The sequence below is a fragment of the Aquarana catesbeiana genome, linkage group LG11 (assembly GCF_042186555.1).
Source record: "Aquarana catesbeiana isolate 2022-GZ linkage group LG11, ASM4218655v1, whole genome shotgun sequence".
NCBI classification, from domain to species: Eukaryota; Metazoa; Chordata; class Amphibia; order Anura; family Ranidae; genus Aquarana; species Aquarana catesbeiana.
Window position 1 is genome coordinate 88760666 of NC_133334.1, and position 268607 is coordinate 89029272.

General features: G+C 44.8%; 2 protein-coding genes across 6 annotated transcripts; both read left to right on the forward strand.

Annotated features, from left to right (window-relative positions):
- The first annotated feature begins 50218 nt into the window (after positions 1-50218).
- Positions 50219-211834, forward strand: ANO9 (anoctamin 9). Of its 2 annotated transcripts, XM_073604711.1 has the most exons (25): positions 50219-50657; positions 81514-81567; positions 119078-119191; positions 127589-127725; positions 128182-128240; positions 134422-134480; positions 134582-134667; positions 137594-137728; positions 140427-140523; positions 149029-149089; positions 168377-168459; positions 168753-168857; positions 168963-169127; positions 170320-170356; positions 173091-173202; positions 179288-179345; positions 179421-179518; positions 183760-183914; positions 184001-184153; positions 185767-185911; positions 188574-188681; positions 189067-189163; positions 203090-203202; positions 211332-211409; positions 211562-211834. In XM_073604711.1, exons 1-25 carry the CDS (start codon positions 50652-50654, stop codon positions 211587-211589), a joined length of 2343 nt encoding a protein of 780 aa, XP_073460812.1. In that variant the 5' UTR covers positions 50219-50651; the 3' UTR covers positions 211590-211834. The 2 variants fall into 2 exon arrangements, with proteins under 2 accessions (XP_073460812.1, XP_073460814.1); XM_073604713.1 differs by lacking the exon at positions 211332-211409 and having other exon boundaries at positions 50220-50657.
- Positions 211835-221971: 10137 nt separating this feature from the next.
- Positions 221972-242701, forward strand: TSSC4 (tumor suppressing subtransferable candidate 4). Of its 4 annotated transcripts, none has more exons than XM_073604715.1 (3): positions 221972-222129; positions 236332-236420; positions 241595-242701. In XM_073604715.1, the coding sequence occupies exon 3, from the start codon at positions 241670-241672 to the stop codon at positions 242567-242569; it is 900 nt and encodes a 299-aa protein (XP_073460816.1). In that variant the 5' UTR covers positions 221972-222129; positions 236332-236420; positions 241595-241669; the 3' UTR covers positions 242570-242701. The 4 variants fall into 4 exon arrangements, with proteins under 4 accessions (XP_073460816.1, XP_073460815.1, XP_073460818.1 ...); XM_073604714.1 differs by having other exon boundaries at positions 236332-236404; XM_073604717.1 differs by having other exon boundaries at positions 221992-222144.
- Positions 242702-268607: the final 25906 nt, after the last annotated feature.

A 268607-nucleotide genomic window follows, 5' to 3' on the forward strand; every position in this document is an offset into this window, starting at 1 on the left:
AAACTGATAATTGGCATGTGCGCATGTTTTCACCCCCCTTTGTTATGAAGCCCGTAAAAAGCTCTGGTGCAACCAATTACCTTCAGAAGTCACATAATTAGTGAAATGATGTCCACCTGTGTGCAATCTAAGTGTCACATGATCTGTCATTACATATATACACCTTTTTGAAAGGCCCCAGAGGCTGCAACACCTAAGCAAGAGGTGCCACTAATCAAACAGTGCTATGAAGACCAAGGAACTCTCCAAACAAGTAAGGGACAATGTTGTTGAGAATTACAAGTCAGGGTTAGGTTATAAAAAAAATACCCAAATATTTGATGATCCCTAGGAGCACCATCAAATCTATCATAACCAAATGGAAAGAACATGGCACAACAGCAAACCTGCCAAGAGACAGCCGCACACCAAAACTCACGGACTGGGCAAGGAGGGCATTAATCAGAGAGGAGCACAGAGACCTAAGGTAACCCTGGAGGAGCTGCAGAGTTCCACAGCAGAGACTGGAGTATCTGTACATAGGATGACAATAAGCTGTACGCTCCATAGAGTTGGGCTTTATGGCAGAGTGGCCAGAAGAAAGCCATTACTTTCAGCAAAAACAAAATGGCACGTTTTGAGTTTGTGAAAAGGCATGTGGGAGACTCCCAAAATGTATGGAGGAAGGTGCTCTGGTCTGATGAGAAAACTGAACTTTGTGGCCTCAAAGAAAACGCTATGTCTGGCGCAAACACATCACATCACCCAAAGAACACTATCCCCACAGTGACACATGGTGGTGGCAGCATCATGCTGTGTGGATGTTTTTCAGCAGTCAGGACTGGAAAACTGGTCAGAGTTGAGGGAAAGATGGATGGTGCTAAATACAGGAATATTCTTGAGCAAAACCTGTACCACTCTGTGTGTGATTTGAGGCTATGATGGAGGTTCACCTTCCAGCAGGACAATGACCCCAAACACACTGCTAAAGCAACACTTGAGTGGTTTTAAGGGGAAACATGTAAATGTGTTGGAATGGTCTAGTCAAAGCCTAGACCTCAGTCCAATAGAAAATCTGTGGTCAGACTTAAAGATTGCTGTTCACAAGAGCAACCATCTAACTTAAAGGAGCTGGAGCAGTTTTGCTAGGAGGAATGGGCAAAAATCCCAGCGGTAAGATGTGGCAAGCTCATAGAGACTTATCCAAAGCGACTTGGAGCTGTGATAGGTGCAAAAGGTGGCTCTACAAAGTATTGACTTTAGGGGGGTGAATAGTTATGCACATCCTATTTGTTGTTTGCTTCACAATAAAAAAAAAAACATCTTCAAAGTTGTGGGAATGTTCTGTAGATTAAATGATGCAAATCCTCAAACAATCCATGTTAGTTCCAGGTTGTGAGGCAACAAAACATGAAAAATGCCAAGGGGGGTGAATACTTTTGCAAGGCATTGTACTTCCTGGAATCCACCCTCCCTTAGCTCAGGCATGCAAACAGGAGAGGGTGTGCTTAGCTGAGAAAGCCTTCCTCCCCTACTGAAGACTCCTGGGATATACAACACCATCTGCCTAGGTATGGAAACCAGAAAGTAACTTTAGAAATGTAAAAAAAAAAAAAAAGTTTAAAACACGCAAATATGATATACTTTCCTATCCATGAATTAAAGTGTTACTAAACCCAGGACCCTGCATTCACTATATCTGGTCTCCCACAGTACACAGAACATAGAAATGTAATTATTTTAGTAAATATAAACTGCCATATACCTTTTTTCATCAGCAGTATATAGCAGTCTTGTGACTTCTTTGAGTGTCTGGTTAAATAATGTAGGAGGAGTTTTCATTTTCCCACGATTGTCCTATGAAAATGTAGGACCCCTAACCCTCTGTCTGGACAGTGCTGATTGGCCCTGTGCTAATCACATGCACTCTCCCAAGAAAAAAAAACTCTAGCAATCCACACCAAACTGAGCATGTGTAGCCTGTCCCCTGGCTCTGTAAATATCAGGAGATACATTGGAGTCAGTGGAAGGAGAAGAGGATCAGAGAAGACAGGATTGAATAGCCTTTTTACACAATGCAGAGGATTAACCCCTTAGGTTCCACAGTAAGTATAACAAGCATGCTTTACTGCACATACAGACTGATTTTACTGTTGTGGGTTAAGTAACACTTTAATGCTAGCAGCATGAGGAATAGAAAGAGTCAAATGTTGATTGAGAGAGTGAAGTTCCGCTTTAAGGCACATCATTTATGAGAGAAATACAAAGACGGCCATTGCTGATCTGCTTCTGAAAATGCTTGCAATTGATGCTGAGACTTTAACTTCTCTGACTTAAAGTGTTACTAAACCCAGGACCCTGCATTCACTATATCTGGTCTCCCACAGTACACAGAACATGGAAATGCAATTATTTTAGTAAATATAAATGGCTAAATACCTTTTGTCATCAGCTGTATATAGCAGTCTTGTGACTTCTATCAGTGTTTGGTTAAAGCTTGTAGAAGTTTTCGTTCTCCTCTGACTGTCCTATGAGGCTGCAGAACCCCTGACCCTCTGTCTGAACAGTGCTGATTGGCCCTGTGCTGATCACATGCACCCTCCCAAGAAAAAAAAAACTCTCCTGTAATACACACCAAACTGAGCATGTGCAGAGTAAACCCCAAAGGCTCTGTCTTATCATTAGATGGATTGGGGACTGTGGAAGAAGGGGAAGATCAGAGAAGACAGGAACAAACAGCCTTTTTACACAATACAGGGGAATTAACCCCATAGGTTCCACAGTGAGTATAACAAGCATGCTTTACTGCATGCATATACAGATGATTTTACTGATATGGGGTTTAGTAACACTTTAACCACTTGTCTACTGGGCACTTAAACCCCCCTCCTGTCCAGACCAATTTTCAGCTTTTAGCACTGTCGCACTTTGAATGACAATTGTGCAGTCATACAACACTGTACTCAAATGACATTTTTATAATTTTTTTCCCACAAATAGAGCTTTCTTTTGGTGGTATCACCTCTGTGGTATTTAGTTTTTATTAAAAAAATTGAAAAAGACCACATTTTTTTTTTTAATTTTATATTTTTTTTATATTTTGTTATAAAATTTTGCAAACAGGTAATTTTTCTCCTTCATTGATGTACACTGATGAGGTGGCACTGATGGGCACCGATAGGTGGCAGTGATGGGCACTGATGGGTGGCAGTGATGGGCACTGATCGGTTACACTGATGGCAGCACTGCTAGGTGGCACTGATTGGCACCACTGGTGGACATTGATAGCTGGCACTTGTGGGCATTGATAGGTGGCACTTGTGGGCATTGATAGGTGGCACTTTTGGGCATTGATAGGTGGCACTGCTGGCACTGGCAGGTGGCAATTGCAGGTGGCACTTGCAGGCACAGATGAGGCATATGTGCCTCCTTCCTCTTTGGACCGATGTCCCTTTAACATAAGCCGGTGATCGGCTTTTTTTTCCTCCTCACACTGTCAGCGTGAGGAGAAAAAAAAAACGATTACTGAGCTTTTGTTTACATCATGTGATCAGCTGTCATTGGCTGACAGCTGATCACATGGTAAGAGGCCGGGATCGGCCCCTTACTCGGATCTGTGATCATCCGAGTCTCCGTGACTCGGTGATCACAGCGCACGCACGGCGGCGCCCTGCAGGGTGCGCGCGGTGCGCGTGCACAGGGGAGGACGTCCCATGACAGCCTCCCGGAAATTGAGGTCCGCGCTGTGGCCGTCATTTGGCTATGGCCCGGACCTCAAGTGGTTAAAGGGTAACTCCACTTTCGATACTATAGTGTATACAATTGCTACACAATTCATATTGTAATTGAATGTTATTAAAAATTACCTTTCCTTTTCAATCTGCAGCTCTGTGATTTTCTGAAAATTCAATCCAATATGGCTACCCAGGGGGGTTCTGGATGTAGTCAATGTACAGAATTTGTGATTGGCTCACTGATTTTCCCAGAAGTCTGCACTAGGATACAAGTCATATTTTAGGAATCTCAAGCAACAAAGATTTCATTTTTGGCGAGATACTCCAATAGGGTTAATCACTTTTTTTTTTAATTGGAAAAAAACAACTTTATTGAGATGTAAACATGGTAAACATAGGTACAATCAACACAAATTTTTATAATCTTTTACATAGCATATAATTAACAAAGTGTCTGTACCATATCAGTTTCATTGTTTTTATTTGCACACATTGGTGTGGGTCAATTAGGTACATGTCTCGCCATCCTCCAGCCATCTATCCTATACTCTAGAGTATTTTTGCGTACATCCTCTATGGGTATAGATCATTTTTCTATATGGAAGGGTATCGTTAATTTCCTTTTTCCAACTCTGGTGTGTAAGGGGGGTAAGCGCCTGCATCCATGTCTTGGCTATCACTTTTCGTGCCATGAATAAGGTTTCATACATGAATATGGCTTGGTATTTGTCAACTTCAACGTCGGGCAATAAGCCCGGCAGACATAGCTTTGGGTCCAGGACCACTGGGGAGCCCATGTTGTCATGGAGGAAGCAAACTATCTGTACCCAGTAGGTTTGTATGTTAGGGCAGTCCCATATGAAATGATAAAATGAGCCAGGGACCAGTGTACACAAGGGGCATAGTGGACTTCATAGTGGTTTGAAACTTAGCTAGTTTCAGCGGTGTTAAGTATGCACGGTGTACAATATATAGTTGTGTCAATCTATCTGAAAATTTAGGGGATGCGGTCTTGACCCCCTCCAGTATTTCTACCCAGTCAGAGTCATCAAAGGGTCTCACATCGGTTTCCCATGCAATTTTAGCTGTCCGAATAACTGCGTTTGCCCTTTGGAGTTTAAGCATTTAGTAGATGTTAGATATAAGTTTGGACGGGTCTGCTCCCAAAATAATATTTAGGACAGAGGGGGTGTCTAGTGTGATTGCACGATTCGTAAACTGTGTCCGCACTGCGTGCCTAAGTTGTGGTTATCTAAACAGTAAGTGGTTCTGAATTCCCCTTTAACCACTTAAGCCCCGGACCATTTGGCTGGTCAAAGACCAGAGCGCTTTTTGCGATTTGGCACTGCGTCGATTTAACTGACAATTGCTCGGCCGTGCGACGTTGTACCCAAACAAAATTGACGTCCTTTTTTCCCCACAAATAGAGCTTTCTTTTGGTGGTATTTGATCACCTCTGCGGTTTTTATCTTTTGCGCTATAAACAAAAAAAGAGCGACAATTTTGAAAAAAACGCATTATTTTTTACTTTTTGCTATAATAAATATCCCCAAAAAATATATAAAAAAAAACATTTTTTTTCCTCAGTTTAGGCCAATATGTATTCTTCTACATATTTTTAGTAAAAAAAATTGCAATAAGCGTATATTGATTGGTTTGCGCAAAAGTTATAGCGTCTACAAAATAGGGGATAGTTATGGCTTTTTATTTTTTTACTAGTAATGACGGCGATCTGCGATTTTTATCGGGCCTGTAACATTATGGTGGACACGGACAATTTTGACACATTTTTGGGACCATTGTCATTTTTACAACGATCAGTGCTATAAAATTGCATTGATTACTGTAAAAATGTCACTGGCAGGGAAGGGGTTAACCACTAGGGGGCAGTGAAGGGGTTAAGTGTATCCTAGTACGTGTTCTAACTGAGGGTGGGAGGGGACTGTACAGGGGAGATGACAGATCGTCTATTCATACTCTGTATAAACAGACTATCTGTTTGTTCTCCCCTCAGAGAACCGGAAACTGTGTTTACACACGCAGATCCCAGTTCTCGGTGTGCCCCGAGTGATCGCGGGAGCCCAGTGGTGATCTCAACCGCCGGGCACTCGCATCGGCTCCGTGGGTGAGCAGGGGGTGAGCGCGCCTCCGGCGGCAGGCACGAGCCCCCTAGTGGCCGTCTATGGTAACGACGTACCACAATGGCGATTCACGCAGCCGAGCCATATTGCCGCAGTATAACTGCGGTGGCTGGTCGGCAGGCAGATAAATGTTTGAAAGTTCTTAGGCCCGGATTCTGTCACGACTTGGGACAGGTATATTATACCATATGAAGCCCTCAGTGCCGGGTCTGGGACAGTATCTAGTTCAGGCATATGATTATTGTGCCATAGTGGGGTGTGAGAGTGGAGCTGAGTTATGTTCTGTTTTTTTAGTGCGATATCCTATACCATCTGATGATGCGAGAGCATTCCCATATTATATCTTGGGGATCTATTACTATGTGGTTCCTTTCGAAAGAATCACCTAGATAGGGGTAAATAGTGGGCGGCCCGATTTATCACGTACCAGCGATCTAAAGCGCTGCGTCTCTATTGTGTTAAAATAATATATGTGTGAGAGCTGTAAAGGCTAAATAGTAGTCTTGTATGTCTGGGAGGGCACATCCTCCCTCCGATGTGAGTTTTTTTAGTACATGCCAGGCTAATTTATGTCTACTGTGTCCCCAGACAAAGGAGTTTAAATTGCTTCCACCTGTTTAAAGGTTTTTAGGGGAATGTAAAGAGGGGCATGCCAAACCATGTACAACATTTTAGGTAGGAGGATCATTTTTATTAAATTTAGTCTTCCCATCACTCCCAGGGGTAGTCTAGACCAGGTTTGAGTTTTTGAGGACTGTGAATAAGGGGGATGTAATAAGGTTCCTCATAACTATCACCCCCAAGTATTTAATCGCAGACACTCTAGTCAAGGGATGAATGGGGGGGGGGGGGATAGATCTAGGCAAAGAATTTGGGACTTATCCCAATTGATACATAATCCTGAATATCCACCCATCTTTTCAATTATAGCCACTCAAGGGAGATTTGGTCTGATAGCCAGCTGTTCACGAATATCCGCGCCTTGGGTGTTTGGTATAGGAGCTGCCCCCATTTAAAAAAGTTTGGTCCAAACCCATAACAGCGTAGGCATTCCCATAGGTACAGCCACTCAACAGAATCGAAGGCCTTGGCTGTATCCAGGGCAGGGTTAATCACTTCTAAGGGGATGCAGACCCTCTCACTTTCCTCATTAGAACACTGCAGGTGCATCAGCTGAATAATAATGAAAAAGTCACTTTTATTCAGGTTCACTGTGCAAATTGACATAATCAAACATCTACTTCTTCAGAGCAGAAAGAGGTAGGAATCTGCAACAATTTTTTATAAAATCCATGGAATGTACGTAGATCACCCAGAGGTGATTATTTTTTTCTCAACAAAGGTGAGTTACTCTTTAAAGTGTATATGTTCAGTGTCACTAAACCAGACACATTAAAGCTGGTCTTCAGTCTTAAACAGTTGTACATACTGAAATAGCTTACTCTGATTTCACTGTATACTGTGAGCTTCTCATAGTATACATTGAAAGCTGCAGCAAACCAAATAGAGCCCACCTTTATTCCTGATTGGATGATGCCCAGCATCTGCTAGCTCTTTCCTCCCCAGCCTGACTATCCCTTGTCCATAGTGCTTTAGTAGTGGTCACTTGCACCTGGAAATGGCAGGTTCAGGGTCAGAGGGGGAGCCAATCGTGGACGTGATGTCTGCCAGGACCTGCTGATCGTTCCCCAGAGAGGCAGAACTGTGATCTTCCTATGTAAACAAGGCAGATCACCGTTCTGACAGGGGAGAACACAGTGATCTTGTGTTCCTGCTAAGCAGGAACACGGATCTCTGTGTTCACCCAGTCAGTCCATCCCCCACACAGTTAGAAAGCACCCCCTAGGGACACACTGAACCCTTTGATCGCCCCTGGTGTTAACTCCTTCCCTGCCAGTGTCATTAGTACAATAACAGTGCATATTTTTAGCACTGATCACTCTAATAATGTCACAGGTTCCCAAAAAAGTATCAGTTAGGTGTCCAATTTGTCCACTGCAATGTCGCAGCCCCGCTAAAAATCGCTGATTGCCACCATTACTAGTAAAAAAAAATAAAAAATGCAATATAAATATCCCATAGTTTGTAGACGCTATAACTTTTGCACAAACCAATCAATATACGCTTATTGGGATTTTTTTTACCAAAAATATGTAGCAGAATACATATTGGCCTAAATTGATGAAGAAATTAGATTTTATTACATTTTTATTGGATATGTTTTATAGCAGAAAGTAAAAAATATTGTTTTTTTTTTTTTTCAAAATTGTCTTTTTAGCTTATAGCACAAAAAATAAAAACCACAGAGGTGATCAAATACCACCAAAAGAAAGATCTATTTGTGGGAAAAATTTTATTTGGGTACAGCGTTGTACAATTCTCAGTTAAAGTAACGCAGTGCAGTATCGTAAAAAATGGCCTGGTCATGAAGGGGGTAAAACCTTCCGGGGCTGAAGTGGTTAAATAAAAAAGAGTCACTTTTCTGGTTATGCGGAAATCTTTTTGTAAACTCTTGTGAATTGCTAGGCTGTCAGAAGACGGGCTAAGCCATGACCTGGGGAGTGCTGGAGACTTGAGGCGCAGACCACCCTGGAGCAGTGTTGGTTTCAGATCTTGTTACATGAGACCAAATGGTCCCTGTTAGAGGCTTCTAGGTTAATATTTTATACATTTTAATAACATTGAGAAACACTGATGTGGAGGAATGAGGTCTTAAGAAGTGGACCTGATTAATTTGCCTGACCTTAACGTGTAAAGCCTCATACACACGATCAGATTTTCGGATGACCGCTCTTCCGTTTTTTTGTTGCATTCTAGTCTCATGTGGAAAGTGAAGAGGTTACTCACAATACGGAAATTCTCATACGAAGGAATACAACTTCAGAAGTGACGTCATGTGTTGAATAGATTTGTATGTATTCTTTCTGAGCATGCGTAGTCTTGCTCTTACGATTTTTTTCAGATGAAAACCGTACTGATTAAACGAATATCGGAGTTCACGTACAACAAAAAATATATTGTTTGCACATCCAGCTTTTGTCGGACAAAAAATCGGAATCGGCTGTCGAAAGCACCATACTAACGTTCCGAAAATCGGCAGATCGTTCGTCGGACAAAATTTTACTTCCGATTTTTGTATCGTGTGTACAGGCCTATACTAAATCCACAGCAGTAAACTCAGTCTGTAAATGCAGTGAAGAATGCTTGTTATACTCCCTGTGGAACCTTAGGGAGTAATCCTCCGCATTGTGTAAAAAGGCTGTTTGATCCTTCCCTTCTTTTACTGTCCCCAATCCATCTGCTGATAGCAAAGAGCCTTATGGGGCTCTCTGCACATGCTCAGTTTGGTGTGTATTGCTAGACAGTTTTTGTTTTGGGGGGGGGGGGTGCATGTGATCAGCACAGGGCCAATCAGCACTGTCTAGACAGAGGGTCAGGGGTCATGCAGCCTCATAGGACAGTCAGAGGAGAATGAAAACTCCTACAAGCTTTAGCCAGTGCTCAACCAGACACTGATAGTATTTAGCAGTTTACATTTACTAAAATAATTGCATTTCTGTGTACTGTGAGAGACCAGATATAGTGAATGCAGGGTCCTGGGTTTAGTAACACTTTAAGCCAGGGGTCTCAAACTGGCGGCCCTCCAGCTGTTGCAAAACTAAAAGTACCATGAGGCATTGCAAGGTTGACAGCTATAAGCATGACTCCCACAGGTTGAGGCATGATGGGACTTGTAGTTTCGCAAAAGCTGGAGGGCCGCCAGATTGAGACCCCTGCTTTAAACAGAGTAGGCAATTGTTGCCTGTGCCAAAAGTAGGACCCAGAAGCTGCTGAAAGTTCCCTGCTCAAATACCCATAGTCTGAAGATGACAGCAGTCATTAAAGCTGGCCCTATACCGTATGGATCAGAATTCAGCCAGTTCAGCAGGGACCATCCAAATTTCAATCCATCTATGATCATTCCCACTCGAAAGAATTTGATCTTACGATCGACTTCTGTCGAACAGGAATGTTAGAAAACGATTGTCAATAAGTGACTGTAGTCATTGATCAGTTACATAGTTATATAGTTAATTTGGTTAAAAAAAAAAGACACAAGTCCATCTAGAGTCCAAATAGACTCTAATCTCACAAGTCCAAATAGAAAACTTCCATATTCAGTATCCAATACCCACAGTTGATCCAGAGAAAGACAAAAAAAACAATAAAGCATGATCCAATTTGCTCCAGCAGGGGAAAAAAATCCTTCCTGATCCCCAGAGAGGCAATCGGATCTTCCCTGGATCAATTTTACCTATAAATATTAGTATCCAGATATATTATGTGCATTAAGGAAAGAATCCAGGCCTTCCTAAAACAATCTATTGAGCTGGACAGAACCAGCTCTTGAGGGAGTCTATTCCACATTTTCACAGCTCTTACTGTGAATAAGCCTTTCCGTATGTGAAGGTTAAATCTCCTGATGAAAACCACTCGTTTGTATGCTGTTCCGACGGATCAAAAACGACACATGCTCTGAAGCAAGTACGAGACGGAAGCTATTGGCTATTTCACCTTCCTTTTTCTAGTCCCGTCGTACGTGTTGTACATCACCGCGTTCTGGACGGTCGGACTTTGGTGTGACCGTGTGTAAGCAAGACCGCTTGAGCGGAATTCCGTCTGATTTCCGTCGGAGAAACCTTCGGAGTTTATTCCGACCACAAAACCGGTTGTGTGTACAGGGCTTTAGACTCTGACCTTAACAAGCAAATATAATGGGAGATTAGAGTTCATATGTGACATACAGTATCTCACAAAAGTGAGTACACCTCTCACATTTTTGTAAATATTTTATTCTATCTTTTCATGTGACAACACTGAAGAAAAGACACTTTGCTACAATGTAAAGTAGTGAGTGTACAGCTTGTATAACAGTGTAAATTTGCTGTCCCCTCAAAATAAATCAACACACAGCCATTAACGTCTAAACCGCTGGCAACAAAAGTGAGTACACCCCTAAGTGAAAATGTCCAAATTGGGCCCAAAGTGTCAATATTTTGTGTGGCCACGATTATTTTCCAGCACTGCCTTAACCCTCTTGGGCATGGAGTTCACCAGAGCTTCACAGGTTGCCACTGGAGTCCTCTTCCACTCCTCCATGACGACATCACAGAGCTGGTGGATGTTAGAGACCTTGCGCTCCTCCACCTTCCATTTGAGGATACCCCACAGATGCTCAATAGGGTTTAGGTCTGGAGACATGCTTGGCCAGTCAATGACCTTTACCCTCAGCTTCTTTAGCAAGACAGTGGTTGTCTTGGAGGTGTGTTTGGGGTTGTTATCATGTTGGAATACTGCCCTACGGCCCAGACTCCGAAGGGAGGGGATCATGCTCTGCTTCAGTATGTCACAGTACATGTTGGCATTCATGGTTCCCTCAATGAACTGTAGCTTCCCAGTGCCAGCAGCACTCATGCAGCCCCAGACCATGACACTCCCACCACCATGCCTGACTGTAGGCAAGACACACTTGGCTTTGTACTCCTTACCTGGTTGCCGACACACACGCTTGACACCATCTGAACCAAATAAGTTTATCTTGGTCTCATCAGACCACAGAACATGGTTCCAGTAATCTATGTCCTTAGTCTGCTTGTCTTCAACAAACTGTTTGTGGGCTTTCTTGTGCATCAACTTTGGAAGAGGTTTCCTTCTGGGACTACAGCCATGCAGACCAATTTGATGCAATGTGCGGTATATGGTCTGAGTACTGTCAGGCTGTCCCCCCACCCCTTCAACCTCTGCAGCAATGCTGGCAGCACTCATACGTCTATATCCCAAAGACAACCTCTGGATATGATGCTGACCATGTGCACTCAACTTCTTTGGTCGACCATGGCGAGGCCTGTTCTGAGTGGAACCTGTCCTGTTAAACCGCTGTATGGTCTTGGCCACCGTGCTGCAGCTCTGTTTCAGGGTCTTGGCAATCTTCTTATAGCCTAGGCCATCTTTATGTAGAGCAACAATTCTTTTTTTCAGATCCTCAGAGAGTTCTTTGCCATGAGGTGCCATGTTGAACTTCCAGTGACCAGTATGAGAGAGTGAGAGCGATAACACCAAATTTAACACACCTTCTCCCCATTTACACCTGAAACCTTGTAACACTAACGAGTCACATGACACCAGGGAGGGAAAATGGCTAATTGAGCCCAATTTGGACATTTTCACCTAGGGGAGTACTCACATTTGTTGCCAGTGGTTTAGAAATTAATGTTTGTGTTGAGTTATTTTGAGGGGACAGCAAATTTACACTGTTATACAAGCTGTACACTCACTACTTTACATTGTAGCAAAGTGTAATGTCTTCAGTGTTGTCACAGGAAAAGATAAAATAAAATATTTACAAAAATGTAAGGGGTGTACTCACTTTTGTGAGATACTGTACCTGTTCCAAGTTAGTGCCTCACTAGAAGGAGGTTTAGAAAGATCCCCCTGGAGCCTACACCTTTAGGCTCCATTCATGCTTTTTTTGCAGAAACGCAGGACATTATGATCCACAATGGCTCAAAAGGGATATGGTCCAGAAATATTTAGACAAAATAAAGGTGGATAAAGCACCTGGACCAGATGGCATCGACCCACAGATCCTATTGAGCTCTGTAATTTCAAGGCCATTGTTTTACATTTTTAGGGACTCATTAATAACTGGAGTGGTACCACTGGATTGGCACAGGGCCAATGCGGTGCCTATATTTAAAAACGAATCAAAGTCTTTACCAAGTAACTAAAGACCTGACGTTTAACTTCTATAGTTGGGAAGATACTGGAGAGTTTAATAAAAGACCACATAGACGAGTTCTTACTGGAAAAATATTTTAAGCAACAAACAGCATGGAATCATGAAAGACAGAAGTTGTCAAACAAATCTGATTTCTTTTTATGAAGAGGTAAGTAAAACCTTGGACAGAGGGGTGGCTGTGGACGTGGTATACCTGGACTTTGCAAAAGCGTTTGACACAGTTCCTCACACATGGCTCATGTATAAGGTAAAGTCTACAGGCTTGGAAATATCAGTTTGTAAATGGATAGAAAATTGGCTAAAAGACAGAATTCAGAGAATAGTGGTTAATGATTCTTACTCTGAATGGTCTAAGGTTATCAGTGGTGTACCCCAAAGTTCAGTGCTGGGACCCTTACTTTTTAATACCTTTATAAATGATATAGGGTCTGAGATTAAAAGTAATATTTCAGTGTTTGTAGATGACACCAAGCTATGAAGTGCAATAACTTACAAGATGTCTCCAACTTACAAGCCGACCTTAATGCTCTGTCTAATTGGGTGACTATGTGGCAGATGAGGTTTAATGTTGATAAATGTAAAGTTATGCACTTGGAGGCTAAGAATATGCATGCACCATACATACTAGGGGGGAGTACAATTGGGGGAATCCGTAGTGGAGAATGATCTGGGGGTTTTGGTAGATCATAAGCTCAATAATAAAATGCAATGCCAAGCTGCGGTTTCCAAAGCAAGCAAAGTCCTTTCTTGTATTAAGAGAAGTATGGACTCCAGAGAGAGAGATATCATTTTGCCCCTGTACAAATGATTAGTAAAACCTCATCTGGAATATGCAGTTCAGTTTTGGGCACCAGTTCTCAAAAAGGATATCGGGGAACTGGAGAAAGTGCAGAGAAGGGCAACCAAACTGATAAGAGGCATGGAGGAGCTCAGCTATGAGGAAAGATTGGAGGAACTGAATCTATTCTTTGTTGAGAAGAGGAGATTGAGGGGCAATATGATCACCATGTAGAAATACATAAGGGGTCCATATAGTGAACTTGGTGTTGAGTTATTCAATTTAGGATCATCACAGAGTACAAGAGGGCACTCTATACGTCTAGAGGAAAAAAGATTTCTTCTCCAAATACGGAAAGGTTTCTTCACAGTAATGCCCCGTACACACGGTCGGACTTTGTTTGGACATTCCGACAACAAAATCCTAGGATTTTTTCCGACGGATGTTGGCTCAAACTTGTCTTGCATACACACGGTCACACAAAGTTGTTGGAAAATCCGATCGTTCTGAACGCGGTGATGTAAAACACGTATGTCGGGACTATAAACGGGGCAGTGGCCAATAGCTTTCATCTCTTTATTTATTCTGAGCATGCGTGGCACTTTGTCCATCGGATTTGTGTTCACACGATCGGAATTTCCGACAACGGATTTTGTTGTCGGAAAATTTTATCTCCTGCTCTCCAACTTTGTGTGCCAGAAAATCCGATGGAAAATGTCCGATGGAGCCCACACACGGTCGGAATTTCCGACAACACGCTCCGATCGGACATTTTCCATCAGAAAATCCGACCGTGTGTACGGGGCATAAGAGCTGTAAAAATGGAATAGACTCCCTGAAGAGCTGTTTCTGGCAAGCTCGGTAGATTGCTTTAAAAATGGCCTGGATTCTTTCTTATATATACATAATATAACCGGGTACTAACATTTATAGGTAAAGTTGATCCAGGGAACATCTGATTGTCTCTCTGGGATCAGGAAGGAATTTTTTTCCCCTGCTGTAGCAAATTGGATCATGCTTTGCTGGGGTTTTTTGCCTTCCTCTGGATCAGCTGTGGGTATAGGATTGTGTATATGGTACTGTATTTTATTTTTTATTTCTTTTTGTTGAACTAGATGGATTTGTGTCTTTTTTCAACCTGACTAACTATGTAACTATTCTTTTTAACATGGGTTCCTATGGAACACGTTCACATCAATGCATTTTTATGCGAGAATTCCTCTTTACCACTTAAGCCCCAGACCATTTTGCTGGCCAAACACCAGAGCACTTTTTTCGATTCGGCACTGCGTCGCTTTAACTGACAATTGCACGGTCATGCGACATGGCTCCCAAACAAAATTGACGTCTTTTTTTTCCCACAAATAGAGCTTTCTTTTAGTGATATTTGATCACCTCTGCAGTTTTTATTTTTTGCGCTATAAACAAAAAAATAGCGACAATTTTGAAAAAAACAAAATTTTTTTTGCTTTTTGCTATAATAAATGTCCCCCAAAAATATATAAAAAGAACATTTTTTTTCCCTCAGTTTAGGCCGATAAGTATTCTTCTACATATTTTTGGTAAAAAAAATCGCAATAAGCGTTTATGGATTGGTTTGCGCAAAAGTTATAGCGTCTACAAAATAGGGGATAGTTTTATGGCACTTTATTAATATTTTTTTTTACTAGTAATGGCAGCGATTTTTATCGCCACTGTGACATTATGGCGGACACATAGGACAATTTTGGCGCGATTTTGGGACCATTCACATTTATACAGCGATCAGTGCGATTCAAATTGCATTGATTACTGTGTAAATGTGACTGGCAGTGAAGGGGTTAACACTAGGTGGCGCTGTAGGGGTTAAGTGTGTCCTAGGGAGGTGTTCTAACTGTGGGGGGGATGGGCTAGCTGTGACACATCACTGATCACCGCTTCCGATCACAGGGAGCAGAGATCAGTGACAGTGTCACTAGGCAGAACGGGGAGATGCTTGTTTACATCAGCATCTCCCCGTTCTTCCTCTCCGTGAGAGGATCGCGGGTATCCCCGCGGACATCGAGTCCGCGGGACCCGCAACCATCGAGTCCGCGGGACCCGCGACCCGACTCACGGAGCTCCCGGGCGGCACGCACACAATGGCACGGCGGCAAATTCAAAGGGACGTACAGGTACGCCCATTTGCCCAGACATGTCATTCTGCCGACGTACATCGGCGTGTGCCGGTCGGGAACCGGTTAAATGCAAAACAGTGCTTCATTTGCTTTTTTTGGTTCAATAGACTTCAATGGAAAAGCATGTAGTGCGTTTTCTCTGTGTTTTTGCTATGATTTGCGTTTTTAAATCTGCCCAACAACAAATTTGCCTAAAAACCGCAACAAAATCGTGGTAAAAAATATGCTCAAAAGCAACATGCATAGGTGAGAATGGAGCCTTGTGTGCACGATTTTGCTGGAATTTGTCGTGCAGCAAAATCGCGCCGCAGTTGGGGTGCCATTAAGGTGCAATGACATCCCAAACACGTTTTGCCGTGATTTAGAATCGCAGGCAGAATCACGACAGATCCCTCTGCAATTCCAAATGCCTAGGTATGAATGGAGTCTTAGGCCTCATGCACACAGGTGTTTGCTTTGCTCCTCTGAACGCCAGAACTCCTGGAAGGAGAAAAGCTGCTAAAGAAAACACGCTTAAAGCTGCGTATTGCACACGCTTTTAGGGACATCAAGTGTTTGAGCGTTGAGGGATTCCACTGGCAATAAAATGTTTTCTGGTCATTGGTATGCATTAACGCTCAAGCTCTAGACGCGTCTAGCATTAGGTGCGTTTAGGTGCAGTCAGCGTTTTGTTTTTTTGATCTTCAGCTCCTCTCCTGAACACACATGTGATTTTTTTTTTCTGCCTGTAGCCACTCCTCTTCTTATACATCTAAATGCACATGTGTGCATGATATCATAGAGGTGGTTTTACAGGCTGACAAAATAAAAAAAAAAAGACACCAAACACTCTGTAAAATAGGCACTTTTAAGCCCTGTTGTTCATGAAATCTAAAAAACAAATTGGCAATGGTGGCTCCCATCTATTCTTTTATCAGGTGGCTATACAGAGCTCAAACCTTGTTTTCTAATCTTGACCAGCAGGTGTCAGTGTCCACCACCAATCAACAGATCCAACAATAAGTAGTTCTTATCACAGCTTGTATGTCTCCTCCTGCTGTTCTATCATGGAATGAATAGATTGGTGAAACAGCTAAAGACTCATTTATTTAGCGTCCATTGATATTTGTTGTCAGCCTTAAAGTGTCACTTTTTAGGGCCGGTTCACACCATGCCCGCACATAAAAGGCACAGGAACGTTCTTTGCGTTCCTGTGCGATTCACATTACATACAAAACGCACTCTATTTGCGATCTGCAGTGGGTGTCAACACAAAGTTAACAATACACCAAACACAAAACGCTTTTGTACCATGCAATCCAGTTGCAATGCGTTTTAAAAAGTAGTACATGCAAAATTTTATCCAATTCCAAATGAATTGACTTAAATCACACGGCATGTAAATCGCACAGGAAGGCGCTGTGCCTTCCTGTGCAGGCATGGTATAAACCAGCCTCGAGTCCTGGTTCACACTTATGCGGTGCGGGAAACGCACTGTGTTCTGCGATCTGCTGTGGGAGTCAACAGAAAGTTAACAACACCCCAAAAGCAGGTCACAAACACAGTGTTTATTCACACTGGAACTAGATCACATAAGAATTAAAAGAAAAAAAAAAAGCTGCCTGCACCTGTTGATGCGGATGCTGTGCAATTTGAGCTCAATGGGCTCAAATTGCACAGAATTGCATGTGAATGTGATGTGGTGCGATTCACATGCGGTTCACAGTGTGAACCTAGGCTAAAGGAAAATTGTTATTTTTTTTAGTTTTGGATAGAGTGGAGAGGGATTAGAACTCTTGTCAGGTTTTATTGCTGTCTGTGCCCCCCGTTAGGGAGATTCAACCTCTCTATTTGTCCTGTTTGCCATTATCAGTGAAAAATGAAACAAAGAAAATTCAAAATTTTGGGTAGACATCGGAACAGGAATAGAGGGGAAATCTTCCAATGGGGACATTGGTTCTAGTGACCCTGGTGACACCCTGGGATTTGTTCACTTTGGAGGGATTTTCTCTCACTTCCTGTTTTGCCTACGGGACAGGAAGTGAAGGAAAATCTCTGCAATGGGACACAAATGAAAAAAGTAAAACTGACAGGGGATTATAACATTCCCCTACTCTATCCAAAATGAAATTTAGTGACACTTTTAATGGTTTCAGGGGAGGGAATCCTTCGACAAGCAGATGTGCACAGTAACATCAGCAAGGAGCGGAGAAAATAATCTGAGAAACCTATAGTAATTACACTGTGTACCTTTGATAATGCTCATTGTCTGCTGCTGTGGGAATGGACAATGCTTTGGGTGAATGGACGTCTACACATCTCTGTACACCAAGCATGCAGTTGTACTGATCTTCCGACAATGCCTGTACCATTCAAGTGTGGAGATCATGCCACAGAGTCATTTAAACAAGAACAGAGGATAGTCTCATCTCCGAGTAAAGTAACTGCTGTCACCTTTCTTCCTCCCACTGACCAGCAGGGTACAGGGGCAATACAACGTTCACCATACAGTATAAGGAAGCACTTTATCAATGGCCACCAATGTTGGTGGATTTGTGTACACTGACCATTCCAAGGCGGCACTTCACTAACCAACAATGAAAGGGGGCACGTCTCCTTTGACCACCAGTGTAAGAAGACACTTCTCCACTGATGACCAATCAGTTTTGGGTCACTGCTTTCTGTATACCATACTGTAGGTTATGTACTCCTTTCCAATGCACTGTTCTGTATAATAAATACTCCAATTCATTGCACTCTATGCACTGTGTCTGTGGGGTACATTGCATACTCCTGATAACTATTCTCTGCTATACGCTATGTAGCCCTAATTTCTGTTTGCTAATTAGTAATACCTAATACACCCACATAAAGCTACTGTGTGAAACACAATAAGTGCTTCAGTAATTTGTTCTTGCGGTATACAGCGCTTCTTTGCATACTACATATAGTAAAGTGACGTGCCCAAATCATTATTTTTCGTCATACATTACATAACTCAAAACAGTGCAACAAAATACATAAGGTGTAAATGATGACATCATAAAAAGGTCACGCCTCCTGAAGAAGTCATCATGACGAAACGTACGCAGGGCGGAGCTACAGGAATTTAGGTCATTCCACCAACTACACCCTGAAGTGGTGAGATACACCCAAACTAACCAGGATAACAGGCCACGCTGCCTCTAGTGATGGTGGAGTCGGGCTGGAACACTATATAATGATTTAACCCAGGTGCATGGCGGAATGCACTTTTAAATGTAAGTGCATATACTGTTGGTATGTTATGGTGCACTTTTAATCTAAAATAAAAGGTTTTATACTATATGGAGCTCTTTTCTCTTCTGGCCTTTTTTATGGTGGTCTTGGTGAATCTGTTGAGGAGAAATTAGTACAGTTCCTGGATGCTTGGCTCCCTGAAGGGATAAAGCGTATATTGACCCACTCAGCTTCGGGCGGGGGGGGGGGGGGGGGGGGTGGATCTCTGATGAGTTTTCCTGAGTGATGGCGGAGGAACGTTGGTGGAATGATGCACTGAAGGAAAATAGTGGATTGTAATGCACTTTATTTCCATGAAGCATTATTAATCAACACTTTAAAGGACGTTAAGAGAAGCACTTTAGTGGATGCAATTTATGTTGCATGTTGAGTTATGTGATGCATGACAAAATATCATAATTTGGGAACTGCTATTTACTATATGTGGTATGCAAAAGAGCACTGTGTACTGTGAGAACAAATAACTCTTCTTGCAGTGTTGTATATTCATACAACTTGGAATTGTTTTAGGAAATCAGAATTTCATTCTATTCGTTGAAAGGGCACACTTTTTCTATAGGCTGAAATAAACAATAAACCCAACGGGGAGAGTGGGAACCTTTCCTAATGGTACAGCAGGAATGCAGACCTAGAGAATATCTGCACTATATTGTCAAAAGTATTGGGATGCCTGCCTTTACACACACACACATGAACTTTAATAGCATCCCAGTCTTAGTCCGTAGGGTTCAATATTGAGTTGGCCCACCCTTTGCAACTATAACAGCTTCAACTCTTCTGGGAAGGCCATCCACAAGGTTTAGGAATGTGTCTATGGGAATGTTTCACCATTCTTCCAGAAGCGCATTTGTGAGGTCAGGCACTGATGTGGACGAGAAGGCCTGGCTGGCGGTCTACGCTCTAATTCATCCCAAAGGTGTTCTTTCGGGTTGAGGTCAGGACTCTGCGCAGGCCAGTCAAGTTCCTCCACCCCAAACTCACTCATCCATGTCATTATGGACTTGTCATGTTGGAACAGGAAGGGGCCATCCCCAAACTGTTCCCACAAAGTTGGGAGCATGAAATTGTCCAAAATGTCTTAGTATACTGACGCCTTAAGATTTCCCTTCACTGGAACTAAGGGGCCAAGACCAACCCCTGAAAAACAACCCCACACCATACTCCCCCCTCCACAAAATCAATCCAATAGAACACCTTTGGAATGAATTAGAGCGGAGACTGCGAGCCAGGCCTTCTCGTCCAACATCAGTGCCTGACCTCACAAATGCGCTTCTGGAAGAATGGACAAACATTCCCATAGACACACTCCTAAAACTTGTGGACAGGGTGACTGGGATGCCATTAAAGTTCATGTGTGTCTAAAGGCAGGCGTCCCAATACTTTTGACAATATAGTGCATATCCATGGAGTATATCTAATGTTAAAATTTGATTCCGGTCAGCTGTTTATATGTATCCCCTATCCAATACAAAAATATATATATATCTCATTGGTAGAATCACAGAGATATGTATAAAAGTAATTGTGACATAGTTTACTTCTGCATTTTCTGAAGTCTGAATTATCATTCTGAGATGGACTGATTCTGTAACAATGTATCTTGCATCTGTTTGACAGCTGAAGAACGATCTCTTGTTTTGCTTTATATTGACCTTTTAGGCAACCCTGAACAGGAGGAGTTTTACCTAAACATGAAAGAGTAATGTAGTTCGGAAGTAAGTACAATGCAAAGCAGTTTGCAAGGGTCAGGTGCAGGGGCGTTGCTAGGGGGTGGCTATTGGGGCTATAGCCCCAAATCTGGGGCCCATAGCCCCGAGTCTCTTGCCGCAGGGTGCCTGCCTAACCAGCGGGTTGCAGCTGCTTCGGCAGGCGGGCTGGCTGCATGAGAGAGGCGGAGGAGAGGAAAGAAGCAAGCTCTTCACAGCCAGGCCTTCACTTTGGGAGCGAGGTGTGGCGAGCAGCAGAGAGATGACATAATCTCTCACTGTCCGCCACAAATCGGCGCTCTTCCGCCCTCACAGCACGGTCATCGTGGAGCTCCACTTTGCAGCCAGGCCCCCTTGCTTCAATGTCGGAGGTGCGACAGGGAGCAGCGAGATGACATCATCTCTCACTGCCCACCCTGCTCTCCTGCTCTCACTAAATGGACCAGTGCTGTCAGCCTGCCACCAATGCAGCGTCAATGCACATTTGGTGGCACTGGCTGGCATGGCAAGTGACAATCCACATCAGTTGGCAAGTGACAACCCACATCTGGTGGCCGGTGACGTGGCAAGTGACAATCTGCAAATGGTGGCAGGAGACGTGGCAAGTGACAATCCACATCTGCTGCCAGGTGAAAGTGACAAGTGACAATTCACCTCTGGTGGCAGGCGACATGACAAGTGACAATCCACATCTAGTGGCAGGTGACGGTGGCAAGTAACACGCTGCATCTGGTGGCAGGAGATGTGGCAAGTGACACGCCCAGGGCTCCCACTAATTCTGCAGTTTAGTGAGTTGAACCACTTCATTATATATTAGAATGTAACAATAGAAATAATGCACTTCAATCACCCTGACACCATATCAACCATTATGCCATGATGATTGATGCGCCAACACCAGCCATCGCCCGTGAAAAATTGCTTACCACTGGTCCCCCCGCGGGCATGCAAAAAGGTTGGTGACCGCTGCTATGGGCTCTAGCCCCAGATCTTTTGCAGACCTAGCAACTCCCCTGGTCAGGTGTAAGTAACAGAGAGGTCAGTAGTATGTAGATCAGGGGTCAGGAGTAGGGATGAGCTTCGAGTTTGAGTCGAACTCATGTTCGACTCGAACATCGGCTGGTGGCCAGTTCGCCGAACAGCGAACAATTTGGGGTGTTCGCGGCAAATTCAAAAGCCGCAAAACACCCTTTAAAAGTCTATGGGAGAAATAAAAAGTGCTAATTTTAAAGGCTTATATGCATGGTATTGTCATAAAAAGTGTTTGGGGACCTGGGTCCTGCCCCAGGGGACATGGATCAATGCAAAAAAAAGTTTTAAAAACGGCCGTTTTTTCAGGAGCAGTGATTTTAATAATGCTTAAAGTGAAACAATAAAAGTGTAATATTCCTTTAAATTTCGTACCTGGGGGTGTCTATAGTATGCCTGTAAAGGGGCACATGTTTCCCGTGTTTAGAACAGTCTGACAGCAAAATGGCATTTCAAAGGAAAAAAAGTCTTTTAAAACTACTCGCGGCTATTAATGAATTGCCGGTCCGACAATAAACATAAAAGTTCACTGATAAAAATGGCATGGGAATTCCCCACAGGGGAACCCCGAACCAAAATTAAAAAAAAAAATGAGGTGAGGGTCCCCTTAAATGCCCTTCAGGCCTGGTATGAATATTAAGGGGAACCCCGGCCAATTTATTTTTTTTTAAATAGCATGGGGTCCCCCTTAAAATCTATACCAGACCCTTCAGGTCTGGTATGGATTTTAAGGGGAACCCCGCACCAAAATTAAAAAAAAAATGACGTTGGGTCCCCCCAAAAATCCATACCAGATCCTTATCTGAGCACGCAACCTGGCAGGCCGCAGGAAAAGAGGGGGGACGAGAGAGCACCCCCCCTCCTGAACCGTACCAGGCCACATGCCCTCAACATTGGGAGGGTGCTTTGGGGTAGCCCCCCAAAACACCTTGTCCCCATGTTGATGGGGACAAGGGCCTCATCCCCACAACCCTTGCCCGGTGGTTGTGGGGGTCTGCGGGCGGGGGGCTTATCGGAATCTGGAAGCCCCCTTTAACAAGGTGACCCCAACATCCCGGCCCTCCCCCCTGTGTGAAATGGTAAGGGGGTACAAAAGTACCCCTACCATTTCCCAAAAACCTGTCAAAAATGTTAAAAATGACAAGAGACAATTTTTGACAATACCTTTATTTAAATGCTTCTTCTTTCTTCTATCTTCTATCTTCCTTCGGTTTCTTCCTCCATCTTCTTCTTCTAGTTCTTCAGGTTCTTCTGGTTCTTCTGGTTCTTCCTCCGTTGTTCTCGTCCGGCATCTTCCTCCGCGGTGTCTTCTTCCCTTCTTCTCCTCAGGCCGCTCCGCATCCATGATGGCATGGAGGGAGGCTCCCGCTGTGTGAACACCGGAGGAAGAACCAGAAGAACCAGAAGAACCAGAAGAAGAAGATGGAGGAAGAAGCCGAAGGAGGATAGAAGATAGAAGATAGAAGAAAGAAGATAGAAGAAAGAAGAAGCAATTAAATAGAGGAATTGTCAAAAACTGTCTCATCATTTTTAACATTTTTGACAGTTTTTTGTGAAATGGTAGGGGTACTTTTGTACCCCTTTACCATTTCACACAGAGGGGGAGGGCCGGAATCTGGGGGTCCCCTTATTAAAGGGGGCTTCCAGATTCCGATAAACCCCCCGCCTGCAGACCACAACAACCACCGGCAAGGGTTGTGGGGATGAGGCCCTTGTCCCCATCAACATGGGGACAAGGTGTTTTGGGGGGCTACCCCAAAGCACCCTCCCAATGTTGAGGGCATGTGGCCTGGTACGGTTCAGGAGGGGGCGGCGCTCTCTCGTCCCCCCCTCTTTTCCTGCGGCCTGCCAGGTTGCGTGCTCGGATAAGGGTCTGGTATGGATTTTGGGGGGGACCCCACGCCATTTTTTTTTTTTTTTGGCGCGGGGTTCCCCTTAAAATCCATACCAGACCTGGAGGGTCTGGCATAGATTTTGAGGGGGACCCCACGCCTTTTTTTTTTTTTTGGCCGGGGTTCCCCTTAATATCCATACCAGACCTGAAGGGCCTGGTATGGAATTTAGGAGGACCCCCCACGTCATTTTTTTTTTAAATTTTGGTTCGGGGTTCCCCTGTGGGGAATTCCCATGCCGTTTTTATCAATGAAATTTTATGTGTATTATCGGTCCGGCAATTCATTAATAGCGGCGTGTAGTTTTAAATGACTTTTTTCCTTTGAAATGTCATTTTGCTGTCAGACTGTTCTAAACATGGGAAACATGCGCCCCTTTACAGGCATACTATAGACATCTAAAACTAATATATAATTGCGCTACTACAAAAATAATAAAATAATAAAATTGTAGCTGCCAGTGCTGGTGGTAAACCGTGCAGTGAAAAGATATAAATTATTAACAAATGCAGCGCTAAATAAAATAAAATAAATGACAGGATGGTAGACTGACACCCTGTATACAAATATTGTGTAAGGTGGTTGCTAAAGGTAATGTTTATAAACCAAAATAAACATAGTAAACGGACAGTCCCAAACGACTGACAAAAATGTCCATAGTGATATAAAAATTCATCAACATATGCAGTGCAGTTAAAGGACCATCGTCCAAAACATGTCGGGTCGCTGAAGCTTTTTATATCTTGCCACCATGCGATTTTATAGCTGTTTTGTGATCACTTTTTACTCATTTAATTCAGTGCTTGTCAAGAATTTTCTGGCACTTTTACAATAAAATAACTCTTTATATATCGGATTCATGCCCTATGTGGAGATTTTTTTTTTCTTTCCTTATGAACTGAACTTCCATGGGGTGGAAGTCGTTTTCCCCAGCAGTCTGCTTCCTTTGAAGGTCATCCATCCATTTGCTGTGGATCTGAACATCATCTTACATCCACGGTTATCCTAGATGGAACCTACCACCAGTGCCTTCCAGCAAAGCACCCCTGGGATTGATTGATCCGTAAAGCTCGTATGACAGTCCACCGTACGGTGATTGTGTCCATCTCCTCCGGTAAGAGTATCCACTTCTGCCACTCATATATTGATTCTGAATGCATGAAGATCTTTTACTGATTTGGAAGCATCATCCACACTCGTCTTTTTTCTTTTTTCACTCAAAGAACACTGCACTGCATATGTTGATGAATTTTTATATCACTATGGACATTTTTGTCAGTCGTTTGGGACTGTCCGTTTACTATGTTTATTTTGGTTTATAAACATTACCTTTAGTAACCACCATACACAATATTTGTATACAGGGTGTGAGTTTACCATCCTGTCATTTATTTTATTTAGCGCTGCATTTGTTAATAATTTATACTATAGACACCCCCCAGGTACGAAATTTAAAGGAATATTACACTTTTATTGTTTCACTTTAAACATTATTAAAATCACTGCTCCTGAAAAAAAGGTCATTTTTAAAACTTTTTTTTGCATTGATCCATGTCCCCTGGGGCAGGACCCGGGTCCCCAAACACTTTTTATGACAATAACTTGAATACAAGCCTTTAAAATGAGCACTTTTGATTATTCATGTTCGTGTCCCATAGACTTTACTGGTGTTCGCGTGTTCGAACAAATTTTTTGCCTGTTCGCAAGTTCTGGTGCGAACCGAACAGGGGGGTGTTCGGCTCATCCCTAGTCTGGAGTAACTCGGGGTAAGTAGTATTTAATGCAGAATGCAGGGGCCAGGAGTAAGTAACACATACCACTATCCTCTGATCTTAGTGTTACTTACTCCTGACCAGTAGTGTATATAGGTTTTGTGCTGCCCTAGGCCTGACTAAACTCGTGCACCCCCTAATTTAAATATGACCCACCCCTTCCCATCAAGGCCACACCCCTTGCTGTTTAAGACCCGCCCTGAAATTTTTGAGTGGGGACACTAGTTCTGAGGGCGAGGGGGGGAGCAATAGATTTCCTTAATTTGCATAGATTTCTTCTCATTTCCTGTCTGGCTATGGGGCAGGAATTGAAGGGAAATCTCTGCAATGGGACAGGGATGGTAAAAAATAAACTGACAGGGGTTATAACCCTCCCTTACTCTATCCAAAATGAAAAAAAAAGTGTTGCCTATAGTTCTACTTTAAGCACAAATTTCTGATAATTTTATGGAGAGGACTAAGAAGATATAACCATGCCAATGGTGCAGCAGGAAACATATAGCACAGTGAGGAAGGTTTGTGGTCCAGGATGAGAAGACAGTCAAAATTAGAAACGGCGCCGGCGCCCCCCCCCCCCCCCCCCCACACACACACACACAGAATGGCAGCCGCCTGCATACCGGAAGCAGTGCGGCCGCTTTTTGGGGACCAATTTACCTCTCAGTCCAGTCCACCCCATAAGACTGGCACTACACTTATGTCCTGTACACATGATAGGATTTTCCGACAACAAAATCCATGTTTTTTTTCTGACGGATGTTAGCTCAAACTTGTCTTGCATACACACGGTCACACATATCTTGTCGGAAAATCCGAACGTCAAGAACGCGGTGACATACAACACATACGACGAGCCGAGAAAAATGAAGTTCAATAGCCAGTGTGGCTCTTCTGCTTGATTCCGAGCATGCGTGGAATTTTGTGCGTCGGAATTGTGTACACACAATCAGAATTTCCCGGATTTTGTTGTCGGAAGATTTGAGATCCAGATCACAAATTTTGTTTGTCAAAAATTCAGACGGAAAATGTTCGATGGAGCCTACACACGGTCGGAATTTCCGACAACAAGCTCCCATCGAACATTTGTTGTTGGAAAATCCTATCGTGTGTACAGGGCATAACAGTGTAGCGCAAGCTGGCGGGGACCCTTTCCGTGCTGCCCCCCTGCAAAGTGCTGCCCTAGGCCTGGGCCTTTTCGGCCTAGGGCAGGATACAGCGTTGCTCCTGACCCCTGCACTCTGCATTAAATACTACTGACCTCTGAGTTACTACTGACCCCTGCACTCTGTGACCTTTGCTACTGCTGACTTCTGCATTAATTACACCTGACCACTGCACGGTGTGTTACATACTACTATCCTCTGAACCTAATAACACACAGTGCAGTGGTCAGGTGCACTTAATGCAGAAGTCAGCAGTAGCAAAGGTCACAGAGTGCAGGGGTCAGTAGTAACTCAGAGGTCAGTAGTATGTAATTCGGAGTGCAGGGGTCAGAAGTAATACTAAGTGCTGGGGTCAGGAGTAATGCAGAAGTCAGGGATAAATCAGAGCTAAGTAGTATGTAATACAGATTTCAAAGGTCAGGAGTAAATAACTCAAAGGTCAGTATGTAAAGCAGAGTGCAGGGGCTGAAGTAACACAAAGGTAAGGGGTACATAATTCAGAGGTAACACATAAGTAACTCAGAATGCAAAAGTCTGTTACAACTAACACAGTAGTAGCAGAGGTCACAGAGTGCAGGAGTCAGCAGTAATTCAGTAGTATCTAATCCAGAATCCAGAGGTCAGGAGTAAGTAACACAGAGTGCTGGGGTCACTGGGGTCAAGAGTAATGGAGAGGTCAGGACTTATTAACTGAAAGGTCTGTAACACAAAGTGCAGGAGTAAAGAGTAAGTAACGTAGAGTCCTGAGCAGTTGCGGGCCGTCCATAGGGGGCGCATGGGTGCCGAACCCCCCCCCATCCTGTATTTAAGAAAAAAAATTTTAAAAAGGCCCTTTAAGAAAAAAAAAATTGAAAAAACTATCCTTTAACTAAGTGCACGGACGCTGGGCACAGTGCACTATGAGTAGCGCCACGTCAATGCAGTCACGAGATTGCAGATGTGGCGCTTCATTTGCAGGATTTTAACCTGCTTTGCGGCGCAATCCAAAACGCCGATCAGCTTCCAGCCGTAGTAATTACTACGGGCGAGAGCTGTGTTATTCAAAGCTTTGTGATAGGGGTTAATTCCGGATTCTCTGTTTCAGGGAACCCGGAAGTGACGTCAGCAGCGCCGTGCTTTGCATTGCCCAAGCGGAGCTGTAAGGTAAGTAAGGAAAAGTTAGACTAACTCAGGCTCAGCACATGGTTTACATTTTGTAGAACTTTTGCATTGTGCAGACAGTTACCATACCAAATATCTCTCAATGCAAGAGTTCTCTGATCACTGATATAAGCCCACATAGCCAGCCCTGTGCAATACTCTGCAGAGTTCTCTGATCACTGATATCAGCCCACATAGCCAGCCCTGTGCAATAACTGATATCAGCCCACATAGCCAGCCCTGTGCAATACTCTGCGGAGTTCTCTGATCACTGATATCAGCCCACATAGCCAGCCCTGTGCAATACTCTGCAGAGTTCAATGGTCAGGGATACCAGCCTCTTAAGAAAGCTCTGTGCAATACTCTGCAGAGTTCACTAAGCAATGATGCCTGCCTCCTACATAAAGTTATCTGTGTAATACTATGCAGAGTTCCTTGATACCAGCCCCCTCATCCCCCAATAAGTCCTGTGCAATACTCTGTAGGTTCTGCAATCAGTGGTACCAACCCCCGAAACCCAGTCCTGTAATACTCTCTAGAGTTCTCTGATCACTATGCAATAGTCTGTAGGATTCTCTAATCCATTTGTATTACTCTGCACTGCCTGGTATATGATGTGCAGAGCGAGGTGTATAATGTACAGCCTGGTATATGATGTACAGAGCCCTGTGTATAATGTAGAGCCTGGTATATGATGTACAGAGCCCTGTGTATAATGTAGAGCCTGGTATATGATGTACAGAGCCCTGTGTATAATGTAGAGCCTGGTATATGATGTACAGAGCCCTGTGTATAATGTAGAGCCTGGTATATGATGTACAGAGCCCTTCCAGTTGAAACATCTACCCCTAACCTTAAATTCGCCTATAACACAAATTGTCCCCCCTTCTGTAAAATACACTCATATGACACATCAGAGCAGAGGAGGCATCTTGTACTCCCCTTGGCTCTATAATTCCTGTTGCTATTTTGATCTAAGGGGCAGGATAAGGAGAGATCTACATGGCAGGCTTGTGATCTACCTGTCGCCAACCCTTACTTTGAAAATCCTGCCTAACAGTAAATACTTATCCAGTCAGTTTTCAATAAAACAAAGACACCAGTTATGGATGAAAGCTGTGTGGTTTGGAAAGGTTTTATTGTCTTGTATCAATGAGTGTATTGTCCACATTACTATATCACAGTCTCCTGTTTGCCTTCTCAGCAAAATATTCACATGCACATGAACTTTAATGGCATCCCAGTCTTAGTCCATTGGGTTCAATATTGAGTTGGCCCACCCTTTGCAGCTATAACAGCTTCAACTCTTCTGGGAAGGCTGTCTACAAGGTTTAGGAGTGTGTCTATGGGAATGTTTAACCATTCTTCCAGAAGCACATTTGTGAGGTCAGGCACTGATGTTGGAGAGAAGACCTAGCTCGCAGTCTCTGCAATAATTCATCCCATAGGTGTTCTATCGGGTTGAGGTCAGGACCCTGTGCCGGCCAGTCGAGTTCCTCCACCCCAAACTTGCTCATCCATGTTTTTATGGACCTTGCTTTGTGCACTGGTCCAAATCATTTGGTGGAGGGAGGATTATGGAGTGGGGTTGTTTTTTAGAGGTTGGCCTTGGCCTCTTAGTTCCAGTGAAGGGAACTCTTAAGGTGTCAGCATACCAAGACATTTTTGACAATTTCATGCTCCCGACTTTGTGGGAACAGTTTGGGGATGGCCCCTTCCTGTTCCAACATGACTGTGTACCATTGCACAAAGCAAGGTCCATAAAGACATGGATGAGCAAGTTTGGGGTGGAGGAACTTCACTGACCTAACCTCAACCTGATGGAACATCTTTGGGATGAATTAGAGCAGGGAATGGGAGCCAGGCCTTCTTGTCCACATCAGCGCCTGACCTCACAAATGCGCTTCTGGAAGAATGGTTTAACATTCCCATAGACACACTCCTAAACCTTGTGGAAAGCCTTCCCAGAAGAGTTGAGGCTGTTATAGCTGCAAAGGGTGGGCCAACTCAATTTTGAACCCTACACACTAAGACTGGGATGCCATTAAAGTTCATGTGCGTGTAAAGGCAGACGTCCCAATACTTTTGGTAATATAGTGTATGTGGCCCCAAGGTGTGGCCTCAAGGTGTGGCCGTCTGGATCTGATTTCTCTACCTATGTGAAACTCAACACTGCTGGATGGATGACTGCAAATATATTGAGCACAAATATGCGTGGCGTATTTATCCTTCTCATTACAGTCTCTGCAGATAGTATGCTTAAAATAGAAACATACGTAATAGCCTACAGTAAAGGATAGGTGTACTTCTAATAAAGGCAGCAGGGCAGGTATACCTGAATGGTGTAAAGCACATTATTCAAAGTGAAGCTGTCCCTGTTCAAAGAATATGATCAGTTAGTAGTTCACGATACAGTCTGACCGCTCAAACTTTGTACATTCAACTTTAGATTTGCCAAAACTTTGTAATATGAGGACCTACCCAACCTATCCAATCAATTTGTATACAATTAGTCAGGTTCTTGCACTACATAGTTGTTGGTAGATCTAAAGCCAGCCATGCACTAGTAGAATTTAGCATGAACATTTGTATGAAAATTCTAGGGAGAAAATTCTTGGAACACTTTTGTCCTCATTGAGTCAAATAATTTGGTTTAAAATTGGTTAAAATTTTGATCTCTTATTTGAATGTAATCCCAGATGTTTAAACAGGTTTTATTACAATATATATGATTTTTTTGTACGAAAACCACATTTACAGTTATGCCGCGTACACACGAGCGGACATTACGGCGGACTTTGCCCGGCGGACTGGATTTCGTCGGACAATTCGATGTGTGTGGGCTCCAGCGGACTTTGTTTTCTCAAAAGTTGGACGGACTTAGATTTGAAACTTGTTTAAAATTTATCCGTTGAAATCGAGTCCGGTCGAAAAGTCCGCTGTCTGTATGCTAGTTCGACGGACAAAAAGCCATGCTAGGGCAGCTATTGGCTACTGGCTATGAACTTCCTTGTTTTAGTCCGGTCGTACGTCATCACATACGAATTCGACGGACTTTGGTGGATTGTGTGTAGGCAAGTCCGTTCATTCAGAAAGTCCGTCGGAAAGTACATTGAAAAGTCCGCCGGGCAAAGTCCGCCGTAATGTCCGCTCGTGTGTACGCGGCATTAGAATTTTGTTTATTTGGAAGAAATGTTCCATCCTGCTCCTTTGAATTTCTTCATCACTACAGTCAAAAACGAAATGTCAGTTTGATACCACTAACCGTTAGAAAATCATTATGAAAACTAAAATTTGTCTGTGAAGATCTACTAGTGTATGGCCAATTTAAAGGAGGTTGTATAGTCAGATTGAAACATGTGTGGTGAGTTTAAGAGGGCAATGTATGGTAGAATAACTGTACAATTTGCTTTAGATCAATCAAAATGATGTATTAGACACCCTACCCAAAGGATCTTTTCCATTTGTATGTAGGAAGGCAGGCTCTCATTCTGCATAGTTGTAGGTAGATCTAAAGGAGATGCCAAGGTGTGTGGCCAGTTTACAATAAGGGATAAGCTCAGGCATGTTGAGAATAGGTACAAATCTACCTGAGCTATCCCGCAAGGAAACTGTCAAAGCTGATAGCCAATCATAGGTGGCTGAGGCACTCCACGACCTGCAGCCACGTATATACAAAGGGTGTGTATACATGAGGCTGCAGGGTGAGGAATGGATATACAATTACAACCTACTTTACTAGGTACACCTTGCTATTACAGGGGGTCCCCGGGTTACAAACAAGTTAGGGACTGTAGGTTTGTTCTCAAGTTGAATCTGTTTGTAAGTTAGAACAGGTAAATTTTTTAATTGTAGCTCCAGCCAAAAAAAACTATTTTTAAGCTTTTTGGATAGCTTAGGGAGGGGTTAACACCCCTGTAACATTTGTTTTGCTGTGTGTGCCCCTGTTCAGAAGATTTCACCTCACTTTCTGTCCCAATGACAATTGGATTTTGAAAATTTTGGGTTGTTGTGGAAACAAGCCTTGGTGATAAAGCATCAGTGGAGGTACCTTTTCCCCATAATAGCTCTTACAGGAGTGAATTTCCCTTCCTAGGGGTAGATTTCCTCTCACTTCCTGTTGTCTCCCTCCGTTTGTAAGTTGGAGTCATTTGTAAGTCGGATGTTTGTAACTAGGGGACCACCTGTACCAGGTTGGACCCCCTTTTGCCTTCAGAACTGCCTTAATTATTCGTGGAATAGATTCAACAGGGCGTTGGAATCATTCCTCAGAGATTTTCGTCCATATTGACACGTTAGTGTAGCGCCACCCCCAAAGGAGTCGCTTCAGTATGTTTGGTTCTGTACTTTGCCTTTCAACCCCAAGAACAGTCCCAGCCCCTCTGGCACACCTAGTAAAGAGTGTTAATGCAAGCATGGTTGTAAATAGGCACAAACTGTGGTAAACCAGAAAGTAGATTTACTGAAGACTCTTTACCATACAGTAATGGTGTAACCCAGTAGTCAAAAATAGCAAAACTCTTATTTATAACAGTATAGCACAAAGCTGTGTGCGAATTTCAAATAGCACAATCAAAACAAGTTAAATGGCTCTAATGCATCCTATGCGCTCAGCCATGAAGGGAAACAGGACTGGCTTGTTGAGGGTCAATCTATTTCCCTAAAATCCTGAAATCACAGACCCAGGCGGTAAACACGTGATGCAACAGGCAATAATATCAATTATCAACTTTAGGATTAACGCTAGCATTCCTTAGAGAGTATAACTATGACCACCAAATCACTGCTAAATGAAGAAGAAACAGGAAAGACCTCACAATGGAAATGTCAGGTATCTTCAGCTGGCTCTGCGTTGGTGCACTTGGTGTCCTGTTTGGCAGGATGAGAAAAGTGTATTTGAAGGTATCCTGGCAGACAAAAGTGATGTATAGTATTGCTGGCAGTATCCTGGCAAGCAAGATGGATACTATGACTGCTCAGCAGGGTGTAAGTGTTTCTACAGGTGTAGGCACAGATAAGGCTAGGGTTGCCACCTGTACGGTTTTCTCCCAGACAGTCCGATTTTTGAAAGATGTGCTCGGGTTTACTTCTGCCCCAGATCCGGGCACATCATTCACACGGACTGCACCGAGAGTGACATGTCTCTCCTCTCCCTGACAGCAGCTTGGTTCAGCAGAGCAGAGTGTCAGTGTATCAAAGCTTCTCCCCTCCTCCTCCTTCTTCTCCTTTCTGTACACACAGGAGGAGGAGGGGCACGCTGATATCAGGTCTATAGAAAGTTTTTATTATGCTCTGTAGATGGAGGAGGGAAGGGGAGAAATCGGCTGGAAAGGAGGACAAGGTAGAATATGTGGAGTGATCGAGGGGTTAGGAGGATATGTGCTGGAGGGGCTTTGGCAGGGGGAAGACATGCTAGAAGTGTGGATTGGCAACCTTTCCTTGCACTAGCTCCCTTCCTTCCCAAAGGACCCCTCCAGCACATATCCTACCCCTACCCCTTCCCCTTGCACTGGCCCTCTTCTCTCACAAAGGGCCCCCCCCAGCACATATCTGACCCCCCAAGCGCCCCCAGCACATATGAGCACAGGCTGCATATGATGGGCACAGAGGCTGCATAGGATGGGCATAGAGGCTGTATGGCACAGAGGCTGTATGACGGGCACAGAGGCTGCATATGATGGGCATAGGCTGCATATGATGGGCACAGAGGCTGCATTTTATGGGCACAGAGGCTGCATTTTATGGGCACAGTGGCTGCATTTGATGGGGCACAGTGGCTGAATTTTATGGGCACAGTGGCTGCATTTGATGGGCACTATGGCTGCATTTGATGGGGCACAGTGGCTGCATTTTATGGGGCACAGTGAGGCTGCAATTGATGTTTTTTTTCAGAATTTTTCAGTTTGTTTGCGCCCCCCCAAAAAATTTTGAGCACCAGCCGCCATTGCTCCCCAGCACATATCTAACTCTCCCCACCCCCCTGCTAGCACTATCCCTCTCCCCAGGACATATCTGACCTCTGCATTCCGTGCAGAACACTCACAATTCAGCCACGCGTAATGTTTGCTGCGGCAAGCTATGCGCCACATTGCTACTCTCTTTCAGGCCACCAAAAGTATCCCAGGTTTTTTAAAATCTTATAGCGTATACCCACCCCCCAAAAAAATGCCACCGCTAAAGTGTTTGGGTTTGGCTTGAAGAAAAGGTGGCATGCAGAGTCTTTAAGATAGGCAAGTGCCTGCTCACCAATCCTGCGACCAAGGCCCAAGGGGAGATGTCCTGGCAGACAGGTTCTTCAGGTGGCCTAACCGAAACGCCTCACGTCTTCAGGAACACTTGGGGATGCACCCGGGGTCCTCTCTCTGGCGCGATGTCCATCACTGACCTTGGAGCTGTGGCAGGAACAGTCACACCAACTCAGGATGGTGGCAGCTCTTCCCCTGCTTTGTGCGGTCCCCTGCTCCCAGGCAGCCTCTTGCAGGAGCAGGATGGTGTCTCAGTCCTCCTCTTGCCAGAGAGCATGCTGGGGTGTGTAGTCTTGCCCCCATATAGTTGCAATGAGGCAGTCTGTGTTAGGGACTACATGTCCCAAGATGCTTTGCAGCTCCTCACTCCTCATTGATTCCCTCCCTCTGCCAATGAGGAAGCAGAGCGGGTAGCTGTGTCCTTACAAGCGCTGCTCGGCACACTGTGGTGTGGAGGAGAGGGGGCGATTCCTCCGCAGCCGCTGACAGGCTCACTCTCACTATAAGTGAGCCTGCCTGTGTAAATCTCAGCTCTGGCCGGTGGGAGGTGTGGGGCTGCAGGTAGCAGAGCGGCACCCGCTACAATAGCATCGCGCAGTTGCTGCAGATTTGCACACCGGGTGGCATTTTTGGAGTGTGTTCACATACCACAGGCTTTTAAGAAAAAAAAAGTTGCTGCAGATTTGTCGGCTGCACATCCATGATGCGAATCTCCCGTTCTTCCACATCCCAAAGGTGCTCTATTGGATTGAGATCTGGTGACTGCGGAGGCCATTGGAGTACAGTGACTTCATCGTCATGTTCAAGAAACCATGTGAGCTTTGTGACATGGTGCACTATCCTGCTGGGAGTAGCCATCAGAAGATGGGTACACTGTAGTCATAAAGGGATGGACATGGTCAGCAACAATACTCAGGTAGGCCGTAGTGTTTAAACAAAGTGTGCCAAGGAAATATCGTCCCCAGCCTGGACCATGATGATACAAGACAGGATGGATCCATGCTTTCATGTCGTTTACGCCAAATTCCGACCCTACCATCTGAATATCTCAGCTAAAATTGAGACTCATCAGACCAGGCAATATTTTTCCTTTTAATCTTTTATTGTCCAATTATGGTGAGCCTGTGCGAATTGTAGCCTCAGTTTCCTGTTTTTGGGTAACAGGATTGGCACCCGGTTGTGCATTCAGGGATGGTATTCTGCATACCTTGGTTGTAACGAGAGGTTGGCAACAACCATGCCAATCTGGCACCAACAACCCATGCTACGTTCAAAGTCACTTAAATCCCCTTTCTTCCCAATTCTGATGCTCGGTTTGAACTTCAGAAAGTCTTCTTCACCATGTCTATATGCCTAAGGCCTCATTCACATGAGGCAGATCCGCTCAGCGGAGTCCGCCATGCTCAGCAAGCAATCTCTCCGTTGATCTCCGCTGAGCCGACGGATGACAAGTCTGTCTCTGCTCACTGAGTGGGAAGGGGACTGTCAGAGCACCGCTGATTCCTATGGAGAGATCGGGCGAAAACGGACAGCATGTTCATTTTCATCAGATCTCAGCCGGTCCGAACGTATCGCCATACGTCTGAGTTTAGCGGATTGGGTGACAGACGGGTGTCAGCAGACAAATCTCCGCTGACATCCGTCTCCCCATAGGAGTCAATGGATGGCCCGCTCGGAACTGCCTGAAAAACTGACAGGTGGATCCGAGTGGGCTTATCGTGTGAAAGGGGCCTTAATGCATTGAGTTGCTGCCATGTAATTGGCTGACTAACAATTTGTGTTACCAAACAATTGAACAGGTGTACCTAATAAAGTGGCCAGTGAGTGTTTTATATATATATATATATATATATATATATATATATATATATATATATATATTAGGGCTGTTACTGATTAAAATTTTCGTGTTCAATTAATCTTTTTTTTTTTTTTTTTTAATCGATTAATCGACTAATTTCGATTAATTATAATGCACATACAGATCCAACTACTTTTAGTCGGACATAACGGGGCATGGCTAGGATGCCACACGTCAATCAAAAGCAAGCGCCGCCATCATGGCAACAGCAGAAGCCGAACCACACGGCAAAAATATCACAGCTTATCAGCCTCTAAGGACAACAATATTAAAAAACGGAGGTTATCAAATTTACCTACACTTAGCTCACTGAATGATCCCAGTTAACCACATCCATATTTACCATCACTGTCCAGGCTGTCCGGTGACGTCACGGACATTGACGTCACCGGACTCCTCCCCCTTCCCTTTGTTAGCAGACGGAGGCACTTGGGGGAGGGGGAAGGAGTCCGGTGACATCGCTGTCCGTGACGTCACCGGATCTCCGACGGAACTGCCTGAAGACCCAGAAGCCGGCGGAGAGGTGAGTACCAATCAAAAGAATTTTGATCTATCAAAAAAATTAACGATTAATCGAGGATTTAATCTTTAATTCCCCTAGCCCTAATATATATATATATATATATATATATATATATATATACACGCGGGCAGGACCCTCTGCTTCCTCCTGTATTGAATTGTATTGTGACTGTACTGTCTACCCTAACGTTGTAAAGCTTTGCGCAAAATGTTGGCGCTATATCAATCCTGTATAATAATAATATATAGAATATCCACCTTATAAACCTATAAAAACCCACCTAACAACCCCATCAAATCATTCCCCGCATCTATTACCTTTTGTACCACCACCCTCTCCCTTTAGAATGTAAGCTCTACGAGCAGGGCCCTCCTGTCCCTTCTGTATTGTACTGTAATTGTGCTGTCGCCCCTCTACATTGTAAAGCACTGCGTAAACTGTTGGCGCTATATAAATCGTGTATAATAATAATAATAAGGTCCCTTTCAAACTGCTCGGTTGCAAAATCGTAATGCGTTTCCCCTGGGTTTCTGGTGCATTTTTGGCCCGCTTGCACCTGTAAAAACATGTGACTAAAAAACGCAAATCACGAGTGCGTTTTTACTGCAATTTCTATTCGTTTCAATGGGAAGCGGTGTTTTTGGGGCAGTTTTCAAAACTGCACCAAAGATGCAGCATGCAGGACTTTTCAAAACGCACTGCACCCACAGCGCAAAAAGGTGTGAAACATCCCATAGGATTTAAAGGGATTAAACGAACAACATTTTTCCTGCATTTTTCTTGCAGGAAATGTATGCAGGAAAAATGTATCAGTGTGAAAGGGCCCTTAGCCCTCGTTCGCATTGACTGACTGGCTTTGAAATTGCGCGACTTCATCTGAAATCATACAATTTCAAAGCTGCATGTCAGTGCGACTTTGAAGACATCTGTGCGGCTTCATGCAATACAATGCGACTTGTCATGCGATTTGACCTGTCAAATCACATGACAAGTCGCTCCAGCATTGAACGGGGGCTTCCTGCTACATAGTACCTAGTGTCTATAGTGTCTATAGATGGCATTGGGTAGAGCCCACCTATTTCTGCAGGGATGGCTGGGGCATGGACTGCCACACACTGTGTATGATGGGATCCTCAAACTATGGCCCTCCAGCTGTTGCGGAACTATACATCTCATGAGGCATTGTAAAACTCTGACATTCACAGACATGACTAGGCATGATGGGCATTGTAGTTATTGAACAACTGGAGGGCCATAGTTTGAAGACCCTTGGGCCTTCACACCATATACTATAAGAGCCCTTGCACACTGGGGCGGTTTGCAGGCGCTATTGCGCTAATAATAGCGCCTGCAAACCGCCCCGAAAGTGCCGCTACTTTCATTCCAGTGTGAAAGCCCCGAGGGCTTGCACACTGGAGCGATGCGCTGGCAGGACGGTAAAAAAAGTCCTGCCAGCAGCATCTTCAGAGCGGTGAAGGAGCGGTGTGTGTACCGCTCCCTTACCGCTCCTGCCCATTGAAATCAATGGGACGGCGCGGCTATACCGCTGGCAAATCGCCTCTGCAGAGGCGCTTTGCGGTGGTATTTAACCCTTTCTCGGCCGCTAGCGGGGGGTAAAACCGCCCCGCTAGCGGCCGCATACCGACGGTAAAACGCCGCTAATAATAGCGGCGTTTTACCGCCGACGCCGCCCCCCGCCCCAGTGTGCAAGGGCTCTAAAGAAGGTTATATACTTTAGAGAGCAGATTTAAGTGCAAACATCTGACATCTAATTTTTTTTTTCAATGTAATAATAACTACTGAAAAAGCAACTGAAGCTCTTGAAAGGCTCCCCAGTCTCTTCGCTCTATTCATCATAAGAAGGATGAGTAAATGTGTGTGTTGTGGGTTATGTGGCTTTGTTGAGGAACACATTCCTTTTTTCCCACTGTAAAGTATAATGATGTACAGCCACTTGAGAATCCACATCTGGCCACACCCGATCCGTCAGCAGTGGGCTTTCTTTGATTTCCTATGAGAGACAGAAGAAAAATGTACTAGGAAGCAAAAACATGAGCAAGACCGCTAAAGAGGCGCTAAAAATGATTTAAAAGAATGGTGCTCAAAGCGTGTCATATATTTTGCTAAAGTGTATCTAAGCCCAAGAGCAAAATGTTAATATATTTCAGCTTACTGATCCTTAGATGTGGTGGCTGCTTTAGCTTTCTTTTTTTCCACCTGGTGATCTCACCAGTAACACACTTCCCCGTCCTATAGTGACAACGCTTCCTCAGCACACTGAATCTATAGAGGAGCAGTGTTGTCACACAAGAACACAACTACAGAACTCCTCCCCTCTCATCTTCTTCATAACATAGGGGGTGGAGTTGTTTTGTTGACTGCAAAGATAGCTGAAAACAATGTATTATAAGAAAAATAACGAATGCTATGGTTTACATATACAGTACTTTAACCACCTCAATACAGGGCACTTTCACCCTCTTCCTGCCCAGGCCATTTTTCAGCTTTCAGTGCTGTCGCACTTTGAATGACAATTGCGCGGTCATACAAAACTGTACCCATATGAATTTTTAATCATTTTCTTCACACAAATAGAGCTTTCTTTTGGTGGTATTTAATCACTGCTGGGTTTTTAGTTAAAAAAAAAAAAAAAAAAAAGAAAGCAGACCGAAAATTGTGAAAAAATTTTTTTTTTCTTTAGATTCTGTCAGTAAATTTTGAATTAAGTAAATAAGTAATTTTTCTCCTTCACTGATGTGCACTGAGGTGGCACTGATGAGGTGGCACTTGTGGGTACTGATAAGCGGCACTTATGGGCACTGATTAGGTGGCACTATAATGCTGCACTGATGGGCACTGATAGGTGGCACTGATGACCACTGATAGGTGCTACTAAGAGGTGGCACTGGTGGGCACTGATAGGTGACACGGATACAGCACTGATGGGCACTACTGATGGGAATTGATGGGCAGCACTGATGAGCAGGCACTGATGGGCAGTACAAAAAGATGGCCCAAATTTCTCATTATTGTCTCTGAAAGTTGCCCATTTCCATCAGTCCTCTATCAATCTTACCATTCACAAACCAGTTCATTGCCATTATATCTTCACCAGGAACACTGGGATCACTTCCTGTAGCATTAACAGCAACAACAAATCCAAACCCATGCAATAACCAACTATAAGGTACAGGATCTTTACATTAGGGTTGCAAATTTTACATGGCTGACCCACCTCTTAGCAGGTGCTTGTGAGGTATCATTGAATGTATTTCTACTGTTGTGTTAATTGCACTGTGCACCTATGTAGTTAGTTCAGGCTGCCTAGGATGGGAAGGGGTTTACTGTGCCTAGACTTTTCCCGGACTTTGAGTCCTGCCCCCTGCTGTAAGCCACATAAATACAGGGGAGGGCTCAGAGCACTCTCTCTCTTCCACATGGTATTTACAGAGGAAGAACTGCTGCAACATGAAGTCCCGCTGGAGCATGTGGCTCCCTTCTGGGGTTCACCCTGGACTAGGAAACAACTATCACTGGACTCTTGCTGAATGGACTTTGCCTCTCTGGAAGGTATGAGTCTGGGGCAGCTTGCATTAGTTAGCGCTGGACTCTGTTTAATGCACAGTGTGCTATTGAACTGTGTTTGCGATCGTCAGTAAAGCTGTTAAGTGTTTCATGCCTGGTCTTACGTTATTCAAGGGGGGGCATGGTGATACATAGCATATCAGAAGAACAGGGCCTGTAAAGCACACATGCAGTATGAAGTAAGGACACTTAAAGAGGTTAACTCGGCAGGAGAGTTGGAGTGGAGTGGAGGGCCACGGGTAACCGAGAACTTGTGGGAGAGTATAGCAGCCGGTCATGAAGCGTGGTACATGGCGAAGGTGAAAGGTCCTCCAGTAGCGAGGGGGTTGAAGATCTGGCTCCCTTCATAGTTAGTTAGTTCCCCCAAAGAACCCGTGGTACAGAGACCTCATTTACCTAGCAGTATGGTATGGGAGAGAGAAGCTAGTGCTCAGCAGGACCCAATTCTGTCAACGGGATTGAGGTGGCAGAGATACGCTGGACTGGTGGAGAGGGCATGGGCTCAGCAGTGTCCCTCCTAAATGCAACATACACTACGAAGGTGTGTAGTAACATGGGACAACTTGTTTCACAGAGGAACTCTGCACAGTTAAGTATGGCACATAGTATGCAGCTCCTCTCTAAGCCAGGTTACCGCCCTAATGTCTGGTCCCGCGCATTGATGAGCGCGTACACGAGAAAGGTACTCCCACATGCAGGGTGAGTAGGCCCTGCCCACACACCACACTCTGCTTAAAATAAATGTAAAGTGTTTAAAATCCAGAACAGACATTTAAAATATTGCAGCTTACCAGTCCTTAGATTTGGTGGCTGCATCTGTTTTCTTTTTTCCGGCTATGAAAATGTTCAGCAAATATAGAAATGGCCTATCCGTCTTGCCAAAATGCAGTGTGCTTGTCACTAAATGTGAGCTAAAAAAACATGCAAAACAAACATAATTTTCTAGTGTAGGAAAAGGCACAGAGTGGCCAGTGGTAGTTCTCTGGCTGGTCACTAGATGTCCTCTATCGGTGGAGTGTTGCTATGACTTTAGGGGTCACTGGGGTAAGTGGCAGCCCTGTCCTGGTTGAGTTGCACCATGGCAATTAGGTGATACATAGATAGCTTGGGGAAGCTATTAAGTTGGTAGCCCATACTGGAAGAAGTAGTCACCTGTATTCTCTGGGTTGGACCATTAAGGTTAAGGATTTAGTTGCATGGCTGTGACCATGGTGCTTCCCCCTTGATAGGAAGCTGGGGGGGTGCAAGCAAACTTTGCACTTTCTCCCTTTTTGGGGATGCTGGACTCTGGGACACTTCATGTACCATAGGTATGGGCCCATCCTCTCTACACTCTCTGAACTCTGCTAGGGACTGTTAGTGACCTGGAAGCTTTGTACCATCGCCCCTCATGGGAGACTGATCTTTATTATATATTATTAATGCCTTGAAAAGATACTTTCTGGTGTGGACTGCTTCTGTCTTCAGGAAATGGCCCTTTGCACTAGGGTCACAGTGGGGTTCATTATTGATTAATCCTTTGACAGGTGTAAGAGTGTCCTGGGGGGTGCAGGTTATGCCAGGCTGGGTTGCCCAAGTGTTCTCAACATGACCAATGTAGGGATGTTGAGGGATCCATGCTGGAAGCACTCAGCCAGAACAAAGAAATCTATCTTGGCCTGGGCAGAAATGGGTTAAAATCATGCTCTCTCCCTACAAAACGCTATTAATCCCATCAATCCACCATGGAATAAAAAAGAACAAAAGTAGACAAGTCTGTGCAACAACCATGGCATCTCCATTGATACAGTGGAGAAATGAGTGTAGCCATGAAAAGGACGAATCACCTGGTAAAAAAAAAGGGAAAGAAGCCTGAAAAAAATAAAAACAAATGCAGATAACACATCCAAGGACTGGTATTTTGGGTTTACATATGCTTGAAGGGTTTTGTGTGGGTTGGTTTTCTTTTTCAGGATCCACAGTTGGGTTTATTTGTTATTGATTATCCGTTTGTCTTAGTTTTCTCATGTATGATAAATAAGGTGAATGTACTGGTGATAGCAGGCTTATATCAGATTCAGATTATTTATTAACGTGTTTTATTGCTGGAAAAGGCCACAAAACAAATAAACCTGCTGTTTGGTAGGAAAATAAATATGAGCTGTAAAACAATTTCAGGCCATTTGATTATTATTTACAGAACAGGGAGGAAAACTTGTAAAAAAAAAAAATTAAAATGTATTAAATACATACATGTACATTGCTGAAAAAGTTAAATGTATTAGGCCCCATGCACTTAGATGCACTCAGATGCACTCTAATGTAAAAATATGGTGACTTCCCCTGCCCGAGGAGCCTCAGATGCTGCTTACCACCACCTATACAAGTGAGTGGATGTACACAGCTGAACTTGTATAAATGCTGATTGTGACGAACGCGGGTGTCAGATCCCTGCCCTCCTCTCTAACTTGTGACGAAGGTCCAGCCAACCTCACACCACGCTGTCACTTATACCACTCTCAGCTGCGCCTGGCACAAAGATTTCCCAGCTTGAGGGACCACAATCTAGGTTCCAGCAGCCTGAGAGTGATTGTCACTGGGCTAATTAAGAAATTAACCCTTTAACTGTCACCACTGACCTTTGATTAGGAAGGGTCAGAACTTCCATCAATTTATCAATATCATATGATTTTAGAATAAGCGTCTGTAACACACACTGTCACCACAGACAGGTCTGCTCAGAGGCCTTACTCTTAAACAGTAGCGCTCTTCAAGAGGCAGGTTCATTTATAGCTTACATTAGGAGCTTTAGAGACAAGGTTAACACTTTTCAAAATAATGCCGCGTACACACGGTCGGACTTTTCGTCTACAAAAGTCCGACAGCCTGTCCGACAGACTTCCGGCGGACTTTCGGCGGACTTGCAGCAGACTTTCTAACGAACGGACTTGCCTACACACGACCACACAATAGTCCGACGGATTCGTACGTGATGACGTACACCGGACTAAAATAAGGAAGTTCATAGCCAGTAGCCAATAGCTGCCCTAGCATGGGTTTTTGTCCGTCGGACTAGCACACAGACGAGCGGATTTCGGGGTCCGTCGTAGTTACGACGTAAAGATTTGAAGCATGTTTCAAATCTAAAGTCCGTCGGATTTGAGGCTGAAAAAGTCTGCTGAAAGTCCGGAGAAGCCCACACACGATCGGATTACCAGCCAGCTTTAGTCCGTCGGCGTCCGTTGGACTTTTGTAGACGAAAAGTCCGACCGTGTGTACGCGGCATAAGGGTTTAATAATGAAAAGGTCAAAATTGGTGCAAATAAAACATTTACAGAAAAATATGTTTCAAAGAGATAAAAAGACAATATACAGCCACAAAGAAATAAGGTAGAATTGAGGAGGAAGAATAGTTACAATTAATGCCCGAGGGTTGATCAGAGTTTGATCGATGAGCTGGGTAATCGGTTCTCAAACTTGGCAGATGTTCCTTCTTGGATGGTAAAAGGAGAACGGACCACTGTATTGGCATCTCCTCTTTTCTGTCAGATCAAAGGGGCTGTTGACAGCTACCAGTGACCAATCGTCTGGTCATCTTGTTTAGGGGTTGGTTGCTGGGAGGTCTCTACATTCATGACCATGTCCCAGGTACAATTTGTGATACATATTCATATCTCTGCATCTCTACTGTTTACAGACTGCTAATATCCAGATTATTGTCCAGCGTGACATTTGCTTCAAAACAAATATAAACATGGCAGGTTTCCAATGTCTAGTTTACCTAGGAGAAATGAGGGGTACCAGTGGTTTCCCATATGATCTGAAATAGGGGTGTCTGGACTTGAAACATTACAAATTATCTGAGGAAACTAAATATCTCCATATTATGGCTGTGCTATTAATAATTTGGAAGTTATGAAACATGCTGAAGTTTCTGAACTATACTAAACTGTTTTGGTATCTGTTGGTTCTCTGAATTGATCCCACTGATTCGGCATTATGGTGAGTTGAATGAAGGCACCTGATGCAAGGACGAACTCTGCTGGTGGCACCTGATGCAAGGATGGACTCTGCTGGTGGCACCTGATGCAAGCACGGACTCTGCTGGTGGCACCTGATGCAAGGATGGACTCTGCTGGTGGCACCTGATGCAAGCACGGACTCTGCTGGGGGCACCTGATGCAAGCACGGACTCTGCTGGGGGCACCTGATGCAAGGAAGGACTCTGCTAGGGGCACCTGATGCAAGGAAGGCGACGTGGCTAGTGACACGCTCAGGGATCCCACTGATTCGGCATTATGGTGAGTTGAATGATTTCATTTTATATTACAATGTAATAATAGAAATAATGCACTTCAGTCATCCTGACACCATAACAATCATGGTGCCGGAATGATTGAAGCGCTAACACGAGGTGTTTGGAGTATCTTTATCTGCTGATTGTTAAACTTTCTAGAATACACGTATTTCTATTGTTGTGTAGGATTTGGGGCTGCTGTCCCTTCATTCCTCTCTCCCCCTTTCCCTCTCCATCCACATTCATCTCAGACTCTAACCATACCCCCTTTGAGCCACGCCCACTTTTCCACGTAAGCCACGCCCATTTTTCGCCACGGCACGCTTCGCGCGGCAGTTTTATTTTTTCCTATAACACGCCTACAAACGCATGCCCCGCCCCCTAATTATTTTACAGCTCCGCCTACAGCCAAAAAAGTGTACCACAAATTTTTTTTTGCAATGTTGGCAACTATGCAGTTTTACGATAGGCCTGGACATCCTGCCAGGCCCACATTAGTTGTTTTCACAGGCCTAAGCCTGGTTCTCTATGTTGAGATAACTCTTTTGAAGTGTTCTGAGTTAAGCCTATGAATTCCTGGAAATAAGGAGGGAGGTTTCAGATTTCTACTGCAAAGTGTAACTATTAGCCAAGACTGTCATAGCTGCCTTAAGGTTCCCAAACAACATAGCTGCTAGCTACAGATTTTTGTGTGTCCGGTACGTGATATCATTACACTGATGGCCTCTGCGTTGCGTTTACCCATGCAGGTGCATGCAGTGTATTTCCCTGTTCGCTCCACTTTCATGGGAAAGCACCAGGGTTTTTACACTAAAGGACTTTATAGTCTCTAGACATCCATGTGCATGAGGCCTTAGGCTTTTTTTCAGACAGGCGGCAGTGCTTGCAGCCCTCTGAATAGTAAGCCACAGTGAATCGCTTTTCAGAGGATGGTATAGTAGCAGCTGTCAGGCATTCAGGAGGCATTGCTGCCACCTCCTGAGATGGTTTTATTGTTTTTATTTTTTACTTTTTATTTATTTGCTGGGCTTCCATTTTGCATTGCGGGAACACACCTCAACTTCAAGCCAAGCGTCTGGTTTGCGGTTGCAGTGCAGCCCTATTGATCTCAATGGGTGAGTTTAACAGCAGAAATAATAGGACCCCTACCATCTAATATGATACACACTGGGCTGCATTTAGGCCTCTTGCACACCGGGGAGATAAACTTTTTTTGTAGCTGAGTGGCGTATTTTTTTACAGCTCTGATTACAGGTGTATTGTTGTCAATGAGTTAATGCACACAGCTGCGTAAAGACCTGTAATGCAGCAATGCGTTCAGAACTGAAAAAAAAAGGTTATGTTTGAGTGTAGTAATTCACACATATACACATTAGACCATGCTGCTCTACACACCTACATAATGATACTGGTTTGTCCAATCTCTGCCTTAGGCTGGGTTCACACTGGTACGACACGACAGTCATACAACTGTGGATCCGACTTCATGTCCGACATTCATCTGACTTCAATGAACGGGATCCGACTTTGATCCTGACAATACTAGGCGCTTTGTATCTGGTATGAATCTTTAGGGCAAACTCCATGCCACAATTTAAAAAAAAAAAAAAAAAAAAAAAAAAAATGGCATAGGGTTCCCCCTCCAAGACTAAACCAGATCCTTCGGTCTGATATGGATTTTAAGGGGAACCCCCATGCCGAAATCCACACCGGACCCTTATCCGAGCACACAGCCTGGCAGGTCAGGAAAGGGGGTGGGGACAAGTGAGCGCCCCCCTCCTGGACCATACCAGGCCACATGACCTTAACATGAGGGGGTGGGTGCTTTGGGGCAGGGGGGCCCTGCGCCCCCCCACCCCAAAGCACCTTGTCCCCATGTTTATGGGGACAAGGGCCTCTTCCCGACAATCCTGGCCGGTAGTTGTCGGGGTCTATGGGTGGGGGGCTTATCGGAATCTGGAAGCCCCCTTTAACAATTCACATAGGGTGGGAGGCCGGGATCTAGGGGGCGCCTTGTTAAAGGGGGCTTCCAGCTTCTGATAATCACCCAGCCCGCAGACCCCGACAACCACCAGCCAGGGTTGTCAGGAAGAGGCCCTTGTCCCCATCATCATGTTGAGGGCATGTAGCCTGGTATGGTACAGGAGGGGAGGGCTCGTCCCCTCCCTTTCCTTTCCTGACCTGCTGGGCTGCATGCTTGGATAAGGGTCTATTATGGATTTTGGGGGGGACCCCACCCCATTTTTTGAAAAATGGGGGGGTCCCCTCCGAATCCACTGACAGCTGATGACTCATCGGTCGTTAAGGATGCTGCGGCCAGCTTCCCGGCCTCCTCCTTAGCAACCAGCTATATAAAGTGTTTTAAACAGAAAAAAAATGCAAAATGCAAAACACATAAAAAATAACTACACAAATACAACACTTGCGTTTCTGGTGCGATTCCATTGAAGTCTATTCCATGCAGAAAAAATTCCCAGACCCTTTCCAAAAACACACTGGCATCAAAACGCATGGATGTGAACGTGTACCATAGGAAACTATGTTAAATGGACTGAAAAACACACTAAAAATGCATAGGTGTGAACCTAGGGTTAAGCTAGAGACTCACAATACAATCTGATTGTACAATCTCTAGATTTAAGATGGTCATACACTAAGGAAATACTGCTTCATGGGTGGCCCTGTGAAAACTTTAGGCAGGATTCGATTTAATTGAAGGAACCAGGGAGAAAATTGTCAAATTGTCAATTCAATCAAATGCAGCTGTTATTTTGGGATTCTGACAGCCACCGCCATCAGAATACAATAGCTGCAGTGGGAGAATCTAAAGCTGGCAATCAATGTAAGGGCTCATTCATATGTGCGTCAGCCCTTGCCACCCTTCTGAAAAGCGATCTGCAGTGGATTGGTTTTCAGAGGGTATTTGATGTCACCTCTTCACTACCCGATTTACCCTGTAAAAACTAAGACATGTAGTTGCAGTGTGGTTGTTGTGCAGCCCCATAAACTTGCATTGGTTGCATATGGCTACTGTAACACCTGCCAAATGAAATATCATGTTTCATTTTTGAAAGAAAAGCCAGGTAGCAAGAGCGCAGGAATTAGTAAACTGATAACATGTTTATTGAAAAAACATTGCATCACTTATGTAGAGAAAGACTGTGTCAGGCTCCCGGTGCACAGATCCAGATGTAATATCATGACCAGAAGGAATTCCAAGGATCGGTAAGCCGCAAAGTGCTGAACCCGCCATAGAAGGATGACAGCCGGCGTGTCCATAGCCGTACTCAATGCACTCCACATGGACTGGACACTGCACAGCATTCAGAGGTGAATCAGCAACAACATGTTTCAGGGGCATTGCCCTCTTTGTCAAGCCTGCCCGAAGATGAGAAAGAGCTGAATTTTAAGCCCAGCTCTGGATGGAAAGAGCTTTGCAGTCTGCTAGTACATCTAACACTCCCCCCAGACTGACAATGCTGCTGTCCAAAAGGTGTCTCTGTTGTTCCTTCATACAGAGTGGTCTAATACAGGAGGTGTGTTACTGGCCAAATCACCAGGTGAAAACAGAGAGGGAAAAAAGTCTAAAAAAAAGACAACTAATGCAGCCACCACATCTAATGATTGGTAAGCTGCAGTACAATACATTTTTCGTTTGGAGTTTAATACGACTTTAAGGCTACATTCACACAGCTGCACTGTGGTGCTGCTCACGGTTCTAAACGCTGCCTGCACACTCTCCCTAGGTTCACATCTTTTCTGGCGCATTTTTAAATCCGTGGTTTTTATGCGTTTTTGCATGCAATTTTTATGCGTTTTGCATTTTTTTCTCTTTAACAAACTGTGAATAGCCGGCCGCTGTGTCCTTAACAAGAAAGAGTCATCAGCTGTCTGCAGGCTTCCCCGCTGATAGCTGAATATAAAAAAAAAAAAAGAATTGCCGGCAATAAAGAAATCGGGTCTAGTATTGATTTTGAGGGGAACCCCACTTCAAAATTTTTCTAAAAATTGGTGTGGGGTCCCCCCCTAAAATCCATACCAGACCCTTAAAAATGAGTAATGACACAACATGAGTTTTTGACAAGTTCTTTATTAAAAAAAAAAAGAGTCATGACCTCAAAACGATAGAACACCTTTGGGATAAATTAGAGCGGAGACAGCGGGCTAGGCCTTCTCGTCCACATCAGTGCCTGACCTCACAAATGCGCTTCTGGAAGAATGGTCAAACATTCCCATAGACACACTCCTAAACCTTGTGGACAGCGTTCCCAGAAGAGTTGAAGCTGTACGTGTAAAGTCAGGCGCCCCAATACTTTTGGTAATGTAGTGTATAAGGTTTGTTATGGAGAAAAAAAAAATGCATGTAAAAATGCATCAAAAATGCAACACTTGTATTTTTGGTGCGGGTCCAATGGTGGCTGTTGGGTTTTTGTTTGGGGGGGCAACAAACAACCGAGCCCCCCCCCCGTGGCAACTCCGCCACTGTCTGCTGGTCAGTCCACCGGCACTTACCCCATCTAGACGTCCAAGGAGCGGTGGGGATCGGGAATCTGAGGTGCAGCGGTGGGGATCAGGCATCCAAGGAGCAGCGGCGGGGACTGGGCATTCATGCATGGGTTCTTCTCCTCCTTGCTTCAGCCTCCCCTCCTCCTAGGCATTCAATAGGAGCGCCTGTCCTTTCAGCCAATCGGATGACGCATATCAGACCCGATTGGCCGGGAGGAGGATCAGTGTTGCAACAGCAAATATTCATTTGCTGTTGTAACACACCTGGGTGGGATCGGAGCGCACTCTCTGTGGCCCAATCCCACTCTATTTTGTAGCCTATTAGAGCCTCTGGCTCTAATCATGTGCTTCAAAAAAAAAAAAAAACCTGGCTGCTCTAATTCATGTGACCGGTGACCTGAAAGGGACCAGACGCATGAATAGGGGGCGGCCGCGTCGGCAATAGATAGATTCATGCTAAGCATGCATCTATCCATTGCATATAGGGGGGGGGCCAGGAGAGAGGGGGCGGAGCCCCTTAAGGATGGGCTGCCACTGTGCGGGTCCTAGGGTTGCCACCTCATCCCTTTAAACCTGATCACATAATAATTACACAGGTTCTGTGACTGATTAGGTGGTAATTAAACTTGGTGCCTTATCTGCAATTAATTAGCCTCAGAACTTGTAATTCAAAGGTGTTCAGGTTTAAAGGGATGAGGTGGCAACTCTAGCAGGTCCATTGACGTCTATTACATGCAAAATGCAATCTGCTGCGGGAAAAAAGTCCCTGACCCTTCCCAAAATCACACAAGCTGAAAAACGCAGAGATGTGAGCGTGTTCCATAGGAAACCATGTTAAATGGACTGTAGTGTGTTTTTGCAAACTGCAAAATGCACTAAAAAAACTCATAGATGTAACCCTAGAGTCTATGTGCAACCAGCAGCTGTCAGCGGCGGGTGTCAGATTTGTATTCAATCAAATCAATGGCGAGCACCGCCGCTGTTCACATGTAAGCGCTCATCTGTGCAGTTACATGAGAACAGAGCTGACTCTGGATAAAGACTGCGAGCATCCAGGGTCAGCGTTCCTGTGGGGGTTCTGGCCACACACAAGCTGGACGGACACAGCTAATCGGCCAGGTTGCATGTGGCCATAGCACATGGTGTTGCTGCATTCAGAGGGGGCATTTAGCTGCCTCTAAATGCAGAAAACTATCTGCACCATTGTAAGGCATGGTTTATACCTCAGTGCATTTTCAGTTTTGCAGAAACACACTACAGTCCATTTAATATGGTTTCCTATGGGTCATGTTCACATCTAAGCATTTTATGGAAAGGGCCAGGGACTTTTTTTCTGTTTTTCTTTACATAGACTTCAATGGATCAAAAAACGTGTATTGAAAAACACAAAATGCACCTGGATTATGCAAACTGCAGCCTGCATAGGTGTGAACCAGGCCTTATGTAAAGAGTTTAAATTGCAAAGGGATAGAGATCTAGGAAATGCACATCTTTCACATAATTGATCAGGTTGTCTCGATGAAAATTGTCCTTTAACAACATTTGAAAAAAGCGCTGTGAAACTTCTGGCTGATACCTGATTCAGGTGGTCTGTAAAAACAAGCCCAGTCATTGCAGTGAGCAGATTGTTGTAACCTGAAAGGCGGGGAATAGACCTGATTGTAGTGCTGGGAGTGGCCCTCCTAAGCCTTTTACCTGTAGATCAACTGCAGACACCTCTGCCTTCTCCACCTTCAGCCCCAGGCAGTCAGGGAGGAGTGACAGCAATCACGGAAGTCCCAACATACCTGGAACTCTACAGAATGGGAACTGCAACTTCGCAAGATTAGAAAATCTAAAAACATTGGAAAAGGAAAGTGTCAGGTCATTAGACAGGTGATATCTGTGTGTGGGCAGGACCCTGCACACCTGTGCACAGGTACACACAGGGATGGTCCAGGGCACCGCAGGCATTCCCTAGGGGCAGAATAGGGCAGCTAGGAATGTAACCGTTCATGTCCCATGGAGATCACAAAGATTTCACAGATATGAAAGAGCAGCTAAACTATTATTAGTGAAGGTGCAAGACTTTTACCGATACTTCTCTGGAAAAGGGACTTTTCAGGACACCTGAGGACCGTGACAGCAAGATGCAGGTAAGAGCTGATACATACATGCATGTCTTTTCTGTTATCAAAGTAGGGCTTGATAAATGTTGTAAAGTGCTGCGTAAACTGTCGGCGCTATATAAATCCTGTATAATAATAATAAATAAAAGTGCCTATTGTAATTGTATGGACTGTCTAATAACTGGACCAAGTGGACAGTAATTATTCCCCCCCACCCCCCCATCGTAATACAATATCTAAACATTCGCCGCGAAACTGACTTCCCCTCCCCCATGAAGAATAAGTGACTTTAGCGTTTCTTTAGGACCCGTTTACATTGTTGTGACTTAACACACACATTCTGATACGCTAAATTTAAAGTGACATGGTTCCTCATGATAAAAATAGTTTTCTGTTTCTATCTTGGCTCTGCAGTGCATTTAAAAAAAAATATGATGTCTGTTTTGTTTTTCTGCATTTTAGTGCATTAGGAGACCCATAGAAGTGAATGGCAGGGCTTTAAAATGTGTACAGTATAGAACGTGTTAGGATGCATAGGCAACTGTTATTAATGAGCCTTGATTAAGGCCTGGTTCAAACTGATGCAATTTTAAATACACTGAATCGCATGACAATAGAAGTAATCTTGCTTCCTATGGTGCCTGTTCACCATCATCAATGCAGCCCAACTGCGATACGACTTTGGGAAGGGTCCTGTGCTACTTTGGTGCAATGCAGTGAGTGTGGGGTTTTTTTTTTTTTTTTTTTTTTTTTTTGTTTTCTTTGTTTTTTTTTTTTTTTTTTTTTTTTTTTGTCCATAGATTTCCAATGAAATACATCTATATGTTTTCTTTTATACATTTTTGCTTGCAATGTGTGCTGGTTGTTAGGAGATGGAACCAGCGACTCTTCCCCGCTGTCAGCAGCAACATGAGTCATCGGTTATTACCGGGTGGCGGGACGGCTCGAACAGGTACCACAACGTACCTGCATGTCTCCTCTTCCTTCCAGGCTCGTGCCCCTTTCCGCCAGCGCTGCTATGACCACAAGACCTAGTCAACACATCCCAGCCAAGTTCTGTTCATGTTGACTGTCAACACAGGGCTCTGTACAGAGGGAACAATCTCTCTCTGTTTCTTACCCCTGCAAAGTGTCTACAATAACGATTTTACGGACTTGGGAGCTAAATTGAGGAAAAGGACCTCCAAGGTAGTATTCTCAGGAATACTACCGGTACTTCGAGCCACACCAGAAAGGCCAAGGGAGATAAGGGAAGTCAACAAGTGGCTGAAGAGCTGGTGTAGTAAGGAGGGGTTTGGGTTCCTGAAAAACTGGGCCGACTTCTCAGTCGATCACCAGTACTATAGAAGGGACGGACTGCACCTAAATGAGGAGAGTGCAGATTAGCTGGGAGTAAAGATGGCCAAGAAGTTAGAGGGGTTTTTAAAATAGGCGACGGTGAGAGGGCCCAGAGGTAGAGATAGTCAGCACGGAACATATTCCAGGGGGGTAGTATTGGGGGCATTAGTGGTAGGTTGACTAAAGCACATAAATCCAAGGTAAGTATAGTAACAAGTTCTAGTTGCAATCTCGGAACACCCAATAAGAGGATAGTATGCGACCGGTCTAAACTACGTAGCATGTTCACCAATGTCAGGAGCCTGGCAGACAAGATGGGTGAACTAGAGATAGTGTTGTACAAGGAGGGTTTTGATTTTGTGGGAATTTCAGAGACCTGGTTCAACAGCTCTCATGATTGGCTGGCAACCATTCAAGGGTATACCCTTTATCGCAGAGATAGAGAGGGTAAAAAAGGGGGAGGGGTATGCCTATATATCAAGAAAAATGTACAAGTGAATGTGAGAGATGACATCACTAAGGGCGCTAGGGAGGAGGTGGAATCCTTATGGGTAGAGCTCCAAAGGGGTGAAGCTAAGGGGAAAATATTACTGGGAGTATGCTATAGGCCCCCTAACCTGAGGTAGGAGGGGGAGATGGATCTCCTATCACAAGTTGGATTAGCAGCAAGGATGGGAAGTGTTATCATAATGGGGGATTTTAATTATCCAGACATAGACTGGCTCGCCAGTTCCTAAATGTCTTGCAGGACAATTTCATGGTTCGGATGGTAGACGCACCAACTAGAAATAAAGCGTTACTGGATCTACTGATTATCAACAATACAGACCTGATCACAGATGTGGAAATACAGGGCAATTTAGGAAACAGCGATCACAGGTCAATTGGCTTCAGTATAAATCACACAAATAGGAAACATAAGGGGAATACAAAGACACTGAATTTCAAAAGAGCCAACTTCCCTAAACTACGAACCTTGTTAGAAAGCATGAATTGGGATAAAAGCTTAGGAACAAAGAACACGGGGGAGAGATGGGTTTGCTTTAAGAGCATATTAAATAAGGGCATTAGCCAATGTATCCCATTGGGTAATAAATTTAAAAGAGCGAACAAAAGTCCTGGATGGCTTAACTCCAATGTAAAAATGCATATAAAAGCAAAGGAGAAGGCCTTCAAAAAATATAAGGTTGAGGGATCATCATCAGCATTCAGACTTTATAAAGAATGTAACAAGAAATGTAAGGGTGGCTAAGATAGAACAGGAAAGTCACATAGCGGAGGAGAGAAAAATTCTTTATGTAAACAGTAAAAAAAGGGAGGACAGACTATATTGGCCCCATAAAGAATGAGGAAGGACATCTGGTTACAAATGATGGGGAGGTGGCGAAGGTATTGAATTTATTCTTATCCTCAGTCTTCACGAGGGAATCGGGGGGGGCTTCAGTAACCAAAACTGCAGTGTTTATCCTTATGACACATCACATGAAGCACCTCCATGGTTAACAGAGGACAGAATTAAAATTAGACTTGAGAAACTTAACATTAAGAAATCACCGGGACCAGATGGCTTGCATCCGAGGGTACTTGGGGAACTCAGTCAAGTAATTGCCAGACCATTGTTCCTAATTTTTGCTGACAGTCTACTGACTGGAAAGGTACCAGGTGATTGGAGAAAAGCCAATGTAGCACCAATATTTAAAAAGGGCCCAAAATACATCCCTGGGAATTACAGACCAGTTAGCCTAACATCAATAGTATGCAAGCTCTTGGAGGGGATGATGAACGAGAACGGTATCATTAGCAGTAATCAGCATGGATTCATGAAGAATCGTTCTTGCCAAACCAATCTATTAACCTTCTATGAGGAGGTAAGCTGCTATCTAGATAAAGGAAGGCCCGGAGACATGGTGTATCTGGATTTTGTAAAAGTATTTGACACAGTTCCCCATAAACGTTTACTGTACAAAATAAGGTCCATTGGCATGGACCATAGGGTGAGTACATGGATTGAAAACTGGCTACAAGGGCCAGTTCAGAGGGTTGTGATAAATGGGCAGTACTTTGAATGGTCATAGGTGGGTAGTGGAGTCCCCCAGAGTTCTGTGCTGGGACCAATCCTATTTATTTTGTTCATAAAGGACCTGGAGTATGGGGTTAATAGTTCAATCTCTGTATTTGAGGACGATACTAAGCTAAGCAGGGGAATAACTTCTCTGCAGGATGTGGAAACCTTGCAAAAAGATCTGAACAAATGAATGGGGTGGGCAACTACATGGCAAATGAGGTTTAATATAGAAAAATTTAAATGCATTTGGGTGGCAAAAATATGAATGCAACCTATACTCTGGGGGAAAGGACCTGGGGGTCCTAGTAGATGATAGCAGCAGCTTGGCATTGCATGCCATTGCTGAGCCTAACAAAGCAAACAGAATATTGGCATGCATTAAAGAGGGGACCAACTCCAGAGATAAAATGTTAATTTTCCCGCTCTACAAGACTCTGGTTCGGATGCACCTGGAGTATGCTGTCCAGTTCTGGGCACCAGTCCTCAGGAAGGATGTACTGGAAATGGAGCGAGTACAAAAAAGGGAAACTAAGCTAATAAAGGGTCTGGAGGACATTAGTTATGAGGAAAGGTTGCGAGCACTGAACTTATTCTCTCTGGAGAAGAGAAGCTTGAGAGGGGATATGATTTCAATTTATAAATACCATACTGGTGACCCCACAATATGGATAAAACTTTTTTGCGGAAGGGAGTTAAACAAAACACGTGGCCACTCCATTAAAATTAGAAGAAAAGAGGTTTAACCTTAAAGCGGGGGTCCACCTATCGTTTTTTTTTTTTTTTTTTGGAGTTCATTCACAAACTTTTCTTCTCATGATTATCTACTCACATGTTCTGTGTAATAAGTCCGCCTGTGTCCGATTTCGTTGTAAAGAATAACTTATAAAATTCACTGAAGGCGGTTTCCATCTTCATTGTGGGCATTTGAAGCCCACAAGCATGTATTTCCTGGATGCGGTGAATGCTGTGCTCCCAGCATTCACCGAGATGTTGTGATGACGCTGTTGCACAATGCATGCTGGGAAGCCTGAGACTAGCTCCCAGGGGACTGTGCGGAGTCTGGGAGAGGCTAGAAACACGCCTACTCCCATGGGAGGAAAACCAGGAAGTGCTAAGAAGATTAGAAAAATAAAAGGTAATTACGGCGATTTAAATTTTTTCACACAGCATGTCAGCATCTAGGCAAGGAAGAGAATGCATAAAGATAATGTTCAAAATTTGGGTGGAACCCCGCTTTAAACTACACAGAGGGTGTTTTTTTGTTTTTTTTTAATACTAGAATGGAAGATTTCACAACTTTTTGGAGATCCCAATGGGAAATCTCTACAATAAGGACACAGAAAGCAAAATAATTATTTTTTATTGGAGCGAGGAAAGCTCTACCCTCACATGATGGGGCAGGGGCACGTACAACAAAATTACTGACAGATTCTAACCCATCTCCATCCTAAACTTTAACCTTTTGGCTGGAGTAATACCTTTTTAGGGTCTCATCCGCATGGGCATGTTCAGGGCCGATCCTAGGGTCACAGACGCCTGGGTGCAGAAATATTTCTGGCGCCCCCACGTGGGTGTGGTCATCTTACCAACTCCTCCCCTTTACAAATGTTTCTATGGCAATGACTCAAACACAGAGATGCTCCCCTAAGAAGTCTTCATTACCCTGGGATCCTCCCATGATCTCTTAACAATAAAGCAAATACAGGAAGAGCGTACACTAATGAGACCTGGAGGGGAGTCTCTCTGATGCACACAGAGAGGGCTTCTGTTAGAGAGTCTGTTAGAAAAAGCCCCCAGACATAGTACAGGAGATGGTCAGAGACTGCAGACATAGTACAGGAGATGTTCAGAGACTGCAGACATAGTACAGGAGATGGTCAGAGACTGCAGTTCTTATGAACGTTAGTAGATAATGACCGATCGGCCCTCTCACCTGACCCAGCGATACAGCAACGGTTCCTCTGATCAGGAGTCAGCTCACTCTGAATTGCCCGTGGCGACTTCATTGGGTAGAGCCCAGATCTATATTCTGGCAATGACTCCATTCCTTTCTCTGCCAGGCATGGCACCAGGCTGTGTGGCTTTCCCTCTGGTGGCGCAGGGCAGCGGGGTTCTCTCTGGTGGTGTTCTCTCAGCACTGCCCTCTCCCTCTGGAGTCCTGGGTGTATTTCCCTGAAAGCTTTCCCAGGCTCCTGTCTCTCTCTCTCTCCCATTCAGCTGAGCATGCTGTGTGGGCTGCAGTTTCCATGTTACAGTGGGGCTGCCAGTCCTCGGGACTACATGTCCCACAATCCACTTCTTTGCTCCTTTTTTTTTCTTCCCTGGCTAATATGAAGGTGGGGGAAGAAACATAGTGCGCCGCTAACTAGTACAGACCTCCCATCAGTATAGACCCCCCTCAGGACAAACCACCCCCCTCCATTAGTACAGAACCACCCCTCCTCCATTAGTACAGACCCCCCAGAACAAGCCACCCCTCCTCTATTAGTACAGACCCCTAGGACAAACACCCCTCTATTAGTACAGACCCCCCGGACAAACCACCCCCTCTATTAGTAAAGACCCCCCGACAAACCACACCCCTCCATTAGTACAGACCCCCCCCAGGACAAACCACCCCCCTACATTAGTATAGACCCCCCAGGACAACCCCCCCTACATTATTACAGATCCCCCAGAACAAACCACCCCTCCTCCATTAGTACAACCCCCCCCCCTCTATTAGTACAGACCCCTAGGACAAACCCCCCTCCATTAGTACAGACCCCTCCGGACAAACCACCCCCCTCCATTAGTACAGACTCCTCCGGCCAAACTACCTCCCCCACATTAGTACAGACCCCCCCAGGACAATCCACCCCCCCACATTAGTACAGACCCCCCGGGACGAAACCACTCCCGTACATTAGTATAGACCCCCCAGGACGAAACCACCCCCCCACATTAGTACAGAACCCCAGAACAAACCACCTCCCCAACATTAGTATAGACCCCCCCAAGACAAACCACCCCCCCTACATTACTATAGACCCCCCAGGAGAAGCCCCTCCCCCTACATTAGTATAGACCCCCCTGGACAAACCACCCCCCCTACATTAGTATAGACCCCCCCCCCAGGAGAAACTCCTCACCCTACATTAGTATAGACCCCCCCAGGACAAACATCCCCCCCCCCCCATTACGTTAATTTAAAACACCCGGGCGGCAGCTGGAGTGGAGCATGTCAGGCTTGGGCAGCAGGCGGGATCGAGACACAGGAGGTCAAAGGAGGAGTACTGGAACACGTTGGGCTTGGGCACGGGCCGCCCCCCCCCCCCCCCCCCCAGTGACGTCACCGCGCGGCAGAGACAGCCTCTCCGATCTCATTTTGCTCTCCTCCTCTGACAGGAGGAGGGAGGAAGGAGGGGGGGCGGGCTTCGGCACTCGGCAGGTCGAGGCGGCGACCAGCAGAGAGAGCCGCCTACGAACAAGGAAGAGGAGGAGGGAGGGGAGCACTCTGGCGCTTCAGCACCCCCACCTCTGTGGCACCTGGGTGCACTGCACCCAGTGCACCCCGTCCAGGATCGTCCCTGGGCATGTTGCAGCGTATGCCAGTGTGAGGTCCGTGTTTACCCACTGACGGTGTGCACACCCACACGGCTTTTAAATTGGGAGCAGTGGCTGTGTCCGTGCAGCCCCTGCATACCAATAGACATGCATAGGACTTCCTTCAAAAGGATGCACTGAACGCTTGTGCATCCCTTGCAGGCAAAACATGGCCTTCACACGGGTGTACACTGTATTACGCCTGTGCGAACAAGCCCTAATACTTTTATCTACATAAATGTACTACCTTTTCTTGTAACCAAGCTCTCTACCAGAGCTTAGTAAATACACCTGTTTTATAACGAGTCATTACCAAAGTAACTAATACACAATAATGACTCACAGGGTCATTATTTAAGATTGATCTTTGGAAACCTGAGTCTTCCCCTGTAGTGTTGAAAAATATTTTTCTCCTTAGTCATGAGTTAGCCCAGGTTCACACTGACAGCGAAAAAGAAATTGTGCGAGTTCAGCTGAACTTGCACGATTTCATTCCCGTATGTCAGTCCCGACTTCGGGGGCGATTTCAGAGACGTGTGTGCGGGTTTTTACACAGCTGTCTATTGAAATCACACCCTGAAGTCGGCAAAAGTAGTACAGAAACTACTTTTGGGAATCGGTGCGGCGTCGCACCGATTCGGACTGTGCCGTTGCCAGCAATGGCCGCTGATTTTGCATGCAATTTGACATGCCAAGTCGCTGCAATGTGAACCAGGGCTGAAAGTTTACTGGTAATTTTTTTTTAAGGTGTGTGCAATGCAAATCATACATGCAGGCTTCATTTAAAGTGGAAAATCATACATACAGGCTTTATTTAACCACTTGCTTAATGGGCACTTATACCCCCTTCCTGCCCTGGGCAATTTTCAGCTTTCAGCGCTGTTGCACTTTCAACGACAATTGCGCCGTCATGCTACACTGTACCCATGTGACATTTTTTATCGCTTTCTTTCGGTGGTATTTAATCACTACAGGGTTTTTACTTTTTGCTAAACAAACCTTAAAGACCGAAAAATTTGAAAACAAAAAAAAAAAAACAAAAAAAAAAAAAAAGTTTTCACAGTTTGTTATAAAATTTTGCAAACAGTTAATTTTTCTCCTTCACTGATGTGCGCTGATGAGGCAGCACTGATAGGCTGGTAGGTGGCACTGATGGGCACTGCTTAGCAGTACTAATGGGCACTGGTAGGTGCCACTGGAAGGCTGTTGGTGTGTGGGGCCAATGTCCCTTTTACATGAGCCAGCAATCAGCTCATTTTTTTTCTCCTCACGCTGTCAGCATGAGGAGGGAAAAAAAAGCAGATTACCAGCTTCTGTTTACATCATGTGGTCAGCTGTCATTGCTGATGGCTGATCATGTGGTAAAGGGCTGGGATCGGCTCTTTACTCTGACGTGGGATCAGAGCGTGCCTCACCCCCCCCCCCCACACGCTGCAGGGCAGGACGTCCACGTATGCCCTCCCAGCAATTTAAGCCCTCGCTGTAGCCGTGTTTCGGCTATACCGTGGACTTCAATTGGTTAAAGTGGCTAAATCGTACATACAGGCTTTATTTAGAGTGGAAAATCGTACATACAGGCATTATTTAAAGTGGAACGGAATTCAAAAAGTGAAGATTTGCTATAGAGAAAATATAGAAATGTTAATTGTGCCTAACAGCACCCTAAAAAAAATTATCTTTTTGCCTGGCAATCCTCCTGAAAAATAGCATTGGACTTCCTGGTGTTTGACTGTGCCTATTCATGTCCATGGCTACAGCCTCATACCTGTAGTGTGAGATCTAAGGCACTGTTGCCTCTGACTGCTATTGTTAGGAGATTCAGTGTGAGATTCACTACTGTGCTGCTGACTGTTCTCCTTGCTGAAGGCCTTGATTAGGAAGCAAAACCCAGCCTCTACCAAGATGGCCACCTCCACACAGACAGTGCAGAACAAAGTCAGAAATGGGGGGGGGGGAGATAATATTTTATTGTACCACGGGTAATGCTGGTGACTAGTCCTTTGCTCTCTCCCTTTTTTTTTTTAACTTACAGACCTTAGTTGCTCTTTAATCTTAGATTGCAAATGCTAGTTTTAAGCACATCAAGGTCAGAACGTGTATTTCTATCCTGACCAGTGCTTTTTGGGGAGTGTTAGCTTTAGTGTTAAAGAATAAGTTATACCACAACTTCAAAATAGTTGTGAAATGCCCCAGGGCACTAAATGCACATAGCACTACAAAGTTGCTGCCTTCATACACAGGGAACCAAGTGCCTGTAGCACTTGGTCCCAGTCTGATCCATGCTGTGATTACTGAGCTAGCATGTGTAACACACTCCAAGCATAGGATGCTAGGCACATTCAGGGCTGGGAGAGTCAGATGACCAGCCTGAATATTTATTATGCCCTAGCCAATCCCTGGAGGGGAGTTTCCAGAGGGTGGCCTGAGGAGATAAATATTTAAGCCGTGGAGAGTGTCGTCTTTTTTTTTTGTTTTTTTTGTTTTTGTTTTTTTTTGTGGGGGAGGGCACCAAAGCCTCTGGGGCTGCTGCCCCTCTGAGGCAGCCTGTGGTCTGAGTATCTGTTATTTGGGGTCTCAGCTGTGGCTGAATTGTGGACTTCATCGTATGGGATCTGGTCTGGAGAAGGATTGTCTCTTACTGGGAAATGTCCGGTGAAAGCTGAAAATGGTGCAGCTGTCCCTGGACTTATGAGTACTGACCCTGAACAGTGATCTTGGGTGACTGTGTGTTTTAGTGGATGTAAGTGCCAGAGGTAGCTATGGACGGAGACGGCTCTCATAGGGTCTTAGAGTGCTGGCCATTTCCTTGTGTCCTCAGCAGAATCTGTAAATGGGAGCTTGAAGGAAAGTGTTCTCTTCCTGTTATGGTGCAGCTTTTGGAGTATCCCATGCATTAACCCCTCTTCTGTTTAAAGTTCTTTATGTAATATTTAAAAAGACATCCCCTAGACTGAGTTATTAAATCTAGTGTGTATGGACTGCTGCTTGTGGGGATTAGGAAGCCTGTACTAATTGGGAAGAAACCACTATCCACTAATACCCCAGGGGGTATTACCACACATGGTTAACAGCATGCTGCCACTTCCCCTCCACCACTATTTGACCATGCTGCTCAGCGGGTGACAAATTTCTAATGAGGTGAGTGAAAGCGTTTTTTCTCCGGCAGCAGGTGAGCGCTGTAGACAAGCCATGTCATTCACCACAGCAGAGGGAGGCCAGTTAGCTTAATAACACAAGCTGCCAGCTAGTATGCAGAGGAAAGGGGTAGTGGCTACGGTGTTGTCATTTACCACAGCAAGGGGAGAGGGCTTGTCTGCTTGGATTGTAACACAAACCACCAGCTAGTACACAAAGGAGTAGGGACAGTGGCTACAGTTCTATGCTGTACCTGCCCCCCATAGGAACACCCATAATTTGGACTTCAGCCTGGGGTGGAGCTGATAGCCAGCATAAATGGATCAGAACAGGATCAAGTCCTACATGCACTTAGTCCTCTGGAGGATTCCACATATATTTTGAAGTTGGGGTAATACTACTACTTTAACTAAGCCTTTAGCAGACTCTAGACAACTTTAGCACTGCTTGAAGCCTGCTGAATCTTTTCTGGTATAATCATTTGTATTCAATTTAGAGGTTTGACAATAAGGCCTCCAGTCTGCCCATGCAGGGGCTTGGGACACCACCATAAATCAGTACCACTCTTCATATAGTAGCAAGCAAAAAGAATACAATGGTCATAGTTAAATCTGAAAAGAATGAACAGCTGAAAAACAAGGATCAGGTACGATCCATATGGATAGCAATGTGAAACCTGGACAGGCAGATTCTCTAATAATGGAGCAGTATGGTATATGCACCCAAGGAATGTAGAGTAACCGACAAGTGGCTAGGGGCAGAGGAAAAAAAGTAAAATGAAACGAAAGCTACGATAAAGAGAAACTTAAAAAGAAAAAACGGGGGAAAGAGTAGTTGGAATATGGACTTGGGACAGTCAGGCGGGCCGGTCATGGGCGTCCAACACTATCCAGAGGAAGCAAGAAGAAGGGCAGATTTCCTCCAAGGCCTAGGCAATTGTTCTTTTGGCTGACAAAAATAGGTAAGTTTCCAGCTTTTGCTTGGTCTTCTTTTGTTCATCTCATAGACTGAGAGAAAATCATTTAATCCCCACTGTTGGGTATTGTATTTAAGCAGCCACGCTATTGAATAGTGACCATGGGGGTGATATACTAAGAAGAAGGCACTGCACCGGTCACCAGTTCGAACCGGCGCACGTTGAAGCCCTAATATCGATAATAAATGCAACTGTAGCTAGGGTACCTACGGTTTTCTCATTGATAATAGCGCACGCCCAATACAATTGGTTAATTTCATCTCATCGGATGTGTCTTGTTAGGCAATTAGTAGGTGTTCTCAGTTAATTAACCCTTTTGATGCTAATCTCATTCCTATCAATTCTAATATATCTTTGAAATGTGGTGTGTTTTTTTTTTTTTTTTTTTTCACCCAAATCTTTCAATACATTACAAAGAACAGAGAAGTGTTTCTAAACCCAATAAATAATTTTTTTCCTATCTTGATCTTTACAGGTGACCATTAAATGTCAAGTTGTACAGAGATTGGCCAATCAGATTGCATAGTGCATGACCATCTTAACCACTTCAGCCCCGGAAGGATTTACCCCCTTCCTGACCAGAGCACTTTTTACAATTTGGCACTGCGTCGCTTTAACTGCTAATTGCGCGGTCATGCAGTGCTGTACCCAAACGAAATTTGCGTCCTTTTCTTCCCACAAATAGAGCTTTCTTTTGATGGTATTTGATCACCTCTGCGTTTTTTATTTTTTGCGCTATAAACGGAAAAAGACCAAAAATTTTGAAAAAAAAATGATATTTTCTACTTTTTGTTATAAAAAAAATCCAATAAACTCAATTTTAGTCGTACATTTAGGCCAAAATGTATTCGGCCACATGTCTTTGGTAAAAAAAATGTCAATAAGCGTATATTTATTGGTTTGCGCAAAAGTTATAGCGTCTACAAACTAGGGTACATTTTCTGGAATTTACACAGCTTTTAGTTTATGACTGCCTATGTCATTTCTTGAGGTGCTAAAATAGCAGGGCAGTACAACCCCCCCCCCCCCCCCAAATGACCCCATTTTGGAAAGTAGACACCCCAAGGAAATTGCTGAGAGGCATGTTGAGCCCACTGAATATTAATTTTTTTTTTTGTCCCAAGTGATTGAATAATGACATAAAAAAAAAAAAATTACAAAAGGTTGTCACTAAATGATATATTGCTCACACAGGCCATGGGCATATGTGGAATTGCACCCCAAAATACATTTAGCTGCTTCTCCTGAGTATGGGGATACCACATGTGTGGGATGTAATTTCATATATTCCCATGGCATGTTTGAGCAATATATCATTTAGTGACAACTTTGTGCAAAAAAAAAAAAAAAAAAAATTTTTTCCCGCAACTTGTGTCACAATATAAAATATTCCATGGACTCGACATGCCTCTCAGCAAATAGCTTGGGGTGTTTACTTTCCAAAATGGGGTCATTTGGGGGAGTTTTGAACTGTCCTGGCATTTTATGCACAACATTTAGAAGCTTATGTCACACATTACCCACTCTTCTAACCACCGCAAGAAAATTACTTTGAACCCCCAAACATTATATATTTTTTTAAAGCAAATGCCCTACAGAATAAAATGGTGGGTGTTTCATTTTTTTTTTCACACATTATTTGCGCAACGATTTTTCAAACGCATTTTTTTGGGAAAAAACACACTTTTTTTAACTTTAATGCACTAAAACACACTATATTGCCCAAATGTTTGATGAAATAAAAAAGATGATCTTAGGCCGAGTACATGGACACCAAACATGACATGCTTTAAAATTGCAGTGGCGACAAACTAAATACATTTTTAAAACCCTTTACAGGTTACCACTTTAGATTTTAGCACAGGAGGTCTACTGCTAAAATTACTGCCCTCGATCTGACCTTCGCGGTGATACCTCACATGCATGGTGCAATTGCTGTTTACATTTGACGCCAGACCAACGCTTGCGTTCGCCTTAGCGCGAGAGCAGGGGGGGGGGCAGGGGTGATCAATGTGATAAAATGCTTTCCCAATTTCCCAATGGCGCTGTTTACATCCGGCGAAATCTAAGTCATGAAATGCTCGTAGCTTCCGGTTTCTTAGGCCATAGAGATGTTTGGAGCCGCTCTGGTCTCTGATCAGCTCTATGGTCAGCTAGCTGAATCACCGGCTGCATTCTCAGGTTCCCTGTTGAGACAGGAGAGCCAGAGAAAAACACGGAAGACGGGGGGGCATTCCCTCCCACTGCTTGTAAAAGCAGTCTAGAGGCTAATTAGCCGCTAGGATTGCTTTTACATGAAAGCCGACCGCTGGATGAAAAGAATGATACCAAAATGATACCTAAACCTGCAGGCATCATTCTGGTATAACCACTCAGTCGTGAATGGCGTACCTGAAGACAAAAAAATGGTTAACAATAAAACACAGTAAACGGTAAAGTATAAAAAATTGCATACCTGAAAAGCAAGCATGATAAAACATAATAACAATAAAACATTGCAGAATAGAATACAGTAAAAAAGAGCAGAACAATAGAGAGAGAGAGAGAACAATAAAACGACAACTATTTTTTTTTTTTTTTTTTTTTACACTTTTTTTTTGTAACTGTAACTTTTATAACTGTAACCGGTTCCAGGTTCGGGTCTCTCAAAATGCAATGGCATCTTGGGAGACCCTGTGAAAGTGCGCCTAGTCTGTGCGATGCTGTACCCTACGCTAATACTCAACTAGTGTATGGTAGCGTTCAAAACATTCACCAATGCAAAGATCAGGATTGTCAGGACAGGAGGGACAATAATAGCGGGTGTCACGCCTATATCCGCGCTTGCTACAGACACATCTTTTTTGGGGGGGGTTCGTTGGGTAGGGATATTCGGGAGGACATAAAGAAAATGCCTCTTATGCAGCCGACTGCATTTGGTTGGGGATGTGAATGGGGGAAATACGGGCGCTGCAGAAGTGGTGGGTTCCCAATTATTAGGATTGGCGAATGCAACAGGAAGGGCATTATGGGCACGACGGGCCTGTTTGTCTTCTTCTTGGTGGCAGCGGGACACTACTTGTGCTTGCCACCTCACCATCTTGAACTGCACTTATGGGACTCGCCACGTCACCAAGTGTTACTGCAGTGCTGGTTTGACTACGATCGGGGTGTACTAGGCTGCTGGTGCTTGCCAGTTCACCAAACGCTACCAAAATAACTGTTAGCGATCGCAGGGATCAGGCCTGACTCTGCGAACGCTGCAGTTATGCGTTTAGTGTTTTGTAAGTGACAGTGATCGATCGATACTGCACTTGGGTGGGCTGGGCCGGGCGGAGGGGCAAAACGCAGGTGCTAGCAGGTATCTGGGCTGATCCCGCTAACATTGCGTTTTTGGGAACCCTAAACTGCTGGGAATGCTAGTATAAATCTGATCAGATCAAATATTGATCCTTTCATATACTATACCACTAAGGGAGGTGTACGGTGCGTGCGTGGGTGTTAGCGGTACTGATGCTAACCTGACACTGCCTGGGGCTGGTGCTTGCCAGTTCACCAAAACGCTACAAAAAAAAACTGTTAGCGATCGCAGGGATCAGGCCTGACTCTGCGAACGCTGCAGTTATGCGTTTTGTAAGTGACAGTGATCGATCGATACTGCACTTGGGTGGGCTGGGCTGGGCCAGGAGGAGGGGCAAAACGCAGGTGCTAGTAGGTATCTGGGCTGATCCCGCTAACACTGCTTTTTTGGGAACCCTAAACTGCTGGGGACGCTAGTATAGATCTGATGGGATCAGATATTGATCTGTTCGGATACTCTACCACTAAGGGAGGCGTATGCTGCGTGCGTGGGTGTTAGCGGTACTGGCGCTAACCTGACACTGCCTGGGGCGACGCATATCACCGCCGGGCGATCAGGGGGCTAAACCTTTATTCGGTAATAAATGGCGGGTGCCCTGGCACTATAAAAAATTAACTAACCAGCGTCACCCGTAACAGTTATATGGTGATCACTGGTGAAAGGGTTAACTAGAGTGCAATCAAGGGGTTAAAACCTTTATTAGTTAGTATATGGGGGTCCCCGACGCTATAAAACGCTGACGGCGAACCTAAATATTTACCTCCCTAACTAGCGTCACCAGTGACACTAATACAGCGATCAGAAAAATGATCCCTTATGCCGCGTACACACGGTCGGACTTTTCGTCTACAAAAGTCCAACGGACGCCGACGGACTAAAGCTGGCTGGTAATCCGATCGTGTGTGGGCTTCTCCGGACTTTCAGCAGACTTTTTCAGCCTCAAATCCGACGGACTTTAGATTTGAAACATGCTTCAAATCTTTACGTCGTAACTACGACGGACCCCGAAATCCGCTCGTCTGTGTGCTAGTCCGACGGACAAAAACCCATGCTAGGGCAGCTATTGGCTACTGGCTATGAACTTCCTTATTTTAGTCCGGTGTACGTCATCACGTACGAATCCGTCGGACTTTTGTGTGGTCGTGTGTAGGCAAGTCCGTTCGTTAGAAAGTCTGCTGCAAGTCCGCCGAAAGTCCGCCGGAAGTCTGTCGGACAGGCTGTCGGACTTTTGTAGACGAAAAGTCCGACCGTGTGTACGCGGCATTAGTGACACTGGTGACGGGGGTGATCAAGGGGTTAAAACTTTATTAGAGGGGGTTAGGGGGGTATCCTAGACCTAAAGGGGGCTAACACTAACTGCCCTACCACACTAACTGTCACAAACTGACACCATGCAGTAATCAGAAAAAAACAAAAACTGCTTGGTGTCAGTGTGACAGGGGAGGGAGGGGTGATTGGGGGGTGATGGGGGGTTTTATGTGTGCCTGGCATGTTCTACAGTGTGTGTATTGTTGTGCACTCACATTGCAGTCTTCTCTCCTCGGCGCCGGAACAGAAAATACCGAGCCGAGGATAGATGACATCATTTCCTCTGCCTCTGTTTACTATGCAGAGGAAGAATCTGATTGGCCGGGAGCGTTCGCAAAGGGGGGGGGGGGGCACGAATGGATGGCCTCCCCCTCACCTCTCATCGCTCCCGGACAGAAGCCGACCGCCTCGGGCACCGGGGGGGGGGTAGGGGGGTGTCCGTGCCATTCTGCCGACGTACATCGGCGTGAGGCGGTTGGCAAGTGGTTAAGTGCCAAATTTGGAATGTAGATATGCCATGACCCACTTGTATTTTCCTAACGATATTTCTTGGGCCTTATACAAGGCACATGAAAAACCACTTTTTTTTTTTTTTTTTTCCCAAGACATGCTAGAGTAGACCATTATTATGCCTCCAGAATTGGGAATGTGGCATCTAACCATCTTCTCTTTGCTGGTGGACACAAGAACCTACATATATAGTGTGTGTGTGTGTGTATATATGTATGTGTGTGTGTGTGTGTGTGTGTGTGTGTGTATGTATGTATGTATATATATATATATATATATATATATATATATATATATATATATATATATATATATATATACACACACACAAATACCACCCCATGTAAAAATAAATAAAAAATTATCTCAATTTGCAAATAAGGATCATCTCTTCCTCAGAGAACAGTGGGCAGGGCATGGTGGTAGGAAAAAATTCACAGCAGGACACGCAGCTTCCTGGAGGGGTGTGATGTCATTACGTCTCTTTCTGAACCAGATATGCGCCACGGGTAAATACCTCCACGCACACAGCAGTTGCGCATCTAGCTGCAGAAACCCAATTTTTATGGAAATTAATAGTGATGCAGATTTTGAGGACTGGACTAACGAATGTTGCTAGTGAAAGGTAACTGGTGTTTTCTATTAAACAAGGTCTAAATGGGCCATTGACATGCATCACAGTTGAACTTAGGAATGTGTCTTTGCAAAGTTAAGCTAAATGAAATCCTTTCTTATTTTTGCTTGGGGTTAGAGTGCAGAGGGATTAGAAGTCTTGTCAGTTTTTGGGGATGTCTGCACCCCGATAGGGTGCAGACTTCTTCCAAATTTTGCCAGTTTCGCCTTCAAATTTATTCACTTCCTGTCACATAGCCAAACAGGAAGTGAAGGTAAAACCCTACCAATGTCTTTCTTTGGGGACACACAGGTCAATCTAAATAGTTTCCCCATTAGGTAAATTGCACTCTAGCGTTTTGCTCTGTACACCCCAAATTATTAGGGGTCTTGGACTTTGGGGTTTATTTACTAAAGGCAAATCCACTTTTCACTACAAGTGCACTTGGAAGTGCAGTTGCTGGAGATCCGAGGGGGACATGCAAGGAGAATAAAAAAACAGCATCTTTGCTTCTACATGATTGGATGATAAAATAATCAGTGCTTCCCCCCAGATTTACAGCGGGTACACTTGTATTGCAGAGTGGATTTGCCTTTAATAAACCCCCAAATGCCTAATAATTTGGGGTGTACACAAAGTGCTAGAGTGCAATTTGCGTAATGGGAACGCTAGTTAGATTGACCTGTGTGTCTCCAAGGAAAGACCTTGGTAGAGTTTTACCCTCACTTCCTGTCTGTCTATATAACAGGAAGTTAAGCCGATTTTCAGAAAAAGGACACACAGCCCAAGCTAAAAAAGACAAGCAGGGGTTCTAACACTCGGTTTCCCTCAAATGCCCACAATTAGAATAGGATTGTCTTGAGCTGGATTTTTCAGTCAATGGCTTGGTATTTTGGACAGCTATTTTAGCGAAGATAAATTCCCAAAACATGTCCTGCGGGGGGTACTGAGGCTGAGAACCACTGCTCTAAAATGGAAAATTGAATACATTTTCCTTTCCTGGTGCCTATCCATGGTAGCATACGCACAATCCATGCATATGCTACCATGAAAGCACCAGGAAAGTAGCTTTGAGACAAATCACACTTTTTTTTTTGCCATGCCAATCAGCCTAGTTAAGCTGCAGTTGGGAAATCTGGGGGGTGAGAGAGTGTAAAATTCATTACTTGGATTGAGCATGCATCTGCAAAACAAATTAACAAAATGCATAAAAATTTGCTACAAACTGTATTGGTCAACAAAACTTAAAGGACTTAAAGAGCAAGGAAAGCAAAAAACACATGTATGTTAATTTGAGACACTAACAGAATATGGTTTTGAGGTCTGACCATTTTTCAGAGGAAATTACCAGGAGTTAAAAGGACTGCACCCACAAACGGACAGTCTATTAGAGCCCTTTCACACTGGGGCGGTTTGCAGACGCTATTGCGCTAATAATGGCGCCTGCAAACTGACCCAAAAGTGCCGCTGCTTTGTCTCCAGTGTGAAAGCCACGAGGCCTTTCACACTGGATCGGTATGCTAGCAGGACGGGAAAAAAAAGTCCTGCTAGCAGCATCTTCGGAGCGGTGAAGGAGCGGAGTGTATACCACTCCTTCACCGCTCCTGCCCATCGAAAACAATGGGACAGCGCGGCTGTACCGCCGGCAAAGCGTCTCTGCAGAGGCGCTTTGCGGTGGTTTTTAACCCTTTCTCGGCTGCTAGCAGGGGGTAAAACCGAATACTGACGGTAAAGCGCCGCTTACAATATCGGCGCTTTACCGCCGACGCCGCCCGCGCTCCAATGTGAAAGGGCCCTTAAGGATTTAACATTTTTACATTATTACATTTATTATTCACAACATCTTGAGGAAGATTTTGCAAAATAATGCAGCACAGACAATTAAATCAAAGTGAAACTAACAACCTACAAACACAGATTGACAACATCAAAAAAAATAAACAAAAGTAAAAAATACTTGCTCTAAAACACATCTGTTTTGCAAAGACATAACAAATAAAATACAAAGAGAAAATACATGTGTTACAAACTCTATAAGGACACCCAAATGTACTCTACAGACACACCTCTTTTCAGGGCAAGGTAGAGAATGCTATCTGCAAGCTTTATATAACATAGGTTTGTGTGCTAATGAGGCTATTGAAAACACATGCACAGTCCATGAAACACACAAAATGCAAGTTCATCCAATGTAGAGACAGAACTTCAAAGTGGGTACACCTGTTAAGGATGTCAAATTACTAACCCAAAAAAACACACTCTCTGAGCATACCCAGAAAAATCCAAGCGCTATTCACACACAAAAAAAAAAAAATCCCTGAGCATGACCAGAACATTCCAAATGCAGCTAGCACAAAATAAGCCACCCCCTGTTCAAAATTAAGCACATCATCCATCCAGCATCCTACAAAATTACAGATGGGACAAACACCCCCGGTCCAGGGGGGCAAACAAACATGGGCAAAAGTTGTACAACAAATACCATTGCAGTCTATGGGAAATGACTTGTTAATTTTGCTAGTCCCCACTTGGCTGGCTTATATTCTAGTTATTGGCCTTAAAATAGGTATGGGGGCCCAGGTCCCACCCTGAGGAACATATATCAATGTCACCAATTTGGACAACCCCAAAAACGAAACAAGGAGAAGTGCCTTTTAAAAATGCAAAATTGCTTAAAAGCTAGTAACTTGGGGGGCTTACTCTGTCTGTAAAGTGGTGTATCCAAAATGCTGCTTCAAACTTACAAATCTACTTTGCAGCTGCAAGATTTTAACCCAAAACAAAAAATAGCCCCCCCCAAAACATGGCCATTTGGGTCTGTTAAGGCTTAAAATGAGAACCCCCACCTGAAAAATACCACCTCAAACTAAAAAAATATTGTGCGCCACCCACACACTAACATACCACTAGCCAAACACACAGTAAACCAGCCCATGAAAGGGGGTGGATGCTTGGGGGCAGGAGGGGCTCGGGCACCCCAAAAGTCAACCACCTTGTTCCCATATTCAGGGGGACAAGGGCACCTTCCACACAACCCTAGGTTGGGGTTGTGGGGGGCTGCAGACAGGGGGGTTTTACGGAATGTGGAAAGCCCCTTTAAACTAGTGGGCACAAGGTGCTTTGTGGTTGGTATTGGGCTGAGCCCAACATGCCCCAAAGGCAGCCAGCTATGTTGAGTGCATGCTTGTATGGTTCAGGAGGGGGTTAGGCGATCACTCTTCTCGCCTCTTTCCTAGCTGGCCCTGTTGTATGCTCTGAAAAAATGATGTGGTTTGGATTGGTGAAGGCAGCTCACAGCCTTTTGAGAATGGAGTGGAGTGTGGAGTTCCCCTTTTTAAAAGCAAAAGCTAGCCCAAGGAAATTGTATGCATTAGAGGGGGAAGGTTAAATGCCCTTTTAGGAGGAGCTAGAGGAACGAGAGTCTTTTTACATAATTTTAACAAAGTGCATGTCACATGTTGGCAACGTAACATGCTAACATGACCTGTGTGCAAATCTCCTTAAAAAAATACATAATGGTGAACCAGCATAAAAAAAAAAAATAATTGTCAAGTTTAGAGGTGCGTCCATTCAACCCGTGCAAATGCATATACGTTGCTTAACATTTACTAAGCTTTTGGCTGCGCAGTGAACAAACGCATGTGAACGAGCGCAAAAGCCGCTTGCGCATGCACACTGCTTACATTGATCTCACGCAGTTCTAAACGTACTTGCAGGCACAGCAGGCTTTCTCTGAAAAAGTTACTTTCTCTTTCTATTTTAGGCATATTTGTTACTTGGGTAGTTGTTACCAAAATTCCTCACATCACCCCATAATCTTGACACCTCCATCTTCTGTCAATATTGATTTGGAGATGCCGTGCGCCATGTCCATAGTGGCGCACAGATTGCATTCTCCCATGTAGGGGATTCGCGCTCTTACCGGAGCACCATTTCATAAATATGGAAATGTGCATTGCGCCTCTACTGATGGTGGCTTTCGTAAATCACCCTCCATCTCTGATAGGATCTGATAGTGACGGTTTGGCTGATATGATTTTATCACACTCAGTTGACTTTTATTAAACAGGTTGGTTGCAGGACCCTTAATACTTCAGAAATCACGTTAAATTTGAGCTGCCTATCGACAGCCTAAAATGTTCATAGCTTTCATGTTCATAGCTTTCTGAAATGACCAGAAATTGGCACACCTTTCACCAGAAAGTATGCAAAAGACACACCCCTGCCACACTCCCAGGTATGCTGATGCATTAAGAATTCATGCACAAAAATTTAAAAAAATTACATTATTATTTTTGTGTAACTCAGTTACTGTAAAAATTGTATATGTATGCATTTTTGGAAATCTTTTGCCAGGGGCATAACTACAATTCACAGGGTCATGCATCAAAATGTTGATGAGGCTTGCCAGTGACCTCCCTATATTGCACCTAACAGTGTCAATTGGGACAATAGTGTAGATTATCTTAATATTAAAATCTGCCTAAATCAAGAATAGGTAGCAGGAGAGTTGTCGGCATGATCGGCACTCTATTAGGTACCAGGGCTGTGGATGGAAGTTGGCAAAGAAGAGCAGCGGTGTGGGGAATAAACTATAAATTTGCACAGTAGCTCAACATTTTGCAGCATCAACTGATCTATTTTGGTGTATATGCTCATAGGGCTATAGTGTAAATTCTACACCCTTCCACCTACCCAGTGGTGCATTTTGGTTTTGTACTGCCCTTAGCAAGATTATAATCTGGTGCCCCCCCCCATCTAAATTTGTCCTACCCCAGCCGCAGTATACCGATCTTGTCTTGGGGTCTGATTCACAGTAAACATTTGCGGCTTCCTTATCAGACTCCGAAGCATGATTTGTCCAATTGTCATGTATAGAATTACTGCCCATGATGTGACGTTCATGGTGATACCTCACATGTGTGGGACGATTGCTGTTTGTGTGCGTGCGGGACAGACATGTGCGTTTGCACGGGGGCACTTTAAACATTTTTTTTTGTTTTTTATAATATTTATTTATTTTTTGTAATTATTTTTATTCATTTTAAGAATAGAAGAAAAATTACAATATTGTATACAAGTTATACGATAAGTAAAATTATAAAGTACAAAAGAAGTAAATTAAAGTGATTTGTAAAGGCTTGTTTTTTAAATAACAAGCATATCATACTTGCCTCCACTGTGCACTTCGTCTTCTGGGGTCCCCCGGCGGCTCCTCCACACATCAGATAACCCCCCTAGGAGAAGCGCTCTCCCGGGGGGGTTACCTTGCGGGTGCGCTCCCGAGTCCAGCATTTGTGTCCATAACTGCAGCCCGGGGGGGCCGGATGTGGCCCTTTGCTTGCTTTTATCCGGCCCTTGAGGTATTACTCCTCCCGCTGACACCAACGATGGGGGCGCTACTCCTCCCGCTGACACCAACGATGGGGGCGCTACTCCTCCCGCTGACACCAACGATGGGGGCGCTACTCCTCCCGCTGACACCAACGATGGGGGCGCTACTCCTCCCGCTGACACCAACGATGGGGGCGCTACTCCTCCCGCTGACACCAACGATGGGGGCGCTACTCCTCCCGCTGACAACTATTTTTCCCACTAATACCAAAGATGGGACATTGTTTACTCCCACTGGGCACAGTCCGGCCCCCTAAAGTTTGAAGCACAATAAACTGTCCTTTTACTTAGAAAGTTTGGAGACCCCTGTTATAGTTTATTGTCTGGAAAGTAGTGCCACTAATCGCAGTCAGGTACCAGTGCTGGTTGGAAATTTTGGCTGTGTCAGTTTTCTTCTAAATTAGAAAATGGTTTAGAGGTGACGATGGTCCTTTATTTCTAGAGTGATAATACAGTGATCAACCACCAGCAAAATGAACAGAGTGCTCCTAATAGCTCTCCGTGCTGAAGGAAGTTTTAATCTACCTAGAGTCACCTAGGGTGAAACCCTGCACCATCCCTTCATACTACGGATGCCTAAGGTGGTTGACCGATATGGAATACATTCAGGTTCCAGCAGCAGAACTTCCTGAAAACAAACACCCTTCTGAAAGTGTCCTGGGATTGCATAGCTGCTAAAGGTCCAGCAGAGGCACTCTGCAACATTGCAGATCAATTAAGGTCTAGAAGATCTTCCATCCTTGAAAGGAAAACCTATTTAAAAAAATATGCAGGTATAAGAATACATTTTTAACCCCTGACATATTGCTTTTTGTCATAACAAAAATTCTTTGCCCGGCCCTATAATTCCGCGCACACACGCATGGTACATAAACAGCGTCATACTTTTCCATTGTACTTGTCGAGACATGAATCATCACTATACAGTATTTCTTTTCTCCTGTCCTAGAAAAGGCTGCCACCACTCTAAACACTGCCTGCAGTGAAAGTTAGTTACTGTACACAGGATTGTTAGTTAATAGGCTTATAAATACCTTGATATAAATGGTTTTTTGCAGTTAATGCATGGCTCCCAACTGTCCCTGATTTCGAGGGACTGTCCCTGATTTGGAGCAATGTCCCTCTGTCCCTCATTTCTGGTCTGATCTATATAGATGTATATAAAATGCACTTTTTATCAAAAAGTGGTTTCCAGCGCTAAACCTTTCATCTGATTTTGAAATTGCTGCATTTGTAAATTCCAAAAGCTAATATAAAGGAATAGTAGTGGTAAAAAAAAGCACTTGTGAGTTTAACCAACCTTCTTTTTTTTTTTTTTTTTTTTTTTTGTACAATTCTCCTTTTAAGGGGGCGTGGCAAGGGGTGTGTCCTATGCCTGCATACTTTTGCTTTATAGGTGTCCTTCTTTCCCATCTCAAAAAGTTGGGAGGTATGTTTAAAGAACTTTTTTTAAAGTTAAGCAATTGATCGTTAAGCCCCCCCCCCCCAGGTCACACTGAATGTGACTTTGAAATGGCACTACTTCAGCGCGACTTCAAAGTCGCAAGACAGTGTGATTTCATGCACAGATGTCCAGGGCAGTCGCACATGAAATCGCCAAAAATAGTGCAGGAACCTTTTTCATATCAGTGCAAGTCAGAGTCACACCGATTTGAACGGATCCATAGGCACAAATAGGGCGTGACTTGTAATGCGATTTTGAAGCTATCAAATCGCATTACAAGTTGCACCAGTGTGAACAGGGGCTTAAAGTGGTCCTTTTGACATTACAGCTGGTCAAAAGTGAGCAGAATTTCTCTTTATTCAGTTGTACTCTCATTGCATTTAAAAGGTCGGTACTCCCAAATGTAATGTTTTTTTAGTTTTAGGTCCCTTGCACACAGAGGCATCTAGCTGCTGTGCGTCCCTCTGGGTTTTTAGTGCTCCAGGTAGTGACAGGTGCCGTGTCTAGCCCTGCTGTCTGCAGCCTGTCAAAGGCTATGGCAGGAAGCAGCTGGACAGGTCTGAAAGCTGTACTCAGAGGTACCTGTATGTAGGACCCTATTCGTTTAGGGATGGATGCCCAAAACGCAGGTCTTCTGCTTTCTGGCCGTTTCATCCCTGAATGCATAGGACCCTTAATGCCAGTACCACTCAATACAGCATTCAGCCCCATCCAGCTGCAGTCTGCCCTAGCCTATGACCGGCTACACTGCAGTGGTTCTCAACACCTGTCCTCAGGACCCACTAACAGGCCAGGTTTGCAAGATAACTGAAATACATCCCAGGTGATATAATTTGCTGCTCAGTGATTGCAGTATTCTAGTCCAGTGTTTCTCAACTCCTGTCCTCAAGGCGCCCCAACAGGTCATGTTTTCAGGATTTCCCTCAGATGAAACGGCTGTGGTAATTACCAAGGCAGTGAAACTGAATAAATCACCTGTGCAAACTAGTGGCAAGCCTGAAAACATGACCTGTTGGGGCGCCTTGAGGACTGGTGTTGAGAAACACTGTTCTAGTCTACATCTTCCCAAGGTAATGCCTAAAATCTGGCCTGTTAGTGGGTCCTGAGGACAGGATTGAGAACCACTGGGCTACAAGCAGCAGGGCTGGACGCTGTTTATATCCACACTGGGAGGGATGTAGAGAAGCTAGATGCCCCTATGTGCAAGTGGGCTAAAGTCTATGTAAAGCCAATTTTTTTTTTTATACTGTAAGGTAGTGTTAAAACCCCTCCCAGTTTTGATTGCTGTCTGTGTGTCTTCGTGGGAGATTTCCCCTCTCTCTATTTGTCCTGGTGACCATTGTCTCTAAAGTAGGAAGTGATGAGGGATCCAACATTTTAGAGATTAAGACCCCTTTCACACTGGGGCCGCGTTAGCGCTAAAGTCAGCGGGACGCTTTTAACCCCAAAGAAGGGGTTAAAAAACTCCTGTGTTGCGGCGCTCTTGAAGCAGTTTTCAGGTGCTTCGGAAGCGATGCTCACTGATTCTAATGGGCAAGGCATTTTGGAAGCGCTAAATACAGTGCTTCCAAACCACCCCAAAGAGCTGCTTGCATGACTTTTTGGAACGTCCTACAAGTGCTCCGCTCCAGTGTGAAAAGTCACACTTGAATGAACGGGAGGTGGTTTTCAGGCACATTGCAGAGGCTATTTCCAGCGCTAAATCACCTGAAAACCACCCCAGTGTGAAAGGAGTCTAAGCGAAACAGGCGGTGAGGAGAAATCTCCCAATGGGGACACCTGTTTATGTGATATTCGTCTAAGGCAGCCTTTCTCAAACAGGGTCCAGTGGAACCCTAGGGTTCCTCCAAAGATTGCTGAGGAGTCCTTGATGATTGGGAAATTTTTGCCTCTCGGATAATAAACCACTGAGAACAAGGATCTTTTTAGCTATATGTAAGAGGGGATTCGTTTTTAATGACCACAAATGTTTGCAGCATTCTTCTCCATGACTATCACTCTAACGTACAGTAAGCTGTAGATCTAGAAATTTATTGGCAGGGGTTCCCTGAGACCAGAAAGGGCTCATCTGTGTTAAAATAGACAAAGGCTGGTCTGAGGGGATTGTCCCTCTTTTGGAAAGAGTTTGTCTTCTGTTTAGCTGTGTCCTTAGAATAGGATGTGGAATCCTGACGTTGCCTTTTAAACTTTTCTTTTCCAGTGAAATGGCTTGCCTGATGGTGTGCTATATCTCTAGGGCAGGGGTCTCCCAAACATTTTAGTATGAGGGACACATTTGTAGCGTACAGACTGTATTGATCTGGCGGTTTAATCCCGGGTACTATTCCCTGATAGGCACACAGCAGCCAGGCACACAACATTTTCCATTCACTCGAGTCAGAACATGCTGTGCATGTCTTTTTCTGTGGTTTTTATTTTGGATAGAGTGAGGGTGAGCCCAGGGATACTCCAGTAATTGTGAACTTGACTGAGGAATCTAATTCTGCACTAAGACATCAGGGTGAAAGCACCCCTTTCAGGTGTAAAGCTGAACAGTAACAAACAAAATAATCCTTCAACAGGGATGAAGTCCTGCATGTGGAAAGTAGTAGCTAGTGGTCTTCCAGGAGAGACAAGGAAAGTCTTAAAATCCAAGAAGGCTAGTACTTGCTCGCTGTCTCCTGATCTCAGCCATGTGTGGGGTCAGTCAACTTCAGTACTCCAGCAACCTGTGTCCTGGATCCTTAGGAGGCTTTCTGAGAATGCTTCAGGAGGATAGAGCAGAGGTCCCCCAGCCAAACCATAGCTGGGACCCTACGAAGTGCTACAGCCCTCAGCCTGGGTCTTACTCCCCCAGGGACAAGAGGCTACTGCTCTGGACTATTTATACCTCCCTCATCCCCCTGCTGGTCACCTGCCATATTGACCAGGGATTGACTTGGTAAATATTAACATGCAGCCTGTGTTCATCATTCTCCAACCCACTATGACCCAGGGTTTCCTGGGAGACAGGGGGAAATAATTGAGTCCATACCTATAGAGCCCAGAGCAGACCTAACTAACCAAAGAGTGTTCTCCCTGGTTACAGGGAGGCCAAAAAACTAGATTTACTGGATTTAACAGAACAGTAGCTCTATTGGGTGCTACACACTGTATACATTACAAATATTTGTGGCCGGTGCTGTCCCATGTGATTACACACCCTTGATGTATGTGGCATTTAGCAGGGACATTGCTGAGCCTGTGCCTTCTCCACCAGTCCAGTGACAAAATGGGGTCTCACCGAGCACTAGCGTAGACCTCATGCATGCTCTAGCTTTAAAGTGGATGTAAACCCCATTCATGAAATTTTGATATTGGCACATATATTTGTAGTGTTTTCCTTATCTCTCTCCAAAGCCCTAAGTCCAGTGTTTTTCTGTTGCTCGGTTCTTCTGTTATCAGTATGATAACTTCTGACAAGCTCTCCGACAACCGGGTAAAACCAGCCTGAAATTTGTGTCGGGAAAGGTGCATAGCAATAGATTAGCAGACAGCTGGTCTATTCACAGCACAGCTCTGCACATTCCTTCCTTCCTCTGCCTATGTGGAGAGGGGGTATGTGCCTTTCCTCCAATCAGCTGTCAAACAGTGCCAAGAATCCACACCCAGTGGTGGAACAGGAAGAGAAAATTCAAACACGATGTGCACTTTTTAAACTGTTTAGAAAGCTGAAGACAGAAGATATACATGTAAAACTTATGTAGGGAGATTTGTTTCATTTCTGTGTATCATCTGAGGCTCTTCACTTCACTGAGTATATGGGAGGGTTTACATCCACTTTACAAAAACAAAACATGCAAGACAATGGCACAATGTGCTAGTATGCATCACCTGGTCACCGCTGAGGGAGCTGACATGTTCCCTCTGCATTTCTTCCGGGTTTGCGGGCTCTGGTGCTGTGAGTGGCTGAAGCCGCGATGACATCACTCTGGCGCATGCACGAATGAGCCCTCCGTTCCGGTAGGGAGCTCTGAAGTTCCGGCACGATACGCCGGACCTTCAGAGTGCATTCGCTGCTGATGTCGGCAGCTGCATGCAGAGTGAATATCTCCTAAACCGTGTACATTTAGGAGATATTCATTTTACCTACAGGTAAGCCTATATTAAGGCTTAAGGTAAAAATCACCAAGCGGGCAATACAACTGCTTTAATGCCTTCACTCTCCCGTGCCGTGTGGCTTGGTACATGGGGTCTCCGAGTTCGGTCCAAGCTACTTTTGGGGGAACCAACCACTAGGGAGGGACAACATAACAGCTACATTTGCCAGTGTTTCTTCAGGCGAGCGCCCCACCCCAGAGCAGACTAATAAGTCCCTATTTATATGGTATCGCCTGCAGCAGGCAAATACCTTCCTGAAAAGAGTAGGAAAACCTGACCAGCAGTGTTAACCCTCTCCTCTCAGGAACCACCAGCTCAGCAGGTCAACCTAAGGACAAAGTGCAACAATTCTACAATGTAACAATTCACTTTGACACATAAACATGGTTGACCTGATAAACCTCAGAGCATTAACACAGTAGAAGAAAACTGTTAGGCCCCTTTCACACTGGGGCGGTTTGCAGGCGTTATTGTGCTAAAAATACCGCCTGCAAACCGCCCCTAAACAGCCTCCGCTGTTTGTTCAGTGTGAAAGCCCGAGGGCTTTCACACTGAAGCGGTGCGCTGGCAGGAGAAGAAAAAAATCTCCTGCAAGCCGCATCTTTGGAGCGGTGAAGGAGCGGTGTATTCACCGCTCCTAGACCGCTCCTGCCCATTAAAATCAATGGGACAGCGCGGCTATACCGCGGTAATACCGCGGCTATAGCCGCGCTATACGAGGGGTTTTAACCCTTTTTCGGCCGCCAGCGGGGGGTTAAAACTGCACCGCTAGCGGCCGAATACCGCGGTAAAACAGCGCTAAAAATAGCACTGTTTTACCGCCGACGCCCCCTACCGGCCCAGTGTGAAAGGGGCCTTAACGCAAACCTTTTTGGAAGAACCCGCTTACAGGGTTATACATGTTCCTAGGGATATTGGTGGCAAAATGCAGCTCAATAATTCAGAATAAAAGCAACCATCCGTTCTATTCCGGTGACAAGGTTGAGGTTAACCCTTAGCTGGCAATGCACAGTTATACTTACTTTCGTTGAAACGTTTGTAGTAAAGTCATCATTGTTGCCATCATTGAGTCAATTAATTTAGTTCGTAAAGCCCTTGAAATTTCATACAGACCTGCTATTTCAATAAAATCTCAGATGTATTAAACAGGTTTCATTACAATATGTACAATTTTTTTTTTTCCTGAATGAAAACCACAATCCTGGCTAAAATTGTGGTCATTCAAGAAACTTTTAATCCTGCATCTTCAAATTTTCCCATCAATACAGTTGAAAATGTTGTCAGTTTGACTCAATTAACTATTACAAAATTGAATGTTTGTTTCAAAAATGAAAATTTTCAAATGAAATTTTACTGGTGTATGGCCAGCTTAACGTTTGAAGACTGTAGAAATTGCTCCCAGGTCTACAGGGGTATCTGGCATGGTGTGTCCTCTGACATCTGTAATCTAATTGACCTTCTTCTGCCTGAAAGAAAATCTGCAAAGATATCCAGAATGGCTAAAGCTGGCCATAGGTGGTTTGAACCATGTATGGGCAGGCTGATTGTACCTAAGTTGATGGTATACCTCTGTGGGTGGGATTCCCCAATCAACACTGATTGTGTTGATGAAGGAATTGACCTGTAGTTGCAGGAAAGAAAATCGCACCGTCTATGGCCAGCTTTATAAACTGCTCATTGTAAAGCTTGTCCACCTACGCCAACTCCGAGGGCCACTTTCACCTCTCTTCATCCATACTACTCCTTGGTAACCCTGTGCCACCAGTCGGCCAAAGGACTGGCTTCCAAATGCAGTGCTGTTAGATCGAGAATACCTGCACTTAGACATTTTAAGAGGACAAGGCAGACTTTCTCAACTAGTGTTCCTCCAGAGTTTGCCAGGGTTTCTTTGAGCTGTGGCTGATTGACGTCCCATTTGATAGTGCTTGCATAATTTTGAAGCTTATGCCAATAACACTTATGGTCTTTTTAGCTGTCTATAAGCTGGACATTATGTCCACCATGGCAAAAGGGGAATTTTTTTCCCACTGATCTCCAACAAATTGGTTTTAGAAAGGGGTCTCCAAGGTCTGAAATTTTACTTCAAGGGTTCCTCTTGGGGAAAAAAGGTAGAGAAAGGCTGGTCTAAGGTGTGGTGGTCACAGGGTCTGACTAGTACAGTACTAAAGAGCTGGTTAGAGACCCCTGGTATGGCTCAGAGTCCACTTGAAAAGAAAAAGAGAGGCTGGAGAGCTCTTATAGTGTAGTAAATTGTTATGATAGCAGTTGGGATGCCTAAAAGTAGGTATATGACTATAAAAGTAGTTCCGCAGTGGAAAGGTAAAAAATATAAAATAACTTACAACTATTAACGCTGTGGTCACCCAATAGGGTCAGAACCCACACCCTTCCGAGTGATTGGATGAAGAAAACCTTTCCCCACACAAGGTTGAGATGGTCGCTCTCTATACCAGGGGTCTCCAAACTTTCAAAGCAAAGGGCCAGTTTTCTGTCCTTCAGGTTTTATGGGGACCGGACTGTGGCCAGTGGAGTAAAAAATGCCTCAACATCAGTGCGCCATCATTAGTTTTAATGGGAAGAATAGTGCACCATTATTGACATCAATCAAATGAATGGTGCCCCTGTGATGGTGTCAATAGGGGTAATGGTGCTCCATCAGTGGGGTCAATTGCTGGAATAGTGCCCCAAGGGCCAGATATGGGCAATAAAAAGGACCACATGAAGTGAAGGTTCAACCCTAAGTCAAGAACTGCCTTAATGTTAGATTTTTCACATGATCACAGTCTTTGCCTGGTCCCGGGCATTGACGAAAGATAACCCCTTGTGCAGGGCGAAGTAGGCCTCGCTCAAAATCATCTGGTGTTTTAAGATGACGCTCCTCCCATATTTTATTTTTTTTCCTCCCATTTAGGTTTATGTGAAGATCACTTGTCAGATTGCTATGTGGTCAATGCTTGAGCTTATGTGTGGCCTCCACAATATATACTGTGTATAAATACATTGTTAGATGAATACTGATGTGCAGATGGTTAATCTATACCTCTTTTATTTTCCAGGAACCTGGAACTCCCTGGCAGGAGAACTTGCTCCTGGATCCATTAACCTATGTTGTGAGTGCATCACTGTCCTGTATTTGATAGTCCTAGGGCCACATCTTGATTTTTTAAATTTTTTTTCCATTGACATGTTGCTTCAAATAAGCCAATTGTAATGAAGACCTCCAGCTAAACTTATTACTGAGCAAAATTATAAACGCAACACTTTTGTCTTTGCCCTTATTTATCATGCGCTGAACTTAAAGATCAACAACTTTTTCTATGTACACAAAAGGACTATTGCTCTCAAATATTTTTCACAAATCTGTCTAAATCTGTTAGTGAGCACTTCTCCTTTGCCGAGATCCATCCACCTCACAGGTGTGGCATATCAAGATGCCGATTAGACAGCATGATTATTGCACAGGTGTGCCTTAGGCTGGCCACAATAAAAGGCCACTCTAAAATGTGCAGTTTTATCACACAGCACAATGCCACAGATGTAGCAAGTTTTGAGGGAGCGTGTGATTGGCATGCTGACTGCAGGAATGTCCACCAGAGCTGTTGCCCTTGAATTAAATGTTCATTTCTCTACCATAAGCTGTCTCCAAAGGCGTTTCAGAGAATTTGGCAGTACATCCCCTGGCCTCACAACCGCAGACCACATGTAACCACACCAGCCCAGGACCTCCACATCCAGCATCTTCACCTCCAAGATCATCTGAGGCCAGCCACCCGGACAGCTGCTCCAACAATCGGTTTGCATAACCAAAGAATTTCTGCACAAATTGTCAAACTGTCTCAGGGAAGCTCATCTGCATGCTCGTCATCCTCATCGGGATCTTGACCTGACTGCAGTTGGTCGTCGTATCTGATTTGAGTGGGAAAATGCTCACATTTGATGGTGTTTGGCACTTTGGAGAGGTGTTCTCCTTATGGATGATTCCCGGTTTTTACTGTACAGGGCAGATGGCAGACAGCGTGTATGGCATTGTGTGGGTGAGCAGTTTGCTGATGTCAAGGTTGTGGATCGATTGGCCCATGGTGGCGGTGGGGTTCTGGTATGGGCAGGCGTATGTTATGGACAACGAACACAGGTGCATTTTATTGATGGCATTTTGAATGCACAGAGATATCGTGACGAGATCCTAAGGCCCATTATTGTGCCATTCATCCACGACCATCACCTCATGTTGCAGCAGGATAATGCACGGCCCCATGTTGCAAGGATCTGTACACAATTCCTGGAAACTGAAAACATTCCAGTTCTTGCATGGCCAGCATACTCACCGGACATGTCACCAATTGAGCATGTTTGGGATTCTCTGGATCGGCGTATACGACAGCGTGTTCCAGTTCCTGACAATATCCAGCAACTTCGCACAGCCATTGAAGAGGAATGCACCAACATTCCACAGGCCACAATCAACAAACTGATCAACTCTATGCGAAGGAGATGTGCTGCACTGCGTGCGGAAAATGATGGTCATACCACATACTGACTGGTTTTTGGACCCCCCCCCCCGACTACAGTAAAACTGCACATTTTAGAATGGCCTTTTATTGTGGCCAGCCTAAGGCACACTTGTGCAATAATCATGCTGTCTAATCAGCATCTTGATATGCCACACCTGTGAGTACATCTTGATCTTGATATGCTACACCTTCAAGTGCAGATCATGATAAAGAGGGGCAAACACAAAAGTGTTGCGTTTTTTTTATCATTTTGCTCAGTGAATTTTACTCATAACTGCTCTCACACATGTCTTTTAGTTAACCTATCAGTTTGTCTTCTGCAGTATTTAGATGTTCATGTTATTACTTATCTTAAATTGTCCATCTCCTTTTCCTTGTGTTTCTTCTGCTTTGTTATGGGGACTGTTTGAGATCAAGCATTTGTTTTTGCAAAGTACTACTCCGTGAAGGCTACAGGCCAGTAATGTATCACTGAGAGTGATGTTTATATCTTTAGAATATCCCATGCTGCAGTCCAAAAAGGTTGCATAGATAAGATCTGAATAGTAAGTGCCCTATTACTGTCCACATTTACATAAAGTGTTGGTATGAGAATCTGAAAACTACATTTCTCTCTTTAATCTTTATCTTTATGCAGCAATTGGATACATCTTTAGATAAAATCTAAAACCCACAGAGGGAAGTGAAGTTATCAGTAGAGGGTCCTTTTATCAGGAATAAAGGATAAGAGTTCAACAAATATTTGTCTTTTTACATGCTATAGTATACACACACTACTGGCATATGCTTGTTGGAAGCCTAAAACTAATCCTGATATCTGCTTTGCATGCCAAATCTATAAACTAAGATTAGCAACTGTTTCTGTTATAATAACAAAAAAAAAAAACAAAATTAGCAACTACATGCCTTCCTTCATCTTGTGCTTGGTAATATAATAAAAAAAAGTATGTGTGTGTATATGTATGTATGTGTATATATATATATATATATATATATATATATATATATATATATATATATATATATAATATATATATATTTGTAGCGCTGGTAGATTATCTACCGCTTCTAGGTGCAGGAGCGGCCGGTGTTCTGCCTGCCGAGAAAGTTCCCCTCGGCAAGTATGGACCCCCTGTACTGCGCAGGCGCAGTGCTTGTGCAGTACGGGGCTGGGGAACTTTCAGCAAGACACAGCGACGGCGGCGCCGTTGTCTTCTGCTTCAGTGGAGAGGGGAGGGGCCGTGCAGCTAAAGAAGCCGCTTCATTGGCTGCACGGATCGAGCCCCCTTCCTCTTTCGGGACAGCCTCCAATCGGGACGAGGGTCCCAAAATCGGGACTGTTGGCAACTATGCTCCTGGCCTAGAGGTATGTGTTAGTGAGTTCTACCTCGTGGCCCTCAGGCCTGGAGGGTTGCGTTGCGGCAGCCGTGCGGGTAGACCCAGAAACCTGTCTGGGGCCTGCTATCGCTGGGATGGTCCTGTGCTGTCTGTCCTGCGGGAAGAAGCCGGACAATCGGGAAGATCCAGGGGAGGACCCATCTTGGAAGGGACCATGCAAGGCTGGTCTTAAGAAGGGCATGGTGACTCGATTGGAGGACACATCTTAAACTACTCTATTGCACAAGTACTGCCGGGTCGGCTTAAAGGTTCTGGTACTGTGTTTGCTGTTCATCAAAAACTACTATTCATTGAAAACTACTACATCCTGTGGCAGAGGATTGTACAGTTTTGTTTCACCCAAGTCTGTGGCAGAGACTTTTTGGTCGTGCTGCGTTCCGGCTGCTAGGTTAGTGAGAGAGACCTATCTGGGCGGGCAAAGATTTAATCCTGAACTGAGGATACATTCATCCCTGAGATTTCAATTCCTTAGTGCTACACAAAGAAAAGGTATCTGAACTTCCCTGCAACTCTTCTTCTACCTCTTTCCTGCTACTTCTTCCAGTTATCTCCCATTAAAGCATTGGAAAAGTACTCAAGTGACTGGTGCCTATATTGTCTGATAAGTTCAACGGAGACCCTAGACTCGGTATTGGTGAAATTACAGGTAAAAAGGTGACGGTAACAGCCCGCTAAAAATCAGCAGCTCCACCGTGAGTTAGTGCTTCATAATATATTGTGTTTTTATATACCAGAAGTATTGGGACGCCTGCCTTTACACGCACATTAACTTTAATGTCGTCTCAGTCCACAGGGTTCAATATTGAGTTGGCCCACCCTTTGCAGCTATAACAGCTTCAACTCTTCGGGGAAGGCTGTCCGCAAGGTTTAGGAGTGTGTCTATGGGAATGTTTGACCATTCTTCCAGAAGTGCATTTGTGAGGTCAGGCACTGATGTGGACAAGAAGGCCTGGCTTGCAGTCTCCACTCTAGTTCATCCCAAAGGTATCCTATCAGTTTGAGGTCAGGACTCTGTGCAGGCCAGTCAAGTTCCTCCATCCCAAACTCGCTCATCCATGTCTTTATGGACATTGCTTTATGCACTGCTCCAAATCATTTGGTGAAGGTGGGATTATGGTGTGGAGTTGTTTTTCAGGGGTTGGGCTTGGCCTCTTAGTTCCAGTGAAGCGAACTCTTAAGACGTAAACAAACCAAGACATTTTGGACAATTTAATACTCCCAACTTTGTGGGAACAGTTTGTGGATGGCCTCTTCCTGTTCCAACATGACTGCACACCAGTGCACAAAGCGAGGTCCATAAAGACATGAATGAGTGAGTTTGGGGTGGAGGAACTTGACTGGCCTGCACAGAGTCCTGACCTCAACCTGATTTAGAACACCTTTGCAATGACTTAAAGTGGAGACTGCGAGCCAGGCCTTCTCGTCCACATCAGTGCCTGACCTCACAAATGCGCTTGTGGAAGAATGGTCAATCTTGTGCCTGTAAAAGCAGGTGTCTCAATACTTTTGGTAATAGAGTGTGTGTATCATCCGGTCAGGGGGGGTAAATGGGCTTTTGTCACAGTTCAGTAAATATAAGGCTGGGTTCACACTATTGCAAATTGGATGGGGGTTTCACTGCATCCAATTCACATAGCAGGAGTTTGTGACTGGCTCTCTATGGAGTCGGGTCACACATCTCCGCAGCGGCTCCAGTGCGAATTGCACAGGAGCCCTGTGAGTCTTTTTTGGTCCATTTCAGGTCCAAATTCAGCAAAAAATTTGGGCAGAAATCGGTCCTGAAGCGGTGAATAGAGACGCACTGGACCCCTGTTGTGAGCCACTGCGTTCTCCAGTGTGAACCCAGCCTCAAGGATAAATTCACTTTTGTAAAAAAAATTAAAAAAAAAAAAAAAAAAATCATTAATGCACTTTTTTTTTTTTTTTTTTTTGTCAGGTAAAAAAATGTGCATTTATTTATATTTTAGTTATAGACTTCTCAAGGATTAGTGTGAAAAGTTGCCATCATCCCTAAAAAGTGCAAATAGGAACCTCATATGATTGGGATTTTTAGGGCAACAAAAACCGGGAATATTTAAAAAATATATGAATTTTATTTATACAAAAAATTAAAAAGTAATTATACACATAACAATATACAATTAAAGAGAATAAAGGAATGCGATACAATACAGAAGTGGCAAAAAATCATACAATCCAACGCGTTTCAAAATGATTAATTTCTTCTTCAGGGATAAGTTTTTGCCATTATCTGAAAGGCACAGATATAACATAAGTATACATACATATATATTTAGAATACAAATAGAAAATATATGCAAAAAGGCTTACAGAAATCATGATTGACCCAGCGGATTCTCAGCTAATCACTCCAAAAACTCCCATCTAGTCAGTAACGGTCTTTTAAAACTAGATTTTGCCTTTCAGATAATGGCAAAAACTTATCCCTGAAGAAGAAATTAATCATTTTGAAACGCGTTGGATTGTATGATTTTTTGCCACTTCTGTATTGTATCACATTCCTGTATTCTCTTTAATTGTATATTGTTATGTGTATAATTACTTTTTAATTTTTTGTATAAATAAAATTCATATATTTTTTAAATATTCCCGTTTTTTATTTATATTTTTGTTTGCAGGAGCCTGGAAAGCATTGCAGTAGCGATCAGTAGATCGTTGATGCCATGCAGGTCTCCTGCACACTGTCAGTGTATCAGCTTCCCCGTACCTCCAATACAGGTAAGCTGATACTCGCTGACAGGAAGACTCAGTGAACTACTACAGCGCTCCACAGTGGTTGCATACCTGTACAAAATTTTAAATAAAAAACCTGTAACGCAAAAGGCATAATGAGCTAGTATGCACCGCATACTGGCTCATTATGAAATACTTACCTTAGAACAAGGCATCGGCAGCTGATCCCCGATCACAGCTGAGGGAGCTGACATTTCTCCTCTGCGATTCTTCTGGTTCACAGCTCTGACAATGTGAGTGGCCGGAGCCGCAAAAACATCACTTCCACGCATGCGCGTGGGAATGTTCTTCCCGCCATGTTCTGGCAGCGTCTGCTGGACCTTCAGCCGGGCATTCACAGCGTATGTGCCGCTGATGTGAGCGGCTGTATGCAAAGTGAATATCTCCTAAACTGTGCAGGTTTAGGAGATATTCTTTTTACCTACAGGTAAGCCTTATGATAGGCTTACCTGTAGGTAAAACGAAAAAAAGGGTATACAACCACTTTAAGAACTACAAGCCGACAACAGCCAAGGATGTCGGGATTGTAATTCATTCAGACACACAGAGATGTGTGTCTGAATGATGCAGCTGTGTGGGCGGAACCGGCACGGCTGCGCTGTTTTTTAAACCATGGCGGATAGTATAGGCAGAAGTTTCCCCGTAGTGCTGCCACAGAGAGTGGGGACTGGGGGGGCAGCGGTTGCAGCATTGGGAACATGTTTTTTTATTTGAATCTTTTTATTTGAAGAATTTTACATTACAAAAAGATAAAAAAAAAAAAAAAGCATAAAGAGCAAGGAACATCACCACAGACGGGAATGCATTACTATCATCGTTTTCTTTTTCTTTTTTTTTCTTCTTTCTCCTTTCTTATCTTTTCCCGTACATTTCCATTAATTCAAAATATACCAGTTCAGAAAAACCCATGTGCAGTAAGCTTCAGAAATGGTTTCTTCTTCCCCCCCCCCCGTTTTACTCCCTCACCTCGCCCCCTATCCAGCCTCCCACCATTCACTCTATCATACTTCTTGGGACTAGACCCGCCCCATACCATCCTGCCCCACCCCCCCTTCTATTCTAACCTTGTCCTGGTCTAGCCATATTTTCCATATATTTTCAAATTTCTTATAGTTACCCCTCTTCTTATATATGTACTTTTCCCTACAGATCACCTCCCTTACTGCATTCTCCCATTCTGGCACCGTCGGCGCCTCCTTTCTCTGCCAGCGCTGTGCAATGAGCTTTCTTCCCTGGAACAGGCATCTAACCCTTGCTGTCTGTATGTCCTTTGATATCGCTTTATCCTCCGTCAGTCCCAATAGGCACTCTCTCGCCTCCAACCTCAGCGACGTCCCAAGCACTGCGTTTATTTTTTCCACCACTCCCTTCCAGTATCTATGCAATTTGGGACATCGCCAAAACATGTGAATCAAATCTCCGTGCCCCACTCCACATCTTTGGCACTTTGGGTCAGGTCTCTTACCCCACTCGAATAATTTCAGGGGTGTGTAGTATGCCCTATAGGATAAATAGAAGTGAGACATCACCTGTGAAGGAGAGAGAGTAACCCTGGGCCCTAGCGACAAGACATACTCCCATTGATCGTCAGACAGTGCTCCCACATCTCTCTCCCATTTAATCCTATTTTTATTTTCCACCATACCTTCCTGGGCTGATGCCTTCAGGCATCCATACATGTTAGAGATCAAACCCCTCGTAGAGTTTGCGTCAATCAGCTTTCTCAAAGAGGCCATTTCACACCATACTGGTGTTTCCTTCCCGAATTGCGCCTCCAGGGCATGCCTAATTTGCAAATATCTATAAAATGATCTATTGGAGATTGCGTATTCCTCTACCAGCTCACGAAAAGATTTTAACCTTCCAGCCCTGTACATCTGTGCCAAGTAGTGGATACCCTGACGGTCCCATTCCTCAAAACGTCCCATCTTTTTAAGCTCATTGAGGTTGTTGTTATCCCAAAGTGGGGAGAATTCTGCAAAACCAGTATATCCCAAATTTTTTTTAACTTGTACCCACACCTTAACCATCATCCGGGTGGTGGGGCATTTAGTGCAAAATGAGTCTGCCTCTAATCCCTCCGCAATTGTGTCATGAGCAGTGTCATTCAACAGAATACTACCCCCCACTCCTTCATCCCCTAGCCTATTGCTACCTCCCACCTGTTGCAATTGGGCTGCTAAAAAATAGTCTCGTGGGTCTGGTACCGCCAGGCCGCCTTTCACCTCTGGTTGCCGCAACGTCCGCAAACCGATCCTAGCTACCCCGCTTTTCCAAATAAGCTCCCTGAACACACTGTCGATTTTCTTAAACCAGTGCTTGGGAATCCAAACAGGGGAGTTCTGTAGAACATATAGAATTTGGGGTAGCCAGACCATTTTGATCAGGTTACAGCGCCCGGCAACCGAGAGGGGCAGGCGTCTCCACACTCGACACTTCTGCTTCAGCTTTTTCAACAGTGGAACGAGGTTTCCAGATATATACTGTCCTGGATCGCTAGATATATTTATCCCCAGATATTTCATTTGTCTGACTACTTTGACTTGGGACACTTGGGGAGGGAGGGGTACGCCCAGGGGGTCTATAGATAAAATCACTGATTTCTCCCAATTGACCAGTAACCCGGAGAAAACACCAAACTCCTCGATTATCCTCATAGCTGATTCCAATGATTCCTGCGTGTCTGCCAGAAACAGCAGAATATCATCGGCGTACAGGGCTACTTTGTCCACCCCTCTTTTTCTTTTAAACCCCTGTACACCCTGTGACATCCTCAGAGCAACAGCCAAGGGCTCAATTGCCAGGGCAAAAAGCAGGGGGGACAAATGGCACCCCTGTCTTGTACCCCTACTCAACTGGAACCACTCTGAACACTGTCCATTAATTTTAACCTTGGCCCTCGGATCCACGTACAATAAACTTAACCATTGGACGAACCCAGAGCCAAACTGATATTCCGCCAGCACCTTCCACAAGTAGTGCCATTCCAGAGAATCGAAGGCTTTGGCTGCATCCAATGAAAGAACCGCTCTCCTGCCACTATTTTCTATGGGTATTTGCATGTTAAGATATACTCGTCTTATGTTCGTACCTGTGGACCTGTCCGGGATAAACCCGGACTGGTCCACATGTATTAATTTGGAAATTATCTTGTTCAGCCTGGCGGCCAATACTTTCGCCAAGATCTTCACGTCCGAGCACAACAACGAGATGGGCCTATATGAAGTCATGTCTATTGGGTTCTTCCCTTCTTTCAGCAATGTTATTATTATAGCTTCCGACATAGAGGAAGGTAAGATTTTATCCTCTTTGGCTCCATTAAGTACCTCCAAGAGTAAGGGCAATAGTACCTCCCCATATTTTTTAAATGTTTCTATGGGCAGACCATCCGGGCCTGGTGACTTTTGGCCCGCCATGTCTCCCACTGCCCTTTGCAACTCCGTGAGAGTCAATGGAGCATCCAGCATTTCCCGGTCCTCCCTTGTTACTGGAGTTATTTCCAGCCCCTCAAAGAAACCCTGCATTTCCCCCTCCACATTTGTTTTAGATGAACTATATAGTTTCTCAAAGTATGACCTGAATTCACCCAGTATATCAGGGGTAGTTGTTTTTAGTACTCCTTCCCTCCCCTCAATTGCTGGTATAGCAATCGGGGGGCCATTTGCCTTGATTATCAGGGACAGAGCTTTCCCGACTCGCTCTCCTTCTCCAAAAAAGCTCCGCCTCTGAAAGGATCTAATTTTTTCCATCTTTTCCCGGAGTACCCTGCTGTACTCTTCCTGTCTCCTCACCCAACACTCATAGCCAGCTTGGGATGGTGTTGCTATGAACTGCGCCTCCGCCAGTCTCGCACTTTCTTTAGCTCCTGATTCCTCTGCTTGTGACTGTTTTCTAATGTATGCGATTTTCTGAATTAGGGCTCCCCGGAGGTAAGCCTTCAGGGAGTCCCAGACTACCCTCAATGGGGCGGATCCTAAATTAATATTAATAAACTCTGACAGGCCTTCCATCACTTTCTCCTCCTCTCCTTTAAGCTCGAACCAAAAGGGGTTAATCTTCCAGCCACCCCCACTGAATCGCTCCCCTACCTTTACAGTGGCAATAACTGGCGTGTGGTCCGAGACACCTCTTGGCTCGTAGACTATTTCCTCCACTACATTTAGTGCTTCCATATTACCCAGGACCAGGTCAATTCTGGATAAGGTGGCATGAGTCCTGGAGTGGCATGAATATTGCCTCTCTTCCGGATGCCTCCTCCTCCAGATATCCACCAGCCCTATTTCATCACAATATTGCAAGAGGGGGCTCTTGGTGACCTCACTGGTTTTGCATTTTGGTGGGAACCTGTCTAAGCTCTTATTCATCGTCATGTTAAAATCCCCCATTACTATTACCGGGGGAGTCCGCTATAAACCTGGCTAGATCTTCCAGTATTACCATACTGAACGGGGGGGGGGGATATAAATATTGGCCAGTATATATCTTTTGTTTTCAATTAAACAGGAGAGAAAAATGTACCTTCCATGTTCATCCACCTTACTCTGGCTGCAGGAGAAGGCCAGATCTGTACCTATCAAAACACTCACCCCTCTTGAGTAGGATGAGTGAGTGGAATGAACTGTATCCGAAATTGCTTATTACCTAACGTATTGATTGTTTCTTTTACCAAATGGGTCTCCTGCAGACAGAGTATTTTAATGTTACCCTTTTTGGCTATTGAAAAAATTACTTGTTTTTTAAGGCTATCCTTTATCCCCCTTACGTTCCATGAGCATATATTAACCCGTTTTTCCAAGTCCGGGGGTTTATTACGCCTACTTACAGTACTCATGAACCGTTGGGTCTGGTACCTTTGCGAAGCTTCGGTCTCCTATTAATCCAAACCACCCACCTTTTGTGAATACTTTGTGTCACCCTACCTTGTTTCAATCCCTTTGGTCTAGCCATCTGAACCAACACACATCCACCCATCTCCACACTCCCTACCATACTTCCCTGATTATGTACCTCTACCACCCACCCCACCTCCCTTCCCCCGCCTCCCTCCCCCCCCTGTGCAATAGCCCTGTGCCCAATTTTGGGCCTACCCCTCGAGCTTCTATTGTGACCTTCAAAGCCTTCTGAGGCTAAAGAGAAAAACCGTGCGCCAAACCCAGTAGGAGGGGACTTTTCCCCTACATATAAAAAAACAAAAAACAACAGAGAATTGTGCTTATTACTGTGCATATGTTTTGTGCAAATACCTCTATGATTTATATTTAATCCCCCCCCTCCCCCCCTCCCCCCACTCCATCTCCACACCACATCATAGTAATAAAGAAACAACAAAAACAAACAAAAAAAAAAAACAAAAAAAAAAAAAAATCCAGAGAAAAAGCAAAAAAACACCGAAAAGGAGTGTCCAAGCAAGCAAAAAAGTTCCAAGCTCCCTAAGTTCCTTCTCCCCGCTTAATTCTTTCTTCGTTCTTTTCTAGCCAGGTTGATACTTCATTAGGGGTGGAAAAAAACCTAACCTCCCCCAGAGCTGAGACGCGCAACCGTGCCGGGTATAGTAGCGCGTAGTTGATTCTCAATTGCTGGCGCTTGCGCTTGCATTCTCCAAATTTAGCTCTTTGCCTCTGTAACTCGGGGGAAAAGTCTAGATAAATTGAAATCCTGGCTCCATTGTGCTGAATGTTCCTTTAACTCTCTTGCCTTCTGTAAAATGGTGACCTTGTCTCGGAAACATAAAAGTTTAAGAATAAGGGGCCTGGGGTGGCCTCCTAAGGCTGGGGCCCTGGGGGCTATCCTATGTGCGCGCTCAATAGCGAAGGTGTTTGAAAATGAATCCTTGCCAAGTTTCTCCTTCAGCCAATCTTCCATAAATTGAATGGGATTATTCCCCTCGCAGCCCTCTGGGAGCCCTAGCACCCTCAGATTTTCTCTACGCAACCTGTTCTCCATATTATCCATTTTCTGTAAACAGTCCTTCAGTTGGATTTTCATGAGTGCTACTTCTTGTTTTAATGGATACACATCATCTTCCATTTGACTAAACCTCTCCTCGAGGGCTGTTGTCCGGGTGCAAACTGCACGCACTTCTCCCTTAACGGCAAGTAATTCATCTCTAATGTCCTTAAGTTGCTCAGACACATCATTAATTGATTGCTTGCAAGTATTGACAGCCAAAAAGATATCATTAAGGGACGGCTCCCCCTCTTTTGCCGATCCACCCTGGCCTCCCCCTACCGCCCCCTCCAGACCCAAAACCTGTTGCTTTCCCGGAGCCCCACCTGCTGCCGGGCCTGCTAGTGGCATAGCTGCCAAAGTCCCGTTTTTTCTTGGGTCTGGCTTCTCCTCCCGGGGTGGCCAGCTTGATGCTGACCTCCCCCTGTACTGCTGGCCTTTTTGGGGGTTTGGTTTGGGGTATGCGCAAAGCGCTCCAACTTGGCGGCCACTTGGTTCCCCTTTTCCTTGGCTCCGCGGGTTCCAGGAGCCCCTGTCCCTTCTTGAGCTAGCCCGTCCTCCATCCCTTTCTTCCTAGTCATTCCGGCAGGAATCAATCCAAAACTCTGTCCTAGGTCTGTAACAGTTCTTGTTTCCCACTATATCTGCAACAGTGGATGACCCAGTGGAGCCTATATGCTGTGATATGTTGTGGGTGAGCATACAAGGCAGCAGCCAACACACCCCTCCAGCGCCATGAACAGGATCCTCTGCTGTTCAGGTCTTCCAGGGACTCTCCAACACTGCCGCTCAATCCCGGATGACGGCGCCTCCCTCTCTCACTGTGACAGGCGCCGCTGATGCCGTTCTCGGGGGAGCTCCGTGTGAGTCGCCCTGCTCTGTAGGGCGGCGTGTAACAACCGCAACGGCTTCTCACGATGCTCCGGACGTTCCCCCTCCTCAGTGCTTCCGCTCGATCTCACCATCCGCTCGGTCTTGTCATATCAGGTGTGGGGGCAGGAGCGAGGGGAGAGAGCAAGGCACGGCCACAGCGCTCTCCCTCACCTCCGCATTGGGAACATGTTACATGTTCCACTCTAAAATCCGGTGGAACATGTAGCGTGTTCCCAAAGGTGAACTTATACTTTGGGCTGGGTTCACACTAATGCAAATTGTTTTCCTTGCACCCAATTCGCATGACAGAAGCGTGTGACCGGCTCTCAATGGAGTCGGTTCACACATCTCCGGGGCGGGCTCGGTCTGAATTGCAGAAGGGTCCTGTGCGTCTTCTGGTTCATTTCAGGTGCAAATTCAGCCACAAATACGGACCTGATTTGCACCTGAAATGGTGAACAGGGATGCACCAGACCCCCTGCTGTGAGCTGCGAATGCAGTATATGTGACCATGACCATATGACCATCCACATTAAACCCAGTCTTAATTGAACAAGGTGAAGTTAGAAGCTGATTGACTACCATGTACACTACCATGTTCACTGGCCTCACGATTCAATTCAAGTGCGATTATCCGGTCCACGATTCAATTCCATTCCATTCCGCGATGCATCATGATTACTGCGCACGGTTTTCATCCAAAAAATTCAAGTAGTCAGAAGAACTCTATTTTTTTTAAATTTGATCTGTTCTTAAAAAAAAGACAACACTCCCTGCATGTAGCAAAGTGTAAACACAGCAGAAGAGGAGCTCCAGACTGCCCCCAAATGACTACAGAAGATGGTCAGAGACTGCAGACATGATACAGGAGATGGTCAGAGACTGCAGACATGATACAGGAGATGGTCAGAGACTGCAGACATGGTACAGGAGATGGTCAGAGACTGCAGACATGGTACAGGAGATGGTCAGAGACTGCAGACATGATACAGGAGATGGTCAGAGACTGTAGACATGATACAGGAGATGGTCAGAGACTGTAGACATGATACAGGAGATGGTCAGAGACTGTAGACATGATACAGGAGAGGGTCAGAGACTGTAGACATGATACAGGAGATGGTCAGAGACTGTAGACATGATACAGGAGATGGTCAGAGACTGCGGACCTGCTGAACCTGGTAAGGCAGGTGCCAGACTGTCCTATCCAAGATGATCAATACCCCGCCGCCCTCACCACTAACCTGTTCCCATATAATACTATTACCATAGCGCTCCCCTGCCCAGTGTCACCATGGACCAATTCCATCCTTCTCGACCAGCATCCACACAGTCCTCTGCTCTTCCCCCCACCTCTACACTGAGCATGCAGATAGGGCAATAAAACAAAAAATGGTGTGCAGTGCTTTGTGGTGACAAATGCACAAAAGAGTCTTATTAAGTAGTGAATAAATATAGTCCTGAAATAAATAAATCTGTGATATGATTAAAAGAAATCGTTTGTGTATTCAAAGTAATTCCAGTGCTGAGTGTTTTCTGCTGTGTTCAAATCATTCCTGATTTCTGGTGAATGATTGAACGAGTGAACATTCGTACAATTTTCTGCTAGTGTGTGCACAATTTTTGACAGCCAACTCTAAAAGAATTTCCGAAGGGACAAACTCCAAGTGAAAGACAGCACGCGACCAGAAACGACAATAAAAAAAGCCTTTGTCGTACGAGAATTTTCGTACATTTTCTTCCTCGGTTTCCGACTTGCTGTGAAACCACAAGGAAAATCAGACAATCTTTCGTGTGTGCTCCACTTAGGAGGCAGCCTCACAAAGCAGTAAATCTCAGACAATTGAGTCTTGACTGTTGGATAACAGATGTTGTACACCCTTATCAACACCCCTCTTAACTTCTACTCCCATTCTCCCAATAAACAAGACCACACCAAAATTTGGAGTAATAAAGGCCGTAGCAGCCTACTTTATTTAACACAATATATATTTATAACTTTCTTATAAACTCTGTCATCAAAAACAATAAACAACAAACATCTGTTACTCAATGAAAAACCTTAAACTAAAGAGCGTTGGTCTGCGCTATCACTTAAACTCAGTCTGATGGTCATCACCCATGTAGCACTGCGGTACTTATTAAAATGTCTCAACTAGGCCTCAAGCCGACAAGCTGGCTCAGAGACTACCAATTCCCAGAGTGCCCCATTATCACTTCCCGGCTAACCTCCGTTAACCGGGAACCAAAAAACATCCGGATCCATAACAACGTTAGATCCCCCACTTACTTTTTCCATTTTCCTTCCCTTGCACAGACCAACGCCCGCCACTGCATCCCACGAGTAATACCTTACTCTTGGATGCCCCTCCACACCCGAATAGCTCGCTGTATGCCATCTTGTAATCCTAAAGTCCATAAATCTATCCCCACATTAAGGTGGACCCCATCAGGTTTCAAATACCTCCACGTTTCGAATTCCAATTCTAGATGTCTAATTGCTAAACAACCATTGCGTACCATAAATCTGCTCACCTCCCTATTAATCTTTTTTCTGGCCCGATTCACACCCTCCACCGACCTGGCCATTCTCCAAGATGTCCGAGCCACCATGTCCGACCATATAAAAATAGTCTTGGGGAATAATTCCATCAAGTGCCACAAGTCACATTTGATGTTGCGCGTGATGTCTACCATGGATCTTAGACCTAGGTCATTGCCGCCAACGTGTAAAACTAACACGTCAGGTGGTCCCTCCCTCAGGGCATATTTCTGCACCTCAGGAAACAATCTACCCCACAACATTCCGGGTATCCCCAACCACTTAATAGAAACCTCCCTTTTATCAAAACCTAACTGTCTGCCTTCCCAACGAGCATCCCCCCTTCTTGCCCCCCAACACACATAAGAATGGCCCATAATTCAGACCATTCCAGGCGCCGACCCTGTAATTAGAAGAAGACAAGAAAAAACTCTACTCAAACACTATCCTGAAAGAAAAGACCTTTCATGACTAAACATAAATACAGTACTACTCCCCTAAAATCCCTATAACTCTACCACCAAATGAGGCCTTACGTAAGACTGGAACCTGTTCGATTCCCACTGTCCAATTCGTTTCACCGCCTCCACATCTAGCCCATTTTTGGCTGCCTCAGTAGCCGCTCCTATTCGAAAAGAGTGGGACAAAAACTCCTTCTCCTGTAATCCCACACCTTGCAGGCATTTTCTGAAAACTGTTACGAACTGAAACCTAGATAAAAGGCTCCCGTCCAAATGCACTAAAAAGGGGCCTTGGAAATCTGGACGAACTTGCAAGAATTCCTCGACCATGCCCACCGGGCACAGGCGAGATCCCTGAACCGGGTAAACCCTCACTACCCTGCCTCTCCCTACTTGATCTGTTTTTGACCTCCTTATAACCAACGTTAAACCTTCTCGCTCCAACTTAACCTCCTGACAGCCCAATCCCCCTCGAACTGTTTTTGACGGACTAACCAGTTCGCTGATCCTGAACGCTCCAAAAAACGCCAATACAAAAGCCACCTTAAACAAGGCGACTTCATACTCTGAAGAGCATACCTCCCCCAACTTTGCTACAATACTCCCCAAAATCTCAAGTCACCGGTCTTCTGGAATCACGCCTGACTCCCAGCTTCCTATACCCCTTTAGCGCTTGACGCACCCAAAAATCTTTCGTAACATCCGGCTGACCCTGTAGCTTAAAGAGAAAAGCCAACCCCGCTAACTGCGTATTCAACCCAGCTACTGACCCATTTTCCTTGCCACGTAATATAGCAACAACAAATGCAAAGACCTCCCTGACGGCTCCTCGCTGACTCCCTGGACAAAAACCATCCACTCCCTCCATACCTTAGAGTATGCTGCCCATGTGGCCCCACTTACCGACTGCTGAATCCATCCAGCGATGGCGCCAAAGGTATCTCCCACAGCCACTCGGGACAAGGCACCCCTTGTTGCTCCGCTTCCGGCGCCAACTCTCGGAACCTGTCCCACTGGAAGCGAGAACGCATCAGCTACCACATTTTCTACCCCCGGTAAGTGAACGGCATGAATGTACACATTCAATTGCAAACATCGTAACACCAAATGCTGCAGCAACTTGATCACTGGCGGAGGTGATGCTGTAACCCTATTTATCACTTGTACCACCCCTAAATTGTCCCCGTGGAAACACACCTTCGGATCCCTGAAAGATGTGCCCCATAGTTCCACTGCCAGCAAAACCAAGTTTTTTGTGAAACCCTCATCTATCCACGACTGAGGCCAAGGACCTGCACTCCACCGGCCTTGAAAAAACGCCCCAAAACCTGTGGACCCTGCCGCATCAGTGAAGAGCTCCAGGTCAAAATTACTGACCGGTCCTGACATCCACATTGCCCTTCCATTAAAGGATTCCAAAAAGGTATGCCATACCCGTAAATCCTCCCTGTGCGATTTAACCAATCGCACGAAATGCCTTGGTGATTTTACACCACTCGTGCTAGCCGCCAGCCGGCGGCTGAACACTCTACCCATCGGAAGTATGCGGCAAGCAAAATTCAGCTTGCCTAAAACCGATTGTAACGTTCTCAGTTGCACCTTCCTCAAACCAATTAACCCTGCGATTTCTTTTTTCAAATCTTCCAATTTGTCTTCCGGCAACCTACATTCCATTGCCTCTGAATCCAGTACAATGCCTAGGAACATGATGACCGTGCAAGGTCCCTCCGTCTTTTCATCAGCCAATGGAATGCCGAATCTGTCGGCGATATGCTGCAATGAAGCCAATAACACCGCACAGATTCTAGATGAAGCCGGGCCTATGCATAAGAAATCATCCAGGTAGTGAATTATTGAATTCACTCCTGACACATCCCTCACTACCCATTCCAAGAAAGAGCTGAATTGCTCAAATATCGCACACGATATTGAGCAACCCATCGGTAGGCATTTGTCCATGTAAAACTCACCTTTCCAATGGCACCCCAGTAACCTAAAGCTTTCCGGGTGTACTGGCAGCAGCCGAAAAGCTGATTCCACATCTGCCTTGGCCATCAAAGCTCCTTTTCCGTAGCGTCGCACCCACCTCACAGCGGCATCAAATGACGTATAAGTCACCGAGCACGCCTCCTGATCAATGGCATCATTCACTGATCCCCCTTTTGGGAAGGATAAGTGGTGAATGAGCCTGAATTTGTTGTGCTCTTTCTTGGGCACAACACCTAACGGTGATACCACCAAATCTGCTAATGGTGCCGCATGGATAGGACCCCCCATTCTCCCCATTGCAACCTCCTTTGCCAGCTTCCCTGAAACCACTTCCGGATGTTGCAATGCGGACCATAAATTTTTGGGCACCTGGGTAACTACCTTCATCTCGCATGGGATCCTAAAGCCCACCGGGAAACCCTCATCCAGTAACCTCGCTGCTTGTCTGTCGGGATACTTACCGAGAAACGGCCGCATCCTTTCCACTTTCACCGGAGTCCTCCCTTTTGTTCCCAATGTCACCGGTTCTGCCTTTTCCCTGCTTAAAGCATCTAGATGCAGGATGCGTCCCCCCGCAGCCAGAGCACTCATGCTTATACTTACATGACGCACCAAACTTACAGGCTCCAGTGTTGTACTGCCAACAAACCCCCTTTTTGTTTCCAGCCGAATGTCCCAGGGCCGAAGGTCCACCGGCTCCCCCTGAAAAAACTGGCTCGGAGCCCTCGCCGTCGTCATCAAACGCATCCACAAGCTTATGTCTTTGTGGTCCCAACGCAGCTCTGGACGTATCGCTCTCCGCTGTCTGAACTGCTTGTCGTATCTCAGCCAAGCCGTTCCGCCATACACTCTATATGCCTCCCCTATCGCATCCTGATAGCAGAACAATGCCGAACAGTGCTCCGGGTGCTTCTCCCCTATTGCACTTGCCATAATTGCAAACGCCTGCAACCAGTTGGCAAATGTCCTAGGGATCAACCGATACCTCCTCTTCTCTTCGTCTTCCTTCTTGGAACTATCTGGTTTAACTCTATCCAGGTTAAAGTTCTCTAAAGGTAGTAGTGAAAATATTTCCACATACTCACCTTTCCACAACTTCTCCCGCACCTCCTGTTTCAAGTGCGCTCCCAAAGGCCCTTCGTAGCACACATACACCTCACAACGCGCTGCGTCCGCCAGCCTGGTTATATCCTGCCTCTCTGCTGTCTCCCCTAACCCCGCAGCTTTTTCCTTCCCCTGCGTAACGTCACTAACCATGGACTCCTGGGCGGGTACCGCCACCACAGCCGTTGCTGCAGGCGTCCCCGCCCCCCGCTGTATTACCGCTCGTCCTGCTGCCCCCCGCTGGCGGGACCCACGCAGCTGCCGGGCCCCCCGCAGGACGCTCCGCTGCCTCAAACCTCTGCACTAACTCCTTGATGCCTTCCAAGAAACCCAATAAACCTGAGCCCCCCACCGCCGGGACAACCCCCCCCCGCACTGGCCTCAGGCCTACTTATGTCATGTCTTACCCTGCTTCCCACTTCTAACCCCAATTGCTGGGACTTACCGGGCTGCACAGGTGTTGCCCCATCAGCCGACCTTCTGCTCTCATCCGCGTCTGTGCTCCTGGAAAGGGGGGCCGCCTCCTCTTCCCATCCGGACGTCCCATCTAGCTCTCTTGGACCCATCTCTCCTTCCTCTGCTGACGAAAGCCCGCCTGGCATGGTGACCTTGGCTGCCGCAGTCTTCTCCATCCTCTCCCGCCTCCTTGCCGCGTAACCTCCCGCCGACTTGTGGACAGCCTTGGCAGGACCGGTGTGGGATACCGCAGCGCTGTTGGCCTCCGCTCTTCCTTCTGTCCGCCCAGGTCTGCCTCTGTCCTCCCTCTGTTTGTCCCCTGCCGCGGAATTAGCCAGCCCAGGGACAATTGCCGTTTCTCTGGCCGCAATGATGTTGGAGCCCTCCGCCGTCATCCTGGGGGCGGGGCTCGCGCTCCCCGCACGTCCTCCTCTGCTAGGCCTGCCAGCCGTTCCCGCTCGTGCCCTGTGTAGTGCCGCCGGGGCCGTGGCATCTCCGCCGCTAGATCTGCCTGCCTGCCTTCCTCTTAGCCGGTGGACATCCCTGTATCTCCGCTCCGTGATTTCTCTCCTGTCTCTGTGCCGCCATTGAGCGGTCCGGGGAGAAGCACTCAGGCGGCCGGGACCTCCGCGCTCTGACGCCGCTCCTCTCTCCCATACTCGGCTGTTGTTCTGCCCTCTCCATCGCCGCCCCGATCGCTTCCTGTAACCAAGCTGTACCCCTCACCGCCGCTTCCGCACGCAGTTGGGCCATGAGATGCTCTACTTCAGCCATGCTGTACAGAACTTTCCTCCACTTTTCTGTTAACCCCTCCCCACGAGTTAACCTTTATATATAACCCCTCCCTTCCTGTCCCTCCCCCTCGGCTCCATTTTAACACTCCCTTCCCCACACTGCTACCACCGTCATGCACGCCCTACACTTAACGCATTGCATGCTGCATTTCCGGGCTTTTCTTTCTAGGATGTTTTTTGTTTCCCTCTCTGTAGGTAGAAAAACTGACAGCAAACACCCTCTCTGATCAGCTGGTTAAACAGGTTGTAAAGTCCCCAGGTTTTTCACCTTAATGCATTCTATGCATGAGTCTGGGGTCACACCATTACAAATTGGATGTTGGTTTTTTGCCGCGTTCAATTTGCTTAGCAGGAGATTGTGACCGGCTCTCTATCTGTGGAGCGGCTCTGATGCAAATTGCACAGTGCATCTGGAGCTCTGTGCGTCTTTTTTGGTCTGTTTCAGGTCTGAATTCAGCCCAATATTCAGGCTGAAATCGGACCTGAAACTTTCAATGGAGACGCACCGGACTCCTGCTGTGAGCTGTTGCGATCTCCAGTGTAAACCCAGCCTGCAGCCCCCCCCTTTCTTACCTGAGCCCGTCCGTTCCTGCGATGAGCACAAGCCCAGCGACTCCAGCCGCTGTCTCCGTCCTCATTGGATAGATTGATAGTTTTCGAACAAATCCAGTGACATGAGAGACGAGAGTGGAGTGGGGGGGGGGGGGGGGCGAGTTCTGCTGTCTGTGTTAATGGATGCAGCATCAGGACCCATGGAAAGCGGCTCTCCGTGGGGGGCACCTGATGAAGAGAAGCCTGGAGCACTGCCAGGGCACCCCAGGAATAAAGGATCGGGGCTACTCTGTGCAAAACCCTTGCACAGAGCAGGTGAGTATAACATCTTTGTTTAAAAAGAAAAAAAAAAAACCTTTACAATCGCTTTGATAAATGGACCTTAAGGGGATATACCCACCTTACAATTAACCCCCTCTTAGACCTGCCCCAGGCTGACACACACACACACGCGCATATATGTGGCAGAGAGCGCTCATCGGAGTGTTCTGGCATCCCCCCTCAGAACACAATAGGTCATCCCTGAACTAACCTTGCATGCTTAGTAAAGCCGTTCTTCTTTCTTCTTCCTTCTTTCTTCTTCCTTCTTTCTTCTTCTTTCTTCTTTCTTCTTTCTTCTTTCTTCTTCCTTTTTCTTTCTTCTTTCTTCTTCTTCTTCTTCTTTCCTCCTTCCTCCTTCCTCCTTCCTCCTTCTTTCTTCTTCCCCTTTTTTTTTTTTTTTTTTTTTTTTTATTTCAACCTGCGGGGTTGAACGAATAAAAACTAATAGTGTTTACCCGGCTTTAGTCTGGTTTTATATGTAGCACCCTGATGTTTAGGCAGGGTTGCTAAAAAAATGTATTTGCCAAGTGATAGTTGCCTTGGCCAATTGTTAGGTCAATTGATTTCGCCCTAATTCTGGAATTGCTGCACTTCTCCTTCTGTCACTAGATGGCCGGATGTCTGGTGGCATTAGATAAGACAAGGGCATTGCAAGGACAGATTAGGAATGAATGGGGTGTGTCAGCCAATGGGCAGGGATTTTCTTGGGTCCCTTGGCCTACTGGGAGAACCTATTTATTTGGGTGGAGTCAGGTGATCGGGGTTCTGTGCCACCTGGACGGCTGTCTGGGTGGACGTGTGTTGTATTGTCCCGGGTTGCTAGGCCAGAAACCTATGGCCTATCCCAGGGACATCTGGCTGCCAGAGACCACAGTGAGTGAGCTGAAGCCAGTACCAGAGCAGACTTCTCGCCAACCGGGGACGGTGAAATGGGAAAGCATTAGCAAGTGCCAAGTCAGGGACCCAGCGGGACAGCAGAGGTGACACTTGTGGAGTGCCAAGCCAGGAACCTAACATGTCAGCAGGCGTGAAGCTTGAGGAGTATCTGTGTGTGGCAAGCCAGGGACCCAGCAGTGAAGTGGGGGTGACGCTTGGGGAAGATACTGAGTGCTACAGTGAATGAGCTCTCTTTCACATAAACGATCCGTTCAGGTCCACCTGTCAGTTTTTTAGGCGGACCTGAACGGACCCTCCATAGACCTCTATGGAGCGTCGGATGTCAGCGGTGACAAGTCCGCTGACATCTGACCCGCTCCGATCCGAAAAAGGTGTAACGAAGGAAAAACCTACTTTTCCATCCGTGATCGGATCGGGTGACGACGGACTCTACGGTCCGTCATCATCCGATTCCCCCATAGGGGAGAGTGGCACTCTGACAGGTCCGTCGCAGCACAGTGTGCAGCGACGGACCTGTCATCTGCCTGCTCAGCGGAGATCCACGGAGCGATCCCCGCTGAGCAAGCGGATGTTCACGGAGCGGATCATGAGGGATCCGTCCCGTGTGAAAGGTTCCGAAGTCTAGTGAGACTAGGAGTGTGTTGAGTGAAGACCCACAGTGAGTGAGTGTGGGGTAAAGAGAAGTGTTCGTGTTGCAGTTGAATACCTTTACCATTAGTAACAGCTACAAGATTGTTGCCATAGGAGACAACGGTCCTGCCTATACAGACGTGGTGTCCGGCTGGAGGCCTTCACCTGTATTGCTGTCTACCTATAGAAGTCCCAACAGTGGTGGCTGGTGAAGTTTTAGGATGGGGGAGCGCCAGACCCTGCCCTTACTTTTTGGCCCCTCCCACTTCCCATAAGCCCCACCCCTTATAGAATCCACCCACTCCATCCCCTGTATTGCACTTGCTTCCACCCATAGTGTCAGGAGTATACCGCTCAGCATCACAGGACAGAGTATACAGCCCCAGAATCACAGGACAGAGTATACAGCTCAGCCTCACAGAGTGTATATAGCCCAGCATGACAGATACGGTATATAGATCAGCATCACAGACACTGACAGCACACTTGCAGCACCCGAAACCCCCCACCCCCCTGCGCTGGTGGCTCGCGACACACTCACATCACCCTCACTGCGGGCGGCTCACGGCACTACAACCCCCCCCCCCCAGCTGGTGGCTAGTGGGAGACTCGCAACACCCCCAATCTGGGTGGCTCGCAACACTTAGCAAAGTTTACTCCCACCGCGCAGGAGGTCCGGCACTTACAAGGTATTCTCTCCTCCTCTCCTGTGTCCCCTTCAGGCAGCTTCCTCCGCTCTGTTCCACTTCCGCCAAAGCGTTGGGCATCCAATAGGGACGCCTGGCACTTTGGCCAATTGGGAAACAGGTCTCACTGACATGCTTCCTGATTGGCGGGGAGGCACTGTGGTGTGCAAATACCCAATTGGGTGGGATTAGGGCGCACTCTTCTGCGCCCCAAGCCCACCCTATTTTGAAGCCTATTAGAGCCTCTGGCTCTAATCGGGTGCTTAAAAAAATACACCCCCTCCCGCCCCGCCATAGGAGTCCATGTGTCCGGCATCCTGAAAGGGGCCAGGCAAATGGATAGGGAGGCAGCATCGGGGATAAGGGGGGGCGGCGCCCGTGCACCCACAATGCACGGGCCACCACTGAGTCTCAGGGTCTGCAAATTAACATTGCATCTACCTAAGGATGTACTGGCCCTAATCCTCTCTCCCACAGTTCTGTGTAAGAGACAATAAATCTTTGTGTTCAAAAAGTGTCTGGTGCCCACCTGTTCATCTTGCATTATACCCACCATGCCTTGTAACCCACTCTACACTGAAGGATGTTAGCTGTCCCTAAGACCTCATGTACACTGCTATGGGTAAGTGGATGTTTAGGAGTAGTTGGGAGTTATTTTTAACTCTGTTATCTTATCAGTACATGTACAGAGGGTCATTTAGGCCGGTTCACACTGGTGCGATGCGAAAACCCTGCAAATCCACTGCGGGTTCCCGCATCGCACCAACTCGCATGGCAGTTCACACTGCCATATGCGAACTGCTGGGGAGTCAATACATTGTTAACGACACCCCCATTTCAGCTTGCATATCGCACTGCGAACTGACAGTTCGGACATGAATCGGATCGCACAGGTGTGAACAGCCATGCGATACGATTCTGGTCCGACCAAAAAAAGGGTCCTATGCGTGTTTGGACCGGATGCGGTGTGATATCAGCCATACTATCTGTATGGCTGAAATCGCATCGCACAGACATCGCATGTCATGTGAACAGCAGTGTGCTGCGAATCACATGCGATGTCTGGCATCGCACCAGTGTGAACCGGCCTTACAGTCGTTTTCTATACAGTTGAGTTTAGAGGCATTTTTCTGGAACGCAAAAAAAAAGGCATTCAGAAGCTGAGTTTACAGGCATTTCAAGCGCTAAACGTGGTAATTCGCATTTAGCCGCATTTCATTTACAGGCATTTTTCATTTTTGGCTATTTAAAAAAGAGAAATTTTTTTTTTTTTTTTTTTTTTTAAACGCTTCTAGACGCTAAGCGCGGCATGTAAACATGGCAAAACGGACATTTTTAAACGTGGGTTACTATCTGTCAAGTTAAATCATTCAGGAGAGGTTGTAAAAACGTCCTGTGTACATGAAGCCTAATGCTGGCCATACACTATACGAAAAATCGGCCGAAATTCGGTCATTTAGACTGTTTGTTTTTCGGCCAGTTAATGGGCACAAGATCGATAATCATTGGGACGTTTTTGAGCTGAAAAAACGAAGGACAAGTTTGGACATTTTCTGCTGAACGAACAATAAATGAAAAGGTTAATGTGTTTCCCGTCCGTACTGTTTGCACTAGGTATATTTAAAAAAAACAAACAAAAAATGCAGTCATTTATGTCCACTGAACGATTTATCGGTCATTACATGATGGCACCATCGTTTTCGCTCACGACCGAATGTTCGTTTTTCGAAAAATGGGTTCGGCCGATTTTTCTATGGCTGATTTTCTATTTTTTGTATGGCCAGCATAACTCTGAAGGTCACCATTGTGCTTCAAGGGCCCCAGGACTTTGCTACATGTAGGAAAGTAATTCGATTTTCACTTTCAATAAACTTTCTTATCTTTTTATATGATTGTATTTCTAACAATAAACGTTAATCCAAGCTGTACTCCTGATTCCTGACAATCTAGTAAATCTGGGAGTGCAGTACCCTTTCCTGGATTAGGCTGATAATCAAGAGGGATCCTGGCGAATTAATGGGTGATTTTAAAGCTAAGCTTCAGGTATATTAAAAAACAAAAAAAAACAAAAAAAACCTTGCTTGCAGGTATTTGTTCATTTAAAAAGACTTGGTATCCATGTAATTACAATCCTCTGTATAGCAGAGCTGAGACTGGGAAATGGAGAAACCTCACAAAAACCTAATCAGCTGTGCTGCAGTGCTCATATGCCAACGCTGAACATGTTGTTTGGAGGGATGAGCAGAGTGACAGAGATATGAGTTCATTAGCCTGCTGCTTCTTCATTCACTGTGAGGTCACAGGCTGGGGTGGGGAGGGGAACTAGCTGTATTATGTAACTGAAGTAGAAAAAAGTCAAGTCTTCATACTGGCTGTGCAAATCTCAGGAAACAAATGGCCCGGAGCAGAAGTGGAACTGGGAGGAGGGCCAGCATGACTGGGGTGGGTAGTGAGGCGGAGTGATAAATGGGGGTAGAAAGAATTAAGAGGCACTTACCTGGGATTGGTGGGCCTGAAGTTAGGGGGTGTTCCCAAGGAAGTTGTAGGGCGGTGGCAGCTGGCAGTGGTCAGTTGGAGCCCGGGGGAAGCAGAAGAAGGAAGTTTTTTGGTCCTTGCTCGGCACCTAGGAGACATTGTTAGCATAGGGGATCTCAAGTCCTTCTTGTCCCATCTACGTGAGGAGGCAGCAGCCAGAGGTACTGACTGGCTACAGGCCACAGTCTCCAGCTTGATTCAGGCCCCCAGCCAGGGATCCTCTGGCGCACCCGCAGGCCCCCCTCCTCATAGTCGCCCACGTGCTAGGAGATCCAGGCCTCCTGAGCGTTTTAGCCCGGAGGCGACGAGAAGCGTCCGTGACCGTCTTGGGAGCCCTACACAGGACCCTTTTGTGCCATCGGCCAAGCGGACACCTGCTTCGCCCAGTGTGGTGGCCGGAAGGAATCCCCAACCACGGCAGACCCGGGGTGGGGGCGATGTTGCTAGGCCTGCTCTCACCCCCCCCCCCCCCCCTCTACTTATCACGGATCCAGCGCGGCCACCTCCGCGGGCTCCCCGCCCGTTCCGAGGTTGGCTCGGCAGGGGAGAGAAGAATCGGCGGGTGCCGGCCTGATGCCTGGAGCGGCCGGGGCCTCTATTTCATGCAGACGGGGGCAGAGAGGAGCATCAGCTACGGCACATTGCCATGATGGGGGCCTTACGGAGGATCGGTCCAGGTCGGTGGCTAGGCGGGCTTCCCCAGCCCGGCCCAGAGCTCAGCATGGAGGTCGCATGGAGCGGGATGACGTCTCTGCAGGGCGCCCGACAGTTCCAGAGGATTCATCTTTTGCGGCCTACTCGTGCGGACCAAAAGGAGGCTCAGAGCTCGGAGGACAGCATGTCGGAGGGTGAGGTCATTAATCCGGAGGGTGGAGAGCTCCAGGAGGCGGTGCATGGAGCAGGACTTGCGGCTGGATGTCCCGTGGGGCAGCGACAGCCAGGTATGAACATGTCTTCTGTCCTTTCTTTGTCCTCTCCTGTCCTTAGCCTAGGGGGCTCAGTGAGTGTGGTGGGGGTGCTGGGGGGTCTGTGGTTCCGAAGATTGGCACAGATAGTTTGGGTAATGGTACAGGTTCCCCTCCCCTGGGGGTAGCAGTGGCGCAGGAAATGGGGGTGGTGCACACCTTGTTGGCTGGCTTGGGGGAGGTTTTGGCGTGCTGCGAAGCTGGTGCACGGCTGGTGGCGGACGCTTCCCCGGTGGTGGGGTGAGCTGCAGCCCGCACTTCCGCAGCTCAGGGTCCTATGTTGGCGGTGCCCGGCCAGGTCATGACAGCCGGGGATTTGGGGGCGGTGGGTCAGGGGCGAGCAATCCCATAGTTCCGCTGACGTCAGCGGCAGTGACAGCCAGCACATCTGCGGCGGTAGCAGCTACCGTTGCGGCTGGAAAAAGTATGGTAGCGGCAGACGGGGTGCGTTTGGCAGATGTCGCCAAATGCGAAGTATATGTCTGTTTTGAGGGCCCTTTGGGCGCTCATTTAAAGTCGGAGGTGAAGGAGCGCATCTGGAAGGGGGAATACGTTGAAATTTTCTCTTTGTTGCCCTTGGAGAAGTTTAACTTGGACAAAGTTAAGCCAGACGAGAGCAAGAAAGAAGAGGAAAAGCGGCGCTACCGGTTGATTCCGTGCACGTTTGTAAACTGGTTGCAGGCGTTTGCGATTTTGGCAGGCGTTATTGGGGAGAAGGCCCCGGAAAACTGCTCATCTTTTTTGCTACCTTGATTCCATCGGGGAGGAGCAACGGATGTATGGGGGCACTGCTTGGTTGCGTTATGATGAACAATTCCCTCAACGGAAGGCAGTCCGCCCTTCTTTGCGGTGGGACCATAAAGACATTAGCCTCTGGATGAAGCTGATGTCCTCTCCCAGAAGTTCGTTGCCCCCCTTTCAGGGTGGGGCCGGGGGTTCAGCCTCTGCTGGGCAACTGGCCGGAAGTCGCATGGGGTTCTGCTGGCAATTTAATGCTGGTACTTGCAAATTTGGGGCGAAATGTCGTTTCCGGCATGAGTGTTCCACCTGTGGGGGATTTCATCACCACTCTCGGTGTTTTAAACAAGGATGCAGAAAAGGGGGCGATTCTGGAAAAAGGGATGACGCCGGTGAGAGTAAGAAGGATGGCTCCCTTTCTAAGGCGTTATCCTAATCGGGAAGCGGCTGAGTTATTGGAGTTGGGTTTTACTGAGGGTTTCAAGTTACACAGTCATCTACAGGCGGTTCCGCCTATAACTGACAATTTGAGGTCGGCTAGAAAGCATCCGGAGGTCGTTACGGAAAAATTGTTCAAGGAAATTTCGTTGGGTCGCATAGCTGGCCCGTTTGAGTTGCCGCCGGTGCCTAATCTGGTTGTCTCCCCTTTGGGTGTTGTCCCCAAAAAGGAGCCAAACAAGTTTCGGCTCATTCGTCATTTGTCTCATCCGTGAGGGGGGTCTGTTAATGATTCCATTGATCCGGACCCCTGTACGGTGTCGTACACGTCATTTGATACGCCGGTGGCCTGGGTGCAGCGGTATGGTCGGGTAGCGCTGTTGGCCAAGACGGACATTGAGGCTGCTTTTCGCCTCTTGCCGGTCTATCCGGATGTCTGCCATCTGTTGGGCTGTCGGTGGCAGGGTAAGTTTTTTTTTTTTGTTGATAGCACACCCCATGGGTAAACATCTATCTCATGTTCCTTGTTTGAGCAGTGTAGTTCCTTTCTGGAATGGGTGGTGCGGGATGTTTCGGGCCTGTCATCCGTCATTCACTACCTGGATGACTTTTTGTGTATAGGGCCTGCGGAGAGTTTGGTCTGTGCCTCCCTGTTGGCTACAGTTCAACAAGTTTTCGAATCGTTTGGGGTTCCTTTGGCCGCCAACAAGACTGAAGGTCCGGAACTTCGTTTCTTGGGTATCATCATAGATACCATGGCTATAGAGTGCCGCTTACCTTTGGATATACTTGAGGATTTGAAGGAGGAGGTGGCTGGGGCCTTACAGGGCAAGAAAATTCAGCTTCGGGCCCTGCAATCTCTTTTGGGCAAGTTAAATTTTGCCTGCTGCATTATGCCTATGGGGCGCGTTTTTTGCAGGCGACTGGCAGCGGCCACGGCCGGTGTCAGGGCACCGCATCATTACATCAGGTGCAGGATCATAGGGAAGATTTGAAGGTGCGGGACTCCTTTTTAGCTTCCTATAATGGCTGATCTCTTTGGCTGGGGCGGGTGGTTTCGAATTTTGACTTTTAACTTTACACTGACGCGGCAGGTTCAGGTGGTTTTGGGGCTTTCTTTCAGGGTCGTTGGAGCGCAGGGGAGTGGCCAGCAGCATGGAGGGAGGCTGGTTTGGTATGCAATCTGGCAGCATTGGAATTGTTTCCCACCGTGCTGGCTGTTGAGCTCTGGGGGGAGGATTTCAGGAATCGCCGTATACGTTTTCACTGTGATAACCTGGGGGTGGTACAGGCCATTAATAACAACAGTGCTTCTTCCCCTCCAGTTGTGCGCTTACTGAGGCATCTGGTTCTTACTTGTTTGCATATTAATTGTTTTGTGTCTGCTGTACATGTTCCGGGGATTGATAATTCAGTGGCTAATGCGTTGTCTCATTTCCAGTGGGACAGATTCAGTCAATTGACGCTGGAAGCGGAGCTACACTGGATTCCTTGCCCCGAGAGGTTATGGAGCATCACATTGCCACTGCCCAGTTGTTGATTCGTAAGTCGGTCTCTGCGGCTACTTGGACAGCGTACAGCAAGGTTTGGCAGCAATGGGAAGACTTGTTAAGGGAAGTTGGGGAATGCTCTCACGAAGAGCGTGGAGTTAGACCCCGGCCTCGTATATGTCGCGGAAATTAGCTGGACTGGCTTTTATGTTCCAATTGGCATGGAAACGGAATGCGACCAAGGCATTTATGGTTCGGCGTGCTATGCGGGGATACCGCATTGGTTGGGCAGCTGCTGACACGAGACGCCCTGTTTCTTTCACGGTCCTGGGTGTCGTGGTAGGTCAGTTGGGTAAGGTTTCTGTGTCCGGGTATGAGAGGGTTTTGTTCCGGGCTGTTTTTGTTTTGGCCTTCTTTGGGGCTTTTTGGGTGGGCGAATTGGTTAGTCGGAACAGGAAGGGTGAAGGTGGCCTGGGAGTTCAGGATGTGTGGGTACGGGGTGATACTTTGGGTGTGTTCCTGAGGCGATCTAAGACGGATCAGTTGGGTAGGGATGCCCGGGTAGAGTTGAAGGCGGTCCCTTGCTCTCCAATATGTCCAGTTGCAGCTGTGGGGGATTTCTGTCAAATTAGGCCTCATGGTCAGGGAGTTTTCTTCAAGCATGAAGACGGGACGGCTTTGTCCAGCTTCCAATTTCAGGCTGTGTTTAAAAAAATGTTTGGTCGCAGCGGGGTTGAGGGCGGAGAATTAGTCTTCCCACTCTTTCTGCATTGGAGCAGCCAAGGAGGCGGTCCGCTGGGGATTAGATGAGAAGGCGGTGCAAAGTATTGGGCGCTGGGAGTCTGCTCGATTCCGATCGTATATCCGCCCTCATTTATTGTAAGTGGGGGGGGGGGGGGGTTTGCTTGTGGCTCCTCTCTCTCTCCTACTTCCTCAAATATTCATGTTTGTTTCTTGTAGGTCATTGATTTGGTTAAAGGGTTATGTTTCCTTTCACCCCTTTTTTTTCTTTGAGATTCAGAAGCCTGCCTGGTATGGATCCTGGGACACTCCTATGTGTATTGGGGTGCCAGGAAGGCGGATGTCCAAAAAGGGGGCAGGTTCCTGGGTTTGTCTGGGGAGGAGGGCATTGTGTGTTGGCTTGGGATTCCAGGCATGCTATGGTCCAGAGTTGTGCCTGAAATGCATAGGTACGCTCGATTGGATCGCCCCCCTGATGTGGTTCTATTACATGTGGGGGGTAATGACCTTGGTTTGCGTTGCGCATGGGAGCTGATCCTAGACATTAAGTTCGATCTGTTGCGACTACAGTCTTTTTTTTCCCAGATACCATTTTTGTCTGGTCTGATATAGTGGCTAGGACTGCTTGGCATTTGGCTCGTTCTGTCGCTGGTATTAACAGAGCAAGGGTCAAGGTTAACAAAGCGGTAGCCAAGTTTTTCTTACGCAATGGGGGTTTGGCTGTACATCATCCGGATCTGGAGGAAGAAACGTGGCGTTTTTTTTGCGTTTGGATGGGGTTCACCTAAATGCCATCGGTATCGACCTGTGGCAGCTGGGTTTGCAGGATGGCATGCAGCGGGCTTTCCGAGTCTGGAGGGCGACACGTACGTAAGGTGTCACGTTCGTGTGCTGTGGCGGGAGGTCTATGGGGTCTTTGAAGGCGGTGCTTAAAAAATAATGGAGGTTTAGGGGGGGGTTGGGACCATCTGGAGGGATGGGTGTCCCTTCCCTTAAGAACAATACTATGGTAACAAAGGTGTTTCGTTTGGTTGTATCTGGAAGGAAGTAACTGAAGTAACTGGTTGTCCCTGAGCTTGCGTAATACACGGCGTAGGACCTTTTATGGGGTGTACCGATAGAACTATTTTGGTTGAGAAATAATTTGCCCTTCAAAGACCTCTAGATCAGGCAGGTTTAAACTGATTTGTATTTGGTTTAAGGTTTATGTACAAAATGTATTATATGCATTTACGTTGTACGTTTTTTGTGTGAATTTTTGTATTCTATTTTTGTTGTAATAAAAGAGGCTGCTATGGCCATTTGACTCCAAAAAGAATGTGTCGTCTGGTCAATGGTTGGTAATAATTTAGAAGGGGTTGATAGTGGAGAAAACGGTAGCCTCAGTAAATATGCACATCCCTTAGTCATGAGTGGACAGAAATACAAATGCTTTGGCAGGTAAAAGAGCACCAGTTAGGTTGGGTATAATATCTGAAAAGTATATCTGTGATGAAAAATGTTAGTTAAACTTATTTAATATAAATAGCAGGTCCAGGTTATTGATGTCCACATCTGATTTATTACAAAGCACCTCTTCACCACTGAGACTTGCAGTGCAAGTACCATTTAGCTTCTGATTGCTGGCTTTTGGCTCGCTCCCACTCTCTGCACCTTGCTGTTGTGTAGGTTAAAAATATAGAAAATATACCACGCTGCCTCTTTAAATGTTAAACAGCAGCCAGCACAGCAAAAGAACAATTGCAAACAATATGAAAAATAGACAGGGTTTTTTTTCAGAGGGAATGCTGGGGAACGCAGTTCCGGCACCTCCACCACTGAATGTATGTAATGGCAAGGAGTGCTGGGGTGTGCTACAGTGTCTATTGATGCTGGCTGCTGGTGGATCTATTGTTGCTGGAGGGGATCTATTTCTGCAGAAGGGTTGATTGCTGCTGGGGAGTACTATTGTTGCTGGTGGGGGATCTATTGCTGGGGTGGGTCTTATGTTGCTGGGGGAACAGTTGTCGCAGGGAGGGATCTACTGTTGAGGGAGCAGTCTATCATAGCTGGCTGCTAGAGGGTCTATTGTTGCTGGCCGGTATTTTGTTGTAGCTGGTCCATTGTTGCGGGGGGGGGGGGGGGGGGGGATTTATTGTTGCTGGTGGGTCTATTGTTGTAGGCTGTGGGGGGTCTATTTTACTGCTTTTCTTGTTATCAGTAACAAATTCCATACAAATTACTTAGTACCACAAATGTTACTTGGTTCTGTATTCTCTAAAATGGGCAGTGCTGGGAGGTGGGTAGGGGGTGGAACCAAGGACTGGTGCTCAGAGGTAGGTAGGGGCAAAGACAATGGGTAACTCCCAAAAGGGGGAGTTCCTGCACCTATTCTCTGATAAAAAAAGCCCTGAAAATAGATTAAAGTGCAGTGCTAATGTATAGTATTAGAATGAGCTAAGAAAAAAAAAAAAGACAATGCTTCTAAAAAACCTTTAAAGGTACAAGGCACACAGTACATAAAACGGAGCAATAAAACAGGACTTTTTAGAGATAAGTGAACGTGATATCCACAAAAAGGAAAGTCAAACATGTGAATGAAACAGAGTCCGTAGATGAAATGGTCATGGCATCATTGTAACTTGAAAAGGCATATATCGAGAAGTTTGTAAAATCCACCACCAATTATGTGAAGGCTTAGCGGAAGGCTTGGACTCAAACAGGCATATGCCTAATGAGTCAAACGAGCTTTATGGTATAACACACCAAGAGTTAAGATATCCATGTAAACGACCTCTGGCTGGAAGTCCGATGTCCATATGGTCTTTCCAATGGCACTCCAGATTGGTTAGACAGGGAGTGAGATGAAAATATTTTCCTGTATTGTACAGTTGAGAGAGAAAAAAAATAGAGGAACACATAGTGTAATTCAATTAGGAAAAAGAGAATATTTTATTTAAGTAAAAGGAACAATCACATTTGTGAAGATAAAAAAGCACTTTTGGTAAAATTTTGACGCAATGGCATCAGCAGAGCCATCCCGATGCGTTTCGTCTGAGACATCTGGGGTGATGTCTCATTAGTTTTCATTCACATGTTTGACTTTCCTTTTTTGTGGATATCATGTTCACTTATTTGTAAAAAGTCATTAATTTGCACTATTGTTTTATGTACTGTGTTTTTTTTTTTTTTTTTTTTTTTTTTTTTTTTTTTATACGCATTGTCTTTATTTTTCTTAGTTAATTCTAATATTGTACATTAGCGCTGTTGTGTAAGTTAATCAACCAACCGTAAAGAAGGGTGGGAGGGTGTAGAGTTGGCAACCAGAAAGGCATTTGAATTCACGATTGCTATGCTTCCTATGCAGGGATCGGATGCGCAGTGGCGGCCCGGCCACAGGGGACACACGGGCGCCCCCCCCCCTATTTACACACAAAAAAAAGTCCTTTAAGTGCACTGTATTCAGGTGCCGGACACAGTGCACTACGTGAAGCGTGACGTCTATGCAATCATGGGATTGCAGACAAGATCCTTCATTTGCCTGGTTTGAACCTGCCTTGTGGCACAATGCAGTGCGCCTGAATACTTTCTCCCGTACTGTTATTATGCTTTTCTTGTTTTTGATTGGCGGTGCTTTCCCTCGGAGCATTGGCGTCACTTTCGGTTTCACTGCTCAGAGTGGACTGAGGGGTGCGATCAGCATCAGTGTGGTGAAGCCGGACCTAATACAGTTGGACTATCTAGTGTGAGTTGGAGCAGGCAAGGTTAGAGGGATACACAGCAGCTCTGTGCTCCTGTTACAATTTGAGCTACTGGATGATCAGATCGTAAATACATCTGATGGGGTGTGCACACACAGTATTTCATGTGATGGAACAGCAAGCTGGAAGTAAAAGTGAAAGTCAGAGTGAGTAAAGCTCTCTGCTCTGCTCTCTGTACTATGATTGCTCTGACTTGCTGATATCCATGGAGGAGCTGTGAGTGTTAACCATTTCTTATCTGCTGCAAGGAAATGCTACACTGCTGCTTTCCTCTATCCTTGCAATAAATCTTCTATAAAGTGAAATTCTATCCTCTGCTCAGTGCTCACTGTCTCCATGATTTACTTGCACTGGTCATAAAAAGCTGACTTGGTATATGCTTGCTGACAGAGGTGTAACTGACACCCTGACACCCATACTTCACTTGCAACTTGCTAAGAAAAAAAAATAATCAAGAGTAGTTACCACTTACCTGGCGGATGTCCTGGTCACTCCCTGGATGAGGATAGTGATGACGCCAGTTGCTGGGTGTATTATACAAAATCACATTGATGATGATCATTATTACTGTTATACAGGATTTATATAGCGCCGACAGTTTACGCAGCGCTTTACAACATTAGGGCAGACAGTACAATTACAATAAAGGGGTAATCCGAGAGCCATGATCATCGTCATCCTCATCATTCTATAATACCCCGTCATCGCTATCCTCATCGTTTGTATTATACACCCATCATCTGATGATGGGTGTATTATATGATGATGATGATGATGATGATGACTGGTGTATTATACAATGATGATGACGGGTGTATTATACAATGATGATGATAAACAGTGTATTATACAATGAGGACCTGATCTGTGAGGCTGAGCTGTATACCCTGATCTGTGAGGCTGAGCTGTATACCCTGATCTGTGAGGCTGAGCTGTATACCCTGATCTGTGAGGCTGAGCTGTATACCCTGATCTGTGAGGCTGAGCTGTGTACCCTGATCTGTGAGGCTGAGCTGTGTACCCTGATCTGTGAGGCTGAGCTGTGTACCCTGATCTGTGAGGCTGAGCTGTGTACCCTGATCTGTGATTCTGGGACTGTATACTGCCCCCCCCCCATCCTAAAAACTTCACCAGCCGCCACTGGGATGCAGGAAGCACGTATGTGGAAATACTTGCTATTCATTAAAGAATTATAGCCAAAGCTTTTCTTTTGTCCTCCCAGTTTGTTTAGCACTCTTGTGGCCCATTTTCAGCTGTCAGCAGACTTAAGTCAGCAGTCAGCTTTATAGTCGGAATCCACCCAGGTGCCTGGACTGGTAGCTGAGAGACTGAGCCAACACTCCCTCCCTTCCCCAGCCCAGCACTCCAGTAAGCACTGGAGAGGCAGAGCAGAGATGATAACTGACAGGGGACTAACAGCTCAGTTACCCACATGCTGGGGCCTACAGTGAAGGACCATGCACGTGGCTGCAGATCACATGCCCAGCTATTCCATAATTTAGACCCAGCAAGGTAACGCTGAGTCTCTGTGCTCCTCTATGCATTGCAAGCAGATCAAGTTTGGTGTAAGGGTCTGGCAAGGTTTTGTACATAGCGTCCAGAAACCATCGCAACATCCTACTTCAGTACACCTCTCAAAAGCTCTTAGCCCTAATGCAAGCTGTGGTCTGGCTCTTGAAGAGTTGCACAGCTTTTAACCACTTCAGCCCTGCAAGATTTTACCCCCCTTAATGACAAGAACACGGCGCTACGGCACTGTGTTGCTTTAACTGACAACTGTGCGGTCGCGTAACGCTGTACCCATCAAATTTTACGTCCTTTTTTCCCCACAAATAGAGCTTTCTTTAGTGGTATTTGATCACCTCTGCAGTTTTTATTTTTTGCACTATAAACAAAAAAAAAAAAACACCGACAATTTTTTAAAAGAAAGCAATATTTTTTACTTTTTTCTATAAAAAAAAATTATAATATAGATATAGATATATCTATATCGATATCGATAGAGAGATATCTCTATCTCTATCTCTATCTCTATCTCTATCTCTATCTCTATCTCTATCTCTATCTCTATCTCTATCTCTATCTCTATCTCTATCTCTATCTCTATCTCTATCTCTATCTCTATCTCTATCTCTATCTCTATCTCTATCTCTATCTCTATCTCTATCTCTATCTCTATCTCTATCTCTATCTCTATCTCTATCTCTATCTCTATTTATATATTTTTTTTATTATATTTTTTTTTTTTTTTTTTAAATCTTCCTCATATGTATTCTTGTACGTATTTTTTGTAAAAAAAAAAATCGCAATACGTGTATTTTGATTGGTTTGTGCAAAAGTTATAGCGTCTACAAAATAGGGGATAGATTTATGGCATTTTTATTATTTTTTTTTATTATTAGTATAGGTGGCAATCTGCGTGGTGTTTTTTTGTTTGTTTTTTTTTAATCGGGACTGCGACATTGAGGCGGACAGATCGGACACTTTTGACACTATTTTGGGACCACTGACATTCATACAGCGATCAGAGCTAAAAATAGCCACTGATTACTGTATAAATGTCACTGGTAGTGTGTCCTAACTGTAGGGGGATGGGCTACCACTGACATGAGAGATCACTGTTCCCGATGACAGGGAACATAAGATCACTGTCATGTTACTAGGCAGAACAGGGAAATGCCTTGCTTACATTCCTCATTCTGCCTCTCCACCCTGAGATAGTGGGCCGCTGGCGGACATCGAGTCCGCGGGACCTGCCGTCGGCACGCGCGCGCATCCCCTATCCTGCTTTTGCGGATTGGCGTACAGGTACATCAGTTTGCGCAGGAGTGCCATTTGCCTTTTGCTTTACAAGGTACAGCCTTACACTCAAATACAAGCTTCATACATTGCCCCCTCACCTCCGAAGATAGCCAGGGACCCCAAGTGGCTCAGAGAGCTGACATCTCCTCACCTCATCCACCTCCGAGCTAGATACTTGACTTTTTTGTGGCATGAAAAATGTAATATATATATATATATATATATATATATATATATATATATATACATACATACATACATACATACATACATACATACATACATAATCAGTTTGTAAATGGATAGAAAACTGGCTAAAAGACAGAATTCAGGGAGTAGTGGTTAATGATTCTTACTCTGAATGGTCTAAGGTTATCAGGGTGTACCCCAAGATTCAGTGCTGGGACCCTTACTTTTTAGTATCTTTATAAATGATATAGGGTCTGGGATCGAAAGTAACATTTCTGTCTTTGCAGATGACACCAAGCTATGCAGTGGAATAACGTCCTTACAGGATGTCTCCAATTTACAAGCCGACCTTAATGCACTGTCTAATTGGGCGACTATGTGGCAGATGAGGTTTAATGTTGAAAAATGTAAAGTTATGCACTTGGAGGCTAAGAATATGCATGCATCATACATGCTAGGGGGAGTACAATTGGGGGAATCCGTAGTGGAGAAGGATCTGGGGGTTTTGGTAGATCATAAGCTCAATAACATGCAATGCCAAGCTGTGGTTTCCAAAGCGAGCAAAGTCCTTTCTTGTATTAAGAGAGGTATGGACTCCAGAGAGAGATACCATTTTGCCCCTGTACAAATCATTAGTAAGACCTCATCTGGAATATGCAGTTCAGTTATGGGCACCAGTTCTCAAAAAGGATATCGGGGAACTGGAGAAAGTGCAGAGAAGGGCAACCAGACTGATAAGAGGCATGGAGGAGCTCAGCTATGAGGAAAGATTAGAGGAACTGAATGTATTCTCTCTTGAGAAGAGGAGAATAAGGGGGATATAATCAACATGTTCAAATATATAAGGGGTCCATATAGTGAACTTGGTGTTGAGTTATTCTCTTTACGGTCAACACAGAGGACAAGGGGGCACTCTTTACGTCTAGAGGAAAAGAGATTTCATCTATATAGAAGAATAGTGTTTTGTTTTTTTTTCTTTTTTTTTTAAATACATACTTGGATAGGCGTCTTAATAGAGGGTATATTATGTAACTATCATGAACTCTGTATGTTTGTATATCTTCCCAGGAATTGAAATGGGACTTTGTACTGGTATGCAATCAGAAGTCTTTCGATAGTGTGGAGGAGGAGAAGAGGCGGAAGTACATGTCCAAACTGGAATTGAGGCGCTTTAAGATAAAGGTTAGATTTCATTAGAGTGTAAGGAAGAGAAGCATTGTTTTTAAATGGTTGGATCGGACAAGATATATATATATATATATATATATATATATATATATATATACACAGTATCTCACAAAAGTGAGTACACCCCTTTTTTGTAAATATTTTATTATATCTTTTCATGTAACAACACTGAAGAAATAACACTTTGCTACAATGTAAAGTAGTGAGTGTACGGCTTGTATAACAGTGTAAATTTGCTGTCCCCTAAAGTAGCTCAACGCACCCTTATTAATGTCTAAACCACTGGCAACAAAAGTGAGTACACCCTTAAGTGAAAATGTCCAAATTGGGCCCAATTAGCCATTTTCCCTCCCCAGTGTCATGTGACTCGTTAGTGTTACAAGGTCTCAGGTGTGAATGGGGAGCATGAAAAATAGAATTGTTGCTCTACATAAAGATGGCCTAGGCTATAAGAAGATGGCCAGGACCCTGAAACTGAGCTACAGCCCCGGAGGATTTGGCTGTTCAATGGCCAGAGCACTTTTTACAATTTGGCCCTGCGTTGCTTTAACTGGTAATTGCGCGGTCATGCAATGTTGTACCCAAATGAAATGCATGTCCTTTTTTTTTCCCCCCCCACAAATAGAGCTTTCTTTTGATGGTATTTGATTGCCACTGCGATTTTTCTTTTTTGCAATATAAACGGAAAAAGACCTAAAATTTTGAAAAAAAAAAAAATATTGTCTACTTTTTGTTCTAAAAAATACAATAAACTCAATTTTAGTCATACATTTAGGCCAAAATGTATTCAGCCACATATCTTTGGTAAAAAAAAATGTCAATAAGCGTATATTTATTGGTTTGCACAAAAGCTCTAGCGTCTACAAACTAGGGTACATTTTCTGGAATTTACACAGCTTTTAGTTTATGACTGCCTATCATTTCTTGAGGCGCTAAAATGGCAGGGCAGTATACCCCCCCCAAATGACCCTATTTTGGAAAGTAGACACCCCAAGGAAATTGCTAAGAGGCATGTTGAGTCCATTGAATATTTTATTTTTTTGTCACAAGTGATTGAAAAATGACCAAAAAATTACACAAAGTTGTCACTAAATGATATATTGCTCACACGTGCCATGGTTATATGTAGGATTACACCCCAAAATACATTCTGCTGCTTCTCCTGAGTACAGGGATACCCCATGTATGAGACTTTTTGGGAGCCTAGCCGTGTACAGGACCCCGAAAACCAATCACCGCCTTCAGGCTTTCTAAGGGTGTAAATTTTTTATTTCACTCCTCACTGCCTATCACAGTTTCGAAGGACATAAAATGCCAAGTTGGCACAACCCCCCCCCCCCCCCAAATGACCCCATTTTGGAAAGTAGACACCCCAAGCTATTTGCTGAGAGGCATGTTGAGTATTTTGCAGATCTTGCTTTTTGTCACAAAGTTTTGAAAATTGAAAAAATAAAAAAAAAATTTTTCTTTTCTTCTTTTTCAAAAATAAATGTGAGCTGCAAAATACTCACCATGCCTCTTAGCAAATACCATGGGGTGTCTGCTTTCCAAAATGGGGTCATTTGGGGGGGGGGTGTTGTGCTGTCTGGACATTTCAGGGCCTCCGTAACTGTGATGGGTAGTGAGGAGTAAAATCACAATTTTACGCCCTTAGAAAGCCTGAAGGCGGTGATTGGTTTTTGGGGTCCCGTACGCGGCTAGGCTCCAAAAAAGACTCACACATGTGGTATCCCCGTACTCAGGAGAAGCAGCAGAATGTATTTTGGGGTGTAATTCCACATATTCCCATGGCATGTTTGAGCAATATATAATTTAGTGACAACTTTGTGCACAAAAAAAAAGTTTGTAATTTTCCTGAAACTTGTGGCAAAATATAAAATATTCCATGGTCCATGGACTCAACATGCCTATCAGCAAATAGCTTGGGGGGGGCGGGGATGAACCCTTTTTTGGGGTTTTGAACTGTCCTGGCATTTTATGCACAACATTAGAAGCTTATGTCACACATCAAATAGAAAAGTAGTTGTGCGCGGCTAATCAATAAACTAACACTAAACACTAAAGAGAAACTAACTGTGAATGTGAATGAATGCTGCTGCTGTCACTTAAGTGTTCCCACAAGAAAAAGAAGATAATAAAGTGAATGTGACAGCGCTGCATATAAGGACAAATAATAAATATAAAAATCAACATAGGAAAAATAATAATCAATGAAAAATGTCCATATATGAATACAGATGAATAGTGCTCCTAAACGAAAAACGTCCATATATGTGTGACAATTCTTCTGCTAAAAAGCAAGTAAAATGAAATACAAGAAAAAAAGCTGTTTCCACGTGCTTCCCTGCTCTACCAACAACAGTGCTCCCACCACCGCATGCAATGCTCGCTCACCTGACGGCAATACCCGTCAGGGGGTCGAACACACTTTTGCACGCAGTACAACTCTCCTAAGGGGAATGCTCCACAGTGGTCCTGGGTAGCTCCTTATGGTCCCTCTAGATCAGTGGTTCTCAACCTGGGGGTCGAATGACGATTTGCCAGGGGTCACCGAATTCTGGGCTGTTCCCAAAACCTTTGCTGCTCTCCCAGCCTTTTCGCAGCCTCCCAGTAGGGCTGTTCCTGGAGCCTGCGGCTGCCCACTCAGCCTCTTCGCAGCCGCCCATTAGTTCACGGCATGGTTGGGGGGCAGAGACTAGAGGTCAGCTGACTGGTGAGGAATGTGAAGTGGAAGGGACTGGAGGAGAGCCTGTCTCCTGATTTCGGCATAGGTGTCACTGCTATGAGACACCACAAAGTCGGAGACACAGTGAGTAACACTACCTGTGATTATAGGTGCCATTAAAAGTCCCCACTACAGTTCTCAGATCAGCAGATGACCTTGATCAAGAGCACCTAAGTTGGCTGATCAGAACATTGCCACTCATCCCAACTCCCTGCCAGCACTGCCACTCATCCCATCCCCACCAAGGAGTAAGAGCCCTTTCACACTGGGACGGGGGCGGCGTCGGTGGTAAAACGCCGCTATTATTAGCAGCGTTTTACCGTCGGTATGCGGCCACTAGCGGCCGAGAAAGGGTTAAATACCACTGCAAAGCGCCTCTGCAGAGGCGCTTTGCCGGCGGTGTAGCCGCGCCGTCCCATTGATTTCAATGGGCAGGAGCGGTATACACACCGCTCCTTCACCGCCCCGAAGATGCTGCTGGCAGGACTTTTTTTACCGTCCTGCCAGCGCATCGCTCCAGTTTGAAAGCCCTCGGGGCTTTCACACTGGAATGAAAGTAGCGGCACTTTCGGGTCGGTTTGCAGGCGCTATTATTAGCGCAATAGCGCCTGCAAACCGCCCCAGTGTGAAAGGGCTCTAAGAGAAGGAATACAAATAGAGAATACATGGAAGGGAGAGGAAAAGAGGGGGAGGAACAAAGAAAAAGGGAGAGAAATAATAAGAGAAAAAACAAAAAAAGGTGGCTAGAGAGAGGGATGGACAAAAAAAAAAACAAGAAATTAGGATAGAGAGAGATAATAGGAGCACAAAGAGAGTGGTACATCCTAAAATGTACCATAAGGGGCTTTAATACTGTACGAGTGGAAGGGACACAGGGAGTGCTAAATGTCCCTGGGATAGGGGCACAAATTACTTGTATTGCCTTGGGTACTGAAAACCCACGCTACGAAAATAATTTTACTGTTAGGGGTCCCCACAACTTGGGAAATTTTACCAAGGGGTCACGACACTAGGGAGGCTGAGAACCACTGCTCTAGATAGATAAAGCTCCACAGCAAATGGAATGACCTCCCACCACTGTGGTGGTTAAATCACCTCCTACAGTGCTGGAGTCGCTGTTGCTGTCGAGATAAATAAATCAGCGGTGCAGCTGAATGGCAAACAATGGTAACGATAAAACATTGACTCAATAAAACAACTTGATTTTTGAACGCAATCGTCTAAAAAATATATGCCGAAGCATGGGGGCAATCCGCCCCTAATGTTGGGAGCAAATCGCTCCTCCACCCCTGCCCCATGCTTCGGCATATATGCTCTTTTTTTAACTGTGGTGGTGAAATCACCTTCTACAGCGCTGGAGTTACAGCTTTATGTATCGTGGGAGCAAACGCTGTTGCTGTCAGAATAAATTTACGAAAACAAAGTAACATTACAGTACAACAGTAAGACATACCATACCTGCAAAGCAAATACAAAAAAATAATAAAAGATAAAACATTACAGTTCTAAAATACAGTAACAATAGAGAGAGAACAATAGATATAGAACAATAGAGAGCGAACATAAGAGAGAGAAGAAAAATAAAACCACCTATTTTTGTGTTTCTTTTAAATTTTTTTTTTTTGTGCACTTTTATATAAACTGTAAACGTTCCAGATTAGGGTCTCTCAAAATGTGATGGCCATCTCATCTTTCGAGACCCTGTGTAAGTGTGCCTAGGACTGTGCAATGCTGTACTCTACGCTAATACTCCACTAGTGTGTGGTAGCGTTTGAAACAGTAACCAATGCAAAGACCAGGTTGGTCAGGACAGGAGGGACAATAAAAGCGGGTGTCACGCCTATATCCGCACTTTCTACAGACACAATATCTTCTTGGGGATTTCTTTGGGTAGGGGTACCAGGGAGGACATGCGGAAAATGCCTCTCCTGCAGCCGGCTCACTGCATTTGGATTGGGAAGTTGGGCCACAGCACCGTCTGGAAACAGAAGGACTGTGATAATCTCTTCCTGGAATTTTAAGGAAGGATCCAGTTCATCCTGAAGCTTTGTATAGCACATAAGCATTCAGCAGAGCCAATTGCAATAAGTATACAGACACTTTTTTTTTTTTCATACCAGCATTTGGCCTTACGGGCAATTGGGTATGGCGCCAACAACTGGTCGTTGAGGTCCACCCCTCCCATATTAAGGTTATATTAGTGGACACAGAGGGGTTTCTCCACAACACCAGTCACCATAGGAATTTGGATCGTTTTGTCTGCGTGAAGGGAGGACAGAACGAAAACATTCAGATTATCCCTCCACTTCACAGCGAGCAAATTATTACATCTCAAGCAGGCTCTCTCCCCCAGCCTAAGACGGGAATCTACAAGCCGCCAATTCCATGATCAAACATGTGACTAAAAAGTGGCACGCTTGTGTATTGTCCACATACAAGTGGTACCCCTTTCCGAATAAGGGTGACACCAAGTCCCACACAATCTTACTAGCGCTCCCTATGTAGTCTGGGCAGTTCTCCGGCTCGAAGTAACTATCTCTTCCCTTGTAAACCATAAAACTATATGTATAGCCTGTTGCCCTGTCAGAGCTTATACATCTTGACCCCATATCTAGCACTCTTGCTAGAAAGATACTGTTTAAATGACAAGTGGCCAGAAAACGTAATCAGGGACTCAACGCAGACAACTAGATGGGGAGTAAACAAGGCTGCAAACTGCTGGTTGAAGTGGTTTATGAGGGGCCAAATTTTGTAGAGCCAATCGTATTCCGGATCACCCCGAGGATGACAGAGTTCATTGTCATTGAAATGCACGAAACGCAAGATCTGCTTGTATCGTGTCCTCGTCATGGAGGCAGAGAACACGGTATATTCACATAATAATTGTGATGGTGAATTGGGTCAGTGGACCAATATGACTGCAACTCACTTTTTTTAACTATGCCCATGAGGAGGGGTAGGTCCAGGAAGGTCTTAAATTCAGAGACCGTAATAGGTTGGAGATTAACAGCGATGAATTGACCAGCATACACATTGTTTTGGTCCACAATAGATCTATAGAGATCTTCTGTGAAAGACAGCGAATAAAAATCAAGTGACATAAAATCAACTGTTTCCACCTGAATTCCGGGATTGCCAGTGAATGGGGGAAGTACGGGTGCTGCAGAAGTGGTGGACTCCCAATTTGGATTGGCAAATGCAGCAGGAAGGGCACTATGGGCTTGACGGGCCTGTCTTTTGCCCCGTACACACGATCAGAAAATCGTACGGAAAATACCGCTTTCAAATCGATCGTACGATAATCGGATCGTTAGTACAGAGCTTTCGAGAGCCGATCAGGACAGTTCATCCGATAGTATTCTATCGGACATGCAGGAAATTTTTTTTCGTACGATGCCAGATCGTACGATTTTCATTTAATCAGTACAGCTATCGTTTCGAAAATGCAATACAGATGCATTACAACACATGACATCACTTCCGAATTTTATTTCTGTCGTGCGGGAATTTTCGTGACTTTAGTAAATTCATCAGATTCGATCTGAGATCAGCATGCAATAAAAAATGGACGATCATTCGTCCGATAATCTCATCGTGTGTATGGGGCATAAGTCTTCTTGGTGGCTGCAGGACACTAGTTGTGAAAGCCACCTCAACAGCTTGAACTGCACTTGTGGGACTCGCCATGTCACCACGTGATACTGCAGTGCTGGATGTACAACCAGGATGTACTAGGCCGCTGGTGCTTGCCAGTTCACCAGAAGGATGAGCGGCACTAGTACTGGCTCTCTGCTCCATACGAGAGCCCTGCGGTTCTTGCACCTCAACATCAGCAAAAGAACTGGGTTGGGTACACCTGACCTTGGCAGGGACCACTACTCTGTCTTTGGAGCCATCTGTCAGGGTGCCGCTGCTGTCTACGGGTTCGTATTCTGAGCCTGAACCTGACAGAATCAGGCTCAGATCTCATCTGTCATGCTCAGAAACATGTAGGACTCTTCACTAGTGTAGCTTTTTTTGTAGCTGTTAGCATTCGCAGGGATCAGGCCTGACTCTGCGAATGTTGCAGTTATGTGTGTTGTGTTTTGTAAGTGACAGTAATCGATTGATACTGCACTTGGGTGGGCTGGGTGGAGGGGCTAAACGCAGGTGCTAGCGGGTATCTGGGCTGATCCAGCTAACCCTGCGTTTTTGGCAACCCTAAACTACTGGGGACGCTAGTATAGATCTGATCAGATATTGATCCGTTCAGACACTATACTACTGAGGGAGGTGTATGGTGCGTGTGTGGGTGTTAGCGCTAGTGGCACTAATCTGATGCTGCTTGGGGTGGTGCAGACCCTAATTGATGCTAAAACCTAACTGATATCACCCTCCGGGTGATCAGGGGGTTAAACCTTTTATTCGGTAATATACGGCGGGTGCCCTGACGCTATAAAAAAAAAAAAACTGACTGATCAGGGTCACCTGTGACACTAAAACGGCGATCACTGGTGACTGGGTGATCAAGGGGTTAAAACTTTGTTAGGGGGGGAACCCTAGACCTATCTGGGGCTACTACTAAGTACCCTAACGCTGATTAGTGTCACAAATGACACCAGTACAGTGATCAAAGAAAAATATGAACACTGAGTGACACAGTGACAGGGAGTGAAGGGGTTAACTGGGGGGGGGGGGGGGTGATGGGGGGGTGAAATATGTGCTTATGTGTAATGTGTCAGTGTAGCGTTGGTGCGACTCACGTTTTGGATGTCCTCTCTCCTCTCTCTGGAAGGGAAAAGAGTTCCACGAGGGGAGATGACATCACTTACACAGGCAGGGGAGGATTTCATTCGTCAGGACCGATCAGCAGGTCCAGGCCAGAAATCGTTGGCCTGGCCTGGAGACTGATCGGTTCTGAAACTAATGGCTGTGTGTTGAGTTATTTTCAGGGGACAGCAAATTTACACTGGTATACAAGCTGTACACTCACTACTTTACATTGTAGCAAATTGTCATTTCTTCAGTGTTGTCACATGAAAAGATATAATAAAATATTTACAAAAATGTGAGGGGAGTACTCACTTTTGCAAGATACTGCTCGACACCCCCCCCCCCCGGCACCGCAAAGGGTTAAACGCTCATTTTAGTCTAGAGCTGCATGGATTAAATGTATTATTTACCCTGTCCCTCGCTCTGGTTGTGGGCCATCCCTCTGCATTATCGTGTACAGTACAAGGCTATTGGCTCTGAATTGTATGTGAGGAGGGGAGAATACAATGCTGCAATGTACAGGTAACACATCTGGAGGAACCCTACTGAATCCAGGAATAAGGAAAGTAATACTCCGTATCTCTGCGCCCGTAGACTAAACAAGCATGTTTAGGTGGGGGGGGGGCTCGCTGCAATAGTACATTTTGTCTAATTCCCAGAATTCAGCTTTAAAAGATGCTCCACCTAAGCATGCAATGTATGGTAAAAAGCATTTTAACGACATCTTATTACATCGTGCTTTGTATTTCTGGCCCATAACACTTATTAAGGACATCTGACATTTGGCAGACTTTCCTAATGTGTTTGTTCTGGGTCCTTGACTCAAAGCACTGAAGCCCGAGAGCTGGCACCTTTGTAAGTTTTCTAATGTCAGGTTTAAGTTAAGAAAAATGATAGCCGTTTTGTCTTTTCAGAAAACTAGAGATGGAAACAAGATCTTTTATGGTATCAGGGCACCTCCAGACATCTTTAGGAAATATGTCCGATTACTGAGGAACCCAGATCAAGGCACCCAGAACCTGAATACTGACCATGTCTCTGAAACCAGCAGGTAAGCAGTATGTGTTCTACTGTTACCAGTCCTTTCTTTATTTACAGATTTCACTTTATTGATGTCAAATCCTGTTAGTAGATAACTTCTGATTGACTACATTCTGTTGAGTTTTGCTCAGTTAATTGAATGAACACTTCTACTATCTGCTCAGCATATTCTGTGTTCATATATTAAAAAGTATAATAAATGCAAATTGTGGCATTGACCAGTGGCCTATGGTTACACTTTAAGTGATGGTGGGCCAAAGATTGTAATAACCATCCCTCTGGTTCATTACTTCTCCAGGCTCCTCACTAAATTTGGCCCTCATGGCCATGACAGTAGTTGGCGTCTGGATGGATAACCCCCCCCCCAAAAAAATACCTCCAGGCACCACTGTAAATTTTCTTTTAAGAGCATGTACCCAAGTAGAATGTGTTCCCACTATTTATTTCTTATTTTTTCTTTTTATAGAATTCGCATTGTATATTTTATTCTACACAAAACCAGCATTGAAACCAAAGGCCAGAGCGGTAAGGAAAACTGCACACTTTACATTTCTTCTGAGGATTTGAACTGAAACTGTACTTAGGATAAATCAATTGACTACAAAGGTAGCACTTCAGAATTGCACTGATTATACTCAAATGCAGAATGCTAATCTAGAAAGTTGACTGCTGGTGCAGCACTTGGGGCTGACACTGATCATACCCAAAAAATATTCAGTCTCCGATTTACTAATCTAGAAACTGCACTGATTATGCACTGATTGTGTAGCTGCAGGGTATGATAAATGGTCATATGCACAGTGTAAAATTTGAATTCCTTCCAAGCAGCGGAATACACAGTTAAAGCATATGTGAACCTGCAAAAGCCTTTGGAAATTTGTTCAGCCTGTATTGTGCAGCAGGCACCCCTGCCAGACAGCACAACCAGGTCCTTTATTACCTCACAGACTGTGCTGCAGCACAAAACAGCCCAGTTCAGTTCAGGACCTACCTCAGCCTATGATTGGACAATGAAGAAGCAGCCGCAAACTACTAACCTCATTTTTTTCTAATCTCCCCCAAGCATGTTATTGTGGGAATCTTAAGGCCCCTTTCACACTGGGGCGGTGGGGGCGTCGGCGGTACAACAGCGCTATTTTTAGCGCTGCTGTACCGTCGTTCTTGCAGCGGTATTCGGCCGCTAGCGGTGCGGTTTTAACCCCCGCTGGCGGCCGAAAAAGGGTTAAAATCCCTCGTACAGCACGGCTATAGCCGCGGTATTGCCGCGGTATAGCCACGCTGTCCCATTGATTTCAATGGGCAGGAGCGGTGAATACACCGCTCCTTCACCGCTCCAAAAAAGTGGTTTGCAGGACTTTTTTCACCGCCCTGCCTGCGCACCGCTTCAGTGTGAAAGCCCTCGGGCTTTCACACTGAACAAACAGCGGAGGCTGTTTAGGGGCGGTTTGCAGGCGGTATTTTTAGCGCAATAACGCCTGCAAACCGCCCCAGTGTGAAAGGGGTCTAAGAGTGACTCTTGGTGGTCTGCTCAAATTTAGCTGCTTTTAAAAAATTAGGACAGGGGACTCCAAACTATGCCAAAACTGGCCCTATACAAGATTTTATCAGGTCTGCAGCAAGCCTAGCTGTCTGGCAGTGGATGCACTAGTCTGTTCATCATAATCTAGTTTCAAACCCCCCCCCCCCCCCCCCTTTTTTGCTGTGGTTGGTTGCTTGACGTGATTGCCCAAACCCCAGGATTTACAAGAGGTTTCCCCTAGACCTGCTACAATTCCCTGCTTCTGCCATACTCCTGCTGTTTGAAAGGTAGGAGGGGACTCTGCTGAGCACACATGATTTCTTGTACAAAGGGTTTTATTGAAAATGCAGATCAACAGAATAATACTAAAACAGTGGTGGACACATCATGTATAAAAAGTTGCATAAACTTCAGGTGTCAAAAATATTAGTCCGAGACACACAGATTTGCACAAGCTCCTGAGGATTTAGGGGCGATCAGATGTGGTCAGCAAATCCTGATAATGTGATAGCACGCTAGATTTCGTTTGCATGTAAGTGATTTTGCAGAGCCATATGTAGCACATGTGTCAAGAGAAGAATGTAAAACATAGCATTTAGAAAAAAGAAATAAAGAACTAAAGCGAATACATAAAGAAAGGCAAAATATACCTGTAATCAATAAAAGAATTTTCTCATCATGTGTCCAGTCCCAACAGGACCTAGCCTGTGGGCCAAAATGACGTAGAAAAGAGAAGATAGGAAGAAGATGTGAGAAGGAGGAAGGCCAAAAGAAGAATGGGATAGTTGTGTAGGATAGAAGAAGAGGGGAAGAAACAGAAAAAAGAAAGAGGCATGAGAGGAGAGAGGAGTCCACGGGTAGGGGGAAGTGGAGGCATACTAGAGAGAGTAGTGCTGGGTCGAATCGGAAGGGGGTATGTGCCACCTAGGGTTGCCATGTCTGGAGGAATTTGCCATGTGTATCTGATAACACGGCTGTCAGATTCTCGTTAACCATGATATCATTTACGCGGTTTTTAACTGCTTCGAAACTGAGAGCTGGAGTTTTCCAAGCTTTTGCTATGGTCAATTTAGTTGCAGTAAAAATACGTGACACCAATTGGCGTTCTGGTCGTAGTAATTCTATGATTGGTTTCCCCAGAATGACCTCAAAAGGGTCCCTCTTTATGTTGGTGTTGAAGAGGTTGCGAAGGAGTGCATAGACTCTGACCCACAATCTGCATACCTTCCACCAGATGTGCGCCATTGTGCCCTCCTGGGAACACCCACGCAAACATAAGGGAGAATATGATGGAATGAAACTTGCCGATCTGGCCAGGGTGTAATACCATCTATAGAGCACTTTATAAGCATTTTCCAAGGAGAAAACGTTCTTGGAGCACTTGGACAGTGCATTAGTCATGACCTGCCAATCCTCTGGGTCCAGTCGCTTCCTCAGTTCTGCATCCCACTGGAGATGGTATGGTCTCAAGGGTGTTTTTTTGGAGCCTATTATGGCTGCATATATTAAAGAGATTGACCCCTTTCGAAAGCCTTTGTAGATCACAACCCCAATCCACGCTTTTAAAGTATAAGGGGTAGTTCGAGATTTTATAAGAAGTTGGAGAAAATGTTGGATTTGCATATAGCTGTAGTGCTCCCTAAGGGGGATATCATGAGAGGAACGTAAGGTTGCAAATGGGATAATTTTAGTGGGTGTAAACGTGTAGTGGATATCCACAAAGCCGTTCTCAGTCCACCATGTGAACTGCAACGGATTATCGCATCCCAGTGGGAATAATGGACACTGAAGAAGGTGGAGTAGGAGGAGATGGGGGGAGATCAGGCCCGCCGAGTATTTGACCGTGTCCCACAACCAAAGTGAGTGGGCCAAACATGGACTGATATTGTTTGGGCGGTGGACTTGAGGGAGCCAAGGGAGGGAGGCTAGTGGTATCGGTTGAGAATCCACCAGATCGATGGTGGCCCACAACGGCATTTGATGTTTCGCGTGGTGATGGGATAATGGGGCGATAGCCGCTGCTGTATAGTAAGAGTGTAAGTTGGGAACCGAGAGGCCACCATTGATCCTGCGGGTGTACAGAACCTGCCTTTTGATCCTGGGTCTCGCGGAGCCCCAGATAAACTGCATGATTTTGCGCTGGTGTATACGCAGAATGTTAGAAGGGACCTGGACCGGCAAGACCCGGATAAAATAAAGCAGCTTTGGGAGATGAGTCATACGGACGGTTGCTATCCTTCCGAACCAGGACAATGGGAGGGTGGACCAGGATGAAAGCATACGTAAACTATCAGAAAAAATGGGTTGATCTGCGCTACCTGGAAAACCTGATTGCGAGGCATATACAGGAAAAACCTTAGAGATGGTTTTATATTGTTACAGTTTTACACACCAATGTACCAATGTTCGCTGAGGACGTCAAGTGACGAAGTGCGCACGACAGAACCACGCACACTAAGTCACTTCCGTGCATACGAGAGGGTGGAACGCAGGTGCAGCGCACAGCTGTCGCATCCCCCATCTCGATACACGCTCTGGGTACAGTGATTTTTAATCTCTCTTTTTGTCGGGAACTGCTGTTATCCTACCCCAGTGTATAACTGGGTGGGAATACACACTTCTTTGGGACATTTTGTTTTATCATATGTTTTTTAAAAATAAAAGCTTTTTACTTTATCACACTATGGAACCCCTTTTTTATATTTTTTGATGCATGAGAGCATTGCAGCACCTCCACCAACCTGGATACATCTGAGGCATCCATCGCAAGCAACAGGGAGCAGTGAGTTCCACTTAAAGCATTACAGGCCCATTACCCCTGCAGGGGTACCAGGAGTCGGTGAGTAGGAAATCAGAAGGGAGAGCACAAAAGTCACCTGGCAACATTTTATGCACTAAAGTCACCCCTGGGAGTTCCTGACCTGACACAGTGACAAACTTATGGGACTATTGCACTCTATTGTGATTCAATTGCTGCAGCACATGCTGGGTCTAGATCTCACTATATGAACTGTAATGCACTTATATGGTTCCCACTCCAAGCTTGATGCATGCACATTTGTGGTTGATGCAAATTTATACCTATGGGATCATCATACATCATTGTGATACATTTACTGCAGCATATGTTATGTTTTAGCTGTACTGCACTACTTGAGTTGCATCCAATTGGTGGGTATAGCTTAAAGTGTATTTAACTGGCTGATTGCTTACCATTGCTATATACAGCTATTATAGTGCATATTAATATACATACAGTGGAATTTCTCCAGTAATATTGCACTAACTCAGCTATTTTACCTATATATCACTCTGTTTACATTTATACAATAGATTTTATCCCCATATGTACAACAACAAAACCTACTGTGTAGGGATTTCAGAACGCCTCCTACCCATTCCCACTAGCTACCAGCTACTGGGATATCCCCCCTTTATATACTGATTGAGGGGATATGTACATTGGTGTGTAAAACTGTAACAATATAAAACCATCTCTAAGGTTTTTCCTGTATATGCCTAGCAATCAGGTTTTCCAGGTAGCGCCAATCAACCCATTTTTTCTGATAGTTTACGTATGATTAGCAGGGTACCCCCTGTGAGTGCTCTGTGTAAGGGAGGCAGCAACCTGTTCTCTTGCCACATAGGCCTGTCCTAAAGCGCAGTTTTTCTACGTGACACTGACAGGATGAAAGCATAGCTGCCAACTTCCCAAAAAGTAAGGGAAAGTTGGCTTGATATAGGCCTGAGTATCTTGGAGTAAGCCCGATCCCGAGGTAGGGTAATGAATTTAACCATTGGAAGGAGAATGCAGATTGTAGGGCTTCCAGCTCAGAGGGTGAGAGATTGATCGACATTGCTTTGGATTTAACGGGGTTGACTGATAGGCCCAAAAATGTGATTCTAGGTATAGCAATGGTCAGCAGGATATCATCTGCAAACAGTGACAACTTGTGCAAAGTACCCGCTATTTCTACCCCCTAGATATCTGGGTGGGATCGAATAGCATAGAATAAATAGGAGGGGGGAATGTGGGCAACCTTGGCAAATTCCCCTTTTAATAGGGAAGGTAGTAGTTAGTATTAGTATTTCACTTGGCCTGGTGGGAGTCATAAATGGTTGAAACCCAGCTCATAAAGGAGGTGCCGAACCCATAATGTCTAAGCACCTGTGTCAGGTAAGGCCATGACAAGGTGTCAAAGGCTTTATTGATGTCCAGTGACAAGAACATTGTTCCTAAGGACCTACTGTGAAGGATATGTTGTAGTTGAAGGAGAGGTCTAATGGCATTGCCTGCCTACCTCCTTGGGACAAAACCCACTTGGTCCTTCTTTATCAGGAGTGGGAGAAAGGAGTTTAGGTGATTGGCCAAGATCTTCGTCAAGATTTTCATATTTATATTGATTAGGGAAATTGGCCTGAAGTTAGCCCAAGAGGAATGGTCCCTGTCTGGCTTGGGGATCATTACGATATTAGCGGTCAGCAGGTTTGGTGTGAAGGGATGACCTTCCTTAACTGAATTGTACATAGTTGTTAGGTAGGGGGCAAAGACATCTGCTAATTTCTGGTAGTATAGTGCCATGAAGCCATCTGGGCCCGGTCTTTTACCCACCTTCAACTCCTTAATGCACTGGAGGACTTCCGAGACTTGTATGTCTCGGTCCATCAGGGACGTGTGGGTTTCAGATAGAGCAGGTAAGAGCGCACATGATTTCAAGGTGGGACTTTGCTGGGCATTCCTGGATGTGAGGGGGAACTTCTTCTTTTCTTTATGAATCCTTTTTTTTACATTTTTTTTTTTTTGCCCACACATATTTGTAATATATACAATGTGATCCTCGTGCTGAAAAGTTTGAAGACCCCCAACCCTAGAAGATATCTCTCTCTTTGTCTGTCTGTCTGTCCTATTTTCTCGAGTAAATCGGTATGCTTTAATATAGCACATAGGTTTGCTTTGCTTGTCAACCACAGTTTACGGCAGTGGTGTGTGGGAACATGCAGAGGCACCTTGGCATCCCCCAAAAAGGATTATGGAAACACAAGGCTATGTTCATCAGAGTAGTCCTGTCTGCAAATTAAACCAAATATGTTATTGTCACTGGTAACCTTTCTTTGCCGTATCAAAAAGAGAATCATAATGTGATTTCCTACTTTTGACATCTAACTATGACCTGTTTCTTTTTTCAGAAACTCTAGATGACTTGATAAAGAGTGGCGTTTTTGAGACCGCTTTCCCACTTCACTCTGTGAGTGTAACATTTGTATTAGTATGATGATCACACATTCTGTAAGTTGTATGTGTGGTTGTGCATTGATTGGATCACCATTTTTATTCTTTGCTTCTTAGCTGGAGGAGGATCTCGGCAAGCAGTTGAAGCAAAAGTGGGCAAGATGGCGGGATGTCATCTATATACAGCCTGTCAAAGAGATCAGGTGATAGAGGGGTCATGTATGGATATTTTGGGTTTATGAGTTTCTTCAGCACCTTAGTAATACAGCTGTTGTCAGACTTGGTGGTAGTGGGGGGGATACACATAAAATTTAAATGACAGTGGGGTTTGTGACTGTGGCTGGCAATAAAGCTCAATGCTCACAATTTTTTATTTTTAAAAAAATACTGTTTTTGAGGTAACGTCGCTAATAAAGATGGCTAAATGGACTCAACAAGCTCAAAAGCGGTGACCTAAATTCTGATATTTATTGCAGAAAAAAAAGAATAAAACGATTCTCCAGCAGTGTTCGTATTACTGAAAAGAACTGCTGACATGATTGACTGATACTGACTTCTGCTTTACAGACTGCAGTGGAGGACTGATATTAAATTTCTTTCTATTTGCTTTTATGATTAACAAAATTAGACATATAACACGCAGGGCTCTTTTGAAACAGGTCAAAAGATCTGTAATTTGGGCTTAGTCAACCTTGCGATGCAGGCACACCTACCGGACAGTGCAGCTGGTTTAGTGACCTCTGTTTTCCTCCACTGTTAAATTGTGCAATGCAGCTGAGCCAACAAATGCTCCCAGCCTACTGCTTGAACTGGAGGAGCAGCAGGCCTCTATTTTGTTCTCACTCTTGCTATTTGCAAGTTCCCGGTATTGGGTCAACAGCACTGTGCAATGCAGGAACCTATCTTACTTGCCAAAAATGTTAAAATCTATTAATTCAATTTTTTGAACCCAGGCAAATTGTTAGGCAAGTGAGCAACCCCCTACAATTTTGTTTCCACTGCAGTCAAATCAATACAACGTGGTCAAGACTGTGATTGGATAGTGAAGGCAAAGCAACTCCCTTTTTATTGAGGTTATAACTATGCTGTTTCCTCCAATCAGCAAGCTAAATTTGTTTAATGAACAGCACAGTACAATGCTGTAAAGCCTGACTGACTTTCCCTGCCCCTTTTTCTTCCAGTCTGAATGTTGATGCACAGGGATTATAAGATGCTAGTGCAGATAGATTTAGGTGCTGCCTGCCTACATTAAAATTTAAGATGGCTACACATAATATGATTTTATTGTAGAATATCCTTTAGCTTTACCAACAGTTATATAGCATGTGAGCCTAGCTAACTGGCTATAAATGGAATTTTTTAGATTGATTAGCTTTGCCCCCTGCACTACATAGCTCCTTGTGAATTTAAACAGGTGAATACATATATTATACAATCAGATTGTAATGTGTTGTCAAATCTACAATGCTAAACATTTCCCAGCTTGAATTTTGCAATGCACATTGATAGCTGGACACTACTGTAAAAATCAACCTTCCCCAACCCTTTTACCCCAAAGAAACCCTTGAAATAATTTTCAGGTCTCAGGGAACCCCTGCTAAAACCAATTAGTTTGGGGTCAGTGTAATGCAGCTGACTCTGCCAAGTGGCCTTGACACCGAAATTTTGCAGACACCATCAAATGGAGGCTCAATCGGCCAATGCTTAAGGTGGTAGTAAACTGTTATGCCCCGTACACACGGTCGGACTTTGTTCGGACATTCCGACAACAAAATCCTATGATTTTTTTCTGATGGATGTTGGCTCAAACTTGTCTTGCATACAAACGGTCACACAAAGTTGTCGGAAAATCCGATCGTTCTGAACGCGGTGACGTAAAACACGTACGTCGGGACTATAAACGGGGCAGTGGCCAATAGCTTTCATCTCTTTATTTATTATGAGCATGCGTGGCACTTTGTCCGTCGGATTTGTGTACACACGATCGGAATTTCCGACAACGGATTTTGTTGTCGGAAAATTTTATATCCTGCTCTCAAACTTTGTGTGTCGGAAAATCCGATGGAAAATGTGTGATGGAGCCTACACACGGTCGGAATTTCCGACAACAAGGTCCTATCACACATTTTCCGTCGGAAAATCCGACCGTGTGTACAGGGCATTATACCATTTGTACCTACAGTAAGCCTATAATGAGGCTTACCTGTAGGTACTGTGAATATTCCCTAAACTTGCAGTTTAGGAGATATTTAGAGTGCATACAGCCGATGACCTCATCGGCACATGCGCTCTGAAGGTGCGGCTTACAGTGCGGGTGTTCTGCTGAAAACTTCAAGTCGCCAAAATCTCCAACCACGATGATTTGCTTGTTTTCACACAACCCTGGCAGCATATACAATACAGCACACGACGAGCTGGCTGTTTTGACAGAACACCGGGTAAGGAGGAAAAAAGTCGTCACCTTCGAGGCGGCCATCTTCTTGGTTACTATCAGGCAGACTAACAATGGGCACTTATTATATGGTATACCGTACTGTTCACGCTGCCGGTGTTCTGTTAAAACTGGCAACTTGTAGAAACCTCCAGTATTGCTGCTGGACAGTCACCAGAAGTGACGTGGTTGGAGATTTTGGCAAATTGGAGTTTTCGTCAGAACACCGGACCTTTAGAGCCCGTGCCAGAAACGGCGGCTCCCGCACGCACGTGGGAGTGACGTCATCGCGGCTCTGGCCACTCACCGCACCGGAGTCCGTGAACCCGGAAGAAACACTGGGGGAAGATGTCATCCGTTTCAGCAGTGAGGGGACACCACTGGAAGGGCTTCATTCTAAGGTATTTCATAATGTGCTAGTATGCACATTATGCCATTGTCTTACAGGTGTTGTTTTTTTTTTTTTTTTTTTTGATTATTATTCAACGGTTTACAACCGCTTTAAGGCACCTTCAATATCCTCTGGAAGGACCCCAGGGTTCCAAGAGAAGAGCTGGTATAGACCGAATAAGGCACTATGTTAAATGCATAGCTGGATTGAGGGCGTTTTTTATCTGTTTGGGTTCTATCTTCTAAACCTATTGATAGATCCATAACTTCTATGTCTCATTTGGCTATGTTTATAATTCTTCCTACAGAGAATATTTTGGAGAGAAGGTGGCCCTCTACTTTGCATGGCTTGGATGGTACACCCTCATGCTTTTTCCCGCAGCTCTTGTTGGAATAGTGGTATTTTTTTATGGATTTGTGCATTTCAGTAGCAGTCAAATCAGGTACGCACTGGTGTCATACAGCAAGGTCTGTATATTCTCTATCATACGAAACTGACTCTTTATTTTCAGTGGGTCTTTGAAGCAGAGGCTGTATTAAATGTCACTGAATAATACTTTCCCTAGTGGATGTCACTCATCTGGAATATGCAGTTCAGTTTTGGGCACCAGTCCACAAAAGATATTGGGGGAACTAGAGAAAGTGCAGAGAAGGGCAACCAAACTTATAAGAGGCATGGAGGAGCTCAGCTATGAGAAAAGATTAGCTGAACTGAATTTATTTTTTCTTGAGAAGAGGTGATAAGGGGGATATGATCACCATCTATAAATACATAGGTGGTTTATATAGTGAACTTGGTTTAGCATCATTCACTTTAAGGTCTTTACAGAGGACAAGGGGCCACTCTTTACATCTGTGGGAAAAGGGATTTAACCTCCAAATATGGAATGACTTTGTTACAGTAAGAGCTGTGAAAATGTGGAATAGACTCCCTCAAGAACTAGTTCTGGCCAGCTCAGTAGATTGTTTTTTAAAAAAGTACACATTCTCATTCTGCAAATGCTATTTGCCTGGCTGTTATGCTGATTACCTTGATTCAGCGAATTTAATGCACATTCAACCCAGCAAACATGTGTAGACAGGGCCGCCATCAGGGGGGTACAGCCGGTACACAAGTAAGGGGCCCATGCGTCCGAGGGGCCCCTGGGCCATGGGTCACAACCCGGGCCATCTTTAACAGGAGGCAGCTGCCTGCAGAGCGGACTGGCTTCCAGGATGCAGAAAAGGGTGGAGAGGTGGGCGGACCCCATGTGTGTGTGGGTTGGGGCCCACTTTCTAGCGCTGTGTGAGGTGGGGTGAGGTCAGCTGCCAGGTCGGGGGGGCCCCATAGAGGAGGACATCAGGGGGGAGGAGCCCCCTGCTCTTTTGTGCATGCAGGTTGGGGCCCGCTGTCAGTCAGACAGGCTCCGCTACGGTCAGATACCAGTGTGTGCAGGGCTGTGCGGGGTGGGTGAAGCCAGTTGGTGTCAGCGGAGGGCCCCATGGAGGAGGAGGTCAGGGTGGAGAAGCCCCTCCGCTCTTTCTTGCAGCTGCCACCAGAGATCCCGGTGGAGATAGGACACAGGCTTAGCTACCCATCCCCTCCTGGCACTGCTGGACAGGTGAGAGCTGGGAAGAATGGTGCTTCCTTAGGTGTGTGTGACACTGCCACCCCACCTGTCCTGCTGCCCCCCACCTGTGACACTCCTTCCCACCTGTCCCGCTGCCCCCGACCTGTCCCACTCCCTCCCACCTGTCCCACTGCCCCCCCCACCTGCGACGCAGCCTCCAACTTGTCCCGTTGCCCTCCACCTGTGACACTCCCTCCCACCTGTCCCGCTGCCCCCAACCTGTCCCACTCCCTCCCACCTGTCCTGCTGCCCCCTACATGTCCTGCCCCCCCGTGACACTCCCTCCTACCTGTCCCATTCCCTCCCACCTGTCCCATTCCCTCCCACCTGTCCCACTGCCCCCCACCTTTGACACTGCCTCCCATCTGTCCCGCTGCCCCCCACCTGTGACACTCTCTCCCACCTGTCCCACTGTCCCCACATGTGACACTCCCTCCCATCTGTCCAACACCCTCCCACCTGTCCCGCTGCCCCAACCTGTGACACTGCCTCCCACCTGTCCTGCTGCCCCCCACCTGTGACATGGCCTCTCACATGCCCCGCTGTCCCCCGCTGCACCCCACCTGAGACACTGCCTCTAATCTGTGATGCTGCCCCCACCCTTCCTGCTGCCCCCCTCCACCTTTCCCACTGCCCCCCACCTGTCCCGCAGCCTCCCCTTCCATGACACTTCCCCTCCTGTCCCGCTGACCTCCTCTCATGACACTTCCCCCTCACACCTGCCCCCCTGCTCCCTTCCTGTCCCACTTCCCACCTTCTGTGGTAGGAGAAGATGGGACTGGAGGGGGAGGAGGAAATGGGATGGAGGAGATGGGACTGGAGGAGGACGAAGAGGACATGGGATAGAGAACATGGGATGGAGAAGGAGGAGGACATGGGATTGCCAGTGGGCGGATTCGGTGGGAACAGCCAGTGGGAGGGCCCTGGGGAATGTTGGCAGTCAGGCCCAGGGGGGCCCAGGCCTAAAGCTGTGTACGGGGCCCCGCAATTTCTGATGGATGCCCTGTGTGTAGATAGGAGCTTCTTTCTTTTCTCCACATGTACGTCTTTGTTCCAGGTCAGTAACACAAAGTATTCAAGGCATAGAATTAAGCTAGCCATTTACTGTAGGATTTCCCTATCAAGTCCCCTACCCCCTGGTGGAATCTTTCTTTGCTGACTATTGGCACCTGCAGCTGTCAGAATGCCTAAACAATGGCTGCCAAGCTCTTAATTTTTTAGGTCGAAGGATATTGGGCAGGTGGGTGCCGACAGGGCTCCCCATTGGTTGAATTTTAGCTGGTTCGTCAGCAAACAGACAAAATTTGCTAAATGTATGGTCAGCTTTAGTGGTACAGCCAGGTGACTATCATTTATTAAGAGGCCCACACTAGCAGCCTCCATACGTTCTTAGGAAATGTTTATTCTAAGCAACTGAATGCTGCAGCTGCTTGCTGCCTACATCATCTGTTCGGTGTTAATTGTAATTTATTTGTGAACTCAGATGTATCCAAATGCTGTTCTGTTTCCCTTGAAACTGTTTTATCCTTAGCCAGGAGATCTGCAAAGCAAATACAACCTTGATGTGTCCGCTCTGTGATCAAAATTGCCCCTACTGGCCCTTGTCAGAGACCTGCACATATGCAAAGGTAAGATCCAAAGCCAGGGCAAGCATGGGATTCTTGGAGGGACTGGGAACCTTTGGTCTGGGGGACAAATAAAATTTTCATGGTAGGTACAGATCCACATCTTCCAAGATCAGCTTCTTTTGCAGCTGTTGGCATTTGGTCATATGACATCTCAGAGCCAAAAAGGAAGTTGGTGCTGGAAGACTTCCATTTTCAAGATGTTGTGATCGCAGATCTGAATGGAGCGCAGGTAGCTATATAACACTCTCCAGCAGGGCCGGGACAAGGGGTGGGCAAAAGGGGGGGGGGCACCACAAGGAGATTGGGGGGAGGGGATTTGTGTTTAGAAGGGGAATTTGGGGGGCAACAGGGGATAAGAATTATTCTAGAAGGGCAAATTTAGGGAGGTGTGCTAGGAGTGGTGATTTGGGGATTTGTGTTGGGAGGGGGGATGGAAGAAGTGGATTTGTGCTTGGAGGGGACATTTGAGGGGTAGAGGATTTGTGCTAGGAGGGGGAATTATTTTTTTTTTTTGGGTGGGTAGTGTTATTTGTGCTGGGGGCATATGGGGGGAGAGAGGAATTTGACATGTTCGCCATGGGCTCTAGATGACCTTTTCCCTGCACAGGTGTTACTAACTGCAGATTCAGCTTGGACTGATGTCTGAGTGGTGACGTATTTACACTCAGTGCCAACACCCAACATATATTTTTAGGACTGCTCCTAGCCCAGTCTTCCCCTAAAACACATTAGATCAATATCACGCTTGTTTCTTCTTCTTTTTTTTTTTTTTGTAATACTTTATTCCTTACACCTCTCTTACACAGTCTGCTCTCAGCATGAATTCTTGAAATCAGATCGATATGTTAAAGAAATCTGGAGAGTTATAATACACTGACCTTTCAAGCACACAAGCATGAACTCCAACACATTCTTTTGATTTTCTGGGGAAGAAAGTCTCATACGAAAGCAATTTAGTTTCATGTGAAAAAAATATTGACCTAAGAGGAATTTGTCTGGTATGATGTAACTAGGCTTAACATGGAAAGCACCTTTTAATCACTGCACATACCTGACACAACCAGTACATAAATTAACATTTTTCCCTGGTGGAGTTGAACATGATGATGTTTTGTCACCTCCCCTGAATTTTAGAACATCCCACACTACAGAACTGGTGGTGCTGAGAGCACTTGACCAGTGTAGATAAGATGTCCTACCCTCATATGACTGCCACCATTATCATACTCCAAAACCTGCCCCACTTATCACCTACGATTAACGAAACCACATTTGAGCTGGAGTATAACTGGCCATAGCAGCCTTTCACAAATATTCAATATATAAAACATTTTAACCATAACAAAAACCCCAAAATATCCGTTGCTCCCCCCGGTGGTATTTGACGGCACTTCCCAACATAACTCTGTTCCACTAAATACAATGTGGGCCCATACCACCGATGGGTCCCACACACTTCCATCTTGTAGGTTACTTGCCACCATCAAAGACCACCACCGGTAACAAGGGTAACTCCTTAACTTTGGGAGCCCCTCCACACTCTCAAAGCCCGCTGGATTCAATCCTACAGCCCCAGGGGCCAGAGATCAATACCCACCGCTGACAGGTGAACCCCATCCCTTCGGAGATAAAGCCCAACATCCCTCTCCAGTTCCCTATGGCGGATCACCAAACCCCCATTAGAGGCCAAGAACCGGCCCACCATTTTATTAACTTTTATGCAGGCTTTATTTACTCTGTCTACCGACCTTGCCAACCGCCAGGTCATCCTGGCTACAATGTCAGAGCAAACGACCAACATGTCAGGGAAGGTTGTCCTCATTCGGAGGAAGTCAAACTTAACGTCCTTAATAAGCTTCCGAATGGAACGACCCCCCCAGGTAATTCCCCCCGACATGGATCACCAAAATGTCCGGCGGCCTGTCCAGACGTGCAAAGTGATGCACTTCAGGCACCCCCCTACTCCACAGCATGCCCGGGTGCCCCGACCAACGGATACATGTCTCCCCTCTGGGAATCCCCAGCTGCCTGCCATTAGGCCTAACGTCTGCCCGCCTGGCCCCCCAAAACACATAGGAGTGGCCCAATATCCAGACGAGGCGCATCTGGCTTCCACCTGCAAGAAAGGAAGAAAACCACAGTATAACCATGGTACCACAACACAGAATACTCACCCAACTCGATAACCTTACTATATGACGTTACACTCTCTGGACGCTTGGCTGTGAGGCTGTTATCACACTCCTTTCAAGGGACGCCTTCCTGTGACCTCAGCACGCCGCTCTGGTTTGTACGCGCACTGGTCGGGCGGGACGGGAGTGTTGCCAAAAAATTCCCCCCATGGTGACTGCAGCCTACCAACCTGCATCCATCATTATTTAAATACTCTGGTTTATACCAGTTACAATATGTACTAAATTTCTTGCCACACCATGTCCTTCCTCCATGTTTCTTCTTGTTTTTAGAATAATAAGTTTTCCTCAAGCAAATAAGCAAACATTCTCAGCCTAGATGAACATCTCTCTCTGACTATGCCCCTGAAGAAGGATTGTACAGATATAAAGTACCCCGAAACGCGTAGGGCTTGAGAAGAGCTTTTTTCATCACATTTGTTTTGTCCTAATTGCTTATGATGGCTATTTTGTAGTTTACACTATGTTAGTCCATACATTTACTGCTTGTTTTTATCTCCATGTACCTGTGATTTTGAATAAAATTTAAACCTTTTTATATTGCTCCTTACCTTCTACACACTTTATCATTCCTTACTCTTGCAAGTGCCAGTAAAGTCCACCTAGGGGAACCCTTCTGCTTTTTGTTTACTATATGCATGCTCGGCAACAAAACACCCCCTGCCTTTTCTTCATATTTTTGTTCCCTACCTTACTCAACCACCAACTGCGGTCAGATGTAGGTCTGGAATCTCCCTGATTTCCCATCGACCGATCCGTTTTACAGCCACCTCGTCCAACCCACATCGCGTGTCTTCTGTTGCCACTCCAATGTGGAAGGAGTGTGAACCATACTGTGAGCAATCTAAACCCGCAGCTTTCAGGCATTTTTTTAAAACGGACATGAACTGGAACTTGGACAATGGAGACCTGTCCCTGTGCACTAACAAAACCCCTTCTGAAACCGGGCGAACTCCCAGAAATTCCCTCACCGCCGCCACAGGGCACACAGAGTCCGGTAGAGAATACAGTCGTACCTTTACCCCTTTGCCACCCTGGTCCATTTTGGACCGGTGTAGCAATACCTCAATGCTAACCCCTTTGCAGAACCACATCCTGAACTTGTAAACCCCCTGGAACCCTCTTGGAAGGGATGACCAGCTCACTAATCCGGAAGGCTCCAAAAAAGGCCAGCGAAAAAGCTGCTCTAAACAAGTACCCTTCATATGCTGATGTGCATACCCCGCCCAACTGAAAAAAAACAGTGACCGCAGGTTGTCAAAGGACACCGGCCTCCTGGCATCACTGCATTTGTGTGTGTACGACGGTAACCCTTCATAGCCTGTCGGACACGGAAATCCTTTGTAAAATCCACCCTGCCCTGCAATTTGAACAAAAACGCCAGCCCCGCGAGTTTGAGGCCCATGGCCAACACTGACACCCCCCTGTTCCAAATTCCTGGAAGCAAAATAAATGACAAGCAACCTTACGTCGATGTTGTCCGGATCCACTCCAGCCTGCCTAACTAACGCCCACCATTCATGCCATACCTTCTCCTAAGCCTCCCACATGGACACACTCACCGACCTTCTTATCCATCCTGCGAGGACTGCAAGGCGATAACCCACAGCCATTGGGGACACGGCACCCATTGTCGGTCCACCCCCGGAGCCAGCTCTCGGAACTTGTCCCACTGAAAGCGAGACAAAGCATCAGCCAAAGTGTTGTCCACCCCTGGGAGATGTACCGCATACAGAAAGATGTTCAACTGTAGGCAGCCGTACTACCTGCTGTGACGGCGCTGAGATACGGTTAATGACTTTAACCACTCCCAGGTTGTCACAATTTAATCTCCCCTTCAAATCCCTGAACGACTCACCCCATATCTCCATGGCCAGCACCACTGGAAACAGCTCCAGTAGCACCAGATACTTCTGCAACCCTGTCTCTAACCACGAAAGCGGCCAAGGCCCAGCGCTCCAGTGACCCTGATAGAATGCCCCGTAACCTGTTGACTCCGCTGCGTCTGTAAACAGTTCCAAATCGAAATTACTCACCGGGCCGGACATCCAAACCGATCTGCCATTGTAGTCTGTCAAGAAGGTATCCCACACCCTCAAGTCCTCCCGGTGTTCCCTAGTAATATGAATGAAATGAGTGGGGGACCGGACCCCGCAGTGGCTGCCGACAGCCGTCGGCAGAACACCCTGCCCATGGGGATAATGCGGCATGAAAAGTTCAATTTACCCAGTAAAGACTGCAGCTTCCATAGCTGAATCTTCCATAGCCCTAAAATCCCTTGAATCTCTATCTTTAGTGCTCCCAACTTCCCCTCGGTAAGTGACACTCCATTGCTTCTGAGTCAATGACTATGCCCAAGAAGCTGATAGCGGTGGTCGGGCCCTCCGTCTTGACCTCCACCAGTGGGATCCCAAATGCATCTGCCATGTGTTGCAATGTGGATAACAGCGCTGCACACACATTAGACGACTGAGGACCCACGCAGAGGAAGTCATCCAGGTAATGAATTATGGAATTCAGCCCTGAAATGCCCCTAACCACCCATTCAACAAAGGAGCCGAATGTTTCGAACAATGCACACGAAATGGAGAAACCCGTGGGCAGGCAACAATCAACGTAAAATTCCCCTTGCCAACAGCACCCCAACAGCCAAAAACTGTCCGGATGAACCGGGAGCAAGTGGAACGCAGATTTGATGTCCGCTTTTGCTATCAGTGCCCGCTTTCTACAGCGGCGAACACAGCCCACTGCAGCATCGAAGGACCGATCCCCCCTTCGGAAAAGACAGATGGTGTATTAGCCGAAACTTGGTCGGCTCTTTTTTGGGCACCACTCCCAGAGGGGAAATCACCAACTCCTCAATAGGTCGCTCTCGGAAAGGCCCGGCCATGCGGCCTAGCGCCACTTCCTTACCCAATTTTTCGCCCACCACTCCAGGATGAAGCAATGCAGAACGCAAATTCTTAGCTACCGGCGGGACAGTAGACAAGGAGCATGGGATACGAAAACCCTCCGAAAATCCCTCCCTCAACAGCCGTGGGGCCTCCCGATCTGGATACCTATTTAGAAAAGGTTGCATCTTTTGCACCCTCACTGGTGTTGTCCCTTTTGTTACCAACATCCCCGGCCCGTCCCTTACCTTTTTTGAAACCGCGTGACACGGGATGGGATCCACCGCAGCCGGAGCACTCATGTTTAAAATGGCATGATCCCCCGAATTTGCAGGTTCCCTCATTATATTGCCAGCAGACACCCCATTTTTTTGGCGGCCGGCTGTCCAGGGGATGCGGAACCACCGCCCCCCCCCCCCCCCCCCCCTGGAAAAAACTGATTCGGGGCCCTCGCCAACGATCTCGGCTTCATCCAGAGGCTAATGACCTTGTGATCCCATTGGACGGACAGACGGCCCTGCGCTGCCTGCAGCACCCTTCTGGCGGCCCTTGAACCACCCGTAGCCGCTACCCCAAACAACCCGTGCTTAGTATTGGTAATAGAGACAGAGGACTGACCGGGAGACTTACCGGGCTGACCAGGGGATGGTGTCCCCGCCGCCGTTGCACCGGAATCCACTGCTGCCTGATGCTCCTGGATCCCGTCAGCTCCCCCTCAGAACGGTCACCAGTCGGCTGCAGGGGGTCCGAGACGCTCACCCTGGGTAACGCTGGCCTCAACACTATGCTGGCTTGGCTCTGCTGGCCACGCCTCCTAGCGCTGGCTCCGCCCCCGACTTTGCCTTCTTCTTTCCTGGGGCTCTCACCTCTGATGGCGTATCCCTGCTGGTTGCGCCATGCTGCCCGCTCTGCCTGCAATGGGGAGCGCCGGTCTGTGGCCGCCGGTCGGGGCAGGTGAAAGCCCGGCAGCCGTTACTGGTCTCCTCTCTCGCTGGGACCTCCCCATGGCTGTCGCATTGGGGGAGGGGGTGTCCGCTCGATCCTGCTGTCTCCAGCGGGCAGGAGGGCGAGAGGTACATGCGCGTGCGCCGAGGCCCCACCCACCGAGCTCCACTGATGCAGAGGATTCTGCCCCGGCCCTGAACTGGCGGAAACCGGCTGTCGTTTCGCCGGTGGGCTGGACGGGTCCCGATCAGGGGGGCTCCTGCTGTGGCGCGAAGCCCTGGGGGAGAAACGCTCCAGAGGCCGTGCCCTCCTAGCGCGTGGGAGGTCCTTAACCCCACCCCCCCACCCCGCCGCCGATCCGGATGCCTGCTCCTGTAGCAGAGAGGCCAATTGGCCATGCAGCCATTTGGGCCCTTGGAGGCAGCGGCCACCCAAAGCTGGGCTAAAAACCGATCCACGTCGGCCATTGGTATGCAGGTGGCGATGCACTAAACTGCTCCTCTGAAACGATCCCCTGCAGTGTTGCACGGGTCACCCCCCTAACTCCTTAAATAAACTAAACCCCACCTATTCCTACTTCTCCAATCATTACTCCCCCCACCTCAGCACTATTTTTTTAACCCTTGCTGTTCCCTTATCACTCTCATCATGCTGGCCCTCTGCTAATTCTTTTCAATCCCCTCGCTCCAGGCCCCTCTCTATAGTAGTAATATCTGCATACTTTCGGATTGGAAGCATTACTAACAAGACATTACATATCCAGATCTGACTGATGTAAGTTATCAGTGATTGTTTCAAAAATGTAATCCAACTGTCACAAATTAGAAGGAGCAAATAATGGAAACTAAGTAAAGATGCCCATGGGCAGGGCAATTTAAAATAAAAGTCCCCTCTGGAAAGTGCAGTCCCCAATTCTAAAATATGAGCAGTCAACATGGGACATACAGATTATAGCAATGACATAATTAGGAGCAGGCATACCTTAAGTGCCGGTTCACACAGGGGCGACTTGTCAGGCGACCTAGCCGCCTGACAAGTCGCCTCCCATTGTGTACAATGGAACCGTTCTAATAGGAGCAACGCAAGTCGCTCCGACTTAGAAAAAGGTTCCTGTACTACTTTGGGGACGACTTGAGGCGACTTGCATAGACCTCTATACAGAAGTCGTTTTGCAAGTCGCCGTGGAAGTCGTGTGCAGGTCGCCTCGGTGAGGCGACCTGCAAGTCGTGCCGCCCCTGTGTGAACCGGAGCTAAAGGTGGACTATTCTCCATGTTTTATTTTATTGGGATCTGGTGCAGAAACACACGAGGGTCTTCAGTTACATTAAAGCTGTAGTTCACCTTTGACAAAAACTGCTTATGCAGGTATGGGACACCTGTAGATCTAAACAAACTGGGCATCTTTTACCAGAGTTAAATAATTCCCTTACTATAGGTGTAGGCCATTTATGTGCCTCCTGAAGCCTGACCAAAAAACTCCCAGAGATCGCATTGACATTGCTAAGAGATGCTTAGCTCATACTGTTTATCTCCTCCATCACAGGAGCGTGTTTTTAGATACTGAGATCGGAGCTACTGCATCAGGGGAGAGTGAGCGTATGGGAGGGGGTTTGCATCAGAGAAACCACACACTTCTGTGTTGGTGGAGGTTAACAGTAAGAGATGGGAGTCTCATAGCAACATCCTAGCAACAAGGCAGGATGGATGATGCGATCTCGTGGGGGGTTTTAATCGAATTTCATGAGGTAAGTAAATTCCCTAAACTATAGCAAGGGCATTATTCAACTTTGGTCAAAGCTGCACAGTTTGCTTTAACCTACAAATGCTCCTTACCATCATAAGCGGTTTTCTCGTAAAGGTGAACTATGCCTTTAAGCAAATCTTGTGTGTTGGTGTACCTCTTAAGATGGATGGGGCTGCCTTCAATTCAGTTATTTATTGCTATGAATGTCTCAAGTTGGGAGCACATGCAATTTAGCGGCAGGCATTCAGATGATTAAATTACTGTATATGTAAGAAATGTACAGTGAAACCTCGGGTTGCGAGGAAGGCGGTTTACAAGCGTTTCGCAAAAAAAGCTTTTTTAACAAAAATTCCTGACTCGCTTTGCAAGCGTTGTCTCGCAAGACGAGCAGGATTCAAGCCGCTAGGGTGTGCAGTACTGCATTTGGCCAGAGGTGCGGAGGCGCCAGTGATGCTCGGTGACACTCGGAAACCCTCGGTTCCCGAGGGTTTCCGAGTGTCTCCGGCTCCCCTGCACCTCTGGCCACATGCAGTACTGCATAAGCAAGCAGTGGCTGTGGAACAGATTATCTGAATTTCCATTATTTCCTATGGGGAAACTCGCTTTGATATACGAAGCTTTGGCTTACAAGCATTCTTCTGGAACAAATTATGCTTGTAATCCAAGGTATTACTGTATGTAGGTTTTTTTTTTTTTGTTTTTTTGTTTACTGAACGAGTTTTTCCTCCTGCAGGTGACACATTTATTTGACAATGAAGGCACAGTATTCTTTGCAATGTTTATGGCAGTCTGGGGTAAGTATAACAAATATATACGTCTCAGATTTTAAAACTTCTTGAAAGTATATCTATGCTTTAAAAAATAGAACTTTTCAAGTATTTAAACTTTTTATTTCTGGAGCACATATGCAACTAACCCTGTCTCATAGCAGGCATTATCCAGTGCTTCTGCCACATGTGTTGTGGCTTCTGTGTCTGTATTGTAGAGCCTTAATCACTTCCTCTCAGGGGAAACCATTGTCCCTGTGCCAGTAAGTGAGGAGAAATCTCTCCAGTGGTGCCACAGATGGCAGTAAAAACCTGACAGGTGATCTAATCCTTCCCCACTCTATCTAAAAATTACTTTGCTTTGTGCACTGGTCCGCACTCATGTTGGAACAGAATGGGGATAGCCCCTAACTGTTCCCATAAAGTTGGGAGCATGAAAATGTCCAAAATGTCTTGGTATGCTGACGCCTTAAGAGTTCCATTCACTGGAACTAAGGGTTCAGATCCAATCCCTGAAAAACAACCCCGCACCATAATCCTCCTCCACCAAATGATTTGGATCAGTGCACAAAGCAAGGTTCGTAAAGACATGGATGAGCGAGTTTGTGATGGAGGAACTTGATTGGCCTGCACAGAGTCTTGACCTCAACCCGACAGAACACCTTTGGGATAAATTAGAGCGGAGTCGGGCCTTCTCGTCCAACATCGGTGCCCGACCTCAAAAATGTGCTTCTGGAAGAATGGTCAAACATTCTCATAGACACACTCCTAAACCTCGTGGACAGCCTTTTCAGAAGAGTTGAAGCTGTTATAGCTGCAAAGGATCGATATTGAACCCTACGGATTAAGACAGAGATGCCATTAAAGTTCATGTGCGTGTAAAGGCAGATTTTCCAATACTGTGTGTGTGTGGATATATATGTAGCATGCTCTCAGAGGAGCTATTGGCTTTGATGGTCCCATTCCCCCAAACTGGGTGCACACACAGCCAGGCATACAGTATTTTCTTCCTCACTGGTTCCAAGAAACAGTCTAGATTGTCCTTTTTGTAATTTTTATTGAACTTGAATAGGTGAGAGGAGAACCTAGGATATCCCGAAGAGACAGACTTGACCAAGGACACCTCTCCTCCTATTCTGGCAGAGAGCTTCCACAACATTCACTAATGGCTGAGAAAGTGTCTAGGGTGTGCTTTTGAAGAACTGAGAACTGCACACACTCATTAGGGCTCAACACATTGGTCACAATGCCACAGGATCATCAGTTGCCGGCTCCTATTATCCACCAAGCATTTTTCAGTGAGGGAGACACAGATTTGGCCCAGGACAGCTGGACACTTTCCCCAACCTCCATTGGCTTCCTCCAGTGAGCTTCTCCAGACCTTAAGAAAAATCCCAGACTTTGGGAAAAGACTACAGCTGGGACCTTGATGACTTTCAAGCAGTATCCCCAGCAGACTGCCCTGATGGGCAGTGCCCTTTAGACAGGGGGCTCCTTTGGCAGGACAGGGCCCAGGATCCACAAACTCTGCTCCCGGCTTAAGCCACCTACTGGACACACCTCCCCAGGAATTGGCTGCGTCTCCATAAATACTCCGCCTACCTTTTTACTCTTCTTCCCACTGTGATTCTACAACCTAAAAAAATCAATCCCTGCTCCACTGATTAGAGGAGCTAAACTAAATTTCTTTCTCGAACACCACGGGACACAGAGCCACAGTAATTACTGATGGGTTATATAGGTATCACTAGGTGATTGGACACTGGCACACCCTATCAGGAAGTTCAACCCTCTATATAATCCCTCCCCTTGCAGGGATACCTCAGTTTTTACGCCAGTGTCTTAGGTGATGGACGTGTAAAGATGTGCTGTGCTGAGCTCCAAAGGGAATATCCTATATCCTATACTGGGGCAAGCCAGGCAGACCCGATCCATTCAAAGTGTCCTTGCTAGGCCGAATTGGATGGTACCCGGGCCTCGTGTCCGGGGAGGCACCTGGAGCCGAGCTGCTCAAAAGGAGGTGAACCAGTCTGGGCAGAGATGCATGTGCCATGCATATCGGCAGTTTTTATTCCAGGGATAGAGAACTGGCAGGTGGACTATCTAAGTCACCAGCAGTTACTCCCAGGGAAATGGTCTCTACACCCCGACGTCTTTTGGGCCATATGCCAAAGATGGGGGGTCCCAGATGTAGATCTCTTTGCATCCTGATTCAACAAAAAGATAGACAGATTTGTGGCAAGGACGAGGGATCCTCTTGCATGCGGGACGGATGCGTTGGTGATTCCGTGGCATCAGTTCTCACTGATTTACGCATTCCCTCCTATTCTGCTACTGCCACTACTACTTCGCAGGATCAGGCAGGAAAGGAAGTCGGTACTTCTGGTGGCCCCCGCTTGGCCCAGAAGGACTTGGTATGTAGAAATAGTAAGGATGACGGTGGGTTCCCCGTGGACCCTACCGGTATGCCCAGACCTGTTATCTCAAGGTCCAGTGTTCCATCCTGCCTTACAAATGCTAAATTTGACGGTTTGGCTATTGAGACCCACGTTCTGAAGAGTCGTGGGCTTTCAGGTCCTGTCATATCTACCTTGATTAATGCAAGGAAGCCAGCTTCCAGGATGATTTATCATAGAGTCTGGAAAGCTTATGTATCCTGGTGTGAATCCAGAGGTTGGCATCCCAGGAAATATGTCATAGGTAGAATTCTTGATTTTCTACAATTAGGATTAGAGATGAAGCTGGCCTTTAGTACCATCAAGGGCCAGGTCTCGGCTTTATCAGTATTATTTCAACGGCCACTTGCTTCGCATTCTTTGGTCCGAAACTTTATGCAGGGGGTGATGCGTCTTAATCCTCCGGTTAAAGCGCCCCTAAACCCCTGGGACTTGAACCTGGCTGTGTTACAGAAACAGCCTTTTGAACCAATAAGTCAGATTCCTTTGGTCTTGTTGACAAGGAAGTAAATTTTTCTGGTGGCCATCTCTTCTGCTAGAAGAGTTTCAGAATTAGCAGCCCTTTCCTGTAAGGAGCCTTATTTGATTATACACAAGGATAGAGCGGTACTGCGCCCTCATCCTAGTTTTTTACCGAAGGTGGTTTCTGATTTTCATTTAAACCAAGACATTGTTCTGCCTTCCTTTTTTCCAGATCCCTGTTCTCCGGAAGAGAGATCTCTACATTCGTTGGATGTAGTAAGAGCAGTTAAGGCCTATCTCGAGGCAACTGCTCAGATTCGCAAGATGGATGTTTTGTTTGTGCTGCCAGAGGGTCCCAATAGAGGACAGGCAGCGTCAAAAGCTACCATTTCTAAATGGATTCGACAATTGATCATTCAAGCTTACGGTTTGAAACAGAAGATTCCTCCGTTTCAGATCAAGGCACATTCCACAAGGGCTATTGGTGCTTCTTGGGCAGTGCATCACCGGGCCTCTATGGCTCAAATCTGCAAGGCCGCAACCTGGTCTTCAGTTCATACATTCACCAGATTCTATCAGGTGGATGTGAGAAGGCATGAGGATATCGCCTTTGGGCGAAGTGTGCTGCAGGCAGCTGTACAGGGTCCTCAGGTCTGATTACACCCTACTTGGTCGTGGTTCCCCCCTCCCTCAGGTAGCATTGCTCTGGGACATCCCATCAGTAATTACTGTGGCTCTGTGTCCCGTAATGTTTGAGAAAGAAAATAGGATTTTTTAAAACAGCTTACCTGTAAAATCCTTTTCTTTCGAAGGACATCACGGGACACAGAGGTCCTGCCCCTCTTCTAATATGCTATATTGCTTGGCTACAAAACTGAGGTATCCCTGCAAGAGGATGGATTATATAGGGGGTTGAACTTCCTGATAGGGTGTGCCAGTGTCCAATCACCAGTGATACCCTATATAACCCATCAGTAATTACTGTGGCTCTGTGTCCCGTGATGTCCTTCGAAAGAAAAGGATTTTACAGGTAAGCTGTTTTAAAAAATCCTATTTTACCTAACAATCTACACTAACTGGGAGGGTGTTACATATACATTGCTGTCTAAGCTACACATTGCAGAAGAAGCTATCAAGCTTTTTTTTCAATTAAACCCTTGCCCATCTGCACATTACATCTACAGTGCCTTGAAAAGTTATTCCTACCCCTTGACATTTTCCACATTTTTGTCATGTTACAATCAAAAGCGTTTTTTATTGGGGTTTTATGTGATAGACCAACACAAAGTGGCACATAATTGTGAAGTGGAAGGAAAATAAGTGGTTTCGAACATTATTTACAAATATGTGAAAAGTGTGGCGTGCATTTGTATTCAGCCCCCCCGGAGTCAGTACTTTGTAGAACCACCTTTTGCTGCAATTACAGCTGCAAATCTTTTTCAGTATGTCTCTACCAGCTTTTCTAGAGAGTGACATTTTTGCGCATTCTTCTTTGCAAAATAGCTCAAGCTCTGTCAGATTGGATGGAGAGTGTCTGTGAACAGCAATTTTCAAGTCTTGGCTAAGATTCTCAATTGGATTTAAGTCTGGACTTTGACTAGGCCATTCTAACACACATGAATATTGTAACTCTGGCTGTATGTTTGAGTCATTGTCCTGCTGGAAGGTGAACCTCCGCCCCAGTCTCAAGTCTTTTGCAGTCTCTAACAGGTTTTCTTCTAAGATTTCAAATAAATAAACAAATACAGCGCCAATCATAAATTTGAACAGCAGCCAACACTACAATGTGACCAAATTGTGCAAAATACCTAAATATAAAAAGTGTAGCGCTAATACTAAAACATCTATATGAAAAACCTACAAACGAAAAAGTAATTTCGCACCTATGTGTAAAACAACCACATCAAATCTCTCCCAGATAAGGGACTGAGAAAATAAAGAATATTGTGAAAAAATTCTTAGTGTATAGTCATGGAAAGCATTTTCTTTTGTGATGAAAAAAAACATGAACAGTTAAAGAATGTGAAAAATATAAATAGCAAACGTGATGATAGTATTGAAAAAGTTCACAATTCTGGTAAGAGGTGTAACCACAATCTTCTAATCAAATTTAAAAATAAATTTATCTAGTCCAACATATGGTGCAGGAACGGAAAAATCAGCCGCAAGAAAGCAAATTCAGTGCAATGCAGATAATGAAGTGATATCTTCTTGATAATAATCCAAATCAGAGTGAAGGATAAAATACTCTTACCGACTTCGGTGGACTCACAGGCCCTTGGCGGTGAGTCAAACGAGCTTGAACTGTCTTAAGATGGATGACAATATGAGGGTGGTCTGTATGGTGGTGAACCTCCTCCTTAGATGGGGGACCAGGAGCCTGCCCAGGTGGCTTGTACGATCACCGTCATTACCAGCATAAGTGAGCCATGTATAAATTAAAAACAAGGAGCCTCCACATGGTGTAAATCCAAAAAATTCAAATAAAAGGAAGAAGCAAGCGTTGTATGGGTGGCTGGGTACAGCAAGGAGATCAGACGCGTTTCGTCTGAAGAGACTTCGGCTGGGGTATGTGCCATCCCGCCACCACCACGCTTATATACACATACTGTAATACTAACCCATAAAACAGCTGTTACATCAATGTGCGCTCTGACTTCCTGGTTTCCTAGCGTGCGTTCCATTCATGTCTGACGTGTCATCGCACCAATAGGAACACATCAACAAGACTATTGGAGCGCAAATGCGTTCCAAAAGGATCATCGAGGCCGGAAATGCTTGAAGTAAAAATGAATACGGCGTTCAGAGTCAACAGCAAAGAAAGAATAAAATTTATTCATAAAGCCTAAATATCCAAACTAGGATATCCAATCAGGAAGTCAGTATGCATCACAGTTAGGTTACAGATATTTAAAAAGTAAAACTAAAGAAAGTATATATATTAAAAATGACCGTCTTATTTCTTATGTATGAATATTAGACAGGGGTTAATGACACCTATCTCAATTCATGTCAATAACCAATAAAACCAGAACAGAAGAGAGAAAATGTGCTGTAACGCACATATTTAAGAATTATATACCATCGACTTCAAAAATTTATTTGATAGAACGAAAAAGAAAAAATTAAAAATTGTAAAATTTAAAAATTTAAAAAATGTATTCATAAAAAACACAGAAACCAGGACCGAATAATTTTAAACGGAATAATTGATTACAGATATTATAACCTCCCCTCATATATAAACGGGAGCCATCTTAGTTATAAGAGAGGCCCAAATTAGTCCCCAAACGAGTTAGGCGTACTCATGCCACATGTATATAAAAACTTTTATGGGGATCAAGTTGTCTAAAGAAAGGAGGGGGGGAGGGGGGGATTTGAGGGAGCATCTTCTGGATCACACATTCAAGATTGATTAATGAATGAATTAATGTCCCACTCCACATTAAGTCCATGTGGCGTGAAACATCTTAGCTGGTGTATCCAAAAAGTTTCAAGTCTCGATACTCCTCTCACACTTGACTCTCCTCTCCAGTGAGAGATGAATTTATCTATTATTTGAAACTTAGTGCCAGTAAGGTCTCGGTTGTGACATAACAAGTAATGGTTGGGCACACTGTGGTTCGTACGTCCTTTTTTGATAGACTTTATATGTTCATTGACCCTTATAGCAAATGTACGAATGGTCCGCCCCAGGTACCGTTTCCCGCAGGGACAAGTAATGAGGTATACAATATACCTTGTTGAACATGTAACAAAATGTTTAACAGAGTATTCTCTCCCAGTGGTAGTTGATCCAAAGGTCTCAATCTTACGGGATTTGTGTGTGTTGTATTTACACACCCTACACCTTCGACAAGGAAAAAAGCCCTTCATACTCTGGAAAAATGAGGGGACGGAAGGGGGGTCAGTTATATTGGGCGCAATCTGTCCCCTCAGGGGCATAGCACCTCTATAAATCACCCCTGCTTGCACTGGAAGGACAGGTCCCAGCACGGTATCATTTTTTAGTACCTTCCAGTGCCTATGAATAATATCCTTAACCTGTTTGTGCAGGATTGAAAAGTTACTGAGGAAAGACCATTTATGTTTATTTTCTAAATTATGTTTAGGTTGTTCAGAAATTAGTAAATTCCTATCTACTAGGGAAACATTATGAATCACTTCATCTATCTCCAGTGTATTGTAGCCCTTATCTGTAAATCTAGACTTCAAGATATTAGCTTGATCAAAATAATCAGTAAGTTGTGAACAGTTACTTCTAATCCGCAGCAGTTGGCTACGGGGAATGGATTTCAGCCATGCTGCATGGTGGCAACTATCGATCGGAATGTATCCATTCCGATTGGTGGCCTTAAAGTCTTGGTAATGAGATGGTCATTAACAACCATGATCTCGAGGTCCAAGAAGTGAATAGTCGACCGACTGGCTTCATAGGTCAACTCTATTCCAATCCGGTTGTCATTCAAGGTGCATATAAATTCATCCAGAGATTCCATATCTCCCTTCCATAGGAGGAGGATGTCGTCGATGTACCTGGCCCACAACACCAGTTGGGGCGGGTCCAGGGCATAGACGACATCCTCCTCCCATTTGGCAATGAAAATATTGGCTAGGCTGGGGGCGAACTTAGCCCCCATCGCCACTCCTTTTTTCTGAAGATAGAAGTCTCCATCATACCAGAAGTAGTTGTGTTTAGTGGCAAAGCACAACGAATCCATGATAAACCTCTTCTGGGTTCCTGGAATTGTTCCATTTCTGGAAAGGAAAGAATTAACTGCTGCAAACCCCAAATCATGGGGTATACAATGCTTTAATGTCTGCTGTGGCAAGTATGAGATCTTTACTATATGTAACACATTCAAGTTTAGCAATGGTGTTTTTAGTGTCTCTTAAGTAAGATGGTGTAGACTTTACTAACGGTTGGAGGAAAAAATCGATGTATTTGCCGATACGAGATGTTATTGAATTGATGCCGCTGATAATTGGGCGGCCTGGAGGTTGTGTGACGTTCTTATAAACTTTTGGTAAGTAATATATTATAGGAATACGCGGAGCGACTGGAACTAAAAAGTTCTTCTCCTTTTTATCAAGAATTCCTAATTGGGAGCCAGTATCAATCAAATCAACGAGAATCTTCTTAAACTCAGATGTAGGATTTTTAGTTAATTTTAAATAAGTATCTGTATCACCGAGAATTTTAGTCATCTCCATGTGGTAATCTAGCTTGTCAAGAATGACAATCCCCCCCTCCCTTATCTGCTGGACGAATAACAAGATTTTTTCGTTCACAAAGGGATTTGAGCCCAGTTTTTAAATTGGGGTCATTGTGTATTTTTTTATTCGGTAATTTGTCTAAGTCTTTTAGGACCATATCTCGGAAGACTTTAATGGATGATGCCGTCGGGCAGGGAGGGTTAAATAGTGATGGGTTAACAAGACCTGAATGTACAGTGTGCGACGTAATTTCCATAGCCGGAGGTCTAGTAGGGTTAGACATAATATATCTCTGGATATTCAACTTTCTAATGTATTTGTGTACATCTATGAAAGTTGAAAATGTATTTAATTTTTTGGGGGGTACAAATTTTAAACCTTTATCAAGAACCGATTTCTCAGCTTTAGTTAGTTCAACTTTACTTAAATTAAAAATGCCGCTGTCTTTTATACACGTTTTCTTTTTCCTGGCGCGCCACCCCCCTCTGGAGCCGCGCCAGGATTTAGATTTCTTATATGGCTTTCCCCTTCCTTGTGAAAATCCCCCTTAGTGGAGGGTCCTGGTAAATTTTGATTATAATTAAATGGTGATCTAATATGGTATCCGTCATCCCTATCCGAGTAGGGGTATCTGGAACCGTGATCATCATTATATCTTCTTTCTCGAAGTGGTGAGAACCTATTTTGCGTGTGAAACGGAGTTCTTTGAGGATATTGATAGTCTGAGTATTGATCATAACTTATCCTCCAGGGGGATGAATCCTGTCTGTAATGATCATAGTACGGTCTCTGGTTTCTATTTCCCTTAGCCCTACCCCTATTGTTCCTGCCCCTTCCCCCATTATTGGAGGATGGATTCCTCCGATGAGGTGTGGGTGTATAGGGTCTATTGGGTGGATGGTAAACGTCCTGTGTATTAGGTTAAATCCTATTCATTGGTTGTTGTGGACCCAAGGAGGATGAGCTTGGATTTGTAACAGGTATGTGTTCCGTCTCAGGAGCTATAATTGGTGGATTTTTATGCTGCCAACTGAACACACACCCATTCTTATAGTCACAGATGTCTCTCGTGTATTTCTTTTGTTTTTTAACTCTCTGCTCTCGCTCTTCTTTCTCCAAATGGTCTTTGAGATTTGTAGAGCGCAAAATATATTCAGCTAATTTTTTATGTGGGAGGAGCTTATCCCTGATTTCCTTAATTTCTGTGTCCAAGGTTATCTTCCTTAGGCGTTTCCTTTCAATCAGGAATCCTAACAAGGAGATACCTGCCTCGTTAAAATAACGAAACCAGGATTCCAGATCAGGCTCTCCTTGTTGGGGGTGGATATTCCACCTCAAACCTCTTGGGACCAGGCGCTCTTTCGAGTACTGCTCGAGAAAAGCTATGTCCCATTCCAGGTGAAGTTCTGATACCATCAGATTTTTCAATCTCAAAAATAATCCTCCTATTTCAGAGTCGGTATCGAGGGGGAGGGGGGATTGTCATTCTTGACAAGATAGATTACCACATGGAGATGACTAAAATTCTCGGTGATACAGATACTTATTTAAAATTAACTAAAAATCCTACATCTGAGTTTAAGAAGATTCTCGTTGATTTGATTGATACTGGCTCCCAATTAGGAATTCCTGATAAAAAGGAGAAGAACTTTTTAGTTCCAGTCGCTCCGCGTATTCCTATAATATATTACTTACCGAAAGTTCATAAGAACGTCACACAACCTCCAGGCTGCCCAATTATCAGCGGCATCAATTCAATAACATCTCGTATCGGCAAATACATCGATTTTTTCCTCCAACCGTTAGTAAAGTCTACACCATCTTAAGAGACACTAAAGACACCATTGCTAAACTTGAATGTGTTACATATAGTAAAGATCTCATACTTGCCACAGCAGACGTTAAAGCATTGTATACTTGTATACCCCATGATTTGGGGTTTGCAGCAGTTAATTCTTTCCTTTCCAGAAATGGAACAATTCCAGGAACCCAGAAGAGGTTTATCATGGATTTGTTGTGCTTTGCCACCAAACACAACTACTTCTGGTATGATGGAGACTTCTATCTTCATAAAAAAGGAGTGGCGATGGGGGCTAAGTTCGCCCCCAGCCTAGCCAATATTTTCATGGCCAAATGGGAGGAGGATGTCGTCTATGCCCTGGACCCGCCACAACTGGTGTTGTGGGCCAGGTACATCGACGACATCCTCCTCCTTTGGAAGGGAGATATGGAATCTCTGGATGAATTTATATGCACCTTGAATGACAACCGGATTGGAATAGAGTTGACCTATGAAGCCAGTCGGTCAACTATTCACTTCTTGGACCTCGAGATCACGGTTGTTAATGACCATCTCATTACCAAGACTTTTTTTAAGGCCACCGATCGGAATGGATACATTCCGATCGATAGTTGCCAACATGCAACATGGCTGAAATCCATTCCCCGTAGCCAACTGCTGCGGATTAGACGTAACTGTTCACAACTTACTGATTATTTTGATCAAGCTAATATCTTGAAGTCTAGATTTACAGATAAGGGCTACAATACACTGGAGATAGATGAAGTGATTCATAATGTTTCCCTAGTAGATAGGAATTTACTAATTTCTGAACAACCTAAACATAATTTAGAAAATAAACATAAATGGTCTTTCCTCACTAACTTTTCAATCCTGCACAAATAGGTTAAGGATATTATTCATAGGCACTGGAAGGTACTAAAAAATGATACCGTGCTGGGACCTGTCCTTCCAGAGCAAGCAGGGGTGATTTATAGAGGTGCTATGCCCCTGAGGGGACAGATTGCGCCCAATATAACTGACCCCCCTTCCGTCCCCTCATTTTTCCAGAGTATGAAGGGCTTTTTTCCTTGTCGAAGGTGTAGGGTGTGTAAATACAACACACACAAATCCCGTAAGATTGAGACCTTTGGATCAACTACCACTGGGAGAGAATACTCTGTTAAACATTTTGTTACATGTTCAACAAGGTATATTGTATACCTCATTACTTGTCCCGGCGGGAAACAGTACGTGGGGCGGACCATTCATACATTTGCTATAAGGGTCAATAAACATATAAAGTCTATCAAAAAAGGACGTACGAACCACAGTGTGCCCAACCATTACTTATTATGTCACAACCGAGACCTTACTGGCACTAAGTTTCAAATAATAGATAAATTAATCTCTCACTGGAGAGGAGAGTCAAGTGTGAGAGGAGTATCGAGGCTTGAAACTTTTTGGATACACCAGCTAAGATGTTTCACACCACATGGACTTAATGTGGAGTGGGACATTAATTAATTCATTAATCAATCTTGAATGTGTGATCCAGAAGATGCTCCCTCAAATCCCCCCCCTCCCCCCCTCCTTTCTTTAGACAACTTGATCCCCATAAAAGTTTTTATATACATGTGGCATGAGTACGCCTAACTCGTTTGGGGACTAATTTGGGCCTCTCTTATAACTAAGATGGCTCCCGTTTATATATGAGGGGAGGTTATAATATCTGTAATCGATTATTCCGTTTAAAATTATTCGGTCCTGGTTTCTGTGTTTTTTATGAATTAATTTTTTAAATTTTTAAATTTTACAATTTTTAATTTTTTCTTTTTCGTTCTATCAAATAAACTTTTGAAGTCGATGGTATATAATTCTTAAATATATGCATTACAGCACATTTTCTCTCTTCTGTTCTGGTTTTATTGGTTATACTTGTTTTGTGATTTGACATGAATTGAGATAGGTGTCATTTTTAATATATATACTTTCTTTAGTTTTACTTTTTAAATATCTGTAACCTAACTGTGATGCATACTGACTTCCTGATTGGATATCCTAGTTTGGATATTTAGGCTTTACGAATACATTTTATTCTTTCTTTGCGGTTGACTCTGAGAACGCCGTATTCATTTTTATTTCAAGCATTTCCGGCCTCGATGATCCTTTTGGAACGCAGTTGCGCTCCAGTAGTCTTGTTGATGTGTTCCTATTTCCGGGTGGCGCGATGACACGTCAGACGTTAGCACGTGACGTTGGTCACGTGCACGTCAAACGCAGTGACGATCTGCATTGGGCTGGCAACTGGGGAGTGGACACTCCCACCCAGTGAGAGCGCACTCGGATAGGACACTCACACTGAGGCTTGGCTGGTAGAGGCAGACTCTAGATCCGATTGGCAGATTGTGTAAACACATGATCCTGAATGGAACGCACGCTAGGAAACCAGGAAGTCAGAGCGCACATTGATGTAACAGCTGTTTTATGGGTTAGTATTACAGTATGTGTATATAAGCGTGGTGGTGGCGGGATGGCACATACCCCAGCCGAAGTCTCTTCAGACGAAACACGTCTGATCTCCTTGCTGTACCCAGCCACCCATACAACGCTTGTTTCTTCCTTTTATTTGAATTTTTTGGATTTACACCATGTGGAGGCTCCTTGTTTTTAATTTATACATGGCTCACTTATGCTGGTAATGACGGTGATCGTACAAGCCACCTGGGCAGGGTCCTGGTCCCCCATCTAAGGAGGAGGTTCACCACCATACAGACCACCCTCATACTGTCATCCATCTTAAGACAGTTCAAGCTCGTTTGACTCACCGCCAAGGGCCTGTGAGTCCACCAAAGTCGGTAAGAGTATTTTATCCTTCACTCTGATTTGGATTATTATCAAGAAGATATCACTATATCATCTGCATTGCACTGAATTTGCTTTCTTGCGGCTTATTTTTCTGTTCCTGCACCATATGTTGGACTAGATAAATTTATTTTTAAATTTGATTAGAAGATTGTGGTTACACCTCTTACCAGAATTGTGAACTTTTTCAATACTATCATCACGTTTGCTATTTATATTTTTCACATTCTTTAACTGTTCATGTTTTTTTTTCATCACAAAAGAAAATGCATTCCATGACTATACACTAAGAATTTTTTCACAATATTCTTTATTTTCTCAATCCCTTATCTGGGACAGATTTGATGTGGTTGTTTTACTTTTTCGTTTCTTTTTCGTTTCTTCTAAGATTGCCCTTTGTTTGGCTCTATCCATCTTTCCATCAACTCTCCACACATAGTGTTTTGCTTTTAGGCTAAAAAGTAAAATTTTGGTCTCATCTGACCAGAGCACCTTCTTTCACATTTTTGCTCTGTCCCCCACAAGGCTTCTGGCAAACTAAAATTGAGACTTCTTATGACTTTCTTTCAACAATGGCTTTCTTCTTGCCACTCTTCCATAAAGGCCAGATTTGTGGAAAGCACGACTCATAGTTGTCCTATGGACAGATTCTCCCACCTGAGCTGTGGATCGCTGCAGCTCCTCCAGCGCTACCATGGGCCTCTTGGCTGCTTCTCTGATTAATGCTCTTTGCCTGGCCTGTCAGTTTTGGTGGACGGCCATGTCTTGGTAGGTTTGCAGTTGTGCCATATTCTTTCCATTTTCGGATGATGGATTGAAAAGTGCTTTGTGAGATGTTCAAAGCTTGGGATAGTTTTTTTATAACCTAACCCTGCTTTAAGCACTTTCATAACGCAGGCCATCTAATGACATCCTCGGCTTTCAGTGGTGATATCTGAATGATGCCTGCAGCTGCAGGCATCATCCAGATATTTTTTTTTCAGCCAGCGATTCCCTACACCATGAGCACAATCATAGCGGCTGTTCAACTGCTTGATCCCTCTTGGGGGCGGGGGGGGTTGTCCCCTCCCGCAGCCCTACGGTGCGTTTCCAGGCTATCGGGTCAACGGCAACCCTCAGAAGGAATCCGCCGGCGCCAGAAAGAAGCCATAGAGAAAACCAAGGGACAGATGGTCCTTGGCAATCTCTCTGATTCTCGGAGGCCCAGGCGCAATGTTAGGATGTCACGTCAGGGATGTTTACATTTCTTGTAATAGGAATAAAAGTGATCAAAACATTTTTTTTTATGGGAAATTGTAAAAAAAATAAAAAATGAGGATAAAATTAACAATATAAAAAAAAATTAAAGTGCCCCCATCGTCGCAAGCTCTCACGCAGAAGCGAACTCGTACATAGATTGCTCCCGCATATGTAAACTACGTTCAAACCACACATGTAGACATGTGTCGCGAACGTTGGAGTGAGAGCAATAATATAAAATAGCCCAAAATCTCCTCTGTAACTCTAAACATGTAACCTGTAAAAAAAAAATTTAAAGCGTCGCCTATAGAGATTTTTAAGTACCGAAGTTTGGCGCCATACGAGTGTGCGCAATTTTAACGCATTACATGTGCGGTATCGATTTACTCGGCGTAACATGTGTCACATTATGCAAAAAAATTGGGCTAACTTTACTGTTTGTATTTTTTTTTTTTTTTTTTTTTTATTCATGAAAGTGTTATTTTTTTCCAAAAAAAAAAAATTACTGCGCAAATGCCATGTGACATAAAATGTTGCAATGACCACCATTTTATTCCCAAGGGTGTCTGCTTATATATATATATATATATATATATATATATATATATATATATATATATATATATATATATATATATATATATATATATATATATATATATATATATATATATATTATTATTAACAGGATTTATATAGCGCCGACAGTTTACGCAGCGCTTTACAACATTAGGGCAAACAGTACAAGTACAATACAGTTCAACAGGAGGAATCAGAGGGCCCTGCTCGTTAGAGCTTACAATCTAGGAGGGAGGGTCAAGTTATACAAAAGGGTAATAGCTGTGGGGGGTGAGCTAATGGAGAAAATAGTGCAGTTGTTAGATGGAGGCAGGATAGGCTTCTCTGAAGAGGAACGTTTTCAGGGATCGCCTAAAAGTGGATAAATTTGGAGACAGTCTGACAGATTGGGGTAGGGAATTCTAGAGGATGGGCGAGGCTCGGGAGAAGTCCTGGAGGCGGATATGGGAGGAGGTGATGAGGGAGCTAGAGAGCAGGAGGTCTTGGGAGGAAAGGAGAGGGCGATTAGGTTGGTATTTTGAGACTAGGTTAGTGATGTAGCTGGGGGCAGAGTTGTGGATGGCTTTGTAACTTATTGTTAGTATTTTGAATTTAATTCGTTGGGCGAGTGGTAGCCAATGGAGGGATTGGCAGAGAGGGGTAGCAGACACTGAGCGGTTTGTAAGGTGGATGAGTCTGGCAGCAGCATTCATGATGGACTGAAGGGGGGATAGTCTGTTTAAAGGTAAGCCAATGAGGAGTGAGTTGCAGTAGTCAAGGCGAGAGATAACCAGGGAGTGAATCAGGAGCTTTGTGGTATCTATGGTTAGAAAGGGACGTAGTTTAGAGATGTTGCGGAGGTTGAGGCGGCAAACTTTGGAAAGTGATTGGATGTGGGGCTGAAAGGAGAGTTCAGAATCCAGGATAACACCTAGCACCCTGACATGTGGTGACGGGTGGATGGTTTTGCCATTGCTCTTGACAGAGAAGTCAGGGGAAGGGGCACGTGGGGGAGGAAATATTATAAGCTCGGTTTTGGACAAGTTGAGTTTGAGGAAGTGGTGTGACATCCATACAGATATGTCAGTTAGTAAGTTAGTGATGCGTGAGGAGATTGATGGAGTGAGTTGAGGGGTGGAGAGATAGATTTGTGTGTCGTCAGCATAGAAATGATATTGAAAGCCATGAGAGGCTATCAGCTGACCCAGGGAAGAGGTGTAGATTGAAAATAAAAGAGGTCCAAGAACAGAACCTTGGGGGACCCCGACAGAGAAGGGAAGAGGAGTAGAGGAAGTAGAATTGTAAGTGACACTGAAGGTGCGTTGGGATAGGTAGGATGAGAGCCACTGAAGAGCACAGTCATGGAGACTGAGGGAGTAAAGTTTTTTGAGGAGGAGGGGGTGGTCAACCGTGTCAAAGGCAGCTGAAAGATCCAGAAGTAGGAGTACAGAATAGTGTCCGTTGGTTTTTGCAGTTAGTAGGTCATTTGTGAGTTTTAAAAGAGCAGATTCTGTGGAGTGTTGAGGGCGAAATCCCGATTGAAGGGGATCAAGAAGTTTGTTTTTAATGAGGTGGTCACTCAGTTGGTTGTAAACCAGGCGTTCAAGGAGTTTAGAGGAAAAGGGGAGCAAGGAGATAGGGCGTAGGTTGTTAAGATTGGTAGGGTCCAAGGACGGCGCTTTGAGTATGGGGGTGACCAGTGCATGTTTTAGAGCATCGGGGAAGATGCCAGAGTTGAGGGAGAGATTGAAGATGTGGGTTAGAGAGTGTAGGATGGAGTCAGAGGGTGACCGTAGCATTTGAGAGGGAATAGGGTCCAGGGGACAGGTGGTTAAGTGGGCGATAGAAAGGAGTTTAGCAACTTCATCTGTAGTAACATATTTGAATAGGGGGAGTGTCAGTTGTACCTGTTGACATGGTGTCTCAGCTGGGGGAGATACCTGTAGAATGGAGATTTCATCACGGATTGTATCAATCTTGTTTTTGAAGTTATTAGCGATTTCCTGGGCAGAGAGTAAGTCAGTGGGTAAGTCAGTGGGTGGAGGCGGTGGAGGACAAAGTAGAGTGAGAGTAGAGTTGAAGGTAGAGAAGAGTTTACGGGGATTGGATGAGAAGGTGTTAATAAGAGTTGTAAAATAGGTTTGCTTGGCAGTGTGGAGGAAAGAATAGTATGTTTGGAGGGCAGATTTGTATTGGTTGAAGTCTTTGAGAGACTTCGTCTTGTGCCACAGACACTCAAGAGCGCGACCTACGTTTTTTGAGAATTTTAGTGTCATCTGTTTGCCAGGGTTGTAGGGGTCGAGGCCTGATTCTGCGTGTAGTGAGGGGAGCGAGCTTGTCCAGGGTGGAGGACAGAGATTTATTGTAGATGGACGTGGCTTGGTTGGGGCAGGACAGGGGAGAGATTTTGTCATAGAGGTGGTCAGTAGCAGAATAGAGGAGAGAGGAGTTGAAGTTGCGAAAGTTTCTACGGGTGATGGTTAGGCGATTGGAAGGAAAGGTGGTGGAAGACAGGGGGAGAGAGAAACTAATAAGGTGGTGATCGGAGAGAGGAAAAGGATTGTTTGAGAAGTTGCATGGAGTGCATAGGTAGGAGAATACAATGTCAAGGGTGTTGCCATCAGAGTGAGTAGAAGCCTATACCCATTGCTTCAGGTCAAATGAAGAGGTTAGACTAAGAAGTTTAGAAGTAGCAGGAGTGTTTGTATTAGCAGGGATGTTGAAATCACCGAGAAGGATTGTTGGAATATCCGAAGAGAGAAAGTAGGGTAGCCAGGCAGAAAACTCATCAAGGAAAGTTGATAATGGTCCAGGGGGCCGGTAGATCACAGCAATTCTTAGAGAAGTAGGAGAGAATAGACGTATACAGTGGGCTTCGAATGATGAGAGGGAAAAAGAGGGAGGAGGGTGAATAACCTGGAAGGTGCTCTGGGGGGATAGGAGGAATCCCACTCCACCTCCCTTGCGTTCATTAGGCCTAGGGGAGTGAGCCCAGTGAAGGCCACCCTGGTAGAAGGAAGCAGCAGAAGGGGTGTCATATTCGTGGAGCCAGGTTTCGGTGAGAGCAAGTAGATTGAAGGAATTCGTGACAAAGAGGTCATGAACAGCAGTGAGTTTGTTGCAGACAGAGCGGGCGTTCCAGAGGGCGCAGGAGAGAGGGAGGCTGGTGTTGGGAAGAAGAGGAATGGAGACTAAATTGTGTACATCGCGACTACTGCCAGAGGGTGTAGGGTGATGGTGATGGGTGTGTTGGGCACAGTTAAATAAGGGAGGCCCAGGGTTTGGGGAAATATCTCCAGCGATTAGGAGAAGCAGAAGAGTGAGGGAGGTAATATGAGAATATGATTTGTATGAGGGGACATGCTTCAGTATCCTGGGGGGTATGTTAGCAAGTGGGCTTAGAGTTAGAAAGAGGTGATGAGTGCAGTAATAGGGGGAGGGGAGAAGTGAGGGTGATATGTACAGATTGTGTGGTGGGGCAGAGGGATGTAGAAAAGAGAACTTGAGGAGAGAGGCAGCAATTGTGAAGAGGAGGAGAGGTAAAGAGTGCATGTTTCAGAGAAGGTGAGATAATATGAAAATGAGGTCACCTGAAGTTAGCTAGTTAGCTTTGTGCAAATTTCTGAAGTGCAAGAGCAGAAGTGCCACTTATTTAAAGAACCCCACTTGTTTGGAAGAACCCCCTGTATATGCAGCCCCCTGTATGTTCCCCCGTAAAGAAAGCCTTGTTATATACTGTGTTGGGTGTGGATGGAATCTGGCAATTAATCAATTAGGAGGGCATATTAGGAACACAGCAAGCAGGACATAACTTTCACACCACAATCAAACTGCAAGGGGACTAAAAGGCCAAAATTCTAAAGATAAGGGAACCCATAATTTAGGTAAGACTTAATGGCTAAATAAACATTGAAATAATGTGAGCATGGCTACAGCTGTAACAAACAGATTTACCAAAAATGTATATAAGCGGTCAGTCAATTTTCAGTTTGCAGGACATGGGAATATAAACGCAGATTACCAAAAATGTATATAAGCGGTCAGTCAATATTATTAATATTATATAATATATATAATGTTTGGGGGTTCTGAGTAATTTTCTAGTAAAAAAATTATGACTTTTACATGTAAGAGAGGGTTGCTGGACTTTGCGCGGTATGGAAGTGGTTAAACTTCTCCACCTTTATCCCTGACCTGTCTGGTGTGTTCATTGGCCTTTGTGCTGCTGTTTGTTCACTAAGGTTCTCTAACAAACCCGAGGGCTTCACAGAACTTTATACTGAGATTAAATTACACATAGGTGGACTCGATTTACTACTGTTGAGTTCTAAAGGTAATTGGTTCCACTTGATTTTAGTTAGGGGCATCAGAGTAAAGGGGGCTGAAATCAAATGTACGTCACACTTTTCACATATTTATTTGTAAAAAATGTATGAAAACCATTTTATCATTTTACTTCCACTTCACAATTATGTGCCACGTCTATCACATAAAATCCCAATAAAATACATTTGTTTTTGGTTGTAACATGAGAAAATGTGGAACATTTCAAGAGGTGTGAATACTTTTTTTTTCAAGGTACTGTAGGTATTTTTTTACTATTGTCTTGTTTCCTGTTTGGATTTGCTAAATCTTAAGGTTGTATATTTATGTACTACATTTATTGCTCAAATAAAGTACTTCAATAAATACATGTATCTGCAAAAATGACTTGCAACCTTCTAATGTCTGTTTCAGCTACTGTGTTCTTAGAACTGTGGAAGAGGCAGAGGGCAAGAGATGTCTTTTGGTGGAACCTGTACAGCTGGGACGAGGATGAGGTATACCTTTTTTGAGTACCACATGGAAAGACAATACACTTTTCTGTTTGCTATAGATACTAAGGTGTTATACTTCTGGTATCTGCGTTGTATAATGCTTGCAAGAAAATAGAGGTATCAATAAAATATAGAAGGAAAAAACAGTTTGTGTTTCATTAAGGATTATCATAACATAAACTGTAGTGCATTTCCAAAATAACTTGACCAAAGCCTTGCTGTACTTGTGTGTTCACTATGTGTGTCTTTCCATAGAGTCTAGTATATGTACAGTGATCATTGTGTATTCTTTGCAGGAGGAGCTGGCTCTGGAGCTGATTAATAATCCAGAATGTCAGATCCAAAAACACCAACATTCTTACCTGCGCTCCACTTTGGTTCTACTGGGAGTAGCTGCCATGGTACGGAATTTCAATATATTGTTCTGTATGTTTATCTCTATATATCTCATCATTTTTATTACTGCTTATCTAACCATCACTCTCTTTAACATATTTACCTGGTAGATTGCCATATTAATTGGTATAGCACAGGCCCTGGTTGTATACCGTGTGGTGGTGACTGTGACCTTTATGCGATCCTCTTGGGACTTACTTAAGGAACATGCTACCACAGCTGCAGTTATGTCTGGAGCTGTACTTCATTATCTTACCATTGTCATCATGACCAAGGTGAGTCTCCTCAGTCTTTAAATGATACAGGACACCATCGCAGTATATTATCGTATGGACATCTGTGTTGACTGTTGCTCCAGAGCTCTCAGTTTAATAAAATATCAGTTTAATAAAATATAATGCATACTAACTACTCAGTTGCCTTGATAACTGCTTGATATCTAATTTACCTTCATGCCCCTTGATTAGTGATGGGCTCTTCTAAGCCCAGCATGATCACTTCTACCAAAAGTTCTCTTGTTGGGAAAACAAGGTCGGTCCAGAAGTGCTAAATGGAAATGTAATGGGTTGATGACAAAATAAATATATGCTCCTTTGTGCTTCTTTACATTAAATATTTGGGTGGAGAATTACTCCTATAGAACATGTGTGCTTCTGAGCATATATATAATCATAATCTTTACTTGTTATATTTGCTTGCTTAATTTTCATTGTATGGTTTACATATACTTTAACAAAATAATGCCTTATCTGCCACAGTTTCAAGCAAATATTTTTTATTTTATTTGTTATTATTTCCACTTTTGTCAACCTGGTGACCCCACCAGTCTTAAAGCTGATGTCCATGTTTCATGTCACTTTAGTTTGTTTGAACCAAGCTACTGCTTCAGTGTCATTAAGCACTGTATGTTTTGTATTCCCTATTCTCTAATTTTAATTTATTTTGTTTACATTTTCATTTTATTTATTTCCATAAAAAGGCACACCAAAATTCTCAGCACTAGGCCCATGATACTCTCAATCAGGTGCTGCTTCCTAGTGTACATACATCTAGCCACTGCGGCATTGGATGTGAACCGATCGAGCGCATTTGCATGGTCACTGGAAAACATGGCAAAAAAGTGTTTAAGACACTGCTGCTTGGATAGTGCTCAGCAAACCCAACACTGAAATAATTATTTACACTGTAACAATTAAATATATATTTAACCATTAGTTGCCAGTGGTTTTTGCTGAATTGGATTACAGTGGACTATATAAATTCATAATAATGATACATTTAGAAGGCTTGACTTTAGCAAAGTGGTTAGTAATTGCTAGATTGCATTAACTCTAGTAATTCATTTGACTTGTTCCTGGAGTTACTCTTTACAAAAATGAACCGGAGAACACATTATATCAAGTCTGCGTTTGTTAAAGTTGTTACCATAGCATATTCTTTATCAGGCGTATTCATTTCTCTGTGCAGGTGAATCGTGTTGTATCTACTTATTTGTGTAATCTGGGTGAGTCACTCTTTTATATTGTAATAAGTGATGGGTGAAGAAGACATGCCTGTGCATGGCTATGTATAATATCACTGAAGAAGTGTGGCTGTGGGTGTAAGATACCTCAAGGTCAGCGTCATACTGAAAGTACAAAAGGATGCTGAGTGAAAAAGCTCACTCCTGTCATTAGACCACCTTTCGCAACTTTCTTGAAATAATGTTTGAGGACTTGGAGAACCCCTGCTAAAATTGATTATATCCACAGGTAGATTACATTAGTGTGATAAGTAAGTTAAAGAAAATTTAAGAATTAAAAAAAAAAGTATGTCATACGCAAAGTTTTAGATTCCCACTTAGAATTATATATCAACACCATGCTCTATACCCCAAAAACATTATTTAACTAATGTTTATGAAGTGAAAAAATAACAGAGAAAAACCACATAGATAATTTTTGATCAGTAGAGAAATGCTCCTTACACTGGCGGTCAGTAGAGAAACGCACCCTTGTGCTGAAGGTCAGTAGAGAGATTCCCCCTTATGCCCCATACACACGGTCGGATTTTCCGACGGAAAATGTGTGATAGGACCTTGTTGTCGGAAATTCCGACCGTGTGTAGGCTCCATCACACATTTTTCCATCAGATTTTCCAACACACAAAGTTTGAGAGCAGGCTATAAAATTTTCCAACAACAAAATCCGTTGTCGGAATTTCCGTTCGTGTGTACACAAATCCGACGCACAAAGTGCCATGCATGCTCAGAATAAATAAAGAGATGAAAGCTATTGGCTACTGCCCCGTTTATAGTCCCGACGTACGTGTTTTACGTCACTGCGTTCAGAATGATCTGATTTTCCGACAACTTTGCGTGACCGTGTGTATGCAAGACAAGTTTGAGCCAACATCCGTCGGAAAAAATCCTAGGATTTTGTTGTCGGAATGTCCGATCAATGTCCGACCATGTGTATGGGGCATTACAGTGGTTAGTATAGTGTACATGTGAGATAGTGCTATACTTTGGTAATGTTGAGTAGGTCTGTTGCATCTCAACCCGTGGAGGGCAATCAGAGTGAGTCACTTTAAGTGTGTAAAAGGTTGTGGAGATAGGTGAGGAACACCATGCATGAATAAAAAGTCTTGGAAACTATTTGGAGGACCATGATCACTTTATTAGTTTATGATATAAATCTAGACTCTTTTATGTCATACACTAATAAAGTGATAATGGTTCTCCAACCGGCTAGAGTTTCCAAGACTTTTTATTTATGCACAGTACTCCTCCCCTAACCCAACAACCCTTAGAAATGGTCAGTGTAAAAATGCTGTCTAACAATGGTGGTCAGTAGAAGAACCCCTTATATTGTTGGCCAGTAGAAGAATGCTTTTACGTTTTGTGGTAAGTGGAGAAGTGCCCCTTAAATTAGGAATCAGTGGAAAACTATCCCCTTATATTGATGGTAAGTATAGTGCCCCTTCCATTGGTGATTACTGACTTCCACCATTTGATGCCAGTGGAAAATTCTGGCCCTAATATTGGTGGTGGGTGTAACTTGGCAATCTATTTGCTGATGCTCAAGGAACCCCTAGCAACATCTAGATCAGCAATTCTTAACCTTGTTATGCTCACGGAACCCTTAAAACAATGTTCAGGTCTCGGAGAATAATATTCTGATAAATCTCATGACACATTGACGTGATCAGTCAGTTGTAGGTATGGTAATACATAAAAGTATAAACAAGTTGCATTAATAACAGTGCATTGGTGTGCAGTGGAAAAGCTAACAGTGTATCAGTGTTTAGTTTATACAGGAACAGTGCATTAGTGCTCAATGAAAACCCTAACAGCGCATTGGTGCTCAGCAGAAACTTTAACAGTGTGTCGCTGCTTAGCAGATACATTTGCCTCTGGTGCTTAGTGGAAAATGTATTTATTTGAACAGTGTTGCAAAAGCCCAGTAAAGAAGCCCTGCTTTACAGCATAGTGGTAGCTTGCATGGGGGCTACTGAAACCACTGTTAGGCAGATAAGTATCTACTGTGGTGGGGGTAGTGGAACCCTTGGAGACCTCTCATAGAACCCTGGTGAGAAACCCTGCTCTAGAAAAACCCTGGTTGAAAAAGTTGCATTAGACATTTGCCCCTGTGATCTATTGGTTACATGTTTCTTCTGAGGTCTGAAAGTGCCTATAAACCTTTCAATCTTCTGGTCTTACAGACATCAAATCACTAAATGACTTCACACATAAGTTGTGTTAAGTGGTGTTGCTAGGTAAATACACATACCTATGGGGCCATCACAGGTCCCATAGATGCAAGCACTTTCTGTGGCTCTGTTAATGTTCTTTCTTTCACAATTTTAAGTAAAATTACCATAACATTTGTATATTCCTTCCTTCCCAAGTTGCGATATGGAAACATATTGTTATATATTGCTTATGTACAGAGCAATAAAAAAAAATTGAATGTTCTGCTTTTGTGGGGCACTTCTTGTAACTGCTGTTCACATAAGGCTGTGCAGAGCTGGAAGTCAAATTGGAGGCATACTAGCATTTTATGAAGGAGTTTGGCAAGGGCAGGTCTTTTTATTTTACAAATGTTCAGAGAATGACATAAAAAAAGCAAAACTAAAGAGCAAACCCTATTGTACACTGAAACCACTAAGCAGATAAAGATTGATATACTGTAAAGGGGATAAAACAAAGGGCATTATTGGAGGAATAACACATCTGATCTAATATTCCTCTTTCTTAGAGAAACCCCGGACATTTACAGAGAGAGAAAACAGCTTCACCTCCAAAGTGTTCACATTTCAGTTTGTTACTCACTTTTCATCTCTCTTCTATGTGGCGTTCTTCTTGGGAAGGTAACAAAATTCATAAAAAAACCTTACGTTTCCTTACCATGTTATTTTCGGTTCAATAAGGAATTATTCAAAGAGTTTTGTTTTTTTTGTTTTTTGTTAATATACAGTACATGTCCAAATAAAGAGTAAATTGTATGAGCTTTAGCATTGTCGTTGTGGCTCTTCAACAGTTCTATTGGTTCACTGGTCCTGTTGCAGCCTGAAATGACTTTTTAACAACTTAAAGTGAAACTACACTATATCTGAGCACCACAAATAAAAATTGCAATTTCATTATTACTATTCAAAGAAAACTCCCTCATCCATCCATGTATCCATGCTTTATCCATGCTGAAAAACACCCCTTTGCATTTCTAGCCGTGGCCCTCTTGCATAAGGGCAAATGATTCATGTAGTATTTACTTCTGGAATCCAGGTGCCCTTAGCTCAGGCATGCAGGCAGGAGGGTGTGCTTAGCTGAGAAAACCCCTCCTCCCCTCCTGAAGACTCCTGGGAGGTATGACATCATTTACCTAGGCCTGGAAACCAGGAAGTAACTGAAGAAATGGTAAAAAAAAGGTTAAAACAAGTAAATATTATATATACAATAATTTATATATAATATTAATAATGCTAACAGCATAAAAAACATATTTGCATTATCTTGTTGTCTTAAAGCGGAGTTCCACCCAAAAGAACTTCCACTCATTTGGCACTTTTCGGGGGGAAGGTTACCGCGGGGCTCCCTTCTCCTCTCCCTGTCGCCAGGCCAATAGCAGAGAGGAGTGGGGCCTCGCGCAAGCGCAGTAGGGTTCCCGGGGTGAAGCCATGAGGCAGCAGCCAACAGCTGATGGAAACAGAGAGGCGAAGTAGTTAGGGCATATCTAAACACAAAAACAAAAATAGAATACATTGCAGATTATTATTCATTAGATCAGTGGTCATCAACCCTGTCCGCAGGGCCCACTAACAAGCCAGGTTTTATGTATTACCTTGGGGAGATGCAGACAAGAATACTGCAATCACTGAGCAGCAAATTATATCACCTGTCATGTATTTCAGTTATCTTGCAAACCTGGCCTGTTAGTGGGCCCTGACCACTAATGACCACTGCATTAGATAACGTAGTTGCACTTTTTTTTTTTTTTTTCTTCTTTTTTTTTTTTTTAATGCTAAGAAAAGCAAGTGCAGAAAATACCTGATGATTTTGCCAGAAGTGCATTGTGTTTGTAACTCCACGTGAGCTAAAAAGGAAGCACAATGAACCTTCTTATCTTTGTTTAAACTACTAGTCCCCATAAATACATCATGTAATGAAGATGAACAAAGGCTGACATGTTTCAAGTTCAGCCTGTGGCAACCTTGGCTCTATCCCTAGATACAGTAGAGAAATTAATGTAGCCACCCAGGGACAGGAAGTGTATTGTTTACAGGATCACAGGGTGAAAGTAAGAGAAAAGCCTGAAGAAAAAGGAAAATGAATGCAGACACCACATCTAGAACTGGTAAAGGAAATATACTATAGTCTTGTTTTTTGGGTTTAGACACGCTTTATTACTCCAGAGCATACTTTTTTATTGTCGAGATGAGTACATTTTTCACCAGATTCGTTTTTTTGTCGTTCACCCAAATTTTATATATATATATATATATATATATATATATATATATAATTACAAAGAAAAGAATATATTATAATTTATATATTTTTTTTTTTATGGACAGATGGGAGTTTTGTAACAAATAAAGCTCATAAATAATTGCGCGATTACAAAAAAAGGAGAAAGATAGCTGTCAGCATCAAACAGTGTGGTGCACCGTGCACAAGTGTGTAATAATAAAAAAATGCAGCGCTTAAAATAATATATGCCAGGATGGCGTGCTCACATCCTATATAAAAATAAATGGTGAATATAACAGATAATGTTTGTGAACAAAATTTGGATGGTGGAGTGTCATGCAAGCTTTAGGGATTAAACAATCCCAGGGATACTATGCTGGAAGATGCTGCTGGAAGGTTCCATCCAGGGCCACTGTGCTTGTAGACTGGTGTATGGATTCGCAGCAGGTGGAAGAATGATTCTTAAAGGAGAACGACTTCTGCTCCATAAAGGTTGAAGGACCATCGTCCGAAACATGTCGGGTTGCTGAAGCTTTCGATGTCTTGTTACCACGCGATTTTTATCTTCATCCTGTGATCACGTTTTATCCAGTGCTTGTCAAAAAGTAATTTCTGGCATTTTTTTAAAAAATAAAACCTTTTTTTATCGGATTCATGCCCTTTGTGGAGACTTTTTTTTTTTTCCTGCCATGAATTGAACCTATATGGAGCAGAAGTCGTTCTCCTTTAAGAATCATTCCTCCACCTGCTGCGAATCCATACACCATTCTACAAGCACAGTGGCCCTGGATGGAACCTTCCAGCAGCGTCTTCCAGCATAGTATCCCTGGGATTGTTTAATCCCTAAGGCCCCTTTCACACTGGGGCGGTGGGGGCGTCGGCGGTACAACAGCGCTATTTTTAGCGCTGCTGTACCGTCGTTCTTGCAGCGGTATTCGGCCGCTAGCGGTGCGGTTTTAACCCCCGCTGGCGGCCGAAAAAGGGTTAAAATCCCTCGTACAGCGCGGCTATAGCCGCGGTATTGCCGCGGTATAGCCGCGCTGTCCCATTGATTTCAATATTATACACCGAATACACCTCTCCTTCACCGCTCCAAAAAAGCGATTTGCAGGACTTTTTTCACCGTCCTGCCTGCGCACCGCTTCAGTGTGAAAGCCCTCGGGCTTTCACACTGAACAAACAGCGGAGGCTGTTTAGGGGCGGTTTGCAGGCGGTATTTTTAGCGCAATAACGCCTGCAAACCGCCCCAGTGTGAAAGGGGTCTAAAGCTCGCATGACACTCCACCGTATGGTGCCTGTGTCCACCCCCTCTGGTAAGAGTACCCACTTCTACCACTTCTATGTTGATCCGAATGCATAAGGATTCCTTCCCGAATTGCAATCACTACTCACATCTCATATTGTGTTCTTCAAGAAGAATTTATTGCACATATTAACGGAGTTTTTTGGACACTTTTTAGTTATCTGTGATTGTTTGATCATTTTTGCTTAATTTTTGTTCACGAATATTATCTGTTATATTCACCATTTATTTTTATATAGGATGTGAGCACGCCATCCTGGCATATATTATATTTAGTGCTGCATTTTTTATTATTTTACATATTGTAGATTTTAAATGTGAAGTGATGGGAAAACCTTTTGGGTTTCAGTAACGTTCATCAGTGAAACCAAATTTAAAAAACAATAGGTAGTTTTTTTGTCATGCAATTCCTCACCGTGCAAATACAATACAGTATAATGTAGAGACTATAGGTTTGCTCAGAATAGCTATGGCCACTAATGCAGTTTTTATAGCCTAAATGGGCATGGGAACCCATTAACCAACTGGTCCAACCAGAATGACCGGCATCTGCTATTAGTCCTAGGGTCATCTCCAGTGAGTTGTCATGTTCTGCTTGTTCTGCCAGTTCATCCTTGGGTATGAAGTTCTTTTCTCAAGGATGTGGGGTTTCTCATGCAAAGACCAGTTCTATTACAAAATGGTTGCTATATACAAAATATTTTTCACATTTCCCATGCAGAAGATAGAGGGACAAATCAGAAGAAATAAACACAACTACCTGTACTTATTGTGTTTATATTCTTAATTCAAACAGGTACCCTCTATTTCAAATCTGCAGATTACTTTTTTGCTGCTGTGATCTGACTTCCTGTTTATAGGGTTGCTACATTCATTCTCTGTGCTCAGCGCACAAGACTGTGACTAACATGCACTTGTTCATTATACACAAGTAGGCAGAAAAACACAGCAAGAAATCATTTCCTGAAAAATAGATTACAGGACCATTCAGTAATGGATGTATATGGATTATTTTTGAAAATGAGGATATTGTTTAGTGTCACTTTAAGCAAGTTACACAGCACTGTCATTGATATGCACATTATTACTGTGTGTCAAAGTCAACTACACCTTTAATAATCTACTCTGGATGGTGACTACTGTCTACTGCCCCTCGTAAAGCAGAAGTTAGTGCTTGCCCGAGGTCTGCCTGTTAGTGCCAGAGGTGTCTAGGGCATGTGATTGTCATCTTATCTTACGAGAGGTGAGGTGGAAGAACTTGGGCATACCTCCCAACTTTTGAACTTCAGAATGAGGGACACTTGAGGAAGAAAGTAACCTTGCGCCACGGCAAATGTGGGCGTAGTCAAACTTCTGACAATGGGAGGTGCTTAAGGGGCATCAGTAAACAAAACTCGGGCTTCCTTGTACCTATAAAATATGCTTTTATTATTCCTCAAGCAAGAGCCTCAAGGATGCATACAAACCCCAGCACATTCATTTAAAAAAAAAAAAAGGATAAAAAATGCAGTGATTTGGAGTGCATTATGTACAGGGTGCGGGGATCTGGGATGAGCTATGTACAGGGTGCGGGGATCTGGGATGAGCTATGTACAGGGTGCGGGGATCTGGGATGAGCTATGTACAGGGTGCGGGGATCTGGGATGAGCTATGTACAGGGTGCGGGGATCTGGGATGAGCTATGTACAGGGTGCGGGGATCTGGGATGAGCTATGTACAGGGTGCGGGGTTCTGGGATGAGCTATGTACAGGGTTCTGGGATGAGCTATGATGGGACGGGGGTAGTGGAGGGCAGTATGATGGGAGGGGTGGTAGTGGAGGGCAGTATGATGGGAGGGGGGCAGCCACAGTGGAGGGCAGTATGGGGGGACAGCATGACTGGAGCAGAGTGACCATGAGCGTACTCAATGCACTGCACTGCAGAGAGCATTTCTCCCACCTTTTCTAGGGCAGGAACAGCCTTCAAGCGAGACCCCAAGTCGGGAGTGGAGCTAGCGGTCCTAGGTATGGATGACTGTTTGACTCTACACTGTGGATGCAGCTAGTGCCAGGCTGGATAGGAGGACTGGCGGGGCAGCATATAGGAGAACCGATCCTTCTGCAGCCGCTGAAAGTCCTCTTCGTACCTAGGGCCGCCAGCTCCGCCTCCCGACTCTGCCCTGGCTCAAAAGTGCACTCCACTGTGAATGCTGGGTCTCTGCCTCTCTCCTCCTAGTGACGTCACTGGTTGCGAGGCGGGCCGCGGCTAGCAACCAGTTTGGGCAGTGAGCCAGGGTCCAGAGAATAAAGTAAAAGGGGTCTCCGCCAGCCAGGGGCCCACCACAGTGCGTGGCAGCAGTGATGCAAGGGCTATTTTAGGTGCATTCAATTGGCTCAGGGCCAGGAGGCAATTCCAGGATACTGTGTCTCGGAATGAAGGTGCCCGGGACAGAGCTGCCAATTGCGGGACTGTCCCGGCCATTCCGGGACTGTTGTGAGGTATGCTTGGGACTGATGGGGTCTCTGGGGACAGACTACAGAATAATAATTTTACACCATTTAAGCCTTTTCGTTTAGTGTCCATGTTTGGCAGTTTTCCTTTAAACAACTGTAAAGAGGGTTGCATGAAAGCAACTCCAGATATTAATTTTCAGGTGTAAAGCCATTCAATTTTATACACGTTTCCAGTGGTAGGATTGTTGAATAACATTGTGTAAGTTTGGACTAACCTTTACACAGTTTGCCCATTTTATCTAATGTGTATGTTGCATTTGTTATGATGTAAGGGTCAGTTGGGAGTGGGTTTTTTTTAAATTTTTTTATTTTTTTATCTTGTATTGATAATATCAGCAGCAATAGATAACTAGTCATCTGTTGCTGGAGAGGGTTACACGGTTGAACTGTATTAGTTTTGCCTGGCTTTAAAATGGTTGCCAAAACTTAAAGTAAATCCTGATAACAACAGTGATGATGTCACTGTATTTCCTCTGTAGCCACAATGCAAAAGCGCTAAGATCAAGTGGGAAACAGGGTTTTAAATCTGGCACTATGATTGCAAGGTGCTACAGAGTGTTCTTATAGAGAAGGACTGCAAGCCCAGGAGATGATCCAGGGCATGACAAAGGACTGCATCCAGGGCTGTCTTTTTATTCCTGGCCCAGAAGAGATTAGAACTAATTTCATGTTTCCTTCCTGAAAAACAGAATAAATGGCCACCCAGGAAACTATGTGCGTATTGCAGGACACTGGAGACTGGAAGAAGTAAGTGAATTGGCTCATATATAGGTTATATAGGTGGAGATATATGGATGTTCCTTGACTCTCATTTCGTTCCAGTGTCACCCGAGTGGCTGCATCACTGACCTGTTCATACAGATGTCTATCATCATGGTTCTGAAACAGACCCTTAGTAACTGTGTGGAATTTCTGTCCCCGTAAGTACAGTAGACAGTATGGTGCTCTTAATGTGTGTTCTGCATCCTTTACGCTGTCATGCCCACATACAAGGTTACACATTTATTTAATAGGTTGAATTATCATAATTGGTGACATACACTGTAGATAAAATACACTGCATTACTTGTTTTTAGGTTTCCTTTTACATTAAATCAATTACAAACAACTAGTGCACGATAGCCATCGGGTTGTGACGTGTAAACCTTCATGTTCCATTGGAGAGAAGCTAGGAATTGACCATTTTAGGGGAATTCCGTGTTAAAGGTAACCTAAATAACTCGGACACAGAAGGAAAATTTTGTTCAGACTTTACTGGTACAGAATGAGAAGATGCTCATATTAAAATGTATAATATTTTATTCCAGCTCATTTACAATCCATAATAAATCAACATGACCCTAAAATTAGTATATAAGCTACCCTGCAGTATCTGCTTATCATAACTGACAGAACAAACTGTCAGTTACCATACACAATATAGGCCTAATTTTTAACAAATATAATGAGAAATTCGCATATGGCCTTGTGATGGTGGATCCCCTTAAGTCAACTCATTTCTTAATATGAGCATACAGTATTCCCATTCTGTACCAGTAAAGTCTGATCGATCAAAATTTTTCATCTGTGTCCAAGTTATACAACTCCAGATGTGGACCTCAAATTCTGCATAAATTCCTGATATGTCTCAGCAACAGTATAAATTTAAAAAATAAAACTCTTTGATTGAAAAGCAATCCTTGAGCTCTGTCACTAGTTTGCTACAGGCAGGAGAAAGCATTTCCTCAGTCTCCTCTTCCCTGGTTATCAGATTTCAATGTTATATCTTTGTAGCAGTTCACAAGGCTTTCTAGAAAAAAAGGGTGTTTGGCAATCTCAGAAAGGAATGGAGGGGACACATTACAGTAACCTAAAAGGAGACAGGAATTAGTGTGAGTTTCTAAAAGAAAGAGCGTTAGTGCAACTAAAACCAGTGTTGTAGCAGTGTAGATGAGAGGGAATGGTGGAACTTCTCTGTTGAAAAGGATTCCCAAACCACTATGTGTTAAAGAGCAGACACTGCAGTAGATATCTCTTTTAGACAGGCTGTCTCTTTGTATCAAAACCTTGGTTGGAGGTGTTGGAAGGGAGAGGGGGAATAAGTTATTATGTGGAAATTTCAGTATGAGCTACTGCCCTCTGTAAACTTTTATAACCAGAAAGGAAAGGAGATATTGCAAACATGTATATAAAGGAGCCCAAATCAAAATATTTTGTATTTTAATGTGGCTAAAAGTAAATAATAATAATTTTCAACAATTTTGCTGCCACCGACGTATGTCATACGTCAGCAGCTGCGGGGGTATTACACACATGTACAGTATCTCACAAACGTGAGGATACCCCTCACATTTTTGTAAATATTTTGTCATATGAAAAGATAATAACACTGAAGAAATGACACTTTGATACAATGTAAAGTAGTGAGTGTACAGCTTGTATAACAGTGTAAATTTGCTGTCCCCTCAAAATAACTCAACACACAGCCATTAATGTCTAAACCGCTGGCAATAAAAGTGAGTACACCCCTAAGTGAAAATGTTTAAATTGGGCCCAAAGTGTCAATATTTTGTGTGGCCATCATTATTTTCCAGCACTGCCTTAACCCTCTTGGGCATAGAGTTCACCAGAGCTTCACAGGTTGCCACTGGAGTCCTCTTCCACTTCTCCATGATGACATCACAGAGCTGGTGGATGTTAGAGACCTTGCGCTTCTCCACATTGCGTTTGAGGATGCCCCACAGATGCTCAATAGGGTTTAGGTCTGGAGACATGCTTGGCCAGTCCATCACCTTCACCCTCAGCTTCTTTAGCAAAGTAGTGGTCGTCTTGGAGGTGTGTTTGGGGTCATTATCATGTTGGAATACTGCCCTGCGGCCCAGTCTCTGAAGGGAGGGGATCATGCTCTGCTTCAGTATGTCACAGTACATGTTGGCATTCAGGGTTCTCTCACTGAACTGTAGCTCCCCAGTGCCGGCAGCACTCATGCAGCCCCAGACCATGACACTCCCACCACCATGCTTGACTGTAGGCAAGACACACTTGTCTTTGTACTCCTTACCTGGTTGTCGCCACACACGCTTGACACCATCTGAACCAAATAAGTTTATCTTGGTCTCATCAGACCACAGGACATGGTTCTAGTAATCCATGTCCTTAGTCGGTTTGTCCTTAGCAAACTGTTTGTGGGCTTTCTTGTGCATCATCTTTAGAAGAGGCTTCCTTCTGATACGACAGCCATGCGGACCAATTTGATGCAGTTTGTGGCGTATGGTCTGAGCACTAACAGGCTGACCCCCCCACCCCTTAAACCTCTGCAGCAATGCTGGCAGTACTCATACATCTATTTCCCAAAGACAACCTCTGGATATGACGCTGAGCACGTGCACTCAACTTCATTGGTTGACCATGGCAAGGCCTGTTCTGAGTGGAACCTGTCCTGTTAAACCACTGTATGGTCTTTGCCACCATGCTGCAGCTCAGTTTCAGGGTCTCGGCAATCTTTTAGCCTAGGCCATCTTTATGTAGAGCAACAATTCTTACACCAAATAACACCAAATTTAACACATCTGCTCCCCATTCACACCTAAGACCTTGTAACACTAACGAGTCACATCACATGACACTGGGGAGGGAAAATGGCTAGTTGGTCCCAATTTGGACATTTTCACTTAGGGGTGTACTCACTTTTGTTGTCAACGGTTTAGACATTAATGGCTGTGTTTTGAGTTATTTTGAGGGGACAGCAAATTTACACTGTTATACAAGCTGTACACTCACTACTTTTACATTATAGTAAAGTATCATTTCTTCTGTGTTGTCACATGAAAATATATAATATATTTACAAAAATGTGAGGGGTGTGCTCACTTTTGTGAGATACTGAATGTGGAAATCTGATAAGCCAACTGTCAGGTGGGTGGATCATTTTCACCAAAAATGTAGACTGTGCTACACATGTTACATATCACAGCATATACGGATAAAGTATAACTAAAGGCAACACTTTCTTTTTTTAGTTTTGGATAAAATGGGAGAAAACAGAACACTTGTCAGTTTTTATTGCTGCCTGTGTGTTAAGGAGATTCACCCTCTCTTTGTCCTGTTTACCATTATCATCAAAAATGAAAGTAAAAGAAAATCGCACATTTTGGGTTGTCCCCATAAAAGTAATAGAGGGGAAATCTTCCAATGGGGACAGTAGTTCTGGTGACCTGGGGGTGCCCAAAGGATTCCCTTAACCCCCCTGGTGGTATTCCTGAGTCTGGCTCGGGGTGGATTTTCAATACCAAAAGTGGTATCCCCGAGCCAGACTCGGGATCGCGTATATACATATACATATATATATATATATATATATATATATATATATATATATATATATATATATATATATATATATATATATATATATATATATATATATATATATATAAAAATATATATGAGCTGCTACAGGCACAAAGTCTAGATCTCTGTGCCACTGGCTGTTAATGGGGAAATGGCTCTAACAGCTCAGTAAACATGTGTAATGCCATGGCTTCATCGTTCCCGGTGTCAATGGCCACTGAATGGTAATGTCCACCTAGAGTGAGCTGAGGAAAGTCCCTCGAAATGCTGCAGCTCTTCTCTCCCCTCCCTTCCGTGTCTCACTGACTTTGCTGGGGCACCCGACTGGCTAAAAGGACAGGCGATCCTATTGGATGCCTAGGAGGAGGAGGGAGGTGACACAGGGCGGAAGCTGGCGTGATGCAGAGGAGGAGGAGATGCGATAGAAGTCGTCACCCATAGGAGTGCTGCCTGCCCGCAGCCTAGATGGGGTAAATGTGGGGCTGGATGACCGACCAACACCGGGGGGGGTTGTATGCCGACCCCCCCCCCCCCCCCCCCAAAAAAAAACACCGGCCGCCCACTGTCTGATTGGCAGAAATTGTTTATTGCCTGAGTAACCCCTAGCAACCTCTGGAGGAACCCTACTGTTCCATTAGAAACTCTGATGTAAGCACTTGAAGAGCACAAACAAACTAAAGAGTTCTTTTAGATGTTCTATTAAATTACCTGACTACAATCATCTGCTGAAAGCAAATGTGCAATTAGTTGAGATGGGTTTATACACAACCTTGATCCGTGTTAAAAAAATTTAACAAATTATCTTTAATACTTTTTTTTTTTTTTAATGCAGATTCATTAGTTACAAGCTGCGTAAGATGAAGGATCGAAGAAGCAGGGTGCATAGTGAACAGGGTGCCGAGGACCGTACAATGGAATCCTGGAAAGACAATTACAGATTGGGCAAAGTTCACATCTTCAGTCTCTTTGACGAATTTCTAGAAATGGGTATGTCTCAGCCATGGCATGTAATCGATTTCTTGTGTTGCAGCTCTGCCTTCATTCTTTCACTTTTTTTTTTTTTTTTTTTTAAGTCATTCAGTATAGTTTCACAACAATCTTTGTGGCTGCATTCCCTCTTGCTCCCCTCCTTGCCTTCATCAACAATATGTTGGAGATTCGCTTAGACGCCATCAAAATGACCCGTTTACAGCGTAGACTGGTACCAAGGAAAGCAAATGATATTGGTAAGAATTTTTTTGTATTAATTGTTCATTGTTGTTTATGATTTAATGCTATGATTTGTGGCCATTCATACTTCTGTGTGTGACAAATGTTTATGTGCGTCATGGCGTGTTGCACTAAGGCAGCACAATCATTTTGAATGGGCTGTTAATGCACTTTAATAGATAAACAACTGACCTGCACTATTTTTGACAATGCAGTGCACCACAATGCACTCACAGGTGTGCATTGTGGTGTGCTATAACAGCTGCACTTCAACCTGCTATATACAGTATATGTACAACTTGGGTACAAGCAGCCTGCCTGGCTTCTCTTGCGATTTATCACTGTCTTCCCCCTATCCCCCATCGGGAGAAGACAATGGTCCAGTAGGAGGGATTCCCGCATCAACACTGTCAGTTTTGTCTGTGTTGATGGGGGAATCGAGCCAATTTCTTTCCTGCAACCCGTGGTTGCAGGAAAGAAATTTGCTCCTTGTATGATCGGCCTTACAGTACATCTAATAGACAGTAAGCTAATCAAAAGCTAGCAACTAACAGTGATCTGATTAACAGTAATCTAATCAACAGCTAGGCACCTGAACAAGCCTTGGGGAGTCAGAGTCCACCCCCCAGACAGTCTGGCACCAGTATTCAAGAAGACCCAGGGCTGTCCAAATCTCATTAAAGCGGAGTTCCGCTTAAAAAAAAAAAAAGACATCAGCTAGAAATACTGCAGCTGCTGACTTTTAATAATTAGACACTTACCTGTCCCAGGGTCCAGCGATGTGGGAGAACGAAGCCTTGCTTGTCTCCCCCCTCCTTTCTGCGGTGCCGGCATTGTCACTGTGGACGCCCGGCTGTGGCTTCACAGCCGGGAACGCACTGCGCATGTGTGAGCCACGCTGTGACTGGCCAGGCAATCATCTGGGACCTGTGACATGTCCCAGATGATTGCCTAGAGGGAGGCGGGACAGGTGAACTGACTTCTGGCTCTGCAGAGCCCCGGGAGGAAGTGGGAGCTGGAACCCTCTTTTTAGAGGGTTTTCGCTCCCCCCCCCCCCCCCCCAAGCAAATTACATGCCAAATGTGGCATGTCAGGGGGTCACGTGGAAGTTCCATTTTTGGGTGGAACTCTGCTTTGACCAGCTTTCTTTTCACATCCATCTTCTCACTGAGTTTCAAGATGGCAGAGACCTTCATGGCTTCCTTGACTGGTAAATGTGGTAATGTTATCTTAAATTATATCACAGGACCTCTTTCTGAGTGCTTGTAGCTCCCTCAAATGCCAGGGCCTATAGTCAGTAGACAAGAAGCTATTGCCCTGCAGTCCCTTCCAAAAGCCCCTGTCCTGGTTGGGTCTGTCATACCAGCCTATATCTTTGAATGGCCAGTAAAGCATTTGCGGACTCATTTGATGAATCTACAAAACTGGTAGCCATTGAGGTGGACATAGACTAACAAGCATCTCACCAAGAACAATGAGCAATTATGTCTGTCCTTCAGATAAATATCAAACCTCTAGAAAGGTTTCTTATCATGTGAAAGCACCATATGTGTGGTACTTTGCATTTTAATCCTGTATACTGTAAAATGTTTCTGGTAAATGGTCTGGTAAATATTTTTTTTTTTCTTAGGTATCTGGCTGCAGGTCCTTGAAGGAATTGGAGTTCTGGCTGTTATTACTAATGGTCTAATTATTGCCATCACCTCTGACTTCATTCCTCGGCTTGTATACAAATACAAATATGGACCCTGTGCAAACAACGACACAGAAATTGAGTAAGATGTACCATTTGAAAAAAAATGGATATAGATAAAAGGGATTGAATATAAGGTTATCTTTTGTTCTATTTGTAATACGATACAATTGTGCTCTTCAAAGAACACTGATCTGTTCACAGCGATTCGTGTTTTTAGAGAAGCTTAAAATATTTCCTTACACTTACAGCACACTCTAACCTGGCTAATTCAATAAAAAGCCAATTAATGGCTTTATAGATTTGGATTGTGGCAATAAACTAAAACACCTGTAGGAACTCCCAACTATGAGGAGAGCATGCCAAGTCTGCATAGATGGCATCCCTGGTGGGAATTCCACCCAGGACCCCACATCTACAGGTCAAGAATCAAAAATCCAACCACTTAGCTGTCATAAAGCCTTTTGGAAACTCAGTGAGTTCATCTATTTAAAATGCATTCCATATCTAAAATATTAGTGAGGATATTAGTAACATGCAATGCTGCCCCACTGGTTTTCATCATCTGGCTCATTTTCTCCAACAAATGGTTGCATACAACTGGTTTCCAAGAAAAATAGGAGACAGAGGTCAGTGATGTGCTTTGATGGCCCTTAAAGAAAAAATGACATACTGACGTTTTTAATGTTTTAGATGATACTTGTATCAGTGTAATGGTGTGGCTTTTCTGTGGACTTTTAGGCCCCTTGATTGGCAAGATACCTACTCTAGATGCAAACCCATACCAATTTCCTACTTCAAGTTAAACCTTAGACATTTTCATTTTGCTCATGCAGAGCACAGGGGAGCAAATCACATGTGAAGTTGGAGATTGACATCAACACTCCTCTTCTCTACCTCATCTGATCAGAGAAAGTCTTGTACTCATTGAGAAAAATACAAGACCTTCTATGAATGGTGGTGGTGCTGAGTGAGTGACTCCCTGTGGTTAGTTTGTAGGGGGAAGCCTCTCACACAGAATCCAGGAGATCACTGTTGTCACTCTATGTAGAGCTAACTATTACAGTAATTTACAGCATCTCCAGCACCCCTCTGGATATCAGATATGCATACTTGCATCGAGCCAAGCTGGCCCAATGTAAGTATGCAAAAGTATCATTCCTGGAGTTCAGATTTAAATGTACTATTAAAATATTTTGCTATTTGTTTGAGAAGTGCAAATAAATCCCCTTTTGATCCTGCCAGAAATCCAATACTGTTCTGTACCTGTGTATTCTGTAATGTTATCTCAAGCATTGCTATTAGCCCTCCCAGTTTAGCTTTGTGAACTATACATTGTAGAACACCGGCTCTCTATATTATGAAGAGGAGGAGATCGTCTGTAGTCCTAACGCTCTTCTTGACCTAAGGTGACAACACTGCTTCTCCATAGATACAGTACAGTGAGTGAGCACTGTCACTCCAGTACCATAATGCCCAACCCACCATCCAGGGGCCACCTGCTGCACTTTGGGAATTTGTGTGCAGTCCTCCGGGCCTCTGTAGATGATACTCAGTGTTTTGATGCTTACTTAGGCCAGGGAAATAAATATTATTTAGACAGGCTGCTATTTGGTAAATGGTTTGGTGTATTTCCTTTACACCATGCTAAGAGAAATGTTAAAACTAATTTTAAGGGGGCTGTAGGGAGCAAAGGCATTGATTTATAAAGGAGCTGTAATAACTGTCTCCTGAAGCATGTGCCCAAACTCAAACAATTAACATTTTTTGCAGTCTCTGACCATCTCTTGTAGTATGGCTGCAGTCTCTGACCATCCCTTGTAGCATGGCTGCAGTCTCTGACCATCCATTGTAGCATGGCTGCAGTCTCTGACCATCCATTGTAGCATGGCTGCAGTCTCTGACCATCCGTTGTAGCATGGCTGCAGTCTCTGACCATCCGTTGTAGCATGGCTGCAGTCTCTGACCATCCGTTGTAGCATGGCTGCAGTCTCTGACCATCCATTGTAGCATGGCTGCAGTCTCTGACCATCCATTGTAGCATGGCTGCAGTCTCTGACCATCCATTGTAGCATGGCTGCAGTCTCTGACCATCCATTGTAGCATGGCTGCAGTCTCTGACCATCCATTGTAGCATGGCTGCAGTCTGACCATCCATTGTAGCATGGCTGCAGTCTCTGACCACCCCCTGTAGCATGGCTGCAGTCTGCGACCACCCCCTGTAGCATGGCTGCAGTCTCTGACCACCCCCTGTAGCATGGCTGCAGTCTCTGACCACCCCTTGTAGCATGGCTGCAGTCTCTGACCACCCCTTGTAGCATGGCTGCAGTCTCTGACCACCCCTTGTAGCATGGCTGCAGTCTCTGACCACCCCTTGTAGCATGGCTGCAGTCTCTGACCACCCCTTGTAGCATGGCTGCAGTCTCTGACCATCCCTTGTAGCATGGCTGCAGTCAGTCAGCTTTCTGTAGCAATACATTTACTGAATATTATGGGTGTTGGTGATGCTAGGCGCTGCCCTTATAGTAGACTACCACTGCCCTAGAACAAGTGTGTTACTGGCAGGATCAACAGATAAAAGTTATAAAAACAAAAGAGAAATTATGCATGAACTACATCTAAGCTGCTTATATTACATTTGTTTGTGGGCTTGGATACACTTTATGGTACAGAGTCCTATGTATGGCCATTTCTAGATAAAGAAAAGATTAGTGTCTGACCTCTAAACTGTTTCTTTCTCTTAGTTGTCTCACAGGATACATTAATCAGAGTCTGTCGATCTTTCATACGAATGACTTTGAGAAGCTGACCCAAGTCTCATCAATGGTTTACCCAAATACCACTGTGTGCAGGTACCTATGCTAGTGAACGCATTATCCAGTGTCATTATTAAGAAAAAAAGTCACTATGGGGTTGATTTACTAAAGGCAAATAGACTGTGCACTTTGCAAAGTGCAGTTTCTCCAGAGCTTAGCAAATGAGGTAAAGCTTCACTTTGCAAATACCCAATCACATGCAAGGAAAATTAAAAAAAACAGCATTTTTGCTTGCACATGATTGGATGATGGAAGTCAGAGTTTCTGCTCTGGAGAACTGCTCTTGTCGAGTGCAGCTGCACTTTGCAAGTGCACAGTCTATTTGCCTTTAGTAAATTAACCCCTTTTATGTCAATTTGCTCTCTGCTGACTTGCATATATATATCTGCTGATACAAACTCCTGTGCTGCTCTCTGTGCAGGTACCGTGATTATCGTACAGCCGATGAAGAATACAGTTACTCTGTACAGTTCTATCATATCTTTGCTGCTAGACTTGTGTTTGTCATTGTATTTGAAGTGAGTAACTTTTAATTTTTTTAAAACTGAGTTTATTGCGGATAATCCAAGAAGTGAGTAATTTTACATGCATTATATGTGTTTTATACTGTGAAGTAAACTCATTTTTGAACCAGAAACACCAAAATGTAAGCTGACAAATACAGGCAGTCCCCGAGTTACGAACACCCGAGTTACGAACGACTCCTACTTACGAACGGCCTCAAATGCCGGCCACTTGTGCTCCACGCTGGTCCTGGATACCTCCGGATACATCCCATACTGCAGTACTGCATGGCCAGAAGAGCCCCAGATAACATAATAAGCTCCCGGAACATCCCACATCCATGCACAGGCGGACAATACACTTACGAATGCAGTGTTCCAACCGGAAGTTACACTTACACTTACAAATGCAGTGTTACGAACAAACCTACAGTCCCTATTGTGTTCGTAACTCGGGGACTTCGTGTACCAACAATGTATCAAAATTATGTTTTAAGGAATTCAATGTAAACTTTACTCAATTTTAATATTGTGTTACAAAAGCCTTTTGTATGCCCTTCTCTAATTTAGTTTTTTCTTTCTTACTGGGGCCTGACTTTTTCTGACTTTATGGCTGAGCTCAACCAACTGCCTTCCACTTGCCCAGTAGGAGTTCCATCACTGGTCACTGAAGCAGTCTCATTGGACACTGGAGTAACGATTGGTAGAGCTTAGGCAGAAAGTCAGAGGAAGAGAGGCCACGTTAAGAAGGCTTGTAGGGATGTATATGCCCCCACACACACCCTGGGAGAAAATCATAGAGTGTTATAGGCACTCTAGGCTACTTTCACACTGAGGTGCTTTACAGATGTTTTATCGCTAAAAATAGCACCTGTAAAGCGCCTCTCCTGTCACTCCAGTGTATAAGCCTGAGTGCTTTCGCACTGGAGCGGTTCGCTTACATTGCAATAAATAATGTAAAAAACATTTTATATATATATATATATATATATATATATATATATATATATTTATTTAAATTATAATATAATATGTGCAGTGTATCCGTGTGTGTGTGTGTGTGTGTGTATGTATGTATATATACCCTGTTTCCCCGAAAATAAGACCTAGCATGATTGTCGGTGATGGCTGCAATATAGGTCCTACCCCCCAAATAAGCCCTAGTTAAAGTCCTTGTAGGTCTTATTTTCAGGGCTTATTTTGGGGGAAACAGGGTAGGGCTTATATTGCAGCCATCACTGACAATCATGCTAGGTCTTATTTCAGGGAAACAGGGTATATATATATATATATATATAAGGATACACTGCACATGTATACATTCACAGAAATTGAAGCAGCACATTTGGATTGCCCCATGGAACGATGGACTGCATCAAAAATGGTATGACATGAAAAACCCAAATAATAATGATGTAATAAAACATGACTGCATCACATAATGCTCTACGCGTTTCATGGTTACGACCACTTCTTCAGAAGAAGATGCCTCAAAATGTCTGGAAAAAAAAGACATCAATACCAGTAAAAAATGTCAAGGGGAGAAAAAAGATAGGAAAGGAAAATCTAATCCTAATTGCTTACATAGGGTTGGAAAAAAAAAATACCATGCGGTACTATAGAGCAGGGGCCGCTGAAACGCTGAAATAATCTGTCCCGGGAGCTGAGGTGGTCTGATCGGCATACGAGGCGGACGCACACTAAGTGTCCCCAAAGGGTGAAGAAATCTCCATGAGTACTAAATGGTGACATATCGTCAAATGTATCTGTAAAATTAATGAGTTATAAAAACTCTCATATAGTATTTACTGATGTAGATAAGTATAGATCATTGTACCATGAAGAATATAGAACGATTACAAGAAAAGTGACAGTGTACAGTGAGAAGAAAGTGAAATGTAAAAATATGATCAGAACTCTGTGTAGGGCCAAACACAGACCTGGTGTGCAAAGTGTTGCATGAAGACCTCATGCAGATACCCAAGGGAAAAACAAACAGCCAGTGAAAAAGAGAGGTGATGAGATATGTGCAAACATAATGGGTATAAAATTATTACCTTGGGTGTGAATGTCGTGTCGTACCATTCTTAAAGTTGTCTATCATTCCATTTGAATGTGCTGCTTCAATTTCTGTGAATGTATATGTAGCGCTTACCCCTGAAGGGGCGGCTGATTTAATTTGGGTCTTTGCCGTCACCCCCTTACCTGTTTTTAAATTAGAGGGAAATGGAAGGGGAGGAAGAAAAATAGTAAGGACTACTCCAATCAAGTCCTACCTCACCATCCAAAAACTCATTGGACTATTCCGGTACCTCATACAGACATATGATTATGGGTAAAAATAAAATTTATTCAAAAAACATCAATTTTAAAAAACATCTATATGAACACAATATAGACATCACACATAACTGTTATAATACAAAAATTGCAGTGACATTTAAAAGTGCCCACAAATGTAGTTGAAGACTGTAGTTTAGAGTACTTGAAAACGTGACCTCAACAGTTTTGCAGATTGACCGCTTCTTCAGGAGGTGTCCAAGTGAGTTCTCTAAGAATCAAATAACTACAATTGCACATACAGTGAATAACAATGACTACATTGACAGTAACGTAACATTGGAGTGGTAATTGATTTCAGATACACAATTATATAAACTCACCAACCACTGCCCAAACCGGGCTTAGACGGCACTGTGAGATGCCCAAATGTGGGCGTTCCCCCGGGGGCGAGCACGGGGGTTTTTTTAGGGCAGAGTACACTGATATATAAAAAGAATGAAGAGCATATCAGATAAAGAAATAAAATATAATCAATTATGAATAAGTGTCCGGGCGAAGTAAAGAATAGAATGAAGTAACCAGGGGGAGAAGGAGAGGGAAAAGAATGAAGGAGAAGAAGGGAGGGAAAGAGGAAGGGGGGGGGGGGGAGGGGGAGGGAGGAAAAAGGGGAGGAGGGGAAGAAAAGAATAGGGGGGGGACCAGGGGGAAGGGGAAAATAAGGGGAAGGAGGGGGGGGGGGGGAGGAGGGGAGGAGGGGGAAAAAAGGGGAAGAGAGGAGGTACACAGAGGCAAGGGGGAGGAAAGAGGGGAAAAAAAAGAGGGAAAGAAGAGGGGAGAAAAAAGAAGGGGGGAGGGGGGCAGGGAGGAAGGAAAGGAAAGGTAAAAGGAAAAAAGGGGAGGAAGGGAGAAAAATAGAGGCAAGAAAGAGGTGAAAAGGGGAAGAAAAAAAGACAGAGTAGGGGGAAAAAAGAAAAAACGAAAAATGATCAGAACAACAGCTGAAAAAGGGAGGAAGGGGGGGGGTAATTGGAACGAGCAGCCCTCCACCTGTAGTGCATCTAATCAAATATTGGTGAATAATTGGAAAAAAAACACCCACCATTGCTTTGATATCAATGAGGGCTCTATAGCTGTCACCCTGGGCAGGATTTATAATACTTGGGGACTGTATAATTTGACAATTATTTCAGAATGAAGCATTGCAGCTTTTGAAAACAGAAAGCTAACAGGTAGATACTATAAATATCACTGATATTGTCACAAAGAAAAAAGGAAAGGAATGCTGTCATTCTCTTTAAAGCAAATGACATTTGTTAGCTGATAAGAAGCAGGAAGAGGAGAGAAAAACAAACGTAGCAAAGGTTCATATGTTACTTACTTATGGTCCATCCATCTATCAGTAGCCTGCCGGGTGTCTGCCGTGTATACAAGGCTGCCATGACGGCGGCCTTATATGCCCCTCAACCCGGAAGATGTGCGGCGCCAAAACGTCCGCGTCATCGTCTCCGGGTCAGGCTTTCACCTAGTGCGCAAGCACGGAAACTTTACCGCGCATGTGCCTAGCCCATTATAGGGGCGGTGGATTACACCGCTGAGGGAGGCGGAGGAAAGGAGGCCTGATCCGAGGGAGGGGCCCCTCCTCTGCCTGGAAAGCCACATGCCCGCCACTAGGGGAGAATTAACGCCTCACGCAGCGCACTGGTGGTGAGCACATTCCATTGTTAAAGTCAAAAGTACAATGTAATACCTACAGAAGATCTGTGCATTGCATCCGATCGACCAATCCGGATGCATGCATCAATGGCTTATAAAACAATCAGCTTAAACAATCTTGTAATGTTATAATAATAACACAAATTAATATGTAAAGTTACAAAAACAGAACCAGTCATTTTGTTAAAGAATTTTTTCTTGGCATTAATTAGACCGCCTATTATTCTCACATAGTAGAGATAAGGCAAGAGGGACTTCCGGTGAATGAGCAAAACAACATTTGTGGGCACTTTTAAATGTCACTGCAATTTTTGTATTATAACAGTTATGTGTGATGTCTATATTGTGTTCATATAGATGTTTTTTAAAATTGATGTTTTTTGAATAAATTTAATTTTTACCCATAATCATATGTCTGTATGAGGTACCGGAATAGTCCAATGAGTTTTTGGATGGTGAGGTAGGACTTGATTGGAGTAGTCCTTATTATTTTTCTTCCTCCCCTTCCATTTCCCTCTAATTTAAAAATGATTGAAGGATGAAGGTACCCACAAAAATTTATCAATCGTTATTTGCGTGGCAATTATTTCACCCCCTTACCTGTATTTCCACCATATACGGGACTTAGAGTCTGTATTAGGCCTTACGCCCATCAATGTATGCACCAGTCACTTAGTTCAGTTTCCAATGCTTTATTGCAAAACTTTTAAAGAAGTAGCAGTAAAGAGGTAGAAGAGGAGTTCCAGAAGGGTTCAGATACCTTATGCAGATCACTGAGGAATTTGAGATCCTGAAGACAAACGCACCTTCAGTCACCAGATCTTGCCCACCCGGATAGGCCTCTCTCACTGACCTAGCAGCCGGAATGGCGCACGGACGAAAAGTCTCTGCCACAGACTTGAGAAGAACAAAATGATTGAACAATCCTCTGCCACATGATTTAGTATTAATTGCACGATCCTCTGCCACAGGATTTAGTATTGGTTGCACGATTACACAGTACCAGAACCTTTAAGCCAACCCGGGAGTACTGTGAGGCAGGTTAGTTAAGTATAGGTGAGTCCTCCAAGTAAGTTGCCAGGCCCTCCCGAGAGACCAGCCTTCATCCTGCCTCTCCAGCAAGGGTCCTCCCCTGGATCTCCTTAGCTTGGCTTGGCTTCTTCCTAACAGGCAAGACAGCCTAAGGACCACCTCTGCGGTGGTAGGCCCCAGATGGGCTTCTGGGTCTACTTGTAGTCAAATAGCCTCGGGCCAACGTGGCCCCGAGGCAGGAGAAGAGTCACCACATACCTTAGGCCAGGAGGCAAGAGAGAAACAAAAATGGTGTTTTCACCTTAAGTACCCTCTCCCAGAAAGCACTGGGCTGTTTCCAAGAAAGAAGAGCACTGAATACACATCAGCCTGTTGCTCTTCCAACACTGGCCTGTGGTGACAACGACACCTACCGACAACAGTGTGGAACTACATGCAACACAGCCAATGCTGGCACAGAAGCTAATTTAGCCACAGATTAAATCTGAACTGTGTCCAGAACAGATAACCCCCTAAATTTACATGCAAGCGCCTGATCAACAGGAGCAGGGCGCTACATATATATGTGCAGTGTATCCATGGTGTGTGTGTGTATATATGTATATGTGTGTGTAGCGATACCCCCGAAGGAGCTGCTTTTGTTTGTTCAGTCCGTTACTCTGCCTCTCAGCCCCTGTGGCACACCTAGCAAACAGTGTACTTGCAAGCACAGTAAAACGCACACAAATGTAGTAAAGAGGAAGTTTGTTTACTGGGAGACTTTCCACAATCAAACAGTGATCTGCTAACTCAATAGTCAAGAATGGCAAACTGTGATATTTAATAGTGTTAATCAAACCCAAAAAGCAGACTTCAAAATAACAGTCAAACAACTTAAATGGATCTCGAGTGGCCTATGCACTCAGGCATAAAGGGGAACTGATCTGACTTGACAGTCAGTCTGTTTCCCTCAAATCCTGAAATTGCAGACCCAGGCAATTAAATGTGAGGATATAGGCCACAAATGCAATTTATCACTAACATTTAACATGAGAGTTCCCCTTTTAAAGGTAGTCACTGGAATCACTAAATTACTGATACTGAAGGAGTAACAGAAAGGGTCCTCACAATGGAGATATCCAGGATGTTCAGCTAGCCTGGCGTTGGAGCACTTGGTGTCCTGTTGAGCGGGATAAACAGAGGGGTACTTGAATGTATCCTGGTAGGCAAAAATTAAATGTAGGAAGCTAGCAGTATCCTGATAGGCAAAGTGGAATGTAGTGATTGTTCAGCAGGGTGCAAGTGTTCCTACAAATGTGGGCACTGGTGAGGCAATGTTGCCTGACTACTATGTCTTTAAAGATGGCCAAATGCCCGCTCACCCATCCTGCGACCAAAGGATCAAGCGACCAGTTCTCCGAAAAAAATCTGACTGACCACCTTGTAACCGGATGGACCCACACCCTCAGGAACACCTGGAGATATAGCTGGGATCACTCTCAGGCTGGATGTCCGTCGTCGTCCGACTCCTGGAACCATGGCAGGATCAACGCACCGACCTCTGGAGCTGTGGCAGGATCAACACACCGACCTCTGGAACTGTGGCTCCATTTCCTCCGTGGGTAAAAGCAGCCCCTCAGATCACGTCTGTGTCTCTCTCACTCCCTCATCGACTGACCTTTACCTCAAGACACAAAATGGAGTCTTTACTTTCCGCCAGCAAAATCTGCTGGGATTTGTATTTCTTCCTGTATACCAGTCTATGGGGCCATTTTGTGTGGGAACTGCATGTCCCAGAATTCATTGCAGCTCTCCCTGCAGTTCAGTACAGTCTCTCCCATTGGCTGTTTAACTGTGCCTTTTAATTGTTTTTCTTCTTTCAGGCCAATAGGGGCACAAGAGAGGCTGCTAAATGCACAGCTCTGTGTGTCAGCTCACATTAGATTACTCAGTCAGTGAAAACAAGAAGAAGGAGGGGGGGTCAAAAAGCCCATGCAGACATGACAGCCAGCGCTCTCACCTCTTTCAGGCTGGAAAGCCTGTGCATATGCAGCCCATCTGTGTTAATGTACGTCTTTGGCTGCAATACCTGCTACGTGTGTGTGTGTGTGTATATATACAATAAATATGTGTGTGAGATATATATATATATATATATATATATATATATATATATATATATAATGGGTTTTTTTGCATTATGTTTCGCAATGTTTACAATCTCTGACCAGAAATATGTACCGTATTTATCGGCGTATAACACGCACCCCAATTTAGGAGGGAAGTTGAAGGGAAAAAAACTTACATTTAAATGCCCATCATTGCAGCCTTCTCAGTGCAGCCTTGCCCCAGTGCAGCCATGTCAGTGCAGCCATGTCAGTGCAGCCTTCGTCAGTGCAGAATTGTCAGTGCAGCCATGTCAGTGCAGCCTTCCCCAGTGCAGCCTTGTCAGTGCAGCCTTCCCCAGTGCAGCCTTGTCAGTGCAGCCTTCCCCAGTGCAGCCTTGCCCCAGTGCAGCCTTCAAACCTCTATCCCAGCTAACCTGGGCTTCAAAATCGCAGACGGCGCCGAAATACACAGAGCCGGTCCTCTGAAGAATTGACAGCTCGGGATCGCAGGGGATCGGCGTATAACACGCACCTGCGATTTTCCCCTGATTTTCAGGGGAAAAAAGTGCGTGTTATACGCCGATAAATACGGTATTTTTTCCATTGATTGCATGCATTTTCCTCATGCAAAGTCCCAACCTCCAAGACCCATACACATTCCCTCCCTCCCCCCCAATTTGATACAGTGTGAGTTTGGGGACACGCACCTGCACAGATGTCAAATTAGGAGCACCGGCTGTGTCCGTTCTGTCGCTATGTTCCAACTGCCATGAATGCGACTGCCTACACGGGGATGCACAGGAATACCGTTCGGGCAAATACAACCCTTGCACAGGCGTATGCTTAAAGTGCTTGTAAACCCATTACAACCACTTTAACCTACAGGTAAGCCTAGATTAAGGCTTACCTGTAGGTGCAAGAAATATCTCCCAAACCTAAAAGGTTTAGGAGATATTTGCAGAAATAGCGGCACCGATGTCTACGGCGCATGCTTACTATCCAATGGTCCTGCACCACCGCCAGCAACGTCTTCTGAGAGCCAGTCTTTGGGTCTCTTCATTGGCCGGCGTGCATGCACAGGAGGCTGTCAGCCTGACACTTGGAGACCAATGTGGCACTGTGTTCCATGGAGTTACAAAACAGCAGTGATCTGGTACTATTCAAAAACTTTAATTGTAACTCAGTAATGTCAGTTAGGAAATTAAACTGTTCCATGTATACATACTAAGGTGTCCGTTATGAAGCAGTGAACAGCGGTGATCCCGAGGATCGCCAATGATCATAGTCTATAAACGGTTTATGAAACAGATAATTGGGGGAGAACGCGTTTGAACATGTTCTCCTGTCGATGATCTCTGTACACTGAGAATCCCCATTGACTGACACAGAAACGGACCGTTTATGAAGGTGCGATCTCACCGCTTCACTGGCGATCTGTGTCAGAATTCACACTTCCCGATTCACCAGCTCAGAGGTGGAGAATCGGGGAGTGAAGAGAGAATTCCAGTGGCTCTGAGGAGGAAAGAGGAAGATTATTAACTTCCTTCTACCTCGATCAAACCCCCGTAAGACAGTAACCATGTCCCCCTGTCATATTTATGTGTGTGTGTAAAAAAAAAAAAAAAAAAAAAAAAAATATATATATATATATATATATATATATATATATATATATATATATATATATATACTCTTTATTTTAGTAGCATTAACCATGCTGTCTGTCTGTGTGTGTACTGAGCAGTTTATCACTGCTTAATAAACAAACATCTGTGTTTCAGTGAATTTCTGGTACTGTAAAGTCTCACGAGATTCCAGTATCAGGGGCCGTTCTCCACGATAAGTGTGATAAGGCACTGCGTCGCTTTAACTGACAATTGCACGGTCATGCAATGCTGTACCCAAATAAAATGTACGTTTTTTTTCCACAAATAGAGCTTTCTTTTGGTGATATATTTGATCTCCTCTGCGGTTTTTATTTTTTGCGCTATAAACAAAAAAAAAAAAAAACCCTGGTTTAGTCCAATATGTATTCTACATATTATTGGTAAAAAAAATTGCAATAAGCGTATATTGATTGGTTTGCGCAAAAGTTATAGTGTTTACAAAATAGGGGATAGATTTATGCATTTTTATTATTATTTTACATTTTTTACTAGTAATGGCAATGATCAGTGATTTTTTTTTTTTTTTTTTTTTGCAGGACTTCGACATTTCGGGAGGTCAGATCAGACACTTTTGACGCTTTTTTGGGACCACTGACATTTATACAGCGATCAGTGCTAAAAAGCTAAAAATAGCCACTGATTACTGTATAAATGTCACTGGCAGCGAAGGGGTTAATACTAGGGGGCGATCAAGGGGTTAAGTGTTCCCTAGGGAGGTGTTTCTAACTGTGGGGGCAGTGTAGTGACTGAAGGAGGAGAGAGATCGCTGTTCCTGATCACTAGGAACAGCAGATCTCTCTCGCAGCCACGCGCATCGGCTCCGGCATCGCGCCGCGGGCCCTCTATTCTTTTTAAAGCGGCCGACGTACAATGACGGCGGTTTGCGCAGGGGAGCCAACCTGCCATATTACAACTGTGGCAGCTGGTCTTAAAGTGGTTAAAGTGCCTACTGCTTTAACATACAGGTTTTATGTGTTTTTGAAACGTTAATGAAGCTTGGCAAATGCCCTGAGTGTGCTGGTCCCCCAGCCCTGCTAAATTCTCTGTCACTCAGTCCTCTTTCTCTGGTCACCAATTGCCTCCCGCTATATTGCTCCCACCACATGTGACATCTACTAGTTTCTCCAAACCCCCTTGCTTTTTTGATCCTTTGACACTCAGTCCTATCTCTCCGGTCCCTGCTCAACTTGCGCTATAGCGTTCCCACGTTGTGCACCACATGTGCCGCCTGCTAGTTGGTCCGGGCCAATCCCTGCTTACCTTCCTGCTGCACACCAGATGTGTCTAAGGTTGCCATCTGTCCAGGATTTACTCTGACAGTCTGGGCTTTGAATTCTATGTCTGGGTTTCAGACCGCCTAAAACCTGGAAACTTTATGCATGTGCATGGGGTGTGCCAGATGTGCCTAATCACCCCTCTGTGTTCTGGCGGTATCCCTCCTCTCCTACCAGTGCTGCAGATACACAGGGGGGTGTACTAACAAACAAATTACTAATGGCTAAAACCAATGGTCACTATTCTGTACTCTTACTCTTGAACCACTCTGCTGCCTTTGATACAGTTGACAACCCCCTCCTCCATGATTGTAGCCTTGATTGGTTCTCATCGTACCTATCTTGCCGCACGTTTAGTGTCACTTACAACTCTACCTCTTCCTCGCCTATTCCTTTCTCCGTTGAGTCCCCCAAGGTTCTGTCCTTGGACCTCTTATTCTCAATCTACACCTCTTCCCTGGGTCAGCTGATGGCTTCTAATGGCTTCCAATACCTTTTCTATGCTGATGACAACCAAATCTATCTTTCACCCCCATCAGCTTGCACAATCAGTTTCCTCATGTAATGCTGATTTACTAACCGACATATCAATATGGATGTCACTCCCCTTCCTCAAACTCGATCTATTCAAAACTGAGCTCATAATATTTCCTCCCCCCACATACTGCACCCCTTCCCCTAACTTCTCTGTGAAGATTGATGGCACAACTATCTTTCCGTTCCTGCATGGCAGCGTGCTAGGGGTAACCCTAGACTCTGAACTCTCCTTTTTGGCCCCACATCCAATCACTGTCCAAATCATGCCTCCTCAACCTCTGCAACATCTCCAAAATACGCCCCTTTTTAACCAATAACACAGAAAGCTTCTAAATCACTCCCTGGTTATCTCTCGCCTTGACTACTGCAACTCCCTCCTCATTAGCTTAAATTTATATAGGCTATCCCTACTTCAGTCCATCATGAATGCTGCTGCCAGGCTCATCCACCTTACCAACCATGCAGTGTTTGCTACCCCTCTTTGCAAGTCTGAATGAACATGGTGAGTGATCAGTACTGATCACTCCTGTCCATTCATAACTAAAGCATAGAAAACTGTGTTTGAATGAACAGGAAGCCACTCAGCACAGAGCCCTTCCCATTTGTTCACGGCCCAGTGCAACTGAGGCTGCAGAGAAAGAGACTGGGAAATCTCTGTCCTCAGTCCCTTTCTCTGTGTCAAAAGTAAAACATCAGGGGTCTTTTTAGACCCCTGATCTATTGCCAGACCTTCCCCAACAGGGTTGCTTAAAAAAAAAAATGGTAAAAAATAATAAAAAAAAATAAAACTGACACCATCCACTGTGCTACTGACATTATCCACTGTTATACTGACATCAACCTCTGCCCTACTGACACGTCCACTGCTCTACTGGCAATGTCTATGCTTTTATACATTTAAAAAAGTGATTTTGTTTTGTATTTATTTATAATTGGCTGCACACACCTATGTTTGACACGTTATTCAGACCGAACTGTGGCTCACCAAGTACCACAATTGCCGAGTGCATAGGTGTGTGCAGGGGTACACCCTAATTACCAGGGTTGCCAACCGTCCGGAGGGCTGGCTGCAGTTACATAGTTACATAGTAAGTGAAGCTGAAAAAAGACACAAGTCCATCAAGTCCAACCTATGTGTGTGATTATATGTCAGTATTACCTTGTATATCCCTGTATGTTGTGGTCGTTCAGGTGCTTATCTAGTTATGCATCTTATAGTTTTTTGAAACTATCGATGCCCCCCGCCGAGACCACCGCCTGTGGAAGGGAATTCCACATCCTGGCCGCTCTTACAGTAAAGAACCCTCTACGTAGTTTAAGGTTAAACCTCTTTTCTTCTAATTTTAATGAGTGGCCACGTGTCTTGTTAACTCCCTTCCGCAAAAAAAGTTTTATCCCTATTGTGGGGTCACCAGTACGGTATTTGTATATTGAAATCATATCCCCTCTCAAGCGTCTTTTCTCCAGAGAAAATAAGTTCAGTGCTCGCAACCTTTCCTCATAACTAATATTCTCCAGACCCTTTATTAGCTTTCTTGCCCTTCTTTGTACTCCATTTCCAGTACATCCTTCATGAGGACTGGTGTCCAGAACTGGACAGCATACTCCAGGTGCGGCCGGACCAGAGTCTTGTAGAGCGGGAGAATTATCATTTTATCTCTGGAGTTAATCCCTTTTTTTAATGCATGCCAATATTCTGTTTGCTTTAGCAGCAGCTTAGCCTATCATCTACAGGACCCCCAGGTCCTTTTCCATCCTGGATTCCCCCAGAGGTTCTCCCCCCAGTGTATAGATTGCGTTCATATTTTTGCCACCCAAATGCATTATTTCACATTTTTCTACATTAAACCTCATTTGCCATGTAGTTGCCCACCCCATTAATTTGTTCAGATCTTCTTGCAAGGTTTTTACATCCTGCGGAGAATTTATTGCCCTGCTTAGCTTAGTATTGTCCGCAAATACAGAGATTGAACGGTTTATCCCATCCTCAAGGTCTTTTAGAACAAATTAAACAGGATTTGTCCCAGCACAAAACCCTGGGGGACCCCACTACCCACCCCTGACCATTCTGAGTACTCCCCATTTATCACCACCCTCTGAACTCACCCTTGTAGCCAGTTTTCAATCCATGTACTCACCCTATGGTCCATGCCAACGGACCAAATTTGGACAGTAAACGTTTATGGGGAACTGTGTCAAACGCTTTTGCAAAATCCAGATACACCACGTCTCCGGGCCTTCCTTTATCTAGATGGCAACTCACCTCCTCATAGAAGGTTAATAGATTGGTTTGGCAAGAACGATTCTTCATGAATCCATGCCGATTACTGCTAATGATACCGTTGTCTAAGCTGAGTGTCTGTGACACTCTCTCAAACTGCCCAGAGCCAGCACAGCACACACACAGATTGGAGAGGAGAGAGGGCTCAATCTGCTCCTCCTCCTGCTCCTACCCCTCTGTGTCTGGCCACCCACACTCCAATCCTTGGTGTGCTGTACCAGAGATGTGTAGGTGAGAAATTTGAAGCCCAGAAGCCGGAAGATACACTGTGGATGAAAAGTGCCGATTCTTGAGCCTCCATCCTCAGGTGAGTGAGCTCACCATCCACTGTCTGTGACTGAGGTCTCCCCCCTCTCTCCCTTCTACCCCCAAGAGTGTGAGTACACTAAGGTAAGGGGTGCTCTGTGGACTGTGATGTAAGGAGGGGCTTTGGGAACCCTGATTTAAGGGGAAATTGTGAGCAGAACCCTTACATCAAAATCCCCCCTGCCCCCCACCCACCCAAATTTTATTTTTTTTTTTTAATTGCTATGCGCCACTAAAGTGTTTGGCTTGAAGAAAAGGTGTCAGGCAGCCCTAATTGTGACGTCTTCAGCAGACACTCCGACTGTGTGTTCACTTGTTGTTCGCCCAGTGCATCCTAGGATATCTCATACCTCCAAAACAAAGCAAAGCTAACTAAATAAGGCGTTGCAGGTGCAGTTAGAGGGCGCTATCATAGACTTCTATTAGAGCTTTTGAAATTCGGCAAAGCACAATGAAAGGAACATGTGGTATACATTTTGAAGCACAGGAGAGCAGCACAAACTCACCTGTTTGTATAGGATTGTAAGTTCACCATTTATTTAGTGACAGGTGCTTTGGTGTTCGAAGTGCTTTAAAAACGCTGCTCTACAACAACATTTTGAAGCAAGTATAAACCAGGCCTAATATTTCAAAGTTTGGGTAACCATGGCAGTGAATGTTCTCATTGTTGCATACAGCTTGGTATGCATTTATATTTAGTATATATAAATGTAAATTTTTTTGTTATGTTCTTATGCTTTTTTTTTTCTTTTGTTTCTTAGCATGTGGCAGTATGCATAAAATTCATTGCTGCCTGGTTTGTACCCGATGTGCCTCAGGCTGTGAAGAACCGAAGTCTAGAGCAGAAACATGAGCATCTTCTGAATGAGCTTGGGTAATTATCCATCATGCATCACTATGTAGTAGCATACTTCATACACATACATAATGTAGTAGATAAACTACCCAGGGCTGCTAAGGGTGTAGCACCAGCCCTCCAGTGTGGGTCCTAGTCACCAGCCGTTCAACAGATGGTCTGGACAACTGACAAGCAGGTGGAAGTGGATTGTTGACAGGAGGGGGGTAATCGGAGAGGCGAAGTGGGAGAGCAATTCCTGAAACTGTTCCCCCATGGCTCCCCTTGCAGCATAGCGGGCTTTCCCTCACCCCCTTCACAGCTGCTGCAGTGGGAGCCACAGGGGGGATCAGATTAAGAGATTAACCCCCCCCCAATGCTCAGATAACCCCGCCCCCGTTTTTTCCATGATCCCCTTGCCCGCAGATCCCATCCCCCCTGCCCCCCCCCAAAGCATTGCCAGTTTCTCCACCTCTTCCTCCCATCGGCAGTCAGCTGCTGCAGGCACGCAGGGGGATTGGTTTCTGGATAGAGAGGACTTCTCTGAATGAACCTAGTAAGTGATTGGTATCGTTTTCATTCAGAATTGCAGCATAGTTTTATATATATATATATATATATATATATATATATATATATATATATATATATATATATATATATATATATAAATATTTTACTTTAGATCCTGAATGAACAGGAATCCTCTGTACAGAGTACCTCCTGTTTATTCAGTGCAGCTGAGGCTGCAGAGAAAGGACTGGGCATCTGTGTCCTCAGTCCCTTTCTCTGTCTCAAAAGTGAGACATTGGGGGCCCATTTATACCTCTGATATTTCACCAAAGCCCACAGGGGCTGTTGGAAAAAATGTCAAAATAATATTGTAAAAAAAGAAAAAGCAAAAAACACAAGGTCTCATTCACACAGGTACTTTGTTCATGCGGCTAGAGCCAGCTGGTTACTCTATGGGGACTCAGCGGCTGTATGAATACTGCCTCAGGTCCTACTTTCTCAGGTGTGCGGCTGCGGATGCACGCCGTCTGTGTTGGGGGGCTGCCTGCATACAGTTCCGGGTGGCACCCACACAAACTGCTGATTCACCCTTTACAGGCCACAGCATCCAGATGAATGAGCCCCAAAACCTCATTCACACACAGAGCTTTATTAACTCGGTACAGTTTTAGCTTTTAGATGCAGCAGGGAGTTTTTTAAGTGTTATGTTGTGTTTGTGTCTGCTAATAATGATTTTAGTGTATTTGAAGTAAAATTATAATTTTCATATATCCTGGGGGGAAGGGGGCCCTGTCAGGTAGGCTGTAAAGGGCCCCATGATCTCTAACAGTAGCCTTGCTTATACTAGAATGTTCTAGTACTTATGTACCCCTAGTGTTTGGGTTTAAAACAAAAAAAAAGTGCAGCTATAATAAAAACAGAAAATTCAGCACAAGGGACATGACTTCCAGTCATTAAGATGTGTTACTTGTGCTGTTGCTTCTTTTTAGGTGAAATCCTCCTCTGTCCATGCCTCCCACCACTGCTGCTGTAATCTTCTGGTGCGGCAGGGGTTAATACAACTAAGAGGCTGTCAGTCTCATCAAGAGAACCTGACCATGCCCACCCTTTCTGCCTCCAGCTTCTCCATTCATAGAAGCCATTACTACAGTGTCTAAGAATGAAAAAACGATCTATGAATAGAGGGGGTGGACCTTTCAATCATCTACCCATCCTCCATTCATAGAAGCTGTAATATGGCTTCTGTGAGTTAAGCAGCAGGGCAAAAAGGATGGGTGTAGTCTTGTTTTATGGATGAGAGCCAGCACCAGCCCCTTAGTTCTAATAACCCCTGCCACACTGAAAGATTACAGCAACAGGGGCGGACAGGGGCATGGATGGAAGAGGATTTGGCTTAAAAGAAAAGGCAGCAGCACAAGCAAAACATCCTACTGACCATACGTCATGTCCCTTGAACTGATGTTTCTGTTTTTTTTTATTTTGGCTGCACTTAGGCTTTAATTAAGAATATGATCTACAGTGGGTATAGAAAAGATTCACCCCCCTTTTAAAATAATCACATTTTGTTGCTTTGCAGCCTGAAATGAAGACAGACAACATTTTTGTTTTATCCAGATTTATTTACTTATTGCAACTAAAAAACTTCAAGTGAAAGACATAACACCAACATGTCAGAAGAAAATATAAAAAATTCAAGTTGGAAAAAGGATCACCCCCCCTCCCCCCCTCTTTAATTACTTCCATACAGGGCATTTTCACCCCCTTCCTGCCCAAGCCAATTTTCAGCTTTCAGCCCTGTCGCACTTTGAATAACAATTGCGCGGTCATACTACACTGTACCCAAATGAAATTTTTATAATTTTTTCCCCACTAATAGAGCTTTCTTTTGATGGTATTTGATCACCCCTGCATTTTTTATTTCTTGTGCTATAAACAAAACAAGAGTGACAGGTTTGAAGAAAACACAATATTTTTTACTTTTTGCTATAAGTATCCAAATTTTTTTTTTTTTTAAACAAATTTTCCTCTCAGTTTAGGCCGATACACATTCTTCTACATATTTTTGGTAAAAAATATCGCAATAAGCGTATATTTATTGGTTTGCGCAAAAGTTATAACGTCTACAAAAGGGGATAGATTTATAGCATTTTTATTATTATTATTTTTTTTACTAGTAATGGTGGCGATCTGCGATTTTTATCGTGACTGCGATATTGCGGCGGACACATCGGACAATTTTGACACATTTTTGGGACCATTCACATTTATACAGCGATCCGTGCTATAAAAATGCATTGATTACTGTATAAATGTGACTGGCAATGGAGGGGTTAACCAGGAGGGGGCACTGTAGGGGTTAATGTGTTGCTAGGGAGTGATTCTAACTGGGGGGGGGAGGGGATTCACAGGGGGAGGAGACCGATCGGTGTTCCTCTGTACAAGGAACACACCATCGGTCTCCTCCTATCTGACAGAACATGGATCTGTGTGTTTACACACACAGATCCACGGTCCTGCTCGGTTACCAGGCAATCGCGGGTGCCCGGCGGACATCGCGGCCGCCGGGCACGCGCACCGGGACCCGAGCGATGCACCGCGCGCCCCCTGGGCTGCCCGGAAGGCTGCGCCGTCATATGACGGCGGCCCAGAACAACAGCTGCACCGTCCCGCCGTCATATGACGGCGGGCGGGCAGCAAGTGGCTAAAATGACTTGTAAACTCAGTCAGGTGTAGCTAATCACCTTCTCAATGGCACACAAAGCCATTTGACATTCAACCGTGATCAGCTGTGTTCATTATTTTTTTTATTTTTTTATCTTTTTCAAATATGTTTTATTGAGGTCTTAAAGTTTTTTAGTACAGAAGTAATATAAAATGCCAATCAAAAACCATATAAGGAGTAAGATGTTTGTGAAGGTGTAAGGCATATATCATGGCCTTCACAAAGTAATGTAATAGAGCTGGATGGACAAAACAGCAGAACTTGAAAGCAGTGATAATCGTATAAATATATATAAAAGATCTCCAGGATAAAGTTGTGGACAGGCACAAGTCACAAGGAGATGGATACAAAAAACATTTCAAAGGATTTATCAATGCCTAGAAACACAGTGAAGTCTGTTATTAAGAAGTTGAAGGTATTTTGTGCAACACAGACCCTCCCTGGATCCAAAATGGATGAAAGAGCCAGGAGGAAACTGGTCAGAGAGGCTACCAAGAGGACTACAGAAACTCAGAAGCAGTTGCAGGAATTTATGACAAAGAGTGGTCATTGTGTGGATGTGACAACAATATCACAAATTCTTCACAAATGTGGCTTGTATGGCAGGGTTGCAAGAAAAACGCCACATGCTTTGCCACAACACACCATGAAAAGGCCACATGGAAAAAGATGTTATGGTCAGATGAGAAAAATTTAAATACCTTGGTCTCAACACCAAATAAGTCTGGCGGAAATCCAATCTAGTTCACCATCCAGATAACATCATTCCTACAGTAAGGCTGGGTTCACACTGATACTACATGACAGTCATAAGACTGTCATCCTACTTTGCTCTGCGACATCAGTCCTACATCAGTCCTACATCCGTCCTACATCCGTCCTACATCCATCCAACTTGAATGAACAGGATACTACTTTGATCCGACTTTGTGATAGTCTGACTTGTCCTTTAACCAATCAAAGCAAAATTCCTTTTACTGCTGCTGTAATGGTTAGGACAAGGATCCTACTTTGATCCGACTTCAGTGCTATTCAATTGGCTGAAGTAGGATCAAAGTCAGACCAAAGTAGTACAGGGAGCATTTTCAAAGTCGGACCGACTTATGTCGGACCAGTAAAGACGGCTCCCATAGGGAAACATTGATTTTCACACGTCATGCGACATGAGCTCCCAATGTTGGAGCATTTGTCGCACCAGTGTAAACCCGGCCTGAAGCATGGAGGTGGTAATATGTTATAGGGATGTTTCTCTGCAGCAGGTATTGGAACAATAGTCAGGATAGAAGGAAAAATGGATGGGGCAAAATATCATCAAATTTTTTTTAGGAAAATCTGCTGCCCTCTGCCAGAAAGTTGTCAATGGGAAGAAGTCATGCATGGCCTAGTCAGAGCCCAGACTTAAACCCCATTGAAAATCTGTGCAATGACTTGAAAACTGCAGTCAACAAATGGTCACCATCAAATTTAGCTGAACCTGAGCAGTTCTGCAAAGAAAAGTGGGCAAATATTGCAAAGTCTAGATGGATGTGCAAAGTTAGTAGAGACATATCCCAACAGACTAGAGGCTTTAATTAAAGCAAAAGGTGGTTCAACAAAAATACTAACATAAGGAGGGCGATCCTTTTTTCCAACTCTGTGATTTCTGTTTTTGATTTTTTTTTTTTTTTTATTCTGACATGTTGATGTTATATCTTTCACGTTGTTTTCACGCTGGCTAAAACAAACTATGCCTGTCTTCATTTCAGGTTGCAAAACAACAAAATGTGATTATTTTAAAGGGGGGTGATTCTTTGATTCTTTTCCTATATTGTGTGTGTGTGTATGTATGTATGTGTATGTGTGTGGCTCAAACTTGTCTTGCATACACACGGTCGCACAAAGTTGTTGGAAAATCCGATTGTTCCGAACGCGGTGACGTAAAACACGAAACGCATACATCGGGACTATAAACGGGGCAATAGCCAATAGCTTTCGTCTCTTAATTTATTCTGAGCATGCTTGGCACTTTGTCCGTTGGATTTGTCTACACACAATCGGAATTTAAAGGATCGGATTTTGTTGTCGGAAAATTTTATAGCATGCTCTCAAACTTTATGTGTCAGAAATTCCAATGGAAAAAGTCCGATGGAGCCCACACACGGTCAGAATTTCCGACAACAAGCTCCGATCGCACATATTCCGCTGGAAAGGCCGACCGTGTGTACGGGGCAATACAGTTCCACCCATGCTTACATTAGGAAAAGTTCAAATATTTTCCTTTGCCTGCGTAACTATAATGTCGCATCCATAATCCCCATGCAGATAAATAATACTGCAATCACATTCTTTACAGAACTGCATCAACTGTACTCCTGGCATGTGTAACCTATATATTCTTAATTTTTAAAACATCATTTTCCAGGTTCCTAATAAAACTTAAAATGTAGTGCTTTTTACACTACATTATTGTTCCCATTATTTCTGTTTAATTTACTATGATTCTAGTACAGCTGCATGTATATCAGCAGGTGAATATTAGCAACTTCTTGCAACATAGTATCAAGCACTGCAGGAAAGAAAAACGTATTTTGAGTAACCGAGTCATTACCATATATGTGTGTAAAAAGTTTACAGACACTAAAACCCCTTTCACACTTGGGCCGCCCGTGCGTTCGCAATAAAGCACTGCTCGTTTTAGCATCACTTTACCACTGTTTAAGCTGCGCTTGTTGGCCGCTAGCAGGACGATTTTAACCCCAAAAAAGGGGTTAAAAACTCCTGTGTTGCGGCGCTTCCAAAGCGCTTTTCAGGTGCTTTAGGAGCGCTGCCCATTCAGTGCAATGGACAGTGGCGTTTTGGCAGCACTGTATAAAGCGCTGCCAAACTGCCCCAGAGATGATGCTTGCAGGACTTTTTCTAACGTCCCGCAAGCGCACCGCCCGGGTGTGAAAGCACCCATTGCAGAGAAAGGGAGTGCTGCTTCTCCTTTCATTGTCCAGTCACAGGTTGGGGTGTGTCCAGGATGACCTGGGCTCAGAGGAAGAGGACTAAATGATGCTGTACATCTAGTAGCAGAAAAAACGTACTACAGGGGAATGTCCTATATTTAAATTAAATATTGCAGCAAAAGCTTATTTTCTTTTAATAGTCTATTTATTTTGATCTTGTTGTTTTTGCCTAGAGTTCAGCTTTAAAGTTTACATTTTTCGGTTCAGAAGTAATTGCTCTTTTATTCACCATGTCCTTTCTCAAATTGATTTCTCAGTGGATGGGGTCTACCTTTAGTATAACCTGATGCATGTTCAAAGTTGTCATTCTAAAAGCTGCAGTGTCTGTATCCCTTTAGGTGAGAATAAGCCTCAGAGATCATCTCACAAGCAAAAAAAATCTGTTTTAGGAGTTGACTGCAGTTTGCAGTCAACTCCTATATCTCAATGCAAACCCCTGAAATCATGCATGTGGTTCACCACTTAAAGCAGCCAGCTGACGTCCTCCAATAGTTTTCATTGTGCCTCAGGATCCCCAAAACTCGGGGTTCGAATTGAGATTACAGCTTTCTGGTTGTGCTCTGACCTCCATCACCCCGCCTTGCTCTCCTTCCTATTGGTTGTGAGGCAACTGATTTTCATTTAGTGCAGATTTTGCTCCTGCCCTTTTTAGGAAAGGGCAAGAGCAGTAACAGGTGGGCTACAAAAGTACCAGCCAGCCGAATGGTTGAGGGCTGCTTAGGGAGGTGAGGACTACCCCTCAGATTTTCTTTAACCTTCAACTAATCCTTAATCCTATACATTAAATTTAACCTGAGCCTACTCGTGAATCTAACCCTTAACCTAACTGTACCCCTAAGCCTCATCATTAAAGCTGAAGTTTGGTTATTTTTTATTTTTTTCCAGTTTTACTTATCTGTAATGAAGAATGCCCCAAGATGTACAGGCTGCTGGATTCTATAGAAATCTTTACTGCAGGGCTGCCTTGTCCTCTTCCTGCTGTTGAACTTGCAGCACGGTGGGTGTTATCAGCCTTGGATCTCCGGGCTCAGCTGCACTAAAAATTATTGGACAGGGACATTACCCCCTCCTGCCCTCTCCTTCCCTCAGAAAAGTTATTTCACTGATTACACTGCCTGCCTGTAACACAATCTGTGATTGGGGGAAAGAATCCTGTAACTGATCAGACTTTCCCCCATGTCAGGAAGCCTAAACCAAACGGCCACAGAAAGTGCAGTTAAAATAACACATTTAATAAAATATAGCAAATACGGTTCAGGTACGTAGTCAAAAAACAGAAGTCAGGGTTTGGATGCCAGAGCAGATAAGCAGACGAGTCGGGGGCAGGAAACCAGAAGCCAGCGTAGTCAGGAGCAAAAATCAGGAATCGGAAGGGAAGTCAGCCAGGCCAAGTCATACACAGAAGCACAGAAAGAAACACACTTAGGGATCACAGACCACACAAGGGCAAGGAAGAAATGAGCTAAGCGGCTTAAATAGCAAAAAGGGGCTGACTGTAGGCTGGACTTGAGAGGCAGGTTAATGCAGCTTTAGTGCAGTTGAGCCTGGAGATCCTAAGCTGTTAACCCCCACAGCACCAGAAGTTCAGCAGTAGGAAGAGGACAGGGTAGCCCTGCAGTGAAGATATCTACAGAATCCAGCAGCCTGCACATTGTGGAACATACAGTACCGGTAAGTAAACATGATTTTGAGCCAAACTTCAGCTTTAAAGTCACCCCAGCCCCATAAATCTAATCCTAAAGCAATTTATCTTGCCAACATTTGAGTTCACATTCAAAAAATAAATTTGGTATGACAATGCATCAAAATGAAATGAGCGCCACAAAATCAGGCTGCAAAGTCCATTGATATTACCTTCAACTCCCTGTGTAATAACTTTCCACAGTTTAGAGACGTTATTACATCCCTTTCCAGAGCCACTAACTTTCCCCTACTCCATCCCACAGAGAGATGCCAGAAGAGAATGATGAGTTACCCCATGACAGCTCCCCCTATCCTTACAGAAACCTGCTAGTGGACCTCAGGTAACTTTCCTTGCTAGAATTTCCCTGTATTACATAAACCTAATATTAAAGGAAGATTTCCAGGGTATCTCATATTCTCTCAATATTTTTAGAAACCATGACATTACTAAAAGGACACCTGAAATCTAAATGTCATTTTTTTTCCGTTTAAGCATGATAGAACGTTCAACAGAGGTGTGAGTATCGCCAAACCTTGGGCATAACAGAGGATTTCGTTGTCGATGTTATATATCAAGCCTCAGTGGTAATAGAAGATGTCATTGGACTTTCCACCAAACCTCAGGGGATAAGAAGATGTGGCATTAGTAATTCCACCAAGAAGATGTATAATTGGGAGAAGCATAGAGAGAGACTGTGAAGTATAACCAAATGTGATTTGGTAATGTGTAAATATTCTTTTATAATAAAACGGTCCTTTTTAAAAATGCTGTTTTCTGCTTTTTTTTTCTGAATTAAAAAAAAATGTCTATGCTAGTGCCCACAGCGCTAGAATATGTATAGTCTATGTAGCACAGACCATTTGGTCCCAGGTTCCATTCCCTGATAGGCACATGGCAAATACGGGCACACAGCATTTCACAGTCACTCAAGTCAAAGATTAGGCCGTGAATGTCTTTGCAGTTTCTCTAATGCTGATTTGGTCCTTCACAATGAGATCACCCTTTTTGAATGTGAAGGGTAAACTAGATTCCAAACGGAGACATCTCAACAGGAGAAAAATCCTGGATCTACTGCAGTGAGCTCTTCCAAATAGTGCAAAGGAAAATCTCTAGAATCCGCATGGCAGGCACTCGCTGTGCCCTGTATACCGTAATGCCACCTGCAGTACCAGTCAGCTTCTGTACTTGTTGCCTTTGACCTGGATCCTCAGGAGAGCTTTCTGCATGCTTTCAGGATGCTCAGGCCAGAGGTCCCCGAGCTCTAACTGGAGCACATTGTGACAGAGCTATTACAGAGAACCTGCTGCCTGTGTCTTAATAGCAGTAAAGTGAAGCAGCGCTATATGCGTACACTCATATATGCAAATATTAAGGTGCAATCTCTATATGACCAAAAAGGATGTCATAAAAACCTATAACTAAAGTGCATAAAATAAAAATGTGCATAAATTCAAAGTGCAAATGCAATATTAAATTCAATCAAAATATAAACTCAATGATTAATAATATGAAGTATAAAACAGTGATAGTTCAATCCAGTGCAAAAAAAGCTGCATAAATGTACAAAAAATAGTGCCCCATTGTTGGTGTCAGTGGTAGAAATGGTGCCCCATTGTTGATGTCGGTGGGAGGAAATGTGCCCCAATTTTGGTGTCGGTGGGAGGAAGTGTGCCCCAATTTTGGTGTCGGTGGGAGGAAGTGTGCCCCAATTTTGGTGTCGGTGGGAGGAAGTGTGCCCCAATTTTGGTGTCGGTGGGAGGAAGTGTCCCATTATTGGTGTCGGTGGGAGGAGTAGTGTGCCATTATTGGTGTGGGTGGGTGGAATAGTGCTACAGTATTGGTGTCTGTGGGAGGAATCAGGCCCCACTGTTGGGTGTCAGTGGAAGGAATGGTATCTTGTCATCATTGGTGTCAGTAGGAGGAATAGTGTCTCATATCAGTGGAAGGAATGGTGCCTCAAGGGCAGGATAAAGGCAAAAAAAGGGCTGCATCTTTCCCGTGAGCCACAGTGTGGAGACCACTGCTGTAGGAGAAAGAGAAACTCCATTATCACAAATGATGCTTAAATCAATGACCACCTTCATTTTTCCTTAGTACAGGTCACCTATAAAATTGTGAGCCTTTCTTGTGTTTATCATTCTATTTATGGCCAGCCTGACCTGATCTTGCCTGCTTTTCTGACTGTTACACAGTTATATATGAGGTGGTATCAAAAAGTTTTGAAACACACCAACAGATGGCAGCACAAGGCTGCACGCACAGTCACAGGGAGCACCGACCTTCAAAAGTCAGTGTGCCAAAAGACAGTGGGGGTTATTTACTAAAGCTAGAAAGTGCAAAATCTGGTGCAACTCTGCACAGAAACCAGCTTTCAGATTTTATTGCCAAGGCTAAATTGAACAAGCTGAAGTTAGAAGCTGAATGGCTACCACGCACAGCTGCACCAGATTCTGAGTGCACTAGGTTCAGTAAATCTACCCCATTGTCCTGTGTACATCGGGAGCTGTGCAACTAGTGAAATTCTGACCTCGTGCATTACAATATCTGCTATTTTATCATGGACAGCAATGATGACAACGGCGATGCTGCAATGAGTCGTTTGAAGTGTTTTGAGTGTCACGCTCGCTTCAAGAGCAGAAGAACATCACTGGAAGTTGATGAGAGATCAGGACGACCTTCAACAAGCTCAACTCCCAAAAATGTCAGAACGATTCGGCAACTTGTGCATGATGCTTGTCGGAGAACACTCGGGCATGCCGCTCAAAATGCCTTGAGCGACTCATTGCAGCACAGCCGTAAACTTGCCGAATCATGGCAAATGTCTCTGTGGCATCTTTGCCCAGTTTCACACAGATATTCACGTTTGTTTGTTGCTAACTTGATGTCCATTATGAAATTGCAGACGTGGTAACCCAGAATAGCACCAGTTGCACAGCTCCCAATTTACATATGATGCTGTATTTTGGCACGATGACTTATGAAGGTCGGTGTTCGCTGTGACTGTGTGCGCAGCCTTGTGCTGCCATCTGCTGGTGTGTTACAAAACCAAAACTTTTTTAAACCACCTCATATGTTATTGCACACATTTTAGGCCCCTTTCACACTTGTGCGATCTAAAATTTGTGCGACTTTGCAGCGATTTTGAGGTGACTTAAAACAATGCCTGTGTAACCTTGAGGTCTATGGACCTCAAGTGGCATCAAAGTTGGACCAAAGTAGTGCAGGGATTAATTTGAAGTCTCACAGATATGAATTGGAAATCACAGGGTATGACTTGTCATGCGACTTTGCAGTGCCAAGTCACAGTACAAGTTGCACAAGTGTGAAAGGGGCCTTAGTGCTTTGAGAGGCATTGCATTAAGACATTCAGAATGATGGGCTGTCAATGCACTGCCAACACTTTTTGAAAAAACACACGTGCTATTTTTGAGAAAATAGCGCACCACAACACACATAATATTCACACCTGTGCACTGTGGCACGTTATAGCGCAGGTGCATTTTTTCTTTTATTCTTTTCACAATGACCATTTACCTGTGTGTATTTTACTTAGACAGTACGCGTGTTAAAACGGGGCTAAGTTTTCTGTTCTTACAATGACATAAAGGCCTGAAAAAAGTGAAGGCTCTGTCACGTTACTCTTGCAATGAAACGTTCTGTTTTAGTGTTTGGGCTACAATAAGGTTTGTTCTGCAGTGAGCTGCCATTAGAGGGTGGTGTCATGTGCATTTCAGCACACTGCATTGTTTCCATTTTATTTAAACTTTAAAGTGCACAAAGTGACATTTCATTCATGTCTCTGTACAGCAGTGTAGTGTGTTGCATTGCAGTGCAGTTCCAGTATGTCTGCATTTTTCTGTACTGCACTGCAGGTCACTCCTGTGTTGTGCCTTGTTAATAAACACCAGTCATTACAAAGAGTCTCTGGCATCTGGTCAGGTCCTGCAGCTCCGGGGGGGGGGGGGTAGCTGCAGGACCTGAGAGGTCTAATCATACTGGTTGTAAACCCTTACATATACCCAGTGAAGTGACTAGTCTCGGGTGATAAACAGAGATGAAACAAACCATCCTACATAAGTTGTTCCTGTTCATCTGCAGTCTTCTCTTCTCCACTTCTCCACATCCCTTCAAAGTCCAGAATTTATAATGTCTGAGCGGTCAGAAAAAAGGGGGCGGAGAGCTGAGGTTACACTCTGCAGGGCTCAGTGAGGAGAGATCTGAGAGCTGATTGGAGGAAAGGGACACATCTCCTTCACACAGCACACAGGAAACAGAGCTGCTGATGTGTAAAAAAACAAAACAAAAAGAAAACCTATGTGGCTCAGTGTTATCAACACTGTACAAATGGAAGATAGATACAAAGTAGCATTGTCACTTTTCTATCTACTATGTTTCATTCATCTGTAGATCAAATAAGCTTCCATCTGCATATGATGTCCATTGAAGCTACCTGCTAAGTAAACAGAAAGTGTGCCTCTTTTTACCCCTATTTCTCCAATCGGTCCATTTCTATTATGAACCCCTAATATTTAAATGTTTTTGTTTGTTTTTTGTTCATTTCATTTAGTCACATTAAAAAAAAAAAAAAAAAACTTCTTTTCACTTGTTAATAACTTTGTAGTGCTTTGTACCAAAATCATAATTATTAGGGTCATTTTAAGCAGGACAAATTATAGAAAAAATATACTTTTTATGTACAGTTACTATTTATTTTTAAGCAAAAGCATTTAACTCTGTACACACTTTTAGACCTGGGGTCTACAGGGGACTTGGAGTGTGGTTCTGACCCCCTGTAAAACACACATTAAAGTGGTTGTAAACCCTTACAGACCACTTTAACCTACAGGTAAGGCTAGATTAAGGCTTACCTCTAGGCGCAAGAAATATTTCCTTAACCTACACGGTTAAGGAGCTATTTTCCTGAAAACGGGCACAGATGTCTACGGCTCCCGTGTGCATGCGCCGGAGTGGCGCCATTGCTGCTCCAGCCAGTCACAGCACCGAAGCAGCGATACCCGGAAGGAAGATGGACGCTTCGTGGAAGAGGGGACAGCAGTGACATCGCAGACTCCTGTGTCAAGTGACACATAATGGGCTACCATGCAGTGCATAGTACCCCATTATGCTTTACCTTTGCAGGGAAACAAAGAGGAAGTAATCCCATCAGGGTTTACTTCCTCTTTAAACACTGAGCAAGCCCTATCTACCTCCAAATAATTTCCAGGGAATTTTATCAGTGAGTCCTACTCAAGAGGACCATGATGTGGCACATCTGGGAGTCATCTGAGTTTAAACATAAGAACCTGTTTACACTGTAGTCAGTGGCGGCTGGTGGTAAATATTTCGGAGATGGACGGTAAGGCGGCGAACCCCCAACCCCACGGGAGACAGATGTGAAGGCGGCAATCACCCCCCCTCCGCCCCATGGGATATGGACGGACAGAAGGCCTCCTTACCGTAAGATGCAGAGGACAAGGATCCGGAGTAGGGCTGATGCTCCTCGCTCTGGGGCCATTGCTTTTCCTCCTGGCCGAACAGGAAGTGGGTACTGAGACCCAATTGGGTCTCAGGCTGGATTCACACCTATGCAGTTTTAGTGCTTTTTGCATTTTGCATATTTGCACTACAGTCCATTTAACATGGTTTCCTATGGAACACGATCTGTAGTGCAAATCTGCAAAATGCAAAAAGCACTAAAAATGCATAGGTGTGAATCCAGCCTCAGCACCCGCTTGCTGATTGACAGGGAGGAGAATCAGGAAGACAATAGCACCCTTTTTTGAAGCCAATTAGAGCCTCAGGCTCTAATTACGTGCTTCAAAGAAAAAAGAAAAAAAACAGTTGAAATCCATTAGATGGATTAGAGGGGCGATGCCCCTGCGCCATATATGGGTGGAGCGCCACTGACTGTAGTACTGTAACACACCACAACACGTGTGCACATAGGGGGTTTACTAAAACTGGAGAGTGCAAAATCTGGTGCAGTTCTGCATAGAAACCAATTAGCTTAAGCTCAGGTTCACATATATGCGATCTCAGACATCGCATGTGATCCGCACTCGCACCGCAGGTGCTGATCACATGTGATGTCTGTGCAATGCGAGTTCAGCCATACAGTTGCGAAAAACGTGCAAAATAAAACTGCAAGCAGGAATGCAAATTCCCACTACATGAATGCAGCCCAAGGCCTTGTACACTACAGCTGCTAAACTGAAATTTAGGAGCAGTTGGGTGTTTTTTCAGCAGCCCCTGAACTCTCCTCAATGTTATCTTATGTGTACATGTACACTTAGTGGTTTAGAGGCAGTTGAGGTTACAGGCATTTTTTTTGAAAGCAGAAAAATCAGGTTCGGAACTGTAGTGTACCAGCATTTTAAACGCCAAATGTTTGTAATTAGGAATGAGCTTGAGCGTGTTCGAATCGAACTTGCCAGGAAGCCGGTGTTCTGCCGAAAACTCCAACTCGCCCAAATCTCCAACCACATCACTTCCGGTGACTCTCCAGCAACACTACGGTACACGACGAGCTGCCTGTTTTGACAGAACACTGGGTAAGGAGGAAAGAAGTTGTCGCTGCCTTGGAGGCGGCCATGTTGTTGGTTAGTATTGAGTGGACTAACATTGTCCACTTATTATATGGTGTACCGTACTGTATGCGCTCGTTAGGCAACTCGTCCAAATCTCCAATTATTGGTGCTGCAGAGTCACCGGAAGTGACTGGTTGGAGATTTTGGCGAGTTGGATTTTTCGCAGAACTCCGGCACTGCACACCTCCAATCAAATAAAAAAAATTTAAAAAATCTAATTTCTTCATCAATTTAGGCCAATATGTATTCTGCTACATATTTTTGGTACGAAAAAAATCCCAATAAGCGTATATTGATTGGTTTGCGCAAAAGTTATAGCGTCTACAAACTATGGTATATATTTATTGAATGTTTATTTTTTATTTTTTTTTACTAGAAATGGCGGTGATCAGTGATTTTTAGCAGGACTGCGACATTGCAGCAGACAAATCTGACACTCAGCCTAGGTTCACACATATGCGATGTGGGAACCAGCACAATTCCAGCACCGGTTCCTGCATCACATCTCTCCTGCAGGCAGTTCACGCTGCCATCTGTGAACCGCTGCGGGTGTCATTACATTGTTATGACACCCCCAGATCGGTTCACAGATCACAGTGCGAACTGTGAATTCACACAGGAATCGGATCGCACAGGTGAGAACACCCATGTGATATGATTCTAGTGCGGGGAAAAACAAGCCCCTGCACTTTTTTCTGGGAGAATCTAATGCGAGTTTGGCCATTCAACTGTATGGCCGAAGTCACATCTCACAGACATCGTATGTGATCGGCACTGCAGGTGCGAATCACATGCGTTGGATGTGAACCTAGGCTAAGTGACACTTTTTAGAGACCAGTGACACCAATACAGTGATCAGAGCTAAAATATGCACCGTCACTGTACTAATGACACTCGCAGGGAAGGGGTTAACATCAGGGGCAATCAAAGAGTTAAATGTGCTCATAGGGCGTGCTTTCTAACTGTGTGGGGGATGCTTTGACTGGGGGAAGACAGAGATCTGTGTTCCTGCTTATTTACATAGGCAGACCACCATTCTGCTTCTCCTCCGGACCCGCTGATTGGCTCCCGCTGTCCAATCACAGCGTGAGTGGGGCGCTTTAGACCCAGTACAAAAAAATCACATACAGGTACGTGATTTCATGAAAAAGGGCCGCTCTGCCGCAGTATATCTGCGTTGGGCGGTCCATAACAGGTTAAAAAATGCTTCTAACCTCAAATGCTTATAAATGCTGCTAAACTTACATAAACTCAGTATGTAAAATCTGTAAAATGAATGTTCCAGCTGTTAGGCTGGGTTCACACTGATGAGAATTGGATGCAGGTTTCACCGCATCCAATTTGCAGGACAGGAGACTGTGACCGGCTCTCAATGGATCCGGCTCTTACATCTCTGGGACGGCCGCGGTCCGCATTATAGAAGGGTCCTGTGCGTCTTTGGCTCCGTTTCAGATCTGAATTCAGGCAAAAATTTGGACCTGATTTTCCCCTGAAATGGAGAACAGCATACCTCCCAATATTTTGAGATGGGAATGAGGGACACCTACTATCATATGTATGTAGGTATAGGACACGCCCCCTGCCACACCCCCTTAAAGGAGAATTAACCAAAGAAAAGGTTAATTAAATCCACAAGGACTTTTTTTTACCACTACTATTACTTTATATGGGCTTTTAAAATTTACAAATGCAGCCATTTAGAAATTGGAGGTTGGAAATTGGAAAGGTTTAGCGCTGGGGAACACTTTTTAAAAGATAAAAAGTGCATTTTACATACAACTATATGGATCGGATCAAAATGAGGGACAAATGAGATGGGGAAAGAGGGACAAATGAGGGACAGAGGGACATTGCTCCAAATCAGGGACAGTCCCTTGAAATCAGGGCCAGTTGGGAGCTATGGTACAGGGTCAGTTGGGAGCTATGCTACAGGGTCAGTTGGGAGCTATGGTACAGGGCCAGTTGGGAGCTATGGTACGGGGACAGTTGGGAGCTATGGTACGGGGACAGTTGGGAGTTATGATACAGGGTCAGTTGGGAGTTATGGTACAGGCACAGTTGGGAGCCATGGTACAGGGACAGTTGGGAGTTATGGTACGGGGTCAGTTGGGAGTTATGGTACGGGGACAGTTGGGAGTTATGGTACGGGGACAGTTGGGAGCCATGGTACGGGGACAGTTGGGAGTTATGGTACGGGGACAGTTGGGAGTTATGGTACAGGGACAGTTGGGAGCTATGGTACAGGGACAGTTGGGAGTTATGGTACAGGGACAGTTGGGAGTCATGGTACGGGGTCAGTTGGGATTTATGGTACGGGGTCAGTTGGGATTTATGGTACGGGGTCAGTTGGGATTTATGGTACGGGGTCAGTTGGGAATTATGGTACGGGGTCAGTTGGGAGTTATGGTACAGGGACAGTTGGGAGCTATGGTACAGGGACAGTTGGGAGTTATGGTACAGGGACAGTTGGGAGTCATGGTACGGGGTCAGTTGGGATTCATGGTACGGGGTCAGTTGGGAATTATGGTACGGGGTCAGTTGGGAGTTATGGTACGGGGACAGTTGGGAGCTATGGTACGGGGACAGTTGGGAGCTATGGTACGGGGACAGTTGGGAGCTATGGTACGGGGACAGTTGGGAGCCATGGTACGGGGACAGTTGGGAGCCATGGTACGGGGACAGTTGGGAGTTATGGTACGGGGACAGTTGGGAGTTATGGTACGGGGACAGTTGGGAGTTATGGTACGGGGACAGTTGGGAGCCATGGTACGGGGACAGTTGGGAGCCATGGTACGGGGACAGTTGGGAGCCATGGTACGGGGACAGTTGGGAGTTATGGTACGGGGACAGTTGGGAGTTATGGTACGGGGACAGTTGGGAGTTATGGTACGGGGACAGTTGGGAGCTATGGTACGGGGACAGTTGGGAGCTATGGTACGGGGACAGTTGGGAGCTATGGTACGGGGACAGTTGGGAGTTATGGTACGGGGACAGTTGGGAGTTATGGTACGGGGACAGTTGAGAGTTATGGTACGGGGACAGTTGGGAGCTATGGTACGGGACAGTTGGGAGCTATGGTACGGGGACAGTTGGGAGCCATGGTACGGGGACAGTTGGGAGTTATGGTACGGGGACAGTTGGGAGCTATGGTACGGGGACAGTTGGGAGCTATGGTACGGGGACAGTTGGGAGTTATGGTACGGGGACAGTTGAGAGTTATGGTACGGGGACAGTTGGGAGCTATGGTACGGGACAGTTGGGAGCTATGGTACGCGTCAGTTGGGAGCTATGGTACGGGGTCAGTTGGGAGCTATGGTACGGGTCAGTTGGGAGCTATGGTACGGGTCAGTTGGGAGCTATGGTACGGGTCAGTTGGGAGCTATGGTACGGGACAGTTGGGAGCTATGGTACGGGTCAGTTGGGAGCTATGGTACGGGGTCAGTTGGGAGCTATGGTACGGGGACAGTTGGGAGCCATGGTACGGGGACAGTTGGGAGCTATGGTACGGGGTCAGTTGGGAGCTATGGTACGGGGTCAGTTGGGAGCTATGGTACGGAGACAGTTGGGAGCTATGGTACGGGTCAGTTGGGAGCTATGGTACGGGTCAGTTGGGAGCTATGGTACGGGTCAGTTGGGAGCTATGGTACGGGTCAGTTGGGAGCTATGGTACGGGGTCAGTTGGGAGCTATGGTACGGGGACAGTTGAGAGTTATGGTACGGGTCAGTTGGGAGCTATGGTACGGGGTCAGTTGGGAGCTATGGTACGGGGACAGTTGGGAGCTATGGTACGGGTCAGTTGGGAGCTATGGTACGGGTCAGTTGGGAGCTATGGTACGGGTCAGTTGGGAGCTATGGTACGGGTCAGTTGGGAGCTATGGTACGGGACAGTTGGGAGCCATGGTACGGGGTCAGTTGGGAGCTATGGTACGGGGTCAGTTGGGAGCTATGGTACGGGGACAGTTGGGAGCCATGGTACGGGGACAGTTGGGAGCCATGGTACGGGGACAGTTGGGAGCCATGGTACGGGGACAGTTGGGAGTTATGATACAGGGACACCCCGGACCCCTTGCTGCGAGTCACAGCTGCAGCTCATGTGAACCCAGCCTCAGTTTCCAGCACTCAGAAAAGGTTTTGAACTGCCTTGTGTACATGAGGCCTTCCATTTCTGTGGAAGCACTGCACTGAGGTACTCCAGGCTCATTGGAATACATTGTTGTTGCACACAGGCCTATGATGTTTTGTATTGTAACAAGACAAAGCAGTGTATGGACGGCCAGCAGGTGGCGCTCCCATTGCTGGAGATGGCGGTGTGTAGAGATGAGGGCGCACTGCCTGCTGGGAGATGTAGTTTATGTGTCACAAGAAAGGAAAGCTGGGGGGGAAGGGTGACCTCTGACATCGCAGTATGGAAGCTGAGCAGAGAGAGACGATCATAGCTGAGCTGAAGGAGATCCATAGCAGTACGAGCAGCCTGTAAGTCTTCCCTGTGTAAGTGTTCCGTGTCTGTATACAGAGCGGGGAGTGGATTGTGCCGCTCAGTATATACAGATGGCGGGGAGATAGGGGGTTATGATAGCGGCCCGGATGTTGTACGGTGTGATCGCGATCACGGTGGGAGGCTGCCTGTTATTATTACATATACAAGGTGTCTCATCCGGAGATCGGTAATATAATCCACATTATTATATATAATACACATCAGTCCGCTGATTGATGAATGCTGGGATTGGATTGGCTGCGTCCTGAAAGTCAGCTGGCTTTGCTGGGCCAATGAGCTGCAGGTGGAGGATTTCCCCGCCCCCCCCCCCAGCTGTCTTACACAAAGGGGCGGAGACTCCAGTGACATCATTGCTCTGATATCTATGTTAGCTGTTTGGGCTGGGACTCCCCTGCCTGCAGCTCATTGGTCCAACAAAGACAGCTGACTTCAGACCAAACACAAGCTGATCACAGCTAAGCCCAGTGTAATATAGGACAGTGATGGTGAAACTTGGCACCCCAGATGTTTTGGAACTACATTTCCCATGATGCTCAAATACACTGCAGAGGGCATGAGCATCATGGGAAATGTTCCAAAACATCTGGGGTGCCAAGGTTCGTCATCACTGTCCTAGGACCCCATTAATGTATGGGTGAATAGGAATGGCGGGCAAAATTTCTGATCGCAGCAGAACGAGCGCTTGGGTGCCGTTCATTTTAAATGGCACCCCCAAACGTGGCGTGATTTTGCTGCGATTAGTGGGACAAATCACTCCTGTGCACAGGGACAGAATTTGGGACAGAATTTGGAGCGACAGTCATGCATAGGGCAACCCATTCAGCTTCCGCATGAGAATTGTGCTAACAAAATTATGAGTGCGAACGCAAATGTGAACAAGCGGACTTTCAACCTCCCGAGGAAGATTCCAACCAGACGTGTTCAGAGCACTGAGGGCTGTAGACCAGATTTGATGCAGGTGGGAGGACCAGGGTGGACCTATGCAGCTGTCAAGATACATTTGGATGGTGCAAGTTCCAGACGTACATAAAAACACATGACCATGTTCGGTGCCCACAGTGGTCACTGTATAGGAAATCGGCTGCAAAGCTATAAAAGATGCCAGCTATGTGTATATAGGATGAAAGTCTCACCATGGATAGACACAACGGACTTAATAAAGGGCATGCATGCGAAACACGTCGTTGCGGCAACTGTCCACGCTGGTACCCCGGGGGGTTCCACTGGTTCTTCCTGCTTCTGCCCGCTGGCAGACAGTGATGTCATCTAATCGCACCGCCACGCTCTGTCTGGCTTCCCGAGCAGTTGTACTGCCTTTCTCAGGGCTTTTGGATTGGCGCCTTTCCATTCGCCCTTATCACAGTGCTGGATAACCTTCCATCCATACCCAGGGACCCGCAGTAGTATCCTTGGCTTTTTTTTTTTTTTATCAACCTTTATTGCTTATCTTCTTCATCACATTGTGGATTTTTAATAAACTGTTGTGAGACTTTCATCCTATAGACTAGGGATTGACTGATATTGTTTTTTCGGTGCCAATACGATACCGATATTTCGGCCACCTCTCAGGCCGATATTCTGCACATTTAAAAAAAAATAATTTTTACACTTCTTTTTCTTTTCTTTTTTTTTTAATTGCTGCCACAAGGAATGTAAACATCCCTTGTGAGAGGTACTCTTTATGGAGGGATCGGGGGTCTATAAGACCCCAAACCCCTCCTCTGCACTTAAAAGTATTCAAAACGTCAAGAGTACTTTCTTTTTTTTTTAAACTGCCGCCTTTAGGAGGCCAGTAATCCAGGAAGTGATGTCATGACATCGCTTCCGGGTTACTAAATCCGAGTCCTGATCGAAGCATCGGCTTTGTTCGGGTTTTCGGCCAGCTGGTTGCTCTGGCCTCCCGGTGGGACAGGAGAGCCCGGGCGAGTGGCACAAGGTGGAGGGAGGGTTGGCCCCTCCCGCTGCTTGTTATAACAGCCGAGTGGCTGCTGAGCCGCATCGGTTGTTATTAAAAATGAAGCTAACCGTCTGCTTTAAAGAACGGTACTGGGGTGATGCCTGCAGCTGCATGCATCACCCTGGTAAAACCCCTTGAATTAATATTGTTAATATCTCTCTAGTTTGCGACCGATACCGATTTTTCGTAAAATGCTGATATCGGCCTGCAATAATCGGCCTTACCGATAAACAGTCGATCCCTTATATAGACATAGCTGCCGTTTGTTATAGCTTTGCAGCTAATTCCCTATACAGTGACCACCATGGGCACCGAGCGTGGTCATGTGTTTTTATGTATGCAGGTGAAGATTCTGCCTCTTCACCCCTTCTTCCTTTCTACTGCAGGAATAGGGCTTTTAAAAAAAAATATAAAATAAAAATATGTGGCGCTATTCCATCAATCAGTAACAGTACAAAATGTGATGAAGTAGGCAGAATATACACCACCTCATGTGGTAATATGCCAAGCAAAAGTGACTAATGGCCACGAATTGATGCCACCATACAAGAATAGATCAATAGAAGCGGATGCAATTCTGCGATAAGAAAAATAAAATAAAAAATATAATAAAAGCAATTAAATAGAAAGTGACACAGTGCTAGATGAGATAAGCAATCACCCCTCAATAGGTGAAAGAATAACTGCGGATCTGAAAAAAAGACTTCCCAAGTGAATGCTCACAACCAAAATTCATATATGAAGTGGAAGCAATTAAATGCAAAGTGACTCAGTGCTTAGTGAAATAAAACGATCACCCCTCGTTAGGTGAAACAATATATATCTGTGAATAAGGAAAAAATGCCTTCCCAAATAAATTGCTCACAACCAAAGTTCATACACATGTGATACCGGTGGCTCAAAATTAATCACTAGAAATAAATAATAATGCTAATAAAGAATGAATACTGATGATAAAAAATAAATAATAAATAAAGTCGCTTCTTCTACGTGAGCTAAAAAAATATAGGCAGTGATAAAGTGACATATAGTGCAAAATAAATTATTGAGATCAGCACCAAATATGTGCATAAATTGCAAAATAGTAAAAAATATTGACCAAATTAGATAATGAAATCATGCCATAATAATTTTTTTTAACTTCAATAATCTTTATTCAATTTTTCAAATAGTACAAAAAGAGAGAAAATAATTTTTCCTTATTTTAACAGCAATTCTTAAATACACCTTGTACATACACCGTTTGTAAATACCAAACAGGGAAAGCCAAACAATACTATTCATTTTCCCCTTCCCCACACCCTAACCCCCCCCTCTTTGTCCCCATTCCCTCCCCACCTATCTTACCCTTGTTCCTGCCACGTCAACCTAATTACTTAATATCGTACAATCATTACCTTATCTCTTCCTACAACAGTTTTACATGGGATAACCCATTTCTACTAACCAAGGCATCCAGATTTTTTTAAATTCCTTTAAATTCCCTCTCCTTGCATAAACTACCTTTTCCTTCCATATTGTTTCCGTTACTGTTTTAAACCAGTCTTCTTTGGAGGGGGGTTTCTCTGCCTGCCATCTCTGCGCTATTAATTTCTTTGCCTGGAACAGGCACCTTAACACTGCTTTATTTTTGAAGTTCCCCAGCCTCTCTCCCACACCCATAATACACAGATTAGGATGCATTTTGAGTGACAGCTTAAAGATCTTATTTATACTATCTAATATTCCCGTCCAGTAACGGTGTAGTTTCGGGCAATTCCAAATCATGTGGATCAGGTCCCCGGTGTTTTGGCACCTAGGGCAGTTAGCGTCCCCCCTCCGCCCCCATTCGAACAGTTTTTTTGGAGTGTAGTATGTTCTATGTAAGAGCATTAAGTATGACATCTTCTGGGCGGGTGAAAGTGAAACCTGGTTCCCCCCGGCTAATATCTTTTTCCATTGGTCATCCGGGATGCTTCCCAGGTCTCTTTCCCACTTACTTCTGCATTTTAGATTTTCTGAGCTCGTAATACTGTTACTGCATATATATGGGTAGAACTCAGCTATGGAACCTTTTGGTCCGTCAGAGCTGCTTATTCTTTCATATATGGGAGCCGTGCTCCACACCGGGCCTTGTTCTCCAAACTGTGCTTTTAGAGCATGTTTAATTTGTAAATAGCTATAGTATGAGTTGTTTGGTATATTAAAGTCCTCTTTTAATGTAAGAAACGTTTTTAGGGAACTACCATTATATAGTTGATCCAGGCTAACTATCCCCTTCCTTTCCCATGACTTTATTTTCCCTATTAATCTTAGCTCTTGTAAATTCTTATTATCCCAGAGCGGCACACCTTTGACCATACCTCCCATATCCCTCAGAGCCTTTATAGATCTCCAGACTTTTATCACTAATTTAACCGTAGGGGGTCTATAGAGAAAAGAGTTAGCCTCCAAGACTTCCACCAATGTCTTATGTGGCGCATCTGCAATTATCAATTCCCCACTTTTGTCCCCTTCCATGTCCGAGCCCAGATGCTGCAATTGGGCTGCTAAAAAATAACTACGCGGATGTGGTACTGCCAGGCCCCCCTCCCAAGTTGGTAGTTGTAAAGTCTGGAGGCCTATTCTAGGCTGTCTTCCTTTCCATATAAGGGATCTTAGTAGAGTATCTATTTTTTTAAACCATTTTCTTTGTATCCATATTGGTGAATTGTGCAGCAGATATAATAACTGAGGCAACCACAGCATTTTGATCAGGTTACATCTGCCAACCACTGATAAAGGGAGTTCCTTCCATATATCACTCTTGTTCTTAAATTTAGACAGTAGGGGGACTAAGTTATTGTTTATGTAATTATTTGGGTCATTTGTTATATATATGCCTAAGTATTTGGTTTTCTCTACTATTTCCACTTGAACATTTTCCAAGTCTGGGCTCCTTCTGATGGGATCTATTGGTAACAATGCTGACTTTCCCCAGTTTATGGTAAGACCCGAAATTGTTCCAAACTTCGAAAAGATGTTCATCACCTGTCTGAGCGATCTCTCTGTATCCCCCAGATAAATGAGGACATCGTCCGCATATAACGCTATCCGTTCTTCTCTGTCCCTTCTCCGGAACCCCTCCATAATCCTATCCTGCCTTACTGCAATAGCAACTGGCTCCATTGCCAGAGCAAAGATCAAGGGTGACAGGGGGCACCCCTGCCTAGAACCCCTTTCAAGTCGGAATTCATCCGAAAAAACATTATTCACCCTGATCCTTGCCCTGGGGTTGTTATAAAGGATTTTAACCCAGTTGATATAGGAAGGACCAAACCCAAACTCCTTCATTACTCGCCATATGTACCCCCATTCAAGACTATCAAACGCCTTTACCACATCTAGCATCATCACAGCCCGTGCACCTGTGTTTTCAGTTGGTATCTGCATGTTCAGAAATAGCCTTCTAATATTCCTGCTGGTTGATCTTTGGGGTATAAAACCAGTCTGGTCGGGATGGACCAGTTTATGGATTAATTTCTTTAACCTAGTAGCCAAAATCTTTGATAATATTTTCACATCAGAGCATAATAGGGAGATAGGTCTATAGGACCCAGGATCTAAAGGATCTTTCCCTTCTTTGTGCAGCACTATTATCGTGGCTTCCGTCATTGATATGGGAAGCTTCCCCTCCTTTTTTGCCCACTCAAATGTTTTAAGAAGCTCCGGAAGTAACACCGTCCCATAATTTTTATAAGTTTCAACAGGGAGTCCATCAGGACCTGGGGATTTCTGATTTTTCATTTCTGTTACGGCTAATTTAATTTCCTCCAGAGTTATTGGGGCTTCTAATATCTCACTATCTGACTCTGTAAGGGAGGGCATCTTGATATCCCCAAAGAATTTATCTGAATCCCCACGCTCCACTTCCCCCCTGGATGTGTAGAGTTCTTCATAATAATTTTTAAAGGTATCTATTATCACGTCCACCTGAGATGAAATCTCTCCATTCTTTGTCCTAATGGCGGGTATCGTGGAGCCTGAGGATCCAGATCTAACCAGATGGGCCAGCATTTTCCCAACCCTTTCCCCCTCCCCATATATTATTTGATTTTGGAATAATCTTTTATGTTCAGACTTCCTACACATTGCATCTGAGTATACTTGTTGTTTATTTTCCCAATTACTTTGTTTATCCGGGGTTGGGTCCTTCATATACTCCCTTTCTGCTGTTATTACCTCTCTCCTAGCCTTGTCCTCCCAGTCTAGTGAGGATTTTTTAATTTTAGAAACTTGTTGTATAAATAAACCCCTCAAATAGGCCTTCAGGGCATCCCACATCATCCCTCTTGTTGTAGTATCTGTATTAAACCTTATAAACTCATTTACCTTGGCTATTATCTCATTTTGATCCTCTATAATCCCAAACCACACAGGGTTCATTTTCCAAAACCTGTCAACCATCTTATTTTTAGTACTTAATGAAATTATTAGGGGCGAGTGATCTGATACACCCCTTGGTTGGTAAGTTATATTTTTGATTGTTTGAGAGCCTAGCTCATTGCCCAGTACAAGATCTATTCTTGAAAATGTAGAATAGGAGCCCGAGTAACATGAAAACTGTAATGTCCCAGGGTTCCGTATTCTCCATAGATCCAATAGCCCCGCTTCCTGAAGGAAGTGGCTCATACGGTTTCCCTGTGGTGTCTGGCCCTGGTTGCCTGGGGGGAACCTATCAATCATTTTATTTATTACCACATTAAAGTCCCCAACCACTATAATTGGTATACTGTTCTTGTCTACAATAAACTCCAATAACTCATACAGAACATCTAGTCTAAAAGGCGGAGGGATATATACATTTGCCAACACATATTCCTGATTTTCTATTGTACAGTGTAAAAAAATATACCGACCCTCCTTATCTATTATGCTCTGTCTGCAGGTAAAAGCCACTCCTCTCCCAATTAACACTGATACCCCCCTAGAATAGGAGGAGTATACAGAGTGGAATTGACACTGAAATCTCTTGTTTCTCACCTGAGATTTAGTATCTTGAGTCAGGTGTGTCTCCTGCAGACAGGCAATATCTATTCTAAAAATACCTAGCATATCAAATACAACTGCTCTTTTGATCGGGGTACCCAATCCACGAACATTCCATGATCCAATATTCAATGTCAATGCGCTTTTATATAACATCTATCGAAGGGAAACCAAAAGGTAGTAGCAATAAGCTAGATTCTAATAGAGTCATAGGGGTGTACCCGTTTATCCATAGGGGGAGAAAGAGAAAAAAAAAAAAAAAAAAAAAAAAAAAAAAAAAAAACCCTTTTTCCCCTTTTCATACTTATTGTTATACCCCTTTGTGTCAAATAGTATATCTACCCCGTGCTTACTTAAATCCCATATTTTTATATTATAAATATTCATGTTCTGTCTGTGTTTTCTTTCTTTTCCTTTTCTCAGTGCCCAGTATATTAACCGGTGTTCTAATGTACTTTTTATATTTTGTTTAACCAGTACCAAATGTGTTATCCTACTTTCCACTGTACAAAAAAGAAAAACTCTTTGTGATTCCGTGTATCATAAGATCTCCTAAATAAATTCCTTTCCCTGTGAACCCTCCCCCACCACCCTCCCTGTCCCCCCTCCACCCAAAGAAGCCCACCCTCCCTACCCTCCCTCCCCCCCCACCCCACTCCACACCATTCTAGGTTACCTCTAGAGGCTTTTTTAATAACCATCTCACACTCTTTAATCTTCCTACTCTCACCTTCCCTCCCCACCACCCCCCGCACAACCATTTCCCATCCCTTCCTTCCAAAATCTAAATCCATTTACCCTTCCATTTCTCCACCCGCCCTACCCCTAAACACCAAAATTTAAATAAATCACTATATTTATGCCCCTTACTCTATAACATCTTCAACCCACATTCCCTATAGTTTCCTTGGTAACTGATCTCTTTTATCTTCTAGCCATGCTAACGCATCCGCTGGCATATCAAAAAATTGACTACCTCCAAGTGCGTTTATCCGAAGCCTGGCAGGATAAAGGAGAGCATAAGTAATGTCAAATTTTTGGAGGCTACGTTTGACTCCCAAAAACTCGGCTCTACGTTTTTGGAGGTCCAGAGAGAAATCAGGATATATTGATATTTTAGCCCCATTATAAGAGATGCTTCCCATCTCTCTGGCCTTCCTAAGGAGTTTTACTTTATCTTTGTAGTTTAAGAGTTTCACTAACAGTGGTCTCGGGGGTCTTCCTTGAGGGGGGGGCCTAAAAGGAACCCTATGTGCTCTTTCGATTGAAAACTGTTGTGAGAATAAATCTCCTCCAAAAGTTTCAATCATCCATTTCTCTAAAAAAGCTATTGGGTCTGAACCTTCACACTTTTCGGGGAGACCCACCACCCTCACATTGTCTCTACGAAGTCTATTCTCCATCTCATCAAATTTTTCCGTAAGTTTGTCTATTTTCTCTTTCCAAGCCTTGGATTCTTGTTTCATAGGGTACAGATCATCTTCTATCAGACTTATCCTCTTCTCCGTTTCTGTTACTCTTCCTGCTGTTTCCTTTAGTTCTTGCCTTACCATGATTAACTCCCCTTTAATATCTTCCATTTGATTACTTAAGTCACCCAAAGCTTGTTTACATGCGTTAACTGCCATGAAAATATCTTTCAGGGAGGGCTCTCCTTCTAATGGGGGTGTTAGACTAATAGAGGTTTCTGCTTCCTTCCCAGTCGTGCCTACCCCTTTGCTTGAAGGGTTTTTGGTGCCCGTGGTCCCTGTGGATGAACTCAGGTGCCCCTGACTCTTTCTGTCCGTAGTTGATTTAGCTTGAGCTTGCTGCCCCCCTTTGCTTGGTGTATGATCCGCGGCATGGATCATTTTCTCTAGCTTGGCAGTTGCTGCGACAGCTGCTGCGGTTGCACCCGCCACGGTAGCCTGGGCTCCTTTTTCCTTATCTTTGGCCGACCGCAGGGATTGACCTCCCACATTTTCATGGCTAGCTTGCTCATCCCCTTTCCTTCTTGTTGACATCATGTCTATCCCACTGTGGCGCTTCTCCCACAAGGTCAGCGGAACAAATTCTCAGAAAGCAAATAAAGCAATGTTAAATGGCCTCCGAGTTTAAGCCCCCCGACCCTGCTGTTTATTAACGCTGTCACCTGTAGCAGTCAGGTAGCGGTCAGGTACAAAAATAACATAAAAGCAGCTACGTATGAAATATTTCACATTCAGTCCACTCTAGGCATCTATTCCTGCATCCAATATATATATCTGGTATTGAAAGCCTCAGTCCGGCCATTCAGATGTTATCCTGCCCGCCATACAGTTGCATACAACAATAGACAACAATGGATGTTCCAGCACACTAGAGGTTCTGTTCACCTGGGTTCATTATTGTCCTCCCTCCTATGACAAGCACCATATGCAAGGAAATAGAACACAGTACCTCGTCCCTCCAGCCTTGATAAATCACACCGTTTTCCGCTGCAGGGACCACTGTGACCACTCACTTCTACACCCGGGCGGCTCTCCCTCCTCCTTCAATTTGGAGCGGCTTGTATCATACACCCGCTGGAGTCTCCACTTCGGGCTTACGTCATCAGTGTGCTCCGTAGCTAGCTTCCATCCTCCTCTTCCCGTTATCGCGGTATTTCGTCGGCACTATGCCCGTGCCCGTCACCGGCCGCGGAGCAGGGAATCCCGGAAAGCGCCCACACATCCGCCTCCAGGCGCACCGGCCGGGGACCAGAAGGACCGAGAGGGGTAAGAGAGGGGTGAACAAGGCACTGCGACTCCCCTTACCAAAGGGATAGAGACTGGCTCGTTTATCCTCGGGGCGACGCGGTCATGAAGCGGGGAGAGCGGGGTGAACACACACGCGCTCACGCCATTCCAACTAGCACCACCATCTGCTTCCGGTTACGCCTCCATCAAAGATGCCATAATAATTAATAAATGCAGTAATAAAATAATGAAATAATCAATAATGATGGGACAGCTAATCCCACAATAGAGATGCTGTCCCAGACAGTGACAATAGTGCAATAATGTCCATACAAAAGTGCAGTAGTGATGAGTGATTTCCACAAAGAGTCTTTAGACACAGTGCAAAAAATGTGCAGTGACTGGTGATTTTTCTTCTATGCACGTTCTAGTGCATCTCCCAGGTGTTTCCCCCAGCCTCTCACCTCCAACAACGGCCCCCAATGGGCCTAGTAGAGCGGGTGGATAATTCTAGGAGAGGATGTATTTCCTGCAGCGTGTCTTTAAACATCCAGTAGGTTTGTCTCTCTGCAACTCATCCCACAGCTCTCAGCACTCTCAGCGGTCCCAGCAGTTTTTAAGAGCAAAGAAAAGATCTCATGGTGTAGTATTTAGAAGCCCATTTATTAAAAAAACATAGTAACTTACATTGAGATAAACAGCAAACAGTAACTGTGAGGGAAGCTTCCGGGTTCGGCCGTCCCCGAGAAGCGTCGGCACCTGACTCCTCCTACCCTGACGCGTTGCGTCACAACACGTGACTTTATCAAAGGGATCATCATTATTGATTATTTCATTATTCTATTACTGCATTTATTAATTATTATGGCATGATTTCATTATCTAATTTGGTCAATATTTTTTACTATTTTGCAATTTATGCACATATTTGGTGCTGATCTCAATAATTTATTTTGCACTATATGTCACTTTATCACTGCCTATATTTTTTTAGCTCACGTAGAAGAAGCGACTTTATTTATTATTTATTTTTTATCATCAGTATTCATTCTTTATTAGCATTATTATTTATTTCTAGTGATTTAATTTTGAGCCACCGGTATCACTTGTGTATGAACTTTGGTTGTGAGCAATTTATTTGGGAAGGCATTTTTTCCTTATTCACAGATATATATTGTTTCACCTAACGAGGGGTGATCGTTTTATTTCACTAAGCACTGAGTCACTTTGCATTTAATTGCTTCCACTTCATATATGAATTTTGGTTGTGAGCATTCACTTGGGAAGTCTTTTTTTCAGATCCGCAGTTATTCTTTCACCTATTGAGGGGTGATTGCTTATCTCATCTAGCACTGTGTCACTTTCTATTTAATTGCTTTTATTATATTTTTTATTTTATTTTTCTTATCGCAGAATTGCATCCGCTTCTATTGATCTATTCTTGTATGGTGGCATCAATTCGTGGCCATTAGTCACTTTTGCTTGGCATATTACCACATGAGGTGGTGTATATTCTGCCTACTTCATCACATTTTGTACTGTTACTGATTGATGGAATAGCGCCACATATTTTTATTTTATAGTTGTTTTTTGGGGAACTGAGTGAACCTATCTATGTGAGCGGCTCTCCATCGGGTATTTTACCGTCAGTTTTACTAACCCTTTACTCATATTGTGGTTTTGCGCACTGGTTCTCACATATCCTTTTAAAAAAAAATGTTTTTTTTTGAAAGTCCATCCCGCCTCCCTATGCGCCTTAGGCAAATGACGCACGCACTGCCAGCTGTGCCTCCCAGGATATGTACATCACATATCGCAGGAGGAATAACCTTTCATTGAAGAACAGAAGGAGGAGGCTGGCCTATTGGTGCATCACGGAGAGGCCCTCTCACTGATCCCAGAAGAGCTGGCGGGCCTCTCGATGACGTCAGAGAGAACATGGCGGCATGGGACGGAGCTGTGGCCAGGCATGAGATGAGCTCAGCGGGTAAACGCTGGATCCACTGGATGGGTGAGTATCTGAAATGTGCAGATACCACCATCAAGTATAACAAAAAGCAAAACTTTTTTTTTTTTTTACTCTTTCTGTGGAGTGGAGAGGGATTAGAGCACATGTCAGATGTTTATTTCTGTCTGTGTCCCCGTTAGGAAGATTCACCCTATTTGTCCTGCTTACGGTTATAATTGAAAGTGAAAAATCTCAAAAGCTAATAGAGGGGGTTGCTGTGCGGTGGTGGTGTGGGTTTTGAGGGGTTAAAAAAGGCAGTGAGGAGGTGACACACCGCCTGTCAGATGCCTCTGAACAGTGATCCACTGTGGATCACCCTTCAGAGGGCTAATACAAGTGTAAATGAGCCCCTGGTTGGACTGATGGACTCCGCGCTTGCCCATTTGTGCTTAGCCAATGAAAGGCATGAAGAGCTGTGCCGAAGTTACTGATATATTTTACTGAATGAGCACTATATGTTGTGCCAGTTATACATTGATTCGGGTACCTGGAACGTACCCTATTGCCTGGCTTTTAGCTTAGGTCTCATTATTGCTGCCCATACAAAGCAATGTCAGGCTGACAGCAGTCGCAAGTGTCCTGGTGCTGACATGTAATCGCATGTGGGGTGATTGCCTGCAGTTAGGGACAGATAATCGCCTCTAGGCAGAAGCTGTTTCCATCCAGGAGCAAATATCTGTCCCTAACCACAGGTAATTGTTCTATGCTGCCAACAGCTGTTGCTACTGTCACCTAACAAAGCAAAAGATACGTTGTATCAAGGTCCACTAAATCATAGAAAACCCAGCAACACTCCCCACATAAGGTGTTGTCACCGTAACCCTAAACGGCATACAAAAAAGGAGAGGAAGGAACTTCCAGTAAGGATCACTGGGAAATCATAGTGGTTACTAATGGTAACAAAGGGTAGTTCTGGGATGTATTTAGACAAAATATAAATTTTATTAGCAAGCTTAAAAGGAAACAATGGGGTTGATTTACTAAAGGCAAATCCACTTTGCACTACAAGTGCATTGCAAGTGCAGTCGCTGTAGATCTGAGGGGAAGATCTGAAATGAGGGGAAGCTCTGCTGATTTTATCATCCAATCATGTGCAAGCTAAAATGCTGTTTTTTATTTCCCTTGCATGTCCCCCTCGGATCTACAGCAACTGCACTTCCGGGTGCACTTGTAGTGCAAACTGGATTTGCCTTTAGTAAATAAACCCCAATGTTCTGCAATCAGCTTGGATTGCAGCTTTGCAGTATCATCTGAAATATATCAATACCTGGGAAGGTACTACATCAAAATGACAATAGACAAGGACATACATATAAAACAACAATACAAAACAGTTTAAAACAATGGACATCCAGACGCCTTTTCAAAAATGCACATACATGATGTCATGCAATTGCGTTATTGTGCCCTGGTATTGAACCAGGCTATGAGCAGACATCAGGCCTGTGCATTAACCCAGGAGTGTGGAAAACTTGGGGGTCTTGAATCAGAGTAATATACATATGAATGGAATTGCATCAATCAATGATGGTATACTATGCAAGATGTGAGAAGATGATCCATGCCATAGATGGAAAGCTGCATGGAGACTTAGCAAGTATGCGCTGGTTTGGAGAGTAGTGGAGCACACTAGATTATTAGTGGTGGTCCCAGAAACTTCCTGTGGCTATGATGGCTAGTATAGTCCCTATTTATAGTGGTTGTTCACCCACTTTCACATATTTACACTATCCGTTTTGTCTCTTTATACAGCGCCCCGCTGTCTCTTTGTTTTCTTTAAAAAAATTCCTCCTTTACCTCACGGCGGCTCCCAACGCTCATGTAACCGTCCGTGTCTCCTCTCTGCCTGTCTGACAGAAGCGGACAGGGCCGAGCTTTCCCCGCTGACGTCAGCGGGACGCGAGGAGGAGAGAGGAGACAGGCCGTTCACATGACAGCCGGGAGATATGGTAAAGGAGGAATTTTTTAATAAAACACAGAGACAGCGGGGCACTGTATTAGAAGACAAAACGGATAGTATTGGCATACATTAGTTATTCCTACAGCAGGAGGGGCATGGGGCGGCACAGTCACTAGGTGACACGCACAGAGGGGAGGAGGGAGGGGGGGGGGCAAAGAGAAGACAGACACAAGAGAGCAGGCTGTGGATGACGGAGGCACGTAAACAGACCACGGTGTCAGGGCTCAGCTGCCATGATTATCGTGGTCAGTTTACATAGGGGAGGGGAGAAACTGGCAGGATCAGCCCACAGCCCAGCGCAGGAGTGCGCCTGCATGAGGGCCCCCATAGCAAGCGGCTTGCTTTGGGGGCACATGGAGACGCGAATAATGTTGGTGGGGAACCCCAGAAAAGGAGTTTCAGGGCCACTGATGATCCAATATCATTGCTCAGAGCAGGTATGCAATTTTTATTATTTTATTAAAAATTCTAGCATTTCAATCACTTTATTAGTAACTGAGATCATATTCCATACTGGACTGTTATAACTGTGATCAATTTTTGTTGCAGGGTGAAGTCATTAAGACTGTTGGTGGAATTTACGGACCCTGAGAAAGGGGAGCTTACACAAGCACAGGACAAGGTAGAAGCACAAAAAGGTTGTCTTTGACTTTTTGTATATCACTTATGTTGGAATCTAAATTTAGTAAAATATGTAAAAAAAAAAAAACATGTTTGTTGTCATGGACCAGAACTTTGAGTAGGTGTCAAGGTTTTGTGGTTGTCAGTAACTCCATTGGTGAAATCTCCCTTCAGATTTTGTGTGCTCACTTCCTTTCACAGTGACGAGAAACTCTCCATCAGGGGTACAAGAATAAAAGACCTGACCGGTTCTAAATTGACAGGGATTTAAACCTGTCCTTACTGTAGCCAAAACAAAAAAAAAACGTTTGGCTACACATGCATGGGGTCACCTGGTCAAAGTTGTATATGGAACACCACTCAATATAAAATTTCTTAATGGGTTGTAAAATGACAACTTTTTCCAGTCCTAAGTTAAATATGATTTATTCTGTGAACATGCATATACAGTATCTCACAAAAGTGAGTAACCCCTCACATTTTTGTTCAGATTTTATTATATCTTTTCATAACATTGTAAATTTGCTGTCCCCTCAAAATAACTCAACACACAGCCATTAATGTCTAAACCGCTGGCAACAAAAGTGAAAATGTCCAAATTGAGCCCAAAGTGTCAATATTTTGTGTAGCCACCATTATTTTCCAGCACTGCCTTAACCCTCTTGGGCATGGAGTTCACCAGAGCCTCACAGGTTGCCACTGGAGTCCTCTTCCACTCCTTCATGACGACATCACAGAGCTGTTCCACCTTGCACCTTTTGTTTGAGGATGCCCCACAGATGCTCAATAGCATGCTTGGCCAGTCCATTACCTTTACCCTTAGCTTCTTTAGCAAGGCAGTGGTCATCTTTGAGGCGTGTTTTGGGTCGTTATCACATTGGAATACTGCCCTGTGGCCCATTTTCCGAAGTGAGGGGATCATGATCTGCTTCAGTATGTCACAGTACATGTTGGCATTTATGATTCCTCAATGAACTGTAGCTCCCCAGTGCTGGCAGCATTCATGCAGCCCCAGACCATGACACTCCCACCACCATGCTTGACTGTAGGCAAAACACACTTGTCTTTGTACTCCTCACCTGGTTGCCGCCACACACGCTTGACACCATCAGAACCAAATAAGCTTATATTGGTCTCATCAGACCACAGGACATTCACACAGGACAGGAGGTTCCAGCAATCCATGTCCTCAGTCTGCTTGTCTTCAGCAAACTGCAGGCTTTCTTATGCATCATCTTTAGAAGAGGCTTCCTTCTGGGATGACAGCCATGTAGACCAATTTGATGCCGTGTGCGGCGTATGGTCTGAGCACTCACAGGCTGTCCCCCCACCCCTTCAACCTCTGCAGCAATGCCGGCAGCACTCATATGTATATTTCCCAAAGACAACCTCTGGATATGACGCTGAGCATGTGCACTCAACTTCTTTGGTTGACCATGGCGAGGCCTGTTCTCAGTGGAACCTGTCCGTGCTGCAGCTCAGTTTCAGGGTCTTGGCAATCTTCTTATAGCCTAGGCCATCTTTATGTAGAGCAACAATTCTTTTTTTCAGATCCTCATTGTGTTCTTTGCCATGAGGTGCTATGTTGAACTTCCAGTGACCAGTATGAGAGAGTCAGAGCAATAAAACGAAATTTAACACACCTGCTCCCTATTCACACCCAAGACCTTGTAACACTAACGAGTCACGTGGCACCGGGGAGGGAAAATGGCTAATTGGGCCCAATTTGGACATTTTCACTTAGGGGTGTACTCCCTTTTGTTGCCAGCAGTTTAGACATGTATGGCTGTGTGTTGAGTTATTTTGAGGGGACAGCAAATTGACATTGTTATATAAACTGTACGCTCACTACTTTATATTGTAGCAAAGTATAATTTCTTCAGTGTTGTCACATAAAAAGATATATAATAAAATATTTACAAAAATGGGAGGGGTGTACTCACTTTTGTGAGATACTGTACATTCCTTCTGTGCAAATGGGAGCAAAATAGAATGTGTTAAGGCTATTTTCTCTTTTTTAGCCAGGGTGAGAATCAGGAAAATACTGAACTATGGCCATCAGATGAAGTAGATGATCATAGTAAAAAAGTATTTATTTAAAGCGGAACTAAACAGATTGATTTAACAGTTTTAATTAACAGTTAGCATTCCCAGCATGCAGGAAATGTAACTGTAACATTTTGCTTATGCTTTCAACCAAACTGTTAAACTATCACATGGCTGGAGTCATACCTGATTACATGTGTAGCACCATGGCAGTTGCAGATCAAACAGCGGCTAAGGTGGCAGCTTCATTGGCTGAAAAGGTAAGGAGGGTTTAGTTCTGCATTAATGATCATCAGCTCCATCTAGTGGCAATAAGTCATTTTTTCAAATATAACTTGGGAGACTTAGTGTCTGACCTCCGCAAAAGAGGCAGTCTAGATTTCTCCACACTCTAGCTAATTACCGGCATACCCCGCTTTAAGTACACTCACTTTACGTACACTCGCGAGTACGGACATACCCCCGAGTGTATGTAAAGTGCCTCGCAAGTACTGTACAGACATTTTGCAACTGCAATAGAAGGAGCTGAAGCTCCGAGACCTTAGCCTGCCCTGTTCCAGTGTGCCCCTGACACCCCCACTACACTCTAGAAGTGAAAAAAGGTATTGCTTCACTTTAAGTACTTTTTTTGTTTTATGTACATGCTCTGGTCCCATTGTGTACTTAAAAGTGGGGTATGGCTGTACTCTTTTTGCTGCATAACTAGCTTAAACTGGGTGTTGATACACTCCTCCAGGCTAACAGGTAAATGGTGCAGTGATACTACCTCCCAAAATTCCTTCACCGCCAAGGTATCAGTGTTCAGGCATAGGTTGCTGAAGCCTCAAAAATGCTGAATCCACAGAAAGAGCCCTTTTAATGCAAGGCTGCCCCAGGCCCAATTATTGGTGTGGAACCCAAAGCAGCTGCCCCCTGAGCCCATGCTGCTTGAAATAGTTTTCCTGGTGTAGTAGGTGCAGACGATCCAACCCCCCCCCCCCCCAACTTGCTCTCCCGGTCGGGTAATACAAGCGGCCACACTGTGACGGGAAAGGCACAGCTCCCTCTGTCAGGACCGGAACAGCTGTGACAGAGTGAGGCAGATTGGCTCTGTGTTCACCTCTCCCCCTGCCCTTCTCTGGTCAACAACAAGGAGATCAAACATACAGAGCAGTGTGTGTGTGTGTGTGTGTGTGTGTGTGTGTGTGTGTGGTTCCTTCTCCCTCATTTTCCTGTCAACGGCAGGAGGGGTAGATTAATAAATCAGCGCCAGGACCATAGCAGCTTGCAGAGGCGGACACTGAGTTGCAGTGGGCTACAAGTAATAATCCCATTTTGCCACCCGTCTGTAAATTTACAGACAGTTTGTACATTTCAGCCGATTTACAAACTGTCCTTAAATGTCCATAATGGACAGCAGCCGCCCATAAAAAATTTGGCCTTGGGCCATCTCGGCCAAGCTAGGACAGGGAGGGCAGGCCAGGCACATCAGAAAGAAGGACTGGAGGGGAAGTCAAAGGCAGGAGTGCCACCGGGACAGGGGTCACGGGAGGAGTCAGACTTGTGTGGACTGTGGAGGGGAGAATAGGATGAAACCAGATCTGACAAGCTGGAGCCCTGAAAGAACTGTCTGACTGAGCTCTGCAGGGTGCACCTGGGAGGAGGTCAGTGACAACGTCGCCAGGCCACAGTCGGGGAGGTGGGGGGGGGGGGGTACTGAAGTACGGGGAGAGAGAATACAGTAAGGTAATAACTTCTCGGCAGGATGTGGAAACCTTGCAAAAAGATCTGAAATACATTTGGGTGGCAAAAATATGAATGCAATTTATACACTGGGGGGAGAACCTCTGGGGGGGATCTAGGATGGAAAAGGACTTGGGGGTCCTAGTAGATGATAGGCTCAGCAATGGCATGCCATGCCAAGCTGCTGCTAACAAAGCAAACAGAATATTGGCATGCATTAAAAAGGAGATTAATTCCAGAGATAAAACGATAATTCTCCCGCTCTACAAGACTCTGGTCCGGCCACACCTAGAGTATGCTGTCCAGTTCTGGGCACCAGTCCTCAGGAAGGATGTACTGGATATGGAGCGAGTACAAAGAAGGGCAACCAAGCTAATAAAGGGTCTGGAGGATCTTAGTTATGAGGAAAGGTTGCGAGCACTGAACTTATTCTCTCTGGAGAAGAGACGCTTGAGATGGGATATGATTTCAGTATACAAATACCATACTGGTGACCCCACAATAGGGATAAAACTTTTTTTGCAGAAGGGAGTTTAATAAGACTCATGGCCACTCATTAAAATTAGAAGAAAAGAGGTTTAACCTTAAACTACATAGAGGGTTCTTTACTGTAAGAGCGGCAAGGATGTGGAATTCCCTTCCACAGGCGGTGGTCTCAGCGGGGAGCATCGATAGTTTCAAGAAACTATTAGATAAGCACCTGAACAACCGCAACATACAGGAATATACAATGTAATACTGACATATAATCACACACATAGGTTGAACTTGATGGACTTGTGTCATTTTTCAACCTCACCTACTGTGTAACTATGTAAGGGGGGGCACTGATATAAAGGTTCCCACTTTTATCAGTAATCCCCCTTACTGGAGTGTATTCACTTTAGGGAAGGTGGTCTGTGGTCACCTCCCTCCACCCCCATCCCACAACATCAGCATTGCCAGTGTTTCCCCTAAATCAGTGTCCTCAGAGTTCCCCTTTACCTCCAGAGTCTGCAGAATTCCCTCCTACAGTGCGAGGGGGGCTTTAATTGTCAGGACCTATTAAAGACCACCCTGAAAATGGTACATTGCAGTAAGATGACAGCTTTTATTGGATGCAACGGCGAGATACAGCCAGCAAACATCAATGCGTTTCATGAGTCTGAGTCATGAGTAGGGATGTTATGGCTGAAACGTGTTGATGATTGCTGGCTGTATCTCATCGTTGCATCTAATAAAAGCTGACATCTTACTGCTATGTACAATTGTTCCAGCTCTTTCTGTGGATTTAACACTCCTCAGGCTGCCTGTTCAAAAGGGTTACATAGGGGTCTTTGCAGAATGATTTGTCATTAACTGTACAGAGCATTTGATAGACCCTGATCCAGAACCGTTTCACTTTTTTGCTATATTAACCTGTTAACGATTTTTTTTCAACCAGGTATCTGAATCCCTATCTGTGTGGAAAACCCTGTTTTCTGCAGCTGCACAATCACCTGCTTCCAGTCCCTGAGCAATGTCTGACCCAACAGAAAAGGATGATGGCCATAAACCCTTTAGTGCATTATCCTTTGAACGTCCTCATGATCCTGGCACACTGTCACTTAGTGACTCAGACCCTGAGTTATCAGATGATGCAGAGGTGGAATCTGTGAGTGCAGAGGAAGAAGAGAATGATGAAGAAGACAATAGAAAGGAAGGTGGGCATGAATCTCCTTTGCAGCCTTTCCTCTTGAAAGGAACAGATGCAGGCTTCTCCCAGCGCAGTCATGGCATTTTTGGAGGCTTGTTAGATGTACAGAAGTTGCCACCTCTTTCCAAGCATAACACAAAAGGGAAGCAAGGGGTTAGTGCTAGTTTGATTCCTGAAATTCCAGCTTCTGATTCTAACCCATTCGAACAAAGGGAGAAAACCACCATGTCTTCAAATACTGGAAGCTCAAGCGTTACCACTAAAAAACGCTCAGCACCTGCTACGCACCTTCCTGATTATCTAGCCCACCCAGAGCGCTGGACAAAGTACAGTCTAGAGGATGTTCAAGATACCAGTGACCGCGGCAACCGAAATACGGCTACAAATTTCATGGCAGAGTTAAAACTTAAAAAAGAAGCTAAGGAGGCCTCCAAGAATACCACCAACCCACGCTCCTTCAACCAAGATTCCTCCAGTGGTGGGGAGGGAAGAATCATGTTCACAAAGCCACAGAAAAAGAGCCAGAAAGATGGTGAGAAAAGTGGGGCACAGCCAGGACAACAGCACATGGCCAAGTCATGGGGTGATGATGGCCTGGAAGATGCCGAGGGTACCGCAGAAAAGGCAACATCTGAATCTTTGGGGTTTCACGGATCTAAGAAACGGAGCCGGAAAAATATCAGACCAAAAAAACGTGAAAAAGAGGAAGAGGACTCTTCATAAGGAGTGCTGGGGGTGGGGAATGTCAAAATATAATCTAATTTGTTGTGGAGTGACCTTAAAAGCAATAATGAAACATAATATTGTTTAGAGTATTATTGTAAGTTCAGTCTATAAAAAAATATTCTGATTTGATCCGAGTTGTTTCTTTATCCTACGAATCGCAACAACGGCAGTTTACATCCATCTGAGCTGATTACTCATTTTGAAATTAATGCTGATAGGAAGTGAGAGCTGAATGATGGAGAGATGAGTTCACCGGTGTGCTACCTCTTCTTTTCACTGTCGTTTTACAAGGTGGTGGAGGGGGAGGGTGGACCTGCAATTCAAGTGTGAAAAGGCACATTAACCACTTTACCCCCCTTATGACCAGGCAAATTTTTGCGATACGACACTGCGTTACTTTAACTGACAATTGCACAATCGTGCGATGCTGTACCCAAATAAAATGTATGTCCTTTTTTCCCCACAAATAGCTTTCTTTTGGTCATATCTGATCACCTCTGCGGTTTTTAATTTTTTCTATAAACAAAAAAAAAGCCCAACAATTAAGAAAAAAAAATATATATATATTTTTTTACTTTATGTTATAATATGTATTCGATAAAAAAATTGGAAAAAAAAAAAATCACATTTCTTCTTCAATTTAGGCCAATATGTATTCTGCTACATATTTATAGTAAAAAGAAAATCCCAATAAGCGTATATTGATTGCTTTGCACAAAAGTTATGAGAGAGAGACTTATAGCAGGACTGCAATATTGCAGTGGACAGTGAAGACACTGACGCTTTTTGGGGACCAGTGACACTAATACAGTGATCAGTGCTAAAAATATACACTGTCACTGTACTAATGACACTGGCTGTGAAGGGGTTAACATCAGGGGCAATCAAAGGGTTAAATGTGTGCTTGACCAGTGCTTTACTACTGTGGGGGAGGTGCTTGTACTAGGGTAAAGCATTAATCGGTGCCTCTGCTTAGCAGAGACACAGGATCCATGCCTTCTGTACTGACATAACGGCGATCTGCCTTGTTTACATAGGCAGACCGCCATTCTGCATGTGTACCGAAGTATTGGCAGGTGCCGGCGGACATCGAGTCCACCGTATCCACCGATCAGCTCCCACTATGTCTAATCACAGCGGGAGTGTGCCGCCACCCACGTGCGCCCCAGTCCCAGAAGTGCAGGATCATGTACTAGGTGCGTGATCCTGCGCAGCAGAGCCCTCTTTCCACCTTAAATTAATAGTTTGTAAACTTTTGGAGGGGGTGATAAGGTTCCATATCCAGGAATTTGCAGATAAGAATGGCATCATTAGTAGTAACCAACATGGAGTTATGAAAGATCATTCTTGCCAGACCAACCTATTAATATTCTATGAGGACATGCACTTGGAGTTAGAAATATGAATGCAAGTTACATAGTAGGGGAAGAACCTCTGGGGGAATCAAGGATGGAAAAAGATCTGAGGGTCATGTTTGATGACAAGCTGCAGCAAGAAAGGCCAGCAGAATATTAGCATGCATTAAAAATAGTATTTACTCCAGAGATAAAACATATATATAAAACTATAATTATTGGCCACATCTTGAGTATGCCTTCGAGTTCTGGTTGCCGGTCCTCAGGAAGGACTATAACAGGGAGGATTTCAGAAAAGGGCAACAAAGCCAATAAGAGGGCTGGAGGATCTAAGTTACGAGGAACGACTACAAGTATTAAATGTATTCTACCTGGAGAAGAGACACTTAAGAGGTGATATGATGGTGATATACAAATATCTTAACTGTTTCTAGCATTGGGAGGAAACTATTCAGTCTCCGGTCACTCATGAAGACATGTGACCACTCGGTGAAGTTGGATGAGAAAAGGTTCAAACCTTAAACTGCCTAAGCCCTGGTTCACACAGGGGCGGCACGACTTGCAGGTCGCCTCACCGAGGCGACCTGCACACGACTTCCACGGCGACTTGCAAAACGACCTCTGTATAGAAGTCTATGCAAGTCGCTTCAAGTCGCCCCCAAAGTAGTACAGGAACCTTTTTCTAAGTCGGAGCGACTTGCGTCGCTCCTATTAGAACGGTTCCATAGTACAGAACGGGAGGCAACTTGTCAGTCGGCTAGGTCGCCTGACAAGTCGCCCCTGTGTGAACTGGCAGTAAGGGTTTTTTATTTTTAGAGCAGTTAAAGTGGAGTTCCACCCACTTTTACAACTCTTCAGCATCCCTCACTAAACTGCACTGTAAACAAATTGGATATTTTTTTATTTTTTTTCTCAGTACTTACTGTATATCTGCAGTATTCATTTTTCACTTCCTCCTCCCTGGCCGCGGCCCATCGCATCATTTCCTGTTTGCAAATGCCTTCTGGGAAGGGGCGGCAACTTCCTCTGACACTGCCGTTGCTATGGAAACCTGACCTGAAACCTATTACACTGCATGTGCTGCACTGAGCATGTGCGAGATCTGCAAGGATGAGATCCAGGAAGAAATACAGTCTGGCTTCAGATGCCCACACTTAAGATGGCCACGGCCTGCTGTAAGTTTAAAAAATAACAAACTACAGCTATAAACTAACAAAACAGACCGTAGTTTACAGACTAACTTTACTAGAATACATTAAGCTTGTGTATTATAGGGGTATTTTTATTTAAAGAGTATAATTTCGGCCGGAACACTACTTTAAGGATGTGGAACTCCCTTCCACAATCGGTGGTTATAGTGGGAAATGTAGCCAATTTAAAATAAATCCTTAGATGGACATCTTATTGAACACAATTTTCATGGATAAGGGGAAGGACATAATACTTAAACACACACCCACACTGGTTAAAATGGATAGTCTAATGTCTTTATTTAACCTTAACAACTATGTAAGTGAAAATGAAACTGCAGCAGAGAAAGATCTGGTAAGAAATAGAAATCTGGGAGTTAAGATTGTTCCTATATTTGCATTTCATCTGTGTATTTAGCTGCTTGCCTGGAGTTCAACTTTAAAGCCCAACTCCAACTTTTGCTCTGAGCCAAGAGTGGGTGGTGTGTCTGGACCCTATCCACTGTACGGCTCTCTGCAAGCTTATTGCAATGTATTATTTATTTATTTCAGGTACTTCTATAGTGCTGTTAATTTACACAACACTTTACATATATTATACATTCACATCAATCCCTACCCTCAAGGTGCTTACAATCTAAGGTCCGTACATTAGAGCCAATTTATACAGGATCCAATTACCTACCAGCATGTCTTTGGAGTGTGGGAGGAAACCAGAGTACCCGGAGGAAACCCGCACAGGGAGAACATGCAAACTCGGTGCAGGTAATGCTGTGGTTGGGATTCAAACCAATGACCCTAGTGCTGTATTAGACTTTAAAGTGAGTAGGTCATAAAGAGGAAATTCTTGAGTGTTGGATTTCCTTGGCCTAAGTTGTTTTCATTGGTTCTCTCTGCCAACCCCCACATCACTACACAATACAGTAAATTGCTTAAAAGCCAATTGGTTGTGACCATGTCGTCTTGGACCGTAAAGAAGATATACTGCCGTTGGCAACACATATACACTAACTCTGCCTACCCCTGTCATTTTTGAAGTTTGTGCAACTGTGCAACTAGAGATGATGAATGTAGGTATTGTGTATTGGCGTTGCACAGGACAGTATATCATTGTGGTTCATGGCCTCTGACTTTACTTATACAGGCATTTATATTGCAAGCAGTGTGCACTGTATAGAATGATGACACCCCAAGCGGACCAAGGGGGATGTTTATTACAAGGGCGTTGCAGCTGCTGCCAATGGTGTTGTATAAGGCTGGACATCATGCAGACTGAATGTGCATCAGCTCTTGTGTCAAAGACAGAAAGGTCTGCAGCAGAGAGGGAGTGGGAACATTCAAGTGGCAGGAGTTGGGCTTCAAAAAATTATTTATTTTAAAGTCCTGTCGTGTATTATTCTCCCATTAAAGTGGATGTAAACCCAAATTATTTTTTTTAACTAAGGCGCAAATTGCACCTTGTACAGTATAGGATTTCATGTCATCTGTGCCCAGTCTTGCCATGAAGAGTTAATCCAGCTCTGAGCAGTGCTCTTATCTTTTTTCAGTAAAATTAAAAAAAACAGAAAGAGAGAAATTGGAGTTTCTCCCTCTTCCTGTGAGTGACAGGTGATTTACATATCTCATGCACCAGCCTGGGAGAGACATTCTGTGTACTTCAGATCCCCTCCTCCTTTCTTTTCCAGCTCTCCCAGGATTGGCTGCTCCATACCTTAGCATGATTGGGCACCCTGAAGTCATGTGGTGACTTTTCTGGGTTTTGACTGGATGTTAGTGATCATAGCAGAGGTTCAGTGTAAGAAAAACATAGGAGATAATGCATGTTGACAAGGAGTGTAGAGGTGGGCGGGGAGTCTACTGACATCACGACTCCACCCATCGAGCTCCAGACAACAGACCCACTCACAGAATCTGCAGTTTTTCTGGTCTCATAACAGACAGAGGGGAGACATTTGACAGGTAAGCATACATGCAGGAGGCATGTATATCCTTATAGATATCCACTTTGGCAGTAGTTTAGAAAGGATGAGAGTGGGTTTACATCCACTTTAAAGCAAACCACAAAGTGTAATCTGCCAGTGAAATATTTTTTGATGCAAGAACAAATGGCCTGCTGTTTCTGCTGTAGCTAAGGGTAGATCCTTTATGAAGCAAAGGCACTGATTGGCTGTTCAGACAGAGAAATAGAAATATTTTTGTTTAACCACTAGATGGCGTTCACTACAAGACTGTCAGCCAAAATCACTGTAGTAAGAACAAGCCTCAATATCAATATAGGATAACTGAATTTTTAATTAATTTCCCCCACCATTTTTGCTCCTCCTTGAAAAAAACTTTTCAATATAAGTACTTATCTGAAGGACTGTCTTTTCCAGGTTACCATTTCTGCCACTATGCAGTACACCAAGACTTTTTCTTTGTTGATTCTTCATTAAAGTAGCATATGTTGCAAAACAGCAATCCCAAATCGTTGGTAATCAGTAATGAATAAAAGCAAAAATCTTAAAATGAAACAGAACTATTTTTAAATTTACCCCCCAAAAAATTAAATAAAATTGTTAAGTGCAAGAAGCAAATGACCAGCAACCTTACTAGACAAGTTCAGCAAGAGGTTTTATTCTTTGATTGCACTGCATGGATCCAGAAGATTGTATTTACATTAAGTATTCTGCCTGCAGGTGAACCACTCGGAAAACAATAGGCAGCCATTATTCAAATGGTGCAGAAGCCCTGGGCACTCTGGTCCCTGAACATATTCATTCAGCTCAGTATACACTTTTAGACCTGGTATTTGTACGCTGCTTGCCAGGATTCGTAACTGACTGCCAAGGGCCTGTAAACTGCAGGGAAGGCCAAAAATGCAACTGGTGCTCCAAAGAGGGGTCATTGAGCAACTGCAAAACCCCAAAGCTCCAATGAGAGAATGCGTGAAAGTTGTGTAAATTATGGGTAAACACACTGATAAATAGACACCCATTTTACATGACTGGGTTTACTGATAACATGCATTAAATGATTGAAATGCTTTAAAAGGGGCCAAAATAGTGCAGAGGTCAGGGATGATGAGCCACTGCCAGCGTGAAAAACACCCAAGCTTCCAAGAGCCTGTACTTGTATTGTACCATAGTTGCAGAGGTATCATGCTTCAGCTGTCATAGCCTCAGCAGCACAGAAAGCACAGAATTCCAACTCATGGAGGTGTCACAGATCAAACAGTTGGTAGGCATCTAGTGTTGACGACAGAGTTCATCCAGGCACACCATGACCATATATGACAGCCAAAAGTGTCCACCAACCCTCCTGGCCTAACAAAGCACATCTTGTAGAGGGTGTTAAAAGAAGAAGCACTACACTACAAGGTTTACGACTTGGGCCAGGCAAGACGTGTGTTTTTTTTTTCTGGCAGTGGGTATCCAGCAGGTTGGTTCCATTGCCACATGCAGTCTTGCCTGACCAAAGTTGGCAGGGGTCAGCCACCTCTTGGCCTGGACCTGGGAACTTCCCAAAAGCTCTGGCCTGGTGTGGTTCCTAACCCCCAGGCATACAAGCTGCAGCACAGTGTGGCAGCATTTTGCCTGGGACATTAAGCATGCTCTGGGGTGCTTGCTGATATCCTAATTAGGGATGAGCTTCGTGTTCGAGTCGAACTCATGTTCGACTCGAACATCGTCTGTTCGACCGTTTATTGAATTGCGAATGATATGGGCTGTTCGCGCCAAATTCGTGTGGCGCGTCATGGCCCGTAATTTACTGCAGCATCGCAGTGCATTGCTGGCTGATGACTGGCCAAGCATGCACTATGACCCGCATACTTGGCCAATCACAGTGCCGTCAGTAGAGAGAGCTGTAATTGGCCAAAGCCAGGGTGGCTTTGGCCAATTATGGCTCAGGGGGTTTAGAACACGCCCCACACTATATAAGGCCGCCTACACGGCGGCCCTGTGTAGTGTGTTCCAGCATGCTGAGAGATAGAGAGAGAGAGAGACAGTGTCATTTCATTTGAGTTAGATAGATTAGGCAGGACAGTCAGTCAGTTAGCTGCACTTACAGTGTATTGTGTATATATATGCATCCCAGGTGTTGTATATAAATGTATACACTGTATTCAGTTTAGCTAGATCCGTTCCTGTTATCTTCCTACTGACAGGCAGGCTTGTCTTGTTACAGTATTTACAGCTACCTGAAGAAAATTGCTGGTGTTCTTTTGATCCTATTAGTACCACAGTCAGGCAGCTAGACTATTTACAGTTAGTGTAGTGTGTCCTCCTCACAGTGTTCAGCTAAAGCTACAAGTTAGTTTAGTGTGACCTCTGCACAGTGTTTAGCTAAAGCTACAAATTAGTGTAGTGCGTCCTCCTCATAGTGTTCAGCTAAAGCTACAAGTTAGTGTAGTGCGCCCTCCTCACAGTGTTCAGCTAAAATAACAAGTTAGTGTAGTGCGACCTCTGCACAGTGTTCAGCTAATGCTACAAGTTATTTTAGTGTGACCTCTGCAGTGTTCAGCTAAAGCTACAAGTTAGTGTAGTGCTTCCTCCTCACAGTGTTCAGCTAAAACTACAAGTTAGTGTAGTGCGACCTCTGCACAGTGTTCAGCTAAAGCTACAAGTTAGTGTAGTGCATCCTCTGAACAGTGTTCAGCTAAAGCTACAAGTTAGTGTAGTGCGACCTCTGCACAGTGTTCAGCAAAAGCTACAAGTTAGCGTAGTGCGTGCTCTGAACAGTGTTCAGCTAAAGCTACAAGTTAGTGTAGTGCTTCCTCCTCACAGTGTTCAGCTAAAGCTACAGGTTAGTTTAGTGTGACCTCTGCACAGTGTTCAGCTAAAGCTACAAGTTAGTGTAGTGCGTCCTCTTAACAGTATTCATCTAAAGCTACAAGTTATTGTAGTGCATCCTCTGAACAGTGTTCATCTAAAGCTACAAGTTAGTATAGTGCGTCCTCCTCACAGTGTTCAGCTAAAGCTACAGGTTAGTTTAGTGTGACCTCTGCACAGTGTTCAGCTAAAGCTACAAGTTAGTGTAGTGCGTCCTCCTCACAGTGTTCAGCTAAAACTACAAGTTAGTGTAGTGCGTCCTCCTCACAGTGTTCAGCTAAAGCTACAAGTTAGTGTAGTGCGACCTCTGCACAGTGTTCAGCTAAAGCTACAAGTTAGTGTAGTGCGTCCTCCTCACAGTGTTCAGCTAAAACAACAAGTTAGTGTAGTGCGTCCTCTGAACAGTGTTCATCTAAAGCTACAAGTTAGTGTAGTGCGTCCTCTGAACAGTGTTCATCTAAAGCTACAAGTTAGTGTAGTGCGTCCTCTGAACAGTGTTCATCTAAAGCTACAAGTTAGTGTAGTGCGTTCTCCTCACAGTGTTCAGCTAAAGCTACAAGTTAGTGTAGTGCATCCTCCTCACAGTGTTCAGCTAAAGCTACAAGTTAGTGTAGGGCGACCTCTGCAAAGTGTTCAGTAGGGATGAGCCGAACACCCCCCCCCCGGTTCGGTTCGCACCAGAACCTGCGAACGGACCGAAAATTTGCACGAACGTTAGCACCCCAGTGACGTCTATGGGACTCGAACGTTCAAAATCAAAAGTGCTCATTTTAAAGGCTAATTTGCATGGTATTGTCTTGATACAGGGGGACATGTATCAATGCAAAAAAAACTTTTAAAAACGTCCGTTTTTTCGGGAGCAGTGATTTTAATGATGCTTAAAGTAAAAAAAAAAAAAAAAAAAAAAGTGAAATATTCTTTTAAATATCGTACCTGGGGTGTGTCTATAGTATGCCTGTAAAGTGGCGCGTGTTTCCCGTGTTTACAACAGTCCCTGCACAAAATGTCATTTTTAAAGGAAAAAATCTCATTTAAAACAGCTTGCGGGTTTAATGTAATGTCGGGTCTTGGCAATATGGATGAAAATCAGTGAGACAAACGGCATGGGTACCCCCCAGACCATTACCAGGTCCTTTGGGTCTTGTATGGATATTAAGGGGAACCCTGCACCCAAATTAAAATAAGGAAAGGTGTGGGGCCAATAGGCCCTATATACTCTGAACAGCAGTATACAGGCGGTGCAAACAAGACAGGGACTGTAGGTTTGTTGTTAAGTAGAATCTGTTTGTAATTTTTAACGGGTACATTTTTAACGTGTTTAGCTCCAGCCAAAAAATCTTTTTTAAGCTTTTTGGAAAACATAGGGAAGGGTTATCACCCCTGTGACATTTGTTTTGCTGTCTTTCCTCCTCTTCAGAAGATTTCACCTCACTTTTTGTCCCAATGACAAATGTTTTTTGAAAATTTGGGGTTTTCTGTGGAACAAGGATTGGAAAGCATCAGTGGAAAGGAGAAATGTTTTTCCCATGTTAACTCTTACAGGAGAGAATTTCCCTTCCTAGGGGTAGATTTCATCTCACTTCCTGTTGTCTCCTTCCGTTTGCAAGTAGGAGTCGTTTGTAAGTTAGATGTTTGAAAGTAGGGGCCTGCCCTATATACTCAGCAGAAATTTGGGCCTTAGGTGTTGTTGTGGCCACAACACTGTAAGCCCTCACAGGGCCCTGCTGTGAAATATTAGATCAAGAATTGTAATTACATGCCCCTGTTGAACAAGGGCAGAAAAATTGGGCCTTTGGTGGTGGTGCTGGTGCCACAACACTGTAAGTCCTCACTCGCTCTTGGTGGGTGCAGAAATGGGCCCTGCTGTGAAATATTAGATCAAGAATTGTAATTACATGCCCCTGTTGAACAGGGGCTGAAAAATTGGGCCTTAGGCACTGGTGCTGGTGCCACAACACTGCAACCTCTCACAGATACTCTAGTTGGAACGCAGAAATGAGCCCTGCTGCAAAGTATTGCATCAAAAATTGTAATTACATGCCCCTGTTAAACAGGGGCTGAAAAATTGGGCCTTAGGCACTGGTGCTGGTGCCACAACACTGCAACCCCTCACAGATACTCTAGTTGTAACGCAGAAACGAGCCCTGCTGCAAAGTATTGCATCAAAATTGTAATTACACGCCCCTGTTAAACAGGGGCTGAAAAATTGGGCCTTAGGCACTGGTGGTGGCGCCCAGAACCAAAAATGTTCTTACAAGCTATCAGCGTGATGATTGAGGAGGAAGAGGATAATTACGCAGGGATAGTCATCTGAGATTTCAAAAAAAATTATTCGGTTACATCAGCATCAGGTGCTTAGTAGCTGGTGGTGATCCAAGACTGATTCATTTTTATGAAGGTCAATCGATCGACCGAGTCGGTGGACAGACGCACCCTGTGATCGGTTACAAAGCCTCCAGCAGCACTGAATGTGCGTTCCGAAAGAACGCTGGATGCAGGACAGGCCAGTAGCTCAATTGCATACTGTGCAAGCTCTGGCCAGTGATCCATCCTCAAGACCCAGTAACCCAGAGGATTTTCGGTGGGAAACGTGTCCAAGTCAGATCTTGCCCCTAGGTATTCCTGCACCATGTAAAACAGACGCTGGCGATGGTTGCTGGAACCGATCATACCTTGGGGCTGCGGACCAAAAAAGTTGTCTGAACGCAGATGGCCACCTTCTCCACCGCTCCTTCTTTGACTGACCGAAGCATCAGCAACACGTTGTCCAGAAACAGGAGTTTGTAACCTCCCAGTCTCTGGGAACGTGTTGCACAGACCTTTCTGCAAGGCCTCCCGAAGATGTTTCATCCTCTGCTCCCTCTGCGATGGCAAGATAAGGTCCGCAACCTTACTCTTGTAACGTGGATCAAGGAGGGTTGCCAGCCAGTATTGGTCCTTCTCCTTGATACCACGAATACGAGGATCCTTACGCAGGCTTTGCAGGATCAGGGAGGCCATGCAGCGTAGGTTTGCTGAGGCATTCGGTCCGGAGTCCTCTGGGTCACTAAGGATGACATGGTCCGCAGCCACCTCCTCCCAGCCACGTACAAGTCCATGTGTTTCTTGGGACTGATCCCTTAAAGACTGCTGCTGATGCTGAGTGCCAGGCTCCACCTCCATACTTACACAATTTTCCTCCTCCTCCTCCTCCTCCTCTGTGATCAGCGGGCACGCAGGAACACTTTCTGGATAAAGGGGGCCTTGAGAGCTAAGGAAGTCCTCCTCTTCCTGCCTCTATTCTGCCTCAAGTGCCCTGTCCATTATTCCATGCAGCGTGTGCTCCAACAGGTGGACAAGGGGGACAGTGTCACTGATGCATGCACTGTCACTGCTCACCATCCTCGTGGCCTCCTCAAATGGTGACAGGACAGTGCATGCATCCCTGATCATGGCCCACTGGCGTGGGGAAAAAAAAACAAGCTCCCCTGACCCTGTCCTGGTGCCATAGTCACACAGGTACTCATTGATGGCCCTCTGCTGCGTGTGCAGCCGCTGCAGCATGGCCAACGTTGAGTTCCACCTGGTGGGCATGTCACAGATTAGGCGGTTCTTGGGCAGGTTAAACTCCTTTTGGAGGTCCGTCAGCCGAGCACTGGCATTATATGACCGGCGGAAATGCACACAGACTTTCCTGGCCTGCCTCAGGACATCCTGTAAGCCCGGGTACCTGCCCAAGAACCGCTGCACCACCAAGTTAAGGACGTGAGCCAAACAGGGCACATGGGTCATTTGTCCCTGTCGGAGGGCAGAGAGGAGGTTGGTGCCATTGTCGCAAACCACCATTCCTGCCTTAAGTTGGCGTGGTGTCAACCACCTCTGAACCTGCCCCTGCAGAGCTGACAGAACCTCTGCCCCAGTGTGGCTCCTGTCCCCCAAGCACACCAGCTCAAGCACCGCATGGCATCTTTTGGCCTGCGTACTTGCGTAGCCCCTTGAACGGCTACGGAGCACCGCTGGTTCCGAGGACAAAGCACAGGAAGAGGCCATGGAGGAAGAAGAAGAGGAGGGGGTAGAGGAGAGAGGTGTGTCACAATCATTAGCATTTTGCAGGCGTGGTGGCGGAACAACCTCCAACACTACTGCACCTTGTCCTGCATCCTTCCCAGCTGCCAGCAGAGTCACCCAATGCGCCGTGAAACTTAGGTAACGTCCCTGTCCATGCCTGCTGGACCATGAGTCAGCGGTAATATGCACCTTACCGCTGACCGCCCTGTCCAGCGAGGCATGGACATTGCCTTCCACATGCCGGTAGAGAGCCGGAATTGCCTTCCGTGAGAAAAAGTGGCGTTTGGGTACCTGCCACTGAGGAACCGCACATTCCACAAACTCACGGAAGGGGGCAGAGTCTACCAACTGAAAAGGCAGCAGTTGAAGTGCTAGCAATTTTGCCAAGTTAGCATTCAACCGCTGGGCATGTGGATAGCTGGGAGCAAACTTCTTTCGGCGGTGCAGCAGCTGGGGCAGGGAAATTTGCCTGGTACAATCTGACGTTGTTGTACCAAAAGCAGATTGCCCACAAGTACTTGGCTGTGACACACCTAATTCTACACCTTCATTCCTCTCAGTGCAGGTCTCAGAGAGGACTGAAGGTATAGTGGGGTTGGAGATCTCAGCTGATGAGGAGCAAGGAGAGGTCCTCTTTGTTCTTTGGTGTGGGTCTTTTAGATACGCTTGCCAACGAACTGCATGGCAGGTCAACATATGTCTGGTCAAGCATGTGGTACCCAAGCGGGAGATGTTTTGGTCACGCGAGATACGCTTGAGACATATGTTGCAAAAAGCAGCGGTGCGATCTGATGCTCTCGTCTCAAAAAAGGCCCACAGCAAAGAACTTTTTGAATAATGCACAGAGACTGCAGCGCCCTGCACATGTGGAGCTTTGGGGTGTGATGCAGTCAAGGTGCTGCCCTTAGGCTGGCCCCTGGAGGGCATCCTGCCTCGTTGGTGATGTGCCGCCTCCTCCTCCTCCCTCCTATCAGGCACCCACGTTGAGTCAGTGACCTCATCATCCCCTTCCTCCTCATCACTGGAGCAAAGCTGGCAGTATGCTGCAGCAGGGGGAGCATGACTGCCAGATTGCTGTCCTTCTTGGGCACCCCCTCTGTCCGTGCTCACGTTACTGCCTTCATCGAGCTCAGTATCATCATCAGAGCCTTCCAAACGCTGGGCATCCTCCTGGAGCATGTACCCAACACTGTGGTCAAACAGTTTGAGGGACTCCTCAGGAGGACATGGTGGGGCTAGGGAAGGAGTCACTGATGACATTGAGCCAAGGGAAGAGGCCGCTGCTTTGCCAGACAAAGTACCCTGGGCATGGGTGAGAGAAGATGAGGAGGATGAGGACGGCTTGGTCATCCACTCGACCAAGTCTTCCGCATGTTGCGGCTCAACACGGCCAGCTGCCGAAAAAAAGGCCAAGCGTGTCCCACGGCCACGTGCTGATGAGGATGCACCGTCTCCACGACCAGCACCAGACACAGAGCCTGCTTGCCCTCTCTTATTGGCTTGTGACTGTCTGCCTCTCCTTCTTGGCCTTCCAGACATACTAATGGCCTGTAGCTGCACTAAGCTGGGATATATATATATGTACTGATACTGCAGCTAGCAAAATCAACTGCCTGCCTGTAGTATGAGAACACCACCAACCTTCTACAGGTAGCTTTAGCTGAACACTGTGCAGAGCTCGCAAAAAACTAACTTGTAGCTTTTTTAACTGCCTGCGGTAGTGATAGGATCAGGAAAACACCACCAACCTTCTACAGGTAGCTTTAGCTGAACACTGTGCAGAGCTCGCAAAAAAATAACTTGTAGGTTTAGCTGGACACTGTGAGGAGGACGCACCACACTAACTTGTAGGTTTAGCTGAACACTGTGAGGTGGACGCACCGCACTAACTTGTAGTTTTAGCTGAACACTGTGAGGTGGACACACCACACTAACTTGTAGTTTTAGCTGAACACTGTGAGCAGGACGCACAGCACTAACTTGTAGTTTTAGCTAAACACTGTGAGCAGGACGCACAGCACTAACTTGTAGTTTTAGCTAAACACTGTGAGCAGGACGCACCGCACTATCTTGTAGGTTTAGCTGAACACTGAGGTGGACGCACCCCACTAACTTGTAGGTTTAGCTGAACATTGTGAGCAGGACGCACCCCACTAACTTGTAGTTTTAGCTGAACACTGTGAGCAGGACGCACTGCACTAACTGTAAATAGTCTAGCTGCCTGACTGTGGTACTAATAGGATCAAAAGAACACCAGCAATTTTCTTCAGGTAGCTGTAAATACTGTAACAAGACAAGCCTGCCTGTCAGTAAGAAGATAACAGGAACAGATCTAGCTAAACTGAATACAGTGTATATATATATATATATATATATGCAACACCTGGGATGCATATATATACACAATACACTGTAAGTGCAGCTAACTGACTGACTGTTCTGCCTAATCTATCTAACTCAATTCAAATGACACTGTCTGTCTCTCTCTCTCTCTATCTATGAACGCCGGAACACACACTACACAGGGCCGCCATGCAGGCGGCCTTATATAGTGTGGGGCATGTGCTAAATCCCCTGAGCCATAATTGGCCAAAGCCTCCTTGGCTTTGGCCAATTACGGCTCTCTGTTCAGACGGCGCTGTGATTGGCCAAGCATGCGGGTCATAGTGCATGCTTGGCCAATCATCAGCCAGCAATGCACTGCAATGCCGCAGTGAATTATGGGCCGTGACGCGCCACACGAATTTGGCGCGAACGGCCCATATCGTTTGCAATTCGGCAAACGGGCGAACAGACGAAGCTCATCCCTAGTGTTCAGCTAAAGCTACAAGTTAGTGTAGTGCTTCCTCGTCACAGTGTTCAGCTAAAGCTACAAGTTAGTGTAGTGCGTCCTCCTCACAGTGTTCAGCTAAAGCTGCAGGATAGTTTAGTGCGACCTCTGCACAGTGTTCAGCTAAAGCTACAAGTTAGTGTAGTGCGTGCTCTTAACAGTGTTCAGCTAAAGCTACAAGTTAGTGTAGTGCTTCCTCCTCACAGTGTTCAGCTAAAGCTACAGGTTAGTTTAGTGTGACCTCTGCACAGTGTTCAGCTAAAGCTACAAGTTAGTTAGTGTAGTGCGTCCTCCTCACAGTGTTCAGCTAAAACTACAAGTTAGTGTAGTGCGTCCTCCTCACAGTGTTCAGCTAAAGCTACAAGTTAGTGTAGTGCAGCTGGCCGTGTTGAGCCGCAACATGCGGAAGACTTGGCCGAGTGGATGACCAAGCCATCCTCATCCTTCTCATCCTCCCTCACCCATGCTCAGGGTACTTTGTCTGGCAGATCCCTCGGCTCAGTGGCATCAGTGACTCCTTCCCTAGCCCCACCATGTCCTCCTGAGGAGTCCCTCGAACTGTTTGACCACAGTGTTGGGTACATGCTCCAGGAGGATGCCCAGCGTTTAGAAGGCTCTGATGATGATACTGAGCTAGATGAAGGCAGTAACGTGAGCACGGACAGAGGGGGTGCCCAAGAAGGACAGCAATCTGGCAGTCATGCTCCCCCTGCTGCAGCATACTGCCAGGTTTGCTCCAGTGATGAGGAGAGAGGAGGAGGCACATCAACGAGGCATGATGCCCTCCAGGGGCCAGTCTAAGGGCAGCACACTGATTGCATCACACCGCAAAGCTCCGCATGTGCAGGGCGCTGCTGTCTCTGCACATTATTTCAAAAGTTCTTTGGTGTGGGCCTTTTTTGAGACGAGTGCATCAGATCGCACCGCTGCTATTTGCAACATATGTCTCAAGCGTATCTCGCGTGCCAAAACATCTCCCGCTTGGGCACCACATGCTTGACCAGACATATGTTGACCTGCCATGCAGTTCGTTGGCAGGCATATCTAAAAGACCCACTCCAAAGAACAAAGAGAACCTCTCCTTGCTCCTCATCAGCTGAGATCTCCAACCCCACTATACCTTCAGTCCTCTCTGAGACCTGCACTGAGAGGAATGAAGGTGTAGAATTAGGTGTGTCACAGCCAAGTACTTGTGGGCAATCTGCTTTCGGTACACCGCGTCAGATTGTACCAGGCTAATTTTCCTGCCCCAGCTGCTGCACTGGCGAAAGAAGTTTGCTCCCAGCCATCCACATGCCCAGCAGTTGAATGCTAGCTTGGCAAAATTGCTAGCACTTCAACTGCTACCTTTTCAGTTGGTAGACTCTGCCCTCTTCCGTGAGTTTGTGGAATGTGCGGTTCCTCAGTGGCTGGTACCCAAACGCCACTTTTTCTCATGGAAGGCGATTCCGGCTCTCTACCGGCATGTGGAAGGCAATGTCTTGGCCTCGCTGGACAGGGCGGTCAGCGGTAAGGTGCATATTACTGCTGACTTGTGGTTCAGCAGGCATGGACAGGGACGTTACCTAAGTTTCACAGCGCATTGGGTCACTCTGCTGGTAGCTGGGAAGGATGCAGGACAAGGTACAGTAGTGTTGGAGGTTGTTCCACCACCACGCCTCCAAAATGCCACTACTAATGATTGTAACACACCTCTCTCCACCCCCTCCTCTTCTTCTTCCTCCATGGCCTCTTCCTGTGCTTTGTCCTCGGAACCAGCGTTGCTCCATAGCCGTTCAAGGGGCTACGCAAGTACGCAGGCCAAAAGATGCCATGCGGTGCTTGAGCTGGTGTGCTTGGGGAACAGGAGCCACACTGTGGCAGAGGTTCTGTCAGCTCTGCAGGGGCAGGTTCAGAGGTGGTTGACGCCATGCCAACTTAAGGCAGGAATGGTGGTTTGCGACAAATGGCACCAACCTCCTCTCCGCCCTCCGACAGGGACAACTGACCCATGTGCCCTGTTTGGCTCACGTCCTTAACTTGGTGGTGCAGCGGTTCTTGGGCAGGTACCCAGGCTTACAGGATGTCCTGAGGCAGGCCAGGAAAGTCTGTGTGCATTTCCGCCGCTCATATAATGCCAGTGCTCGGCTGGCAGACCTCCAAAAAGGAAATTAACCTGCCCAAGAACCGCCTAATCTGTGACATGCCCACCAGGTGGAACTCAATGTTGGCCATGCTGCAGCGGCTGCACATGCAGCAGAGGGCCATCAATGAATACCTGTGCGACTATGGCACCAGGACAGGGTCAGGGGAGCTTGTTTTTTTTTCCCCACACCAGTGGGCCATGATCAGGGATGCATGCACTGTCCTGTCACCATTTGAGGAGGCCACGGGGATGGTGAGCAGTGACAGTGCATGCATCAGTGACACTGTCCCCCTTGTCCACCTGTTGGAGCACACGCTGCGTGGAATAATGGACAGGGCACTTGAGGCAGAACAGAGGCAGGAAGAGGAGGACTTCCTTAGCTCTCAAGGCCCCCTTTATCCAGACAGTGTTCCTGCGTGCCTGCCGATCACACAGGAAGAGGACGAGGAGGAGGATTGTGTCAGTATGGAGGTGGAGCCTGGCACTCAGCATCAGCAGCAGTCTTTAAGGGATCATTTAGAGTCCCAAGAAACCCATGGACTTGTACGTGGCTGGGAGATGTGGCTGCGGATCATGTCGTCCTTAGTGACCCAAAGGACTCCGGACTGAATGCCTCAGCAAACCTACGCTGCATGGCCTCCCTGATCCTGCAAAGCCTGCGGAAGGATCCTCGTATTCGTGGTATCAAGGAGAAGGACCAATACTGGCTGGCAACCCTCCTTGATCCTCGTTACAAGGATAAGGTTGCGGACCTTATCTTGCCGTTGCAGAGGGAGCAGAGGATGAAACATCTTCAGGAGGCCTTGCAGAAAGGTCTGTGCAACGCGTTCCCAGAGACTGGGAGGTTACAAACTCCAGTTTCTGGACAACGTGTTGCTGACGCTTCGGTCAGTCAAAGAAGGAGCGGTAGAGAAGGTGGCCGTCTGACCGATGCGTTCAGACAATTTTTTAGTCCGCAGCCCCAAGGTATGATCGGTTCCAGCAACCATCGCCAGCGTCTGTTTTACATGGTGCAGGAATACCTAGGGGCAAGATCTGGCTTGGACACCTTTTCCACCGAAAATCCTCTGGGTTACTGGGCCTTGAGGATGGATCACTGGCCAGAGCTTGCACAGTATGCAATTGAGCTACTGGCCTGTCCTGCATCCAGCGTTCTTTCTGAACGCACATTCAGTGCTGCTGGAGGTTTTGTAACCGATCACAGGGTGCGTCTGTCCACCGACATGGTCAATCGACTGACCTTCATAAAAATGAATCAGTCTTGGATCACCACCAGATACCAGGCACCTGATGCTGATGTAACCAAATAATTTTTTTCGGAAATGTCAGATCCCTTCAAAGACTGCCTATGCTGCTGCTGAGTGACTATCCTGTTATGTTGAGTAATTATCCTCTTCCTCCTCAATGATCATGCTTATAGCTTGTAAGGACGATTTTGGTTCTGGGCACCGCCACCAGTGCCTAATGCCCAATTTTTCAGCCCCTGTTTAACAGGGGCGTGTAATTACAATTTTTGATGCAATACTTTGCAGCAGGGCTTGTTCCTGCATTCCAACTAGAGTATCTGTGAGGGGTTGCAGTGTTGTGGCAACAGCACCAGTGCCTAAGGCACAATTTTTCAGCCCCTGTTTAACAGGGGCGGGTAATTACAATTTTTGATGCAATACTTTGCAGCAAGGCTCGTTCCTGCATTCCAACTAGAGTATCTGCGAAGGGTTGCAGTGTTGTGGCAACAGCACCAGTGCCTAAGGCACAATTTTTCAGCCCCTGTTTAACAGGGGCGTGTAATTACAATTTTTGATGCAATACTTTGCAGCAGGGCTCGTTCCTGCATTCCAACTAGAGTATCTGTGAGGGCTTACAGTGTTGTGCCACCAGCACCACCACCAATGGCCCAGTTTTTCTGGCCCTGTTCAACAGGGGCATGTAATTACAATTCTTGATCTAATATTTCACAGCAGGGCCCGTTTCTGCGCCCACCAAGTGTAACTGTGAGGATTTACAGTGTTGTGGCACCAGCACCACCATCACCAAAGGCCCAATTTTTCTGACCCTGTTCAACAGGGGCATGTAATTACAATTCTTGATCTAATATTTTCACAGCAACAATGGGGTTCTAACGTTTGTGCGAATTTTCAGTCCGTTCGCAGGTTCTGGTGCGAACCGAACCGGGGGGATGTTCGGCTTATCCCTAATCCTAATGAAGATGAGTATTTGGCCAATGAAAAGGGGCAAGTGACCATGCAGCCAGTGCGCAGTTAATAATATGTAGTGTCCCTGCCCAATGTTTGACCACATGTGGTGGTCACATGTACCGTGTCATTGACAGCACAGTCTAAAGAAAAATTTGGCTTTTGAGGAAAATAAGTGCACCTGGGTACTTGGGACTGTTGGGTAGCACAAACCATAAACTGGTGGAAGTGGATTTTACCAGCTGCTGTTAATGCTGGACATGGGGGTGGTTTGGAGACATTTTTTCTTTTGCTCCAGTAGCTGGAGAGTGTTTCTGCTGGAGACAGGTGTGGGTGCTGCCGAGTGCTGCTGAGAGTCTAGCCTTCATTTTACACCCCCCCTCATTCTGACTCCATGGGGGTTATTTACAAAAGGCAAATTGACTTTGCGCTACAAGTACAAACTACAAGCGCAATTGAAATTGCACTGAAAGTGCACTTGGAAGTGCAGTCGCTGTAAATCTGAGGGGCAGATCTGAAATAAGGGGAAGCTCTGCTGATTTTGTTATCCAATCATGTGCAAGCTAAAATGCTGTTTTTTATTACAGCAACTGCACTTCCAAGTGCACTTTCAGTGCAATTTGCACTTGTAGTGCAAAGTGGATTTGCCTTTAGTAAATAACCCCCAATGAGTGTACTTTGCTAGATGTGAACAAGAGAAGTCTTTTTAGCCCCTTGTTACGCTTAAGTGTCACTGGATGCAGTTAATGTGGTGGCAGGCACAATATAAAAAAATATTGTCTTTTTTCATTCATATTTCTAAAAATACCCCCCCCCCCCCCAGAAACCTACACAGATGTCCGTGTAATCGCCGCTAATATCGGGACTGACATGCGGGAGTGAAATCGTGCGAGTTTAGCTCAACTCGCATGGCTTCCTTCCCGCAGCTCAGTGTGAACCTGGGCTTACGCATACTTGGCATTGGTGGAGGAAATTTTTTTCTGCGTTATTGCATTTGATGTGATTATTTTATTTGAAACTGGTGTGCAGAGATTAGATTTATACGTGACTGTTGCTGAGTCAGAGAAATGAAATCTGTGACCAAAGCAGAGAGCTAATATTTACATATGACTTGCGTTGGGTCGAAGAGATTATACTTACCTGTGATTGGTGCTGGTGTGGAGAGATTATATATCTACATGCTTTCTGCACCGCAGTCTTCCCAATAATGTTTAAGCTAGTGCCCTGTTTTGTGATCTGTCTGCCTCTAGCACTGGTCCTGTTTAGGGATTACATATACTGAATTCCTGCCCGTTCAATGCCCAGCACTACTACAGTTTGTCCTCTGTTCTTTGATATCCACCTGTGTTGTATTTTTGGATCCTCAATTCTTGTCCTTGACTTGTCTTTCTCTGAATCCTTGTCTTAAAGCTGAAATTTATTTAGGTATGGATATTTTTGCATAGTTACATTGGACCAATGTATGTATGTCTCATACCTGGCTGATCCCTGCTAAAGATGGAAATCATTGTAGTAGGCACAGTAATTGCCGCTAGTTTCCGGGTTGCATGCCGAGTGGCTGGCTTTCTGCTTTTTTGAACACAGGAGGTCACAAGCTTGGCACGGGTGCCATTCAGAGAAGACTTTGCATTTTCTCTGTGAATGTCAAAGGCTCTCTGATTGGACAAGGTGGAGAAGCAGGGAGGTGACATCACAATCTCCACCTGCCTACGAAAGTCATTTTCAGCTTCCACAAGGATCGGCCAGGTATGGTACATGCAGAAAAAAAACACATGATACAAATGTTATAAATTGAGTTGCAGTTCAGTGAGTAAAATAAGTATTTGATTCCCAAGCAAAACATGACTTAGTACTTGTTGGAGAAACCCTTGATGGCTAGCACAGAGGTAAGACGTTTCTTGTAGTTGCTTACCAGGTTTGCACACATCTCAGGAGGGATTTTGGGCCACTCTTCTTTACAGATCTTCTCTAAATCCTTAGGGTTTCTTGGCTGTCACTTGGCAACTTGAAGTTTCAGCTCCCTCCATAAATGTTTTATAGGATTAAGGTCTGGAGACTGGCTAGGCCACTCTATGACCTTAATGTGCTTCTTTTTGAGCCACTCCTTTATTGCCTTGGTGGTATGTTTTGGTTCCTTTTCATGCTGGAAGACCCATCTTCAGTGTTCTGGCTGAGGGGAGAAGGTTCTAATCCAAGATTTTACAATACATGGTCCAATCCATTGGCCCCTCAATGCGGCAAAGTCGGCCTGTATCTTTAGCAGAGAAACAGCCCCAAAGCATAATGTTTCTTCCATGCTTGACTGTAGGGATGGTGTTCTTAGGGTCATAGGCAGCAATTTTCTTTCTCCAAACACAGCAAGTCGAGTTAATGCCAAAGAGCTCAATTTTGGTCTCATCTGACCACAGCACTTTCTCTCAATTCTTCTCTGAATCATTTAGATGTTCATAGGCAAACTTCAGACAGGCCTGTACATGTGCCTTCTTGAGGATCGGGACCTTGCTGCAGGATTTCAATCCATGGTGGCGTACTGTGTTACCAATGGTTTGTTTGGTGATTGTGGTCCAAACTACCTTGAGATCATTCACAAGCTCCTCCGGTGTAGTTCTGGGCTGATGCCTCACTTTTCTCATGGTCATCTTTACCCCATGAGGCGAAATCTTGCATGGAGCTCCAGACCGTGGGCGATTGATGGTTGTTTTGTATTTCTTCCATTGGCAAATAATCACTCCAACAGTTGTCTCCTTCTCACCAAGCTTCATGCTGATGGTCTTGTAGCCCATTTCAGCCTTGTGCAGGCCTACAATCTTGTCCCTGACGTCCTTTGACAGCTCTTTGGTCTTGCCAATTATGCTGAGGTTTGATGAATGGAAGAAAGATTCTGTGGACAGGTGTCTTTTATACACATAAGTTGTCGTTAGGGGCACATTCCTAAATTGACAGGACTAATCTGTGTACCGCATGAGCACATACTGGAGCCATAATTATTGTTGGTAGGGCATCAAATACTTATTTTCCTCACTAAACTGCAACTCAATTTATAACATTTGTATCGCATTTGTATGATAACAATTATAGACCCTTCATTTCTTTGTAAGTGGGCAAACTTACAAAATCTTCAGGGGATCAAATAATTATTTTCCCTGCTGTATGTAGAAACGGTCTTACCTAACTTTAATTCACCTGTTTTTGTCCAGCCCAGACTTTCTTTATGCTCCAGGACTAAACTAATATACCTAATATGGCTCATGGTTACCTTCTGCTTATGTCAGAGACAGTCTGTCTTTAGGGTTTGTATTGGCAACAAGAAGTCCACTCTGCATCATCCTTTACAGGCCTGATACTGTGAGGTGAGTGCATAGTAACTGAAGCCCTGCAGATTCAGGTATACAGAAATGCCAGCATGCCAACAAATGATTTGCAGATTGAAAAAGAGTTTAGTAGCAAATTATAACACAAAAATTGTCAGAGCCCATGGGACCCCTTTAATATCAAAGGGATAAACCATTATTCCCAAACCAGGACAAGCATGGATAGAGGAAAAGAAAAGAAAAGTATCTGAAAAATTCCTTGGGCAGTTGGGCATTTTTTTCTTTGATATCTTATCAGTACATGTACACAGTGTTGTTTACAGTTGTTTCAAGGCAGTTGAGTTAGGGGCTTTTTTTGGAATGCAAAAAAATGGGATCAAAAGCTGGAGTTTAGAGGCATTTCAAGCGCCAAACACTTCTAAACTTGGCTAAAGACCAAGACCCGGGGATACGCAGGTGTTTACTCAGGGAACAACTCCCCCTCCCTTTGCTTCAGGGCGGGGTAAACTGTCCAATCAGCAGGGAGAGTTGTTGGAGGAATTTGCCCCTCCCCTCTCCACCCTGCCCCCAGTCCCTTTGCCAGGAACACAAATACAAAACATCCATCCCATAATACATTTCTCCTAAGGCAGACAGACACAACAGAACAATGGGACACAGCCACACCCCAAACGATCCCAGCAAACAGTCCACAACAGCATGAGACAACATACAATATATACAATATTCCAGTGTGGCTGTACAGCGAGTCCGACTAGCACAGATCAGACTCTCGGTCACCCTGTGATTTACACATAGGAGGGGCCGGGGGAGCTGGACGCAGAGCCTCCAGAGCTCCCCAAGGCAAGCTGGGCTCTACAAGCCCCCCACCACCCAAAGTGACTCCCGTCACACATCTCCCCTTTCGGCAGGGGAATAACACAAGGAGACCCCAAACGGGTTGACTCCGAAGTTAGTCAGTAGTTCCAGTCCCCCAATGCCAGTATCCACACAGTACCCCAAATAAATTGTCCCAAACAGAGCATTACTTACCTAGCCAACCTCTGCCGCTCTCAGAGAATGTATCCACCGCTGGAGATAAGTACAAACTGGTCTTCCTCCCTTGAGTCCTTTCAGCCGCTGGAGAGAAGACAGGGTGACTGGGCTCACTCCGTCATGCTACTGGGGATCTGGGCCGACTGCCCAGCATCCCTGGAGTATACAAGTGGAGACTGAAGTCCCATCCACTTTTGGTCGGTGAAAATCCCCCAGTACTTGCAAAGCATGGCTGACATCCTCCTGTCTCAATCCCGCACCATTTTCTGGGGTTGTGTCAGTGGAGACCGAAGTCCCATCCACTTTCATAGGAACTCCATCTTCTCTTAGTTGAGGGCAGAGGCCAGCAGCACTCTGCAAACAGTCCACAACAGCATGAGACAACATACAATATATACAATATTCCAGTTTGGCTGTACAGCGAGTCTGACTAGCACAGATCAGACTGGGGTTCTCGGTCACCCTGTGCCCCAATGGACACAGGGTAAATTACACATAGGAGGGCCCAGGGGAACTGGACACGGAGCTTCCCAAGGCAAGCTGGGCTCCACAAGTCCCCCACCCAAAGTGACATCCATGTCTTTATGGACCTTGCTTTGTGCGCTGGTGTGCAGTCATGTTGGAACAGGAAGGGCCAACTCCAAACTGTCCCCACAAAGCTGGGAGGATGAAACTGTCCAAAATGTCTTGGTATGCTGACGCCTTAAGAGTTACCTTGACTGGAACTAAGGGGCCAAGCCCAACCCCTGAAAAACAATCCCACACCATAATCCCCCCTCCACCAAATGATTTGGACCATGATTGAATGATTTGGAGTACAAAGCGAGCTCCATAAAGACATGCATGAGCGAATTTGGGGTGGAGGAACGTAACTGCACAGAGGCTGACCTCGACCCGATAGAACACCTTTGGGATGAATCAGAGTGGAGACTGCGAGCCAGGCCTTCTCTTTAACATCAGTGCCTGACCTCACAAATGCACATCTGGAATAATGGTAAAACATTCCCATAGACACACTCCTAAACCTTGTGGATAGCTTTTCCAAAAGAGTTGAAGCTGTTAAAGCTGCAAAGGGTGGGCCAGCTCAATATTGAACCCTACGGACTAAGACTGGGATGCCAGTAAAGTTCCTATGCGTGTTAAGGCAGGTGTCCCAATACTTTTGGTAATATAGTGTGTGTGTGTGTATTTCCCATGAAGCTAAACTACACTGCAGAGTGCATAAGCATCATGGGAACTGTAGTTCCAAAACATCTGGGGTGCCAAGGTCCGCCAGCACTGGCCTAGGCTATAAGAAGATTACCTAGACCCTGAAACTGCAGCACGGAGCCCAAGACCATACAGCGGTTTAACAGGACAGGTTCTACTCAGAACGGGCCTCGCCATGGTCGACCAAATAAGTTGAGTGCACATGCTCAGTGTCATATCCAGAGGTTGTCTTTGGGAAATAGACATATGAGTGCTGCCAGCATTGCTGTACCCTGCTGTGGTTTGTACTTTTGTTATTTTGCACAATAAAGGCATTTTTTTTTGGCGTTTTTATTGGGGTGCGGCTGTCCAGACCTTCCCTCTTCTAATTGCTATATGCTTAGCCTGCACCTGATGCTTCCACCTTGAGGAGAGTGCCATTTCCACACATCCACCTGGAGCGGTGATCACTTCCCTGCATAAGTGCTGCTGGAACTGGGGAGCTACAGTTTATTGAGGGAACCACGAATGCCTATATATTAATAGCTTGGCAGGAATACCTGTGCTCCTAAAAGCTAGGAAATTAACTTTTCTAAAAATCTACCATTGCTCTGAGAAAGCCTACTTTGCATGGTAAGAAGGTTGGAAATTCCATCACAGGAAGAACTCTGTGGGAAAAATCCTGTCTATTCCAATCTGGTCTGGATCAGCATTTGACCCTGGCTACCATTATGGGTCAGATTTCAGCCCTAGCTATTCTTTTCGAAAGTCCACTTGCTTTTAACTCATTAATGAAAGCATTTGCAAAGGCTGTTGTGCACATTGCTTCCCCTTTGCACTCTCCAGTTATACCGTGGGATCACTTCCTGGTTCTGTTTGTCATCTAAAAGCCAGCCGTTGAACCTAGCAGAGATCCTCCCCTGTCCACCCTCACTCACAAGGTTGCCTTCCTCATTGCTAGCTCATTGAGGCAAATCTCTTCTTTAGCAGCCTTATTCTGCAGAGCCTTTCCTAGTGTTACACAGGGATAAGAGTGTGTTGCTCACCCAGCAGTTGGACTGCTTTTGAACATCCCATTGTCTAAAATTGAGATCCTGTGTCCTGTAATGTATGATAAAGAAAACAGGCTTTTTGTCTTGCTCAAAATCCTTATTATAGAGTATATTACAGAACACATGTCCCTCCCCTCTGTTTTTTATGATCCACTCATATTGCTACTTGCTGTGGGAGGGCTGTCTTTACAGTTTGCTTTCCCAGTGTCCAATCTCCTGAAGGAATTTTGCATTGATATCTGTACCATTCAATAAAATAATACCTGCCTGGCGAAGTTCCTTTTCTCAGGCACTTCTCGTTATAGGGCAACAATTCTTTGTCTCTCAACTGTTTCTTTGTATTGTCACCTTGTTGCAAGTTCTCCCAATGGAGACTACAAGTGGCTTTGCTGGTGTGCAACACGCAGGCATAATTTTTTCATCATCAGGAAACCCAAACTGAGAAATGGTATGCAGCTGCTACTAAAGCACATGCACACAGACAAGAAGTGGTTAAAAAGTGGCTGCAAGAGACCAACAGAGATGAAACAAAGAAGTAAAAACGGTAAAATAAGCAAACATTCTCTTTAATTACCAAAGCAAACTGCATGAGGTCACTGGATATCCAGGGTAGAAATGGTGCAAAAAAAAAAATTTGGGTGGCCCTAAACTGCCCAGGAATCACAAGTGGTGCTCCCAGTTGGCGAATTGCTTGCAATGATTGTCCCCTTTCTGACCTCCCTAATGGCCACTTCTGCATTTCATTTCTGCAAGAGTGAGTGCCTCTTCCTTCTTTTATAAAGAAGAGGTTGGGACCAAATGCCACACGTCAGTGTTATTATTAAACAAATATTGCTATGAATAGTGGCACTCCAAAAATGCGTTCGAGCACAGACCAGTTGTGGGCAGCCTTATTATGG

What these genes read in the sequence shown, in the direction of transcription:
- ANO9 (XM_073604711.1), top strand. An exon ending in AATGTTTATGGCAGTCTGGG is followed by an intron (nt 149,090 to 168,376) that starts GTAAGTATAACA and finishes TGTCTGTTTCAG; the next exon opens with CTACTGTGTTCTTAGAACTG. An exon ending in AACAACGACACAGAAATTGA is followed by an intron (nt 185,912 to 188,573) that starts GTAAGATGTACC and finishes TCTTTCTCTTAG; the next exon opens with TTGTCTCACAGGATACATTA.
- TSSC4 (XM_073604715.1), top strand. Translation starts at nt 241,670, where the DNA reads ATGTCTGACCCAACAGAAAAGGATGATGGCCATAAACCCTTTAGTGCA.